This window comes from Acanthaster planci, linkage group LG06 (genome assembly GCF_054643075.1).
Source record: "Acanthaster planci isolate LZ-2023a linkage group LG06, COTS_SCS, whole genome shotgun sequence".
Classification (NCBI taxonomy): domain Eukaryota; kingdom Metazoa; phylum Echinodermata; class Asteroidea; order Valvatida; family Acanthasteridae; genus Acanthaster; species Acanthaster planci.
The window spans coordinates 20511649-20800006 of record NC_141782.1 but is presented as its reverse complement, the minus strand read 5'-3'; the positions used below and the strand labels follow the sequence as shown (position 1 = coordinate 20800006).

The 288358-nt window shown below is 41.4% G+C and overlaps 16 protein-coding genes across 32 annotated transcripts in view; 10 read left to right on the top strand and 6 right to left on the bottom strand.

Annotated features, from left to right (window-relative positions):
• Positions 1-20046, top strand: part of LOC110986623 (pyruvate dehydrogenase phosphatase regulatory subunit, mitochondrial-like) — a 20362-nt gene extending 316 nt beyond the window's left edge. The window contains exons 2-17 of the mRNA XM_087138223.1: positions 1416-1711; positions 2515-2648; positions 3152-3233; positions 4908-5071; positions 6339-6460; positions 6716-6830; positions 7310-7462; positions 8191-8315; positions 8432-8624; positions 8958-9116; positions 10383-10519; positions 10659-10801; positions 11209-11416; positions 12221-12310; positions 13243-13425; positions 13809-20046. Coding sequence (XP_086994349.1) covers positions 1446-1711; positions 2515-2648; positions 3152-3233; positions 4908-5071; positions 6339-6460; positions 6716-6830; positions 7310-7462; positions 8191-8315; positions 8432-8624; positions 8958-9116; positions 10383-10519; positions 10659-10801; positions 11209-11416; positions 12221-12310; positions 13243-13425; positions 13809-14180 — 2646 coding nt within the window. The 5' untranslated portion in view covers positions 1416-1445 and the 3' untranslated portion in view covers positions 14181-20046. The remainder of the gene's footprint in view (positions 1-1415; positions 1712-2514; positions 2649-3151; positions 3234-4907; positions 5072-6338; positions 6461-6715; positions 6831-7309; positions 7463-8190; positions 8316-8431; positions 8625-8957; positions 9117-10382; positions 10520-10658; positions 10802-11208; positions 11417-12220; positions 12311-13242; positions 13426-13808) is intronic.
• A 5029-nt stretch (positions 20047-25075) lies between these two features.
• On the bottom strand, positions 25076-27559 carry LOC110986635 (uncharacterized). Its single transcript, XM_087138224.1, has one exon. It carries the CDS (start codon positions 27281-27283, stop codon positions 26282-26284), a length of 1002 nt encoding a protein of 333 aa, XP_086994350.1. The 5' UTR covers positions 27284-27559; the 3' UTR covers positions 25076-26281.
• A 1087-nt stretch (positions 27560-28646) lies between these two features.
• Positions 28647-32946, bottom strand: LOC147798940 (uncharacterized). Its single transcript, XM_087137851.1, has 3 exons — positions 32807-32946; positions 28899-29254; positions 28647-28819 (listed from the first exon to the last, which is right to left on the bottom strand). Exons 1-3 carry the CDS (start codon positions 32944-32946, stop codon positions 28647-28649), a joined length of 669 nt encoding a protein of 222 aa, XP_086993977.1.
• Positions 32947-33497: 551 nt separating this feature from the next.
• Positions 33498-36056, top strand: LOC110986636 (uncharacterized). Its single transcript, XM_022248656.2, has one exon. It carries the CDS (start codon positions 34114-34116, stop codon positions 35008-35010), a length of 897 nt encoding a protein of 298 aa, XP_022104348.2. The 5' UTR covers positions 33498-34113; the 3' UTR covers positions 35011-36056.
• Positions 36057-43070: 7014 nt separating this feature from the next.
• Positions 43071-59557, top strand: LOC110986612 (T-box transcription factor TBX20-like). 2 transcript variants are annotated; one of them, XM_022248616.2, is made up of 8 exons: positions 43071-44538; positions 47300-47630; positions 48372-48473; positions 48963-49134; positions 52417-52590; positions 53517-53593; positions 55943-56160; positions 56578-59557. In XM_022248616.2, exons 1-8 carry the CDS (start codon positions 44388-44390, stop codon positions 56856-56858), a joined length of 1506 nt encoding a protein of 501 aa, XP_022104308.2. In that variant the 5' UTR covers positions 43071-44387; the 3' UTR covers positions 56859-59557. The 2 variants fall into 2 exon arrangements, with proteins under 2 accessions (XP_022104308.2, XP_022104307.2); XM_022248615.2 differs by having other exon boundaries at positions 43072-44538; positions 55940-56160.
• Positions 59558-65656: 6099 nt separating this feature from the next.
• On the top strand, positions 65657-80410 carry LOC110986643 (uncharacterized). 6 transcript variants are annotated; one of them, XR_015425734.1, is made up of 11 exons: positions 65657-65909; positions 68805-68976; positions 71072-71322; positions 71554-71763; positions 72092-72160; positions 72586-72851; positions 73528-73644; positions 74610-74797; positions 75582-75806; positions 76910-79850; positions 80309-80410. XR_015425734.1 is itself a non-coding variant. In XM_087138446.1 (11 exons), exons 4-11 carry the CDS (start codon positions 71247-71249, stop codon positions 77358-77360), a joined length of 1602 nt encoding a protein of 533 aa, XP_086994572.1. In that variant the 5' UTR covers positions 65657-65909; positions 68802-68976; positions 70087-70273; positions 71072-71246; the 3' UTR covers positions 77361-80410. The 6 variants fall into 6 exon arrangements, 5 of the variants coding, with proteins under 5 accessions (XP_086994572.1, XP_086994571.1, XP_022104363.2 ...); XM_087138446.1 differs by adding an exon at positions 70087-70273 and having other exon boundaries at positions 68802-68976; positions 76910-80410; XM_087138445.1 differs by adding an exon at positions 70087-70273 and having other exon boundaries at positions 68802-68997; positions 76910-80410.
• A 4821-nt stretch (positions 80411-85231) lies between these two features.
• On the bottom strand, positions 85232-103754 carry LOC110986638 (visual pigment-like receptor peropsin). Its single transcript, XM_087138489.1, has 5 exons — positions 103685-103754; positions 95734-95862; positions 92307-92600; positions 89938-90290; positions 85232-88091 (listed from the first exon to the last, which is right to left on the bottom strand). Exons 2-5 carry the CDS (start codon positions 95822-95824, stop codon positions 87519-87521), a joined length of 1311 nt encoding a protein of 436 aa, XP_086994615.1. The 5' UTR covers positions 95825-95862; positions 103685-103754; the 3' UTR covers positions 85232-87518.
• A 15615-nt stretch (positions 103755-119369) lies between these two features.
• Positions 119370-128857, bottom strand: LOC110990885 (kelch-like protein 28). Its single transcript, XM_087138292.1, has 9 exons — positions 128765-128857; positions 127973-128052; positions 126241-126405; positions 124545-124692; positions 124000-124293; positions 123045-123287; positions 122365-122563; positions 121412-121705; positions 119370-120612 (listed from the first exon to the last, which is right to left on the bottom strand). Exons 3-9 carry the CDS (start codon positions 126375-126377, stop codon positions 120206-120208), a joined length of 1722 nt encoding a protein of 573 aa, XP_086994418.1. The 5' UTR covers positions 126378-126405; positions 127973-128052; positions 128765-128857; the 3' UTR covers positions 119370-120205.
• Positions 128858-129429: 572 nt separating this feature from the next.
• On the top strand, positions 129430-136114 carry LOC110990884 (uncharacterized). Of its 4 annotated transcripts, none has more exons than XM_022255968.2 (4): positions 129430-129553; positions 130549-130704; positions 131423-131562; positions 133410-136114. In XM_022255968.2, exons 2-4 carry the CDS (start codon positions 130662-130664, stop codon positions 133626-133628), a joined length of 402 nt encoding a protein of 133 aa, XP_022111660.2. In that variant the 5' UTR covers positions 129430-129553; positions 130549-130661; the 3' UTR covers positions 133629-136114. The 4 variants fall into 4 exon arrangements, with proteins under 4 accessions (XP_022111660.2, XP_022111659.2, XP_086994419.1 ...); XM_022255967.2 differs by lacking the exon at positions 129430-129553 and adding an exon at positions 129641-129773; XM_087138293.1 differs by lacking the exons at positions 129430-129553; positions 130549-130704 and adding an exon at positions 129667-129773 and having other exon boundaries at positions 133410-133630; positions 134549-136114.
• Positions 136115-137139: 1025 nt separating this feature from the next.
• LOC147798939 (cytosolic beta-glucosidase-like) lies at positions 137140-147439 on the top strand. Of its 2 annotated transcripts, none has more exons than XM_087138448.1 (3): positions 137140-137261; positions 144052-145390; positions 146381-147439. In XM_087138448.1, exons 2-3 carry the CDS (start codon positions 144052-144054, stop codon positions 146602-146604), a joined length of 1563 nt encoding a protein of 520 aa, XP_086994574.1. In that variant the 5' UTR covers positions 137140-137261; the 3' UTR covers positions 146605-147439. The 2 variants fall into 2 exon arrangements, with proteins under 2 accessions (XP_086994574.1, XP_086994575.1); XM_087138449.1 differs by lacking the exon at positions 137140-137261 and adding an exon at positions 143351-143424.
• Positions 147440-159343: 11904 nt separating this feature from the next.
• Positions 159344-194679, top strand: LOC110986625 (stimulated by retinoic acid gene 6 protein-like). Of its 4 annotated transcripts, none has more exons than XM_087137823.1 (19): positions 159344-159491; positions 164162-164237; positions 165543-165628; positions 182653-182789; positions 184561-184693; positions 185242-185335; positions 185582-185680; positions 186053-186162; positions 186349-186404; positions 186606-186667; positions 187516-187603; positions 187863-187938; positions 188800-188875; positions 189548-189596; positions 190428-190521; positions 190896-191036; positions 191174-191337; positions 193619-193747; positions 193936-194679. In XM_087137823.1, exons 2-19 carry the CDS (start codon positions 164166-164168, stop codon positions 194142-194144), a joined length of 1875 nt encoding a protein of 624 aa, XP_086993949.1. In that variant the 5' UTR covers positions 159344-159491; positions 164162-164165; the 3' UTR covers positions 194145-194679. The 4 variants fall into 4 exon arrangements, with proteins under 4 accessions (XP_086993949.1, XP_086993948.1, XP_086993951.1 ...); XM_087137822.1 differs by having other exon boundaries at positions 193619-193774; XM_087137825.1 differs by lacking the exons at positions 159344-159491; positions 182653-182789 and having other exon boundaries at positions 193619-193774.
• A 2607-nt stretch (positions 194680-197286) lies between these two features.
• Positions 197287-210383, bottom strand: LOC147798938 (uncharacterized). Of its 2 annotated transcripts, XR_015425603.1 has the most exons (3): positions 209002-210383; positions 203884-205540; positions 197287-198491 (listed from the first exon to the last, which is right to left on the bottom strand). XR_015425603.1 is itself a non-coding variant. In XM_087137821.1 (2 exons), exons 1-2 carry the CDS (start codon positions 210071-210073, stop codon positions 205077-205079), a joined length of 1536 nt encoding a protein of 511 aa, XP_086993947.1. In that variant the 5' UTR covers positions 210074-210383; the 3' UTR covers positions 202741-205076. The 2 variants fall into 2 exon arrangements, 1 of the variants encoding a protein (XP_086993947.1); XM_087137821.1 differs by lacking the exon at positions 197287-198491 and having other exon boundaries at positions 202741-205540.
• Positions 210384-216127: 5744 nt separating this feature from the next.
• On the top strand, positions 216128-243013 carry LOC110981323 (stimulated by retinoic acid gene 6 protein-like). Of its 3 annotated transcripts, XM_022238818.2 has the most exons (20): positions 219217-219534; positions 220551-220656; positions 221242-221327; positions 222830-222981; positions 223569-223698; positions 226555-226633; positions 227333-227419; positions 228069-228172; positions 229310-229368; positions 229698-229759; positions 231031-231094; positions 232015-232093; positions 232447-232522; positions 232989-233037; positions 235550-235640; positions 236231-236368; positions 237336-237499; positions 239188-239337; positions 239699-239908; positions 241490-243013. In XM_022238818.2, the coding sequence occupies exons 1-20, from the start codon at positions 219509-219511 to the stop codon at positions 241501-241503; spliced, it is 1926 nt and encodes a 641-aa protein (XP_022094510.2). In that variant the 5' UTR covers positions 219217-219508; the 3' UTR covers positions 241504-243013. The 3 variants fall into 3 exon arrangements, with proteins under 3 accessions (XP_086994281.1, XP_022094510.2, XP_022094509.2); XM_087138155.1 differs by lacking the exon at positions 219217-219534 and adding an exon at positions 216128-216506 and having other exon boundaries at positions 239699-243013; XM_022238817.2 differs by having other exon boundaries at positions 219219-219534; positions 239699-243013.
• A 1179-nt stretch (positions 243014-244192) lies between these two features.
• Positions 244193-265427, top strand: LOC110981303 (CKLF-like MARVEL transmembrane domain-containing protein 4). Its single transcript, XM_022238782.2, has 4 exons — positions 244193-244473; positions 252066-252242; positions 253044-253142; positions 258549-265427. The coding sequence occupies exons 1-4, from the start codon at positions 244351-244353 to the stop codon at positions 258693-258695; spliced, it is 546 nt and encodes a 181-aa protein (XP_022094474.2). The 5' UTR covers positions 244193-244350; the 3' UTR covers positions 258696-265427.
• Positions 255056-258537, top strand: LOC147798937 (uncharacterized). The gene has a single exon (XM_087137876.1). The coding sequence runs from the start codon at positions 255207-255209 to the stop codon at positions 256221-256223; it is 1017 nt and encodes a 338-aa protein (XP_086994002.1). The 5' UTR covers positions 255056-255206; the 3' UTR covers positions 256224-258537.
• A 495-nt stretch (positions 265428-265922) lies between the features above and the next one.
• Positions 265923-277276, bottom strand: LOC110981302 (uncharacterized). Its single transcript, XM_022238781.2, has 5 exons — positions 277169-277276; positions 275441-275589; positions 273178-273345; positions 272186-272281; positions 265923-270504 (listed from the first exon to the last, which is right to left on the bottom strand). Exons 2-5 carry the CDS (start codon positions 275555-275557, stop codon positions 270385-270387), a joined length of 501 nt encoding a protein of 166 aa, XP_022094473.2. The 5' UTR covers positions 275558-275589; positions 277169-277276; the 3' UTR covers positions 265923-270384.
• Between the last annotated feature and the right edge of the window lie 11082 nt (positions 277277-288358).

Below are 288358 nucleotides of genomic sequence, written 5' to 3'. Positions count from 1 at the left end.
AAATTCCATCCTTAAGGCATACATGTATGGCCTCAATAAACGTACGCCTGGGCCGGGCGGACAGTGTCCGTTGGGACGACTTGTCCCAACGGACAACTTGTCTGAACGGTCGACTTGTGTCTCTCCCTTTTACGTTCGGACGGTCGAGTTGTCTCAACGGTCGAGTTGTCCGAAGACGAGTTGGCAAATGGTTAAGTAGTCCGGACCCCGATAAGCAGTACCCGAGTTGCGTCGTTCTCTGGTCAACTCGTACTCCAGTGAAATTGCACCCCAGTCAAGTCGTACCCCAGCCAACTCGTACCTTCGATGAGGATAACGGGGTTTTCCCTTTTTTACTCCGAACAGCTTTAATTTTATTAATGATTACAATACTGTTTGTTTTTATGTTCGGTTTACGATAATTTGTCCTCCCCTTTTGCACTTAATTAATTATTAGTATTATGTAATCACCATTGATTATTAATTGTGTCAATGATTACAATTCTGGTTTTTTTTTTTTTTTGGATGTGCGACTGATGGTAGATGCTATTGGCGTCTTTAAAAAATCGCTTCTTCTCCCCAAAAGAAGCTGTGACATCAACGGTGTGACCATACTATCGGAGTATATTCACAGATTTTATTAACTCAAATTAACCAAGCCACACAAGAAGTTGACATCAACCATACATGTGCGATCAGACTATATTCACTGATTTTAATAATTCAAATTAATCAAGCCATATAAAAAAAGACTTGGATGCGTAAATTTGAAAAGGACAAAGACGTCAACTGGATGGAGAGGTACCTCTGTGGAACATTTCTGTTCGGGGGCGCGCGCTGTAGTCAGACGTATTCTATGTCCTGAAAACCGTGGGGATTTTCAACGAAATCCGACTCAGTGGTAAAAGGAACATGCGTTCAATAAATACGTAAGCATTAAAACCCTATTACGCTCTGCTGGGGAGTACGAGTTGACTCGGGTACGAGCCAACCTGGGTACGAGTTAACTCCGGCGCTGACCTGGGTACGAGTTAACTCGGGTACGAGTTAACCTACTGCGGACTGAGCTACGGTAGCTGCGAAGCTTTTGTTTCTCGCAAAGTTACGGCTGCAGTTGTCACTAGTCAGTTTCGGCTTCTGAATCGTTTGGGTGTCCAAAAAGCGAGACTGTATCCTTTCCCCATGGGTGCAATCGCTTTGCCGGCCTTTGCTCCTGTTTTATTGCGTACTTTTGTCAGGGGCGGTGGCACACGTACACCTGTACCGGTACCGTACGTGCGCACCTAACGTTACACGTCGCCTGCCGCCAGTTGGCTGGAAGGGCATTCGTTGTTCCGACAGGTGTTTCATTCCTCCATGCTTCAACAGGCCAACTTCATTGACAGTAACATGTTTGAAGCTGACTCGCATCTTATTTCTTCACTTCACGACGCTAGAATAAAACACACGAAGTTAAAGACTGAACCATGTTGCGTGTCCGGTCACTATCACATCATCTGAGTGGTTGCCTGAGATTCCTCAAGTGCCACACACCTGCTGCCCAGTCCGTAGGCCTAGTTCACATTAGGTATCGTCATGCCAGCGCGGGGTCAACCGAGCAAAGCCAAACAGTCGATGCCGTCCCTCAGCAGGCTCGGGTGGTGATCTGCGGAGGGGGCATAGCGGGCTTATCGGCTGCCTACAACCTGGCCAAACTGGGGCTGACCGATGTGGTGCTTCTAGAACAAGGGAGGTTGGTAAACAACATATTCAGTACTGACGGTCAGGATCGTGTTGGCACTAAGAACTCTTGAAACTAGAGCTTGGCTTCTTGAAAGTCCCAAAGCTGGAATGCCATGTGCAAAGTTATAATTGCGTTTGCCCTTCCTTTTTATGCCAAATGTTGCAAATTGGAAAACATTTTTACTAATTTAGTGTTACGGCTGTTGCTATAACATGTGTAAGTCATCAACCATGTCAACTGCCCAAACTTGGCAACAATTTGGAAAAAGTTAAATATACGAACCACACTAATTTTCCCTTGAGCTGTAACAACAGCCGTCAGAAAGTGATAACATGTCCCCAAAAGCAAGGAAAATTCTGAAGCACTTACTTTGAAAACTCTAGGGTTTCTTCAGACAAGTCTCATAGGTTTGTGCACAGGGGCATCAAGTATTGTCCTAGCCCAGGTTGGACAACATCTACATTGCAGTGCTACTAACGTCCAGGGTATAAAAGGGTGAGAAAAAAACTGTTGAAAAAATTTCGCATAGTAGGAAGACTTTTATACCCTTGTTGTTAGTCGCAATGCAATATGTAGATGTCGTCCAACCTGGGTTAGTATTGTCCATACATGTACACACTCTTTCCTTCAAATTTTCTTATTAAGTAGGTCCTTGAAGAGGTGACCCCAAACTAAGGATTGCTCAGTACAAAGTCTTGTGCTGGTATCTTTTTGGTTTTGCTGATATGATCTAAAAAGGCTAAAGATGGTAGGAACATTCACTACCGTTATGGTACAAGTATACTAAATGTCTCAATTTTCTTGGCCTATAGCTTCACCTGTGGAACGACATGGCATGCTGCAGGGCTAGTTGGCCTCATCAGGAAACACAACTTGGTTTTTGCCCTATCCAAAATGAGCGCCAACCTGTATGAAACATTGGAGGAAGAGACGGGACTTAGCACAGGTACATGTACTTGTATGTACTGTCCTGGAAGCTCACAAAGTGAAGTGTAGGATCTGTGGATAGACCCCCCCCTTGAGATCATTAAAGCTGTATTCATTGCCCTTCCAAAATTTGTGATGGCAACAAATAAATCTCTTGCAAGTTAAATGTGAATAAGATCTAGTAAACTGAGTTATCTGATTGCACTTAAACATAAAGATTTGAATTCCCCAGACTAAAGACACTGTTGCTTTACCTTGTGATTCGGGGCAAGCTTTTATCTCTGGAAATTGGAATGGACTGGTTCCTTTGTGCCCTTATGATCCATTGAGGACAGTGTATTGTTGCAAGGCGTCTCTTATGTAACTAAGCAAAAGCTTGCCCTGAGTCACGAGGTATAGCAACAATGTCTTTAGTGTGGAGAATTCCAATTTTTATGTGAACTCGGCGTACCAGATTTTATACAAATTTAACTCACCAAAGGCTTATTGAGCCGAAAGTGGATTCCAATGTTTTGCTTACAGGATACAGGAAAACGGGATCTGTCATGCTGGCCCAGACCAAGGATCGCATGATAGACCTCAAGAGAAATGCCGCCTTAGCCAAGTAAGTACTATTTAGCCTATGTCCCCTGTACATAATGGGGTGCTGATGATTGGTGTTTGGCACGGGGATTTACTCAAAGAATCATGAATTTCATTGGTTTGTTTCATTTTGCCCAGTCTGCCCTGACCAATAGCTGTATGAGTTGAATTCTACACACCCAGAAAGCTAGCCTGTTCAGGTTCTGCTTTTAACCACTTCCTTCCGGGAATTCCGGATACGTGGCCGGGGTCTCCAAACTCGGACAAAGGGAACAGGGCCTTGTAACAAAAGACCGTACTCCGAACAAAAGACCAGGCTGCTGGGAATTACCAAATTTTTCACTCGCAAAAGTGGAGATACTCCAGTCTTGTTTTGAAACAGTATACCACGGTTTGGGGCACTTACAGTGAGCGAATTACCACCGGGGACAAAAGCTCTCCACCACTGCAGTGATGAGCCACACAGCACCGCTGCATGCTAATCTGGCCCCTATTGAAAAGAGGTCAGCAGCACACTGAGCCAGGTTGGTGAACAAAAGAAAGTTATAAAACACCGCACAATCTGGGCTCTTTTTACAAGGCTGCAGGCCTGGCTGAAGTACTCAGGCGTCAATAGATTTTGTCTGTCAGGCTAGAGTGACATTTGAAGCAAGATATGGGACGGAGAGATTGAGAGAACCCCCCCGCCTTTGTGTTGGTCATTGTTTGATTGGAAATTCAGGAATTCTTTACAGACATCTAGGGGGGATATGTTAGGTAACAATAGTCTACAGTGTGTATAGAGATTGGACTGGTAAGGGGGGTACCCCTCCGTCCCTTATCTTGCGTGGTATATATATAGTGGACACCAGACAGTCCTTTCCGTGTTTGTAAATGTCCAGTAAATGAAGATAGGAATTGTTAAAGATTTTTGAAAACAGAAAAAAATGATAAATATCCCGGCCCAGCATCGTCAACGTTAATAACTGCCCCGGCAGGAAGTGGTTAAAGGTGTTTTTAATAAGTTAAAGTGAAAAAACTGTGCTGGCTTCACTATGGTAATTTTCAGACGAATTCAGATGCGAACATATATCCGTACGTGTATGCACATACATGTCGTTCATCCACTAATCACTTGCTTTGTGAACGTGCACAAGTCACATTCAAATCACCCAATCAAATGGCATGGTCAAATCTCATTGTCACTCACATTTTGCTCATACATGTACATGTGGCCAAAGACGTGTCATTCAATCATTTTCATTTGAATAGTTCCCTCCTTTACTGGTGAATAAGATGGGTTTTTTATAGCCAGTGGTGCGACCATGTGCCCATTGTCTGATGATCTGAACCATCATTTGTTCGACGTTTTTGCGTTTTTTTTTTATTAAGGAATTAATGCCTGTACCTGGTGAATATTTGCAAAGTATTTTTATCTTCAAAAATATTTCATTACCCTGGGAAACCCAACATCATTTGTGCCTCACTGAAGTTGTTCATGCCGCTGTGCTCCTTGGTGTTATTTAGTGTTGGCGGTATCTGTGGTCTGCTTTGGCAGGTTATTCCAACCATTTTCAGATCCCCAGTTCAACAGACACCAGGCAATGAGTGACCTAAAAAGCAGCATTTAATCTTGCCTGATGACAACACAGGCCCAAATCCCTCATTGTGCTAAGTGAGCACCATTCTAGCGTAACCATCATTCAATTCCATCCAGGACGCGGAATATAGATCACACACTGCTGGCACCCTCGGAGGTCAATTCCATTGTGCCGTGGGTCAGAACTGATGACCTTGTGGGGGCCTTACATGTGCACGGTGATGGTATAACCGACCCGACAAACACAGCACTGTCTCTGGCCAGAGGTGCCAAGAATCGAGGTAACTGAACCTTGCCAAGAACTTAGGCTCTCCATTAGGGGTTCATAAAATGTGAAATAAATTTCACCTCAAGGGGAACAATTCATTTCATTCTGGAAATATCAACTTTTTATTGGACTTATACCAAGGTTAAACTCTCAAAGATTATACGTAATACGCAGATTACAAGCAAATATAGTGTAACAACACCACCATTTTCACCCTTACATTTCCATAGGGCATCTTGTCCCAATACATCTGTTTTGGTTGGACAAATACCTAAAACGGTCGGAATATGTCCGCGCTACACTTGATGATGTATCTCTTGTTACTTCCTGGGACTTCTAAATTCATGAAAGTACAAGTATTTTGGTTAATCACTTAATAAGGAAATAAAATTTAAGACAGCAAAACATCTAAACTCCTGGCTAGTCATTGTGCATTAATGACTGTAACACAGACGTTTTGTCCTGGAAATTTGCTGTGGCATAGAAATGGGAAAGGTGCCAAAAAAGTGATATGAGGTTGCATTAGATATAGACGTATATAAAAAACCTGGACTTGCAACGCCTTTGTATGAAATAGAAGCCAACCAGTGGCCATTTTACCGAGCTGAATACAAATGCGTGGGGTGGCTCCCTTCTATTGACGTCAGGAAGGACAAAGGCGGGCATTGCCGGGCAAGCTTTGTATTCGGCTCGGTAAAATGGCCGCAAGTGGATTCAGTGATCTCTATAAGCTGATTAAGAGCATTGCGAGTCCAGTTTTTTATATACGTCCGTGCATTAGATGCACTAGCCCTAACCATTCTGAATCCAACCAGCAATGGTCAATGGTCCCTAGAGTGCTAGGGCTAGTGCATTAACAAGAACTACTAAAAAATTACATGCTGCCTCTATGTGATATCACACAGTGCTAATAGATTCGGGTCGTAGCAGTGTTATGGTACAGATATACATGAATTATTAAATCTACAAATAGGTCATTTGGGAGACATTTTGTGGTAAATTTTTCAGCATTAGGGAGACATTGGCTTTTAGGGAGACATTTCAGTGTCTCCCTATTTTCAAACTACCAGAAGGAGGCCGAATTTTAGGGTCTAAATTTCAAACATACAAAGTTTGGTTCAGATCAGACTAGGGAATACTGAATTATGGGACAGTAAAGTTGGAAAAATTTTGTGCATGTTCCTTTGGGAATGTCTCCCTAATGACCCATTAGCAGTAATTATTATTTGCCTCATTATTTTTACATCTGATTCTGCCTCCTTTCATCTGTCCTCCAACAGGTGTCCAGCTTTTGGAAGGAGTCCAAGTCAAGGGCGTGCTGTCAGAGAATGGCAAGGTCTCTCAAGTTCAGACATCCCTGGGTGACATCAAATGTGAATACTTTGTCAATGCGGCCGGACAGGCAAGTGCAAAGGATCTGATGCTTGTGAGGTCTTTCATTTTACCCAACCGTATCCTACTAGGCTTTTGGTGTTAAACCGATCTCTTGCACTTTGAGGGCAACTGGTAGACTTCATTCAAGTTTTTTTCTGCTTTCATACGCAGAACATGTAATAGACCCTAATAGGACAAGTAGGCATTGAGATCTAATGCATTCAATATCTCTGATTTTTCCTTTCTGTCTTTTTTTTTTTGGGTGGGGGGGTTCGGCATGTAGTGGGGACGAGATGTAGGTCTGATGAGCCAGCCAGAAGTCAACGTTCCAGTGCACTCCACTGCACACGGATATCTGATCACCAAATCGCTACCTGGGCTTGATGTAAAAACTCCATGTACGTATGTCGTGCACCTCGCTGTTGCATTTATGCACCTGTTTGTTTCACGGGGATCTGAGTCTCGATCAGTGACCCCGAAGCTGGTTCACTCCATTCATTCCACTGGTTCTGGTGACAGAGAACCAACTATGCATCACCGACTGTGATCCGGATCTGTGATCTGAAACAAACCGATCCATAGACACCACGTACATGTACGTGCAGCCCCAGGCTGGTTTTCGAAGTCCCCACTTGCAGCGTAAACACGTCCAGCCCTTTGCATTGGAATCACACTCGCATCCACAGAATCATACTCTTGTTTCGATTTTCTCTCTTTTCACTCACCTGAGACAGAATCAGTGAATTTAAACACCAGAATTTCCCGGAAAGAATCAACAGAAATTTTTTGTTGGTGCTAACCCTCAATTTTCTGGAGTTTCTGAGAGCCTGGAGAGGTATTGGCCCTTGAGTGATATTGCACATTTGCTTGATTTCAGATGTAAGGGATGTAGATAGTTATAATTACATTCGGGAATGGAGCGGGGGTCTGATGTGTGGGATGTTTGCCCCCAATGCTAAACCCATCTTCCATGAGGGGATTCCTGAGAAGTCTGCATTCATCTCCCTTGCTGAGGACTGGGACCACATTCGTAAGTAGGTAGAGATGTACACTTCCTGTGGTAAATATCTAAACTTCATTAACTCTTTTTTTAAAAACTCCTGTTTTTTTTTCTTTTTTTGTTTTTCGATTGACTTTGCCCCATTCATGCTAAATATTATTCAGTACAATTTCTTGATTGCAATAAGTCAAATTAGGAAGACATTGAAATGTCCAAAGCTGTGCACTTTTATAAAATCAGGATTTGGTCCCTGCGCACGTCATTCCCACAACACGTTTGGAAGTGCTAAGGGAGCGGTGGCTTGAATCTAGTAAATGGTAATTAGGAATGCACTCACTGAAGTGTTTTCAGTTGGTTGTATACTGCCCTCGATAGATCTTGCACAGAGCCAATACTGCAGTTAAATTGGAGGCCCTTTATCTTTTCCCACCACCATCTTCACAAGTGTACAAATCATAGGCCTACGCTTTTCTGGAAACCACCCCCTCTCTAGGAGGGGTTGGGTTTCCAGAAATCTAACGATGCTGGGCACAGTCATCGTGTGCTATTGACAGCAGCAGTCTAATCCCTCCCCTCCGTCCTTCACCCACTCCCAGCTCACGGGTCGTTTTGAAAACATCATTTTGTGCAGGGTTCAGGAGCAGTGTGCTATTTTTTTTCCATTGTTTGTGTTAGTGTATTTCATCTCAGGCTTTTTTTTCTCCTCCACCATCCTTGAGACGAAATTTTCATGCACTTGAACTGCTTTTTAATTGAAGAGTATCACCTGGATGGTTTCCTTCACCGGGTCCCGGTGGCAGAGAAGATGGAGGTCAGACAGCTGTTTGTGGGGGCCGAGTGTTTCACCCCCGACCTCTTGTTCTTATTCGGAGAAGTTGCAGAGGTATCGTGATTTTTACTTGACTTGACTGCTTATTTGTCCGCTGTGCCGTTCGCTCATCCAGAGCCATATTGGTCTTGTTCTTGTGCAGTCTTCCACTTTGATGTTTTTCTGCTCAGATGCGGAACTACTACCTAATGACAGGGTTCAACTCCCTTGGTATAACCATGTCTGGTGGCTTGGGTCAACTCTTGGCCGAGCTGATCGTTCATGGCGAGACTTCCCTGGGGCACTGGCCAGTCAACCCTCAGCGCTTCTCTCCTCTTCAGAACAACAAGGCGTACCTCAGAGACAGAGTCACAGAAATTGAAGGTGTGGCATTATATAGTCAACAAACTTGTGTCTAAAGATGTGATTGAAAAGTTGACCACTATTCTTGATCAGTCTCGTTCTGACCTAACGTGTCCGCATGGTCAGTCACTTTTCTGTTCCATTCTCAAGAATGAGGCGACATGCATGAACCTATTAAGGAAGGATTGTATCTGGTTTAAACCAGGTGTACATATTGAATCTCAAATTGAGTAAAGGAATGTCGTATCTGACCAAATCGCAAGATCTTCTGGATAAAGTCTAGATGGGAAGCAAGTGTTTCACTCAGATTTAAAATAGTATTGGTTGTGACTTAACTTTTTCTCTGCTTGTCAGGGACCAACTACAAGCTCATGTATCCTCACAACCAGTACAAGACAGGAAGAAAGCTACGCTGTACCCCACTGTATGCCAGGCTAGCCCAGGCAGGGGCGGTGTTTGGAGAAATGATGGGGGTGGAGCGACCCAAATGGTACATGGAAGAGGGAGACACAGGTGAGTGATCTCTCTGTTCAGAGCCACATCCACTATAACGACACTGGTGTTATTTTCCCTCTTGTTAACCCCTTGACGACGGGAACTTTTTTCTGAAAGCCGACTCTGAGAATTCCAGCCTCGCTTGGCCACGAAGGCCACCTGCCAAACTGCAAATTCTCGGTTTGTGGCCCTGCGTGCTCTGCACGCTTTGATTTACACAGTGAAAAGGCTCATTGTTTGGTGGCATGCGGCTCTACTCACGCTTCCACATTCCCGTTGCCTCTTTTCAAAGTGGGGACTATTGTGAAGCTGGTGATTATGATGCAAATTTGGTCTTTTCATTTCTGGGCTACACACTAAGGCCAATCACCATATATACAAGAGCCAGGGTCTGCCTTCTTTCACCGTGTTCGCTCGAGCGTGGGCCGAGAATAATAGCTGAAAAGCGGGCTGAGGATCTCAATTTTTACGGTGGCTCTTACCGTCATCCGTTGCGAAGGGGTTAAGTTAAATTAACTCTCGGCCGCATTTTCATTTCTAAAGTTCTGGGACCAGTGCAGCAGTGGCAGAAAATTTCTGGAAACAGGCAGTGGTATATTCCAGCTTTAGGTCACTTGAAAAAGGGTTGGGAAGAGCCAAGCTGTTCATCGCAGCAGTTCCTGCCAATGTGAAGTGCCCCCCTGACTTGCAAGATTGGGCAAGAGCTGAGCATGGCTGATACCGCACTGCCACTGGTCTCTAATCCTTGCCAGACCCTGGCGAACAAACGTGCACTCCCTGAATTACCTTAGCACGTTGACTGCCGACTACGAGCATACTCGTAGCAAATGAAAGGTTATTGTAATGTAAATTGAATACACTGACATCACTGAAGAGCCCAACAATACGCAGCATGTTGAAATAGATGTGAAAGGTATCCATTAAATATGCGCATATGCATACAAGGCTTTGCAAATGGGAGTGCCCCTTTGAAATCATGTGCGACAGTCAACGTGTTAGAGGAAACTGTCGCTCTGACAAAAGCTCCATCTCTTGTTAACAGATGTTAACAGCCAGCATAAGTACCCAACAGATGCAAATTGACTACATATGTAATTATGAATAATAATCTCATTCATAATTACATATGTAGTCCCTTTGTATCTGTTGGCTAGTAATTCTAGCTGTTCATATTTTATTTCAAGCTTAGATATTCAAGTGATACGAAAAGACGGAGGGATACAGTTTTACTGCAACTGTCCAGTGCAAAGCAGGAACTGTACTTTGTTTGGTTTGACCTTGCAGAGGAATTCGTGGAGGACGTTCAGCGAGGGACGTTTGGCAAGCCAGGCTGGTTTGACATGGTCAAGGCTGAGTACTGGGCCTGCCGGGAGTCAGTCTGCGTCATGGACATGTCCTCTTTCACCAAGTTTGAGCTGGAGGTATGGGGCTTGAGTGAGACTTGTGTTGGACTTGAGATCATGTGGGTAGTGTGAGACGTTGTGGCTCAGAGCCCCTATTAAAACAGGAGTCCATTATTTTTAATATCTGACCTTCTCATTTTGTAACCAATCTGATCAGGGGAAATCAGCTACCTCACTGCTGCAACACCTGTGCGCTAATGACATGGATGTTCCCATAGGCGCGGTGGTGCATACTGGTATGCTCAACGAGAGAGGTGGCTATGAGAATGACTGCAGTGTGGCTCGTCTGGATGAAGACAGGTGGGTATCTGGGTACAGGGAACAAGGAACATGGGCAGTATCATTCTCTGCATATCCCATGAAATTAAACAGAAAGGTGTGAAACCTGATCCAAGGTTTTTTGTGGTGGCTTAGTTTGTGTCATTTTTTGGCCATCACAAGTCCTGTCATCCTGTCACTGGTCCAGTCATAAGTAACAGGGAACAATGACAAGAGAACATTTATGTCACAGTTCATTTGAGTGGAATGTGATTTGGCCGATTGACTTGTGATGGACGGAACTACAACACTGGAGGATTCTGACTTGGGAAGGTCCGCTGCCAAAAGCTATCGGAGTTTGAGTTTTTCACGCGCACATTTTTTTGATTCAAATACCAACATTAGATATTGGAGCCAGGAGAGATTACTTTCCTTGTCCTGCATTGCAGGTATTTCCTGATATGTCCCACCATCCAGCAAGTCAAGGGATATCACTGGATTGCCAGACACCTTCCTAAAGACGGCTCGGTCAAGCTACGGGATGTGACCAGTCAGTACACCGGTCTGAATGTCCTAGGACCAAAGGCCAGAGATGTCCTACAGAAGTTGACCAGCACACCGCTGAGTGCGGCCAGCTTCAAGCCGTTCTGTCACAAGGTCAGATGCCAATTCCAAAACGGGAGGGGGGGGATTGGTGGCGGTGGAACAGTCACCCACATAAATGTTGAAACTCTTTGATGACAAAAGTTGTCGGAATAATGTTATGTATGAGAGTGAAGATGTAGGAAGCGAGTTAATACTAGCCCGTGAAACCTGGTGCGCTACTTTTTTTCAGTAGCTGGGGTGACCAATGATTCATGAAGAGGGGACAATGCAATACACCATTTAAGACATTTCAAAAACGGGAATCCATTACGTCGCTTCGGTAGCTTAGTAGGTAGTGATTTGAGCTACAGATCCGTAGTCCCTGGTTCGAATCCGACCCATTTGTGCTATTCATTTTCCAATTTTATCATTGTGTTTGGGATTTCCTTTTTCAATTGATGCAGAAACAGAGTCCAAGCATGAACCCTCTAAGAGTCTTGAGAAAAATAATAGACCAGGTTTCACGGGTTAGTATCTAGTCACTTCCGAAGATGTAGGGCTTATTTGGATGTAAAAACTCAAGTTTCTTTGGATAGACTTGTACTTTAGGCCCACTAAAGCGACAAAAAATAGCACCGCTACACATTATAGCAGACAACATGGCTGACCCTATTGATTTCCCAGTCCTAAGGTTTGCACTCTTCAGCTAAATGAAATACCTGCAAGACGAGGTTTCCAGAACTTTTGACAGGGAAAATCAGAGGGCATGTATCAACAACCGAGCAAAAAAAAAAGCCCTCAGAACTTCCCAGCCCATGCTGCAAGCATGACTGAGGGGAAGGAGTTAACCCCTTAAGCCGATTTTTTTTTTTCCAGGAAATCAATTTGGGTTTCACCACTGGAATTCATGCCATGACCATAACGCATGCTGGCGAGGATGGAATGTTGCTCTACATTCCCAATGAGGTACGCAAGTGACTGAAAAAATACGCCAAATAAGCAATACTGTCTTCAGACTTTGAGCCCCAAATTTGCTTGTTGGAAACATTTCTGGGAAACACAGCAGTATATTGCCAATGGAAATGGAATCCTTCGATGGTGAAGCATAAAAAATCCAGCCATCTTGTGTGCACCAAATCAGTGCAACATTGAGGTTCATGGACTCTGATTACTATTTGTGAATATGCAAATTCATAATAGCACGAAACACAAACAGGCCCCAAAACACAGAGAAAAGTAGCAAAACAAAACACAGGTGCAGTTTTGGATAGTGAAATATTTCTGTTATGTTGTCCCATTAATGAAGAGTTGTACAGGGAGATATTTCAAATGGTGAACTTGAGAGGTTGGGGGCACAGGTGGAACGTGTACTTCCTCCATTTTATACACTGCCTTGATCAGAGTTCAGAATCCTACCCAAGCCAAGATTTCAGCACCTCTAAGTTTCTGCAAGAATTCACAACACATGACCGGAGTGTGTGTGGGGGGTTGAATCAAGCTGCTTGCCATGGGTTGTGACCTCAGGCAAGCCAGTTAAGTTCATCCTGGTTTCCTGTCTTCTCCAAACTAGCGTTATGTGATCTGTCGGCGGAAAATGAGACATGTCCCCGGAAAGTCAAAACCGAGTTATCAAGGCCTGAAGTGAAACAAACGGAAAAAATGTGCACAAAACCGAAAGTCAAAAACGGAGGTTATTACCCAATATGCCATGACAGGTCACATACATGTATTAGCTTGGGAGTAACCTGAAATGGACGAGCAGCTAATTCAGGGAACCAGAATATTGGTAGCAGTTTCCTGCTTCAGGAAGCTAAGATTGCATGCTAGCGTGACAGGTTACTTCTACCTCAGTGTCTGTTGGCTTACCTGACCAACCGCTTGTACTGTTTTCATTGAAGGGTGCTGTGCACGTTTACGACATGCTGATGAAAGCTGGCCGTGACTACGGTATACGGCCCGCGGGCTATCATGCACTGCGATGGCTTAGGATAGAGAAATGCTACGCCTACTGGGGAGTAGACTTCAACAACGAGCACACACCGTTTGAAATCGGCCGAGAAATGAGAGTGAAATTCAACAAGGTAAGATATCCACCTGCCCTCTTGTCATCACCTCACACATCCCCTCCCCTGGCTATATTTTCTACAGAACACTTGTAGAGAAGATAGGAGAATCTTCCGATTTCCTGGGTGACAGTACAGACTCATTGCTTTTTAATTTTTCCACCATGCCCTGCCCCAAAACTAACGACTGTCACTTACGAGGAACTTTCTTGTTTGATCCACTGAAATCATCTTCCAAACACGGTTCTGCGTTTCTATGAATTTCGTTGGGTGTCAAACCACGTGTGAAGTAACCACTGGCAGGAGTCTACCATCATTAATTCTGTATAGCCTCAAAAACTTTCCTAGTCTTCCTAATATTTTGTTCCAGAACTTTTACTGACTTAGCCTTTTAATTGCAGGGAATAGAGTTCATAGGTCAATCGGCGTTGCTAAGACAACAAGAAGAGGGCATCCATCGCCGACTGACGGCCTTCATCTTAGAGGACCACAAAGTGGACCGTGACCTGTGGTGTTGGGGTGGGGAACCCATCTACCGCAACGGTCAGCCGGCCGGAATGACCACGTCCAGCAGCTTTAGCCCCACCCTGGGATCCATGCTGTGTCTAGGCTGGCTGAGCAATACCGACCGTCAGACGGGCCAGACCCACGAGGTCACTCACGACTACGTGACCAAGGCCAAGTACGAGATTGACGTTGCTGGCCACATGTTCCCAGCCAAGGCCAACCTCTACCCACCTAAACTGGTCACCAAGCAGCCACTCCACGGTTGAACTTGGCTGAAGTGGCACACTGTCCTGCGTCCAAAATGGGGTGTGTTGGAGGGTTGGGAAATATGCTTCAGGAAGGGACCAAAAATAGTGTATTTTTACAAACCGTTGACATCTGTTTTGTGGGCACTCACTTCATGCTCAAACATATTGGTAGTGTAATTATGGAAATTAGGTGCTGATCTATAGCCATTACGGCAGCTATGATATTCTTCCTATTTGTAATCGGATTTCAGATTTTTTTCCCTTCTTTTAGTTCATATTATTTCATCCATTTTTAATATTTTGTATTGTATTCAGTATATTTCTTAAAGATGTGCCGGAAACTGTTTCCCTTTTTTGTCCATCCGGGTCAAATAATCAAGCCCGTCAAGAGGGCAAATTCATTGTGGGAACACAATTCCCTCCCCCTCGAGTTGGTTGTGAGTTTCCTAACAAAAGAAATTGTCACCGCAGCCTACCTCCATTACTTTCTCTCATTTTTTTCCAGTGTGACAACTCATTCAAGCTGGATTTTTTCCAAGGAAGATTTCCTGCACTGTTCCTCTTTATTTAGCCACAATAAGCCTATACTCAAAATGCTTTGGAAACATTTTTTTTCTTGATCAGGGAATCACTTTGTGGGCCTCTTCCAACCCTACCTTATGCAGATTTTCTTTGTTCGGAGGTCCACAAGGGGTATGTAAGGCTAGCACACACGCGCACTGATGAACAAGGCAGAAACGCAATGCCCATTCGAAGTTGCCCGCCTGGCCTGAAAAAAAAATCTCATCTGAAAAATAAAAGAGGAGTTTTATAAAAAAAAAAGCGTTTTATCCCCCTTTAACTTGGTGTGCTGCGAGACCGAAGTCTATGAAAGTTCCTTCCTCATCTCTGAATTAGTTTGCTGGAGTTCGTTGGCTTTCTTAACGGGAATATGCAGATATTATTTGTTCACTCCTGCTCCCCATGGTGTAGCATGGGTATGTTCCACAACTGCTGGCCATCTGCCTTGTGCCCAGGCTGCTGAGGGCGCTAGTATCGTGATCGTGATCAGTATACTGCACAAATCGCCCCAGATATGGCTGTTGACGTGCAGTCCCTCATGCATTGCCCCCCATTGTCTAAATTTTATCTAACGTTACCTTGAACGTTTTCACATCTGGTGCTGATTCGATTGCAGGTGGCAAGGCATTCTACTCATGAATAGTACGAGGATACAGTGACTTCTTGTAGCAGTCTTTATTAGTTTGGGGGATGTTATAATTCAAAGTATGAGTTGCACGTTTAGTCCTTTTACATTGGTTAGTGAGAAGATGACTATTATTTTGTGGGGTAAGCCTGTGAGTTTCCTTGTGAAGGGTGGTCAATCTTGCCTTCCGTCTTCGTGATTCCATGGTTTCCCATTTGAGTTCTGAAATCATATCTGTGACACTGCTCGTTCTTGTGTAGTCGTTTTTGACGAATCTAGTAGCGCGTCTTTGCACTTTTTTCCAGGCAATCTATACGTTTACTTTGATGAGGATCCCAAATTGAGGTCGCGTATTCTAACGTTGGTCTAACCAGCGTCTTGTAGGCTGCATCTTTTACTCGGGGCTTGCAGTTCCAAAAGTTTCTTTTAATCAGTCCCAGTATTTTGTTGGCAATACTGTCCGTGTGAGTAATGTGCTTTGCCCATGTCAGGTCATGAGTCAACCCATCTCCCAAATATGTACGGTGGTCAATGAGGTGCTCAGGCTGATATTGTAGAGGATTCCTCTTGTGACTTACAGACATGGTGAAACATTTGGACGTACATGTATTGAATGTCATTTGCCATACAGACTTCCAAGTGCACAGGGAATTGATGTCCTCCTGAAGAGCATGGCAATCCTTTTATGTTTTTATTCGTCGATATAGAACTAAATCATCAGCAAACAGCCATATATTCGATGTGAATGTAACTGGTAAATCATTGATATATGGAAGGAACTGGCCCAAGGGCAGTTCCCTGTGGAACTCCAGAAGCTACATGAGAGCTTTCTGATTATTCTCCATCGAAAAATTTCTATCTATCTGTTGATGTTGCGTCTGATGCCAACTGTCTAAGCTTACCTAGTAGACGTCGAAGGGGAAAAGTTCAAAACTCAAAAGCTGTGCTGGACTCCATCATACAAAGATGAATCTGACCTTGGTTGTCAAGTGTTTGATACAAATCGTTGGTGAGACCTGCAATCTGAATTTCGCATGATCTTCTACGCCTGAAGCCATGTTGTTTATCCGATAGTAAGAAATGTGTATCAAAGTGAGCCATAATGTTGCTAACAATGATGTGCTCCCGTTGTTTACATACTGTAGTGGTCAGGGAAACAGGACGACAATTGGATGGGACGGATCTGTAACCTTTTTTGAACACAGGTGTGACATTCGCATTTCGCCAATCTTGTGGTAATATACCCATTGACAGAGACTTTTAAAAAACTTTCTGAAGAATTGGTGCTATTGCTGTAGAATGTTCCTTCGGGATCTTTGCTGGGATGTAGTCAGGACCTGTAGCTTCGTTCACATTCAGTTTTTTTTAGGAGTTCTTCAATGCCTGCAGTAGTAATTTGGATATCTGGCATATCTGGAACCGTGTTATTTAGAGTCAGCAAATTTTTGTGTTTTCATTCGTGAAAACTGAACAGAAAGGTTTATTCGGGACCTCCGCCTTTTCTTTGGCACGTGATATCTTGTGCCTCATTACCTGTAAAGGGCTGACACCAAATACCTCGCGGCGGATGGATTTGACATAACAACAGAATGGTTTTGTGTTGTCGCTTGGGAGACTATCCCCGATATTATGGATGTATATCTTTGATGAAGTTTTCTCAGCTCTCATTTTGCCGTCTCATTTCTTCGAATTTATCCCCGTTCTCAAAAGAGCCCGAGCATTTAGCTCTATCATACACCTTTTTTTTTTTTTGGCATTTCTTTCTCATCCTGTTGGTCATTCATGGCAACTTAACTTTACAGTTGCTCGTCTTTGGTGGAACATGAGCATCTGTAGATTTCGGCAAAACACTTGTTAAATCAGACCAAATATTGTCTATGTCCTCCTTGTTGATGTAATCGTTTTTAAGTAGAGAGTGAAAGGTATCCAGGTCATATATTTGCATAGATGAAGATTTTTTGTTTTGGGTTTGTGATCCATTTAGGCTGGACGGATGCTGTGACAATGACAATATTGTGATCACTGATACCAGCAGACACTGATTTCACAAATGACGGGTCATTGGTTCATAAATCAAGAATGTTACTACCCCTGGTAGGCTGTAGCACACCTTGTTGGAGGTTATGATCCTGTGCTATATCCACCATGAGTTTGCTTGGCCCATGGTATCTTCCGCTTGGTTTGCAGCTTGCTTGGTCCCAAGATAAACCTGGTACATTGAAATCCCCCAGAAACCAGATTGAGGCTTTTTTTAAAGGAATTTTGTGCAGTGAATCATCCAAAAGTTTCATGTACTCGTTATCAATCTTTTGAGAGCGATAAAAGGCACCTTTGTAGACTGGAGCTATACCTTCTACCTGTATGCTGACCCATGATTCTACCTCCATGATTGTACAGTCAGGTTGATCAAGGTGACCTCCGTCTTGCGCAATCAAAGTTTTGTTGACAGCGATGAAGACTCCTCCGTGGGGCCCACCATTGTGATCTTTACTAAAGACTTGGAAACTTGAAGGAAACTTGATGGAAAAATTTCCCTTGTGGTCAGTTTGGAGTTTAACCATGATTCAGTCTCCACAATGACATCAGGTGTATGTTTATCAACTAAACCCAGAAAACTAGACAACCTAGCACGCACACTTTGGCAATTACATGTACATGTAATAATAATTTTGAGAGGGCGCTTTATCTCGGCATCTGGCTTTATACGGGACCTGCCTGAAGTCTTAGCTTCTTTGCGGCGTGTTGGACTAGATGATCTAACTGGAGCTCCCATTGCTATTGCCGCTCATGTTTTTTTCATTTTGTACCATCTCATTTGTGTAGTGCTTTTGTCCCAGTTAATCAGCTGTTAATCAGTGCTGGTCAAACCCAAGGACAAATAGCAATCCATGGGTACCAGTTACTGATGTCAGTACATGTATACAAAACACAGCACCACAGCCGATTAGGTGTGTTAACTGTGCCTCACAATTGTTTCCCTGTACTTTGTGCAATTTTCTGTCAAGAAACTACTTGAAATATGTCCGATATTGATAATATTGAGTTCTCACTTTTGTTAATAATGGCAGGGAATTGCAGAAATGCCCCAGTTATCAGTGCTATTTTTCTAAGATAACAGAAAAAGAAAAGACTGAAATCAGGCTAGAAAAAACTACTCATCATATTTTTAATCTGTTAATAATTAAACACACAATTAAATAAGGTGTTCAGGGCCTAATAGTATGTGTGTAGATTTGCACAATTTGATTGTAATGTTTATAAAATTGTAGATTGCACAATATCTCCATTGCACCTCATAATCATTGCTGATATAATTCATTAATAACTTGTTCTCGGCAGAATACAGCCTTTAAGCCATCTATTAATTTTACTTAGTTCTGTTTCACTTTGCACTCATCTCTTCCATTTTGTCACTGCTCACTGGATGAGCGTACATATTTCTATCTTACATGTCTCACTTTATCCCCCACCTTACATGTCCAATCTGCTCCAAGAAGAAGCACCCCCCCATTGCTTGAAAAGAGCCGTGTAGGTCGGGGTGTTCATTTTGTAGGTAGCGACGCGACCGTAACGCGTGCATTTCAAAGTCGTTCGGCCAGCGAAGTTTCCTTTCGACCAAAGGAGCCTCCTTTGCTTGGAAAATCGCGCCTTCTCTTAGTCCATATGGAGGCTCATTGGCTCCAACAGTTCTCCTCTTTTTTCCTTCGACATAGAGTGTTGCTAGGATCAAGACGTCATGCCCGCTAACCGTTTTAGAGCTTCAGAATTTGATATAGGTTTTTTTCACACGCCAAGTTGTCAGTTTCAATCACTGCAATTTTTTTACCATTTCAATATATTGCTTTTATTACCAGTGGTATCACTAGTATGAATGCATCGGCCGAGTGTGCAAACTTTTTTTTTCACACGGGGTTGCTGACAGCAATTGATTAAACTGTGACTTCTACATAGCCTTGTACACACATGCTCTTGATACTGGCAATTCATCTCTAAAACAAAGTACTGTTTTAACTTTTTGTCCGTATTCGAGAGAATCGTAAATGTTATATACCTATTTTAATCAATTGTGTAATTTTTTTTCAAGGAATTGAAATCGGTACCGCCATTTGGTTGGCATGGAAGATGAGGATTGTTTTACAAATGAAAAAAAAATCGGACAGTCCGTTCCATTAATGCTGTGCATTATATTTTTGAAAATGCCGTGCACGCATCATTATGTAGGCCTATATTTCAAACATCCAACTCTATTTGTTCATTAGAAGGGCAGGTTTTTGTGACAAAGTTAACTGACCATCAAGTCGTATCCATATGTTACGGAAGCGTACAGAAGCGTTTAAGTACGGAAGCATAGAAGAGTCACTTGCAGAAAAGTTTTTTTAGTTACTAGATAGCTCAAGTTAAATCATTGAATGAGCATCTCGCCGCGATGAGTTATACAGTCTTGCCGCAGCGAATGTCATAAGTTCTATTCAGCGTGACAATTTCAAATGTATCTTTAAGGTGAAATGCAGTGAGTGAGAGCTGGTTTCAGATTGCTTCTGGGGATGTTACATTTCAACACAGCCTGTTTTCCAACCCAAAAGAAAGGAAATCTTATTTTGGGGTGTGAATTTCCACATTCAGATGAGAGGTAGACTGTTTTTAATTCCTTCTTACATTTTCATAGTGCCAAATAGAAGCAAGCGGACTTGAAAGTTACATTTGAAATTTCCTTAGTCGAAATTTATTAATTTATAGTACTTAAACGGGAACGGGAAACGGGATTAGCGGGTTGTGTAACTTCAGCGTGTGCACTGTTGTATGAAGGTGTTGGATCTCGTGGCGGTGCGGGGTTGTGGAATTGGCGGGAAACCTTGGGTTCGGGTATAGGATACCCTGATGCCAAGGGAGGGGGTGGCTTCGTGTAGAGAAGACCCTAACGCCTGGAGTGGGTGGAATGGGTTTCGGGTATAGGGGACCCTACTGCCCGGGAGTGAGTAGGTTTTTGCCCAGTTAATGGTGAGGCCGATTGGTGAAGCCGTTCCACGGAGAGCACGCTGAGGGCCTCAGCGATAGTATCTAAGGGCTCTACATAGATTACCACGTCATAGCACGAGTCAGTCACTTGGACATGGTAGTTGACACCAAGGTTTGGACACCGCTCCAGAGACTGCTGAGCCAGTAATCCACACCAACATTGAACAGGTTTGGGGAGGCCACACATCCCTGTCGCACACCGGAGGTGGTGGAAAACGGGTCTGATAGAGCTCTCTCGGCCCTGACTCTGCACGTGGTATTTGACTACAGAGCCTGGATAAGCCCGATACATTTTGGAGGGACTCCAATTCCCTGCATCAGGAGCCAGAGAGCGTCTCAGTCAAGCGAATCGAACGCAGCCTTCAGACCTATGTAGGCTGCTGGAAGGGGACGCTGAAATTCCCTTCATTGCCCTGCCAGGACTCGCAGGGCTAAGAAACTATTGGTAGTGGATCTACATGGGGGTGAATCCTCCTTTCTGGGGTAGCCGCCTGGACAGAAGGAGAGGCCGGATTCACTGAAGGATTGGAAAAGGGACTATACCTTTGAGGGAAAGGACAGGAGTGTAATTGGGCGATGGTTAGCCGGACCCCTGACGTCTCCTTTGTTCTAATAGAGGGATACTATAAAATCCTTCCCTCCATTCAGGTGGGAAAGGCTCTGATTCCCAGATTCTACCATAGAGGTTGGTCAGCCTGGGTGCCAATGTGTCCAAGGAGGCCTTCAGCATCTCGGTAGTGATTCCGCCTGCACTTGCAGGCCGACCGGAAGTCGGCTTTTTTATGGCCTTCTTGACTTCGAATGTAGAGGGTGGATTCAATGACACAGTCTCATCTGGGGAGCCTGAGCTGGCGAAGTCTTGGAGGCCGAGGGATGGTGGAGGGGGAGGCTTGTTCAGGGCAGTAGAGTAGTGCTCGCACCAGCGGGTTAATTTCGCAGACGCCTTAGTCAAGATGGAGCCATCAGTCCCTAGCAGAGGATAGGACCGGTGTGGCGTCGTTGATACGATGAGTAGAGTTCCTTTATCCGCTTCTATAAAGAACGCATGTTGCCATGGTGGATCGCATCCTCAGCAGAGCTGGCTATCTCCTCAAGCCATTGTGAGCGATCTTCTCGCAGCTTCCTACGACACTGTCTAGCAGCATCTCGGTGTGCCTTTCTGTCGCCCGTTAGTCTGATTTTACGGCAGCGTTCTACCTGGTTCAGTGTACCTGCAGTGATCCACGGTTGGTTCTTTTTGCGACGATTCCCAAGAGCAGTCATTGCTGCTGAGACCAATGTGGAGAAGAGTTGAGTCCAAGCCTTGTCCATGGATGTTGGCTCATGGAGAGCATCAAACCTGTTTTGACTTCAGTGGCATACTGCTTCGCATATGCTGGTATGTGTAACTTGTCGTCGTCAGGGTGCTGTCGCAGGTGGGGTGTTGTCCGAGGCCGACAGCGAAGATGCAGTTTCAACATGGCGGCGACAAGACGATGGTTTGTGTGACCCAGTCCTGCACTATATACGGAATGCTTGGCAATCTGTAATGACTTGCCATCGACCAGTGATTAAAATATGGTCGATGGTCTTGGACACAGTGCAAAATCCAGATAGCGTCGGTGCCGATGTCTTGGCGAGTCCGAAGAGGTGGCGGTCCCACGGAGAACAAGGGGTGTCGAGAAGCTGGCCCGGTGGAGAGGCGAATTGGGTTGGCTCCCAAAATAGTCACCTGCGGAATCGTACTCTGTATCGACAGAGCACGTGGCAAGATGGTGCGAGTACAGAAAGTCAATAAATGTGTATAAGGAGTCGGCTCTTGTTCCTAGCTGAACAACAGAAAGTGCAAGGAGAACTCTGGGATGGTACTCACACTTAAGTCTTCTTCGCTTGTCTTTTTTACTTCTTTTTTTACTTTTATTTTTGCATTTATCTTTTGATTTTTCAGTTATTATATCTTCTGGCTGATTCTTATTTTTTCTGTTTTCACTTCTTCTTTGTTTTCTATTTTAGTTATTTTGTAAAATTTTATTAACTTATTTTGTGAATAATTTCATGTGGTTTTTCGTTGTTTCATTTCCTTCTGTTTGCATTTTTATTCATTGTTCTTAAATTTAATTCTTTCGTTTGTTTTATTTTAAAAATTTCTTCATTTTATTTTGTTAATTTTTAAAATATCATTTTGTTTTATATTTCATGTCTTTTTTGCCCCGATGGCCGCCCATATGTATGGTCTGTGTGCACGCTGAACGCGTGCAAGAGCCCGTTTGTAACATTGATCTCCATTAAAGTCTATAATGGAGATCATTGGTATGTAACCACCTGTCTTTATTTTCGATTGAAAACACGGATTCGTGGGCGGCCCGTGGCTGCCACAATCAGCGTGCGTGGTGCGCGATGCGAGGCCGCGACGCCGGTGTGGCATACTGGTTGTGAGGCGCACCATCCGTGGCACACAGTGCGCTGGTTTAAAAGACGGCAAATCTGTCGCCCACTGTACTCAGGGAGTTGCTTCTTTTTGTTCCCTTTGTCTTTTTTAGTTGGGGAGAAAAGATGTGGGCGAACTGACTAGAACGAGCACGTACACTCTTTTCGAGTCGAATTGAACCTTTGCACAACATTGACGCCATATTTTACAGCGCCATAGACCAACCACAAATAATATCAGTTAGGCGCCACTGCATAGAAGTGCGTGTATTCAGTGCATTTCAGTGCGTTATGAAAAGTGTTGACAGTGTAATTGAAAATTATACGTTTTAAACGATATCTAGAATATAAAAGTTTTTATTAATAGGTGGAAGAAAAAAAAATAGTTTTGACGAAGCGGCCTCGCTCCCGAGAGGTATTTCATTAACATAGTAAATGTGCATATCTATAACATACATTAATTTTGAGAAGACATCGTCGCGCGCCGCTAGATCGTCAATGCTTCTCTTGGACCGAGGTCGGAAAATTTAGTCCAAGTTTAGGGTTGTTTTAGAGATCATGCCGATCACTGTGCAAGCCGGCATAAACCTTCCAGCCGGAGCGAAATTTAGACGAATTTGGACATCGGAAGTCAGGTTGACCAGGGCCAAATGGTCAGAACCGACAGCGAGCTCCATGTAATGTGCCTTTTGAGCCACAGTGTTTTCTTCCACACATAGATTGAGGGCGCCCTTGATGGAGTGACAAGGAGTGTAATTTTGCTCCACCTCGAATCTCTTTTACACCAAACAAAAATCACCTTAAATCTTCACAAATATATACACCATCCACCTAGCTTGCCAAGAAACATCCATATATGCAGCTATCTGGCTAGTTCTTGCTCAGGGATGCCTCCGAAAAGGGCCCAAAAATGTCTGTTTCGACTGAGAATTGATTGATCTACGTCTACATGTACATGTTTCTCACTAAATAAATAATGATTACTATTTAGTAACAATACAATAATGTAATAAGTAAATAATGCCCATTGCTTTCATTAACTTCATGGATACTTTTAATGCTAATCTTAACAAATATATTCCAAGAAAAAAAGGTATATCAAAACAAACTTACTCCTAAAATACCCCGGGCAACCGTCAACATATGTCAATCCATCTCTCGCAAAAATAACTAAAATACCCTGGGTAACCGTCAACATATGTCAATCCATTTCTCACAAAAATAGGCTTAACCACGTAAACCTCTAACCACACTGCCTTAAACCACTCTAAATTTGTACGTTAGAAAAACATTTTGACTATATGGCACTTCGTAATGCCGAACAAAATTACTACGTTAACTCATTTAATAAACCAAAGGGTAATAATGATTTAAAAGTTAGGAAAATTATCCGTAATAATAACTTATTTAAAACCAGCCAGCACCCCACAGTTACATCAACATGAGGAAAGTCTGTTAATAATCAAGAACGTATACTAAGTCACTAATAACTACTTTTTTACTGTTAGTAAAAGTCTTTGCGATCAAATTCCTCCCAATAACTATAATTTTTCTGATTATATCTAACCAATCCCTACCAAAACAGAGCTTTTTTTCACCAGCTAAAGAAGGGGAGATCATTGATATAGTTAATAAAAAGTGCAGGAGTTGATCAAATTGACTGTACACTGTTACAGGCTGTGATCCACGCTGTCTCTCACCCATTACCATTTGTTATCAATTTATCTATCTCCACTGGTGCAGTGCCTGAATATATGAAGTAAGCGAGGGTGACCCCAGTCTTCAGATATGGTAACCCTCTTTTTGTTATTAACTGTAGACCAATTGCTATCCTTAGGTCATTTTCAAAAGTCCTGGAACGTGTGATTTTGTGGATTTTGTTTAGATAAAAATAACACAATTTCAACTAATCAATTCGGATTTCGAGAAAATCATTCAACTTCACATGCCATAATTAAGTTATTAGACAAGATCACAAATAATGTTTTTAGACCTCCCCAAGGCCTTTGACACCGTGAACCATGACACTTCTTTTTAAATTACATCAGTATGACATCAGGGAAATTGCCTTGGAGTAGTTTAGGAGCTATATCTATGTATTATCGACAAGAATTTGTCAAGATAAATGATACTGTAGCGTTTTTTCCCCCTTGTAAAAATAAGAACACTTGCATCTACAGTAGATCCCATGTACATTTTTCCCAGCAGTAGATTAGGAGCCTTTAACTTTTGACCCTGTAATGTCAAGCCTCCTAATTGATTTAAGAGCACTCCTACACAAGGACCTACTTTTATTGCTTTGGCCTTCCTACCAAATTCCTCTGGCAGACTTCTGGTCTAGGATTTATTACTTTATAATTAGATTTTAGTTAGATTTACCCTTGTTCTTCCGGCCTGTGTTCCCAACCCTATTTTCACCACTTGGGTCACTTTTAGTCAGTCTCATCACAACCACTCTCCAAGCAACATGTCTATGCGCAGTACTCCAACTCTCTCTTGTACAAGCTGTAAAATAGTTTAGAATAAAAGTTCCTTTCTTCAAAGTTAGTACCTGTTGTCGACATTGTTCCTTTTTATACAACACTACTAAAATACCATGCACCTCCTCCTATTGTACAATCTCTGGCATACTTCAGGGTTTGCAACGCGTTGGCCAATCACAATGCGGGGAATTTGTCGACCCATTGCGTGTTTGGAAGGGGTCGACAAATTTTGCGCGTTCTGATTGGCCAATTCGTTGCAAACACTTGGTGGCGCACTATTGTGAATCGCTTGTATAGGGTATCGTGATTTGCCAGATTGCACGCGACGTGCTCGAAGCTGAAGAAGGTGCGTGTGAGTGCGATGATCCACTGCGAGTGCGTTTCATAATCGTTCGTGAACCACTATTGTCCAGCGAGGTGCAGTTCCGACCAAAGGAGCCTCCGTTGCTAGGAACATTGCGCCCTCTATTGGTCCAGCTCGAGGCTCATAGGCCTAATAATTTTTCTTTGCAACTTTAATGACGTTAGTAAGTTGATTATTATTTCGTATCTTACATCCGTTTTAGATAGGCGTTCTAGGGTCGCGCCGAACCTATTAGAAGTAACAGCGACTTGGGTCGACCCAGTTCAGTTTTGGTTTCTGACAGACGAACTTAATACATAAATTTGCATTGGGTTAGCCCATGAAAAATGCGACGTCTGAAACCAAGTCGCTCTGGTGTTGGTCTGAGCACCTTCAAGTGTCGATCTTTCGCCTGCAATCACGCCTAGTCGCTCCTGATGTTCAGACGTCGAACTTTTGCCGTACGTAAATCAAAATTTGCTTTTTAATTTAGTTTGGCGCAACTCTGGAGCGCCTTTCTGAAACAGGGTTACATATTTATGCTTGTTTCTGTAGGATCAGTATTGTATATGTCACGTTCGTTTCAGTCTGATAGATCTGAACAGCCCTATTGTCATCCATGGGTCATCAGTGATGTTTTATGTGATGTAACTCTCTCTTGAAACTGGTATAACATGCATCAACATTAGTGGCCAACAGTAGGCTTACAGACTTTGATTTGTTTCTCACGCAGTCTTTCGTAGTAACTCATGGAGGCCTCTACACATTGGTGGACATCGTCGGGAAGGCTCGGTCCAGCATAGCTGGCCTGCTCGAATCTGGAGCTCTGGAACGCCTTGTCGAAAAACCCAGCAACCTTATTGGCATTCATCAATATCTTTGGGGTGATCCATGTTTTGGTGACTGAGTCGCTTGAATCCCAAGACAGAAGTTCTCGGCTGTAGGGAATGCCCATCTCCCGACAATAGGCCGACAGGATGCCTTCGGGGTCAGCCAGAAGATCATCTGAGTCTATGATAACTGGGTCTTGCCCAAGATGCTTCTCAACGTACATCGCCAACTCGTAAAGCTCCTTGAATCCACGGCCTGCAGGAAAGATATATTCCGGTAAGCTCTGTATGTCATTTGTGAGACTTGGAAGTAACTTCTCCAGATACTTTTTCCATGATAGGTGTACTTTTACTGGATGGCGAATTAGGAAGCTGTATTTGAAGTCCCCGGGGAGTTCATTATACCTTGAGTTCAGATAGTGAGCCATGTCTTTACACAGCAGGATGGTCTTGTCTCTGTAAGACGCCTCGAGTATCTGGTCTCGGATCCAGCCGTACGTGCAGTGTTTCTCATCGAAACCTCGGTCGTCGTTGCTGCTTGTGTGGTAGTATGTCTCAAACAGACGCTTGTCCACGGGGTCGTTCATATCGGGCCAGTCCGACTTTTTCCCCTCCGGTCCGATAAAGTACGCGCAGTAGTACGGTTGGTTCACGACTTGGAGACCCTGAACAAAACTGAGACACTTCAGGAGAACGGTGGAGCAGGTGCGGGGCACGCACCAGAGAAACATACGACTCATGCTGTCAGCCATGTTCGCACTGAGGGGAAGTTGTTGTGGGATCAAAAATACAGCAGTGTCTCTGTCCTGCCTGCACGGTGCGAGTTGGTTGTTGACCCGTTGACCCGTGACGCACATGACCTTCACGGGACACGTACAATCTGAAAAACCTGTAGGTCCTAACAGTAAAATTCATACTGTGAAAATTCAATGTGAATAAATCTCTTTTGGGTGAGGTGTTGTACTTAAAAGAACCAGTGAGTGTTAACTCGACGGTTCGGCCAGTGAGCGAGTGGATAGCTGGGATATAAAGGTGATCCGGAAGCGGTTGAACATGGAACGGGCTTCGTGGGTTGTGTACCTTCTGCGTCCGCACTACTGCATGAAGGTGTTGGATCCTGTGGTGGTGCGGGGTTGCAGAATTGGTGGGAAACCTTGGGTTCGGGTATAGGGACCCTTATGCCAAGGGAGGGGGTGGCTTCGGGTAGAGAAGACCCTAACGCCTGGGTTGGGTGGTGTGGATTTTGGGTATAGAGGACCCTACTGCCCGGGAGTGGGGGTCTGCTTAGGTGCTAGTAGTTCAAGCTGGGCTTGAAAACGAGGTCTTGGGGTACGGTGTTGTGCCGGAAAATCTCAATGGCTTCTCAGATTCTTCTTGGGAGCCAGTTCTGGATGAGGCCATGAGTTCTGCTTTGTCCCATTCGGTGGTCCGTGGAGTGTGCATGCTTGACAATGGCCGACTTGTATTCTCCTCGTCAGCTGTGCGCAAGGTGCTCTTGGAATCTGGTGGGGAGGTTCCTGCCGGTTTCTCCGATGTATATGTAATAAGATGAATTTTGTACCCCCTTTAACGGCAAGCTCCCTAGCTTATTGCCAAGGGAAGCCAAGACAAGTCATCCCCAACTTCAACACATCTTCAAGCTAGGCCCTTTATTTATTTTTGTTGTTAACAGAATACCTGGGTTTTTTCGTACAGTGTGTGAAAACTTTTCGCTATCTTAGCCGGAAACGCACTAATCTCCACTGGTTGGCTGACAATAAAATGGGCGTAAACTAGTAAACAAATAAATAATGTAAGCAGGTGTCATGATTTTCATATTATGCCCGCTACATATCGTTGGCTGCATTCACATGGAATGCGATATACACTGGAACGACTGCTGGGTGGGTGCTTGTCCTTATGGGTGTGACGTGCAGCCTGCAGCTTGTTGGGTGCTGAATGGTAGACGTTGATGTTGGCCGACTGCAGGATGCTGCGGAGGATGGACTTGATAGTAGGGTGCTGCTGGTTGAGGTACTCAAGGAATTCTTGGAGGTTCTCTAGACCATGGGACCATATGGCGAATGTGTCGTCAACATAACGCAGCCAAAAAGTGGGTTTGAGGTCGGCGGTGAGGAGAGATGATGTTTCAAATTCTTCCATGAAGATGTTAGCTAGGACCGGGGATATAGGGGAACCCATGGAGGTCCCAGCTGTCTGCTCGTAGAACTGGTCTTGGAACTAGAAGTGGCTGGATGAAACGCAGAGTATGAGGTTGGCGATCTGGGTGGAGAAGAGAGCTATGCGGTCAGCGAGGGAGGGGTCGCTGTCCAGCCGATTCTTGGCAATCTGGCATGCTTCTTCGGTTGGAACATTGGTGAATAGCGACTCCACGTCGAAGCTCACCATGATGTCTGTGGGTTGGAGTGACAAGTTTAGCGTGAGCTTCACGAACTGGGTGGTGTTGGAGATATGGTGAGGCGTGTTGCCAACCTGGGGCTGGAGGATGCTTGTCAGGAAGCGGGCGGTCTTGTAAGTAGGTGAGCCGCTTGAAGACGGTGCTCAGGGGGATGCCTGGCTTGTGCAAGTTGGGTTGACCGAAGAATCTTGGACAGGAAGACGCCGACGGGCGGAGGCGGCGGTACAGGTCTGCTCGGATGGAGTCGGAGCGGTGGAGGGCGAGGAGGTGGCTGGCGATGCGTTTCTCGACGGCTTGGGTGGGGTCCTTGGGTAGGGGGCGGTAGGTGCCGGATGTGAGGATGTCTTGTACCTTGTTGGAGTAAGCTGCACGGTGCATGACCATGGTGGCGTTGCCCTTGTCGGGCGTGATGATGTGTATGGACTTGTTGCTGCGGAGATTTATTGCATGGTGTACCCGCAAACCTATTTCTTAGGGTAAAAATTCGGTACACATTGACCTTTCCTATGAAATTATGGCACAACAGGATGAAACATATAGCGGTGGTGGCTGGGGAATTCCCCTCTGGTCTGAGAAGCGGGGGAAAGGGGGGTTGGTCTAGAACACACCGTTTCCTAACTACTAATGGAACGGTCTTAGGAAGATTGACATAACCCGACCCAGAAAAAAATAATGTGGACGAAACTCGCGAAGCGGCTGCCAGAGTGACGGTCCTCTGTACTACCGCGAACTTGTGGAGCCAGCCCATTGTATTGACTCGCTGTCCGTTGACGGGCATCAGGTGTCATTTGGACATTCCCTAGCTTGTTGTGATTGGCCTTTTTCATGCAACTTTTATTTCCATCTCTATATAGCCGATTTTGTGAAAAAGATCGGGCCTTTTTCACGTCAAGGATGTGACTTTTATGGGAGTATACAGGGAAGGGTGCGTTGGATCGAACCACAGAGCTCTACATGTACTCTACACACCTACATGTACAGTATATGAATCAAATTTACACACAGCTGCCTGTTTGCGCTAGTCTTCGATCAAGGCGCCGGCCGCAAAATGGATAGTCGCTTAAGAGCGAGGAGCTAGAGTAGACTAGTTTAGCACCAAAACAACGCACGGAGAAAGCTACACGACGAACTGCAAACGGTGCATCCACGACACATCTCGGCGCGCTGCGGCGCTTGCGCATGCATGGTTAATTTCGTGCGGGCGTGCGCCGGGCGGTTCGTCGTGTAGTCTTCCTTGGTGCGTTGGTTTGGTGTTTAACTACTCTCTTCTAGCTCTCCTCGCTCTTGAGCGACTATCCATTTCGCCGCGGGCGCCTTGATCAAAGGCTATATCTGATCTGGCGTGACGTGACTCGTGACGCATAATGACTTGGACAGGAACCTACAATTTGGAACACCTGTAGGGTGTAGTCCACTAATTCAAGCCCCATTGAAAACAGTGTAAAATCGGCATTGTTGGGGCCCAATAATATGCGTACCAACATCCCTGAGGCATCTGAAACACACGTTGATTATTTTATGGTCCCTAATCTTTCACTTTCTCTTCAATTTTTTGTGGGTTAACCGATTACATTTTGAGTTATTCCCTCAAAACAAAATTGCCCCCGAAAAGTGATTTTCCACAGTCTGCTTGCAACTGTTTTTAAGTGACAACCCTCAACTTTCTGGGGCACTTCGGACAATTTTTCAACAGTTTTTTTTAGCCATTCTGCTCTCAGCTCAGATGGAAGCAAAGACCCAGCCGTGAAAGAGAAACGCACCGTAGCCCTAACGGGCTTCCGTAGTTTTTAGTGACATGCATTTAGACTGTTTTAACAATTATGTCATGTTTCGTTAAATCCCATGCGCTTGTGTATGTACCTAGTACTAGTGTTGGCTTTTCATGCGCAAATTGGCGCCCGCCACCACAGAAAAAACACTAGGCTACGGTGTATATAAAAAACACGCTGCCGGAATGGTGTTTGACCTTAAATGACCTAGGGAGTTGAAGAGCGCCACCATGAGGCAGAGTATAACAAGTAAATACACAAACAATGAACATTATAGAAGCTGTGGATCACACGCCCTCACCATACAACCCCATGGCCTGAACATCGAAGAAGGAAACTACTAATTAACACTCTTTTCTTTCCCTCTCTTTTGTTTGGGGTCCAGTTCCATCCAATGTATTTTTCTTTGATCTTCTCCGACCTTACATTCCTTTGTTATTCAACCACGTCTTTCACGCAGTCCCCTTTATCCTTTGCCCCTTTCTCCAGCCTGCAGCTTTCTTGACCTTTCCTTTTGTCCTCTTGCATTCATCTATGCTTGGTTGATTCTCTGAGTGCTTGTTTATCCCGTCCACTTGTTATTTTGCCTTTGAAAAAGATACTCCTATGATAAAAAAAAAGTCAGGTCCTCCATATTTTTAGATCAAATTTTAATTAGTTTTCTAATAAGAATACACACATGTACCATGTCCATAGTGTAACTTGTAAGACACTTTTGACAAGTCGAATACCCTGGTATCAAAAGAGTTGTCAAGTGTTGAACTTATTTTATCAATAAATGAGATCAAATAGGCCCGGTTGAGATGGACAGTGGGTCCTAATTCCTTACTGTGTCAATTATAGTTAATATACATTTGATTTGCCACAAGTCCTTCTTATGTGTTAGAAAAGCATGGTAAAATAGAAATGGGGTGGTAGTTACTTACAAAACATGTGTCGTCGTTGTGTATTCGAATAACGTTACGTATTTTCAAATCATCTGGTACTACAGAGGATATATAGCAATATACAACTTTAATAATCCGATGACTGAGCTTTACATCATTTTTTTTGCTTTAAACCCGGGAGTTTCTCTTTACAATCATAAACTTCTTCCTGTTACCAGCATAAAGAGAACCAGTCATCCCTAATACAATCCTGTGGGTCAGTGTTGGAGCGAGGGATTTTCTGACTTCATTGATATGTAAATAATTCTAGTCAAAGTCGAAGTTCAACTCCACTCGCTCAGTGGAACGGCAGGTATTGTGACAAAGTACGGTACACTCGCAACGAAGTGCAGTCACTGATTGAAAACCGCTACAGGTTTCCAAATTTTAGATCATTTATTTTTGGCCTTGGCCGGCAATGCGTTGTGCCATTTATTTGTAGTGTATCAGTGTCAAAAGCTTGCCGAGCATTGTAACAGAAACCATTGTGTCTCCGTCTAGATATTTTGTCCGGCATCTTAGTTACATACAAGCACATTAAATTTTAAATTATGTACGCACGGGTCATCGTTTTCATGTTAGTATGCAAAATGACAACTTGCAGTATAAGTCGGCCTTCACATAAGGCGTCACACATTTTGGGGTCTTGAGTGTGCAGACTTGTAGCCGGAGTTACAGGAATTTACTGTATCGGCATATAATGCCGCCAAGCAGTTCTATAGCACTTATAAAAGGAAGAAATTCTTTGTTAAAATGTGTTGTGCGTGTTCGAATTTAACCTTTCCACAACGTGGATGCCATTTCTTACAGCGCAAAAGTAAATAAATGTGAGAATATTTATACTGATAATGTTTTTTTTCTACGGTGTGCTCTCTGGTCTGACAAAGAAACAACTTCAACAGTTGAAGAAAATTGCAAAAGGAAGCCTTTCGTATCATTCTGGTTTACTGTATACGAACAACTATCATGATGCAATTTGTACAAATCTGGAACGCTGGAACGCCTTGTCGAAAAACCTGGCATACTTGTTAGCATTCAGTAACATCTTTGGGGTAATCCATGTTTTGGTGACTGAGTCACTTGCATCCCAAGACAGACGTTCTCAGCTGTAGAGAATGCCCATCTCCTGACAATAGGCCGACAGGATGCCTTCGGGGTCAGATAGAAGATCGTCAGAGTCTATGATAACTGGGTCTTGCCCAAGATGTTTTTTCCCACGATATGTGTACTTTTAACGGGTGGCGAATTAGGAAGCTGTATTTGAAGCCCCGGGGGAGTTCGTCACACCTCAAGTCCAGAGAGTGAGCCATGTCTTTACACACCAGGATGGTCTTGTCTCTGTAAGATGCCTCGAGTGTCCGGTCTCGGATCCAGCCGTACGTGCAGTGTCTCTCATTGAAACCTCGGATGTCATCGTCGTTGCTCATGGTTGTACACCTCGAAGAGACGCTTGTCCATGGGGTTGATCGGGTCGGGCCAGTCCGACTTCTTCGTCTCTGGTCCGAGCCGGTACGCACAAAAGTACGGTTCATTCGTCATTTGGAGACCCTGGACAAAACTGAGACACTTAAGGGAACAGCGGAGCACGTGCTTTGCACGCCTCATAGAAATATACGACTCATGTTGTCAGCCATGTTCACACTGGGAATTTAAGCGTGCATTGTGTGTTTACTGTGTATTAAAAAATACAGGAGTGTGTCCTTTCTTTAACCTTTGTACCTGTACAAGGCCTGTCGCGGACGTTGACATTGACCTATGACGCATACATGAACCCTTGAACCTACGAACTGAAATGCCTGTAACAATGAAGTCCATACTGTGAATGAGTGCCACAAACACAGAGAAAAATACCCACTGGCACGTATTTTATTAAATTTCAGAAAACTGCAATAGGGGGCCTATGCTACACGAAGCTGCTAATTATTAGGTAAATTTATCAAACAGTTGTAGGTTAAGTTTTTTTTTCAAAGTTAAAGGTTTGATAAAAGTTTACTTTGAAAACGGGTACGTAAATTTACCTTATATCTCGGTAAAAGCGACTAGGTCAATTTTACACAATTCGGCGATAAAACTATAGAGATTCTGTGCAGAACAACCATTGGAAATAGGCACAGCCTGGACGCACAGACAATAGACCAAGCCGTATCTCCGGAAACCAATTTCGGACACGGCTTATGTCTTCCTTGGATGACATCACGCCAACAGCGCCCTTAGCCTCGTCCAGGAAAGCACGGGTAATTTTAAGTTTTTCTAAAGTGCACTTTTCAGTACATTGAAGCAAATGGAAATGTAACAGAATTTTCATATATTGAAGAAGAGTACAAAATTAGAGAAAAATTGTGTTTATGAAAAAATCGTTACAGCTACACAAGTCGGAGCGATCGACCCTGTATGAAATCTCTGACTTTGTTGTTATCATGAGGCCACAATACAGAATGCATATATTTCGGTCAAGGTCATAATGGTCGTGCGTGCGTTTATATTCAACAGTCGTCCGATTGCTATTCTGGCTTCCTGTATAATTAAAACAGCACTGCACTCTGCTCAGTTTTGTAATTCCACATATAATTTCAACAACCTACCTCGCTGTGAACATGTCTGGCAACATGAATCGTATATTTCTCTGGTGCGTGCCCCGTACGTGCTCCACCGTTCTCCTGAAGTGTCTCAGTTTTGTCGACGGTATCCAGGTCGTGAACGAACCGTACAACTGTGCTTTCCACGTGGGACCGGAGAGGAAGAAGTCGGACTGGCCCGATCTGAACAACCCCATGGACAAGCGTCTGTTTGAGACGTACAATCATGCAAGTAACGACGATGACATCCAAGGTTTCGATGATAAACACTCTACGTACGGCTGGATCCGAGACCAGATACTCGAGGCGTCTTACAGAGACAAGACCATTCTGGTGTGTAAAGATATGGCACACTATCTGGACTCAAGGTACGATGAACTCCCCCAGGGCTTCAAATACAGCTTCCTAATTCGCCACCCAGCAAAAGTACACCTATCATGGAAACAGCATCTGGAGAATTTTTTCCCCAGTCTCACAAATGACATACAGAGCCTACCGGAATATATCTTTCCTGCAGGCCGTGGATTCAAGGAGCTTTACGAGTTGGCGATGTACGTTGAGAAGCATCTTGGGCAAGACCCAGTTATCATAGACTCAGATGATCTTCTGGCTGACCCCGAAGGCATCCTGTCGGCCTATTGTCAGGAGATGGGCATTCCCTACAGCCGAGAACTTCTGTCTTGGGATTCAAGCGACTCAGTCACCAAAACATGGATCACCCCAAAGATATTGATGAATGCCAATAAGGTTGTCAGGTTCTTCAACAAGGCATTCCGGAGTTCCGGATTCGAGCAGCCTAGCAATGCCGAACCGATGAACGAGAGCCTTCCCGAAGATGTCCGCCAGTGCGTAGAAGCCTCCTTGAGTTACTACGAGAAACTGCGTGAGAAACGGATAAAACCCGCACCCAAATAAGAACTTCAGAATGGGACCCATTACGCAATTAGACACCGTTAATTAATCCCGGCTTGGCTAATACGGGTGTTGGGTAGGCGTATATGGGCGTTGCGAGACGGCCCCCAAGAACCCCCTCCCCAGGAATTAGAAAATTAAAACAGGAAAAGAAAAAGTAAGAGAGGGAAAAGGAGAAGGGGTTTGAAAAGCACTAAATTTGCTTGACAATTAAATCCCCTGTCAATGGACCCCCTTCCATCTTTGATGGTTGGTTAGCTTGCTGCTTTTATACCGTAAGTTGGTTGCCCTAGCGGGGAAACTCTGTCGAAGTTCATGCAGGAGCTGACTAATTCAAAATGTTTTTTCTTAAAACTTTAACGAGGTTGAAGCGTGTACTATCAATGTGGATTTCCTGATGTCATTTAAGAATAAGTCATCATCAAAGTCCTTAACATTTGTTAATGTTGATACCCTATAGGAATCTTTGATTGACAATTTATCTTTCTGTTACATAAAGCCATTATATGATTGAAAGATTTAATGGAATGGCAAGACTTAGAAAAAATATAAAGCGGGAGTAGGCAAAAGCAATTTATTGATGCAATTGTGCAATCAAGTTTAGAATTTAATACAGGATTGGTAATTTTGGTGGTCGATACTTAGGAAAAAAGTTTACTTTTGCACTTGCATTTATGACATTATTCCAATTTGCATTGTGACATTCACAAACGGTTAATAATAACCGGGAAGAACTGGATAAGTTGAATTTAGATTAAAATGAAATCACATTATTATGTTACAATACACTTGTCAAGTTAAGATTTCATTTTTGATGTGGGACTCAGTTTATAATTTGCTGGAACTAGTATTAATGTTCAAGCTAGTAAAAAATACCCCGAAAAGTAAATAAAAATAAGTTTTAATGACAAATGAAAGCGACGACAAACATTATTACAAAATTTCGTAGTAGCCCATGATAGACATCCTGCTTCCGAGTCCTTCAAAAATTAACATCTTTAATTAGTTAATGAAAAGAAATACCAATTATAATACTCATATGCCATTATTATTATTATATTATTATTTTTGCGGGTATCTGAGTCTATTTCCGCTGTGTGATCACGTTATTTTTTATAGGAAAAGGCAGACGTGCTGAAAGGGGTATTCAGCGTATCCGTGCCGCTGAAAGGTTGACATGGCTGTATTGACCACGGTGTTGCTGGATTGGGGGTTGAGGCGCAGGCCATGGTAGCGCTGTCAAAAGCTAGCGGAGAGGATTGCGCAGTTAGCTCTTTATGGTGTTTGTGTTATGTTAGAGAATTCACTGGTGCCCAAAGAACGCTTCCTCAGGAAAAATCGGGAACTAACAAGATATGGGGGGTCTCCCAACCCTTTGATACTCACCACTATAAATTACAAATCCCCTGTGCACACAATATTCTGTGCGCACAATGTGTAACAAGATCACCAAGTACAATTGATTAGTGGTTGACTAAATTAATGGTGTTTATTCGAAACCGCCTTGTGGCTTGCTGTCTGCCAAGCGCTTCAAATACGATAGCGCCCTCGTGCGACATAAATCCTGCATCGGAACTGCATCTGTACCGTACGCGTACCGTCAACATTCGGCTGTATACAAACAAAAGAATCATGGGATTTTCCCAGAAATACTAGGTTCAAGTCCGGGTGTCCTGTTCTTGATACGGGTTTCTTGTTCTCACACTTGAACTGCGGGAGTACGACCCAGGAACACAGTTCTTGGAGCAGGATTACACATTTTTTTAACACGATGTTTGAACAGCTGCCAAAAAAATATTGAGATGGCTTACAAAGCCTGAGACAATAGAAATTTTTGCCAAATAACATTAATAATTTTCCATAACACAGAAACGAATGTTTTTTTATGCGAAGACATTCAGCCCACTTATCTAAACATTAACCCTTCTGGAACGTACATGGGCGCCACCATATGCATAATGCATGTTGCTTGCCACTAACTATACCGGCGATAACCGATTGTACGTTTCAAGCGTTTGAGCGGCCGACCCATGAATATATAATAATATATATACATTTAATTATGAGAATAAGCCGCCCGAACTCAACCTCAAGAGAGGATAGGAAAGCAGCCTGTTTTCAGTGTTGAGACGCGGCAGCATGATAGGAGGGCGCTAGCTGGCTCCGGCGAACTACACGGGGCGTGTTTCGGCAATCTGAATCGCTTGAACATGTTTCAGCTTTGGTAATTATTTTTGACGGCTTCAGTTGTGCCTGTGTAACGTCCTTGTTCTGATTAAACCAGAACAAACTTGGAGTTGGTCCATTATCGGTCCACAGTAGCTGAAATTAAGAACATAGGGTTTTGTAGTCTTCATTTAAAGTGGATCATGTATACCCATGCAGTGAACCGAAATTGGTATTTTCTTCTAAAATGTGACGAGAGAGAGCAGAATATTGATTGAAAACGACGTCTGTAACCAAAGCCATCTACAACCTTGTATTGTGTCCCTTGTGGATGACGTAAACCATTTCTCGTTCCGACTCTTTGCGGGCCACCTCAAACATGTTCCTGTTTATTGCTATGAGGACGTAGACAATTACATGCTTTCCTGGTTAGGAGTCGCGAAAACTGATATGCCCACCTTTGCGCACTTGACTTGTGAAACAGCGCCCTCTTTCCTTGCTGCTAAGGCTCCACCCGTAGCTGGAACACTGAAGCATTGCGCCCATTTTTTGATCCGGTCATGTTGGCCAGATATTATCATGGGTGATAAATCATTCCACATCTCCTCATAAAATGGACATATTTGACTGTACACGCACTCCTTCTCCCCCACCAAAATGTTGCACGCTGTCCTGTCATTTTTCAGTTCCGTCGTCGTTTCGATCGAATCGGGACAGTGAACCCGCTGACTTGTTTACCGGGATCTGGAAGCCCTTGGCCTAATCTACCGATAACGGTCGACGCCGGAGCGGATTGCTCCCCGTCTTCGATGCTTAGGACAAGCAGATGATGCTAGCCAGACGCGAGATCTGCCCAAGGAGTCCTGGAACTTCTTTCGTGGGGGGGTCTGCTTAAACGTTTAGGAACACATGTCTCCTATCCTTAGAGGGTCAGCGTTAACATACGTGTAGCTTGTTACATCAAAGAAGTTTCCACGGAAATATCTTCCGAGAGAAAAGGGTAAAAAGAGAAAAATACTCAAGTCACTCGTAAAGTTTTATGAATGTAATACAAGCTTTATGGTAGAAAGTGTCCGGAAAGGACGTCAAACACACACATCTCATTGCGTAAAAGTTTCTCAAGGGAAGAGGCTAGCGTCATTAATTGCTACATATTTTGTGCACCCCTGTATACATTTTTAAAAATTTTCAATATGAAAAGATTTCGTGGTTTACCTCCAGAAACCTTCAAAAGAATCTCTAGATACGCTAAGCTCTTGAAATGCAGCTTTGCAAAATACATAACAAAGCAAACAACCGTCCTGTGGATTGACAGAAGCCTTACTTTTCAATTGTAACATTTTTACTTTAAGAGACTGAGGGGTGAAGTTTTTTACTCAACTTAAACTGTTGTGTTTAAACTGTGTAAATTGGTATCATAAATTAACACCCTTGGAATCTGTACTGAACACCGGCTGGTGCCACCTGATATAAATTCCATTGGTGTTAAACCAACACCGCAATTAGTACATCAATTGATGCTTTGCTGCCGATGACTGAGACGCTTTGCTTGCTCGTTGCAATACGTACCGCGAATCATGCGGTCAGGTCGATTTTGTGTGCGTTCGTTTTGCGGTTGAACGCTTTAGTTTTACACAACCTGCTGTATATAAGCCGTCAATATTCAACAAGTGTTATACGAATAGAATTTGCAAACCAATAAATTCGACCAAAGATATTGCCTTTCCCGGCCATTAAATCATGAATATAGCCGAAACCACATCGTGACGGCCACTATTGATGGGAAGAAAATTGTTCTCTACCTGTCTGTCAGCCGCTCACCAAAACACCGTCAGCTGCTATACCAGAGTCTTAAATCTCCCTTTTTCGTAAAAGTAACAATCCCGAAGACCCTCTGGCCGCCAAGTCGACGACAGAGGCTCTCCCCGTTGAAGAGCGCCTTGCCACGGGCGAGTCAAAGGCTGTCTCGCCGCTTGGGGTTAAGACCTTCCCGGAAGCACAGGCAGAATAAAAGATACACACACGGGTCGTTTCAATTTTCAATGTCGGTGGTTGGGCGTGGCGATATTTATAACTAGCCGTGCACAATTACAGTTGCATTCCCAACGGGGCGGAGGCATCCAGAAACTCAAAAGTAGAGGTGGATTTTTTTTTTTAGAAATTGGCTCGTGACTTAAGAATTGCAATAAGCCAGTAATAGGTTGGTGTCTGTCTGATCTGACTAACGTTTACCTCCCTGGAGCAAGTGATGATGAACTTGGACGGTGGGATCGGCCATGCTGCTCTCAGGCGGTCTTGTACCTCTGGCTAAGTGGCCTAACTCCGGTGACGCGTCGTTGCACTTTGCTTTGCACTTTCTGATAGGATAGGCGACCAAGGGATTATACATCAAAAGCTCATACTTGAAAAAATGGCTTATATTATTGGAGAATAATTCATTTGAATGTGTCATATGTATTTTAAAAAAATATTTTGAGTTCTTTAACTGCGGAAGCGTATAAGGGTCACAAACAATTTTGCATGTGGCTCTTATAAACTTCCGTATTGACTGATATCGAGACTACCCTTTGGTTTGCTTTGTGACAAGTTTTGAATATTTTCGGTACATTTTCTTCCATAACTGCGTCGTGGTTAAACAATGAAAGGCACAATTCCTATTTTTTCATTAATGGCGTCAACCCGGATCAACTAAAATTGAATGCTTTTCGAAAAAAAATTTTTTCTCTCGGCCCCCCAAATATTTTAAAAGCGAAGGGGAGCCCTTCAAGCGCAATAATACTTTTGCCAATATTTTCACTTTAAATGCTTTAAGATTTTCCCGACAAAGTAATCGACGTCAGACCTGTAGATTTTTTTCATGCTTAAAGAAATCGGAGTTGGAATGCAGACAACTTTTAGGATTGATGCTTTGGTCTATTCACCAGGCCAAGTGTTTCGCAAAGGTGATGCATGTCGCACCTAAGCCCATTAGTGAGTGGATGTAACGGGGCGATACTCCCTTCCCCCAAAGGAATTCTCTTTCCCGGAAATTGATGAAAAAAACAACAACCGGATTTAGGGAGGCTCCTCCCCAAAACGTTCAGAAAGCCCACAAATATCTGTCTCGACCTCCAAAAGGTTGCAACAAGCTACAGGAAGAAATTCTGAATTCTGTGGCCCTCCCAAAACATTGTTTTTGGTCCCTCCTCGAATACACAGTTCTAGATCCGCCCTTGCCCGAGTTTCATTGATATTTGCTTGTGAAGATTGCTTTTCTGAAGGGAAATATGTTGTGTCATGAAATTATTCATTCATTCATTTCTTATTTTACCACATAACTGTCAATTATAATATGTCACGATTAGGCTATATATAAAAAATAAATTTGAATGGGGGGGGGGTTCCCAAGAAGCAAGGAGCTTGTAGAGCAGGATCCTCCAGTACATTATTTAACATGACATTAACACACATCATAGACCTAAACCAAAACACGGCAGGTCCAGTAACCCTGAGAGACATATTAAGAAATAGACTAATTAAAGTCTACATAAGTAGAGAGTAATTATTGGAGACATTTTTGAAGTAAACGCTTGCTTTTATGGCCACAGTGCAGTATTAATTCCCACAGAAAGAACATCTATACAACGTGATACTTTTTTTTATAAATAAATCCCCCAAATTCCACGCATACTCCTCTCAACAAAAGTTGTGCATGTTTTTTCCTACTTTTGAAACTAAAACCCCATGTGTCAAGTAGACCTATACCCAGGTCGATGATGAAACGGTAACACTCCCATACCGTCAATATGTTTACGTTTAGGGGACTGCGTCTGCTGTATGTCTACCGGGCTTGGCCTGTCGTACCACCCGGGTGAGATTAGTCTAACGCCGGGGAGCAGTTTGTCTTCTGAGCTTTGCTGCAGAGTTTTAAAATATTATCAGTGCTTAGACCGCGTGCTCTTCACAACCTTTACTGTTATAAGCGCTGTTGAGGAACTTAACATTCTTCCATTTATGTTCAAAGCAGCACGTGAAATCTCGCTTCCTCGTCGATTGGTTTCATATCTTGGAGATAGTGAGGGCAATGATTTAAGATATTTTTTTCCCAGTATTTTTTCATCCACTGTTTGTCGCCTTGTCGGTTAACAGTTGTACCATAGGTTTTGGGCGCGAAGTGATAGCTACATTCTTTTGTTTTGGCCGCGCTTTTAAATAAGGGCATAAGAATGTCCCGGTGAGACTGCTCGTGGGAACGTTCGCTTGTAAGATCAGCTCTATTTAGTAAATCACGCAGATGATGTGGGCAGGCCTAGCAGCGGTTCACAGTTCTGACAGAATCTTATTATCTCCAGTAATTTGTGATAGGATGTCACAAGTACTTGATCAGTCACTGATTTTTCTTCGTGATGACCCAAAGTTAAAGGGATATTTAGAACACCCAACGTCTACAGGTTTTGTTCACATAGAACGAAATATTTCGCCCATGTACATGTCTCCTTGCGCAGAACCCAACCCATCATTCCGCAAATGCAGTGTTTGTGAGCATCTTGCTACACAGAACCACTCGTACAGTATAAATAACGCAGTCTTGATGTGTGTTAAAACAATGGGCTTATTTATTTTTTATTGAACTTGCAGAATAGCGTAACAAACGTCGCAGGAAGGAATCTCTCCAAAGCTGCCTTCCAGAGAGAATGAAAATAATGCACTCGGTAACCAAAGGACCATCAGTAAGCTAACAAGAAGTCTGGTAGTGTCTCCAGTCTTCTGAATCCCCAGTGCTTTTATTGCCGGTTACTTCAATTGTCTTTCTTGTTTGAGGGGTGTGCGGGGTATTAGTGCGTGTGTGGATATTACAGTGCAAGTGGGGCCACACAAGCCGACGGCACGGACGGAGGCCAAAGAAGCGCGGGGTCACCGAAGGTCAGGTGATATATTTACGTCCACCGACCAACATGTCGTCACCTTGCTAACGCAGCGGTACGGTGCGCACATAGTGCACCGCCGCCGCTGCTGTGTTTCGCGACGCAGTTATCATGTGCTTTTAGATTGGCTACCGATTATCATTTGCCGACTTTCAATGGCGGAAGCTGGAGAAGTGGAAACGAATGACTTCTGCTGATTTGGGGCCGCGCATGAAGTTGATCACGGTCATGGAGGTAAGACCTGCCATGCTATTGTCTGTTCGTATTTCAAAGGATGCCGTGTAAAGAAAAACAAAGAAAAAAAGGTCTTTTGACAGTAGCATAAGGAAGGGTTTGATTACGTTAGGACCACTGAGACGTATCTCTTTCCCTAATGCCGATCACTGTAACTGTTTTTAATTGGAAAAAAAGAGACAACTATGTATTTATTGCCGATAAAGAAAACTGTTCTGTGCTGTTTTGCACATTTCCTCAAATTATCCATGATAACTATATTCAGAAAGTTCCCCCTTCTCAGAAGATAATAGCTGTCTTTATCCGAAAACCGGCCGCAAGAAAACACGCAAGTGTAATGATCCTCAGGTCCATAGTTTTCGTAGTAATTCAAGCGCTGTCAGTTGACACGAATCGTGTCTTAAGAAACAATACCCTCAACGTGAGCTGCATTGGAAAAGGCAGACTGGAGGTAGTAACCGTTTAATGTCACCAGAGCGTGACGAGGTGAATAAAACTCAAGTTTTAATTTGAAGTCCGTCGTCTAAGTTACGTTTCCCACACTTCTACTGTTGTACTGTGACCTCGGCATAAAGTTGGGCCCCATTTCGGTGTACGGTACCACTACGTTAAAACGTGATGGAATCCCAACGCTTAAAAAAATGAAACTTTTTCGCTTTGGATTATGGGAAATCAATCGCGTTCACTTCATCGGTTTCGATTGGTCATTATCCCATGACGTCACAGTTGTGGGTGTGTGCACGCGAGTGTGTGCAAATTGGAGAGCAATTATGTGAATGGGTAGATAGTGGACATGGAATGCTCAAGTGAAAAGGAACTTAGCCAAGGCCGCAATGCCGGAGCAGTGATGAGATTTTGTAACAAAGTGATGATGGCGATTGCTGTTCTGCATTAAGTAGCGAAAAAATATTCCCAACCGCACCGGGGACTGATCGCTTAAAAGGCCCCCTTCGTCTCCGGCGCGAGACAGCCGCCCAAGCCACACAAGCATGTCCCGGCTGGGGATCACCCCCGCGCCCAATCACACTGACAACTTGCAGAAGTTGTCATTTTCCTCGGTGTTGTAAATGCGTTACTAAAAGCCAGACAGATTATCACCACGTGAGGTCCAGCCCATTTAGTCGACCATTATTATTTACATGAACCGAACCCAGGCCTACATGTTAACTATCTCGATAAGTCTCGCCGTGTTGCCGGCTGCGCCACACTAGAGAACAGCCTGTCTTGAAGAAACTTCAGCTCTGGAGGGACGTCCCTGCTAGATTCTGCTCCCTTCTTTCTTGTTTTAAGGATGGAGACAGGCGATCGTGCTCAACATTTCTCAGCTGTCATCAAGCTTGTTCGGAAATGTTAGCGCCGCGCTTGGACGCGCCAACACCAGTCTCCCTCCCAAGATACTTAGTCGAGTGTGGATGAAGCATGGCCCGCTTTTTATAGCTCCGCAAGCTGAGTGACTGGCGGGCCCTCGTGTCTCGCAGTCGCGATAGTTGACTGCTGAATGACTGTCATTTTTGGAGGGAGTCTAAATGGACTTGTGTGGCAGATATTTATTTCGAATCGTCCTACTAAAGGCTGTCATCTCCTGGTGTAACTACTACCCGGTTAAACTCATATGTGACGCAACTGGAGAGAGATTTGACCGCTTATTTTATACGCAATGCACGTCGGTCTGTAGGGTAGCACATTTTTTCGAAAGAATTGAAATTGCGTCGTCTTCTGGAAATTCCTAATTGCCTTCTACTAAGTGCGTCTCCAATTCGCAACATTTCTCCAGTAAGACGCTCGATGATTCAACCAAGACGCCTTGGACTGTTTCATTCGCAGAATCAACTGGAGTGAGGTCCCATGGTTGGCGCATTGTCACTTCATTACTGTCAAATCTAGTCGTTTAGTCGTTACAAATTATCTAAACATCCGATACGATAAAGACAGATCTGGGGATAACTTGCAAAACGACGGAATCAGGCAAACCCACTTAAGCGTACCACCGTAAAACAAAGTTTAAAACAGACAAAATCGCTGAGCATAAAGCCTTTGTATGAAAGACGTTCAGCGTTGTTACAGCGAAGATAGATCATGGAGGACCACGAAAGCGGCTCCGAGCAGCCCAAGTCACAGCTGTCTAGCCGGGCGAATGCATTTTCCATCGAGGCACTCATGGCTGGTAGTAAGACCAGGACTACGGAGGCGATCAGCGAGCCGCGGCAGTCGGCGCAGAACCACTCAGGTAAATTTCTTTCCAGATTAAATGTAGAATGAAATGTCTTCTCCTCATGATTTCTCTTGACTAAGTATTCAACTCCTGTAAATATATTTATTTGTTTTCATCTTGATGCAAACAAAGCTGCTAAGTAACGGCTGTTTCAAAGTGCAAAAGTTGCAAATGTGTGAGCACTTAACATTACTAGATAAATGCTTAATTCAGTTCTTCAGTGATTTATTGGTCTCCTCAAAATGACTGCGGCTGTGGTGCGATAGATAATCCAATTACTATTTCACCTTTTCATAGATAGCAGTAAAATTTGTTTTGTCTTTGAAATGGTTTAACTAGATACAGTTTATCCCTTTCTGGCCGGCTGTAAGCCCACCAAGACCTTTTGAAGTCACTGGTCCCGATAAGCGGCGTTCAATTAATGTGACCGACGTTATGTTCATAAGGGAGAGCATGCTAGCGGGGGAAATGGTTACGGAACCTAAAAAACCTTTTTCCCCTCAAAACTGCATTTGGGGTAATAGCCATACACGGCACGTGAAACAAAGTAAGGAAAAATATCTGAAAAATCTGAAAAATAAGTTCTTTTTCAAATACTCCAATGTTGGATTTTCCGAGGGGGTAAAAATGCAGGCGCTCCTTATAAAAGTACCGCATAATCTGAAGCATTATTTTTCTGATCAAAAAATGTTGGAGTTCATAGGCCTACTGAAAAGTGGTTTCATTCTGTTCCTACGTAGGTGCTGAAAATCGACGTGGCACATTATGCACTGCCGAACTTATAGTAAGATAAGAATGTGTGGTACAAGTATCTATTCCAAGCTACCCGGCCAACGGTTCCCAGAGTAAAACCAGTACCGAAGTTTTGTGCAGTTAGCTATTTTTATAATGTAGTGAGGCTGTGTCCTGGTTTGAAACATGCAGTGCCCCTCCAAACTGCTCAACTTTTCAATAACAACAACATTTTTTCGTATCTTTGTAACGGATGACGGTCATGTTCCCTCTTTTTAGGGGGGGGGTTGATGTTAACGATACTGTTTTTTTTCCTGGGCTATAACTACTGTTTCCATTTTAATATGGAACTCTGCTCCGGTTATGCACTACGAGTGGATGCCAAATTTGGCTGGGTCGGGTACCAGAGCGTCTTCGGGTATCCACCTTATTGACATGGGAACTCGCTGGTGATCATAATTAGTATCTCTATATATCTGGTTTGTTTAGAAACTTCATCAAAAATCCTCGTCGAGCATGATGTCGTCTTGCTACCAACAGGGTCGTCACTTAGCTGAATCTCCTCTGTACACTTACTGTACACTTAGAACCACACTGAAACACGCGTCACGATTTTGCGTATTTTTGTTCATGTTTACTACCACGTGGTCAATGTATGTCGTGCTAAGTTATGAAGTTGTTCATTCAGTTATGTCATAACAGATCAGTCGAATCAGTCAAGCACCTGCGTCATGATAAAAGAAAGCTAGTGTCGTATGTAATGATGAAGAATAAAAAAAAATTCAAGCCATGTTTGAAAGGTTCAATCCTTGTGTTAGTAATATAAATTTATCAAAATGGCTCTCTGGTTTACAATTTACGTTAACCTAATTTTACCTCTTTTGGTAATCTGGATATCGTGTTCAATATTAGTAATATTATTACTACAGTAAAGTATGGCTTTTGACCTTTCACTATAATTTTCAAAGCGTGCTTCACAAAAACTGAAAATTGACTTGGGTCAACCGAAATAAATAGTTCCAACGTACAACGGCACTAATACTGTCTCTTTGGTGGACGATTTGTGGGCCTACAACACTTTTCAATGCCCCTTTAATAAAACGTTAGTATCAAAATGGAGGATTTTATCGTCTAGAGATCCCTTCCGCCCTTCCGGATTTCGTAAACTGGCCACCCCAAAGTCAGAGTCGTAATCGAAAACATCTTCATGAACACTGTCGATCAATCACGTTGAGGGATGTGGACCTAATTGTGCGGTGATTACGACCGGATCGACATGAATAATGCCCGGGACTGTTCCAGCCTGATTCGGCCAATTTGCCTACTTTGGTGCTTAGGGCAAGTCGTAAAATAGAATACGCAGCACCACTGATGATTTTGTGTTCGCATTTTTTGCCCGTGCCAGATTGATTGGCTTGTTACAGACGATCGAGGGGGGGGGGATGGCTTACAGTGGCTGCCGTATAGCCTCAAACCCCGTAGCTATTGTTACGCAGTCTCGCGGTCCTGCGGAATTGTACTTGGGTTATAACTACCCGTAGGTGCTGACAAGTTAAGTGAAGCAGTGTCAACCACGGTGCCAGCTTTCCAGCGGGCATTGTACTTTGTAGAGTGGGCCAAAGGAGCGTTGTTTCATAGACCGCAGGAGGCTGAGCTGGAAGTCCTTGTAGGGACAAAAACAGATTTTATCGTTTTGGCATACTCCCCTTCCGCGGCCCTTCGGTAACTTAATGTACATAATACACCTCGATAAATTACGAGAAATGACAGGTTGATTATTTGTTATCATTTGCTGGTTTTGCCAGATTATCGTTATGGAAACACAAAGCTCCTGTATTTTTTACCTCCTCGTGTGCCTGCAAAGCCTTACACTCTCGGTATTAACGGACTTTGAAATTTGGAGTGATACTAAGTTTCTAGGACGCAGGGAAACTTCATAGTCTGTCATTGGTCAATATTATATGAATATCAGGGTAATTTGGTGCTTATTTGTCAGAAATGACGAGGAGGCCAGATGGTATTGATTCATATCCCCTCTAAACAGGTTACTTGCAGCTGGTACCAACTCCCATTTCACCCTATAGCCGTGTCGCTCAGCAAGGGTCTGCACAAAGTGCTCCATCAAGCCCTACTCCGCACGGCACTGTGACGGCAGCCACACTGCCCCACCGTCCGGCGTTCACTTTGGACCCATCGCGCTCGCCGCTTGATCCCGGTGAGGCATCACCCGGCGCCGGGCCAGGCGCTGGGGATGCCGATAAGGGATCCAACTGCATCGATGAGATGTCAGCCGTCCGGTGCCGACTTGAAACCAGGGAGCTGTGGGAAAAATTTCACGAGCTTGGAACAGAAATGATCATTACGAAAACGGGCAGGTATATACATGTACATGTACAACTCAGTAAATACACACAGCGATAAAACGGCTGGGTTGAACTCTATGCATATCATTTCGTTTTGTCAAGATTAATAAAAGAAGAATATCGTCATCGATCTGCAATTTGTTTCATCATGACACCATGAGCTGAGCTTTTTTCCACTTTTGAGTTTTAACATCATGAATTCTTTTGATGTAAGTTGAACCCGCATCTCTTTGCTTATGTTTGGGATATATAAGAAAAGACCCAGGTGTCCCCTACCCCACCCCAGGGGTGAGGGACAAAACTGAAGGTTAGTATGTGGCCTAACTTTTGCTTTTCAGGGGCAGTATTATTTTCAAATCAAGATGATCTTTAAAATTCCTTTAACTGTGTTAATGATGTAAGTCTTACATGCTTCCCCTGGGTTTTTCCGCATTCAATTCACCATTCCTTTTCTGTTGAGAAAAAGAGATGCATCAGTTGTCACTTTTAGTCAGTCATAAAGATCAATGCAGTCCAGTCTTCGGTAATGTTACAGTTTTGCTCCGATCTCGAAACTTGAATCTCCCGCTATATAGTTGAATTCAAACCACAACATAAGGAAGTATTTACCTGGGTCTGTTAAATTTGTTTCATCTTTAAGCTGAAAACTTGTTGCCTCGTTTTTTATTATTTAACCCTAATGTATAACGGGATGTGACAAATATGAACTCGTTGAAGCACTTGCAACTAAGATGTTTTTCTTTCCACCCCCAGGCGGATGTTCCCTACCGTCCGTGTTTCCTTCAGTGGAGTAGCCGCAGAGGCCCGCTACGTTGTCATGTTGGATATAGTTCCCCTTGATAACAAACGCTACAGGTAGGCTCTCAGCTCCACGACCAGGAACTAATTTTACGCGCAAATTTGCTCGGAAAAGTTTTGCAAAGCAACAGCAGCTTACCAGCTCAAAGGTGTATACTATTTCGTGTCATTGCTGTCTGGTTCCCAGCTTATAGTTGTGCTTGAAGTTGGGACAAATTGCCGGATAACATTGTCTCCCAAGAGGTACTGTGATATGGGACCTGAGTGTCCACTTTTAAGAGAGAAAAGTGACTGGTCTTAGGCTAATCAGACCATTTTGACCATAGCATTTGTCCAGCTGACAGTCTGTAATTCAAACTAACCACGGCTTTTTACGAGACCAAAAGGTACAAAACCGACCAACCAATTAGCACACCATCATGGAAGAAAGCAATTTTGGATTCCGAGACTAAAATGGAGCAGGATAAATTGAAAACGTGTATTTACTCATATCATGTATTGGTTTACGTTAATAAAGCAGCTAAACCTTTTTGAACATCATCACAGGTACGCCTACCACCGTTCGTCTTGGTTGGTAGCTGGCAAGGCCGACCCTCCTTTGCCTCCACGCCTTTACGTACACCCTGACTCACCGTTCACTGGCGACCAGCTGCAAAGGCAGATGGTGTCTTTCGAGAAAGTCAAGCTCACCAACAACGAGCAGGATCAACATGGTCACGTACGTTCATCTTGTTTTTTTCCTGGTTAAAAATAATAAGACATGAACTGTAGCCATACTATGGTAGCTCTCGTCTCTAAGGTTCCGACAAGGCGCCAGGGTGGGGTAGAGTTCATTTGAACAATAACTCATGTCCTCCCTTCTGCATGTGTGTGACACTGCGTGCGCAAGCAACCCATAATGCATTGCGTGTCCGTAGTTGCATGTTATGTATTTCCGTAACAATTTTTTTGTGAAAGCTGTTTACCATTTCTCAGCAAGCTCCTCGTAAGGGCGGTGGACACTAACGCATACTGTAGTTGCACTTGTAGAGGAGTACATCATTGGAGTAAAAAAAACAGGGCGTTCTGTCCCTTCGTCTCAAGGGTAGCAGGGCGCCCTCCTAAACAAGCTATTATTTTTCACCGTTTGAAAAACGGCGGTATGCGGTTATTTTAACGCTCAACCTCAGTTGACTTTAGCAACTTCATTGTTTAAATGGACATTATTCTAAAGGTAGACACCCTTATATGCCTGCACGGTCCACCTGACAGCGGAGGGAAGACAGTTCAGAGAAGAACTTTAGCCCCCTTTAACCATAACAGAGTCGTTTTATCGGGACCATCTTCAGCTGGTTGGGGCGGATTCTGCCCCCTAAGAACCCGGCTGACCCAAGCTTAAAGTTTTTTCCCCAAAACTTAGCAAGCAAGTTTGAATAGGCCTACTTATTTTCGGTAGAAACTTGAAATTTCAACTCAATCCAACCTATGGAATTGTTGTTAGGTCATCTTAACTTTATAAACTTATGTGTGTCGACCGGCGTGCATCGAGCAGAGCCATAAGTACAATTTTGACTGACCAGTCTACCAAAAAATGGGTGCTGCGCAAGAACAGTGAATCTGATCTTTACACAATTTGTGTCAAGATGACTGCAAGATATTAATGAAAAGCTCCTGAATGCTCGGCACGTGACAAAAAAAGACACTGGGACGATGTCAAAAAATGTCAAGAGATGGATTGCGCCCTGGGCACTTCAGGTTAGAATTAACGAAAGATTCCAGTGGAATTTCTTAGACTTATTAAAAGTTGTACTTAAACTCAGAAGAAGAGAAATCAGTAGAACTTTTTACATCGATCTTGAGGCGTCAAGAATGATAGAGAATATGTCGAGTACTGGAAGCAATCTTGTCCGGAAGTTCAATGATTGTCACTCCACTTTTTCCCAAAATCCTTCTTTCCACAAGAATATGTTGACAGCTAGCCACTGTAAAACAAGTAGGGTAATTCTTGAAACAGTGATAAATTTCTGCGCAGCGTCGTCGTCACCGGTTCATAGATCACATGCAGGAGCGGGCGGTCGGCGCGTCCTGTCCGGTGTTATATACGATATTGACCCCAGTCACTTCAATCATAGCAGTGATGACAGCCAGCCGAGGGAAATGTGTCTGTTATGTTCGCTGGACTTTTCCGTTGGATGCTGTGCGTGATATAGAGCGCTTGCGTGTGTGTGTTTGTGCCGGATGGGTCTCCCCAGTGATAATACATTACAGAAAGACATTTCTCATTGACAAGCCAGGCGCCTGCAGTCCTAGAGGCCCGCCATTTGCGGCAGACGAAAATGTCATCCCTCATCCAGACCCTACGCCATCTTAACGACATCCCGCCGTATAATTCCCGCCTTTGCTTGTTTTAACTTTCGCGTGGATGTCAAAGGTCGCCCACTATTGAGAGCTAGTCGTAAATATCGCCTCGATGAGTGACATTCTCGCGGTTCTTTCAATGTGAATCTTACTTCTCGACCGTTTAGCTATACTCCAACTTCCTCTGATGTCTCTGCGTGCGTCCACGGGTCCGTCACGCGGTTGGGTGAGGGTGGGGGGGGGGTTCGGAGAATCTGTAAGTTTCATGTAATCATAAATTTCCTCGCCAACTTTTCAGTCTTGCCATTTGTTATCCCAGAAAGTGGGTGTTGTAAACAACTTTCAAGGAGGAGACTTTGGAGGCGGGTCGTGGGACGGTGATGATAATCTCTCATGATATCATTATTCTGTACTTCAACACCCCCCCCATTTGACCGGGATGCTTCTCTATCAAAACTTTTTATGACAGTCAGTCTGCGCGCAGCGATTAAAGCTTGATAAATTAGAGTCCAAAATAGTCTTGACGCCAAGAGTAAAAAAAAAAATCTAAATTATTCAAGGTGCTGTCCAAGATGTATAGCACTTCCTATTTTTAAGTATTAAATGTAGAAGGTATTTGAACTTTTAACACTGTGGTGTCGAATAAAAATAGAAGCAATGTTGCCCCTTTAATGCTTTTCCCGGTACCCATATTTCATGACTAGTTCGAGTTGGACAGCACATGTTGATGTTAGTCTTATTCAACTGAATTTTAATTATTTCTTCACGTTGGTTCATTTTACCAACTGTATACATGTATAAACTGTACATGCATAGCCAGACTTTTATACATTATTCAGTTTTGTGTCAAGGTACAACTTGAAATACTTAACCCCCAGGTGAGCCCAAGGAATGAGACTTACTATCTACACGCCGCTCAAATATTTTGTATATGTTTCCCAATTTAATTCACGCCTCGTTTACTTAATAATGGATATTTTTAAAGGGCACAGAATTCAGCACTGGTGTTCAGGGTACTTCACCATTACTACCACACCCATACTTACCTTACATATCTAGCGTGGACATTCCTTTCTTTTCGTGCAGTCAAGAAAACTCAATGAAAATACTCGTTTTTCTTGAACTGGGAACACAATTTTCAGCTGGCTTTTTGTACAAGGTTTCCTTGACTATTCCTCTTCCTTTTATGACAGATGACCCCTACCCCAAAATGCCTCTAAACTTCTTTTTCAGAGAAGGGGAAACTTCCTGTGGACATGAGTAAGTCCACAGAACGTCTTCCTTTCCTGCATCGTGTGGACATCTTTTGTTCACAAGTCCACACTAGGTATGTAAGGTTGGCGCTGCTCACCGCACCCTTAAACAGTCCGGAAACCATCCCAGCCCCCTGGGGAGTACGTGGGTACATGTTGCTATTTCCGTCACAAACAAGTATACACAACCATCATCTCTGCCTTCTCGTACAACCATGTTATACTCGTGGCTGAGGTGAGGCCAGTGGGGATAAAACAGACTTGCCAAAAGTCGCAACGCATACCCAAGGTGGGATTCGAACCCTTGATCCCACGGTCGGGAGTTACAAACCGTAACTATAGGCCACTGGGCCACAGGTCCCCTGTGAGTATTCACTAACGGTATTCCCCTGTCACTCGTCCTTCGGCAGATCATTCTCAACTCGATGCACAGATACCAGCCTCGGGTGCACATCGCTAGGAAGGCGGACGCCCACGCCGGCGCAATGGCGCCCTCACTGACGTCACTGAGCAGCAGCGAGCTCAGGAGCTATGAGTTTGCCGAGACGGCCTTTACAGCGGTCACCGCCTACCAGAACCAGCTGGTAAGTGAGACTGTTGGAACGTGGCTGCTTCTAGCAATGCAGGCGATTCACACTAGTGCGCCTCCCAGAGTTTGAAACGCGTTGGCCAATCACAGTGCGCAAAATCTGTCAACCCATTTCGACAGAAAGTGTCGACAAATTTCGCGCGTCGGGATTGGCCAACGCATATCAAACTCTTGGAGGCGCACTATTGCGAATCGCCCGTATTAGCCCACTGCACAGAGTCACCAGAATTTCATAGGAACAACAAACAAGGCTGCACTTGCAAGAAAAAGGACTCTTATTAGTCGTTATTATGAAGGGTTGAGTGTATAATATGCGCAGTAACCACTTTGACATCATTGTACTCGTAGGTTGACCCATCTACTAATATAACAAGTACCAGTAACATTAACCGGAGATTATTCCGCAATATTCACCCAATAAATTCTCGAGTGAGTACAAAAGTCATAGCTGTTACCCTACAATAGAATTACAATTACAACACGGCTGTCCACACTTTTATACAGTTATATGATATAATTCTGGGACTCATAGTCATATAAATGTGTTAATATAAATTGAAATAAAATGGACACAAAATCATTTTGAATGTTTTTTGCTAACAGAGTGGAAAAAAATCGTATGGATTTTGACAAGCTGTTTATGCGGCCAGTGTAGCCTTTCTGTACAAGGGCCTAGGGAGAAGTATAGACAGGGCTGCTGCAGAGACTAACGCCTAAATGTACACTCTATTAATTAATAAATTTTGTACTGTGGCTAAAAGTATGTGGAGGTACTTCAACCGTCTGAGAGTTTGCATGGGTAGATTGCATGGGGAAATGTGATTGAATCGTCTAGTGTTAAATTGACACTGAAACACCTCTCGCATTACCAACAATTGATACCGTACTATCTTTGTTATTTGTTGCAATTTTCCTGACCAGATCACTCGACTGAAGATTGACAGCAATCCCTTCGCCAAAGGCTTCAGAGATTCATCCAGATTATCCGATTTTGAAAGGTAGTTCCATGTTTCATATTACATTTACCCCTGTCAGTAGACTCCACGCAGAAGCTCCTCAAATTTGTTTAAAATCAACACAACATGGAACGCAGTGAGAGATGATGAGCCACAGAACATTTCAAACCAACGCATCACTTAATCCCATTATCCAAGCGCATTCGCTGGACGTTGCTGAATATATTGTAAATTACTGTACTTGCAGCGCAGTTTTATCAATGTGCACCGTGCGCATGTCATAGACACGCACAAGGGTTGATCCAGGGGTAACTGTCGAATTAGAATTCGAAAACAAAAACATAATGACACCAGGCCATATGGGCAAAAATCCGGGGGGGGGGATTGGTGGGGTATATATCCCCCTTTTTGAGGGGGGGCCTATTGAGCCATCCCCCACACTTTTTGTGGTGAGCAGAAAATTAAAATGGATGGCGAAGAATTTTTCAGACTTCCAACAACTAAAATGCATTCAAAAGAACTAAAAGCAATTTTAAAAAGCCATATGTCATTCTTAATACATGCTTGTATTACAGATGCACATTGATATCATAAGCACCACTCTCTATATAGAGTAATATTCCCCCCCCCCAAAAAAAATTTCATGTCATCCCCCACTTTTCCCCATCTTCCATCCCCCCAAATTTCCAGCACAGACATACACCACCGCCACTCGAAGAAATCAAGGGTTACCAGCGCTTTTTACTGTTTCCACAGAATTGCCTTGTAGTGCTGCCAGATTGTATGCATTACCGGACGTCCCTGTACAAGTTGTTTACTTCAGCGATTAGTTATCCTTCGCGCTCTTCGTGTTCATTAAACCGCCGGCTACCGAATACCAATTACCACGCTAATGTTTTTGATAACATTCGAAAGTGTTTACGTGCCATAAGCGATAATCTCGATAAAGCGTTATCTCTAAGATGCTTTCAGGAGACTATAACAACACTGATAAGTTTAACTGAACTATCAGGCTCGCTGGAAATTTGAGAGGTAGTTTTTGGGGAGAAGCGAATGCCCCGAGTTTGGTCTAAACTCACATTAAGCCTTTATGGTGGTGAATATTGTGACGCCGTCAACGGGCCTTCGCTCATTGCTATTGAAGACGATTACTGGTAAGTTTTGACACCCGGCAGACCAGACTTGAAAGGCTATCTCTCCAAACTCGCGCCCTCTTGACAAGGCCTCCACATCCTGCTCATGCTGACGCCTCTTAAGATGATGCACGTGCATCATTAAATTTGTCTTAATCTTTCCTGCTCCAAGCACGCTTCATCGATGAATTCTCTTATCGGCGGTTCTACACTGTCCGCGTCACTGTGGATTTTCAGGAACCGGAATCTTAAAGAGCATTTTAGGACACTACAGACAGTTTGCCATCATCTGCGCTCGCTTTCTTATCTACTGGATACCACTTCTCAGCATAAAATGAATGGCGGGTCCAGTCCTGCGTTGGTGGAAGATCAAAATGAGCAAGTATTCTAAAAGGGGGGGGTTGTGCGGGTGTTCTACTTCCCCTTGTGAAGACCTGGCTTGTTCGATTTTTAAAACGCATTCTGTCGCCGGTTGAAGTTCCAATAAATATGCTGACTATGATAGAATTAAAAAATTGATTAACCATAGGTCCTATAGTCCGGTGTACTTCTTGCTTTCACACACACACACGTACTTATGTACATGTATAACTTAGGTGGTTTTGAAGAGGAAACTCTTAGGTTAATGATGCTTTTTATTGCATCTTTTTTTTTTTTTTGCTTTTGGCAATACAGCAATGTTCCCTAGTAAACAGAGACACTCAAAACGGAGCTTGTGTCGCTTTCCAGTAAAAGGTTTTACACCCCGCAGCATGCTTCTGTGATAGCGCTGTCAGCATCTCCTTTGAAATAACTGTAATACTGAAATGCCCGTTGTGTGATTTCAGTATATCAACCGTTCAGCCTCAGGCTAGAATCCAAGCGGGCACTGCCTGACTAATTTTCTGCCGAATGTGCACAAATGCTGCATGGTCGTCGAGTGGAAGGAACGTAACTGAACGCACCCATGTGGTGGAAATGACACTGAAGGGTCCCCGGTCGACAGCGATGTTTAGCATTTACCATTGAGGACGTTTATATTCATGATGTGTTGGGTGGCCGAAAGCAAACTGTCTTCTGCTTTGGATACTAAAATCGTTTTTTTTGTGTGTGTGTATTTTCTCAAAGAAAGATCCCCACCACGATCTAATAAATGTACCCAAATAAATAATATTTCTGCTCCGCAATTTTTCAAGAAAAGAATGCCTCGTAGAAACCTTATCATGAAAAGACCAGGAGAATAACGGTAATTTTTTTTCCCTTTCAAACCTCCAAGCAGAGAGCGAGTGGAGACGCTAATACAAGAACACACGTATGCGCGCTCGCCAATCAGGCCACATGAGGGCGGCACACTCAACGGAACGGACGGTAGCGCAAGATATGGCCTATCCTGTGGTGGTGCCGTGATGCCGCACAATTTCCAGGAATGCACTGACGCTGGAAAAGGCCTCTTATCCTTTGCTGAACAGTTCCCTTTAACGGAAGAGTTCTCAAGGAGTAAGTTCATTCTTCAAATTTAGTTGGAGTACCTCTTCATATTTTCCATTCAAAGAAGAGGAAGAGAAAAAAAAAAACCAAGAACACACTGTCGCACCATGTGAAAAAAAACTACAAGCGTACTAGGGTCCGCTCGTTGTTTTTTTCCACAAGCCTTCGGGGGCAAACACCGAGTATACAGTGTTATAATACACGTCGGGCAGGGCAAAAATCCATAATCAATGAGGTGTAGTTTGTTTTCACCTGAGTAGCGTGAACAGGGATTGGCGTTTCTTGGTTTTGAGTAAATATACAGGCATTTCGAAAGTTGATGTACCAAGTTAAGTTCTCAGCCTCTTTGGAGAAAGCAGCTAAGCTTCATGTAAGCGATCCCTGCTTGACTTCAAACCGATATTTTACTCTTATAATTTCTAACAGGAGTCAGCGCATGGAGGGGAGTTCCTTTACTGCCCATTTCACCCAGTGGCCTCTCATTCTACCCTATGTATTCAATGGTATCGTCTTCAGAGCAAGATAAAACCAGCTTCGATTTGCGGTCCGTGAGACGTTCTATCCAGGAGGACGAGTGGTTTCCGGTGTCCCATGCATTCAGGGAGTCTCATCGTTACCACAAGCATCTGGCTCAGGGCCCTTATGCTTCCATCAAAACGACTAGAAGTGCGTCTACATTATTTGCTCCGCCCTCTCTTGTCCGTTGATAGCTGATCACAACTCCCAAACAGCGTGTTTGATTACTTATCCGTGGTGTGGTCACCGTGTAGAAAGGCACATGTAGAGCCCGAACGAACTTGGTTATTTGAGGTGTTACTCCAGGGCCGGTAACGAGGTCATGCATAGATTAAATTTGCAAAATGAAATCGAATTGTCAAAAGCAGTGGACATTCAATCTAACTTCAATTTTCCTTCACGTTCTCCTAAGGAGCAATGTTTTCAAATAGCGTTGTGAATTACTTCTTCGACGGGTTATGTACTCAGGCGATACCCGATCAAGCTCTTGCGCAAGTAAGTGCGGGGGAAAGTAATCGAACGCAATGTATATACACGTATCTGCGCTGTTCGTAAATTAAAGAGGGCGCTGCTTGTCCGTCCGTTTTCATTTGGCGATCATAGTGCACCAAGGTTTTAGACTGGATCCCAGTTGGTTAATACACTTTGGAAGGTTGAAGCCATACGTTGGATGGTGAGACCACGGACGTCATATGAAAAACAAATCTGCATGACTTGCAATGCTCTTGTATCGTTGAAGCCATCGGTGGCCATCTTACCATGCCCAATACACTGGTGATATTTGGCTCGCATAGCAATGTAACCATCGTCACCACGAACGATTTAGTTAACTCTGGCGAACAGGCCTTTGTATTTCCTTTTTATTAGACACGGTAAGATGGTCTGCCATTTATCTGCTCTGCAAAGGGTCAACAGAGGGTGTACTTTCACATTGCGACGATGATCGTAACGAGGCAACCTCGTTCTCATGGGTACGATCTTGCCGCGCCATGTTGGTTCCTACCATTCCTTGCGCGATCTAACCCTGGTATTGTATAATTTAATATTCCATTATTTGGGATACATGTATTCAAATTAGCACTTTAGTCAGTGTGTTTACGTGTGACGAAGATTTACGTGTGCGTGACTTTCAAGAGAATACGTGGTCGCGAGCGTGCAGCTTTTGAAATACGCGTGGGACTGATTTCACATGTATGTTTCTTCATCATGAATAGCCAGTCAGCGTCATTTTCGTATTCTACACAACCAGGGGCTGGTGAAGGGACGCGCACGCGGCCCATGGAGTCGAGGTTGTACTGGAGTGGACACACGAACAACTTGGAACCGTGCTGAGGCCGCCGACGTGCATGCATGAAACGTGCACGAGCGCACGAGACGTGACGGGCATTTAAATTAATGTGACGAGCAGTCTTTTAAGGGGCCCCTTTTAGACCCCCGCTTCCCCCTGTACGCATGGCGTACGCAGTGGCTCCAACCTCCCCTCCCTATGTACGCATACACATTCCAAAATTCCGGAAGACGCTCCAGATCTTTGTGTCATGAGTAATGTTGTTGTTTATTATTAACGGACGTTGGCACGGGAGGATAAACGTTGGGGTGGATGGAAGGATACTGTGTTTGAATTTCGACGAACAAAAGCTTTTTCTGCTAGTTATTTGTATGAAAATTGTATTGATATGATGAAAATTCATTACAGGCAAATTTTTGGTTTCCGTACGGTACGACTAGCTTGACTTCCCCCTCTGTACGCATGGGCTGAGTTCGGGCGGCTTGTTCCCGGATGTTCACGAACAGCTCGATTTGTTGTTCGTGGGTCGGCCGTTCGAACGACGGGAACAACCGGTTATCGCTGTTAGTTAGTGACAAGCAACATGCAACATGGCAGCGTCCATGTAGGCTACGTTATTCGAGAGTTAATGTTTGGATGGGCTGAATTCTTTTCTATATAAGCATATATATTTTTGTGTTACGGAAAATAATTAGTGTTAGTTTTGCAAAACTTCCCATTGTCTATGGCTTTGGTAGCCATCTCTCTACTTTTTGCAGCTGTTCAAAAATTAAACTCTCACGAGTTTTTCCGTGTGTTCCTGTAAAACTCTGACGAGGAGGTGGTGTGTGATCCTGTTCCGAGAACAGTATTCTTGAGTCGTGGTCCCGCCGTTTGAGCGCGAGAACAAGAAACATGTCAGGAACAGGCCGCTCGAACTCGACCATGGTGTACGTAACGGGACCAACCGCCACCCATCCTCCTTCGTTCGTACATATTTTATGGACGGCCCTTACCTCACGCACGTGCGCATGCGGCTACATTCTCCCATCTCTGGCCTTCAAACAGTTAAAAAGCAGCATTTCGCAGCCAAGGAAACAAACTGCTTTTTTTCTGGCAGATTCTAGGAAGAGGAAGTGTATGGGTTTTCTCGTGAATATTACCAAAACGTTTTCCGTTATTTTGTAAATGAAGTTTCCTGTTGTAGATCCAGTACTCGTGAGCGATGGCGATAATATTGAATTGGACCACAGTTTAAGACTGCCAGTTTTTAAGCACTTTATTGTAACCTGTTGATCTTTCGAGATGTAACGAAAACAAAATTCGGCACAAGGAACAAGGTTCTAATGCGCATGAGAGTGGGCGGCTTGGTTTTTGAGTGGGTGTGTGAATGGTGGCTGGGTGGAGCTTAGGCCATTGTGTGAGTTTTTATTTGTTGAGTGAGGTGTTTGTGGTGATTGTTTTTACCGGGGTTTTGTTAAGTTTCCTGGCTGGAAGCCGTAAGCACTGTAAGTAGGCGCTATTAATACTCGAACTCGGAAGGTCAAGGAATTAGTTGATGATTGCATTAAATGCATGTGAATGCTTCCTCCGCTGAAACTTCAAAGTTTTTGAAGCGAATGAAGTAGCTGCCATAATTTTTCACAATTGATTTTTCACCATGAGCTTGGCATGTCGGCAAAAAATTCCCCTAATTGATGTTCTCCTGGTAAAAAGTACAGTGGCCAATGCACGCCAAAAGTCATTGTACATAACATAGGAACTCTGCACCCTCTTCATCCCAGCCCACCCCCTAACCCCCTGTAAATCATGGTGAAGTCGAATGTTTGCTCAAGGCAGTGAACATTAATGGTTGTCGACCTACAGTGAAGTTAATAAATTTAAACCATTTAAGGGCAAAGCCCGCCCGTCATTAAAGTACATCTTGAAATTTAAAAACTTTCTGTCGGCTTGTCTCTTCTTTGCCGATGAGGGCAAACCTCAAATCGATGCGGATTAGATTAATTTTGGACAACTATTTCATTACCTTCTGATTTGCTTATTTTCACCGTTGAGGGCGATGTGCACTCTGTACTGCACTCTGTACTGTATGTTCCAAGGCAAAGATACACAATCTCCGAGTCTCTGAGTGTTAGCGTCTCATAAAGAAAGAATTCGTGCGGCATAATATTTCGCAATCAAATAAAAATCTAAATCATGACAAGAAAGTGAGAGAGCACAGTTCATCAATGGAGTTGTCAATCAATTTACATCATGAGCTGTTACTTTGTAAAACTGAATTATTTCTGAAGCCGATAACAACATAATTGTTAGGTATTAAGAGATGGCTATTCCGCTTGTAATGTAAATCAGTCGGTATTGTATCATGAAATGACACTGTAACGTAGATATTGTTCAATGTGTTAGACATTTTACGCAGTTTCTGAAGGCTGATATACAGAGTTGGATTTATGTCGCATTCGTATGCATGCCATTTCATTTCTTGTGATCGCAATGGGAGCCATTTTATCTTGTTCCGTAATTCATCATCTTCAATGAGATTTGTGAAACGGGGTGGTGGCAAACCTCTCTTTCAAATTTTATTTTAAATGTGGCTACAAACATTTCGATGTGATTTATCACAAATTTTGAGTTATTCTAAACAAAAACTGGCCGGATTTTGTATTGAACTTTTATTGCGTTGCTGTTGTTTTTAGTCTCAGGTTTCCAAAATAAAACGTCTTACCTCACTTTGAATTCAAGACGGCCCACACAATACAGTTCAGTCTATTTTGTCACAGGTGTATATTATACATGTATACTGTACGCCACATCATGACGTATTACTGTGCCAATTAAACAGAAAGTTTTACTATGGTGTGTCCTAATCGTGTAAATCTTGACGCTTCATTAGTTTACGTTGTCCAGCCTTTGTTTTGAGCGAGGCACATGCACGGGACGTGTGTGAGGTTAATTGCATTCTAAATTGCACGCGATCCATGCATTGGAGACTAAGAAAAGACAGATGAGGGGCGGAAGGGGAAGGGCGAGTTGGCTGGTTGCTACGATACTTCCAATATTTGACATCACTGAACAGCAGAGGAATATTGTCCTGTTTGAAATGCAAATATTTTTTTCCCTTGAGTTCACTTTTGCAAAAAGAGGTCTGGATACATTGGACAAGGAAAACCTGCAGGCCCAAGCAAGTGCAATAGATTTTATCTTGCGGTATTCAAACTGCAGTACACAAGGCCAGGTTGACATGTCTGACCATACAGCTCTACGGTTAGTCTTGGTTCCAAGACGGTAATATCTGTGTTGGTGTATCCACCCCGAATTGAAGTGCACCCCCAAGCGGCAAAAGAAAGACAGATGGTTGTATACAAATACAGCATGGTTTGAGGAGAAATAGTGGGATTTACTGGTCCCCACATGTAGGTCAGCTTGACTACCCGCCGACGCGAAATGGAGGGAGGTGGTCATGCTGACCTAGGTCAGCTTGACTTCGCATCGGAAGGTAGTCATGTTGACCTGCACCGAGGGACCAGTAATCCCCACTATCTCCCCGAAATAAACCATGCTGTATTTGTTTTACTACAAATATTCCATTAAATGTTCAATTCTGCAGGATCCGACTGAGAAACCTCTTCAAAATCCACCTTTTTGTCTATACATTATTTTCCCAGGAGTTTCACTGCCTTGTCAATAACTGCCTTTGTAGATTTTGCATCTTTATTCAGCACAATAAGTTCAAGTTCATGGTTGATAAGCCAGGCACTCAGTGTATGACGTCACTACGCAAAACTCACGCTGCATTGAAAACCCATTTACAGAACACGGACCGACTACGGACAGGCACACTGCAAACAACACGTGGGTGCGGTGCGGCGGCACACGTACAAATGTACACGTGTGTATGTTAAGCGACGGTTGTCGCTTTAATCCATTTATTTTCGCGACTTCGTGTATCCAGGCAACTGATGTGAAGTTAGTTCTTCGTTCGACGTTCGACGTTCAATGTTGAAAAAGTAACCGTTTGATATTCGAACGTTAAATAAGTAATCGTTTGACACATCCTAAAAGTGATGGAGTGCAAAAGAGACAAAAAACAAAGCACTCCGCCAACATGCACATCTGTTCACATGTACCTAATTTACATTGCAAGTGCCATTTCACAATAAAGTACATGTATAAACAAACAACTCTCTCCCATAGGGGGAGCCTAGGGCATGGGGTTCGTTGGGGATCAAACAAGCCCTGAAGGGGTAGGCGATGGTGTTTTCTTAGGGCGTTGTAATTATTAGAAGAAAAATAAAGGTTAATTATATTCTTTCTGTTTTCATCGAACTATTTTACTCAATCGAAATAATATACATCAATCAGACGCCCCAGCCATCAACGTCTTTTTGTGTATTTGTGTACACTTTACCGACCCCATTGCCTCCATTTCAACCGGGCAAAGGTAGTTTTCTACGGTTAAAAGGGCTTTGATGAAAGCCGTGTCTCTTCGCTGGAGTTCTTGGCTTGCAAACCAGAGTGGGCAAGTGAATGCCTAACTCTACACTGAATCTCTCAAATCGAAATAAAATACCCAAACCCCATGCCCCGCCTGGAAATTACATTGAATCTGATGTCACTGTTCTCCTCAATCGGAGACGACTCCTGGCAACTCGGGGCATGGGGTTATTCGGGGTGAAACAAGCCCTGAAATGTAGGCGACGGCTTTTGACGGCCGTGTAATTATAAGAGGAAAAAAACATTTTTATTTGAAAAAAAAAAGAAGTTAGAGCCTGGTTTGGAATGATGTTCAGTAATTCGACTGAGTGACATGGTTTCGAGGAAACGGCAAAAAAACTTTTTTCTTTTATAATCATACAGCCGTCAAACACATCGCCTACATTGCTGGGCTTTTTTCTCGAAAAACCCCATGTCCCTGGTAACAAGGAGTTGTCTTCGATCGAGGAGAAAAATGACATCAGATTCAATATAATCTCCAGTCGGTCTATGGAGTTTGGTTATTTTATTTCGACTTGAGACATGCAATGTGATGCATTCACTTCAAAATTCCCACTGTGGTTTGCAGGCGAAGAACTAGACTCAACCCACGATACAAGACTTTCGTCAAAGCCGTTTTGACCGTGGAAAACTGAAAGTGAGGCAACAGGGTTCCTAAAGTGTACAGAAGCACTTTGACAAATAGAAGTTTAGATCCGGGCGTGGAATTGACCGATGTCAAGGTAGTTTCTCGTTCGACACTCAGTGTTGAAGAAGTTGCGGGATGTGTCAGATGACAAATGTTGCTGACTGAATGATGCAGATACAGATGTGAATAAGTAACCGTTTGGCATTCACGATGCATGCGCCTAAAAGCGATGGAGTGCAAACGGGACAAAACTTCACACCGCCAAATTCATAGGCCTAGTTCTTGAGACCATTCAGGAAGGAAAGGATCATGTTGAGACTAATGCTAGGAGTAGGATTAACACTAAGCATGCGTACAGTACACGTGCATGGCCCATTTCTGTGAAAATGACATGAGTAACTTTAGTAGGCCTATATGCCCACTTTGATTTTGCATACATCTTGCAAATTGTTTATCCCTCCAAAGCAAGTCGTTGGGTGTGATGATGTGCTCACGTGCAGCTGTAATACAAGGCCATCCCATTTGAAATAGGCCCAAGCCCAACAAGGTCAATAATAATTTTTCGTAGTGCTAGTCCGCCTCACTTTGGCATGCTGTGCATATTGGAATTGTTTAAATGATATTTGATGCAACTGCATCAGGATGATGTAGATCAGTTAATAGTAGTCTGAGCAACTTGGACTCTACCCATTGCCTTTTTTAAAGATTGGACATAGTCCGGCGATACATGGCAATGTACATACATGTACACTTTAATCAGTGTGAAGTCGCTAACTTGGTCCGGAACCAACTCGCTCGGAGTCAACTCCATCTCAGGTCAACTCGGTCCCAAGTCAACTTGGTCTTGTCGACTCTAGAGGTGGGCACTTGGCTGGAGCATGAATTGACAATCTTCCCATCCAGTTTTGACACGCTTCAGCATACCTGTATTAAAGTACATGTATTTCAAGAATTCTAACATTGCACGTACATACGTGTACATTATGTTGACATGTGCATGAGATGCCTGGCCTTGTAATCCGGGAAGGCCAGCTACTTGGATGCATATATACTTACCATAAACAAGAAGGCAAAATCCCATCTTGCCGTTCTGACAAACTTGTGCATATTAAAGTATTTCCAGATTTCTAACATTACATTTACACCTTAAGACAGATTGCGTTTACTAGGGGCATATTTCTTCAGTCCTCTTCAAAATGTACATAATCCTGTGAGAGAAAACTTAATTCGAGTGTAGTGTTTTTTGTTGAGTCCAGGGACGGACTGGAGGCATGACACCACGTTTTGGTTCCCCTACAGAGTCACCGATGTTTGTTCCTTGTTCTATAATTCACTCAATCATGTGGTTGCGGTGGCTTACATGTAAAAAAAACCTATGGCATGGCAGAAGAAATAATTTAGCAGCCACAATAATTGCTGTTACAAAATTAAGTCCACAATAGTGTCCAGTTTATACAGAGTTTAACCCCCAAATTAACCCATTATTGATAAAGATAAACCCTTACCAACTGATCCTCTTCATAAAGGTTCAAAATACAGTTGGCCAGCCGTTATTTCTACGGAAACATCTGTACATGTGACCAAACGTGGAGGAAAATCCTTACAAAATGTAGGCCCAGCCGAAGCACTGAGACACTCTTACTCCGCCTCTTCTGTATGACCTTACCCAAAATAACTTAAGTGCTCCATAACATTGCAAGAATATTTGAATAAAGATTAATAACTTTTTACTTGACCCCCCTTCTATCTGTCGTAGAAAGAAACTTTTTATTTAATTTACTAATGCAAAAAGTGGTGCCTTAGGCCTGACACAAACCTAAATTATGTATAATTGCGCGCCTGGCCCTGCCTAGCCGCGATGAGATCGCAACACGTACGTTTCACAGTAGTACAGTGAACTACCGCATTTCCCACAAAGGAGCCCCGTTGCTAGGAAAATTGCGCCCTCTCTTAGTCCGACTTGTGGCAAATGGGTGTATTGTCCCAATTCAAGGTAAATTCTCTGCCAGGCCGAGGCGCTCAAAAAGTATCCTACAGTGGGGGCTCCCATCCTAGGGCAAATCAAAGAAAAACGTTACTGAGAAATTGTCCAAAGAGCCCCAGAAAATGGAGGGGTGTCACTTGAAAATGGTTGCTGACAGATTTAGGAACGTTCACTTTTTAGGGGATGGGTTTGTTTTGGGCGGATAATTGAAAATTTCATTGATTAACCTACTAAAAATTGGAAATCAAATGAAATCTGAAGGACCAAACCAACACTTTGTTTTTGGTTTGAGAGGCCTGAGGGACTTTGTTTGCCAGCACTGGGGCTGTAAACTTTGTTGATTTTACACTTTTTTTAATGGGGCATTCAAAGTTAATAAGTTGGATGGATGCGCTGCACAACATAGGAAGAAGTTGTGTTAGTTATGCATAACATAGCACAACGCATTGCGTGCGACGGCTACCAATAATGTTGACCAGTTTTTACATGCAGTGGCTACTTTGAATAAAAGTCTTTGTCACAAATCCTGCCTTTGAAGTAAGGCAGCAGAGTTCAAGTGTGGATTCCTATTGAATAGATGAACTGATGCATACACAACCCTTTCCAAAATATACTGCACTACAACAGAGTTTCAGAATTCAACGATCGCAGTGTACTTCGCCACAAAAAGCTATCCTTTTAGTATGTGGAATTGCAGTCAAAGAATGCTCTCGGGGAAGAGATGAAACGCACACTCCAACTACAACCTGGGCAAATGGATATACGCTACTCATGTAAAGAGTTGATACAGGAGGCACGTAAACGGTTTTGAAAAATGTAGTGAAGAGAAGAGTCGCAGCACCAAAATGGACGATATTCCTGCATGAAAGGTATCGGTAAACTCACAAAAATGGAAATGCCAGATAGTTGTTGATTCAGTGATGTAGTGGCTTGATACTGAGCCTTGGCCTTAAAGTTGCCTTGAGGGTCGATTTTAGGGTCTTGTCTTTAGCCTTAAGGGCAAAATCTGCGGTCTAGACGGATCCATGCCTAGTAGTTTTAGAGTCTTGATCTTTAAGGCCCCTTGGAGGTAAATTTGGTTGAAATTTTGCCGTCCTACAAACAGGTCACTCAGGGTGAGCTGTAAGCTCTCCGTGCAAAGACTGATCAATCATACTTTTCCATGGGGAACACCATTTGTACACTTTCACGTCATGCAGCTTTTAATTTTGTTACCATGATAGGCTAAGGGCATTTCTGCTGCTTTCCTCAAAACAAAGCTTGATTAATTTTGCATAATAATTAATGATTGTTTATGTGGCCAAAAGGTAACATATTTGTATACTTAAATACGGGCGTTTCACAAAAGTGCGCCTCCAAGACTTGCAGGACGTTGGCCAATCACAATGCGCGAGATTTGTCGACCCAATGCGCGTTTGGAAAGGGTCGACAAATTTCGCGCGTTGTGATTAACCAACGCGTTACAAATTCTTGGAGGCGCACTATTGTGAATCGTCCGGAAACCTCATTTTTGACTGCTGTCGGACTCAGTGCGGAAAATTTGTATCCGCATGAAAAACAAACCACATTTCAGACAAATGGATCTCGATCTTGAAGAAATGAACTGATAGATACATACGATTCATCAGTCTTCTAGATATTATTACCGATGATCTGAGGGAATTCGACAAAAGTGTGAAAATTGGGCACTAAAGGTAAAAAGGTAAGGTAAAAAGGTACAAATTTCCAAAAAAAGGTTTTCTACCTAGAAGTTTTCTACCTAGAAGTCATCAACTTTTTGTTCATAAGAGTTACCAGTTTAGTTCATGTGGCACCATCCCCCCTAGAAATCTGTAAAGAATTCCTGAGATTCCGATCAAACAATGACCAACACAAAGGCGGGGGGGGGTCTCTCCGTCTCATATCTTGCTTCAAATGCCTCGTTTTCAAGCTTGCCCTGACCTAGTCTTGAAAAATGTCAAGAAATACTCCAGTTCTGTAGAACTTACTCACTTTTATTCATACAAAATGAATCAAGTGCTTATTGTCAAGCACAAGCTTAATTAAAGAGTAAAAAGTAAATACTTTTGCACTGCATTAATACGCGCCCAAAGATATCAGCGCAAAATCCAAGAGAAATTGCGTTGCCTGGTGACTCCCAGGAAGATCTGGCCTCGTTGCTTTACTGGAAATTCAAAATTATGAGATTTACAGAAATGAAATGTCAATTTCTGACAAGATTTTTCTTTTCAGGTAAGGCAATTTTTCAGTTTCTTTAAATTAAATACTAGTAACATATTTTTATTAAGGCATTTTCTGGGGTGATTTTTAAAGAAGAAAAAGAAAAAAAGAAATGATAATTATAAGTTCGAAAAGTAAATGAAAATAAAATTTTTAATAAAATTTTTGCACATTATTTTCTCTACCCAAGGATTCCAGAAGCGGTTACTTTCAGAGGTCAACTTGCACGGCATGGCTTTTGTGCTCGTGCTGGTTTAAACTTGAACAGTGACGAAGTCCAAATCAGCTGTGCGGAAACTAACCAAAGAATGACCGCAATCAGGCGACTTCTTATACCAGCAAGGACACTGTGACCGAATTGGGCATGAATAACTTGATGTGTGGCTCTTGTTAAAGAGCGTGAAAAGAAAGAAAAACCCGTTATACATAAGCCTATAAATGGGGATCCGAAACCCTTGCCTCATTTATCCGCCGTGCTTGGATCGCTGGACCATATCCGACCGCCCCAACTGTACTACAACCCGAGTGTATTTGCAAGAATGACACGTTTGTGTTCACTTTATGGGTGTGCCGAGTTCCCATTGTCAACTCGAGGACACGTAAATTTGATAATTGTACAATACGTCCGGACCTAGCTAACTATACTACATGTACAATATCTGCTAAATTCTTCTGCTAGAATCCGAAAAATTTCAGAATTCTGCGAGAAATCTGCTGAATTACTCATTCTGTTAGATTTTCTGTCAAAAGCGGTTTTCCGAAAAAAAATCTGTCAAATTTAGCCTAAATTCCTCTAAAATCGTCAACCTGACCCTAGCTAGCCCACGCTTAAACTTCGCTCCAAATGCATGACTATATTAAGATTGCATGGAAAACCAATTGTGCTACATAAGGTCAACCGCGGCTAACCAGCGCGCGGCGTACGCCTAGCGTACGCGTGGGTGTGTGACTGAGGCTGCAATAACCTACTATAGCACGTTTGAGGAATTTGCTCATTTCATCCGGTGCTGTCTTCCGGAGATCAAGGCAGATTATGCAGATGAGTGAGATCGTTACACCGGACCACTTTTCTCTGTCGAATGCGTGATAGTAATACCGTGCACAAGCCCCGTTCATTTCCCATCAGCCTGTGTCTTTTATTGCCAGTGAGGGTGCACTTCAACTTGAGGCACATTACAAGCCCTTTTTCACTCTACGTGGAGGGAGTGAATTGAAAGAGTTCGAAAAATTCTTTAAAATGCCTCTTTTACCTTCCTTAATCTACCAGTATTAATCTCTCATTCTGTTCGGTCTGTTAGAAACTCTTACTCTCACACATGTGACTTGAACGTAAAATTTTTGTTCCTGAGTAGTGCTTCATTTACGCATTTTTAAAAACTTCTGTGAGTATCCTTTCTTCGAGTTCCTTGGAGTCCGGAGCGATAGCTTCGCGAGAAAAGGGAAAATTTGAATCACAATTGAACTCCCCCTATTGATTGGTTTTGTTCTGTTACGTAATCAATCCGCGGAGGTTCATTCAAAATGCTGAGCTCTTTTGTTAGCAGAGGACACGTCAACAAATCGCCTGGCCTGTACAGTCCTGTTGGAGAGCAACATACAGACGTTGCCTTCAGGAGGGAATTCAGTTGAGAGGGCGTCAAGTTGGCGGCTCTAGGCCCGCGATTCGCCCCCGATGTTCTTCCAGTCTTTTCCTGATGATGATAGGCCTACTTCTAGGTGAGCAATGTTCGACCCGGGGTAAGTCAAAATCATGAAGAAAAACCACATGTTGGCGCATTATATCCGGTAGATACTCGCCGAAGTATTTGTCATTCCTCTACAAACTATAGTCTTCTGATTGTCAGAAAAGGTTTCGCTGTAACCAAATAACCTGATTGTCACTTCTTCATTTTGGTGCCTCTTTAATTGTCATGTGAATATTTGGATACGAATGACTGTGGAACAATTCCTCAAAAGGATAATTTTTCTTACACCGAAGAGAAGTAGAAGTTGTCGACAGAATATTCCTGATGAAAATTTACTTTAGTATAACTATAAGTGAGTTGGCTCCAAATGAATATTGATACCTAATCTGGCTTGACACAAGGCAAGATACAAAGAAATGAGAAAGTAGTATCAGTTATGAAAAGAGTTCCAAATACGGACAACACTTGATGTCCCTGTGCACAAACCTAAGAGACTTGTCTGAAAAAACTTTTTTCTAAGTAAATGCTTTGGCATTTTCTTAGCTGAATTTTATTTTTTAGGATATGATATCACTTTCTAATGACTGTTGTAACATTTAAGGGAAAATAAGTCTATATGCATGATGTAGTAAAAATAATAATAGTAATAATTGAACTCTTACTCCAGTGATTACAAAATGATATTGCTGCACAGTAAAGTACTGTATAATGTTGAACTGGTCATTTCAAGTGTGCCAAAGGATTTTGTACCCCATAATTTGGGAAGAATTCCAAACTTTTCCGATTCCACTAAATTTTCCCGGCACTGGCACACCACTTTTCAGAAAACGATAACATGTCCAAAAAAGGCAATGTAGGAAGGAAATAATGAGGTCTTTACTCAGAAAACAAATTTTTTTCTATGAAGTCCAGTCTCATGGGGCTTAGGCCTATAGGTTCATCAGGGGCTGATCCAGGAATTTTTATGGGGGGGGGGGGTTCAGGCTCGTCATAATGTTTTGTTAATGTCTAATTGTTGCGGACAAGTCGGTACACAGGTAATGCATTGCATTTTCACTGATGCACCTACCTTTATACACATAGTAGGATGTCGTTTTTCTTATTTGTGATTATTTGTTGGTTTTTGTTGTTTGGATGTCAGAGCAAGGGAGGGGAGTCCCAAGATCCGCACCTAGGGTGCCTAAATTTCCAGATACCAAACCTCTCTCCGAGTCCTGATTGTGAAAGTCGATGATTGTGGGCCAGTCAGAATTCGAAGCTCATTTATCCTGCACTGGCCAATGACAATCCTTTTTTGAGCCTGGTACCTGTTAACAAGACATCAAAGGGTGAATTGTTCTTTGTATAAGCATCTAAAAGTTATATTTTAATTTAAATATATTCTTCGTATTATGCATGGTAGGTACTTAAGAAACACTATGAAGAAAAATTAATGTTGCTTAATGCTTGACTGGTTCACTTCCCCCATAGAGTCATGTAAAAATGCATAGCTTATTTTCCGTCCAAATATCATGATACAGTGAGAATTTCGAAGGGGAAGGGGGTGTCATTATTCGGCTTTTTTCATCCCAATCTTCGCCCAAGGCGTCCCTCCCCCGCCGACTTTGAAGCTGTTGCCTCGATAACTTGTCAGGTAGTCCCTGACTTGAAACTACATGTACATGCAAATAGAGACTGACATTGAAGCACGGTGTATTTCTATTCAATATGAGCAACGCATATGCCTTGGCCTAATTCCACAGCACAAAAGTCCCCTTTCTCTGTTGCTATATTGCTGAGTGAAAGACAGACACCAACAATATACCTACTTGCTCTTGGCAAACTCTTTGAAAAATGACTTGAGTTTTGCTCAGTATGTTCAATGTTACCGGCCCAAAATACAAATCATGCCAGTTGTTTGAGATTTTTTTCAACATGATTTTTATTCGGACATATATTTGTAAAGTCTATGTGCCAAACAGTGGTAATGTAGTTGATAAATGAAGTAAGCCTGTCTTACGGTGAGCCTGTCTTATAACGGACTCTACATTGTTCAGCGCAATTAAAACTTCGACTTTTTGTCGTAGTATAATGCGGGTAGTTTCGCCGTGTAGCTAACTTTTTAAAAAAACTTCTTTTCAATGTAGATCACCATCATATGTATTTGGCCACAATGCCCAAGGTAGGAGGCAACTTTCTACCGTCCGTCTACGAGCCTCTTCGTGGAGTGTCAGCGGTGCTTGTAGCCGGCTCCTGGTCGCCTTGACCACATCGCCTGGTAGACTGAACCGACGGCATGTGATACTTGGCGTGCTCTACACTATGGTGGGAATTTCGTTGATTTCCACGTTTTCAATCTGGTCTGCTGTCACCCGTGGCGGAAGAAATGAATCCATGAGTATGTTGAAATGACCATTCAGACCCTCATCAAAGTTTGGGTTGATTAAGAGGAACAATATCCAACGTCCCTCCGAAACTCTGGTATTTCAATTTCCATTTGGAATCGAAAATTATTGAAAGAACAGTTTAGGTAGCCAATTTTTGAGCGACTTTAAAATTTGCATCACTGACAGATGGATTCGCTCTGAACTGTAATGCAAAAGTTATAGTCTTCTCTTTTTCCCCCAAGTTGTTGGCAGGCGGACCACGGAGGAACAAATAAGGAATACCTGTGGTACTACAAACGCTACCACTAATGGCACATGTAGTAAACAGCGCCCCCTGGGTTTAAAAGACATGGCAAAGAGCCTGGGAGGTTTAGCAGACCTCTTCGCCATACAACCATGCAATGGGAAGTGCGAGACAAAAAAGGAAGGGAAGGAGGCCCCGAAGAAAGCCGGTGAGTAGGAACAAGGGATAATTAAAGATTAAAACGCACAATACCTATGAAATACCGAAGTTTTAGCATTTTGTTGGATTTGGGAATCACGCGGCCAAGGCAATGATTTTCCACGTGTCACGGTATGCTGTACAAAATTTTAATGGCACCTTTGACGGATTTTTCGTTTTTAAGAGATCCGGAATCTGTTTGGTGGTACATATTGGAGAATTTAAAGAGCTAGAATTTTAGACTCTTGCTAACAATATGGTACAGACACTCCAGAATACATTTTTGTTTGTTTTTGCGACTCATTTTCACTTTGCTGGCATTCTTTTAATTTATTAAGGAGCCAAGGAAAAATCTTACGAGTGCCCCAAGAAAGCCGTCTGCCCAGAGTTGGACATTCCTGGCTTAGGTGAGTGTGTCTCAAAAGTTAATTACTGAATTTGTTTGCCCCCAATCTCAAAACATGCTTCTTTAGTTATTATTGGAAAGAGTTATTATTATTACATCGCTGTAAAATTCACTTTGGGGCGTTTTACTCCTTTGGTGCAAAGTAACTGCACTGCAGCGACTGTAGATTTTATTTACGTGCCTGATGCTGAGTTAAGGCGCCTTTCCACATGCGCGTCAACACTTGCGCCAAGCGCTGCGTACCAGTCAAAATCCCTTCTTGAGCGCTTTGTTAGTTTATTGCCGTTGCAGATTTTTTACCTGGCAGTGGGGCGGGTGGCAGATACTTCCATATATTAAGGATTCTTCAAAGGGCAGTGTAACTGCCATAAAGGACGGTCAAAATGCTCAGTTTGGTTTCCTTACATCACATCTTTTCTTGAAAAGTCGAGAAACGGTCCCTGAATATGCAAGACACACCGATGAACGTGTCGGTGATCAAGGTCATGGGGAAGGACTGGCAGCGGGTGGAGAGCGCCGTGGAGACCGGCAACCAAGAGATGCAGAAACTGCTGGGTCAGACCGCCCGGTACAACACCTCAGTACGCACGCCCATCACAGAGAGTCTCTCCTGGTTGGGCATTAGGCTAGGCAACTACACCTACCTGCCTGGGGGGCATTGGACACCCACCAACTGCTTACCGAGATGGAAGGTACGTAAACCAAAGGTAGCTGGTTGAAACCCCGGTGCCAATGATACCCTGAGGAGGTTGAAGACAGGTGTTTTTTTCGGAGGGTAATGACAGTAGCAAAACACAGGCTCCTTCAAGTGTTAAGTATTCTACGCTGATTATTACTATATTATACCACGATAAATCGATGAAGCTGTCATGTTCGACCATCTCCAGCTCGGAAAATAAACTCCACCCCTTGTTTGAAAACACAAGGAAATGGACCAATTTGGTATTTCATAATATTAAGGCCATTGGGGAACAAGGCACGCGCGCGAGTCCGTTAAGGCCCGTCCTGATAGGGCAGACTTCAAACGCGCGTCCCAAAGACCTTAGTCTTGCTTCATGTTGCGCAGTCGCTGCTTGGATACCAACTGACACATTGTACTTCACTCATTGCACCCTTAAATACGACTGTGGGTAAGGCATGCGATATAATCTGTACCAATACGGGTGAATCACAATAGTGCGCCACCAAGACTTTGCAACGTGTTGGCCAATCATAACGCGCGAAATTTGTCGACCCTTTCCAAACGCGCATGGGGTCGACAAATTTTGCGCATTGTGATTGGCCTACGCGTTGCAAACTTTTGGTGGAGCACTATTGTGAAACGGCCGTATTCCCTGACTGGTTTGTTCCAATACTACCTTTTGATAGGTTGCCATCATCTTTCCATACCGGAACCGCTCCTACCATCTGCCCATAGTGCTCCGGTATCTGACACCCATGTTGCAGAGACAGCTCTTGGAATTCGCCTTTTACTCTATCAACCAGGTACATTCATAGACTAATCGACGTATTTCTTGACAATATATTACTCCTCGATCAAAATCAGATTATTGCTTTGCCATTCTCAATATCACCTAACTTAGGGCATGCAAGTGCAAAGAAAGAAACAAGTACAGGCTTTATCCTGATGTGATATAACGCATCAGTTATAGTGAGGGTTTTAAACGGCAGTTCACATTTAAGCGCAACACACAGTAGTGTATCAACGTTGTGCCCAGGAGTACAGACATGACTAAAACTATCATGATAGTCTACAGATTCATTTTATTCAGCTATTACGTCTATCTGACAAAGACGGCCAACTACCATGCCGTGCGGACATCTCATTAGTTTTAACTTCACTTTTTTTAACTTTAAGGATCACACACCACCTCCTCGTCAGGATTTACACAAACACACAAAGAAACTCGTGAGATTTCGATTTTTGAACAGCCGTAAAACAAAGCCGGACTAAGCTGGAGACAGTGGGAAATTTTGCAAAATTAACACGAGTTATTTTCCACAACACAGAAAGGAATGTTCCTTTTTAAATACAAGTAGAAAAGAATTCAGCCCAGTTATCCAAACAATAACCTTCAAAGAACGTACATGCCGCCATGTTGCATGTTGCTTGCCACTAACTACCAGCGATAACCGGTTGTATTCCCAATCTTCGAGCGGACGACCCACAAACAACAAATCGAGTTGTTCGTGAACATAGTTACGAAAACAAGCCGCCCAAACTCTGCCCTTGTGTCTAGATCTTGCAAATCCCGGTATAAACGCTGACAAAAGGCGTAACTGTGGCCCTAGAAACCCTTTTCGGACACGGGCTACCATTTCCTCATCTTCATTGGTAGCCACTGCTACATGTGTTACCTAAAAATTACACTGTTTACCGACTGAAAGACAATAATCGCGAACGTCAGACAAGATTCCCTGCTCAACCAAATACCCATTTCCTTTGACAGGAAAATAACCTTGCCTTCAACCGGGCCATGCTCATGAACGTGGGCTTCGTGGAGGCGTTAAATTTCTCTCGCTGGGACTGCTTCATCTTTCACGACGTGGACCACTTGCCGCTGAGTGACTTCAATTACTACGGGTGTAGCGGCATGCCCAGGCACTTCCTAAGCGGTGCGGACCGGTGGAAATACAAGTGAGTGAAATGGTTAATCGGAGAATGTAGTGACCAGCAAAGAAATAGAAAACAGCCCTATCCTCCCCGAGCTGAAGTGCACAACCACTCGGAGAAAGTAAGACAAGTGGTTACAAGGGGGTTCTTGCACGCGTTCTAGTGTGTACGCAAAGACCCATCCTCGACTCCATGGGCTGTGTGCGCGTTCCTTCACTAGCTCGTGCAGGGCATAGTGGGAACCAAAGATTGTATAACGCTGCGCGGCGCTATACAATCTTTGGTGGGAACCAACATGCTGTGGCAAGATCGTACCCATGGGAACGAGGTTGGCAAAGAACATACAAACTGGAATAAATTAGTTATGCGTACTCAGCGTGCTTCGCCTCAAACGCGCATGCGCGTTTCATGGCGCGCCCATGCGGTGAGTACCAAAAAACCACGCCCTCTTTTGTTCCGCTTGGAGCGGATACTCAAATAGACAAACTGCGAAAGCAAAACCCAAAATCATGCACGAGCAAAATGTCGTTTTACGTACGCATGCACATGGATGTTACCTTAAGCCCTCTTACAACTTTTGAACCGTTCTCCATGCCAGGTCGTGTCAAAGCTTGCCAAATCATTCTTGCAGAGTTTGCGAAGTCATGTCCAGATGTGGCTATAAATAGTCAAACTTCTTGCAGTGGGCCAAAGTCGGTATTGAGTATAAGTCCAAAGTTGTAGTTATCTACCTTGACTATGCTGAACGGAGACAAAATAATTGCATTCCACCCCGAGACTTTACTTCTATTCAACTGTTTTTTCTGAGGTTGCCGTATGCCAACTTCTTTGGCGCTGTCACCGGCTTCACGACCAGCAATATTCTCAAGATCAATGGCTTTCCCAACGTGTACTGGGGCTGGGGAGGGGAGGACGACGAGATCTGGGAACGAGTGAAGGAAGTTGGCCTGCCCGTGTCTCGCCCCAAAGGACCGCATGGCTACTATGATGTCATCAAACATCATCACTCCAGCGCGCCAGCGCTGAAAGACAGGTGGGTTAAGATCTGTTGATCTCTTTGACAAATAGAATAAGCCCTCTTTGTTGATTTGTGAAAGAGGACGTTACCGTTTTTATTTCCAAGTCGAAAAGTGTTCTAGTTGTAACCTTTGTGCCTACGTTCCAAACGATGCCCCGACAAAGCAACATTTTGGTATGAATGCTTTTCGTCCCCATAGCACCTGCTTGTTTAAACCAGCTGGTATCAGCATGTGTGCGCGCGCGACACCAAAAAATAACAAGGATACTCTCCCCTTCATTAAATTTCTATTACTCGGCTGAGGGAGCTCGTTGAAAACAGGTACAACTGCAATACTTTATTATACAGAAGAAATTATACAAAAAGGTACAAACATTAATCCCATCAAGAATAAAAACACCTAAACATTAACGCAATTTTATTTTGAAAATAAAAAATTGGAGTTGAATTAACACTTTCAAATGAGCACATTCCTACAAGCAACAGTTAAGTTGCTTTCGGTGGCCGTTGAAATTGTACAATGTATACACCCTCAGGAATTTCACCCCCCGTTTTCGCCACTGAAATTAAGAAAACACTGAAACCACAAATAAAACGATTATTTACTCTGACCAACCTCACTAAAATTGCATGAAGTCTATAAAACTCATCTCCACAGCTTTCGACGACGTAACGAAGACTGAGGCTATTTATTCCCATGATAAACGTATTCCACTGTGCTGTCGGATGAGAAACACCCCATAAATCGCGATTCCTTGCAAACTCAATGATAATGAACCAATTAAAAAAATTATTAAAAAACCCATCGAACAGAACCTACCGATGATAATAATAACAAAGGGGTTTAGAGATAGTGGAGTGCACGGGAACGAGTCGAGTCCTGACACTACAGAGCGCCCTCTAATGGGCACTCTCTTTTCACGTGAGGGCGCTGTAGGTTTTCTACAGTGTCGGTGCCATCTTCGAAGCGTTTAGACCCATCTGATTTGATATTTAAACTAGATAGGTTTGCGGTAGCATCATGGATATATCTCTTTTTTTAGTATGTGGGGTCCTAAAAAGAAACGGTGGTACTTTTGATATTTGCACTCGATTGGTCTACTTCCCTCCCTGTACAGAATGCAACTACTGAGAAACTTCAAGCCTCGCTTCAGACTCGATGGGCTGAACAACCTCCGCTACAGGAAGCCTCGCTTTGAATTTCACGCCCTTTACACGAATATCTCAGTGGACATTCAGAAACTCCCTGTTGTGCCTCATCAGTCGCCAAGAAGTCAGAGCACCAAGAACGACAAGCACTCCAAGGCGGTCATCGCATCACAGAATGAAAAGCGCGCTGCTGCCGCCAAAAAAGCTCTGGCCAACGGCCACGTGAAGACCAAACTTGCCTCGGATGTCAACACAAATAAACGTGACAAGAAACCCGAAGTGAACATTAAACCTGGAGATCGTCAAAGGCCTGACGGGGCCAAGCAGGCAAATGAAGGACTGCGGGAAGGTGACCCGAAACGCGCCCTGAATGCATCAATGGTTAAGACAGACCAGGTACCGGCGAAGCCGCAAAGTTAACGCCCAGTTGTTGCCGTGTACAGACCTACCCAATTCCTGATTTTTTCCTAATTCCCACAGTACTCTCTGGTCAGCTTTGTTATGCAGATCTGTTGCCCAGAACAATGAAAACCACGTGACATGTGACATCAGACGTTGCCCACGAAGACGATGGTGATTAGAGTAGGTTTTCAACAGGGGAGGTTAAAATAAAAACGGTAATCTTTTGAGTTTTGAGCCTGTTCCGCGTTAATGTAGAAATAATAAGTTTTAATTGAGGGTTTAATTGTTGCCTGTGTCTTCGATACGTTCGATTCCAATTTAAACTTAACCACTTTGTATTCATGTTTTATAGCGGTAGTGAAGTACATATAAATAGATCGCAGAGCTGTGTAGTACATCTTCCAAAATGGAATTTTGTACTTCCGTATATAAAACCAGAAATATGGACGCTTAAAAAGCAGGTTTTCCCAGAAGCAATATAAAACTGAGCTTTGACTTTCCAAATAAAGTAATACGTTTATGTGACTTGAATGAAATAGTGCTCAGTTTATTTTATCAAAAAAGAAGTTTTTTATTCAAACTTATTCAAAATTCGTAAATAAATCGAGGAATGGATAACTTATGTGCGGCATGGATTCTGGATATTGACGTGCGGCTGAATCGCCAACTGAATCGCTAGTAACCTTTAACCAGATGCATGCAGCAACATAGCAGTGAATTATTCTGTGTGTGGTGACTGTTGTAAGATGGACCAGGCTATTTCAGTATAGTTTAGATATACATGTAGTTTTATTTCGCAAAATGGCAGCTTACCAGTTGTTTGGGGGTTACAGCGATGTATAGGTCCAGCTGAATACATACCCCGACACACTTTACCCTGTAGATGACAGCAAACATAAAATGGGTATACGACGTGCGGTGCGACTGCACTGGATGTTTCTACCACGGACGCATACAATAAACTTTGGACCGGCAATGCAGCATTCGTGATACGGACGTCGTTGAACCTACCGGAAGTAAGTGCCAACCATTTTATCGTGCCGAAAGTTTCTGAACTAATCAACGCTAACCTATGGAAGACTGTCACGATTTCTGACTCGATGGGCTGAACAACCTCCGCTACAGGAAGCCTCGCTTTGAATTTCACGCCCTTTACACGAATATCTCAGTGGACATTCAGAAACTCCCTGTTGTGCCTCATCAGTCGCCAAGAAGTCAGAGCACCAAGAACGACAAGCACTCCAAGGCGGTCATCGCATCACAGAATGAAAAGCGCGCTGCTGCCGCCAAAAAAGCTCTGGCCAACGGCCACGTGAAGACCAAACTTGCCTCGGATGTCAACACAAATAAACGTGACAAGAAACCCGAAGTGAACATTAAACCTGGAGATCGTCAAAGGCCTGACGGGGCCAAGCAGGCAAATGAAGGACTGCGGGAAGGTGACCCGAAACGCGCCCTGAATGCATCAATGGTTAAGACAGACCAGGTACCGGCGAAGCCGCAAAGTTAACGCCCAGTTGTTGCCGTGTACAGACCTACCCAATTCCTGATTTTTTCCTAATTCCCACAGTACTCTCTGGTCAGCTTTGTTATGCAGATCTGTTGCCCAGAACAATGAAAACCACGTGACATGTGACATCAGACGTTGCCCACGAAGACGATGGTGATTAGAGTAGGTTTTCAACAGGGGAGGTTAAAATAAAAACGGTAATCTTTTGAGTTTTGAGCCTGTTCCGCGTTAATGTAGAAATAATAAGTTTTAATTGAGGGTTTAATTGTTGCTTGTGTCTTCGATACGTTCGATTCCAATTTAAACTTAACCACTTTGTATTCATGTTTTATAGCGGTAGTGAAGTACATATAAATAGATCGCAGGGCTGTGTAGTACATCTTCCAAAATGGAATTTTGTACTTCCGTATATAAAACCAGAAATATGGACGCTTAAAAAGCAGGTTTTCCCAGAAGCAATATAAAACTGAGCTTTGACTTTCCAAATAAAGTAATACGTTTATGTGACTTGAATGAAATAGTGCTCAGTTTATTTTATCAAAAAAGAAGTTTTTTATTCAAACTTATTCAAAATTCGTAAATAAATCGAGGAATGGATAACTTATGTGCGGCATGGATTCTGGATATTGACGTGCGGCTGAATCGCCAACTGAATCGCTAGTAACCTTTAACCAGATGCATGCAGCAACATAGCAGTGAATTATTCTGTGTGTGGTGACTGTTGTAAGATGGACCAGGCTATTTCAGTATAGTTTAGATATACATGTAGTTTTATTTCGCAAAATGGCAGCTTACCAGTTGTTTGGGGGTTACAGCGATGTATAGGTCCAGCTGAATACATACCCCGACACACTTTACCCTGTAGATGACAGCAAACATAAAATGGGTATACGACGTGCGGTGCGACTGCACTGGATGTTTCTACCACGGACGCATACAATAAACTTTGGACCGGCAATGCAGCATTCGTGATACGGACGTCGTTGAACCTACCGGAAGTAAGTGCCAACCATTTTATCGTGCCGAAAGTTTCTGAACTAATCAACGCTAACCTATGGAAGACTGTCACGATTTCTGATATGTTTGTAAAAAATATTCAATAATTTCAGTACACCGCATCCAATTACTGCCCAGGGGTTATGGGTAAGGTTTAGTAGGAATAACTCTTGCAGATGATGTCCTTGTCCCATGTAATCACGCGAGGAAAACGTGAATTATGGCCAAAAATGTTTCGCAGTTCTCTGTCGAACTGAATAGAGGTTATTTTCACGTACGAGACTCACTGGCGATTAGCTCGACCAGACCTGATAGCATTGTATCGAAGAGAGGTTTCTATCCCAATACTGACCCTAAACCTTGTAACAAAAATTTAATGAAAAAACACCCCTTTTTTGCTGGCTTAGTGTTAATTATTTATGTACTGCTTACTTGATTTTATTTCACTTCTTTGTGACAGATGCTGGCCCACCGTGACACTGGGAAATGTCTGTTTCTTGCATGCCCCATGTCTTAATTATTGTGGCAAAATAAAAAGGAATATTCTCCATTTTAAAGTTAATGCGCATTTTGCTCTGTCAACTTGATCTTTTTTTAATGGCCAGGCATATCTAAAACCAGTTTTTGTATATATGAAAGGTAATCGTCAAAACTCTACCGGTGAAATGTAAAAAGACATTCCTTTCCTGACATGCCTGATGATCGGAGTTAGTCTTGCCAAATGTTCTGCACACCATATGCAGCAAGGTATGAGACAGAGAGAACCCCCCCTGCTTTGTATTGGTCATTGTCTCGCAGGAATCTGGGGAATTCCTTTCAGACATTGGGGGGATGTGTTAAGTAACAATAGTCTGGCATGTGTATAGGGATTGGACATTTTGGGGGGGGGTACCCCTCGGTCTCATTTCTTGCTGGGTATACTGCTCACTGCCGCATCACAAAGCAGCATATCCTCCTCGTGGTTCATTTCTTGTGAAAGAAAATCCCTGTTTTAAAGAATTATAAAATATAAAGAAATCCGAGGAAAATCCATTGAATTTGGTTCTGCAAACAATATTGTTTGAGGGAAACCTGCTGAGAATAAGCACATAAAGTGACGAAAACCGATGAGCAGATATTGAACGCTAATACATGTACATGTACTCAATAGGAGAAACGGCGAAAAAGTGGAGATTATTTGATTTAAATAGGCGAGGACACGAGCGTCACCCGGGTATGCTACTGAGAAAACCTTATTTGTTGTTATTCCAACAGATAACAGACAACGGATACATTTTGCAACAGTTCAGATTCCTGTAACTCTGTATTAAAGACATATCGATATACATGTGTACTGGGGCTTCTGGCTCAAATAATTCGAGAAAAAGAAAGGACAAATTCCGATTCGATCGTGAACAGCTGAGAAAGACGCCGCACGTAAAGCTTTTTTGATAAAAAAGTAGTGATGAACAGCGCATAATTACCTATAGATTTTCCATGCCGTATTTTTCATCTTTGCACAGGAATTAGTGGAGATTTCTCCTTAACAGAATACAGTACATTTGCTCCAATACTGATTGCCTGTTTAATCAAAATGTAGAAATGAAACTCTCCCTGGACCTTTATCACGGATGCTGAAATAATCCTTTAGATGCAGTTCACTGGTTGGTAATTTCTTTATTTTATACACGAGAAACGCTCTCTCTTGAGTCCGTAAATTTGCATGTATACTAGGATTTTTTTTATTCTCTTAAACAATGGCTTATTTTTTTGTGTCACATTTTAAAGCATTATTTTTGCTTTCATGTTTTATTATATTTTCCTCATCTTTTTGACCATTTGTGTGATCTAAATAATTTCGCATTATTTTTAATTTTATATTACATTCTTTTCATAACAATTCAAACAGAAACAAAATACGAATTAGCAATTAAACATTGACCAATCATAATTTTTATAGAGATCTCTACTCGTGAACCAAACGTTTCGTTTCAGGAAATATTTTGCATAAACTAGTCAAAAAAAAAAAGAATTAGAAGATTTCACGTTCAACAAATAACATTGCACGAATCTCACGAATGCTTGTCGATTCACAAAATTAAACGCCAAAACACAAACCGGGGGAGTGTCCAGTGTCCACGAGAATTTAAATGCTTTTTGAGTGTTTTTCCAAATTAAATGCTGACCGTTTTCTTTTTAAATAACAAGATTGTGCCATCGCATGCTCTTAGAATGAAATTGAATGATCACTTTTGCTCTCTGAATGGTGATCTCCCTGTGTTTAAACTCTAATTGATCTGTTAGATTTTTGGATCTGATAGGTCAGTTGCAGTGGTGCACCCAGGATATGCTAGTTGCCAATCAGACCTGAAATTTACCCCTTCTAAAAAGCAATAGCTCGTGATGTGAGCCCCTCAGCCCGGTTGCGCCACATAAACTGGGATGTATGGCCTTATCGGAGCTAGTAGTTTGAGATAGGTGTACATGTATTGTATCTTAGTTTTCAGAAAGTAAAAACAGTAAAAATGGAAGGGGGGGGACTTGGGGCATCGTTGAGCCACCGGTCAATAGATCTATTTCAATGGATTTTTAAAGTTAATTAGTCGAGACAATCGAAAAAAATAAGTATGACGTCGGACAAGGGCTACGCGGGCCAATGGGGGAAAAGCTCGACCCTTTGACAACATAAATTTGGCACACAAAAAACATCATGATCAACAGTAGACAGTGATGTTTGTTATATAACTTGTTTATTGTGTATTGACAGTGCATGTTGGTACGTACAAGTGATATGTGAATCAGTGTGTAAGCATCCAATCATAAATGTCGTTTTAACGAAGCTTCAACTGTCTTATGTATTAACATCATAATTAGGCGAGATAAGGGATGCCACTGTATTATGAGAAATTTACAGTATTCACAATTCGGCCATATTGAATTGAAAGTGAGATTGACTTTCATTTTTGAACCCTATAATCAAAATGAACGCAGTGAAATAAACGTTCCTTGCAAATTAATATCATTTACAATTGTGAATAATGTAAAATTTATGATGAATTACATCTAAATATTTTAAACATTTAAACGGAAATGAAAGTTAGGAACCCCTAATGGTCTGGCACCACCCTATTTAACTAATTACATTGAATCTGATTGATTTGGGAACAAGATTAAAACTTTGAATGCGGTCTGTTACAAATTTTTTTATCCGGGATTGAAATAAGAAGTGAAACCAAACGTTTCGAGGAAGTTATTTCAGGTCCATCACAAGTCTGCACCAGGCAATGTGAATGGTGTGAATTTTATTATAAAACATGTTTTGTGCAACTTCCTAAGTATTAAAGGCAATTATCTGGCAGCTCTGTTTTTGGTCACTCTCATTAAATAGTGCAGTTTTTAAGCATTTAAGGCTTCCCATGTTTTCCTGACATTACTCTGACGTCACTACAGGCAGACAATGTTTTTTTGTTAATTTTTCTCCACACTGTGTACTCAATGTTTTTTTCAGTTGAAATAAAGGTTTTCCCGGCCAATGTCGGAAAATGTATAAATGAATTAGTAATTGCAGCAGTCGTTTTCGAGCGAAACAGAACGAACATTCAAATACCCGTTTCTGTTTAACAAATAAAAATTCTATTTCAATGAGGGTGCATTCAGTCGTATGCAATCAGCGTTCACTTTCCCGATATAGCGCTGGTTTAGTATGTTGACATTCATTTTTGCGCGAAATTGAATGCACCTCAGCAATCCTGTTTTCGTCTTATTTTGAACGGGCGATTTCGCGCGAAGTGTTAGTCAAGAATTAGAATTTGTTTGCATGAGCTGATTGGTTTCCATTTTCATTGGAAACTACCGACTATTGTAGGAGACGTATGAACACTGGCGCTGAGGGAACCTTCCTTCCTTCTTCTGCTTCGTTTCAATCATAAAAACCTTACTTTTTGTACATGACCCCCCACAAGTAACCTAACATTTATTATCAAAAAGGTGTCACGATTTGTGTAACCTTGTATATTCTAATCAAATTGAACCTATATTTTTCGATTTTGAATTACAGCAAATGAAAATGAATACTCACTACCGAAGGGTTACCGTAAAAGAAAGATTTTCAGCGAGTAAGAATGCACATTTGTTGTAATTGGCAACGAAAACGTCAATCCGAAATCCCAATCACGTATTTGTAATCTCTTTAATGCAACGTAATGCACATTCATTTACTTGAAGGATGCAAAACGAAGTCGAATGTTTGTTATTGCAAACATGCAACCAGGTTTTAAATAGTTTTCAAAATCTACTCCAAATTGAATTTTATTTTACAAATTAGATCACTCATTTTCCGAAATTGGATGGGAAACCCTATCGTTTATGAGAAAACTCTGCTTGCTGGCCCAATTATAATGGACTAAGGAAAAAACGCCAAATTGAATTTTTGTTTTGCAAATTAGATCTCGCATTTTGCAAAATTGGACGGGAAACCCTATAGTTTATAAGAAAACTCCGCTTGCTGGTCCAATTATAATGGACTAAAGAAGAAACGCCAAACTGATTTTTGTTTTACAAATTAGATCTCGCATTTTGCAAAATTGTACGGGAACCCTATAGTTTATGAGAAAACTCCGCTTGCGGGCTCAATTATAACGGACTAAGAAAAAAACACCAAATCGCTAATGTACATAAGATTTGCGTCAACAAAATATCCACAATTCGCACAAATTTGCATTCCTTGAAACGGCTATAACACTGCTGTTTCTGCCTTAGATGACATCACACTTTTGCTTATAAATATGCAAATTGACATTAGTCTGAAAATCAAAAGGCAAGAAAATGAATATGGCTGGACAAAAAGTTAAAATTGGGTAAATAGGACACAAAAGAGTGTTTTAAAAATCCCTATTTAATAAATGCATTGCATTGGCCCTTTGAGCTGTTTTAATTTACCAAAATTTTACAAGTACATTTCAATATGGCGATATTATAACAATTATTTCGACCAATAATCGGAACTGTGCAGTTTAGACAAAGTACATAGACTTAGTAAGTTATTAAGCACAAATTGATATGTTCAAATTTGTTGTACATCAAGGACACTAATTTAAACTGTGAAGGCATTTCATGGCGCTGTAGGCAGCCACCGAAGAACCTACATTCTGCCTATACCGTACACAGCCAGAGTTCGTAAAATACTGATTACTGCGAAGAGAAGCAAACTGAACCCACAAAAACCTTACGCCAAAGCGGACTATAAACAAGCAACTCTATTAACACGTTGACATGAAATACTACGGCTTCACGGTTTAATCATTGTGGTAATTTTCCACTGACAATAGTATTTACACAAACAGTTTTTACTCGATTATTTTTTCACAACATGTTGTTCTTTGAAGAAACACAACAGCCCGCCCCGACTTCTATTAACAATTTCTGAAAGTACATTGTACGTAAGCACTCTGCGGGCCTGCAAATTATATAGGCCTATAGGACCCCCATGCCTTAGCCAATCGTAATTGACTTAAACTGGGCCAGCGCCTGGGGCAGAAAATTTAATGTGCCAAAAGCTTTTGATTTGGCTAACACGTGTCAGATGGCCACAATGGCTGACCATACCAGCTGACTCGTCTGTTTAATAGAATCAAGGAGTCAATTATTAGTCTACAGAGACCAAGGGCTATTTTTTTTGATACCTTGGGTCTACCGTTGTACGTAACCCTAACGGTGGCATAGCTACGGTGTAAGGGAGATTCATAGGGAAAGTCCCATGTCCCTGTGTCCCACCTCGATTAGAATTTTGAACAGCACACTGCCTATGTACAAGCCATTTGATTCTATTTCAATGCCTCCTGCAAGTTACACATCTGAGGCCTCATTAGTTTGCAAAGAATACATGAGAAAATAGCAGATATATAGGTTTTCCCAGCCAATTCTAATTAACAAATGCATTCGGCCGTACAGAGTCAGCGTTCAATTTCCTGATATCGCACCGGTTTAGTGTACTGACATTCATTTTTGTGCGAAATTGAATGCACCTCAGCAGTCCTGCATTCGTTTTAATTTGAAGTCAATCTATTTCACAAAATATGCAGGCGATTTCGGGCGAAGTGTTATTTAACGTCACAGTGCCTGGTCAAGAATAAAAATTCGTTTGTTTGCCAACAGAAATTACTTTCTTAGAAGTGTTTCGTTGATTGGTTGAATGTTTGAATATTCATGACTGAAATAAAGCAATCAAGTTGTCATTGGAAACTAATGACTATTTTAGGAAACGTATAAACACCGGGGTTGTGAGGGAACCTTCCTTCTTGTGCTGCGCTTCAATCGTAGAAACCTTAATTTTTTTTACAGTTTGATAACAAAAACACGGTAAATGAGTAACATGACATTTCTTATCAAAGTGGTGTCATGATTTGTGTAGCCTTGTATATTCTAATTAAATTGAACGTAAATTTTGCGATTTTGGATTACAGCAAATGAAAATGAATACTCACTTCCGAAAGGTCACGGTAAAAGACAGATTTTCAGCAAATAAGAATGCACATTTGTTGTAATTGGCAATGGATACGTCAATCCGAAATCCCAATCACGTATTTGTAATCTCTTTAATGAAACGTAATGCACATTCATTTACTTGAAGGATGCAAAACGAAGTCGAATGCTTGTCACTGCGAAAATGAAACCAGGTTTTAAGTCGTTTCCCAAATCTACGTTAAATTGAAATTTTGTTTTACAAAATAAACCACGCATTTTCCGAAATTGGCTGGGAAAACCAATAATAATTCATAATATCGAACCGGAAAGAAAAAACAACATCGTGCCCAAAACTGACCTCACACTCCTGAAAATCTAAATTCATTGCGACCTGACAATATAACGACAAGTCAACTGAGTGCACTCGTATGCAGATGGAAAGTCAAAAATTATTCTTAAGGTTGTTTGTAGGTAAAACTAAAAGAACATGGAACAAAATAAGTTTAATATTTTACAATTTTTAAAGTTAAAAACAAAGGAGTTATCGGTATTTAAGACAGATTTTAAAGTACAATGTACCTTTTGTAGGCGAAAACGACATCAAGCCAGTCCAAATGAATCTAAAACCCATCGACAGTAGGTACTTAAATCCTTGCAACGTTATAAATTCTCGTTCTCGACGGAAGTATTGAAGTGAATAATGAACCTTGGTACGATAATGGCGGAAGCAACAGGTCGTTATTGAAATCCATTTTCACTCATCTCCAGACAATTTTTCCACAAACTTACTTGAAAAACACAAACATACATTCCGACCCGAGTGCCGCTAGTAGTGGCTTCAGCTTGGAAACCGTTCTTCCAAAATCATCAAACTTGATAGGGCGGTCCCATATTTTCTAAAGGTTCCATTGGCAGGCCGCGGAAGGCGAAGATCGCCGTGTGACCTGTCATTTCAGGCTGTCCTTCCTTACCTACTTCACCACGCAAGCCAGCTCGATCAAAATCCCTTTTCCCATCTTTTGTGCCCATCAACATTATGATGCTGAAGCTGAGCCGTAGTTCAGATGGCTATTATAATATAATACCGGTGCACTTCACACAGTGTCATGTTGCTTTGATTTTGAAAGTGTGCAAACACTTCATGTGCGCCCCTACGTGAAGTAGGAAACATGACAAGGAAACGAGATTATTTCGATACTTTTGTCCGTTTCTCTAGAGGCTGATGCCTTCTACTCCCCTTTTATCTCCAGTTCAATTGTGGGCTCCTCAGCCTTTTTCGTCTCCTTGACAACGACCTGGTACTCAGAGGTGTTGGATGAAGACATGGACAACACATCAGGGTCTTTATGGATCAATTTAGCCTCCCTGTCGATGCCTGATGGCTTGATATCCCCAATGTAGATGCGTTCCTTGTTGAAGTACATGGAGGCCGACACATCTCCCGAGGGCGACGTAGTCCGACGGAGGTACAGGGCGCCTCGGGTGTTGTCGCTGGCCGTGGACGGTCCCGCCTTTTGACTCCGGCTCACGTCGGCCAGGGGCAAACCGGCGCCGCCGCCGCTGCCCTGCAAAGCCGGTGCCCCACTCTGCGAGGCCCTGAACATCCGGAGAAAGTCTCGCCTGTAGCGGGAGCTGGCTATGAAGTAAATAAGGGGGTTCATCATACAGGAGGATTTAGCGAAAAGCGTTGGGGCCAGGGCCGTTGCTGTGTTGAGTTCAAGTCTGCTGAAAACCACCCAGATACAGACGACAGCGTACGGGGTCCAAGCTATCACGAAACTTGCCGTCATCATAATACACATCTGGGAACATGAACATTGCGAAAAAGTCATATTCTACATATTCTGCCCGTACATATATACAATCCAGACAGAGAGAAATGTGGCTGAATGTTGGTTTGTTGGATAGATCTTTTTATGTCACAGTCGTACCGTTTATCTACAACTTGCTGGAAAACTGTCAGGCTGGCGTTGCACCCGACTCGACTAACCATTGCTGTTCTACAAACGAGGCTTTTACAGTTAATTGCCAACATTTCAAATGTGGAGGTAATATATCATCAAATTATTTGATACGGGTGAAAAGGCTTGTAAGTTAGACTAAAGTCGACAACACGTTAAAATGAGCGTTCTTGTTTCCCTTATATTACCACAAACTTGAAGGCCACAAATTTTGGTCGGAAATTAAATCTTCCGACAAGAAACATGGCTAAAAAAATATCCTATGAGATTCGAACCACGGACAACGTCAGTATCAGTCCTTTTTCACAAACAACACAAACCTGCTAGACCCGAATCTCTTTTTTTCTTTCTCTTGCGCCCACAGTGCCACAAAACGCTGTTCTGTAATTCAGATGCCTATATTACCTGCAAGCTTCGTATGGTGGTATTTTCTGTAATTCCTCGTTTACTAACAACGCTATAGGTAGACAGAATGGGTGGACCGTCAGCAGAAAACAAAAAGGGTAATGTTTCCACATGCGTCGGCCAAAGTGCACCAATACGAATAGTAAACAATGTGAGAGGGGTCAATTCAACTGTTGTTTGTCCGCACCCCTGAAGGAACAATACAAACGTATTCAAAACACTGGACTTAAGTCCTTCTAAAGGGTTATTTCTTTCAGAAACTGTGGAGGGCGCTTTGCAACTTAGTCGATACAGGGGATCTATCTGTCAACAAATGTGAAAAGCACTGGCTGGTAGAAGTGAAGTCACTGCCCCCCCCCATATTACAAACACACCAACTATAGATTTATATAGATTTTGTGAATGATTAGCGTTGTTTGGAGGGAACCCCTCCGCACATTTTATCCAAGAATTCGGGAACCATATCGTAGAAGTGACTTATTAAGTTCGAACGTGTATTTGGTGTAATACTGATTCTATAACAGCACCTGTTTTCAAACTTGTTGGGTATTTTCACGTCCTCATAAATCATACCTTATTTTTCCAATTTTGCTCATATTTATTTGAAATGTGACGCTGCAAATTGGCAGGATACCTTTTTAAAATCCGTGTTTGCGTTCTTCAAGACACCACGCGAAATATACCAGACACCAGATTCAAAAGTGAACGTTAATTTCAATGGACCGCCAGCCACCCAACTATTCCTGATGACTAAATGTGTGTTTCGCCTCGTGTTTTGAGGTGAAATTATCTCTAGAGAGAAATATCTTCAAAGTCATTGGTTAAGTCACTGAAAATGAAAGAATAATGAAAGATGACGAAGTGAGCTATAATTTGACATGTGTCTTGTGCACCTGAAAAACTTGTGAGTAGTTATACTGATTATTTTTAAACTTGGGGTATTTTGTACTGTAGTCTATGGCAGCTTATTTAGTGGTCTGCAACCAGAACCATTGGCTGTATTCAATGAGGGCTCAAGCAAACTTGCGTCATGCATTTGCTATTCCGAGCGCCCAAGAAGGGCGGTGGGGACGAGCGAAGTAGCCATAGGGAGGTCCCTTGGAAATGTGGTTGGCACGCTCCCTTAGCGCCGTTTCGCAGGCACATACACGGAATAATTTGGGCGCAGTTAGGTTACTGAAAATGCACTCAACCTGGAGTTGAATTAGGCACACGAGCAAAACCCGTGCCTGGGCAACTCAGAACACACACTCAGTTGATACGACGGCCAGAACGCCCTCACCTTTGTCACGTGAAAATCGACCTTGACGTCTTTCCTGTGCATCTGCAGAAACATGACCACGCCTAAGTCCTTCTCCTCCATGCGGGTCGGGTCCACTTGATTACTCCGCTTGGCTACCCGGAAGTAACAGTACAGAATGATAATCAAGGGTGCAAAGAAAACACCCAAGACGCAGGCCGTGTTGTAGCTAAGGTGGGAGACACTGCGACCAGTCCAGTCCAGAGAACAGGACAGACCGAACGGCTCGTATGTATAGCTGCTCCAGCCCAGGAACGGCGTGAGGGTCCAGAAGAACACATACGCCCAGATGATCCCCATGACCTTGAAGGTGACCTTTGGGGTCAGCTTGTGCTCTGTGAGAGACATTATAGTGGGTGAAAACACTGATGGCCAGAGGAAGTCATGGTGCAAACCCTCCATACATTACAATGCTTTCGTCATCTTTTTCACCACTGCATTATCAGCACTCATCCCGCGTACCTATCGCCCGCGAATATACGTGGTGTTGTCTTAAGCTTTTGTATACCAGGCAAGATATGGGACGGAGGGGTACCCCCCCTTACCTGTCCAATCCCTATACACACTCTAGACTATTGTAACCTAACACATACCCCCCTAGAATTCTGTAAAGAATTCCTGAGATTCCGATCAAACAGTGACCAACACAAAGGCGGGGGGTTCTCTCCGTCCCATATTTTGCTTCAAATGAGCGTTTGCTCCCTATAATCGCCTTATTATCCCAGGGTGCCTTTGAGTGAAAAATCTCTCTCCAAAATTCTCGAAGACGGACGTGTTGCATGACATTGAAAGGGAAGCTTACTCGAAATGTGGGCATCTATACTGTTGGCATATACTTGGCAACGAGTACATAATTTAGTCTTGGCAGGGGATCACTGAACTCAAAGCTCTTGCGAGGAGACTTTTACGAGATTCGATTCAATACAGTCCGCTCGCCTACTTCATGCGCTGTATATGCCGTGCTTCCAAGCTAAACTTGAAGCTGCTTTATGAGCACGTATTGTGTTAATGCCGGTTGTCGCCATACGGTTCAGACGGCAAAGAAAAAAAAATTACACAACACGTTGGGGGATTCTCGATTTTGATAACGGCTACAATCGTGGCTCTAGTGGATTTGTTTTTCAAAGAGAGTTTAAGTCCGATAGTTCTACAGGATGAGATTTCACGAGACACGAAGACTAGTCTCCTCTAAGTACAAGGTGTTTTCCCAGACAGTTGTGTAATAAAAACAAATTTAAAAAACCCAAAAAAACAAACACGCATCCACGCGCGATCATGATGATACTATCAGTCCACAGCCGCGCGCGCATTTGAAAGTGATGACGGCAAATCAACATCATTAGGCCAACAAATTCTATTTACTGAGAGCTCCACGAGCTTTCATCATGCGTCTTAAAAAATGAAAGGACATGTGGTTTTTTTAAGCTTTCTCCATTACAGCGCCATCTACAGTTTGTTAATGCTGTATCCATTATCGTCCCGCTTGTAGGACAGGCAAGTATTTTTCACGATATTATGCCATCTCCTTCGTTCACTGGCATAGTGTTCATTTGAACAGTTCCCTCTTCTACGTGTTTACGCGGTGGAGTATCGGGGGCGGAAAAATGTCACAAATTCCTTTTTTCTATAGGGACTTGGAAGGCCCCAGCATTTTAGAAACGATACGACCAAAGTCTTGGAGGGGAGATAAGGTGGAATACTTTACGGATAAAAAAACTGAAGTCGTTTGGGAAAAAAACAAACTTCCATGCCCCTCCGGCCTTTCCCCAACAGTGAGCCTGATATCTATGCAATCTGTCTGAAACTGTACTTCAACACAAGTTCCACAAGGCTTTGATCCACGGTGTGGATCTCGAGGGATGTGATTACCTCTCCCCTAACTTTTGACCAGAAGGGACAGTCACTGTGCATTTCAAATTCCCAGATCTTTAGGTTAAAAAAAAAAAGAATTACAGCCGACTCTTGATATAAAGAACGCTGTTTTGACAAAATATTGTTATAAAGAGAATCATTTGTAAATCCAATTTTCTTCGATTCTTTTGTTTTTATTTCTTTTGCCACTCCTTTTATAACAAACTTCTAGGTATAACAAAGTAATTTGTCTGGTGCGTGCAGCTTTGTTGTAACGAGAGTTAACTCTGACAATACAAGTCGTTGCCAAAATGATTTTTAAAAAAGTGTAGCCCCTACTATTTGAATTTTCCACATTGGTGGGTTAACAAAAACCCAAGTAATATACTGTAGTCTCAAATCTACCCCCTTGTCTTTGGGTCTTTTTAAAAGGCCGGTCTGCTATTCAAGTTGTTGGCTATCGTGATAAGGCAGTGAAGGCAAAGTTATGTGCTACTCACTCAAAGACGGCTTGCAGACGTAGATGTATCTGTAGACGGCCAGTGCAACGTGAGATCCTATTGACGAGCACGAGAAAGTATACACGCAAAGAGCGATATACCGACAACCACTGTCACCAAACAGCCAATGACCGGCGAAGGCCGAGGATGACGTCATGGGATATCCAGATATTGACACACCCAGATCGCTGACCGCCATGTTGATCAGGATGAAGTTGATGGATTTTTTGCGGAAGGTGCTGAAGCGCAGAAGTATGATGAGTGTACTGATGTTGCCAATGGTGGCTACCGTGCCTGCAATTCAGAAAACGTGATGTGATGGTATTAATACCTGGTAAAATAAAACAAGATCCTAAAGCCAAGCAAACCGCATTGTCTATTCCTTCCTCTATCGCCGCACATACCTCCCCTGCACAGCCTTCTACTCATTGCTCGCCCACTCTTCACCCTAACTAAACAGTTGCAACAATACTCCAACAGTTATAAGGGGCCTTGGTGATCAGTCTTTACGTACCTCGGTTACGTTATGTCCATTAAGAGTTTGCGTGGCGGCCATCTTGGAGGAACACGCTTTTGTTTCTCGGGTGCCATATATCGACAGAGATTAACACCCGTATATATATGGTGTACTATTTACGACAAACATTTCTCTCTCTCTCTCTTGCCTTCCTCCAGACGACGCGACGGCACGACGGCTCCCTTGCGTCGTGCCGTCGGGGCGAACCGTCGCCTTCTTGCCATAACGTTTGTACACACACGACGCGTCGCGTCGCGTCGTGCCGTCGCCCGTCTTGTCGTGCTGTCTCAGGTATTTTCCATGTTTCATTTTTTCCCGCCTAAACGTCGCCCCTTCCGTTGCCCGTCGCGTCGTACCGTCGTGTGTCGCGTCGTACGTCGTGTCGTGCATCACGCCGCCTATTACGTCGCCTGAAGCACGACGCGACGCACGACGCGACGCGTCGTGTGCTGTCGCCCTTTGCTTCATGGTGTTTGTAGAGGGCGCTTTTACTAATTTTTTTTTCATTTCCGCCCCAGTACTTGAATAGTAGGGTACAGTCCACTAATTCAAGCCCCATTGAAAACAGTGTAAAATCGGCACAAATAAAATTATTGTCTGGTCCCTAGTCTTTCGATTTCCTTTAAATTTATCGTGGGCTAACCAATTACATTTTTGATAATTCCCACAAAATAAAATTACCCCAGAAAAGTGACTTTTCCGAAGTCTGATTGCAGCCATTTTTCAAGTGGCAACCCTCAACCTTCTTGGGCACTTAGGACCATTTTTCAGCTGTAGTTTTTAGCCATGCTGCTCTCATAGGATAGCTCAAAGACCTAGGCAGTTGATCCTGGCAACGATTTACACAATCTCACCATTTCGGTGGCCAAACAATCTCCTTTTTTCAGAAAAATGCTGGGCTGCTCCTTTAATGCTAATGAGCTGAGCAGAAATTCTTACTTGAATAGTGGACTGCATGCACCCAGTACATGGTATTTGCTCTTTATACGCTGCCGCCATGGGCATGCAGAGCCTTGAACTGACAGCTTTTGAAGTATTCTCCAATCGTAGATGGTAGAAAAACTAACGCAACATCATGCCCAAAATTATTTACCAACATACACGGAAAAAGCTGCCAGATCGAGGCTCTGCATGCCTCATGGCGGTAGCGTACAAAGAGCGAATAGGTAGCAGGTCTTGTTTCTGTTATTGGGAAGCCTGGACCAGAGCCACATGAATTCCGTTCCGAAACCTGATTTAGTCAAGGGGAAGGAAAGACTGTGCACTTGAGCCCTAAACATCATATAACCCAACACATCTTCGACATCCATTCAAGCTCTTTTTACTGCAAGCCTTTCCACTGCAAGCTCTACAGCTACTTGCCAAGTCAAGATAAGCCAAGTCAAGTCGTCCCCAACTTCAGCAATAGATCGTCTTCAAGCTAGGCCCTTTATTTATTTTCATTGTTAATTCATAATATTTTCTGTTACATAGACTCCCTGGTTTTTCTCCTTATTAAAAAGGTGCTTTCTTTAACGTGAGAATATTTGTGTTTTCGTAAACCGTGCGAAAACTTTTCTCTATTTTAGCCGGAAACGAATTAATTCGCACTGGTTAGCTGATAATAAAAGGCGTCAACTAGTAAACAAATAAATAATGTAAGCAGGTGTCATGATTCTCATATTATGTCCGCTACAACATTTCTAAATCTATTCTAAGATAAAATACATTAATCATTATAACGCGCTTGCTAATGTAACATACGGATCTGAGGAGAAATTACGTGTGTGGCCAAATAGAGTTGAAGAAAAGACACGGCCACAATGGTAATAGCGTCTGTATAATGTTTTATTTTGAAACACAGACTAATATCATTGAAAGTGTGGTGCTGATGAAGCTAACGAGGAAGAGTGACCTGAAGGAAGACTAAGACGGAATATTCTGAGGGTATTATAGAGCAGGCTCGGTGGTAACTTCCTAAACCCGTGGTCAAACTTGCATTGTAGACAAATTGTCTGGGGAATGGGGAGTACTACTTAGAAATTACCGGGATGGACCACGGAGAAATACTGGTGTCTATAAGGTTACAAATCTACCACTAATGGGAACTGCATCGACGGTATTAAAAAGAAATCGTTGGCTGGGTTTAACGAGTGACAAAGTCTGGGCTGCCACTTATTATAAGAGAGCAGTTCCTACATATGCCGATTTTCGTTTTGCTCTTTTTTCTTTTTTTAATAAAATATGACAGAAATTAATCCTAATCGAGGAAAGGATGAGATAAAAACAAGAACAAATCAACACCAAAGAGTAAATAGCATGTACATGTACTTTGCAAGCACGGGGGACAGAAATGAAAGAAAACAGTAAAGGCGCCCTCTATAAACACCATGAAGCAAAGGGCGACAGCACACGACGCGTCGCGTCGTGCGTCGCGTCGTGCTTCCGGCGACGTAATAAGCAAAGCGGTGCACGACACGACGTACGACGCGACGCACGACGGTACGACGTGACGGGCGACGGAAGGGGCGACGTTTAGGCGACAAAAAATGCAACATGGAAAGGACCTAAGGCAGCACGACGCGACGGGCGACGGCACGACGCGACTCGTCGTGTGTGTACAAAGGTAATGGTAAGAAGGCGACGGTACGACCCGACGGCACGACGCAAGGGAGCCGTCGTGCCGTTGCGTCACGTAGTTGCGTCGCCTGGAGTGAGGCTAGAGAGAGAGAGAAATGTGTGTCGTAAATAGTACACCAACATATACATGAAACTCTCGATGCAAAGAATCTATGAAGAGGCTCTCTCATGTGCACTACAAGTTTTTGTAAACGGATTCATTTAAATTGAAATTTATAAATTATATATTAATTAATAAATAATACATTAAACATATATTAAAATATTTAAATTTATTCAAAGGACACTTACCCAATGTAGTGACGTAAACGGCAACAAATAGTTGTGCCTCGCGTGTCATGTTGATGTAAATGTCGCCCACAAGAGTGTCATCCATTGCCATCGTCAGCAGTCACAACTCAGCCGATAAAACAAATCTTCCTGTTTGTTATTTAGTAGAGACAGAAAAATGCATGTGTTGAGACGAAATGCACTGGTGAATTTGGATCTCTCTTAAAAAAGGAGAGAAAAATATGGGTTTGTTATCATTAAAAATGGTTCTTGGAAATTTACTTCAAAGCAAACTGACACGTTCTCAATGCATTGTGAGTTCGGATGACAAACAAGCTATTCATTCTATGAATAAATCTGTGGGGAGGTAAACCAGTCAAAAATAAATTTTGTTTTCTTTTTATGCACAACTCAATGAAAAAGTGTAACTGTAAAACATTAATCTGGTTTCCATCGTAGCGTATGCTCCATACAAGCCGTGCTTCTTTCACTCTGTCTTGCATTGTAGCTTTTGGGTAAAAGGATTTACAAACCTCAAACCGTGAGGCTAACTGGAAACTTACAGAGAAGGAAAATTTCGAGAAATTCCTTCCAAGACCACCAGACTTTGTAAGGGCATGAAGCTCATTCACCCCGCATTGACCAATCACATTTATTTTTCAGTCTAAAGTAAATGGTGCCCGTTAAAAAAAAGACACTCAGTGGCGATTTTTTCTTCTTAAAATTTTTGAACATTTATTCGATATTTGGATATTTCTTTCATACCATGCGTGTTTCTTTGACTCAATGAACGGGTACCTGAGAAATATTCTGAAGAAAATTAGAGATTTATTTCTGACTCGTTCAATTCCTCGACAGAATTCTTCATAGAATACATGGTTTGTTTGTCATCCCAACCCACAGCGCATTGCGGACGTCGAAGTTGTTTAATCCATCACTCATAAATGGGCCCGTAAAAATTCCCTCATGCCTGTGGGTGCACCTGAGGTGATATGATCGGACTGAAGCCGGAATGAAAAAGATGAAGAACAAAAAAAAACCAAAATCAGACAAAACAATATCTCACGACCTCCCTGGAATTGAGAACTGCCGGACAAAAGCCGATGTAATGCACGCGAGAGGTTTACGCGCAGGAAAAAAACAAGCACACATTGCGTTGTGTCATCCCATCGTCGTATAAAATGATGAGAAGTGAAAGGTTTCTTGACAACTGAAAGATGGTATACTGCCTGCTGCATACAACTCTGGAATGGAAAGATTAACACAGCCATCATCATTACTGCCCGTTCCTTAGCAAAGATCGTACAGCGCCGCGTATGGGGCTATAAGAAGCGCTGTGCGATCTTTGTTCCTTCGGTCAGCTGCGCCAGGTGTTTAAATGCAGCAGATTTGAACCGTAATAGTAAACATTAGTAGTGTTTTTCTGTCGCTGTTTTACATATTAATGACGTCTAGGAAGACTTGATATCTGGATATTTGCCTTCAGGTATGAACACATTTGGCTTTTCGTTTGTGGATTTGGACATGTAGCAATTCTTCTTCCGAGGGTAGCGTTGTAGTCGAGACCTTTTCGAGACTTTTTACAGATCCTTCCATCTGGATTTGATTCATAACAGAAATTTGAAAAAAGAAGTTTGAAATCGAGCCTACTGTTATTATGAGATGTAACAATAGTGATAGTCGAGCAATTATTCAACTCCAAATAGAAACAAGTCTCATCAAGATCCCTCGAGATACAGTCAAGTTTGCTTTTTTCATTAAAAATAAATAATGCTGATAATCAAGTTTGGCTTCACAGTGGTTTTTTATATTCAAACTAGAGCATAAAAGTCTCTCTTGGAAAGGGTCTCAACTTTAGAGTGCTGCTAAAAGGACATGTACGTTTATCATTCACAAAAAAAGAAACACCTGTCAATACATCTAATTTATTTTCCACATGTTTCCGTTATCAAATTTCCATCCGTCGAAATAGTACTTCCATCAAACGACGGTATTTCTGACAGTACGAATCAGGATTAGCAGTGCAGAAATAGGAGAGCATTTTGACGGAACAAAACACGAATTTAGGGAAGAAATTAACTCAAAGGGGGTCTCTCGGTTATTTTGTGGATTGGGATGATTAAAAGGATCTGGGATTAGTCGAATGGAATCAAGTTGAATAAATACACATTCAAATGTCTCTTATTTTGGGTCAGGTAACCACTGCATTCGAGAATGGAATCACATAGGACTATTTTTCCTCGACTTTTTGTACAAGTGAGGGTATTTATGAATAAAAAGTAACATTTGCCTTTGCTACAATTCTTGATGCATTTACTCTTGTTTGTATGAATAATAATGAAGCAAATGCTTTTACTATAGTGCAATTGCTAAAAGTATTTACTTTTTACTCTTTAAGCTTGTGCTTGACAATAAGCAGTTGCTTCATTATGTATGAATAAAATGAGTAAGCTCTGCAGAAGTGGAGTATTTACTTGACATTTTTCAAGGCTGGGTGAGGGCAAGTTTGAAAACGAAGAGCGTTTACTAATGTTCAAAATGGCAGCGTGCGTGAATATCATTCGAAAGGAAAAGCTGTATGCCTTAAGGAGGGAATCTCAAGAAACCAGATGCAGGCAGTTGTACCGATCTGAGAGTGGCAGAGCAATTTTCTTCATCAAGGTTTTTGCGATCAAAATTACTGCCATTGTGCTTATCTGCCATGCTGAGGTCTCAAGATACAGTACTGTGCTGCACTGTGTGCGTCTGTACGGATTTACAATCTGAAAGAGTTTGAAATAAAGGACAGATGCGTGTAGAGGTTAATCTGGCAGCTGTCTCACACGTACTCTGTGCGAAACGGGCAACAGGAGGCACCGTGCCTGTTGTTAGTTTGAACCAAGATTCGGACAGGGCCGAATCAGCCGTCCCCCCGGCCCCAACGATAACAGCAAGAATAGATTAATCACTTCAGGCTTTAAAGAGACACAATAAAGAAATACAATGCACGGGGGGCATTTGGGCCGGAAAAGCTGTTTTCCAAACGACGATTATGCCTGCATGGACCTGTTTAAAAGTCAGGTGTGCTTCTATTTACAGAAGAGTTCCCTTAGTATCAACCAAAATAATGGCTCTTTGGACGATGTATACCAAGTCAATGAATCTGCATCTCAAGTCCAGGGTGCTATCGTTTTATTTATTTGTTTCTATATGATCGAACACAATTCTTACAAAACACCCGAAAAAATAACGTTTCAACGAGAGACGCATTTTAAAGTTTCGACTGGTAGGTCGAAACGAATAATTTCAGTTAAAAGCATAAGGGTTTTGATTTTGGTGAAAATCCTAGAGCCAGGCAGAAATATTGAATAAACGAAATCGCTAGTGAAAGACTCAGTTTTGCAAAGTGTAAACTTGTGTTTTCCTATGAAATTCGGTGATGACTGAAGAATTGAAAAAAAAAAAAGAAATCGGCTGCTGTGATTTTCCTGCTCGAGGACATCTCCTAGTTAGCAATGAGTTAGTGTGTTTATTTCAACGGCGCATGCTTGAAACGAAACGCGCCATAGATTAATCGAGAACATCAATACACGCAGACACGGTCGGCCCTGTCTACTGCTAGCCGCAGCGTCATATACTTAGCTCTCGAATGACCTTGCTGTTTCCAAAATACCAAATTGGCTCATTATTTTCTATAATTATAGATCCGGGAAGAAGAAAAATCTGCCCCACATATCCCTTATTTCGTTGCTGTAATTCTGTGCTCGAAACTCATTGCTTCAGAGACGAGTGGGAGTGGGTGGGAGCGCGGGAGTTGTCTGCATCATGTAAACGTAGTCGTCTCTCCAGCAAGCCAGCTGATACTACGCCGGTGTTCATGGAACACGCAGTGACGGCCTAAAAAAAACCACAACCAATCAAGCAAAACATACGAAAGCCCAGTGCCAGCAAATGCTTATTTTCAATAAGTGAATTGTGGTTTTTTTCAAGTTTGTTTTTAAAATTTTTTTGAATGTATCTCTCGAATAACGATTTTCAGAAAAACCTACATCTCGTACAAACGAAGTTGGAAAAAATGTAGCTCCCGAAAACAGACTTCGAATACACTTCATCTTTTGAAAATATATATCTAGTGACACAACAGGGCTTCCCAAACATAGAAACATCAACAACAGAAAAAAAACCCAAGAAAATAAAAACACTGATTTGCTTCAAGAGAATCTTAAAAAGAAGAGTTTCTGCGGCTTAGAACGAAATCCGATATTCTCTGTTTACGAGATGATGACTTATTAAAAATGGCGAAATTGTTAATTAAACGGTGCCAGCTGCGATTGCCAGTGGCCAATCATTTTCATATACGATGTGGGTGCATTGCTTCCGTCAGACAACAGGCCCTACTGACGCACTGTGATAAGGAGCTCAGATGCTTGCTGATGGCAACAAATGCAAATAGGAATCTACAAGCCTAGTGCGGATCCCTCTTGAGTAACCTGGAGGTACATCTGTAGTGAGTGGCGATTTTCGCTGGTATTTTGTGCACTGCAAGATATGAAGATAACTCAGATGTAGCCTGTAGCGTTTGGATCTCTTTCCCTCGCAACAGATCCGACAAACCTCAGTGGGGTGAACAGTTTTTCTGACCACAGTGTATATCCGTGGCGGATCCCCTTCGGCCATTAAGCCCTCGTGCTGCGCTGGAGATAAAAACGATAAGCGATATCATCCAAGATAATGACTGACTCTACCAAACGAGCAAAGATAAATCATGCGTTCTAGGCCCGTGAGAAACACTCTTCATGAACGGTGATCGTTCGTGCACAGGAGTCGATGGACTGGAGTTTTTACAGTAATATCCCTGGCTTGGTAGAAGTTATGCAAGGTATAGAGCAGTAGACTGTAGTGCAGAGATGTTCTCAAGATTTCAAGACAATCGTTTTCTTTGAAGTTATGGAGCTCTCTGCCTTGCTTCATGTTTAATACAAACTCCACAAAATGGATGGAGGCTCTACATTATCTCCGGAAATCAGAGGCTTCGCATGCGGTGCTCTTCAAAGTAGATTCTAATGTAGCCCGAGGCATGCATACAAACTCAAAAGACATCCATTCTAGCCAGAAACTGTCTGTCTCACGAGCAGTTAAACAAGCACAATGATTCTCGAGCTCACGGGCCACGCCCCTCCCCTTCCCCGAATTTTAATTGAAAATAAGGGATTTCAAACGACAGACTTATTATTATTCGTGGGATGCTACTCTATCACAGAAACCTACAGCTGAACCAATCATCAGGTTGGTGAATTGTGAATCATGTGACATGAGTTATTCAGCAAGCGCCTATTCTGCAAAAATACCGGTAGTGAATTAGAACTCCACGGTTGCCCTTTTTATGGCGCTTTATGGCGCTCTGTGTCTGTTAAACGAAGCTCCAAGCACGATTTGGCAGACGGCTACAATAAAAACGTCAAGCACTCAGGCCTATCCCCCTTTCAACTTACGAAAACGTTTCTGAAATCGTACGTGATGCTGATGCTTCCGACATGAAGAAACAAGTGGCATATGCTGTCCAACAATAAGAGCATATTCAAGAAACAATGGGCGGAGATTTCTTGTCACATGTGGGGGCAGCAGCGTATCCAGTGTTTTGTGGGGGAGGGGCGAATTTAAAGCCAATGCGAATGGGAGAAAAAATATCAAAAGCCTTTATACGGTCTTGACATCCTCGCTTTTATTTCTAAGGGTTTGGGTGCTAATTTTAAACAAATAAATACACCGATTGCTTTCTTTCCTACTTACCTACGAAGTATTTTTTTTTTTAAATCTGTGGTGGGGCAAGTTGCGCCCTCCTCCCCCTCCGCCTCCCCCGCTGGATACGCCACTGTGTGGGGAATGACTTTGTATTCATCGACCGAGCTCAGCACAGCCTCCATCCCAGGTGAGATGGTGACGCCGGCAAGTATGGGGTCGGTGGTATATGCGGGGGTGTGTTAAGTCGCGGGGAATAATTGCATTGGTAATCCCTCTTCTTCAGTAAGTGGGGGAGGGATATACCACCCCCCATCCCCCGGGATCTACGCCCATGCAAGAAACACAGGAATACTGTTTAGAAACATGAACAGATTTGGACAGACAATTGCTTGGTCCAATTTTATGCCGGAATGAAAAGGGCACTTGTGCGCAGAAGGATTTATTGGGGAGTTGTATAACATAAAAAAATGCATCGTTCAGATTCGAGGGAAGAAAAATGTTATTTGGCGATAGATTCAAGCTTCATTCCAACTGGCTCCACCTCACTGAATTTGTAGAAAAGGTCAGTCTGGTAACCTCATGAAAAGACTATTTTTCCCGCTGCACTCATAAACTTTCCTTATCCAGCACGTACGCAGAAAACAGCAATCATTCTTTACCTAGTCCATTATTTCAAACTTGTGTTGCTTCTCTCGAAGGCTTACAAACTTCAGTGCTTGGTTCGATCCAGGCAGGAATCTACCCCTTGGACGGGAAATATAAGGATACTTTAATGTTTCACACCAAGGTAACTATACAATTAGTGAAACGAATAGACAGCATTACATCTCATTATCATTTAGGAAGAAAAATACGAATAAAACGACAGGCAATCCCCACAAAGACCACAATAAAATATGAATGAAAATTTAAAACCCCTGACAACTCCCTAAAAAAAACTTTAACAGGTGAAAAATAAACAAGAGATTTGAATAGAATAACAAAATATTGAGCAAAACGTGATCACATTAGTTCATAAACTAGAGTACGGAAAGAAATGAAAACGGCGGAGTGGAGGCTAGTTGCTGAGGGGGTTGGTAACTTTATTGGAGATACTTGTGCCTAAATTTGAACAGGGTAGCATTGTTCGAAGTATGACCTTTCTGAAACTAAACAAAATAGTCACTGTGAGAACAATTGACAGAATAAAGATTTGTTTCGCTCTCTAGGAACACAAATATTCAATTTAGACTGCTTTGTAATCCATATTATCATGATCCAGGGTTTTCCACTGCATATCACAAATAAAAAATCATGTCCAATGTTATTCTGATAGACAACAGACTAAACGAATTTCTCATGTTGAATTCAAACACAAGTCACGCAATTTTGTCAACGGGAATAAGTGAATAGTGAATAGTTTCCCTTTTTTTCGATATTCGATTCCCTCCAATACTACGTTCGCGCAGAGAAACCAACAGTGCAGCATTTCCAACAGAGCAAGTATTCACTACAGGGAATGGGGGCGTAAGAAAATACACGACTAGATTCATTACAGGTAAAAAATGACTGGTCATCAGGGCAGAATATGAACTACATATCTGGATGCCACCTTAGGGCAGGATTACTAACACAGCTGTGGTTTACTTATCGTTACGCGTAAAAAAGAACTGTAACTTCATATCACCGGTTTGACTGAACATTGAAAGTGTTAAAAAAGGCGTGTATTCCTTCATATAAACGACAATAACACCAATAACACGTTTTAGGCTTATTTCTCGTACAAGCACACCTATTTCAGTCTTTCATAGCTTAACTACTGGGCCCCTTAGAGGAAAAAGAGATTCAAAACATGGGAAGCCATGATTGACAAAGGAATCTCATTTCAGGCTCAAAAACACACTTATTTGTGCTACTGCAACGACATTCATGAAACCAACACCAATTCATCACATTTACATCTTACCAGCACAAAATTTGCGTCTTATTAAAACAATTTACCTTATACATGCAGTACTTAAACACTCACCACATCGTCGCACTGGAACTGCGAGATTAAGAGTTGTGTTACTGACCAAGACATTTTATTCAACAGGGCGGTCTACCTAGTCCCCCTCCCGTCCTTTTCCCGTCTTTGTTTTTATTGTTGGGCATGTGTCTTTTGTTTTCCCTACACCCTGCACCCCCCAAATCCACCAGTGCAGATACAGATATGCCATGACTTGTGGCAGAGTACAGCAGATGAAGAAAACATCACTCGAATCCTACTCACCTATTTTTTTTGTCTCGCCAGCCTGCATCCACACACCCGCCTCTAGTGCGAGAAATCAGAAGTGTGCCCGACAACGTCAGTCAGTCAACAAGAAGGATAGCCGTCTGCTTGCTGTCGTCTTCGTTTCCCTTGGCAACGCAGGGCGGGGGGGTGGGAATCGTTACAGCAGCCTACTGTTTCGCAGGCTTCACTTGATCATGGACGCATTCAGGACTTCATGCAAAGTCGAGAACAGGTCCCCGAAAACTTTCTGCTCCCAGGACAAGAATTAGTAAACAACTGGCTCATCTTTCGACATATCATTCGCCATAATGCCGAGGGTTTTTATTTAATCCGTGTTCAATTACAACTTCTCAGAGGACAATGTGCATAACAATTTAAACTTGCATTAAATAGGTAATAATAATTTGAATCATCTGCATTTAGAATTCACGGAATTTTCAGTGTCTGCGACAAAAAACACCAGGCCCTGATATCTTCGATTACTGCATGGTCCTGTGAAGAGTGTGCATTCATGTTATATTTGTAATTAAAACGTGTTGAGTGTTTTTTGTCCTAATCTTTTAATAGCAACATTCTAAAGAATTCACTGAAACCAGTTGAGCAGTACAAAGATAAAATAGAAGATATAAAAAGAACAAAAAAGGATTTAGAAAGCTACGCAATATTCGAATTGCTTGAAACCTTAAAATGGTAGGACCGTGGCGTTTCCATACAATGAACGAAACCAGAGATTGTGTAAGTTTTCCAGTGTTGTAGTGTACAAGCGGGTATACAGCCCCGAATCGTCCTTAATTGGGGGCGCCATCACAGTCGCCTTTTTCTGAAATCTCCGACTTGTTTTGAAAGAATCTTCCAGTCACGAGATAGAAAGAAAAGGCGATTGGCTGATGGCAGAATTATCGGCTAGATCGACAGATCGCGCAAAGATTGAGCGTCTTGTCGCGCAGATTGACCAATCAAGCCCAACATAATCATGTCTACAAGATCACGTTTTGCTTGTACGGTCACTCTCTCTTAAATGTCTTTGTATTCTTTTGTTTAAAATGAAGGGTCTAAACTGAACTGCAAGCTTGTAGATGTATTTCTGTATGATGGAGCGAGATTGGGCCGTAAACTTGCCCTGCCTTGCAATGGCTGTGGAGGGATCTTTTTTCTCCAAAATGCAGAGGGCGAGGGGTCCTGGGGCTCCTTTTGAGGTGATCATTTTAGGCAATGAAATTTAAGTCAAAGGTTATCAAGCAACTCCCTCCACGAAAACGAACAGAACAGCAAGTTACAGTTAAATCAAGCATTAAGTTGCCCCCGTCATGGAATCGTAGAGACCTTTGAGTATTTTTTTCTCCTGCATTGAAGAGGTAATCAGAATCACGCTCCGCGCCACGTGCGTGGGAAGTTGACCGAGAGTCAGTCGTCTCGTCAGTTGCATTCGAAATCAGCAATCATTGCTCGTAGTTGGTGGCAGCCGGACCGGGACAAGGTGGAATTGTCTACGTTAATTAAACCCGTATTTGGCGATCTTGGCCCAATATTAGACAAAACATCGTTAATTTACCCTCACCCGACCGACTCCAAAGTCTTGAAATCTCTCTTTGGGTTTTTACATATAGTGCCGTGCAATTTTTCAGCATTTCGTTACAAAAAATTCACGTTTCACCTCATAAGTGTAACTAATGACGCATGGTGAAACCTGGGGTATCATACACCGAGTAGTATGAGTGCACGTGTACAATGGTTCGCACGATTTGCATCACAATGGACTGAATTGTCACGCCCATGCAGCACAGTGGCGTAAATGTCAAGGCTCTTATTAGGGGAAGAGTCCCACTAGCGGGCAGTTGCCCCTTTGGCTACGTAGCCGGGCCCGGGGGGGGGGTGTTCCTTCTAGCCACGTCACTGTTCTAAACTTGTGTCTAAATTGTTTCGAGTATGTGTTGTGTTGGTAGAGGGGAGCCGGTCTCGGAAAAGTCATTTAAATAGGAGACGTGGAATTTTCAAAAAGAAAATTTGTGACATTTAATAAAAAACATCATGACTATCAACGAAAAAAAAATCTGTCTTTTAAGAAATCAATCTGGGAATTATGGTTTGTTGGTACCCGCGATTTCGCTTTGAAAAGAGAGCTCACGACACAGTGGCGTATCTTGGGTACATTTTGCAGCGAGGCACTTTGGGGTCCCATTTTCTGGACTCGGTGGGCTTGGTCGATCACTAGTTGAAACAATGACCAAGACGGACTATCACCAGACTTTTTCCTTCTCTAATTTTTATGGGGGGGGGAGGCCACAGGCCTCGAGAGGGGGGTGCGCCCTCCCCCAGTCGACAGCGCGTTGTGCCGCTTGTATGTATGTGCAGTCACAATAATTCGTGGGGGCTCACATCACCGCTGGAAGCAAATATCAACATTACTTATCACTCAAAGTGATGAGCTCCCTTCTCGGACAATGTCACCAGATTAGAGAGAGTTGTCAAGTTTTTGTTCGAGCCCACTTGCTTAAAGCACATGTAGGCCTACTCATAGTGCTCTAAAGCAATGCCGAGAGGAAGGTATTAAAACATCTCCACTATTTTGCTTTAAAAAATCACGTTTGGCCTCAAGTAGTGAAGAGGGATTGCTGTGGGATAAAAAGGATAGCAGAATGATTGCAATGAAATTACATGAGCAAGTAACGCCAATGTTGACTCTTTGCCGTATGAATATGTGGACAGAAGAATCATTTTGAATGAGCCTAATAAAGCTGACCCACTTAACGTTGCCTCTTGGAATCTTTTGTCTGTTTCTATTTGCCTTCATCCCCGATGTGACGCCTGTCACGGACTTTGGGCTTCCCCTTGCAAGGTTAAGTACGTGCATGGAAAGGCTGATATCTGTGGGACGAATGAGCCATTCCAAAGTGAAGAGCTTTGACACAAGAACAAAGTGATGCGGTATATTTGCCAGCTGCAAAGGAATCAAACCTTCTCCAGAACATTTGCATAGGGTAACTGCCACGGGCGTCGGGGGGGGGGGTTCACAAAGAACGGAGAAGATGAAAGGTAGAGGCCTACAGTACACTCGTTTTGCGTGACTGCCCGTCGGCAAATTTCATGTGGCACCCCCTCCCATTCAAAATGGTCTAACGACGTCCGTGGTAACTGCACAAGGACGGAACAGGGTAGACAAATCAGGAACTGTGTGAAGACAACCAAGTGAATTGTTGTCGCATTCTTTACTCCAGTATTGCTCTAATGCTTCTGACAATATTACCAAATGATAAACACCGCCTCCGGCGCTCTGACGCATCCCCTAGGATGAAATTCTGTCCATGGAATTATTTTTTTTTAATGTCTGTTCTTCTAAATTGACTATGCAGGCCTCATACAATGACAACACCTACTTCTGAGGCGCCGGGCCATCAAGGCACAATAATCAGTTTCCCTCAAGAAAGATGGACTGCTGGACATTAACATTAGTTCCGCCCAAGCTCATTTTTATGCACGAGATTAAATCTTGCAACAGACGTGGCCCAACATCTCAACTCCTTAGTTTTGCTACACCTAACGACTGGATCATAAGCAGCCGAGAGCGATACTCGAAAGTGATGTTCCCTAAAGTATAATACAACATTATCAGTTTCTGTTTGTCTTTGTATGGTGTTCCATGGGATTGACATCTACGTCATCTGTCGTCAGAACCTCACCTACAAGACTTGAGGGTTTTTTTTAGAATAGCGGATCTGATCTTATAAATTTGCCTTCAGTAATGTAAAACATTAGTCAGGTTTGTGTGGTGGATGCAAATGTACTCCAGACCTCAGGCATCTGAATTAAGCTAACAACGGTGATAGGCTCAGCACCATTCTTCTCCGTCGGGGTATCTTTTACGGTAAAAAGTACGACTCTCCTGGGATTGTTTCCTTCGGTGGTGGAATATAAACAAAAGTGTCTTTGTACGCTGCAACGCAGTTTTCCTTGGTGCTGACTTCGCTGAGCAAATGATCCACTAGAAGGGTATCCAATAAATCCGTTAGGTATTGGTCTTCTAAAGTGTTTGACGTACGGTACCCGGGTCTGGTACCTCGCAACGCTTTATTCAGTGACAACAGACATTGATTCATTGACCATGTGAACATGTGAATATGTCAAATTGTGTTAGCAGCCCACTGCAAGAGCAAATGGTACATTTCAGTTTCTTCGTAAGCCGAATAGACCTAAATCATAATGACGTAACGCAATGTTTACCGTGGTGCATTGTGATTGAAAGATGGGGACGACAGTCACGACACATAATGTTCTATTTCCAGAACCACGCACATGGAAAATTGTCTAAAAGATCCTGAGATCAAGAAGGCCTATATTTTCCAAAATGGTTCGTGTTAACTGCTGTGTGCCATTGTGCGTATCAAGCACACGACGAACGTCAGAGCTTTCAAGAGACCGCAAGTTTGCTCCGTCTAAAGTCGTGCGAAGGCTCGCATGACTTATGATTCTATTCCCACTCTCCACCCACAATGCATTGCTCTACGCCATATACTAGTTGAAGACCACGGTAGAGGCTAATCATAGCCATACATATCCTAATAATGATTCCGCAGTCTTGGTGAATTTGCAAACAAGAGTTCACAGCAGCAAAGAGGCAATTCACTCCAAGTGCGAGGGAAAAGGTCAATAGGTAAGTTCTTAAGACTTAAAGTCCGGGCGTAATGATGATGATACTGTGAAGTATTCTGGTGCCTTGTGTTTATGAAGCTGATTTGACAGATTTGCAGTCAGTGGTTCCAAATAAACATTTAATGGTAAATTAACCAGGTATGTATTTCTTTGTGTGCTCAGGCTCATTTAATTAAGTGTTTTCAGCCTATCCTCGTAGTTCGTCTCCCCTATCCGCTGTTTGAGTATCATTCGAGTCGCTCTTCTTTGAATTTGCTCCAGTTCAGTGGCCAATGAGATGGTGTAATGACACCGTGCTGATAGTCTGTACTCCAAGACAGGGATGAATAGTGACCCATATAATGAAAAGAGTGATTTGGATGAAGTGCCCCCGCTACTTGCCAGATGAATCCTAATGTTTGCTTGGCCTTTGCACTTTGAAATTTCAAGTCATTGATACTAGCAGTCAATACGGAGTTTATGGAATTCCATATCTGCCGTCGTCCGTCGCCTTTTGCTTTTTGTTGTGTCCCAATTCTGCCATTTACCAGTTCCAAACATGCCATTTTCCGTCGCCAGTCGTGCGTCGCCCATCAAATGGGTTGCATAGGACCTGCAAAAGCCGTTGTTTAACAAATGACAATGTGATGATTCCATTCACTTCTAAAGATCTTTTCCGAATAAGGCAAGTACAAATCCCACCTGTAAAGCATTTACTAGTCACATAATTGACAAGAAAATATCGCCTCTCTGAGAATTCAACCAAGTGATTTTTGGGGAAAAACATTTTCAGCAAAAATGTTCTGGCCAACTTATCCACAGTGTTATTCTAATTTGCATACTGTAAAAATGTGCCGACTTGTTTTCATCAAATTCCAGGAAGAAATCTGCCAACCGCTACAGATATTCTATCCTGTCCTCTCAATTTCACCTTGAAATTCAGAAATACTAGACGTGCTGTGGATAAAAAACTGTTTATTAAATGTATTGTTAAGGGGCAATTACCACCTGGTTTATGTTTCAGAAAATATGACGTGTTGGTTTTTGTGGGTGTGTATGCCATGGTGGATAGACCAATGAGAACAGGTTGTCCAGCACATCAGCATTATTTATGGGGCTAACAAGTAACGTTACTGTTTAAAAGACTTCTGTGAGCCTACCTGCAACTCAAGTCATGTCTAATTTGGAGTATACAGCAAATTTCATCATAGGTATACCCGCCCTCAAAATAATGTTGAATCAGTTCGTCTCTTATGAAAACTATTAAGGAATCAAACATTGTAAATAATCTATTATTTACATTCCGTTCTATGGGATATCGTGCAGGGACGGACAGAAATATCACATAGACTATAGACCTAAAGTCTGGCTGTTAACAAGTAAAGTTACGTCTAGAGTAACTAAGTTGTCGAGAAAAACAATCTGCCCTAACAAAAGTCTATTTTGTTTTTTTATGTAACCAAAATGGTATTATTTCATATACACGTTACTTAGCCGATGTCAGGATATTATTTCTTCTTTCAATTGGAGTTTGGCGCAACTGGAAAAACGAATACATGTACATTTTCTAGTTCTATTGCTGAAATGAGAGTCAGGCATGGTGGATCGATCGAACAAGGACATGTACATGTGAAACAATCAAGGGTCAATGTTAAAAATACCACTGCGCAATCGTGACAAAAAGAACCCACGGGCGACTCACGACGGGCGACGTCAGATATTGAATTCCATAGGAGTTGGGCTTCAACTCGGAATAAAAACCCGTACAAAATTCAATATGCCTTACAATTTTGGCACATATAGATGTGTATACAAAATACACACAGGTGCCAGCTCGACTTATCCTATCCTGCCCGAGCTGGACCAAGAGAGGGCGCAATTTTCCTATCAACGCAGACTCCTTTGGTGGGAACTGCACTTCGCTGGTTCACAAACGACAATGAAATACGCACATTACGCTCGCATAGCTACCAACAAAATGAGCACGCCCGACCAACATGGCTCTTTTCAACCGATGAGGGGGTGCTTCTGCCTCAAGGCAGATACGCTACTTGGTCGATTTCTTGGTCGAGACCTTAGAACAAATGCGCAAGCCACACACAACGAAAATGTTGGTGCACAGTTCAAGTTAGAGCATGGTAAAAAAGCCTATCAACAGTTGTGCAAAAAGGCCCACTGTTTGTTACAGTTTATAGGCCTACAACAGCAGGAAGAAACAGGATGATATCCATTAAAAAAGTTTGCTCTGGAAATTTGAACTATTTGGAATATTTTCTAGAAAAATTTTATGTGAAGAAATTTTAAAATAAATTTTATTTCTCAGATACTGTCTAATTAAGAGTTTGGCCCTCCAAAAGGTCTTCGGTTTCTGGTCAGCGAGCTCGTTGCCGTAGACCTGCGCGTCGGCAAAACAAAAAAAGTTTTTTTATTAAGGGAATAAATGAGCAGCTCAGGAAAATAGACGCCACTAATACCCGAGCCGCTGGTGCGTTATCGTGCCTTGCACGTTGTTGTTTCCCTATTCAACAACGTGCAACGTGACCGCGTATTAATATTTGATAATGCCCGCTGAGAAGTGATAAGGCCCGCTGCGTAAAACACAGGCAGGTACCTGGATACGAGAGAGTTTAGCCATAGTCTATCGACAAGAATATAATATCAAATCAGCACTGATTTGATATTATATTCTTGTCAATATTCTGATCACGGTGCCACGCAGCCCTTCCATATTTCTTTAGCCATAGCCTATCCGTATCCAGTTCGTAAGTGACTTCGTCACAAAAGCAGACGTGCCACGATTTGCAGGCTCCCATTGGACGATCGCTGAAGATGTGTGTTAACTTCCGGTTCTATGGTTCCATGTATAGCGGCTATCAATGCATGTGTATCAACTCTGCGTGCACTGCATGTGCAGTGGGCGTGGTTTAAACTGAAGTGACGTCACACTTACGAACCGGATTGGTCATGAGTCTGCGTGTGATGCAACACGCAGAACGCTCCGGCGTGCTCGCCAAGTCTATTATACAACGAGATTCTAATGGACAACTTTCAAAAGGAATACATTTTAAAATAGATGGGGTGTTAGGTTAAATGAAAGTAAACTTCTAGAACTTCTCGTGGCATCCATTCTCCCGACCCCGGTCTTGAATGCACGTTTAAGACCGGCCAAGCACATATCTATTCGGGTATAAAACGATGTCCAAAAGCTGCCAAACTAGCTTTAATCGACTGGAATCCTGCTACAGCGTATTTTTAACGTGTTTTTGAAGGGGTATGGTTGAGCAATATGTACAGTAAAGGAGTCTCTGTAATTCCCCATACATGAAGTCGGGTACACTTTTCAGATGACGTCATTTCTGTGCTAATATTTACATCTGGGAACCAGACAAACGTGGTGGTCTTATGTCCTGTGTACATGTAGAAGATGAAAAGGCTTTTAACCGCAAAATGTGCAGGGCCAGTCTATTTTAGTGTTAGTAGCAGCTGGCGTTACGTACGGATGCAGTCGCAGTGGACTTCGCGCGTTATATGTACATCATTTCCACAAAAAAGGAGGGGGAAAAAGCCGCTGGGACGCACCATTTTTGGATCTTGCTCCTGACCAGAAACCAGAGACTTTTTTTGCCTTTGTAGCCAGTTTTCAGTTTTTACCTTTTGAGGTGGAAATGATTGCGATTGCACTCAGATGTTACGGCTCTAGACAGACAAGTTACGGCTTTGGCAGTAATAGAGCGCTGTTATTCTCGCATAAGATGTCGGTCAACACATTCTTACACCGTGTCTATTTAATGGAGTCCCCCAAACCATACTGGCTTATGAATGTTTTAAATTGACCACAGGTATATGTTCAGTAAAACGTCGACGGTGACATTATGTGACACTAGGGATCGCTGTCCGAAGTCCAAAAATTTCATCAAAATAAGCCATCTTTTTCTTCTCTCCACGAAAATGTGAGGGTAATTATTCAATGGCCGGCCCCATGAGCAAAAGTATTGGGAAACAATATGGCCGTTTCACAATGGTGTGCCACCAAGAGTTTGCAACGCGTTGGCCAATCACACAAAGTCATCGACCCAAAGCGCGTTTAGAAAAGGTCGACAAATTTCGAGCGTTGTGATTGGCCAACACGTTGCAAACTCTTGGAGGCGCCCTATTGTGAAACGGCCGTATTAAATCCAACCCTGAGATTTACTGCTCTAAAATGCTTACACAACAATATATTGCCAAATTGAAAATTAAATGTAGGTTTTATATGAAACGCAATGGCACGTTTTCAAGGGCTTTAGTAAAAATTGCATTCCATGTATCCTTTAGTTTTCAACATGGCCTTAGAAAAGGAGTTGGTACGGCGACAGGCTGTGAAAAATTAAAACCCTCGTGAATCTCTTGTCAAGCGTTGTCTCCCGCTCTTGCGGATTAAAAATTGTCGCCATGGTAACCGTCACTAAAGGTTACAGCTGATCACCTACACGGCCTTCTGACATTTTGTATATTGAAATCGACCGCACGCGCCCACGGAATGTGCCTAGAGGACGGTTGTACACCATAGAAAAACAGAAAATTTCTCGTCATCGAGATTTTTTTTGTTGAACAAAGAACCACTGCTTTAACCAAATTAGTTCTGTTTGAATACTGAGTGTCGTATTCTGTACCTAGGGCGCTTTTGACGGAGTGAAATCCAAATCTGATGGCTTTTATGGGCTAAGGGTGCGATTTCTTGTTGATGAATTTTTTAAATTCCCTTGGACTTTACTATCACCAGATTATGAGAAGAGCCTAGTTAATCGAAAGTAGGAAGTTGATGCACCTCTGCCGAGGCGTATGTTTTCATCGTTTGTTTCAGTAGTTTCTTGGCTTTGTGAAAATGAAGTACAACTTATCTTCTGTATGTTGAACAAAAACAAAATACCTGTAAATCTTTTTGACATTGTCTAGCATCATGTCATTGGACGGCTGAATAAGCCATGCGTTTCATGCATGAACAAGGGGGAAGTGTACCACTCAAGCACAGAGTGACATTTTTCTTGAGACTGTTTTTCAAGGGCCTGTTCATCAAGAAACCAGAAAAATTTTTTAAAAATTTAAAGATCATTTAACTGATAAGAAGAAAATGTCGTCCTTAAACGTCTGTATAAAAGAGTACCAGTCACTCTAGGCTGTACAATGATTTACGTGATTTGTCAGTCTGTGCAGGATTAATGAGCTTCAAATCCTGATTGGCCAATAAAGCACACTGGTATCCACGAGTATGACTCAAGACACAAACTGGTACTCAGTGGAACTGTTTCTCCAAAGACAATTCAGGTGAGCTTTAAACTTTGATTTTTTGGAAATTACTTAATTAAGATCTTGATGAAACAATGTATGTTCGAAAAGAGACAGATTTTGGGTATTTGATAAAACAGAAACTTATGCAATGCAGATAGGCTACAGTACACTGCTTTCTCTGGGCTGTGCATCCAGTGCATGCCTTGCTTGTTCGTCATCCGGTCCCGTGATACATTGCAAATGTTGATCAGGATTTTTTAATGTCAACATTCAGAACAGTGATATTATGCCGGATATTATGTCGGAGAATGGGGATAAAATTGTTTTTTGTTTTCAATAGAAAGATTTAGAATTTTTTTACTATAAACCGGGCGTTGTTTGTAAGTTTGTACGTAACATGTAAACTTATGTACTTTATTTTCGGACAATAGTCCTGTCACTAAACATGCAACATTTTAATACAGGGTTTTCCAGAAAAAAAAGACCCTGAGAAAAGGGGTTAATATGCCCAAACCATGAGATATGATTATAATGTATGAGGATCTCCAAAAAGTAGAAGCAGTATTCTTTCTAATGATACCTTGGTGGTTTCCTTCCTGTTATGCATGACTGAACACCGTTGTCTTGAAAATGGGGCATCCGACTCAGTTGCAACACTTTGAATATCCAGTCAATGAATGGAACAAACGTTTGACACAATGCCAAGACGTAGTCATAATGAAATTCTGAATCACGATTGAAACCATTTGAAGCAAGATATGGGACGGAGAAACCCCCCCCGCCTTTGTGTTGGTCACTGTTTGATCGGAATCTCAGGAATTCTTGAAAGACTAAAGACTTCTGGGGGATGTGTTAGGTAACAATAGTCTAGAGTGTGTATAGGAATTGGACAGGTAAGGGGGGTACCCCTCCGTCCCATATCTTGCCTGGTACATATTGAACTCTACGTCACGTTGCTCGAGTGTAGACCTTTATCACGAGGCTACGATTTTTGTTTTGGCCTTGTATATCAAACGACAAACGTACTACAACTTTACATTAAAAGGAAACAGCCTATTTCTTTCTTCAAGCAAAGCTGCCCCTTGATAAAGATCCAGGATATCAGCCCATACAACCTGACACGTGCGATAGCATGACGGGCCTATACCCATTTCACTTGAAAACCACGTATTTGTGCAGTTCCCTCCCTACGCCTGAAGAAATAAAACTCAAATTGTCAACCGAATATCTGACAATTGAAGTACATCGAATAGAGTATAAAGCACTTCAGATTAAGTGTGCCACAGGAAAAGACATTTCATAACATGTCGGAGGCCATTTTATTTCAATATTTTTGGTCAAACGATGTCACACGCTGTCTCTAATTATGCCGAGACTAATGAGCTTGATAAGAGAAAATTGAGCCTTTATGGCATGCCATGCTGTAGTCATCACGTTGTTCATTTTTTTCGTAACACCTGTCTTTTTTAAAATGTCATCTCTTGGCCAGAGATCGTTGGTCTCAATGAGAAAAAAAACTTTAAAAAGCAGGTCTGTTAGAGACGGAAAAACATGTCGGAGAGGTATAATGAAATGTCTTCATCTCCAAATCCTTCCAGGAACGTATATCACGGGAGGGTGACGGTACATACCCCCCTCCCCAAATCCAATTTGGACTGTTGCATCAATCCGAAGTGGGTCAAAAAGGGGGGAATATTAACTGTTGCATCAATCCGAAGTGGGTCAAAAAGGGGGGAATATTAACTGTTGCATCAATCCGAAGTGGGTCAAAAAGGGGGAATATTAACTGTTGCATCAATCCGAAGTGGGCCAAAAAGGGGGATTAACTGTTGCATCAATCCGAAGTGGGTCAAAAAGGGGGAATATTAACTGTTGCATCAATCCGAAGTGGGTCAAAAAGGGGGAATATTAACTGTTGCATCAATCCGAAGTGGGTCAAAAAGGGGGAATGTTAACTGTTGCATCAATCCGAAGTGGGTCAAAAAGGGGGAATATTAACTGTTGCATCAATCCGAAGTGGGTCAAAAAGGGGGGAATATTTACATACCGCCATCACCCGGGATTTACGCCCATTCGTATTCAGGTTTCCAAGACGACAGTAGTGATGCCTGGATACGACTTCATTCCAGGCTACAGATAATGTACCACCGTTTGGCATAGTTGAGGCTATTGTAATCTTCAATGATTTTAAGATTTTTATTGTGGAGCTCATGCCACTGATTCTCATGCCATGAGGTTCTTGACTCTGAAGCCTGGGTCAAACGTCGTGCTTCTGCCGCGTCAAATGCAAACGCGCGACAGATCGGTACTGCATAGTGTCAAATACGTCATTCATAACATTTCGTAACATCATTCGCCGATTTCAAACTTTAACGCGTCGTTCTCACCATTTCATTCTGTACTTTTACCATTCAATCCTGCAACGCGACCTTTCCAGTCAGCAACTGCAGTGTCGAACTCATGTAGGCCTACGTGGACTTTGAAAATCTTGAAGCAAGACATTTGACGCAGGCATATAAGAATGAACGCGCGGACGTGCAGTTTCCATAGCTTTGCTCGAAGTGGTCTGCATGAGTGTATATGGAAACTGTCATCCATGAGGATACGTACTATTATTGAAGATTTCAAAGTAGTTGGTTGTGTCGTTTATGGTTCTGAGCGAATTAAATTGCAAATACCCTAATACTCTCCTTCCGATTACATGCCTTTCAAAAACAAGGTCAGTAGGTCAGAAATTATCTTTTATTGTAATTATTATTTTCATGGGGGAGGGTAATTTTCTGTGATAATTAAATGGGATATGCAATTTTGTATGCGAACTTTAGGCTAGACTATTTCTATTTCAGTTACGAAAGCTATTTAAATTTGCAACAAATATAATGAATGAAAAATAAGGCTTATTTTTTTTCTCGATAATTCTCTCTATGCACAGCATTACTCACGACCGGAAACTGACCGACAATGCGTAATGCATCGATGGGGCGTGGGTTGTGAAGCTGTAGCAGGTCGCGGTGGATCCTAAACGTAAATTCATGAACACGGAAAATACACAGGCAGCACACAGCACCGTTGCCAGCTTCAGGCATTGATGGGGGAGGGGGTTCACAGTATCAGCTAGCTAGGGCCACATCACAGGAACAAAATATATTTTTCCTGTGTATGCTTTTTGCTGATGGGGGGGGTCAGCTTCCCGCCCCTCACCCTGCCCCCCCCCGGCGACAGGCCCGCCTACACAGACAAGAAATGTCATGTTCTATGAAGTTATCGACTTCAACTGCAGAGCAGCGTGCAGGTCGTGTAGTACGAGTCGACTGATCGCTGCATTTCCATTATGCTCCTGAGCGCGGTGCGGCGCGACGGGAACCGTACAGCATTGCTTCGTTCCACGGTATTGCTCACAGTCGCGGGCGCAAAGGGAACTTAAGAAAACTACCGGGGTTTCTTCTGAAAAAGTAAGTAGGCAAACAAATACAAGAAAGAGATTGTTTAGATCCACCTCGTAAAGACAGAACAGACTACAGAATTTTTGCTAATTTTTGTTAACTCGCTGGAAAAAATGTTCAAGTTAGAGTCGCTCTGTAGAAGAATCGGTCAGGTGAGCAGAAGCAGAACTATTTGGTCATTTCTGGGGCGTTACTAAAAATGGCTGATGACATAATGATGGTGCACATGTTGTAAATCTTTTGTTTTGCTTCAATTTGGTTGTTTTTTGGTTTGTTTTGTTTTTGTTTTGTTTTTTAGTTGTTTATTCTTGCGTCATCTTTTTTCTTTTTCATTTTGATTGACTTTGATGTGTTCTTTTCAGTCCTTCATCAAAATGCCGGAGTCAAAGAAAAAATCTTCGTTCTGCTGAAAAAAGAAGACTGTTACTCAGAAGGCAATTAAGACCACGGATGACGCTCGGCCAGCTGACAAAATCCCCTGGAGCAGCGCACAATTTGTGTATCCAGAGAGGAAGACACAGAAGGAGTTTTAACTGCCCGCGCTGTAACATCTGGCCAATTACTGCTTTCTGGCATGCCTGGTAAGTCGATAGCCACAGCGTGGCGAACGCTTGCTACGCACCATCTGTTTCACAACCACGAAACCACGAAACGATAATGGAAAAGTGTATCAAAATTTAAAAAGTTTATTTACGATGGCAAACGTAGGCCTCATATCAGGGATTTTTCTCTGTTCCTGGTCACAGCAATAATTTGTATTTAAATGCAAGCAAAAACTTCAAGTATTGCTAGGACATTACTGGTACCGCTAAGATGCAGGCAGTAATCAGGCATTTTTGGAATGTTTTCTATTATTCGTCTGACTCCGCGGCGACCATCACCGAACGCTTTGAAGTGTCAGAGTTGCAACTCCTTCTGTGTCCTTCCTCTATGGTGTATCTCAGGCACCAACGATTCTGCAGGGCTTCGCTTTTATCTGACGAAGATTTTTTGAACCACTCGGCTGAAATCTTCCAAGACTGAGCAAAGGGCAAGTCTAGGAGCGACTGCCACTTGAAATCTCTTCTGCAAGAGTGCTTCCAGCGAAACCAGCAACGGATAAAAAAACCTCTCTGATTCCAAGACGAAATCTCATTTAAACAGAAACCCGGCTGCAGGAATGATGGCAAACGTATGTTTTTGAAACCCTGCCAACTTTTATTTTAAAGTTGTCAAAGCAGCTTGTGTAAAGCGCACATCGCCAAGCTGGCAAGAAAGTCATTGGACATTTGTCCAGTTGGAACATTGTACCTTTTCGGCACCAGAAAAGTAGTAAGTGTCTGGTCTAAATTGAATGGTGGCCTGCTTTGAGAGGGGGAGGTAGCACCGTGTCCTTTCTGAATGTTTCATTTGTTAATTTCAACTACAGATCCTCGATGACCCCAAGAGGCTCAACTATTGTTAACAGTTGGACCAAATCAAGGACAAGACTGTCTGTAGTTGAGGGTTTGATTACTTCTCCCCGACATGTAAAAATTTATCAAAGAATTTGACATTGCGAGTAAATGAGTTGTCGGCAGGAAGATAACGTCTCCCTCCCCAACTGGAAATCCACCAAGGCAAACTGCATATATATGGGCTTTCCATGATACCCTGCATGCTTGCCTTAGTCGCTCTTTACTGACCTCAGTTCACCTGAAAGTGGCTTGTAAAAACCACCAGAGGACATAGACAACTAGGCGATGTTTTACCTCAGCATATCCCGGCGAAGACTAATCGACACAGCTCTGTACACCTGTGACAAGGACCTACCACTAAACCTGTTCACCATTGGTCTGGGGTCGTTTCAAATTGAACAAAAAGCGCACATTGCATTTAAAAATATAGATGGGGTTCTAAATACATGTACATACATTACGTCACGCTGTATTCTGTCATCAGAAGCTACCTGACGTCATATTGTCCTTTGGCCTAAGTCACAAGCGCAGAGTTGCCAAACTGGCTGGAGAACTCTCTGGCTGGTCGCGAGTGCAACGCCAAAAGAATTAATAGAAAATGCCACTCATGTTAACAGGGAGGAAGCGAAATGTGAAGTTTAGAGGCTGACGTTGTTAACACCCAAGGGTGAACTTTTGCTGTCCACGGGAAAATGTCAGGCAGTCAATATTTGCAAATGAAAAAGGCCGAAAAGGCTGGTCCTCTGGAGCGCAAAACTACATCCGCTTAGCGTCCTGCATACCCTTCTGGAGATCTCTTGAAGCTTTCTTTTCTTTTTATCATTTTGTTCACGCACTGTCTTGACCTGGATGTTCATCAAATCAATTACGTCAATACAATTCACATTAAAAAACAATTACAAACACTGCTTCGTATCCTGATTTGCTTATTTTTAAGGTTTCATTGAAATGAAAATCTTACAATAAAACAAGCCATTTTCTACATATTATTAATCACCTGCATTATTAGAAAAACTAAATTAACATTTCACATGAGATAAGGTGAAGGAAATTAAAAAATTCGTGTGATGCTTAAAAGTAGTAAGATAAAAAACTGCGGCAGTTGTAATTTTAAAAAACAGATAGTTTGCCAAATACATTCGAAATATTCAGCCTCTTTTACTATAGAGTACCAAAGTGAATGCACCATCAACACAATTATGAGTGTATTATGTGTCACAATTATGTGAACTATCAGGTGAACTATCAGGTGAACCAACATGCCCCTTTACTCCATTTGCTTGCATTGCAATTCCTGGTTCAAAATGACATCACACTTGGGTATTCTATGCTATAACATTTTTTAAAAAGAATGATGGCTGGAAATATGCATGCCACACGAGTCCTGTAAGAAATAATTGCCCTGAAAATAACTCTAGCCCATGGTACATAGATGTCTTAATAGGCAGACTTGACTTTACAGTAGAGGCATTGGCAGAGGTGCATTTTAGCACTGTTTTTCAGACAGAGACAAACTCTGGGATTTGGGGAAAATTTCCGGGGTTTTGGGGCCAAATCAATCATGTTATCTGATGCTGACACCTTGGTAGAATAAAGTTTGACCAAATCTGAACATATCAGTTGAATTACAATGATCGCTGCTGGCCAATATTCAACTGAACTGCACTTTCGGGCTCCCTTAGGAGAGAAGCATAACTTGGTATTGACCTGTTTCATTTCATCCTCCTATTCAATGCCACTTGTCTTCACCAATTAAGGAAAGCCAAACGCATGCCATACCAGCTGCCAGGCATGCTGGCGACTGACGTCCAGCTGTCCGTGGCAGGGTCATACTTGACTGCCGTGCTCAGGCTGCGCCTGCCGTCAAACCCGCCAGCAACGTAGATCTGCCCATCCGCCACACACAGCCCGAAGCTGCTGCGCTCGTGCTTCATGGGTGCCACCTGGACCCAGCGATTGGCGGCAGGGTCGTACTTCTCAACGGTCTTGAGCCACTTCCCATTGAAGCCACCGATGGCATAGATGCAGCCGTTCACCACAGCGGCACCCACATAGGCACGGCACTCCTGTAATGGCATAACAGTGTTCCATCGGTTGCCAACGGGATCATAGCAATGAACGCTGTTGTGGTAAATGTTTTGTCCATTGCTTCCTAAGAGTAAAAGCAATAAATCAATGGTTAATGTTACATTTTTTTACTCGCACTGTTTACACCACATTTTTCATGAAACCTCTGCAGATGATCAATCTTTCTTAATACCATAGTATCGTTCTTTTCAAATTGACGACATAGAAGCAAGAAGTCAATAATGAACCTCTATAAAAAAGACAATGACATATGTAAATGTTAAGCAGTGCTCAGCAATACTGCTAGCATGAAGTACGGCATGGAATTAGCCTTGTTTCAAGAAGTTGACAAACTAGTTCAATTGGCTTCGGCTTGGGAACTAGTTTATCAACTTCTGATACCATGGAGAGCTAATATGCTGGTGCTGGCTCAACACTATCATGTGAGATTCAGTATCATATAAAATGATACTTGATCATATGATGCATGATATTTGTGTCAGTTTGAACGGCATGCATGTCATAAGATTGCACGTGTAATTTCCGGAGACATTGCCAGATCAAAGTGAGCCCTCTGTAGTCATAGAACCCCCTACAAACCCCTAGAAACGTCTTTTGTTACGATTGTGGGCAGAGGTATGTTTTAAAACACCCAAGGACTGGCAGAATTGAGTTTCTAGTGCATGTCTGTGCCACCCTCGGGCCTGTGAGTGACCAGAAGAGAGTCCTATTTGGCCTCGGGAATTCAGAGAGTCCTCTTGAGGAAACAGGACCCTTTTATGGTCACTGAGAGTCTCTAGGGGCACACAGACGTGCACTAGTAACCTCATTGCTTGTCCATACCATCCAGCAGAAATAGACCATATAATATTTGTATAGCACACCTGTACCACCGATGACATAGATGCAACCTCCTAGTACTACCGATCCCATGAATGCCTTGGCTTGCGGCAGCTCAGCGACATAGTCACAGACCCCGCTGACCGGGCAGAACCGCTCCATGGTCTTGGAGTAGCTACTGCCATTGTGGCCGCCAAAGACGTAGCCCGCGTTGTTGAGCAGACAGGCCTGGCATCCGTGACGCCCCTCCCTCATTGTAGCTACTTCCTGCCAGGCGTTGGCGGTCGGGCTGTAGCGCTCAACGGTGCTGATGGAACTGGATGATGTGGAGAGCCCACCTGGAGGGAGTTGAAGATATTGCTCTGGTTCATTCCAAGCCCTACTCGAAGTACAAGAGGTAATAGCACGGGCATGGCTAGACTTTTTGTAATGGGGGGACCATAAATTTATAATGGCCAGTTCAGATGGAAACAACTTTATTGCTTAAGGCTGGTCCGCAGCCAGATATTTCAAAGGTTAAGGGGGTTGATTACCATCCAACAATTGAGCAAATAGCAATGGATTATATATGACGAGAGAGTATGCAAATCACGGTGTCCTCAAATGTCATCATTTACACAGGCATGCTGATGGCAAAAGGATTTTCTGACGAAAACCACTGACAGGGATGTCAGTCGCTATTGAAGTTACTTTTGGTTGTCCCACATGCAATCTGAATACAGCATCAGCCACTGCAAGTCTGTGTCAGTTTCAACCAGCCACAGCTGGGATTGACAGTCATGTCTACAGGACCTGGCTGCAGCTACCAGCCATGTGGCTTCCATTGGCAAACATATTAATTCCAGCCATAGCCACAACTTCAGACACAGACTCAGAGTCTCAAAATAGCCTGAGTGCCACTGTCCTTATGACCTGTGACACAGGGTCAACAAATAATTTAAATATTTACACGAGCTTTTCAGACCACACAGAAAACAGGATAGCATGGTGTACACACCTGCCACGTAGACCTGATTCCCATCGCACGCGATTCCAAATGCCGACCTCCCCAATTTCATTGCTGCGATTGGCTTGTCCTCCAGCTGGCCCGACGACTGACAAGGTACTGACGCGGACCAGCAGTCGCTGTCGTCTGAGAAGATGTGGCAAGAATTCAGGGAGCACCCTTCCTGCTCCCCTCCTACTGCGAGCAACACCTGCCGGTATATTTGACAAGAAACGTGACTGAAGATGCAGTGCCAATGCCAACATTTGCAGGGTCGGACTACAATGGATCATTCCAACAAGAACACTGCTTGTGTCAAATTGTGAACACCCAGCTGCTCTTTCTAAGAACAAGGCATGTTCCCAAATTTGGACAGTGGTCCACGTGAGCCCATACTATCTTGGGAAGGGCGTGTTCCTAATAGGGGATGCATCACATTCTCATCAGAAATGCATCATCTTCCATAAGGGAGCATTCCAGTGGAAACAGGAATGTTCAAACTATTTGAGACATATCATACTCCTTGGGTGCCAATCGGATTTAGTCCAATTTCAACACTAAGCAGCAACCCAACCGTAGATTCTTTAAACCTTTTGCAAAATTAACCAACAAGCACAAGGTAAAGTTAGCAGTCCTACTCCGCTATCGAATCCTTGAAGCTTTCAAGACAAGGACAGAAAGGAAGTTCTTACCTTCACCTTCTTCCTGTGCCCCCTGATTTGCACGGAGCTCTCTGCCTTATTGTTGACCTGCAATAGCTGGATGAGGTGCGACATAATGGTGCCCTCTTGCAATAGAATTGGCTCGGTCTCAATCTGGTCCAGCAGATACTCCGGCGAGAGGAGATGTACCGCCACATGCTTCAGGAGGGGCCAGAGCTGAGAGGCGCGCTGGGAGGGATCAAACTTGGCCCACTCAACTATGACTTGAAAAACCTGGTTAAGGGAGTGAGTTCAAGTTATCTCTACTTCACAGGTACGTGGCTATCCGGGATACACAGTGGTACTTGCCCAGTTGCTTGGCATCACATCAAGCACCATCCAAACTACATGTATGTTTCCTAATCCAAACAATACAAAGCTACGGACTTGAAACCCTGACCCCGAGGACATTTGAAAAACTTTGTTACAATGGGAGATTCAGAATTGTTAGGCATGGACTGAATACTTGGGTGTCAATGAAGGTTGCCTGACAGATTAGAGTAGCCACCAGAGAGTCGTTCGTGTGGGTGTAAATGTCCAGTAAATGAACACATGAATTTTTGAAGAATTTTGAAAACGGAAAATCTTGGAAACGTCTCGCCATCACATCCCGCTCAAGAGAAAGCCACCCGGCAGGAAGTGGTTAACCCTCCTATGCTGAAGTCACTCTTAGCATATTTGTGCTGTAAAACCATAGGAGGGTTGATTCATGGTCATGGCACGAGAGAATTCATTACAATTGGCCAAAAACTGTTAAATTAGGCAACACAATTAGAGTTTTTGAGAAATGAATCCAAGGCAGTGTTTCTCAATTTAATATATATTTTTGTTTTCTGCATGCAAAATTCTGGATTCTACAATGTTAGCTTTAGGCTATCGAAAAAACAAAACACCTGATGTCGATATTGATGCCCTCTAACACATAAAGCAAAGACCTGGAACTTACTTGCTCTTCACAATCCACTGCCAGTTCCTCGCATGCAATCAATGTTTCCAGCTCCGCCCCGGTCAACGACCGGAACTCCGCCTCCACCGACACCTGCCGGAAGTGGTCCCGGGCGTACTTGAGGGCCTGCTGGCCCAGGTCGTGGAAGGAGTACAGGTCGGCCAGACGCCACACACCCAGGCAATTGCTGGGGCCCAGGTGGGAGGCTAGGAACTGGCAGCATGCGCTGGATACACTGGTGACTTGGAGGAGACTCGCACAGGCCAGGATGCTCTCGACATTGTTTGACTCCAGCTAATCAGACAAGTGTGTACCCGTGGAAGTGATTACGACAAAATACAATCCCTTTTATATTAGACTATGTCCCAGACACATGATGCTAGAAATTATAGATCTATAACAGTCTGATATTATCTTTTCACAATTTAATTATTTTCTTCAATTTCAAAAAGGCCTCAAAAATTGAGTGTTCAAAATGGATAATTCTGAACACTTTTTCCTGTGGTAGAACAGTCCCCTTCCTGCATACATCCCCAAAAGCGTACCTTGATGGAGGCCGTGTAGGCATAGGACACCATGGCTTCCAGGGCTGTGGGGTCAACATCTTTCATGATGATGGTGTCTAGTCGACTTTCTTGCATGCTGCCCATGAACATAGCTTGAAAATAGGGGCTGCTAGCGGCAAGGACAAGCCTGTACCAAGAAAAACAAGATATTTAGGCAAACCAACGACATGGAAAGGGAAATAATCGTTAGTATAATACCTCGCCTGCAGATTCTGTATCATGATTGGCTGAGAACTGGTCACATGACATTCACCACATTTGTGAGCTTGCTTTTCAGGACCAAAAGAACTACACGTGTACACAAAGCAATCAAAGAACTGTAGGTACATATACGACCACCTGCATCATATGCAAATGCACACTGATGTGCAGGTTGCACATTACACACATTCCGAAGTGCCAGCACTACAGAGCTGGGTTCAAAATATCTCATAAAAGAGGTGATTTGAAAAAGTGCTGGCAAGTTTTCACACAATTCTTATTCAAAAAGTCATGCCTTTAACATGCATTCATAAATACCTCTGACCTCCTGACAGTCTCTCTATTCAACAACGTGGACCTTGATTGCGCATTAAAATTTGATAACACCTACCGAGAAGTGATAATGCCAGCTGCGTACATATTTGTAAATCATGTTTTAGCACACGGACACAACACAGTTTAATCGATTCTGAATGGACAAGAGCATGCGGCTCGCCGCTCGCGCGCCATGTCCATATAAGGAGATTCTTTTGGGCAACTATAAAATGAAATGGATGGGGGTGTTTCGGCAAACGAAAGTAAAATTCGACAACAAAATCATTGGAAAACCATCATACATTGACTTCTTTTGACTCTCTGACTGAAAAGGTATTTATGAATGGGAATAAATATGTGCTTGGCCAGTCTGAAATTAACGTTTAAGACCCGCCACTCACCCATTTATTCCCTTATTCAGATCAAATTTATCAGTTATCAGTGTTGCAAAACCCTCCATGGAATATTCTATTTAAATAGAATGCTTCAGGATCATCTCAAGAGGCTGCTTACACTCCACCTCTCGAAGCAATCACCAGTTGTATATTATTGATAACAGTAACTTCATATTTACAAGTGAGAATTCCATATATTTCCTTGAAGGCAATGAAGAGGTTTGTACTGAATACATACTAAAGGTGGTAGGATGCCTTTCAAAATATCTAAAAGTATAACATGAATAATACGAATGACATTTCCTTTTAAAAATTGTGATTAAATGATAGTCCTTTAAATGGACTCCAAGTTGCCAGCACAGGTCGAGGTCATCTGAAAATGCCCATTTGTTTCCCAATCTGTTATAAATTGTAATTGTTCAGAATACACTGTACATGCATTTCCCAAATTCTCCTTTAACAGTTAAGTCAGTTTCTTCAATTGATAAAATACCTCCAAACAATTCTCAAGGACTCTTGTCTGTAATTTTCACCTTCAATGTGGGACTATGCTCCAGAGGTTTCTAAAGAAAGATGATGAACTGAAGTGGTTGGTATTTCATTCACAGGCAAATCTTGGCTTTCGTGGGGGACAGGGAGCCTATTTCCAATTCTGAAAGATGCCATTTGTCCTCATTGTGCATGAGGCTGTGTTACGCCCTCTGTAGTCTACGCGACAAGTCTATAGATGTATCCATTTTTAACCTGCTCAAACTGAATCTCACCTATGCGCCTGTAGACAGTGCTTGTCTATCTTCAGTGTGACATCGCAGAGGTGGCCCTCCTTGCGGAATCGCTCTAACATCTCTAACACTGTGCTGTGGTGGCAGCCATCCCTGTGCCATGTCACTGGCTCCCCCATTGTCAACTCCCCTAATGCAGCTTAGAACCTAATTTTAAGAATGACAGGAGAGAGATTACCGTGACTAGAAGAAATCACTGCGACATAATACTTCTTCCATTAGCACATTCATGCATAAACTCAGACAGCAATATACTCTAGAGCCCCACTTTTGTATAAGAGAACAAGAATTCCGTGTGGGACAATCACATTAATTTAAAAGCCAACCTTTTGGAAAGAATTCTATTTGCAGATGCCACTATTTTTTTCTGCTGTAATGAATAAGCCATCTGAAAGCAATAAAATGTCCTGAAAAGTCAAATTTAGAATTTAGTATTTAGCTTGGGCTTCAATTTTTGGAAGAATATTTGAAAGAGAAACCATGACAAATGCACAATCAACAGGCAATAAATTGACTTAGTGTTTACTGTCATGATTGTGGTAACAACACTAGGCGTACTGAACATGTCGCAATATCACGTACTGCGCTCATCACAAGATTCCGTTTTTCATTCATTTTTTCATGACTGCCTGGGTGAATCTCCCCCAAAATTAGTTTTGCCCAATGGGAGTTGTTTTGCCCAGAACAAGACGTGTATTGTGGACTTTTTTTACAACTTTTTACAGTTGGTGGGGCATTCCATGAACTTATCCTGCTGTCGGACATCCAGGAGCTTTTGTACATTATTGAATAGCACGAAGGGTAAATTTGCCCCATGTGTTAATGGACTGACAACGATGTCCTAGAGCACGTCTACATGTATGTCCCCGAGGGACTGTGAGTGACAAGAAGAGGGTCCTCTTTCCCGAGGCTGAAGGACTCTCTCTTCTGGTCACTCACAGGCCTGAGGGGGCATAGGCCTACACTAGTGACCGAATTTGGCCAGTTTATATGTGTTTTACAACACACCTAAAAAGAGAAAAAATACTAGGGTTTGAACTGTTTTATTCAACTTTCAATGGCACTTCAAAAATTGCAAAAATATTGAAGGTTCATTTTAGTTTTCATAGACGCAGTCTAATTTTGTGTTGCTACAGTCAACAAAGAAAAGAAATCTTCCAGGCTTTAAATTGTTTCGATTCAGGACATCCTCCAGAGGGCGCAATAAGCAGTCACAAATTTTCAAGACTAGTACCTGACAGGACCTTAGTCTCTGGAATTGACACGCATGCAATGTCTAGGCTTGTGTCAAGTCACACTGACGCCAAATTCATGTACTAGCCTAGAGTGTACCACACGTGACCGTATTTCAGCCAACCAGGATAAAGAACTAAGAAGTGGTATGTTATAAAAGTCCACAATAATAATAATCAGAAATAGTGACTTCACGCCAAGTGCTATCACACATGCATGCTATCGCACAAGTCTTCTGTGCAGGTGCACATGCTCAGAAGACTTAACCATAATAGAGGGAAACCAATTCATGACAATGCGTAACTTTGGTGAATGGATGCTCGCAATTGTTATTGTATACAATTTGTTCCCCTCTAGCTTCGCTCACTTACTGGCACAGGGAGCACTAAAATCGACATGGCATGGAACAGAAAATTGGCTTATAGGGCTAGAAAGAGAATTAAAACATGTAAAAAGGAGAAATTTTCCAAACAATACCTACCACTTGTCTTTTGTCAATATATTTCTCAGTACGTAGTGGGCTGAGTAGACGTTACACAACTGCCCGGGCCAGTCTCAAGTCTAGAGCGAGAAAAGTTGGTCCCAAGATGAAGATTACGGACAACAAAATATGTAGGCCTACGAGTAGTAGTCGGTAGTAGTAGGCCGCTATGCCTGTATCATCTAGGTCTACACGATTCTTGGACGGCAGTCTTCATCCTATACCATGGCCTAGTGTGCTGCTTGAGGGGGTTTCAACTGCGAAAATGTTAGTGAAAATCAAGGCAGCAATTCATGAAGTTAGTTGAGATAGTTCAAGAAAAGGTATTCAACCTAATTACAACAACCACGGGGGAATAAAGAATACAGCGACACAATAGTTGCCCTTGAAGTAGTACCAAGGCCTACGCGATAAAAACGAGATTCAATTTAAGTATGTTCGCCTATGCTGAATTCTTTGAAAAGACTTTGACACAGCCTAGACGTTCCCAAGTACCACGAACACGTAGTGATATCAGGGAGCCCGACTAATGTCGATTGAATAATTCTGACGTATGAGCCTCAGAGGTGAAGGTGAGAGCGCGACCCTGGGCGCGGGCAGGCGCGGCCGGGTGCGACCGGACCCTGGGCCGATCGACTCAGCGGTTGACAGACTAGACGCGCCGGCAAGGCATGCATTGTACGAAGTCCGCGGGGCCGTGCGAAAACTGTTTCTTGCGGTATGCCTACAGCCCTCATTTGGGAAAATTATGGACCTACGAAAAATGTGCTCTTGTACGTCTTTGAAACTCACATGAACAAGTATCGATACATGAACAGTACATCTTGAAATGGTTTCGCGGTACCCGCTACATCTGGCTTTATAATTGGACCCCGACAAGCTCATATAGTCAAGTGGTAGACGCCTGCACTTGCCGAGTCGTGGGTTCGAGTCCCACGCAAGTGAATTTATTCAAAACTTACAGGAAAAGGATATACAATGTTGGTATACGTCGGTGTAAGGGCAAAACACGTAATTAAATTTAACACCTCAACAAACCCGCTTTTCATTTGAGGTAGCAGCCTATTTGCAGCACAAAATGAAATGCAAAGTCGATTTCAACCAAGACTGAACTATGTTAATTTAATTTCAACTACACACTCGTCAATGTCACGGTACACGTTCACTCTACATTTTTAAACCAGTTTACTTTGTGCCACAGTAAAAGGGGGAAATGCTGATGTAATTCACGCCTAGCTGCCACCGGCGCTCAGAACATGCAAGCATAACTGGATTTGCAGGCGCCAGGCAGTCGATCGTCATCGGTGACATGGCATTCTTTAAATCAGTTTGCCACCGCGGTCGAGTAGCCTACCGTGACGATTTGGGTGACTGCGCCGTGCGCACTGATCCCGCTAATGCACCTGTCAATCATTGTAATCCCGGCCCCGGGGAACCCGGCACTAAAGCGGGGACTTTATTTAATATTGTAAGAGGGACTGCAGTGGACAAAAAGTGGAACGTTACGGCGTTATGTAAAATGCAAATTGTGATGTCTGCATAACCGCAGGTTGTTGACATCACAGACATTTTTACACAGCAGTAAGTAGTGTTTACGTGTATTTTCACGACATGCATTTTGAGCGTGTCATATTTAGTGACACGCGCCTAATGATGCGCGCGCTTACGCGTATACGCGTAGTTTGCATTACGCGATACGTCACATGCAGTGCCGTGTCATTTCATTGTGCGATGTGTCGTGTGTACGTGATCGCTCATCGTGTTCATGCTGTTTTAATTTTAGGAGGCTTTTACAATAAGGGTAAGACCACCACTGTCTTCGTATCGATGATCAATATTTTTGAGACCATTAATCATAAAAGGAAAAGTGTGGATGATGGGTCACATTATGTATTGTCTGATTGTACTTATGACTTATGTACTCAGGCTGATAACCCCACTAGTGTGGCACGGACTCTCACTCCCGATCTATCCTTAAGTTAAGGATAGATTAAGGATGGATCGGGAGTGAGAGTCCGTGCCACACTAGTGGGGCTACCAGGCTGATAACAATGCTGGAGCGTAGATAGATGTGTGCATAGAGCATGTGGAGGAATCAGGACAAAGGATACTTCTTTGCTTTGTGCATGCCAACGTTGGGAGTTATTTAAGCAAGCGAGACTAGACCGTGTAAGAGCTATTTAATCCAATGCGATCCGGCTTTCAAACCTGCCTGCGTCATGCTTTAGAAGGTCGTTACTCAAGCAGATTATGGTGCGAGTGCGAGAAAGGCTCAATACGTACGTGTGCTGGCCCGCGCCAGCCCGCTTGATGCACATTACGTAATACTGAATAGAATGACTGTAGTATGGCCTAGTCGGTTTTTCAATCATGCCATGGGATGGCCATGCGGAAGCTTATGAAGCACAGATCAAATATAGGGATCTTGAGTGGAGACTGAACCTGAGATGGTTGAGGCATGGTAGAGGGAACTTATGACTACATCATCACATGATTGTACAAATCCTTCAATTTGGCTCTGGGCCTACTCACTGACATGACTAACAGAAGTGATTTGCATATTTGTCAATCAATAGATCTGTGCTTGCCTGCTGCTTTGCCTGTTCCAATCCAAGACAACTTCCTGGATCGCTTGAACGTCAGGCTAGCAGGATTTTAAGTTTTTTGTAGCACTCTGAAGGTGATCACTATGAAGCACCTTGTAATTTTGTTGACTCTGCTTGCCTGCATTGGTAAGTCAAACTGAAGTGGACTGGAATGTTGAAAATGTTCTCTGTCCATGGTATAGTGCGATCCTGGGACACTTAATCTGATTCAATGATGGTTTCCAATGCAGTGATGATTTGTCAAAATATCCACCTTTAGCCACACAAGGCCCAATTGCGGCTTTATTTAAAACATCAAAACGTTGAGAAAGATAATGCATAAAATGACCTTTTATCATTTAAATGAATGAAAAACCTTCATGAAAAAACACAAAAAGGGACTAACAAAGGGGTTGAATATAAAGAGAGAATAAAGTGGAATTAAAACAAAGGCAGAAATTAAGGAACTAACATTAAAATGTGACCCCCCAAAAAATCAAATTATTAAACATTTAAATGGAGGATGTTACTCCAAAAATGAGCCAACAAAGATGGCAGTTAAGTTAACTTGCAAGCAAAAATTGACCTGGAGAAAAAGAAGAAAGCCAAACCCTCTGAGATTGGTCTGAAAACTTTGAACCATTTCCTGATGAAAATGCTTTCCTGCTTATTTGACTTTTTAGGGACATGATGGCCAATATGCCATTGCAAGAAAAACTATTGTCAGTTAGTAGAATTCTTCGCGATAACTTTGATAACACCACCGAATATCAGTCGAGCTACTCAAAACAAAGTGACAGTGAAAAACTGTAGCAGTAAAACCTACATATACACCTATCAATTTATTTCCTTCTTGATTATGTAGGAACAATCCAGGCCCTAAAATGTTACGCTTGCAACTACACCAATGCTGTTCCCACTTACAATAGCTTCTGCGATGTGAACTTTAATAAGAACGGGTTCGGTGCTGTGGCATCCATCGTGGAGTGTGATGGCGTGTGTGTCGTAAGTAATCTGGCAGCGTTGGGGAGTAACTTTGGACCTGTAGCCAAAGAAATTGCACCACCAAATTAGACCCGAGGGTTTTCATGGTGAAAGAACAATATGAATAAAACGATTGCGGTTACACCATTGATCTATCTCTTTCTTGAGTATATGTATGTGTGGTTCTGAGAAGAACCGGGGAATAACTCTAGAACCACACGTACCCAACAAAGAGATTGATCCGTGGTGTAACTGCAATCATTTTACTCAAATTAGACCTGTTTTTTCATGCATTGTTCAGCCAACAAGTTTCTTAATGAACTTCCACTGTGGTAAAATGAGTTTAAAATCATATTTCCCAAATTTTCTCTGTTGAAGAACTTTTTATAACAACAAAAGTACCCCCACAGGATTTTTATCTAAATGAATTTGTTTGGAGAGCATTGTAATCAGTGTGAACTGGTTCATTTCTTTGCAATGCATGTGTTGGGGTTCCTTCCAGGGATTCAAAGAAAGTTGAAGTTCAAAGTTCCCCCCCCCTAAAAAATAGGGAACCATGACCCACACAGCCGATGGACTGGTAAACACCACGCCGGGTCACTGCCTTCCCACTGACTGGGGAACAAGAATGCTGCCACTTTGGACCTGGCTGACTTCCATTCTTTGCTTGGCAGCACACTGAGCAATAAACACAATTTTGCACAGTTCCACCCGAGGTTTAATCTGGAATAGCAACATTTGCCTGTCTCTTTCCAGCCAAGGTGAAAAACTGCTTGTTCTCTCTCTCTGAGAAAAGTTTTGCAATTGACATCCCTTAATTGCTGTTATCTCCAGCCCTGTTTCCACTGCACACAGTCTTTTGGGAAGGAAACGTGAAGACTTGTTCCCCGGCGTCAAAGATTTGTGCAAACAATAGGTGTTTGTATATTTCAAAGGAGCAAAAACTGCCTGACCAAATTTGTTTTTGCCAGTCTGCAGAATAGGTGGACAGGAAACCAGATGGGACACTGGTTCCATCTGCTAGTATTAATCATGCTTGCCAGGCACTCTCTAGCCATGCACAGATGTGAAACCAATCTTCCTTCAGGCAGGCAGGGAACCAGATGAGACTCTTGTTCCATTGCTAGTGTTAATCATTCTTGACTGGCACTCTCTAGCCATGCACAGATGTGAAACCAATCTTCCTTCAGGCAGGCAGGGAACCAGATGAGACACTGGTTCCACTGCTAGTATTAATCATGCTTGACTGGCACTCTCTAGCTGAGCCATGCACAGATGTGAAACCAATCTTCCTTCAGGCAGGCAGGGAACCAGATGAGACACTGGTTCCACTGCTAGTATTAATCATGCTTGACTGGCACACTCTAGCTGAGCCATGCATAGATGTGAAACTCAATCTTCCTTCAGGCAGGCAGGGAACCAGATGAGAAACTGGTTCCACTGCTAGTGTTAATCATTCTTGACTGGCACTCTCTAGCTGAGCCATGCACAGATGTGAAACCAATCCTCCTTCAGGCAGGCAGGGAACCAGATGAGATACTGGTTCCACTGCTTTGCTAATCATGCTTGACTGGCACTCTCTAGCCATGCACAGATGTGAAACCAATCTTCCTTCAGGCAGGCCTCATACACAATAGTGCAATTTGGTTTTACAAAAATATACCTTTACATAAACCCTTCCAATTGTATAGATTTTGCAATCATGTGGAAGGATTTTTCAGTCCAAATTATATGAGGGTTAAGTAAATTCACTCCTATACCACTGACAATGAAATGACAAGGTCGAAGGCGCCAACAGGGCACACGTCGTTCATTTCTTTCTCTCCTGGTCCCCTCAAAACCACTTTTTTCTTGTTTTGTCCCTTCAGAAAGCGAGCGGTGGACTTGGTGGTCTGGTTGGAGTAGAGCGGAAATGTGACACTTCAGAGAATCCGGATTGCCCCAACGCTTGTGGGTCAGTGCAGGGCACCACCATCGGTGGTTGTAGGCACTGCTGCAAAGAAGACCTCTGCAACGGGGCCACCCTGGTGACCTTTAACCTTCTGACCCCGGTTGCCATGTTGGTTTCTGCCTGGTTGGGCTATTAAGGGTAAGTCCACTGATTCAAGCCCCTTTGAAAACAGTATTAAATCAGCCTAGCACTGTTAAGGGCCTAATAACATGCACGCCAACATCCCTGAGATTTCCGAAACACAAATGAAATTCTTGTCTGGTCACTAATCTTTCAATTTCTTTTCAATTTTTTGTGGGATAACCAATTACATTTATAATTATTCCCACAAAACCGTAATCACCCCCCAAAAAGTGATTTTTCCGAAGACTGATTGCAGCCATTTCTCAAGTGGCAACCCTCAACTTTCTCGGGCACTTACGACCATTTTTCAACCATAGTTATTGGCCCTTCTGCGTGAAAGCTCAAAGACCCAGGGAGTTGATCCTGGCAACGCTTTACACAATCTCACCATTTTGGGGGCCAAACAATCTCCTTTTCAAAAAATACTGTGGGGGCACTTTTAATGCTAATGAGCTGGCCAGAAACTCTCACTTGAATTAGTGGTCTGCACCCTTAATTTGGGAAGAGGCAATGATGAGGCATGATTCACAGTTTGTATTCTGTGTTTGTATTCCATTTCATGTTTGTATGAGAAAAAGGTTTTTAATGGTGTATTGAATGTTTGGTGTGTCCGTGTATTTCCATTATTAGAAATAATTGTGATTGCAACAACAAAATAGCATGATTTCAGGCACTTTCTTTAATAAGTTCTAAAGTCTTAAATTCATCAGAAACAAGTGCAGAAATAGATTCACATTGGTACTTTTGAGACAACACTTTAAAATTATAAGGTACGTGTAGGCTTGTAAAAATGGATTAAATTTGGACAAATTAATAAAGATTTAGTAGATTCCTGTCAACAGGCACATAATTCTCATAAAACTTGCCTTTGTTGGATACAGGTCCAGCCTAGAGCGTTTAAACCCTTAATTTACCTTCCTAAATTCTTCTCAGATTCTCCACTTTCTAGAAAACCAAAGGTTTCACATTCTTTGGATTCCAACTTTCAATGGACACTAATCAGCGCCATGTGCAAGCCCATCGCTAGGGGATGAGTAGCTCCCCCATGAGTAAAAAACCCATAAGCATAGAAATCATTTTTTTGCCTCCGTAGCTGGTACTGGGGCCTCCACAATTCAGTTTGGTTTAGTTTACTTTGCTCACTGCGACGAAAGGCCGGGTCTCGAGCCTCCTAGTCGCTTTTGATTGATCTTTGGGAAAGTTTCTATTGGGGTAAAGTAGAGTGGGCTTACGGATGTGTACATGTGCAATTGTGTATAGAGTCAAGATCTTCATTGTCATTTTGTTCACATTTGATGGATATGTCTGTGCATTATGAGCGGTAGACAGATGCAATATCTTCACATCAATAAACACTTTTACAAATTTCAATAAGCAGAAGCAAAACAAAAAAATGACATTTGATTCAAACAACCAGAAGACCTAGATTTAAATGACAACAGATCAGGATATCATTTTCAAAAGCATTGTCTTTCTGAGTTATTTACATTACCCATGTTACCGCCTTATTTCCAAGTGCACTTGTGATGCTCTCTGGGTCTATTTCAATTATTCATTATGCAGCTCTGGGAGGTTTTTCAGAGTATGAATTTTAAAAACATCCAAGTAGCAAAGGCCGTCGTTCAGATGCTAGTTTGCTCATCAAGAGGATGGATTTCCTGGATGACCTCCGTGAAAGGAGTGTGTAATAGAGTTCCCTTGAGAAATTTTGGAAATGTTAGTGGCGAATAGTAACCCTCGATTTTCCCGTCTTGGCAAACATGTTTTTAACTTGAAATCACCAGCTTGGCAAAGATAAAAACTGACTTTTCAATGGACAAAAAAAGTGTTATTTCAAACTTCAGAGAACAAAGTCTTGGCGTGTGGCTGTCAGATAAATTACTACAGATGAAGGGAAATGAAGCCTTAATGATGTAAATTAATATCAAAAGTATGCAAATAATACCCATATATCCTTTTCCATTTGATATTTTAATAATTGGTACTTTATATCCAAAGCTTCAGGGATCATCCTTTTCATATGTTTTTTTATATTCATGTATATACAAACCATGCCTGAAAGAGAGGGTTTTTAGGGCACCATCTGCACTTTTTAAAATTGCAAAAAATGATATGATGACAATATGCATAGTTCCTTTTCTCCTTAGACATTGGCGACTGTACTCTTTGCTCGCTTTTGATGATAAAAGGGGGATCGGGTCGGCCACTTTGAAGGGGCTTTATTAAGACAAAGTCATAGAGTGACTTCCTAATGACACCCAGGTTCCCTCGGGCGATATGATATTTAATTAATCCTTCTCGTGCATACTTCAGGTGTGTTATTGTTAGCTTTCTATTAATACTACATTACTAAAACTTAATACATGTATTGTTAAGTTAATTAATTACCCTGTATATTCCGAATACATTTTAATCATTTAAAATGGTGTTATACCTTCCTGAAATGTTTTCGTTATATCTGTTGCATGGAAGAAATAAACGTTAACCACAGTTCTTTCACGTTTGGTTTATAAGTGTACATTTGTCATATCTCAGTTGAACAGAATTTATGCAGTGTTACTAATTATGTTGGATCCAAAATTTGGAGCCGAAATCTAAACTGATGACAACCGTTTTTTTTTCTTTTGTAAATTGTGCTTTTGCTTTTTTTGATTAATTTTTTTTCTAGTTTTTGCATGACAATTTAAACAATAAAATATATCAATTACCGCCAAAGCATCCAACCACTTTTTTTTAGGAGAATATGTTTAAGACTGGACCGTTTTACAGTGATGCAATAAATTTCGGGATGCGCCGCGTTAGTTCATGCATGAGGCCAGTCTCCAATTACAATGCAGAGTGACTCATTTTATCCGTTCGTACTCGGACCTGGAATGTGTCGATTATTACGGGATACTAATCATAAGCTCTATCTTAATGGCATAATTGTTTACTTATCCAATGAAGTGATGGTCAACCTCAAGGGACTCGGATAAAAACACAAAATAAGTTGGACCGTATTGGCTTCTGGAAGCTTGGCCTAGATCTTTTCAGCTTGTTTGGACCAATATGGGGGTTAGGAATAAATCTAGGCCTACCTGCAACGAAAAAATGCCATCTGATGGCCAATCGCAATTATTTTTGAGATCTTAAAGTTGTAAAAGCACTGAAATTTAAACTGTTCTTTTGTGTGTGTAATTGGAGTTGTCAGAAGTCTGTGCAGCCAACAAAAAAAAAATTGGGCGCTGGGCGTGCGCAGTGGCGCAGCTAGGATTTTACGAGTGGGGTTGGGCATCAGCATCTTATGGGGGGACACCAGCTTTCAGTGGTGTGGTTTTTTGGGGCAAGCTTTTGTTAGCCTTGTTCAATATCCATCCATCCGCTTTTTAGTGTGGGGGGAGGCACCTGGGGAGCACCGGGGAATTTGGGGGGGGGGCACGCGCCCCCAGCTAACCCCCCCCCCGGGCTACGCCGGCGCGTCTTGCGCTACACGCTGATCACAGGCGTTTTATTTAATATGATCTCTACATGAAGTGTGACCTCTGAGGCAGATCTAGCGCCCTCTAGCGTTACAACCAAAGCGTAAACTTGTGTGATTGAGTTCAATGTGAGATTTCTACTTTTTGTCGCATTTTTATCGCATCAGGCCCACTTTCTTTACGAAAAGGTAAGATTAAACATTAAGTACCACACCTTTCATTTGACTCCTCAAGTGATTACAAGGAAAATCCCGAATTTCGTGTCCTCTTAACTTCAAGAGATGGGTCGACAGTCGAGTCGTGACATTGGCCACGGAGGAACACTGCACTGATGCATATGCATATGGAGGAATAAAACATCCTCCATGCACTGAGAGATATCTCAGTTCTCCCGCTGAATACAGATCTCACCGCTTTATGAATTACATGTACATGATGTAGGGCCTAGGCCTGCAGTGTATATTCCGTTGTTGACCCGTTGATCTTGACAGTGTCAATGATACTAAGGAAGGTCGATCACTGACAACACTCATGACTGTTGATGCATTGCTGATCATGTTGATCAGGGCTGTACCGTAACTTAAGCGTAACGTTATTCACTAGGTTGTTGGACCATTTATTCATGTTCATTGCACTCAGGTCTTGGTAAAGGGGCTATTCTCCATTCATTTTGTACAGGAATTTGCATGTTTTCCTCCTTTTTTGCAGCAACATGATAAAAATAACAAACTTTTCAGTACAGCGTAGGAGATGTTTGTAGCACATAAACATGATAAATAGTGAAATTTCAGTTCCATCAATGATTAGATTTTCCTCAGAGACCACAACACTATTTTTGCCCCTTTGAGTTTCGAGTGTCACGGTGAAAATAGCAGCCAATTGACCAATCAGAGAGAAGAATCAGTGACGTCATCCCGACAGCGAGAACAGCAGGGGGAGTCAGGGTGGCGTACATGGCGTAGTGGTTGTTTCCTTACCTTTAACCTCTACGGCCCAGACTGTGGTCGGTGTATCCTAGCTCGGTCCACTTGTGGGTTGGGTTTTCAGTCCCTATTGATTCAGTGGGTTTTACCTAAAATATTCTTCTAGGGTTTTCCTCTCACCTCTAAAACTGTAACTGCTTCTCATTGTCTCCTCTCCACAGGTTTCTTCAGGTTTGAAAGCTGCACGTATGGTGCCTAAAATAGGACACTTTTGAGGAATCCTTGGCATGCTTGGTGGCATTACCACAGACTATTAATTAGTACATGTCTGTTTCTACATGTACACTGTACCTTCGTGCCCTAGCGTAGCATAATCAGATTTTTTGCCCTAGTGCCTTACTGAAGCAATCTTTTATCTTGGACTTGCATTACATGAATTTCATCAAGCTCTCGACATTTTTCCCACTTATAAATCTTGAATTTTCCTATCCCGCTACAATTTTTAAGTTCCAAAGAAATTCTGTTTTGACACCCTGTGCAGAAACCCTATGAGACTGGTCTGGACACGTTTTTTCTTTCTGACTACTAACAGGAAACTGTAGGGAATAATTACTGGCGTTGATATATGGAACTCTCAAGCACTGATAATGAACTTTCTCAAAACGCAATGGGGGGGAAAGGAATCTGCCCCCCTCCCCAATGTTTCTTCTGATATTCATGTACATGTAGCTGCATTGCATTTCTTAAGGAGTTGAGCCTTAAGGAGTTTTTAAAGCAACTTTCTGCAGTCATTTTGACACCAATTTTGTAATGATAAGGTCAAAAGGAGTGTTTTTACATGCATGCCAAATTGAAAAAAAATGTACTGAGGCACAGCCGAGTTCTAAAGGAGAGGGGAAGAATCCTTCCTCCCTAGCTGGGAGATGGGCGAAATAACCAGGCTCTGTAAGGGTAAACCCCCATAGTCCTTAATCCTGAAGAAAGCTCAAGAATTGAGGAATTCATATACAGGATGTGTGGGAAAATTTGTTCAAGTGTAGGCCTACCACATTAGGCAACTGATCAGCTGGCATGGCTGAATTTTAGTCCAATTTCCAGATGCCACATTTTGGAATTTTGGACTTTAAATTATCAGGCAATGAATCGTTCTCAAAGGTTCAACAGCATAATCGCAATACATGCTGTAATAGTATAGTGAACAGTGAATGAAGTTGAAGGCCTGGGGACTCACGTCCTCTGTGTGCACATTTGACATTTTTGAGGAGTTGGATTTCTGACCATGACTCTATATACACGTACATGTAGTGCATACATGGGGGCCATGCAGCCTAGTGGTTAGGGCTTGTAGCTTCTGATCATAGGGTCAGAGGTTCGAATCCAACTGATGGCAGGATGTTGCAATCTTGGACAAGATACTTTACCTCCATGTGCCTCTCTCCACCCAGGAGTAAATGGGTACCTGTGAGGGCAGATTTGGTTATGTTAGCCGTGTGCGCCTGATGGGGCTGCTTCAGCTAGTATACTCCCCAGGGAACTGAGATTGTTTCAGGAATGGTCAGTTACTGTGAGCCCAATGTCCAGGGATAATGATAGCATAGGGACTTCCAAAGTGATAAATGCTACATGTATATAAACATGATAAATAACCTTTATTATTATTATTACATGTTCTTAGCACATACCATGCGAGCTTGGAGCCAATAGCTACATGTACATGTATTAGCTCCAGTGGGTGAGTGTGTTGACATTCATTTGGCTGTTGAAGCACCGAGGATTACTTTGAATTTAATACAGCAACCTGCTTAGGCATAAATCACAGGTGGTGGAGTGTGAAAAACCCCACCTTTACAATCTCACTACATGTAGATCATTCATGAGCCACAGGGCTGGGCTATTCTAAGCTACATGTACATGTACATGTGAGGTGATAGTGGTGGAGTGGGGAGGACATGATATCCCCTGACCCAGCATCTTTCTGACAGAGGCCAGATGATTTCCCCTTCCTAATGCTAAGATGCTGTTCCACACCCATGCCAATACTTACATGTACAGTATGCATGCTGCACTGCAGAAATGACTCAGTGCTTGAAGAAGCAAGTACAAGACAGTGTACAGCTTAAAAACAGTAACAGCCAAACATTGGGGAGCAGGCCATGCCTAATCACATACAAGTAGTATTATTTATGACAGCGGAGCTTACAAACATTTACATGTACATGCCTTGTAACTTTGCATTGAAATGGGGCACCTTAAGTGTTTAGACCATTACACTGTACTTCTCCAAGGTTTGCATGAAACTATCTGTAGCAATAAGATACATGAATGCGGGTAATTCCAGAAATTAGGGGTCCAAAAATGTCACGTTTTGGTGTCCCTGTTACATCTGACCTTTGTTATTTGACATGGAAATATCACTGGAATTGATTTCAAACTGTTGCTATTTGTTTGCCAGGTAATTTGCATTAATTCATCACTCTTGGAAATCAGAAAACGTGTTGTGAACGTACAAAAATCAGATGTGACAGGGACACAAAAAATGGCCCCTAATTTCTGGAATTACCCATGTACAAGAGTTCTGAAAAGTGTTGAGTCCATCAGCAAACTTGCCACATTATTCCATTTTGGCTGTTCAAAGTAACCTTCATTATATGTTCTTCCTCACCACCAAAAAGGGGGTAAGGGGCTGATCAAATGGGTCGTTCCCCTGGGCAAAATGGGGGGAGGGTTATATATACCAGTCAACTGGGTTGTTCCCCTGGGCAAAGTGGGGGAGGGTTATATATACCAGTCAAATGGGTCGTTCCCCTGGGCAAAGTGGGGGAGGGTTATATATACCAGTCAAATGGGTCGTTCCCCTGGGCAAAATGGGGGGAGGGTTATATATACCAGTCAACTGGGTCATTCCCCTGGGCAAAATGGGGGGAGGGTTATATATACCAGTCAAATGGGTTGTTCCCCTGGGCAAAGTGGGGGAGGGTTATATATACCAGTCAAATGGGTCGTTCCCCTGGGCAAAGTGGGGGAGGGTTATATATACCAGTCAACTGGGTCGTTCCCCTGGGCAAAATGGGGGGAGGGTTATATATACCAGTCAAATGGGTCGTTCCCCTGGGCAAAGTGGGGGAGGGTTATATATACCAGTCAAATGGGTCATTCCCCTGGGCAAAGTGGGGGAGGGTTATATATACCAGTCAAATGGGTCATTCCCCTGGGCAAAGTGGGGGAGGGTTATGTATACCAGTCAACTGGGTCATTCCCCTGGGCAAAGTGGGGGAGGGTTATATATACCAGTCAAATGGGTCATTCCCCTGGGCAAAGTGGGGGAGGGTTATATATACCAGTCAACTGGGTCATTCCCCTGGGCAAAATGGGGGAGGGTTATATATACCAGTCAAATGGGTCATTCCCCTGGGCATGGGGGGAGGGTTATATATACCAGTCAAATGGGTCATTCCCCTGGGCATGGGGGGAGGGTTATATATACCAGTCAAATGGGTCGTTCCCCTGGGCAAAGTGGGGGAGGGTTATATACATGTATACCAGTCAAATGGGTCATTCCCCTGGGCAAAATGGGGGGAGGGTTATATATACCAGTCAAATGGGTCGTTCCCCTGGGCAAAGTGGGGGAGGGTTATATATACCAGTCAACTGGGTCATTCCCCTGGGCAAAATGGGGGGAGGGTTATATATACCAGTCAAATGGGTCATTCCCCTGGGCAAAATGAGGGGAGGGTTATATATACCAGTCAAATGGGTCGTTCCCCTGGGCAAAGTGGGGGAGGGTTATATATACCAGTCAAATGGGTCGTTCCCCTGGGCAAAATGGGGGAGGGTTATATATACCAGTCAAATGGGTCGTTCCCCTGGGCATGGGGGGGAGGGTTATATATACCAGTCAAATGGGTCATTCCCCTGGGCAAAATGGGGGGAGGGTTATATATACCAGTCAACTGGGTCGTTCCCCTGGGCAAAATGAGGGGAGGGTTATATATACCAGTCAACTGGGTCGTTCCCCTGGGCATGGGGGGAGGGTTATATATACCAGTACTCCCATCCCCTGGGACTTTACACCCATGCAAATTTCGAATCAGTGTACATGAGTTTTCAGTCCCCCTACCTGTTAGCACAAACCAGCTGCATGTACATACTTAAAGCAATAAATAAACAATGATCATTTGTGCCAAGATATGATCTGATAAGTTGAAGATGTACATGTACACAGCAAACACCCTGTAAGACCTTTGAACTCAAGTACTATAAAAGTCTGTAAAATACGTATGACAGTTCTTTTAAGCTCCTTTAGGAGAAAAGGTTACTATGTCATTTGATGGAAGGAAAAGAAGTGGTGTGTCCGGGTTTGGGCATAGGGCAGCCCAAATTTATTTCTTCCAAAAAATGATTGTCCTTTTTTTGTTAAAAGTAAAAGAATCCTCAACTCCCCTCCAGTCCCCCTCCCCCCGAGTAGCCTTGCTCCTAGGCCAACATCAATCCAACTACTTAAATGAGAGATCCTCAGGTCTGGAGGCCGCCACAGTCATGTGACCCCAATCACTTCCTAAACTGGCCAAGGGACATGTGTTCCAAACACAATTTTTTGATTTCCCAGTATGTACACTGTCACCAATGTTCATGAGTAAAGGGAGTGTATAGATTGTTTGTCCCAGCAGATTTCCCAACATGCATCATGGTTCAAAAAAAGTTCCTCAGTTCCTCTTGATAGTTTTTTCATTGATCTACACTTTTGCACATCTTTGATTAGGTGACTGTTTGAAATCCTGGACATGTGCTTCTTGTTGTATCTAAAATAAAAGGGAACATCTCAAACATGTCATATTTTGTATATGTCAACAGCCACAGTACATGTACCTGCTGTTGTGTTATTGTTGTGGCGAGGATCAAACTTAAGAAAGGTTGTGTTGCCATTTTCTAATGTGTTGCAGCTTTCAATTCTTGAAAAGGAAAGAAACGTGGCATCGTGACTCAAAGGGAGAAACTTGCCCTCAGGACCCCCCATATGCCACTTGAGAGAAGAAGTTTTCAAAAACAGCCTTGATGTTTGGCTCAGATCTTGAAAGAAAGCAGCTCTCCCATCTCAGTGACCATGGGAGAAAAAAATACCTGGCGGCCCTTGTGGCAAAATTTTGTTTTCTTCAAACCCTGGGAAAAAAATTTATATCAAGTGTCTTTGCTTCCACTTACACATGTACTGTAAGTACCTGTGAAGGATGATCTGATAGTTGTTGGATAACAGAGATAAGAAATTGCAAGGCCTTGTTACATAAGGCTTAATCACATAAGTCAACCCAACTGTGCTTTACAAGAGACCTAATACTGTTGTTGCATTCATTCAGTGTAATTTACAGAAGTATGTAGACAGCTCGTTACTGCAGTGGCAGTTTTGATACTAGTCGGTTGAAAGATCCATTGGGTAAGAATGTAATGGAATGCCTGGATGTCTTTTAACTCGTAGAACTCTTCTGAGGAGGCCACTGGTTTAATCAAGGCCAGGCAGATACTGGGGTTTTCAAAATGTCACCTTTTGTCTTGGACCTACATTGTAAATTATTTCATTTTGAGAACCCGAGTCAGATGAAACTCACTTTCCTGATACCACAACCTTCAGGTTGTTCGAAGTATGGGGTTCTTGCAGCTGTGATCATCTGAATCAGATTGGTGGACTTGAGATGTAGCATGCAAGCAGACATGCCCATCTAGTAGTCTGAGATTTGGCTTGTGTGCCCGTGCATCCTGGTTCATCTGCATTATGTATGGTATTCCTTTTTTGTCCCTGTTTTGCACAAAAAATAGTGCACAGGATAGAAAGGACAATAATACCTCCTGTTAAAAGACAAAATTTTGTATTTGACCAGTGTTGACTGTAAAAGGCAGAGGGATGGCGGCAGACAAGTATAGTCACTGTAAAAATGTCCGAGATGTCATCACTTTTTAATCGTTCCCTCGATTTATGCCCATGGAGGTACATGTCTTTTCCAAATCCCTACAAGTTACATGTATCATTTAAAGCTTCTTGCTCTGTTTCTTTGATTCCTTTCAGATGAATCTCCAGAAGATGTTTCTGCTACCTTTTAGTTTCTTTGGCTTGTCCTTTTTGTTTGAAAATGCCTTAGCTGGGGGCAAGTACATCTTTGATGCTTTCCAAGATCCCAAACGCGATGCCTTTCTCTGGGAAACCTTCCCGGAAGATTTTCTGTGGGGTGCAGCAACTTCGTCATACCAGATAGAAGGGGCGTGGGATGCTGACAGGAAAGGCCCAAGCATCTGGGATACCTTCAGCCACGAGGGTGGCAGGGTTTATCAGAATCAAACGGGCGATGAGGCGAGCAGCAGCTACCACAAGCTGGAGCGTGACATTGAGATGCTGAAGGAGCTGGGTGTGAAGGCCTATCGCTTCTCACTATCCTGGCCCCGGATCCTGCCTAACGGCACGGCCAAGAGCTTCAACAAGGCTGGGGTAGACTACTACAACAGACTCCTTGACGCCTTGACAGAGGGAGGAATTCAGGCTATGGTGACACTCTACCACTGGGATCTCCCGCAAGATCTCCAGGACATTGGCGGCTGGGAAAATGAGATGATGGTTGGTTACTTTGGTGATTATGCTGACATCTGCTTCCGAGAGTTTGGAGACAGGGTCAAGCTATGGGTCACCTTCAATGAGCAGATTATTTTCACCACCCAGGGTTATGAGATTGGGAACCACGCCCCTGGACTCAAGCACAGTGGCTATGGGGCCTACAGGGCTGGGCATACAACCATCAAAGCCCATGCACAGGCATGGCACATTTATGACCAAAGGTACAGATCCAAGCAACAAGGTAAAGTGTCGGCAGTCTTTCTCTCAAATTGGTTCGAGCCAAAGACTGACTCTGTTGGTGACAAACTGGCTGCAAAGCGGGCTACCGAAATCAACTTTGGTTGGTTTGCCCATCCCATCTTAGTTGACGGGGATTACCCAGCCCACATGAAGGAGTATGTGGCCAATGTGAGCCGTCTCCAGGGACTGACGACATCCCGTCTGCCTGAGTTCACGGAGAGCGAGAAGAAGATGATTGCCGGCACCTACGACTTCCTGGGCCTGAACCACTACACTACGTCCTATGTGAGCCACCGAGCAACAGCTGATCCCCGAGTGGCCAGCTTCACCTTGGATTACGACTTGGAACTGTCAGAGGACGAGGCCTGGCCCAAGGCAGCCTCATCCTGGCTGAGCATTGTCCCCTGGGGGCTTCGCAGGCTGCTAGTATGGATTAAGGACAGATATGGAGACATGCCCATCTACATCACAGAAAATGGGATGTCGCAGAGTGAAATGAATACCAATGATGAATTAAGAGTCAAATACTTCCAGTCCTACATCAACGAGATGCTTAAAGGTGAGGTGTGCTAACCCCAAAATATGCTTGCTTAAAGGTTCAGTCCATCATTGCCCTGGGTGCGTTATATTCGTTGGCGGAAACAAAATTACTCAAAGTCTTAGGAGCGGAACATGCACCTCATTGCAAACCTCTTGAGCTTCTAATGGTAATTTACCCAAGGTGCATCTTCAGATGCATCTTTGGACATGGCCTTCTTTCACTGTTTTCTTCAAAATAACAGCTCACTAGAAAGATTTACAGTATTTCACAGGGACTTCATTGTCCCATTATCATCTTTAAACCAAGTATGCTTTTCCACAATGATTTTGTCAGTTACATGTACTTTGGGAAAACTGAAAATGATGGACCGTACCTTTAAAGTACTAATGAACTGATGTACCCAAATCCTGACAGGTGGATGCTGTATTTTAAATCATTGCTCATCCCATGTAGCCTGACAATTTTTCAGAATGTGATTAATTACTTGAACTGTGTTTCCAAAATCCTACCTGTATTTGTGAAGTACAAACTTAGCGGATGTCATCATGCTTCAGGAATAACACCATCCTTGGCATACAGGTTTTAGTTTTTCTTTACCACGAGGCTCTCTCAGAATGTCATCCTCTGATTACACAAACTCTGACCTGACTTGTACATGTATCTTTGGAGCTTGACAAGCATGTCTGCTTATTTGTTTGGGCTCTGTTTAACTGATCGTTTGTCACACAGTTAAACCATTACTGTCAACAGGAGACCCCTTATGCTTAATTTTTCCAAGTGCATGTGTTTAGGTGCATTCCTTTTTCATAAACATGTACATGAAGGCCTCACATTTATGTACACGTTCAGTTGAAAATTTGTCACAGCACTATGTAATATTATGTAATATTCAAATGCAGGAACTAGTGCACATGTTCAGTCCCCTTTATTTGGCTGTAAGCTGTTCGAAATCCCTCAAAACAAAACAAAAAAATTTATCCTATATTGATATTCATTTTACCCCTACAGCTCATCTGATTGATGGTGTGAATGTCAAAGGATACTTTGCCTGGTCACTCATGGACAACTTTGAGTGGGCTGAGGGATACAGGGAGAAATTTGGTCTGTACCAGGTAGACTTTGATGACCCTAAACGGCCTAGGACACCGAGGGCTTCTGCGAGGGCGTATGGGGAGATCATAAAAAATAATGGGTTTATTCAGTCAGGATCAAAAGAGAAGACGGAATTATAGTGAAGGATCAAAGCATCATGAACTGAGCTTTGAACTGTCCCAAAGCCCTCAGAATCCACATTGATTTTTGGGAGGATTTGGCAGGATGGAGGTTAGAATCCAGTCTAACGGCATGCAGATCGATGCCTCTTAAAAGATGACTTGCATGAATAAACAAGTGCAAGTGGACTCCTGATCAGTGGAGGAGTTGAGATGATGCAGGAAACTAAAAAAAACAGGGAGAGTGGGTTAATGACCATGGAGGAAAGTACAGTCAGTGTCATTTATTACAATGAAATCCTGGAAACCTTCGTACATATATGTATACAATTTAACCCAACCTTTCATTTTTGTTTCACCGGCTTAATTAAAGAGTACATGTATTTTGGGGCATTCTCGGTTTTTTATGCAATGTACAAGTATGCTAATAAAAATCTGAATAAGATATCACCCAGGTGGGAACCTCGGTTCTATAGATTTTGGCACACAAATTCATCAGAATATTTTTACATGTGGATAATTTGGACAGAAGTCTTTCTTTTCTTGGGTGATTTTGACAGTAGGCTAGTAAACAGGTTTTCTATATATTTTCAGTATGTAAATCTTTGCTTCACAATTGCAGCCGATATTCCCTTCCAGTATCATCATATGTCAGGAAAAGCCTTGGAAATTTGTATAAAAGTGCCCATTTTAGTAAAATCAACTAAAAGAAGATGCAGAATAGTTATCATTTATTTCAAGCAATTAAACAAATCAAACGAAACTAAGTGGATTTATACAAACTATGAATTAAAATTAACAGAGGCTGTGCCCTAAGCCTCTGGCCTGGGCCAATTTGAGGAAGAAGTAGTACAGAGTTTAAGCTACACGTATGCATTGACACATAATGGTGGGTGTGCTTGACAGGTAGCTTCAGATAGTCTGCGGGAAAAGTCTTGGCCTTCAGCGCTGTCTCGGCTAGCATCAGGTCCACGTCACTGTACTCGAGGCTGGTCAAGCACTCCCCACCATGTCATTGTGGCACTCAGTGACTCTACTGGATCGTGGCATTCTAAGCCTTATATACACACTACTTCACAAGGGAAACTGAACTAAACAAAAGAAATACAAAAGGACTTAAATGCATCAGGTGTGATGCAATCATTCAGAGCCCAGACTTGCTATTCAGTTGTAGGTGGAGTGACATTCAATTGCATTCTTCCAACACTGGACAGGTCGCATGCCAAGAACTGCAAGTTGAAAATTTAAGTCTTATACATTAAAGAGAAAAAAACTTAAGGGAAACAACTCAGTGTAGTTGGGGCTATTGACACATTAAACAATTAAACGTTCGTAGCCAAATTTCGTTGGCGTCTCTATATAGTTTGTGTTCGGGGTCCGAGTGGAAACGCCAATTTTGAAGATTAGTGGCAGACTCGACCTCCAGTTCAGCGGTGTACATGTGGACTTAATGTACCTCAGCTTTGATCTCTGCATGGAACGTTGAACAATAAATATTATCGGTGCCCTAAAGAAAATCGCTCACTAAAATTAAAGCTTCTTCACCAGATTCACGTGTACCACCGAAACCTGAATTGAGAATTCTGTTTTGATGATCACGCCTCTCTGGAGAGTTTGATTCGAAAAAATGCTGGTCGTGGTCCCGATACCGATCGATGCCGCGCATGTAGGTACGGTACGTCACGATGATTACGTACGACTATCATGTGATATTAAATTCGACGTTTGACACCAGTGCTGACTCTGTCGTGCGTTTGCCGCACTTAAATGAATTGTTTCCCACTCGGCAGAAGCACGACATTTGACCCATGCCTTGTGGGCCCGTTTCAAACGTCGTGCTTACATGTATGTCATGTCAAATACTATTCAACTTGAAGAGCGGAAGGAAAACATGGCCATTGTTAGGCATGCACAAGGGTATATCCACTACGAACACAGGACGTGGGTTGCCCTTGTTTTCAGTGTTTTCTCGGAATGACGCAGTCTACATTCAGAATTTGCATCTTGGCATGAACAGAAAAAAAAGCCCTTTTGAGCTCGTTACAGTTGAGCTCTGAAGACAACATATATATCTTTCTGTTCGAATTCGCGAAGCGAATATGATGTACCACGAAGAAATAATAAGTGATTTGGCGTGAGTGGCTCCAAGTCGTTGATGTAGTCCGCAACGGTGGTTATTGGCCTGTTTGCTAGACACATTACAGTTGACAAGGTTTCATCACTCACTATCTGCTCGATTGCTTCAAGAAATAACTTTTAGTGCTCGCCAGAGCTAACTTCGTTTCTCTGTGACTCAAGCTAAAAGATGCAAAGTCACGTTTCGTATTGTACTGGTCCTCCATGTTGGATTTATTTAAGTTCGACTGGGAGTTTTGAACTTAAGTTCGACGTTTAAACCACTGCTGGGCTTACGTCGTGCTGACATCATGCTCAATTCAATTTCACTGAATAAACCCGACGATTGAAACAGGCCTTATTTTGCATGAAAAATGGTAGCTATCTGGGCCAGGCCTACACTATAGGCTGTGCCTCTGCCATGCCGAACTTAAATGATTTGACTCGGCAAACTGAATTCGGCACGGAAAGCCCTCGACTGTATGCCGCTCTATCGTCGTTCCAAATGGAAGTGGCACGACGCACCTCTGTTTAAGTTCAACGTTCAGTGCAACTGCCGCGCTATTGACACACTCAGTCAAATTAGAATCGACACGGCAGTGACATGGTGTCTAACCTTGGCCTCAGACATCAAAAAGTGTGAATTCGTCGCCACGTAGGCCTATTTGTGCGCTCTAACGAGCACGAAACTTCTTGTTGATAATATTCCCATTATTTTGCATTTTCACCGTTTGGTAATAGGTTGCAAGTTTAGAATATTCTAGCTATCAAGTGGCATACAGCGTCTGGGGTAGGTTTTCTATCATTGGGAGGATTTTCATTGCAAAATAAATCAGCCACCATGGCCTAATAACATTGTTTTGATCATGGTTTACCTTTAACCGCGTATGATTTGCACTCTGTTAGAATGGTCAATCATTTTCTACAAATATTTTTCGATGGCTGTTCATTTACTGTACATACTTTCAGTAAAGTTAGAAACAACCTCATTCAGATTAAGTCTTCAAGTCTGCATTTTTTGTAAGGATTGTTTATTCTGTATGGTCTCGCTTGTTTTTCTTTCTGTTGATTTTAGTATAGGCCTACTTTATTTCTTAGCTACTGGTGCTAGCATTCATCATTACTTAAAAACTACCTGTTTTCCATCTTTTCTTAGGTTATTCGGAATGTAATTTTTAACGTCCATCAGTCTAATTTTTCTTGTTACTAAAACATTTTACTGCCACTCTACTTCAACCACCTGTAAATTTCGTTTCCTATTTCACACCTCATTGTGGTACGGGATTTGAAGTCGTACAACTCCTGATATGGGTCATTTTGTCAGTCATTGTCCTGCTTTAGCTTTGGGAACAATTCCTGTATAATCTGAAGCTTGAAGGCATTTTGGTAAGCTGGAGCACAATCGAAATGATGAAGACCTTGTCAGATCATTTCTTCCGAAACTGATGCCTTTTTACTCCTTTCTCCTCTTATTTTAAATGATCTTATTTAGGTGATCTAACCAAATTTCCCAACTGATAACTGAGTAGATGAAATAAGATTAAATATTAATGAAGTTCGATGCGATGATGGGGACACTCTTTTTCTACATTTTCCTCGAAGCGAAATTGATAATGCACTTTCCAATTCCAACCACGTCCAGGTTAACGTTCGTCGTTGGCCTTGCCTTTTACTACGGGCAGATTCTCGTCGCTCGAATCGTTTTTCTCTAGAGGGCGCTGGACCGCTAGGAACAGTCTAGATTTAAAGTTCGTTTCAGAAAAACGTCGCTTGGATTGGATAACAGGTAAAATATATCTTAACACAATAGTGGTTCACGCACAAGAAGCCTGTTCACTCTAGTAAAAGTAATTATTAACTTCTTTCATATACAGCGAGCACTGGTGTTTTCACCTGATCATTTTTATTTTCTTTTCAGACGTTTGTCTTGCATGTCGCCCTGTACTTCCTGCTGTTTGCTAACTTCACCCTCGTTATTATGAGCTGTTTCAACCGCATCGTGAAAGCCCTTACCTTTGGAGTTCTGTTCATTGGAAGCATGGACAGACTTACATTAATGTGGGACGAGGAATTATCAGATGAAGGTGACTGTATAAGGACAGGCGACAAATAGCTACTGGCATGACTGGGCAGATCTACGGTGTCAGAAGTGCACGATCATAAGTGTACTTATTGAAATTTGTATACACATGAAGTCAATTTTGCCCCGGTAAAGGGTATAAGCCAGTTACTACAATGATCTTGAAAGAATTCATTATTACTGTTTTACTGAATGTCTATACACAAGTAATTTTTTGGCCTGAATGGCAATCCTTTCTGTCAAAAAATTCCTCAAATGTAACTTCACGAAGTAAGTTGAAAAAATATCGTAGCATACTTGAGTGCTTCAGCATTGATGCAATTAACAATCCAGCAATGAACACTGACTTGAAACTCACACATTAGAAATGCTGGGAAGTAACCAGATGCGTGTTTCTTTGAAAAATACGTAGAATTCATATATAGAACATGTATATTTTGCCTTTTAGATTTCAGATTGTTTCTTCTTAGGCTTTTTCGTATAAACTTTCTGCGAATTTGCTCTTAAAGTAGATAACTGAAAACGGTTAAATTCAGGCAGTTCAGTGTAGTATTTTGTTTCTGGAACAAAAGGCTTGCTATCAAGCACAGGTTGCATTAATAGCCTCTTGACAAATTTCTTTCCCTCCTCAACTGATGTCCAACTTAGCACCCAGAAAGACGAGTTACGTCATGAAATAATGTCAGCACAACAGATCTTTAACTGAGTGCCTTGTAAATTCTACGAGCTTTTCACGATTTTTTTGTTATACATGATGCGTTAAGTTTCGAGTGAACCTACCCACACATCAGTCGTGTAAATTGTTTACTTTATCCCGCAGACAACTCTTCACGTGGAAACGAAGCATAAGATGGGTAGAGTCACAGAACTTGCCGATATTTTAAAAACATTTACTACAGTTGTAAGGTGTTTTATAACGGCCATGTGCGCTTTCAACTACGCGTTTATTCTCGATCTCCAGCTTAAGTAGATAATTTTTAATTCGGCAGACTTTGAGCAAAACCTCGACTCAATGGACTACGTGTGCATTCCTGCCATCGTGAAAGGCATGTTGGGAGCTACCGTATTGAGGCATATCGTGCCCGTGAGAACGAGGTTGCCTTGAGTCATACAAGATCATGAGATGGTAGCATGCGCTTGTAGGCTTCCTAACTGTACGTGTACGATCGCTTCGTTTTCACTTTCTGCACTTGAGGTAACCTTCTTCTGGTTATAGTGAAAAGCGACTACATTGAATAATATACAGGTATACCTTCTGTTTTTATATATAAAACTGGGGAATTTAATGGTTAGCGCCAATAGAAGAGCCTGAAAGTTAATCCTCAGTGGCACGCTTCGGAATTGTTAGAAAAAGTAACAAACAAAAATTCTAGATTAAAAAGTTTTCGCGTGTGTATCTTAAATTTACCTCAGAAAATAGCTTTCGAAAACTATCTGCTAGCATATTAATTTTTGAATCTTAAAAAAATTCGTGACCTGAAAGAAAACATCGTACCAAAAATTGACCTCTTTGGGTGAACTCGCCTACTGCATACGGCGCGTGCACATGTTACACGTTCTGATCGATACCTGTCCGCAACCAACCTCGTTCCCATGGGCACGATCTTGCCGCGCCATGTTGGTTCCCACCATGCCTTGCGAGATCAAACCCCTGGTATTGTATGATTTAAATATCCTACTATCACACCGTCAGACTGTGGCTGAGACCGGCCGTTGATAAGAGCAGATTGGGAGAGGAGGGCCCAACAGAGAGTATAGAAACTGTTAAGAAAAAAAGAGGAATGCTTTTTGTAGGTTCTGTTTTCTATGCCTTGCTCCCCGAAGCGTGTAAAAACCACCGAATGTAGCCTCAAGACCACTAAAAAGATACCTTAAACATTTTGCTACCTTCTCAAAAAAACCCTGTTTCTGAACACCAAGGACCGCCGCCTTCATGTACAGGATCGCTGGATACAGCTTCGCCATTATCCGCTCCGAGTGGAACAAAAGAGGGCGTGTTTTTGGTACTCTCGCGTAGGCTAGGCGCACCATGAGGCGCACAAGTACGTGCATGGGTGCATTCTATCAAATCGTTGTATTTCTGCGCCCGAGCTCATTAATATTTTGTGATTCCACGACATTTTTACAATAAGACAGGCCATAAGTTCGCATAATGGGACAGATAGTTGCCAGTTCGCGGCATTTCTTTCACAAAAGGCCCAAATTGCGGACCTATTTTGGATAGAGGCGGGAGGCTACATTCAGAAATGAGCGCTTAGTTTTACTGCTATTTTGGGATATCTTCGTTCAAAGGCGAAGTAAAAAAAATCGTGGCTAACTCCCATTAAATTGAAACGAAAAGTCATTTTCTGGCCATAATCTTGAATTTCCAGTGAAAAAACGGAGGCCAACCTCTTCACGAGAGTCAACAGGCGGCGCTATTTTTGTATGATTTTGCACTGTTTTCTGTGTGCGCGTATTTGGTATAGTGCAACCATATACGCGTTTGACGCGGAGCTCGCTGAGTACGCGTGAACTAATTTATTCCGGCTTGTATAATGCATTTTCTTCTTTTTTTGCCTTTAACTAATCTACTTTTTAAAACTCTGATCTAACTCATATAAGACCAACTATAACGATGTATAAATTCACCGAATAGATTAACTGTTTAGAAACTTACTATCAATAATACTTACCAGAGGATAATCCAAATGCATGTATTTTCCAAACGAAGTAATTTCCTATACGTAGCTGCGTTGACAAAGAGATTTCGACGAGTAAGCGCGAGCATGTACATGCATGTAAGTTTTATTTGAAGAGACAATAAAATGTGGTACCCAAATCAGCTGCTCGCAAAATGTGCTTCGAAGAGGTGTAAAAAGTTTGCAGCTCCGTACCTACAGTCATATTTTGATAACTTCAATCTACAATCCTGGACAAATCTCATTGGAACATGCCTCCCCCTCGCCCCTGTCAATGTTGCTTCTCATTGGGTAAATTGGGCCCAATCTTGGTCCAATAAATGAACGCAACATTGAACGGGGGAGAGGGGGAGCTTTGCAACGCGCTTCCCACAAGGTGTTCCAACTATTTTGTCCAGGATTGGACAATGGGTGTCATGATTGTGGGTCTGTGTTACCTGGGAGGGCTAGGGTTTGCCACGTTGCTGTTTCGGGCGCTGCCGTGTGATGCAGTAAGCATTACATGGTTGTGGAAAGGAATAAATAATGACTATTATAGGCAAGGTGTGGTAATATGTCCCGTCAGGAGCATAATCCCCCCCAAAAAAACTTTAATATTTAGTGATACAGGAGCTATGGGTTATGATCACTCATCGGTACAGGATTATTTTCAGTGGAAGGGTCCATAGTCAATTTGCACGAATGGGATTGCTGTTCTCAAATATGAACAACAAGAGGCAAGTTGACCATTGAAAATGGGATGAGTTAGGTGCATCGCGAACATTGCACCATAGAATTTCAGCACACATCTCTCTTAAATGAAGTTTTGTATTCGGTCTGAAGGGCTATATGGCTACATGATGAGCACGCAATTCTGTCCGACCTCTTTTCACCTGATTGGGTTTCAGATGAACCATTGCAACAGTGAATCATGAAAAATTAAATGGAAAAGGATGTAACTCTCTTTTTTCAGTTGAGGTGGTGTACCGTTGCAGTTGTTATCACGTGCGCGCGTGCAGCATTTTTAAAGAGCGGGATGTATGCGCTCCCTATCCCGTTCGTGACTTCGTCACAAAGGCGGACGCGCCACGACTTGCAGGCTCCCATTGGACGATCGCAGACGTTGTGCGTTAACTTCGCGTTCCATGGCTCCAAATGGCGATCAATGCATGTAACCCCTTGATCTCCATTATATCCGCTCCGAGCATGAATAAAAGAGGGCGCGTTTTGAAATGAAATCGACAGTCCTTTAGTACTCACGCTCCGCATAGGTTCGCAAGTTTATGCGCGTTGACGCGGAGCACGCTGCGTACGCGCAACGATTTTTAAGTAATTATACGTGCACGCCGAACGCGTGTTAGAAACCGGTTGGAAAACTTATTGCCACCTGTCTTTCTTTCGCCGGTGAGGGTGCACTGCGGCTCAGGGCGGATAACGTTTCAATCACTCAGTATTTACGCAGCAACATTGTGTACAGTAAGTTGAATGACTTTGTTATCTCCTTAATTAATATGAACAGCGAAACGCGGTATCTCTGAGATGGCCGAGTGGTTAAGCTTGCGGTTATCAGATCGTTAGACGGTGGGTTCGAATCCCAGAAGTGACTTTTTTATTTTCCCGAAGCTTGCTGTCAGTCAGTTGCTATAAGAGACTCCAATTGACCCTCGTCAAATACCAGCAGTACCTTAGCCGACCGGGATAAGCTCTGCGGCTGGCACTGTCCGCGAAGTCCAGGTGAGCGCCTTAGTACAGGTTCGAGACGTAATGGCCCACTCGGCGGCCAGGGCTTAGGGGCCTGTCTCGTTTCCTCCCTTGCATGGTCGCTCGAACCCTTTTGGGGGTTAAATGGATGGACAGGGAGGAAGTGCGTTGGGCCGGGAACCCCGAGATCCCAGAAGAGTCCTATATGGAAGCCGGTAACTGCGATTCGTAGCGAATTTCAGGAGTCCGTGCGCCTGAATGCTTGGTCAACACCGCATAACTTTTGGATTTTTCCCTCACTACATTTTTTTTTTTTTCATGTGCTTTGGCGCAGAACCCACAAGGCAATTTTCTAGGTTTGAATACAGTGAGCTGCAGGATTGATGCTGACTTATTTTCATTCATTTCCGAATTTTCGACAGTGAAACCGATCCCACCCGTCTTGGGTCCATTTCTTCTCAGTGATCTCAGTATAAAAGCTGTCAGGCGTATAATGTTTCTTATCGGAGATTCAATAATAAGAGATCCAGGGGTGGCACAGTCGGGCGGCACTCGCCTTCCTATTTTATTGATGGAAGTACATTTTCATTTGTTATAACAACAAATTTCGTTGGATTTCAACTCCAGAGTAATTTGATATTTAAAAAAAAATTCTCACAAAAGATACGTCCCATATCTTCTTGGGTTACCCCCAAAAGTTGCTACAAATGCCTCGCATCTGCCGCTCTATCCTTTTCCTGAATGTGAATGTTTGATCCAGATCACTCACTCTAGTCAGACAGGTCTGTCCGAAAAATACGAGCAGGAAAATAATGAAATGAAAACGAAAGAAAGGAACAATCCATAGTTGCTGGAATGTCAAGAACAGAAAACGACATCGAGATTGCAATGGATGTCAAATCAATATCATTGTCGCCTGAAGAGATTACAATTACAAGACGGTACACGTATTTAACGTGTAACCCGAAACTTGAGGGCGCTATTTCAAATTAATGTGGGAGAAGCACAGTCGTAATAGGACGCATTTCACCAAATGGTTGGAATTCTGCGCGCAAGCTCATTAGTAGTTTGTGGTCCCTCGGGTTTTTTACAATAAGACATGCCATAGTCAGGAGGGATCATAGAAATATTTCTATAGATCCCGAATTTTGGACTGGTAGTTTCCAGGTCCGGATACTTCTTGTACAAAAAAACCCAAAATTGCGGGCCCATTTTGGATAGAGGCGGGTGGCTACCTTTAGAGTTGAGCGCATAGTCTTACCACTATTTTAGGAGTATCTCAATTGGGGAAAGGCGAATAAAAACTGTTTTGCGGCTAAGCCCCATCGCATTGAAACGAAAAGTGATCTTCTGGCCACAATCTTGAATTTCCAGTGACAAAAATGGAAATAAAATCCATTCATATATGAATCAGCTTAAAAAGTTGAGCTCACACCCTGACTTGACTTGATTTCCGGTAATTCACTACTGCGTACACCTCAACCATTATTCTTTCCAAATGTGTCCTTTACAGGTGCTGAATTCAGTTTTCCTTCAAAATCTGACGATTGGATTGAGCATGAAAACCTCAACCGGTTTTTGAAAAATTCCATTTTGAAAGTGGATGCAAAGAAATTCGCAACGCTCGTCATTTACCCTCCTGAAAATACGCATACGTGGGACGCGTTTTGGACGCAATGTCGAATAAAGTTTTTATACACGTACAGATGTGCATCATCAGCTTTGGACCATGGATCAAATCATCTTTCGGCTCAAGCGTTGGTAAAATTTTTATTCTTCTGAACAATAGTGGAGGGAAGGACATGGTTTAATCGGACAAACAACTTAAAAGCGGAGATTCTTTGGTTCACGTCCTCGTCCATTTGAATCAAAGAATCTCCAATTACCGTTTACCCTTAACTGAAATGTTAAAATAATCTTGGTGTTCACAAATTTAAATTTAGATCCTAACCTGTGACAGACAAAACTCAAATAAATGTTTACCTTTTTTAACAGTTTGTTTTAAACAAGGGAATTTGTGCCATATTTTCAAAAAGTGAAAGATATCTTGTCGAAGCCGGTTTTTAGGAAATAAAACTATTCCAAAGATCGTTTGTCCAGGACATATATTTTTCAGTTCATTCTTAATTAATCTTATGAGATCTGTATTTAGGAACATTATTTCTATTTCTGGAAATAAATCATTTCTAGGAGATAGGTTTTCCAGGTTCGTTCTTGGGAAAATGATTTTTGAGGCACGTTTTCCTGAGTTTTTTAGTTTGTTTTTCGAGAAATTAATTCAAACTTGTGTAAGGGCGTGTCAAAGTTGTTCCCTTTAATTTGTATAATTGCAAGAGAGAGGGTGTACCTTTAATGCACACACTGGTTAACTGTAACCATGGTGACCGAGTGTCTATATATATCTAACTTTTGAGGGGGGACTCGTATACTCTTTTTAATTACAAGATTACGTTTAAGTACTTGCAGTGTAAACACAGAGCTGACATGTTATATTTGTACCATGGTAAAAACACTTTTATGGGCCTTGGGGTTATCTTATAAAATGCGCGTGTACTGTGAATAGTTGCGCACGCACTCACTCTCCGTCTCTTTCCACGTTTCTCCGAGACAACTTTACCGAGAGTTTGCTCCGAAATTGCCCTAGATTTTCAGGGGTTTGGACCTTCGAAATTGTTATCTGGAGGCAGTGGCTCATTTGCATTTTATTCAGATTTAGCCTGGTGAAGGTTGCATGTACATGTACTGGTACGTAGCTCGCCGCTGCATGCACCCGGTGTGGGCCGTCTAGCTGCACAGCTATAGTTGGAGAGACGGGGCGGCGTGCAGTGAACTTATTTATCCGGTCGGGGGGGAGGTAAGAATTGGACCTGGTTTTAATTGGGATCTTAACAGAACTCAAAACTTGGACTGGAGCTTTACACCTTTGTAATTATTGTCGTCATTTATTTTGGGGTCTTTCAACTGTCTGAATATTAACCCAGGTACACACCCAACATCAGCTTGATAGCACACACTCAAGCTGCCCCCGAGGGACGCGCCACTAGGCGTGCCTCCACACTCGAAAATATTTATCTTTTGAATATTAACTTTATAAAAAGTAATGCATTTTATAGTAGCAAAAATCATTACGAAATATAACCAATACAAATGATCTGCTTCCAAAAAAGACACAATGTTTTTAACAAGAGGTCTCTAAGAACGAACTGGAAAACAAATATATCATACAAACAAACTTTCGAACAAAGTTCGAATTTTGAAAAATACGTTGAGAAAAACACTGAACAAAAACAAACTTCACATCGTTCAACCTTCGCAAAAATGAGCCTGAAAAGAGTAGACGTTACTGTTTGAAAATATATACTTGGTGGCACTACAGGGTTTTTGTACCTCTGTTTAAAATTGTATTTCAAAAAGTTCTTTGTCTTTAGGCTGTCAGTAGCTAGAGACAAAAACCTTCCAATATGAATGCTACGGAAGATGTAAATCCAAACTTTGATAAAGACCTGTTGAAGTAAAACCGATACCAGCCGTAATGACTGCATTGAGTATTCCCTGAATGATTGAATATTAATTGTGTAGGCCTATGTGACTCGTGTTGACGTAGATGTGGCAGAAAGCACTAGCAAATTATTCGTTATACTTTCAACAAGGTGCACCCTTTGCTGGGTGACATGGATGAGCAAACCACTTTGTAAGTATTGTCCGAGGATGAATGCCCCTCTGCATGAACTTAAACTTGCATTTCTCAGTGTGGTACGTTTTTTCAATATCCGTGAATACGTCCCAGTCACGTCCGTGGTAGAAATTGATAGTTTTCAACGAGAGTTAAAATGACAAGTAGGTGAGTTTCGTTTATAAACCATGAAACTAATGACATTATATCCTGCATGGTTGACACACCGTACATGTGTACTTTCCATTAGTTGTCATGCATTAAGCGCACTTTTTCTTTACATACCATAAATTTGAACATTTTTTCATGATTTAAGAACCACAAAAGAGTTTTTACTACAGTAACAAAACTGTTAAGTTTAACTATTATAAAAATGCTCAAAATTGGCTGACTAGTTATTTGACAAACGGCGCCCCATAGTTATGAAACGCCTGTTTCACGTCAAGGGTCAGTTGTCGTACAGCATATTTTTTTCCTGTCGCCGTGTTTCGATAGCCTAACCCCATGCAATAGTGCAGTTTCTCTGTTAGGGACTCATTCACGTTCATGGTCTTGCATTTGCAACGTCTGTGGTCTAGATCCGCCGTTCCTTCAGGACGTCTCGCACTTTCCAACGTTGGTGGTCCCGATCCGCTGTTCCTTCAGGAAGTTTCGCACAGAGGTGCTAGTATTCTCATTTGTAAGTTTGATCTCTTTCTATTGTTTTAATTTCATTTGGACGTACGCTTGCTGTATGGTGCTTTATACTAAAGCTGGTCTCTCAAAGATTTAGGGACCCACTGAAAGCTAAAACACTGTTCGGGTTTATATTGTTCGGCAACTGTTGAAACTTACCAACTTAGAGCAATTTCTGAACTTGCTTTGCCGCGGCCTGAGACATAGAGAGGTGGATTCTCATTACTGATTGTGGAGAACCATCTTTTTAATTCGTCGTAGCAATTTGTCATGATATTAGGATGCGATTTGGCGCTTGGCCCAATGAACTTGTGAAATTAGGTTTTTTTGTAAGTAACATTTTTGACCCGGTTAGATCGAGATCATTCAATCGATTTAAGTTTGCTTCCCGAGATGAGTGAATGCTTGATCCTTTTCGTTGTATTTGAGGATTCACTGACATGCAATTTATTTGTTCAAGGTAATCCTCATAGAGAAAGGAACACGGCCAAACTTTTCTCAGGGAACTTCTGAGCAGTTTCTTTTTTTCGTGGTCAATGAGATAATGTTTTAAACTTAAGTTTTTTGGTATTAGTATTTAGTAAGTTGAATAATGTGAAACGCCTGAGAGCATCTTGGAATGAGACAGGTATGTCTGCTGCTGGTGGCAGCAGACATACTGCCATATAAAGTATCCTATTGGCGCTATGATGATGATTATGACGACGACATATTTAAACACCGACCCCATTATCCATTCACCCTCATCTTTACCAAACTCAATTCAAATGTATCTAGTCGGCAACATATCCAGCCTCACCAAACTAATTAACTAATCTCCCAATCGCAGACACCAACTCAATCGTTCCAAGCCTTAAATTAACTTAGAGAACTATGTTCACATGTGGAATCAAAACCTAGCCCCCAAATCTACCTTATCTCGTTCCTACCTTGTCCGGCCCGTTAATATTTTTACCGTTTCCCTTTTATTCTGAACATGTTTGGTTGATTAAAATGCAGTAGCTCGACCCGTACACTGAACGGCCCAATGGGGAACGACTGGAAAGACAAACATAAATACATGAATTGTATTATATACTCAACCAATCACCTTGAATTACACAAGCAACGAAAGTGTTGAAAACCTATCGAATGTTTGCTTCCATGATGTTTGACATAATGCTCGCTTCTTGCGTGACTTTCTTCATGTTTGTTGTCCCTTGTCGATCCGATGACCTGCACGTTTGCTGCCCGGCTGTCTTGTGCGAGTTGCGTGCTAGGGAATTCCCTGTGGTGAGAAATCGTTCTATACCGTATTTACAATAATGCTGTAAGCCTTTTGAAAGTGTGGTGAACGCAATCAGCCTCGAAATAGTACACCATAGTACACCGTATGTCCCATACAGAACACAGAGGTCGAGTTCGGGCGGCCTGTTCTTAACACGGGTTTCTCGTTCTCGCGCTCGAACGGCGGGAACACGACTCAAGAACACTGTTCTCGGAACAGGATCACACACCATCTCCTCGTCAGGGTTTTACCGGAACACACGGAAAAACTCGTGAGATTTTGATTTTTGAATGGCTGCAAAAAGTAGAGAGATGGCCAAAGACAATGGAAAGTTTTGCAAAATTAACATTAATTATTTTCCGTAACACAGAAATGAATGTTCCTGTTTGTATAGAAAAGAATTCAGCCCATCCAAACATTAACTGTCGAATAACGTAGCCCACTTGGATGCCACCATGTTGCTTGTCACTAACTGCCAGCGTAACCGGTTGTTTGTTCCCGGCGTTCGAGCAGCCGACCCACGAACAACAAATCGAGCTGCTCGTGAACATACGGGAACAAGCCGCCCGAACTCGGCCCATACCCGACGCACGACGCGACGCGTCGTGTGCTGTCGCCCTTTGCTTCATGGTGTTTGTAGAGGGCGCTTTTACTGTTTTCTTTCATTTCCGTCCCCCGTGCTTGCAAAGTACATGTTATTTGCTCTCTGATGTTGATTTCTTCTTGTTTTTATCTCATCCATTCTTTGATTTGGATTAATTTCTGTCATATTTTGTTGAGAAAATGAAAAAAGCAAAAAGAAAACCCGCATATGTAAGAACTGCTCTCTCATAATAAGTGGAAGCCCAGAATTCGTCACTCTTTAAACCCAGCCAATGATTTCTTCTCCATACCCTCAATGAAGTTCCCTTTTGTGGTAGATTTGTAACCTTATAGATACCGGTATTTCTCTGTGGTTCATCCCGGTAATTTCTAAGTAGTACTCCCAGTTCTCTAGACAATTTGTCTACGATTGTACGGCCGCAAGTTTGACCACGGGTTTAGGAAGTTACCACCGACCTTGCTCTACAACACCCTCAGAATATTCCGTCTTAGTCTTCCTTCAGGTCAGTCTTTCTCGTTATCTTCATCAGCACCACACTTTCAATGATATTAGTCCATGTTTCTGAATAAAACATTATACAGACGCTATTATCATTGTGGCCGTGTCTTTTCTTCAACTCTGTTTGGCCACACACGTAATTTCTCCTCAGATCCGTTACATTTGCAAGCACGTAATAATGATTGATGTGTTGTATCTTAGAATGGATTTAGAGATATTGTAGCTGGATATTATGGGAATCATGACACCTGCTTACATCACTTATTTTTTTCTTTATTAACTAGGTTACGCCTTTTATTATCATCAGCCAACCAGTGAGAATTAAGTCGTTTCCGGCTAAGATAGCGAAAAGTTTTCGCATGGTGTACGAAAATACAAATATCCTCACGTTATATAAAGCATACATTTAATAATGAGAAAAAACAGGGATTCTATTTAACAGAAAACATTATGAATTAACAATGAAAATAAATAAAGGGCCTGGCTTGAAGACGATCTATTGCTGAAGTTGGGGACGACTTGACTTGGCTTGTCTTGACTTGGCAAGTAGCTGTAGTGCTATCTAGAGCTTGCCGTAGAAAGGCTTGCAGTAAAAAGAGCTTGACTGGAAGATGTGTTGGCCTAAGTGCAGACGATATTTAGGGTTGAAATGCACAGTCTTTCCTTCCCCTCGACTAAGTCAGGTTTCGGAACGGAATTCGTGTGGCTCTGAATCAGGCCACCCAATGTCCAGCAACATATGCAACGTCGGTTCAGCGCTGGTTCAATAGATCAGGTCACTAAGATAAATTCTAGTTTATGCGCGCATGCACATAAATGGCAAGTGGAAGTAATAAGCTTGAGTGTCCAATTGAAAATGTACAGGGGCAAAAAATCTTAGAAGGCGAGACAGAAGATTAGAAAACAGATCGAAATTTCTGCATGTATGTCTTTTTCTCTGTTCGTCAAAACAAAACGTGTAAATTGAAACTTACTAACAACGCAGGTCACGAGAAAAGACGAGAACTACTTGAATTCAATTCGCAGTTGCTTATCCTTGTTTGAATCGTCCGTGATTTTATGAAGTGCAATTTGCAACGCTAAGCCCCAAATAGTCTGGTTCCCAAATAGTCCGGTTCCCAGACCTAAATATTTCTGACGACTCTTGGGTGCATGCAGTCTACAAGTAATTATTCAAATTACAATTTCTGCCCAGCTTACTGTTTCCAATGCCCAGTTTCTTTTGTACGAAAGAGATTGTAAATCTTTGTTAGGATCAACTCTCTAGTTCTTTGGTGCTCCATCTGAAAGCAGAATAGATAATAAACACGGCTGAGAAATGGTGAAAAGTCCCAAGAAAATAAAGGGATACCATTTCAAAAATGGCTGCATGCACGTAGGCTTACTTCGGAGCTTTTACTCTACTTGTTTGGGTGGGCGGGTTCGTTTTGTGTGAGTAATTAAAATGGCTAACCAACAAAATATTGAAAAAAAATTGAAAGATGAAGGACAAAATTATAATTTAACTTTTGTTTGAGAAACCCCAGGTACATTGGCTTGCATTTTATTGAGCCCCAAACATTGCTGATTTTACAATGGGGCTCAAATTGGTAGAGTGCATTCTCTGGCTCTTTTTATCAAAAACAAGAACCGTCAAGAATGTTTAGGTCTGGGAACCAGACAGCTGGTGCTAAGTGAATTGTTCAATGGCTTAAGTGAGCGCCAACTTGTCTACATTTTATTCCGAGTGCACATGCGCTTGCCCGACACATCAGCCACATTCGAAATTTCCAGTTGAATCGGGTAGAACACATCCTGTCGAAAGGATCGGATGCTTTTTAAATTCGGATGACGTGAGGTTTCGGATGAAATGTACGTGCTGAATCCAAAATTCTCGGCCGCTTTTTGCCGGGGAAAGTGCATTTTAATCTTGAAAAATGTTAGGACGGTTACATTTAAATAGCAGCTTGAAAGGATCTTTAATATTTTATTTGAATCTTATAAACAAGTTAAGTCTTTGAAATTTATTCGAATCTTGCCAACTTGTTAGGTCGGTAAGACTTTAGCCTTTTTTGGGGAAAGGCACTGGACATTTCAAAATGCGCTCTGTATTAAATAACATTAGACTTATAAACACATTCGATTATTTGAAAAATCATTCACCCCCCCAAATATCCTGATCTATTTTAGCGTCTGTATTGTTGGGAGGGGTATAAGAATAATAGTCCTGAAGTCAAATCACGAAGAGATCGAAGATGTAACAATTTCAAAACAGGAAAGGTAGTATTTACCATCATGACCAATCTATTGTTATGTTGCGTTGCAGAGGGATGGATATGAACGGCACATGTAGTCATTCCTTTGACTATAAGCAGTGGTTGTACTGGAGTCTCCTTCCAGCAGTAAGTAGTATTTACTAGGTATCAATGAGCTGTGGGTATAGCATGGTAACCCAAAATCCTTTCGGCATTCTTATTGACGCTGCTCTGGCGACTGCAAGTGCGATTAGAATGACTAACTAGCCATGCGTTTTTATGTATGAACCATGCAGTGAACCAGTCATGTGTAAAGTAACATATTTCTTGAAATAGTTTTGGAACTGCACATCAAATTGCAAATGAATCTAAGTGTATGTGAGATATTTTAAAGAAAGAAAAGATACGCCCTTCGAATTAATTAATATCTGTTAAACGCATCAGTCGTATACAATTTTCATGAAAAGAACGTGAATGCTCAGTGCAAAATCAACAAGCTTAACACCCTTAATTGCTCTTATTGTTTAGTTCCATCATGTTCATGGTTCTTGACAGAAACTGGTGTTTGCGGAAGGGATTCTCGAAAGTTTCTTTTTCTGGTAAAAGTCAAAATGCGGTTATTGTGAGAAATTTTATTCCAAAATCTTCAACGTAACATCGTGTGAAGATAAACACGCTTGAGTGTGTAATGAATAATGACTAACTTTTTGACGGGTACAATTCTCTTGGGTTGTGCATGGAATGCATCCAATCCCATGACGTATTTTGAATGATGGAGTTCATAATGAGCCGTAAGTGTGATGAGTCCAAGCTCGAATGTGTGCTGCATGCGTTTTGTAGAGTGTCTGCAATCAATCTGCTTCAATACAGACGTTCAAAATGTAACTTTGAGTCTCAGATAACCTGTTGGTTCCATATTTCAAAGGGGACTTTACTGCCTTTTTGTTTCTTATGCTGACGAAATTTCCATATTCATGAACAACCCTGTGATGTAATGACGTCTCTTCAGATTCAATACCAGTCCTCACTCTACGTTGTTCTAAAAAAAACTCAATTGCATAAAAGTATTTATATTTACTCGATTGACACTATGAACATCTAAAAAAAGAAGTACAGCGCAATAACAATGGACGCTCATCGTTAATGCACCTTGTTTCTTTTGTTAGATGTTCGTAGTGTGAACGCTTCCTTTAATTAAATGTATACCCAAAGTCGTGTATTTACACTATCGTATTGGCTTGGTGTAAAGTTTGTTGAGTTATAAAGAAATAATTCGATTTTTTATAAATTAATATTTGAACATTTGCTGGCAACTGTCAAAACCTTTCATGTCAACTCCACCGAATTACAATAAGCATTTGCAGGTTTAAAAATAGAGGGGGAAGCCCTAGGTCCTGCCCCAAGCGTATCTTATGCTACTCAGTGGTGGAATTCCAATTTTTTTGTTTCTAGTGCGTGATCATCACTATGTTCTGCTTCTTGGAGCGACGAGTAAATTTGTGGCCGACTTGTTGCCATGGTCGGCCCGGTGTTGCATTGTAAGTACACACGCACACACTCACAAACAGAATAACTAGAGAAAAGTGTTTGTAAACAAACACAGAGCTGGTTCGGGACTGTTTCACCAACAACATAAGTATTGTTGATCAAAGCTCTCAAACTAACCCAAATGCTGGGTTGAAAACGTGTACAAAGTGTTACGTGCGACTAATTCAAAAGAACCAAAATGAAGTAGGGCACGACAGAGATGAACATGACAGCATAGAGTAGGAAACCAGCAACTATATTTACAGAAATTTATTCAGTTTACATACTAAAAATAATAAAGCAGTTTAAATCTAGGTTTCTATTTGTTTATACAATTAAATAATTACTTATAGGTTGTTGTCGAGGACTTGATTGGGTGCATGCTGTCAAGTTGACTATCGGTATTCTGTTGTGGAGGGGCAACTCAGGCACGGCTGGCTGAAGCACTGGCTGGTGCACCGGGTTGGTCTGATCCAGGTCATCTGGGGTGAGCCTCGGAACCGGTCTGGTCCCAGGCCATCTAGGTAGAGCCTCAGAACCAGTCTGGTCCTAGGCCATCTAGGAAGAGCCGCAAAACCGGTTGGTTTGGGCCATCAACTTGAAGGAGAGAGAGTACAGCGGTGACTCGCTGTCTCTACATGCAATGCATGTGGCAAGCCGTCACCTTGAAGGAGAAGAGTACAGCGGTGACTTGCTGTATCTGCAGGCAGTGTATAGCTGTAGGGCCAATTGGACATTGGCCGGAGTGATGAAGGTTGGCGACACCCATCAAATGAAAAAAAGAACAGAGCCCCTGGCTGAACGGGTGGCTGTGGTGTGATGAGTGCACCCAAGCATGGTACAACCCACTTCTTAAATACATGTGCACCCAGCTAATAATAAAAGAGCCATTACATAACCGGTCAGCCCACTGGGCAACATCTTGACAAAAGAATACTGGGTACAAAGCACAATACATGGGGTCTGCTGCAGAACAGGTTAGACTTACAGTACCACAAATGTCTAAAGAAAGAATTAAATCAAAAACAGCAGGCGAATTATAAAGGAAGAAATGTCCCATCTGTAACAGTCTTCCCCCCTTAAAGGAAAGTTTTTTTTCTCTGGAAAAAACTTTCAAGTTAATATATTTAACATTTCTTTGGACAATACTCTAAGTTTTATAATGTAATATTACATGCTTGTAAGCCGATTTCCAAATTCTGAACTTGAACATCTTTACATGTGTCTAGACAACATATCAGCAATGATATTATCTTTCCCTTTAACATGAACTATTTCAACGTCAAACTCTTGGAGTATAAGACTCCATCTGAGTAGTCTCTGGTTTTGATTTAATTCTTCTGGATGAAAACTAAGGGATTGTGGTCAGTGTACACCGTGGTGGTTTTGGCCGGAGCATTTAAATAAACCTTGAAGTGCTCCAGTGACAAAATAAGAGCGAGACATTCTTTCTCGATGGTGGAGTAGTTCTTTTGTTGTTTGTTCAACTTTCTTGAAAAATAACACACTGGATGATTGATATTTTGATCATCCTCCTGTATCAAAACGGATCCAATTCCTTTGTCACTTGCATCAACAAATAGCTTAAAAGGCTTGGTGAAATCTGGAGCTTTCAGAACAGGTTCGGTCGCTAGCATACCTTTTACTAGCTGAAATGCCTGATTACACTCCTCTGTCCAAATAAACTTGTCTTTCTTGCCAAGCAAATTGGTCAGTGGGGCGACTACATCCGAGAAATTTTTACAAAATTTTCGGTAATAGCCAGACATACCGAGAAAACGCATTAAATCTTTCTTGTTGGCTGGCCGAGGAAAATTAAGAATCGCCTTAACTTTAGGCTGGACAGGTTTGATTTCGCCTTGGCCAATAACGTGACCCAAGAAAGTAACCTTAGCCTTAACTAATTGGCTTTTCACAAGGTTCACTGATAACTTCACCTCAGTTAATCTATTAAACAGAGCACGAATATTTTCGATGTGCTCGCTCCAAGAATCATTAAATAAAACAATATCGTCAATATACACTTCTGTGTTCGGTAAATCTTTAGTTACATTATTCATCATCCTTTGAAAGGTGGCAGGGGCATTTTTCAATCCGAAAGGGAGGACCCTGTATTGATATAAACCTTGAGGGGTCACAAAAGCAGAAATCTGTTTGGCATGAGGAGTAAGAGGGACCTGCCAATATCCCTTTAACAAGTCAAAAGTAGTTACAAATTTGGCAGTGCCGATGCGATCAATGCAATCATCCACTCGAGGCAGAGGATAGGTATCAGACTTTGACACCGAGTTCACCTTTCTGAAATCTGTACAAAATCGAAATGAGGAATCTGATTTAGGAACCAAAATACATGGTGAACTCCAATTACTGTCACTTTCCTCGATAATATTATTCTCTTTCATATATTTAAGCTCCTCGTTCATTTGTAACTGCTTAAATGGCCCCACTCTATAAGGATGCTGTTTAATGGGCGTGGCATCTCCTACATCAATATCATGAAAAGCAGCATTAGTCTGACCAGGAACATCAGGAAACAAATGCGAATACTCTTGTATTACATTACTTATTTCTGATTGTTGGTCAGAAGTCAAATGGCTTAACTTGTCACTCAAGTTTGACAACACTTGTGAATTTTTCAACCTGAAACCGGCATGTGGAATGTCGGTGGGTTGTTCAACCTCGTTTTCCGAAGGATTTACAATCTCGGCATTTACATTACAAACAGGGGCAGTTTTTCCCTTTTTGTTCTGCTCAAGAGCTCTCTCATGATACTGTTTGATCATATTAATGTGAACAACTCTTTTTCGCTTACGCCTATCAGGTGTACGGATTAAGTAATCTACATTATTAATCTTACGTTCAATGACATACGGTCCACTATAACGAGCTTGCAATGGCTGACCTGGTAATGGTAATAAAACTAAAACCTTTTCCCCAGGGCTGAAGCTACGTTGTTTTGACTTTTTGTCATACCATGTTTTCATTGACTGTTGAGAGGCTTTCATATTAGATTGGGCCAACTCACAAGCTCCATGCAAACGGTCTTTCAACTTCACAATGTAGTTGAGGACGTTATCCTCGGTTTTCTCAGACAACCATTTTTCCTTAATCAGTTTCAATGGTCCTCTTACAGTCCTGCCAAAAACTAGCTCAAAAGGACTAAACCCCAGTGATTCTTGTACGACTTCTCGAACTGCGAATAACAGCAAGGGAATTCCTTCATTCCAATCTTTGTTGTTATCGCTACAGTAACTCCTAATCATGGACTTCAGAGTTTGGTGGAAACGCTCTAAAGCTCCCTGACTTTGCGGGTGATACGCACTGGAAGTAACTTGATCGATGCCTAATATGCGTAACTGTTCTTGGAACAATTTGGATGTAAAGTTACTTCCCTGATCACTCTGAATAACCTTTGGTAGTCCAAAACGAGTGAAAAAACCTCTCAGAGCCTCGCCAACTGGTTTAGCCTTGATTGATCTTAATGGAATCGCCTCTGGGTACCTGGTTGAAGCACACATTATCGTTAATAAATACTCATGACCTGATCTTGTTTTGGGCAAGGGCCCTACACAGTCGATAATTACCCTGCTAAATGGTTCTTCAAATGCCGGTATAGGCTGTAACGGTGCACGAGGAGGAACTTGATTAGGTTTCCCAGTCATCTGACAGGTATGACATGTACGGCAAAATTGAGCAACTGAGTTTCGAATACCTGGCCAATAAAAATGTTGCAAAATTCTATCACAGGTTTTGGTGACACCCAAGTGTCCTGAAATAGGAAGTTCATGTGCCAAACTCAGAATATGTGAACGATAACTGGTCGGAACAACTACTTGATACAAGACTTTCCACTCATTATCAGCGGGCACATCTGGCGGTCGCCATTTGCGCATGAGCACACCGGATTTGATAAAGTAACAAACAGGTAAACTACTTGCTTCGGTTTCCGTATGTGCTTGGTTAAATAGAGTCAACAATTCAGGGTCCTTGCTCTGTTCGGATATCAGTTGTTCTCTACTTAAGAAAATGTCGGAGCATACACCTAATTCACTCAAAAAGGCCGAGTCCTTAGTGTTTTGAGGAACAGTGTGATTCTCAACATTTGAAGAATTGTAACAATCCTTTTCAAGAGAAATCTGAGAGACTTCTTCTGGTAGACTAGACATGAAAGTCTCGGAAATGTCAACGTCTACAGTATGATCTGTTGGTGCCTTACATTTACTACTCATAGATCGGGTAGTCACACAAGTAGGAAAGATTCCAGGGAATTCTTGTTCTAATGTTGCAGTGTTGTCGCAACATGGCACACTAGTCATACAGGGTTCTACAACTACTTTAGTACCAGCCACTTCATTACCCAGCAGTAGTGTAATACCATCTAGCCCAGAGGGCAATTTGGGGGTAACACCAATGGTCACAGGACCAGAAACTATGTCTGACTGTAAATACAAACGATGGAGAGGCACATCCAATGATTCACCGTTTATACCCATAATAGACACATCTGTGCCTAGAGAAGTCTCTTCAGCTAAAGGAACCTCCCCTTTAAGTAACAAAGACTGGGCGGACCCTGTATCCCGCAAAATTGTTACTGGATATCTTTGCGAACCATGACGCTCATCGAGCAACACAAACCCCTTTGAAATAAAGGGTAGAAACTCCTCTCTAAAGTCAGATGAAGCCCCCTTATTAATCAGCTTGTGTACATTCAAGCTGGCAGCAGGTGTAGTAGTGGTAAAGGCAACAGGTTTGGCTTCAGTTTGGGCCAATTTTTCTTTCCCAAAGTATAACAATTGGATATGGTATGCCCGAATTTCTTGCAGTACTTGCATTGTACCGGTTTGGTCGAGTCAACTGTGGTTTTGTTTGTCGACTCTTTGGAACTTGCGTCGGAACCCGATTGTGATTTTATCACAAGCTTTGACCTATTATCGGAGGTTGGTTTAGATTGACCAAAGGTTTTGTGGTCTTTCTTCCGATCAATATGTTCACTGTGAGTGAAGTTAGTTTTGTGTGTCAGGACGTAATCGTCAGCTAGCACAGCTGCTTTCTCCAACTCGTCAACCTTTTGCTCTTCTAAGTGGGCTTTAACAGCATAAGGCATACTACCTTTGAATTCCTCCAAAAGAATGAGCTGTTGTAACTTATCAAAATCTTTGCCAACTTTGCACGATCTACACCACTTATCGAACAAGACCTTTTTCTCGTGAGCAAATTCAACATAGGTTTCGTTCTCTTGTTTTCGTTTTTCACGAAACTTCTGACGATAGGCCTCGGGCACAAGCTCGTAGGCTTTTAAAATGGCGGCCTTGACCAAATCATAATCGGTACATTCATCGACAGAAAAGGTTGAATAAACCTCCTGTGCCTTACCAACTAATACACTCTGCAAAAGTAGTGTTCGCATATCTTTTGGCCACTCTAACCTATCGGCCACTTTTTCAAAGTGGGCGAAGTATTTGTCCACATCTTTCTCCTTAAAAGGAGGCACCAGTTTGATGAATTTGGTTGGATCAAATTTCTTTGCAGAAACGGAGTCTTTTTGCTCCGTGGGTTGTTTCTGTTTAAGATGGAATAATTCTAGCTCCATGTGCATTTTCTTAGTTTGTTCCATCTGAATTTCCAACTCCAACTGTTTTAATTTGATAGCCGTTTCATCAGAGTGACCACTAACATCTACTTCATGTTTTCCTTCAACCAATGGCTCTTCCAACATACCTTCATCAACAAAATATTCTAAAATAACTGCTCGAATATCAGCTTTTTTCATGCTTGTAGCTACCGTTATCTTGTAGTGCTTAGCAACTTCAAACAAATCGGATCTTTTCAGACAAGTCACTTTGTCCTCCGAGGGACTCCCTTCAAAATTGGCAACAAAGTTTTGAATGGAAAATTTCTGTGCCATGTTAATAGTTGCTGGTTAAACTATGAAGAATAGTTCTCTAGACTTTGTCAAGTGAAATTAAAGTAATTTAATGGCTTGGCAGTTCGCTGAATTTTTTTTCAGTTCATTTCCCGGACAAGCCCCCAATTCTGTTACGTGCGACTAATTCAAAAGAACCAAAATGAAGTAGGGCACGACAGAGATGAACATGACAGCATAGAGTAGGAAACCAGCAACTATATTTACAGAAATTTATTCAGTTTACATACTAAAAATAATAAAGCAGTTTAAATCTAGGTTTCTATTTGTTTATACAATTAAATAATTACTTATAGGTTGTTGTCGAGGACTTGATTGGGTGCATGCTGTCAAGTTGACTATCGGTATTCTGTTGTGGAGGGGCAACTCAGGCACGGCTGGCTGAAGCACTGGCTGGTGCACCGGGTTGGTCTGATCCAGGTCATCTGGGGTGAGCCTCGGAACCGGTCTGGTCCCAGGCCATCTAGGTAGAGCCTCAGAACCAGTCTGGTCCTAGGCCATCTAGGAAGAGCCGCAAAACCGGTTGGTTTGGGCCATCAACTTGAAGGAGAGAGAGTACAGCGGTGACTCGCTGTCTCTACATGCAATGCATGTGGCAAGCCGTCACCTTGAAGGAGAAGAGTACAGCGGTGACTTGCTGTATCTGCAGGCAGTGTATAGCTGTAGGGCCAATTGGACATTGGCCGGAGTGATGAAGGTTGGCGACACCCATCAAATGAAAAAAAGAACAGAGCCCCTGGCTGAACGGGTGGCTGTGGTGTGATGAGTGCACCCAAGCATGGTACAACCCACTTCTTAAATACATGTGCACCCAGCTAATAATAAAAGAGCCATTACATAACCGGTCAGCCCACTGGGCAACATCTTGACAAAAGAATACTGGGTACAAAGCACAATACATGGGGTCTGCTGCAGAACAGGTTAGACTTACAGTACCACAAATGTCTAAAGAAAGAATTAAATCAAAAACAGCAGGCGAATTATAAAGGAAGAAATGTCCCATCTGTAACAAAAGTCAAGGGGCTGAAATAAATATTGAAAAAACAAGAGTAAATCACATGACGACGTCATCATGACGTCATTTATATACAATAATTTCTGTATCAAGATTTTTGTTGGCTGTCACTTTGAAAACGAGCAAACATTCGAAAGGGTTCAAAATTGTGCCTTGGAAAGGTGTACAAAGTTAACGGGCAAAAAACCCCATTTGGAGAAACACTGCTCTTTTAAGTTCATGTCACGTGATTTGCGCTTAAACTGAACAATTTTATGAAATATTACTTCATATTCGGACTCTTAGGCATATTACAAATAAAACAACACAGCGTAAAGTACCCGATTTCTCCTTTGTTCTGATAGTAATCTTGCGCCAAAGTTAAAGACTACTTGTTCACTTTCATTAAGTAGAAAAACGTGTACAAAACGTATGGGCAAATATTCAGGTCATCGTGACGTCATCCCTTTGAAATAAGTCGTGCATCAGGGTCTTTGTTGGCTATTACTTTGGGAACGATCAGAGACTGCAAAGTTACCGAAATTGTCGCTGAAAAACGTGTACAAAGTCAATGGGCTATAAACTTGTTTGCAGAAACACTGCTCCTTTAAGTTCGTGTCACGTGATTTCCGCTTAAACTGGACAATTTTTATGAAATATTACTTCATATTCGGACTCTTAGGCATATTTCAAACAAAATAACAGAGCGTAAAGTACCCGATTTCTCCTTTGTTCTGATAGTAATCTTGCGCCGAATTTAAAGACTACTTGTTTACTTGTGTTAAGTAGAAAAACGTGTACAAAACCTATGGGGAAAAATGAAATATTCAAAAATGAATATAAAATAAGGGGATGATGTCATCATGACGTCATCCCTTTGAAATAAATCTTGCATCGGCATCTTCGTTGGCTATCACTTTGGGAACGATCAAAGACTGCAAAGTTACCGAAATTGTCGCTCAAAAGCGTGTACAAAGTCAATGGGCTATAAACTTGTTTGCAGAAACACTGCTTCTTTAAGTTCGTGTCACGTGATTTGCGCCTAAACTGAACAGTTTTTATGAAATATTACTTCATATTCGGACTCTCAGGCATATTTCAAATAAAATAACAGAGCGTAAAGTACCCGATTTCTCCTTTGTTCTGATAGTAATCTTGCGCCGAAGTTAAAGACTACTTGTTCACTTGTGTTAAGTAGAAAAACGTGTACAAAACCTATGGGGAAAAATGAAATATTCAAAAATGAATATAAAATAAGGGGATGATGTCATCATGACGTCATCCCTTTGCAATAAATCTTGCATCGGCATCTTCGTTGGCTATCACTTTGGGAACGATCAAAGACTGCAAAGTTACCGAAATTGTCGCTCAAAAGCGTGTACAAAGTCAATGGGCTATAAACTTGTTTGCAGAAACACTGCTTCTTTAAGTTCGTGTCACGTGATTTCCGCTTAAACTGGACAATTTTTATGAAATATTACTTCATATTCGGACTCTTAGGCATATTTCAAATAAAATAACAGAGCGTAAAGTACCCGATTTTGCCTTTGTTCTTATAGTAATCTTGCGCCGAAGTTAAAGACTACTTGTTCACTTGTGTTAAGTAGAAAAACGTGTACAAAACCTATGGGGAAAAATGAAATATTCAAAAATGAATATAAAATAAGGGGATGATGTCATCATGACGTCATCCCTTTGCAATAAATCTTGCATCAGGGTCTTCGTTGGCTATCACTTTGGGAACGATGAAAGACTGCAAAGTTACCAAAATTGTCGCTCAAAAACGTGTACAAAGTCAATGGGCTAGAAACACGTGTGTAGGAAAACTGCTCCTTTAATTTCATGTCACGTGATTTTTGTCTAAACTGGGAAAAACTTATGAAATATTATTTAATATTTGGACACTTGGGTATATTTGCGATCGAACGGAAGGGAAAATTTAGTCTGATTTCTTCTTCGTTCTGGTAGTAATTCTGGGTCGAAGTTGAGGACTGCTCACGCATTATGCGGGACAATGTGTGTACAAACCCTATGTTGTGCAACAACGCCATACATGGTTCAATATGGGACAGTTTCTTGAAAATTGAAAGCCCAGGCAGGTGTGACTGTAATTCTGCAATAGCGCCCTCATAGCCTGATATACGACAGTCCGAAAACTGTGTGCAATCTGTGTACAAAGTCTATGGGGGAAAATTAATTCTTCAAAAATCAATAATAAATAAACTACTTAAGTTATCACTGTGAATTTCTTCTAGGACCGTCCTTGGATGATCACACAACTATCCTCCAAGTTTGAAATTCTTCTGATTTTCTTAGGTGCCAAAGTGTAGGGGTAGAAAAACTTGGCTGAAGAAGAAGAAAAAAAAAACTAGAGAAACGTGTTTGTAAACAAACACAGAGCTGGTTCGGGACTGTTTTACCAACAAGATAAGTATTGTTGATCAAAGCTCTCAAACTAACCCAAATGCTGGGTTGAAAACGTGTACAAAGTCAAGGGGCTGAAATAAATATTGAAAAAACAAGAGTAAATCACATGACGACGTCATCATGACGTCATTTATATACAATAATTTCTGTATCAAGATTTTTGTTGGCTGTCACTTTGAAAACGAGCAAACATTCGAAAGGGTTCAAAATTGTGCCTTGGAAAGGTGTACAAAGTTAACGGGCAAAAAACCCCATTTGGAGAAACACTGCTCTTTTAAGTTCGTGTCACGTGATTTGCGCTTAAACTGAACAATTTTATGAAATATTACTTCATATTCGGACCCTTAGGCATATTACAAATAAAACAACACAGCGTAAAGTACCCGATTTCTCCTTTGTTCTTATAGTAATCTTGCGCCAAAGTTAAAGACTACTTGTTCACTTTTATTCAGTAGAAAAACGTGTACAAAACGTATGAGCAAATATTCAGGTCATCGTGACGTCATCCCTTTGAAATAAGTCGTGCATCAGGGTCTTTGTTGGCTATTACTTTGGGAACGATCAGAGACTGCAAAGTTACCGAAATTGTCGCTGAAAAACGTGTACAAAGTCAATGGGCTATAAACTTGTTTGCAGAAACACTGCTCCTTTAAGTTCGTGTCACGTGATTTGCGCTTAACCTGAACAGTTTTTATGAAATATTACTTCATATTCGGACTCTTAGGCATATTTCAAATAAAATAACAGAGCGTAAAGTACCCGATTTCTCCTTTGTTCTGATAGTTATCTTGCGCCGAAGTTAAAGACTACTTGTTCACTTGTGTTAAGTAGAAAAACGTGTACAAAACCTATGGGGAAAAATGAAATATTCAAAAATGAATATAAAATAAGGGGATGATGTCATCATGACGTCATCCCTTTGCAATAAATCTTGCATCGGGGTCTTCGTTGGCTATCACTTTGGGAACGATCAAAGACTGCAAAGTTACCGAAATTGTCGCTCAAAAGCGTGTACAAAGTCAATGGGCTATAAACTTGTTTGCAGAAACACTGCTTCTTTAAGTTCGTGTCACGTGATTTGCACCTAAACTGAACAGTTTTTATGAAATGTTACTTTATATTCGGACCCTTAGGCATATTACAAATAAAACAACACAACGTAAAGTACCCGATTTCTCCTTTGTTCTGATGGTAATCTTGCACCAAAGTTAAAGACTACTTGTTCACTTTTATTAAGTAGAAAAACGTGTACAAAACGTATGGGCAAATATTCAGGTCATCGTGACGTCATCCCTTTGAAATAAGTCGTGCATCAGGGTCTTTGTTGGCTATTACTTTGGGAACGATCAAAGACTGCAAAGTTACCGAAATTGTCGCTGAAAAACGTGTACAAAGTCAATGGGCTATAAACTTGTTTGCAGAAACACTGCTCCTTTAAGTTCATGTCACGTGATTTGCGCTTAAACTGGACAATTTTTATGAAATATTACTTCATATTCGGACTCTTAGGCATATTTCAAAAAAAATAACAGAGCGTAAAGTACCCGATTTCTCCTTTGTTCTGATAGTAATCTTGCGCCAAAGTTAAAGACTACTTGTTCACTTGTATTAAGTAGAAAAACGTGTACAAAACCTATGGGGAAAAATTAAATATTCAAAAATGAATATAAAATAAGGGGATGATGTCATCATGACGTCATCCCTTTGCAATAAATCTTGCATCGGGAGCTTCGTTGGCTATCACTTTGGGAACGATGAAAGACTGCAAAGTTACCAAAATTGTCGCTCAAAAACGTGTACAAAGTCAATGGGCTAGAAACACGTGTGCAGGAAAACTGCTCCTTTAATGTCATGTCACGTGATTTTTGTCTAAACTGGGAAAAACTTATGAAATATTATTTAATATTTGGACACTTGGGTATATTTGCGATCGAACGGAAGGGAAAATTTAGTCTGATTTCTTCTTCGTTCTGGTAGTAATTCTGGGTCGAAGTTGAGGACTGCTCACGCATTATGCGGGACAATGTGTGTACAAACCCTATGTTGTGCAACAACGCCATACATGGTTCAATATGGGACAGTTTCTTGAAAATTGAAAGCCCAGGCAGGTTTGACCGTAATTCTGCAATAGCGCCCTCATAGCCTGATATAGGACAGTCCGAAAACTGTGTGCAATCTGTGTACAAAGTCTATGGGGGAAAATTAATTCTTCAAAAATCAATAATAAATAAACTACTTAAGTTATCACTGTGAATTTCTTCTAGGACCGTCCTTGGATGATCACACAACTATCCTCCAAGTTTGAAATTCTTCTGATTTTCCTAGGTGCCAAAGTGTAGGGGTAGAAAAACTTGGCTGAAGAAGAAGAAAAAAAAACTAGAGAAACGTGTTTGTAAACAAACACAGAGCTGGTTCGGGACTGTTTTACCAACAAGATAAGTATTGTTGATCAAAGCTCTCAAACTAACCCAAATGCTGGGTTGAAAACGTGTACAAAGTCAAGGGGCTGAAATAAATATTGAAAAAACAAGAGTAAATCACATGACGACGTCATCATGACGTCATTTATATACAATAATTTCTGTATCAAGATTTTTGTTGGCTGTCACTTTGAAAACGAGCAAACATTCGAAAGGGTTCAAAATTGTGCCTTGGAAAGGTGTACAAAGTTAACGGGCAAAAAACCCCATTTGGAGAAACACTGCTCTTTTAAGTTCGTGTCACGTGATTTGCGCTTAAACTGAACAATTTTATGAAATATTACTTCATATTCGGACCCTTAGGCATATTACAAATAAAACAACACAGCGTAAAGTACCCGATTTCTCCTTTGTTCTTATAGTAATCTTGCGCCAAAGTTAAAGACTACTTGTTCACTTTTATTAAGTAGAAAAACGTGTACAAAACGTATGAGCAAATATTCAGGTCATCGTGACGTCATCCCTTTGAAATAAGTCGTGCATCAGGGTCTTTGTTGGCTATTACTTTGGGAACGATCAGAGACTGCAAAGTTACCGAAATTGTCGCTGAAAAACGTGTACAAAGTCAATGGGCTATAAACTTGTTTGCAGAAACACTGCTCCTTTAAGTTCGTGTCACGTGATTTGCGCTTAACCTGAACAATTTTTATGAAATATTACTTCATATTCGGACTCTTAGGCATATTTCAAATAAAATAACAGAGCGTAAAGTACCCGATTTCTCCTTTGTTCTGATAGTAATCTTGCGCCGAAGTTAAAGACTACTTGTTCACTTGTGTTAAGTAGAAAAACGTGTACAAAACCTATGGGGAAAAATGAAATATTCAAAAATGAATATAAAATAAGGGGATGATGTCATCATGACGTCATCCCTTTGCAATAAATCTTGCATCAGGGTCTTCGTTGGCTATCACTTTGGGAACGATCAAAGACTGCAAAGTTACCGAAATTGTCGCTCAAAAGCGTGTACAAAGTCAATGGGCTATAAACTTGTTTGCAGAAACACTGCTTCTTTAAGTTCGTGTCACGTGATTTGCGCCTAAACTGAACAGTTTTTATGAAATATTACTTCATATTCGGACTCTCAGGCATATTTCAAATAAAATAACAGAGCGTAAAGTACCCGATTTCTCCTTTGTTCTGATAGTAATCTTGCGCCGAAGTTAAAGACTACTTGTTCACTTGTGTTAAGTAGAAAAACGTGTACAAAACCTATGGGGAAAAATTAAATATTCAAAAATGAATATAAAATAAGGGGATGATGTCATCATGACGTCATCCCTTTGAAATAAATCTTGCATCGGCATCTTCGTTGGCTATCACTTTGGGAACGATCAAAGACTGCAAAGTTACCAAAATTGTCGCTCAAAAACGTGTACAAAGTCAATGGGCTATAAACTTGTTTGCAGAAACACTGCTTCTTTAAGTTCGTGTCACGTGATTTCCGCTTAAACTGGACAATTTTTATGAAATATTACTTCATATTCGGACTCTTAGGCATATTTCAAATAAAATAACAGAGCGTAAAGTACCCGATTTTGCCTTTGTTCTTATAGTAATCTTGCGCCGAAGTTAAAGACTACTTGTTCACTTGTGTCAAGTCGAAAAACGTGTACAAAACCTATGGGGAAAAATGAAATATTCAAAAATAAATATAAAATAAGGTGATGATGTCATCATGACGTCATCCCTTTGCAATAAATCTTGCATCGGGGTCTTCGTTGGCTATCACTTTGGGAACGATGAAAGACTGCAAAGTTACCAAAATTGTCGCTCAAAAACGTGTACAAAGTCAATGGGCTAGAAACACGTGTGTAGGAAAACTGCTCCTTTAATTTCATGTCACGTGATTTTTGTCTAAACTGGGAAAAACTTATGAAATATTATTTAATATTTGGACACTTGGGTATATTTGCGATCGAACGGAAGGGAAAATTTAGTCTGATTTCTTCTTCGTTCTGGTAGTAATTCTGGGTCGAAGTTGAGGACTGCTCACGCATTATGCGGGACAATGTGTGTACAAACCCTATGTTGTGCAACAGCGCCATACATGGTTCAATATGGGACAGTTTCTTGAAAATTGAAAGCCCATGCAGGTGTGACCGTAATTCTGCAATAGCGCCCTCATAGCCTGATATACGACAGTCCGAAAACTGTGTGCAATCTGTGTACAAAGTCTATGGGGGAAAATTAATTCTTCAAAAATCAATAATAAATAAACTACTTAAGTTATCACTGTGAATTTCTTCTAGGACCGTCCTTGGATGATCACACAACTATCCTCCAAGTTTGAAATTCTTCTGATTTTCCTAGGTGCCAAAGTGTAGGGGTAGAAAAACTTGGCTGAAGAAGAAGAAGAAAAAAAAAAAAAAAAAAAAAAAAAGAAAGAAAAAAAAAAAAAGATCGATTTCAATACCTGGTTCGGCTGAACTGCCGAACCAGCTAAAAAAAAAGGAAAGAAAAAAAAAAAAGAACGATTTCAAGACCTGGTTCGGCTGAACTGCCGAACCAGCTAAAAAGGAAAGAAAAAAAAACAGAACGATTTCAATACCTGGTTCGGCTGAACTGCCGAACCAGCTAACAAAACAAAAAAAAAAAAAAAGGAAAGAAAAAAAAACAGAACGATTTCAATACCTGGTTCGGCTGAACTGCCGAACCAGCTAAAAAAAAAAAAAAAGGAAAGAAAAAAAAAACAGAACGATTTCAATACCTGGTTCGGCTGAACTGCCGAACCAGCTAATTACCAGAAGTGGGGGACACAAAATTCGAGCACCGTATGCTGGTATGGCTATTTCAGTAACAGGCCAGGCTCTTCGCTAGCCTCCTTTACGCATGCTTATATGGCAGCAGCAATCCCTCTTTTTCTAAACATAAACAAACTAATTACTCGCTTCCGCCCCCCCCCATGAGACCCGAGCTGGACCAATAGAGGGCACAATTGTCTTGGCAAAGGAAGCTCGTTTGGAACCATTATTAATCTGCACTATTAAAATGCTCACGTCAAAGTCGCGTCGTTCTAAACCAACATCACTATGTTCAACCGATGAGGGGGCACTTGCTCTGAATGTAGACCATAGACAACAGATCCTATTTAAAACTGCAGGAGTACTCCATGGTGCGCAGGGCGCCCAACAAAAATCAGACCTATGGGCAAATTCACCCCTCCATGTATGGAATTTACGTACAGTTGAATAATTCCAGCCAAAAAAAATCCATGAAGCCGGTTTTGATTGTGAAAAGATTCCTCTATTTACGCCATGTAGCCTAGATTTAAACGATCCGTTTGCAACATTTGAAAAGAAGAGATGCAGTACCGGCACATCAGTGTTGTAGATTTCGACTCTTGTCGCTATTTTGATGAATCGTGACCTGACTTGTAACTACCAGTTTTTTCTTTGATTTAGCTTGGAATAGAGCCTGAAAGTAAAAGGTCACGCAGCGAGCCTCCAGAACCCTCGCGCGGTCGTCCTAAGGGGATTTTACGTTGGGCTGTCCTATCACGTTCGATAACTTTGGAAGAATAATTCCTAACTGAAACCACTCGTGTTGGAATTTCACCTTTGTCTTCCTCAAGTAATATTTAGGACAAGTCACCTGGAGATAGGTAAAAAAGGAAAAAGAAATATTTCGATCTGTTTTATTTCGGCCTTTACCGACTGACAACCATAAAATTTCAAACCTTGAATGTTCTTCTGCATACGAGACTGCCTCATTGCACTGTTCTTCATGTATTTTAGATTTGCGGAAGTGATGGGTCAGTTTTTGGCAGGATATTTCTCTTTAAGGTCCGGTGATTTTTCAGTTTCTATATATTGATATACTAGCAAATATTTTTCAGAGCCCTTTTTCCAAATTAGATTTTTTTAGAAGTAACTGAACGAAAAAATATTACAAATTCTAAAATCTTTGCACGTTATTTTTCCTATCCAAGGGTTCCGGAAGCGCGCCCTCAGGGGTCAACTTTCAGACTCTATTGCAAAATTGACTTGCAACCAACTCTCCATGAAGCATACTACTTCCTCCATCACTTCGCCTCGAAGAATGCTCCATGGATCACTTTGGGAAGCTAGTTTTACTATACCAAGAGATAAAGCAGTCAATATTTGTTTAATATGTGTGTGTTGTAGAAGCATTGTTAAATCTATACGCACAGTTGAAGCCCCAATCCAAAGTGTGCAAAACAGATCAGTGACCATTTTAGTTCCTGTTTGTGACCTGTACAAAGCCTGAAAGTTGACCCCGATGTTATGCTTGTTACCTTTGGATAAGAAAAATGACGTGCATTATTCAATTATTCCTTTAAAAATCTTCTCAGGGCCTTGTTAAATATTTGCTCGAAAATTAAATTGATAGAAACTGAGAAATGAATGATAGAGAAATATCCAGCCGAAATTTGACCTCTCGCTTCTGAAAATCTAAAATACATGAAGACAAGTGCAATTCGGTGGTCTCGTACTCAGATAAATAGTACTGTTACAAAATATATTTTATTTGGTAAAAGCTGAAATAAAACACATCAAAATATTCTAACCTTTGTTGACAAGAACTGCATCAGGTCAGCTCTTCGGAATCTAGAACCCATCGGCTGGAGGTAGGTAAATCTTTACAACGTTGCACAACCTCGTTTTTACGTAAGCACACGAAGTGAAAACAGATGTGAGTGAACAAGGAGACCTAGGAACGAAAGTACCGAAGGTAAAAGGTCGCGAAGGAATTTTTTTGCTCATACTCAAGTGAGTTTTTCCAAAATATTGCTGGAGAATTCACTGAGGTAAACTTCTTACATGATTGTTTGTTGTGTTGGTTTCCGGAATCTTAGGCCTAGTGCGCGACGGTTTTGGAAGCTGCTGTGTGATGTTTACTTTCAGACTCTTGAAATGAAGGGCTGCCAGTGTGCAGCACAAGCTACGGCATTTGCGCTAAGTTGATACAAGTTTCAGCTTCCAGTAATTCTACGACACTTTACTATGAAGCCCCTTCAGAGCCATGTTTAGTTATTTTCTTACTTTGACAAATCACTATCTGGCTATGGCAACTTACTGAAAACATGTACCACCTTGCGAAATATGTATCACATAGTAAACGTGGCACCGGTAGAACTTCATGCTTTTGCCGAAGGCTTCACTTGATCAAACTTGATACAGCAGAAGGGCCTTTATGGGATAATGAGAGAGATTTTCACATTTTCACCCAACTTCGGGTCCTCCACAGCCCCGTCAACCTGGTGGATAGCTACACGGATCGCTGGTCATTTGCCTTGGCCTTTGGCAGCATGGCGACTTTCGTATTTAGAGCTGGTGAACTAGCGGCATCCTTTGACACTGGCCATGTAGATGTAATGTTGCAAGGTTAGAGCATTTAATGCCGATTTGTAATGATTAAATTTTTAGGTTTCATTCTGCTCTTTGGTGTTTTTGCATCAAAGATCACCTCATGATTTCAATGTCACGGACCGGCTTGATTTAAGTCTAATCTTGGAATGTGTTATGAGTTTGGTAGCCATCCGAGTAGTCATAATAGTTCCCACCCCGTCATGCTTGTAACCAGTATTTAAAGAGCTCGGTGGGATATGAAATGGTCAGTTGTCTGTAACTAGTCATATTGCTTGATTTATATATGTATGAGGCTGGATTAGCTCAATGGTTATATTTCTACAAAACTTTGACGCATTATTCTTGCGCAACGTACTTTGCCGTGGCGTACGTGCGATTCTCCCTCTCTCTGATCGAGTTGTGTTGGCACACAACGTGAGTTGTCGTTCTTCATCAAGCTTTCAAATTTTGTTCACTTTAATTTTGCGTTTGGGTCGTGTTGACATTGCAGCCTTGTTTTCATCAACCTTGTGACTAAGCTAGCTTTTCGTCGTTGGTTGATGAGATCCAAAATAGGACATTTGGCTTCCTTTTCAGTTTCGCACATTGTAGAGAAAGTTTTGTGCATGTGTCGTGTGACCGACGACTGTTGCACGTCAGCGACCTGACGACTGTTGTGTGTATTTTGTGCAATAGATTTACTCAGAGGAGAGAGGCGGGTCCGCACAATGCCCTTGGGAAGTTATTGAGAGTTAGCGTGTAGTGCCCTTGGGAATTTAGGAGATTTTAATTTACAATCACCTAGAAACCTAACTTTATATTCTCAACTAGGAGTCTCCTCTTCATAAACAAATACACTTCTGGTTATTGTCATCCTCATATTTTAGATCTTCCTCCAAGTTTATATTATAGTGTGGCCTATGCTGTCTCATAATTGTTGGATTGAATAATTAAATCTAATCTGATATGCAATCATGGAACATCATGTTGTACTGAATACATATATTATTCTTTGATTAATCTGTGATCACCTAGCAGTTTCCTGTCCTCAATTTAAAAGTTGAGCGGACCCACTACGTCAAGGTGGCAACACCCCCCACGTAACCGTGACATCAACAACAAAAATACAAAATAAAGAAATTGTCTCTTATTTACAAACGGAACATTTTCCTACACCCTACCTGAAAGTTTACAGCACTATAAATGTTTAAGGTAATAAAGTATAATGTTTAACTTGACATTGACATGGAAGATTTAGACAAGCAATATTTAGTTTCTAAACCTGTTCACGGAGTAATGGAAAGTTCTAACAGCTTGGAACATTTTTTAGAGAATATATCTCAATATTGTCCTCATCACCATCATAACCATCATCATAAACCTCCCCAGTCTTTATTTTTCTGAGGATAAAAAATTACTCCATAGACTTACTCCATAGTCCCTACGATTGAACCTACAGACGAGACGAATTTGAGTGAAATTTAATCGATCCAATCGATCACGATTTCACTCGAATGTCCAGTACATCACAAGGTTCCTTTCATAAACAAAGCATATTTCAATCTCAATTCAAAATGATTTCAACTGTAAACCGTTTAGTCGACTATAGTCCTTAGTTTCACTCTCAGGGGGATAGGTGGGCTGTGAATAAGACAAGACTCCACCCAATATCTGCTCCCAGAAATATGTGAAAGTTGTTTAAGTGATTCATTGGGGAAACCAACAGGAGATACGTTCCATCTTTAGGACAAAATTCCCCCATTTCAATCCAACTGATCTTGTTTCCAACCTCATTTGTTTTATCCAGGGGTAGTCCAGTTCTTTCTGTATCTGTTGGAGGCCCTCATAGTCAGCCTGGTAATCTACCCAATCCTGTTGTGCTTACAGTCCCAACGGGGTCTCCTCCGGAACAGCATTGGGTTGTTGTACTCTGTGCCTTGGTAATGTCCAAATCATTTTTCATTCTAGTTCTCATTAATCAACGGTCATACGGTCTTGATAGCACCACATCATTGGACAAATTGAAACATTTTTATTGAGAGCAGCCTTGTTTGAAACCTATCAATCGTTAATGAAATGGTTCTGGCTTATTTTCATCATAATGAATATTCAACCTATTTTAGCCGATTTTTGTTAAGAATTGTTCCCTTGATAAGAGCTTGAGTGCAGGATGGCTATGAAGTGTGCTCTTCAAAAATAAGTAAAAAAATAACTTAACAGTTGGTGTATCGCTAGAACCTAAGCAAATTCATAAAATTGAAGGTTTATCTGAATTAACATCATCAACGCCTGTAAGTTTTCACAAATATTCTTGTTGCAAAATGAAACAAGTTTGGCCTTATTTCCAAAACAGAAGATTTTGTGAGGAAAAGCCTTTTTCTGAAATTTTCAAGTTCTCTGAAAATAATGCTATCATTGCTTTAAGTTTAAAACTTTCTAGCTGAAAAATAACAAACCTTTTGAGCACATATAATAAATTCTTCCATAGGCTGGTTTTTTGCATAGGTAACATCGTACTTTCTGCAGTGCCCTGCAAACAGACGAACGTAGATCAGTCATACCCCGTTTTGGAGATACTACAGGTAATGTGAAATGGTATGCTCAGATTTTATATGTCAGACTTTGTAGAGAGTTTCCACAGATTGGAAGTGGTGACAATTCGAGGAGTTAGTTTGCCATTCTGTTCACGTGACTCTTTGTATGTACTGCTTGTACTAGAGCATAACGGTTTTGATATATCCCGAACGTTGTAGAACATTTGTGGCCAGCTTAGTCTTTTCCTCAAGTTGTTTGAAATCATCGGAATAGCTTTTGTCCATCCACTATAGGGAGTTGTTTTCTATGGATCAGGGACAATCTGCTTCTTCGCTTTGGTGATTCGGTTCTTGCTTGGTCTGATAAAAGACATGAGGAACGGATTTGGAATGGTAAGCATTCAAAACTTCAAAAATTGGCAAAAGTAATAGATACATCTCAAGACGGAGGTGCTAAATTTAAAGCCTCTGGTATTTCTTTATAGGAGCACTTTGTCTATGATGGTCTTTATACCCTACGTGTTGAATTAACCCCACAGATTTCAGGGTCATTTTCTATTCAAACACAAAATTTAAACATTTTACAATAGCACCATTCCCAAGGAATCACATGGTTGGACGAGCAATGGCTTAATGACAAAGCAGTACTTAACACAGCTTGTTTGCCAAACATATTTAATCCTAGTCCGCCGTTACGGTAAACTTTCTTTGAAAAATCATAAACGTTTAATAATATGATAAATTCCACATTTAATTCATCCCTAGTCAATTTTCCAGGGATTCCTTGAGAGTCCTGATGCTCCTACGCCAGATTTCAAGAAGACACATTTCTACATCCGGGTAAAATACCTGTTGACACCGACGGTACAACAGAAGTAAGATGAAGTAGTAACTTTAGAAATTTTAAGGCCAAGATAAACCACTTGATGGTCAGATATTTAGTATATAATTGATATTTTTTTAATCAAGCTTTTTCAATTTCATTGGATCATGTGGTCACCCCTTTTTTGTTCTTTTTGCCTTTGTAATAGATTTCCTCCTTTTTCTTTTGAAATGTATAGAATGAGTGAAAACATCGTTTTGTACTTGTTCCAGAAATATATTGGCACTGTGCCAGGTAAGATGCCTTCGTATTGAGAATCTTGAGTAACTGCGCCAACCAGGTCTGATTTCCTCGATTTAACACAATTAACATCGTAGCAAATCCGTTCGTTTTGAAGTTGACTAATTTTAAAATCAGCCACAGGTGTTCCAAGAATATATTGTCTCTGATTCGTACTTGCTAATGTTAAATTGCGTGCTTTCTGTTTTTCTTTAGGGTTCAGATTTTCACGTCACAATATTTGCACATTTATATTGACTGTGGTAGTAACAGTTCAGGTGAGTGTACATGTATGTGGCAATGTGTGATCGAGTGCATTTAGATTTTAGATTAAATGAGGTGTGGGCTAGGTTTTATCCGAGTAATAATTTGTAGTAATTGGCGCCTTAAATTTCCTTAAAGTAAATCTATGTATTGGAACATGTGCTTGGTTATGTTCTGGAGATGACTATATGATAAATACATGTACGTGTATGAAAAAACATCCCAAAGGCCCTGACAATTTCGTCAATTTTTACCCCCCCCCATCAAATCAAAAGTAGCAGTTTCACAATAACCGGAGTCATCATGGTTGTTTTTAGCTGTTTACTGTTAGCTTTCACCAGTCTTCTGGGCAATACCACCACAACAGTGTCGTTACAATGCAATGCGATGTGATAATCTGCTGGGTTTTAACGCCAATGTTCTCAACATGGGTGAACTGTATTCGGAGCAGAGTGCGAGTGCAAATCATTTTTGACTTTCATCGACCGCAAAATAAAAAAGTAAATACGGCCATTTCACAATAGGGCGCCTCCAAGAGTTTGCAACGCGTTGGCCAATCACAACGCTCGAAATTTGTCGACCCTTTCTAAACGCGCATTGGGTCGACAACTTTTGTGCATTGTGATTGGCCAACGCGTTGCAAACTCTTGGTGGTGCACTATTGTAAAACGGCCGTATTATTCAATGAATAGTCGAATATCCTGCTCCTGTCAACCAAAATGCTCTGCGTAAAAAGGCAGGACAGATCTCCACCATTTCTATTACACGGGGAAAAAAGAAGCACGAATGAGATTAATGACGATGTCATTAAAAAGAAGCGTTTGTTTTATTATGTAAGAGATAACCACTTTCGTTTTTACAGGCTGTTCTATTGTGGTCAGGTGTCAATGGAAGACTGTTATACTTTTACTCAACTTTACAACTGCCGACATCAGTGCAAAAGATTACAAGTAAGCGCTGAATGCATACTTTTAGTTTATTATTTACAAGAGCGTACCTTCTGAGGGTTGTATCACCAAAACCTTATGACCAAGGGGATTTACCTCAGCATTTATTCAATAAAAATCATTCTTCTATAACTTTTTAAAAGAGACAGATAAGGAAGACCTTTTAAAATTTTCATTTGAGCAGAAATCTCGATTCAAAGACTTTCTCGTACACAGATCTGTTTTTCAACTTCAGCAACTCTTTTTTTTTTCTTCACTGCAGTTACCTTTTGGGTTTCAAGTGTTGTGGCACTGATTTTCACTGTGGCTTGCACTATTGATATGCAGCTGCGATACAGGTACGTATAACGCACGACTTTATCTGTCATCGCTACTCGTTCGGCAAAATCAAGAGCACATTATCACAGCTACTAATTTCGTTAACAGTTTTATATAACTGTTTACTCTTTGCTCAAAGGTAGCGTGTTCATAAATTGTATGCATTATAATGCATAAAAGTGTATGATTTATAAAAAGAAAATTTATTTAACGAGCAGTGGTCTGCAGGGACCCGTGTCTGTATACGTGGCCGCAGTCAATCTGTTAATTGATATTTTTGTGTCAGGTTTACAATATAGTCTCCACCCTCCGACGCTCATTATTTCTATACATGTATTTAAAATGTTCACACCTTGCCCAAGAGCAACCACGTTGATCTGCATTACTCGAATCTGCTAAATAGAGCAGTTGGACTAACTTCAAATTCTAAATGAAAAGGCACATACACATGTATTTCTTGAGGACGTATGACACGGACTTATTTTTGCTTTGCCTTACTTACATTTCACGCAAAATTTAGACCCTGGCATATTCGAAAGACCGTCTTTCGGCAGCTGAAAGCACATTTTTAAATTGTCTCTTCCAACCACGCTTACGCATGATTATCGTCTAAATTGTCTAAATTTAATGGCCATGGTAGAGTTATCAATTTGTCAAATGGTTTAATGATTGAAGTCAAAGTGTGCAAAAAAAGGGTTATGTCGTTGTTCGTTTCTTAAATCTTTTATACTGACCGCGGAAACGTGTGTGAGGATTCAGTCTAATAGATACATTGCATGTGAACTGGAGAATTATTAAACTTTGTTCTTCTATAAGACTCTAGTGCCTTGTTGGTTTCATTCTTAGGGAATTTGATTTGTAAAAGTTTGTTGCAATTTCAGGAAACACACGCTGATGTTGTGGAGAGGGGACCGCTCATTTTGCCCCAAACAGAAACGGTCCTTCAGCGTAATGATGGTGAGTTACCTACTCCTTCGCTGTGAGTTCTTTCTACCCCGCCTATTTTTAAACAATAAAATGTGCAAATCTCCACAACCTTTTTTCCCATAGAGTAAAACATGAAATTTGGCAGGAACATTGACCCTGATCCCAAGGTCAAGTTCTTGCGGTGACTATGAAGCGTTGACTGCCTGCCAATTTTCCCTAGTAACGTGTACAAAACACATTGGGTATCAGGCAAAAATCAGGTTCAACATTGGTAAAGATGAAAGACTGTCGTTCGAACGGATGACTCTTTACAGACGTTCTAGGTATATAAATAGCAGCAACTTATAATGATGCGATCAAAAATAAGTCATGTGACACTACCTTAAAGGTACACCCACCTACCAATATCTAAAGAACTGTACACCCTGTCGAAAGTTAGTACATTTATGAACAACTATATAGGACGAGATTAAAGGTACATTGATAACACGGTGTGACGTGTGACATTACACTGCCTTAAAGGTGGACCCCATATCTTCAGATATCTTCATATTTACCCAAAGCACTGGATTCGGTTTACATCGTACATATTTTTATTAAGCTGGACATCGATATCGCCCAATCACCTCTAGGCCCTATAATAAACGCGTACCAAACCTCTAGTTTAATACATTCCTTTGCATTTTACCGTTTGGTGAACAGGTCGCGAGTTTAAGATACCCTGCATATCACGTGGCATACAGCCTGTGGGGTAAGTTATCATTTGAAGGGTAGCTGGCTAAGCCGTCTCCTCAGCTATACACCGAAATCATGCATTGTTTGGATCGCGTTTTACCAACTTCCGCGATGAAATGGGCTTACACCGCGAATGATTTGCTATGTTCCTTTGTCACTTCAGTACAAAAGTCCATGGTTCCGTCGAGTATATATTTTCAAAAAAATAACGTATAGTTTTCCAAGTTCCTGTAGGATTTATAAAAACGTTCGAAATAAATCGAAACCGAGCAATGTATACCTTCAAAAATTAACTTGGAAAAAAATAGGCCTATTTCATAAAACAAACTTCATAAAAATACATTAGTTGCCAGAAATAGAGACAATGTTTCTAAATATAGATCTCACTACAACGAACTGTTATGGAGAATGTATGTCACGAACAAATGAACTTTGACAAAAGTAAATGTCGCACAAACGAAGTCGAAAAAAATATGTCTTCTAAAAACGGACTTCGAAAAAAATAGACTTAACTTTTTGAAAGTGTATACTTGCTGGCACCACAGGCTTTCATAATTCAATAGTCTTTGAAACAACAATTTTCTACAAATCATTTGCGATGAAAGTGGAAAGAAGCTTCGTTTCTACGTTTTGTGCGCCCTGACAGCTACCCATCCACTTGTCTTGTTAATGGGAACCTTGACCGCTCATTTGGAAACAGAGATAGTCAAGTGACCTGTGGGACGAGTTTGAGTTTCACATCTTCATCAGTCTTCACATCAATATTTACCTTCTGTACATTTCTCTTCCACCACAATTCCAATTGCCATAAATTCCGTCTCCTATTTTATACCCTATTGTGGTACAGGTTTTATAGTCATACAGATTCTGATGTGGATCATTCTGTCATTAATCGTTCTGCTTTGGGATAATGTATCCCTGTATCTTCTTAAGAGATACTGGTAAGCTCAGAGCTCTTAGTTCTAGTTTATTCGTGTCCAGCAAACGTGGTATCTCGTCGTCCCTTACCCACTCACTTAATTTTTTTATATAATTATCTCACTGGATTTCAGGGTGCAGTGCCATGCAATGCTGAGAACATTCGTAAATTTTCGTATATTTGAGCATATGTAAGTAGACAACAAAGGGATTTTCATAGATTGGGAAATGCTATGCGATAAAAATGAAGGATTAAATAAAACTGCTACTCGAAAAAATCTCACAAAAATTCTCCAGTGTCAGAAAAATAGAATTTGCCGACCATTTCCCACAATGCTCAGCGAACAATAGCCTTTCAGTAGAAACTTCTTAATAGCCGTATTTCAATCACTTCCAGGTTAGCTTTCGTCATTGCCCTTGCCTTCTACTGCGGACAGATCCTTGTCGCTCGATTGGTTTTCCTCCAGAGGGCGCTGGACCAGCAGGAACAGTCCACATTTATATGCTTCAGAAAAACGTCACTGGGTTTGGACAACAGGTAAAATTAATCGACAAGTATGATGGTTCCCCTGTTCACAAAAATCAAGTTTCTGCTGGCAAATAAACTATTAATTAAGCACATAGTCTTTTCCATAGTTCAACAGGGGGCACCTAATCATTTCCTGTTCACTCCAGACGTGTCTTCCACGTGGCTGTCTACTTCCTGCTGTTCACCAATTTCATCCTCGGTTTAATGAGCTGCTTCCTCCGCATCCTGAAAGCCCTCGTCTTTGGAGTTCTGTTCATCGGACGCATGGACAGACTAACATTGATGCGGGACTGGGAACTATGGGACAGAGGTGACTATGTCTGGAATGTGTCTCTGTTATAAGTTCAGGATAGGCATACAAGTTTAATTAAACAAAAAAAAATGAGAATTTATATTTGCAAAGCGACAGATACCTCTGAAGGTGCAGCAGGCATTTCCAAAGTTTACGCACGAAGCCAATTGATGTCCCGGTAGAGAGTATAAGCTAGTTACTAAAAGTTTTGAAAGAAGGAAGTAACTTTTTACTGTTGTAGAAACCGGCTCAAAAGAACCTCCATAGTGTAAGGCATATGGACACAACCCTTTTATGCAGACGCTCTCTGATGTGTATGGACTCGTGGGACTCTTATAGGTCGAGTTCGGGCGGCCTGTCCTTGACACGGGTTTCGTGTTCTCGCGCTCCGAGTGGAACGGCGGGAACACGACTAAAGAACACTGTTCTCGGAACAGGATCACACACCACCTCCTCGTCAGGGTTTTACAGGAACACACGGAAAAACTCGTGAGATTTTGATTTTTGAACAGCTGCAAAAAGTAGAGAGATGGCTTCCAAAGCCATAGACAATGGGAAGTTTTGCAAAATTAACATTAATTATTTTCTGTAACACAGAAATGAATGTTCCTGTTATATAGAAAAGAATTCAGCCCATCCAAACATTAACTCGCGAATAACGTAGCCTACTACATGGACGCCGCCATGTTGCATGTTGCTTGTCACTAACTACCATCGGTAACCGGTTGTTTGTTCCGGGCGTTCGAGCGGCCGACCCACGAACAACAAATCGAGCTGTTCGTGAACATACGAGAACAAGCCGCCCGAACTCAGCCTTAGAGTACCGAAGTGTGACGTCACTGTGAACTAGAAAGTGCAGTGCAAACGAATGGAGTACGCGCGCGTGTCTACTACTGCTAGCATTGTGTCCGAACCCATTGTAGACAATTTCTGATTTGTATCACTCATCCTAAGATGTCTCCATACATTGCTGGACTCCAGATGAACATGGTGCAATTCTTCCAGATGCACTTCAATATTTTGCCAGATTCGACAAAAACTGTCAAATCAACTAAATGAAGCTAAGCAAAATGCATTATAAATGCTCTAAATCCAGTGTACAATTGCCTAATCACGACATACTTATAATAAACAAGTTATGTACTTACGTGCCAATGAGTATACATGTACATGTAACCGCCGTTGGTCATTTAAGTCTTAGGCAAATTAGAGTGGGTCTACGTCCACAAGCTGCGCCTGCTGTGGGCACCAGAATACCTCGATACATAAACTGGCCTGTCTGTCCCGTCGTTTATGCATTTGGAAACTCAACAAAATGGATAATGTGTCTTTTTAGAAATAAAAACTTGCTCTAAAACTCTGTCCTAAAACGTGCTAAATCTTACCGCCAGAATCCAAAATCTTCAGAATTCTAGCTGCTACAAAACTACCAATAATACATATTCTGCTAAATTTTCTGTTAAAAGCGTTTTTATTTTCGAACAAATCTGTCAAATTTAACCGAATGTTTGCTAAAACGGTCACCCTCGAACTACCTCTGCTTATGGTTTTTATGTTTAGTCGGGTGCTGTTATCATTACAGTATCCAGACGTTAATTTCCATAGGCGCTGTCGGTCTATAGGTTATTGATTTCTGTGCGGATACCCCCTCATTGCCGAGCACCTTTCTGTTTGATTGTGGCTTTCAGAAATGGCATTTATTGCTTGGGTGTCTGATGTACATTTATTGGTGTCGTACATCTCAAAGTTGGATTAACTAGTTTGAATTGAACTTTTCGTTTTCAAAGAACTATTTAGTACGTTTCTTTTTAAAGTGTCAAAATTATTTGCATTTGCATACGAAACAATAGCTTGACAAAGAAATCCCTAATTTTAACCCTAAAAACTCCTCATTGTAGGCTGAAAAAAACCACTTATTCATTTCGGAACTGAGTGACACAATTGAAATGAAACGTCTGGTTCTCATTGAATTTGATGTCAGGAATGAGATTCTATACATGTTTACATTTACGAAGATACCTAAAAAAGCCCCCATTTTGAGCTGGTGTATTTGAATTTTGCCAAATACCCTTACTATCACTGCACGGCATGACAACGAATGCATGATTCGTCCACTCACTCCTGGACTAATGGTCAAGGTTAGAGGCCATTGTATTAAGGACACTCATAAGCTGGGATCAAACCCTTCATTGACAGTTTTTCTTTCAGGTCATGAAATCCCAGCTTCAGGCACAAGGCCATAAGACTTAACACTGCTGTATCGAGTTTGAAATCGATGGCATTGTTGCGCCTTTCACAGGTTACGGTGCTTACATTAGCTTCCTTCAACTGGAGGTCGCTCACACACATCCTGTCCTCGTCACGTTCTGTCATTTTCTTCTGCAAACCGTGAAAACCGACCAAGCCTCGCTGCAGCAATGCTCAACCAGTGAGTTCGTGTCAGTTGTCAGTCTACGTAAGTCACTGTATTCATGTTTCGGTCATCACAGTATTGGACTTGATAAAGTTATTTTTCACATAAGTTGTGGGTTAATTTCCCAGTTTGGAGAGTAGAAAGCAATTAAATATATTTTATATATTATATAAGTATTTGCTAAATCTGACGTATTTTTGCAGAGATAGAGGGTGGACGCGAAGAGCTGGGAAGAAATAATGAGAAACGATACTCACAGCGCATGCGCAACAAGTGGCTGGTAGCGTTGACTCTGGCTCGTAACCCTATGCTAGCATCACAACGGAAGCGGGTGCTTCAGGAAGCGAATAGCATGAGAACAGGACTCTCTACAAACGTGGATTATCCATGTAACATTTATGTACAGTCGTAAATATTGGGTGTTTGATAAGGTACCGAACACATTGAGGAGGAAACTACAGCAGAATTACCCTTAATAATTGCAAATTCCCATAGCATATCTATCCGGTTCTCAAGTGTTGCGTCACTTCAGTTTAAAATCTGGAAGAGCTTCCTGGAACCACAGAAACGGGAAGTTAATGCGCAACTTGAGTGCTCATCCAGTAGAAGCTTGCAATGCGCATGTGACGAGGTCACTTATAAGAACCGGATAAAGTTGACAAAAATATATCGCAGTATACTCGAGTGTCTTACCACTGATGCAATTAACAATGGCCTCAACGTGAATAGGTTCTGCAGAGCTCTATGGTTTCTGTCAAAATCGCTCCCGTACACGCACGCCTATTTACAACACTAATGTACAGTGTCATTAACGCTGCGTCTGTCCCCATAGATTGCTATGAAGGTGGATTTGCCTTAGCATACCATAGAGCTATAACAAATCTATCGAAAGTGAAAAGTCGTGATTGCTTTTTATCAATGCTTCATTCATATAACTCGACTGGTTACTTTCGCTTAAAGGAAACCGGCCTTTTAGTCCTTCCTCAGATCGCACCGTCTGACTGCCTGTGCTAAGGGGGATGGCCCCCACAAAAAGTAGACATTTTTTCAGATAAAAAGGAGAGGAAGGCTTTTTGTAGCCTCAACTCTCCGTGAGGCCATTAAATATAGCTCCTAGCTCCACCACAAAAAAGTTGGTTCTGACCAGGGGACCGAGGACACTGATCGCTGGATGCAGCTGAGCCCGGCAGATAGCCCTTTAGAGAAAGCACTTCTGTAATGATCTGTAAATTTATAAGTGTTGTACAGTTCTTGCTTTAGCCTGTCCTTGTCAACTCTTCGTATGAACTGGTACTTAGGTGTATGTCAAGGTTATTAGTGTACGTCCATACGCCGCAAGGGATTGTGGGTGACTAGAGGGGTCCTGAAATGTAAAGTACTTAAAGAAATAGAACGGACAAAGTCCGAGTTGAGTTACTTCAAGTAAATTTTATCCATGAAAATACTCTTATGATGTCACCCAATTTAGAAAATTGTTAACTATTCCTAATGTTGTCGAAGAATGTACAGTTTTCCAAAACAACTGACCATCAAAATAGACTTGATGGACACAGAAATTGCTGTTGTTACAACGTTAATCATAATGCAGAATGCTCTTTATAATGGAGCACAGTTTCGTACGTTCTATAGGTTGATGCTCTCTGAAATTTTCGATTTACCGCGCTAACATCTTCTGTTTTATGTTAGGTAGAAACCCCACTTTCAATGTCACTTATATTTTCAATGTGTCTTGTTCATTGATGTATATAGTCCTTCCATTTTATTTTCTTTTTAAAATCATTTTTCACTTTTACGTATCTATATGTTAAATGTAATGTGTAAGTTTGATGATTTGCTATTGTGCTTTTTTAAATTCGCATTCAGTCAATTTACTTTCCGCTCAACCTCTGATTTAACTCTTATAACTAAAATTATAACAGTGACAATTTATATATAACTTTACAGAATACCAGTGTTTAGAAACTTAACTATCAGTAATACTTCCCAGATGTACAATTCAAATGCATGTATTTTACAAAAGAAATAATCTCCTAACGTGGTCTCCATTTTTTAGAGACAATGAAATGCGGTTCCCAAATTAGCTGCTCCCCATACTTGCTTGGTAGTGGTGTAAAATAAAAGTACGTACTTGTACACATACGTCCATTTGGACTTCAAAATTGATGAACACAGTGTGTACATAATGTGCGCCCTATGCGTCCACTTGTAGTGCCGACTGTGAAGAAAAAAATAGTTGTCCACCCATAGAGTTGCAAAATTTAACAATCTGGACCAAGAGTAAAACTCTTATGTACATGCAGATGTGCATAGCTCGCCAACTCGGGACAGTGGACCAAATAGGCCAATTCACTGATAAATTCTAATTTATGTGCGCATGCGCATAAATGACAAGTGGAGCTAGGAAACAAGCTTGAACTGTCCTTTTTTGAGTTTGATTTTCTAAAATACATGAACCAAAGTTGAAAATATGTATCCTTTGAAAATTAACTTGAAAAAATGTGTCGTAAAAGCAAATTTGATCAGAGATTATATCTTGTAAAACGATTTGTTTCCAAAATGGAATTATGATTCAGTGTTTCTGAAAAGAAAACGATTTGAAAAGAATAAACTAAAAAAAAATATGTATCTTACAAACGAACTTTGAAAAAAAATTAATTTTATGTCTTATAAAAACGAGTTCCAAAAGGTAATCTTCATAAATACAAACCTGAAAACAATACACACGAATGTCAATTTTGCAAAAACATATACTTTATGGCTTTACAGGGCCTTCGCACCTCTATCTGAAATTGTATATAAACATGCTTTTGCCTTTAAGCCGTCCCTGGTAATGACAAAACCTTCCTATATATAAATTCTTTGTAAATAGTTAACCTGAACTTGATAACGACATGTTAAAGTACTCTCTGAAATCGATACCACTGTGCACTGACAGAAAATTTCTTCTCGTTCTTTTATAGACTTTCAAATAACAAAGTAACCATAAGCTGTTTGCACCCGGGCCCTCTAACAAGTCACAACCTCAGAATGCACTGATATGCATTAAACCTTGAGTCAGGAACAACTAAAGTATGCTATTTAAAGATGACTGCCATTTAAATCTCAAACAATTGCTAAACATTTTTTTGTGTGTGTGACATCTTGAAGCAGCACGATCCTATACCAAGTTTATAACTATAATACGCGCCTCTGGATACCTCGAAATCGTTCAGATCGGGGGAAGGAATATCAAAGCAGAAAAACTATGAGCCTGCACCCTTTTATTACAAAAAATAACAATTTTCGGTAGTATACAACACCAAATGGATATGAAATACTAGGCCCCTATGGATACATAATACTTTGTCAAATGAAATGCAGTTGTGGTCATTTGCACTTGGACTCAAAACACCGAATCAATATTTCAGATTTCAATGATTTTTGGCAATACGGGCGATTCACAACAGTGCGCGCCCAAGTGTCTGCAACGTGTTGGCCAATCACAACGTGCGAAATTTGTCAACCCTTTACGAACGCGCATTGGGTTTACAGATTTCGCGCGTTGTGATTGGCCAACGCGTTGCAGACTCTTGGTGGCGCTCTTTTGTGAATCGCCCGTATCATACTTTTCTGCATCAGCCACCACATTAACTTCACATACACCTGTAAACAACAACGGATCCGGAACCAATTTTTCCGATCCGCCCTTCTTGTCCAAAAAAGGATAAGGTACAGTAAAATGCATGGATTGATTAGATGTGGAAAAGAGGAATGATTGACAGGGATAGATAATGTCTTTAAAAGTTTTATAATTAAACATTTACAGTCCCTGTGTGTGAAAGGTCTCAACTGAAAGACTAAATGTGGTCAGTTACTCCAAAATAATTTTCTCTTCAAAGGATCGTTATTTTTATACATGTATTGTACATATCACCTACGAACCTCCTTTATACATGCATCGAGATCCATGTCTTCAACAGACCGTCACCAGTTATTAACAGGTCATCTCCAAGTAACAAGCCATTCAGTTGAAATGTGACAGCGAGTGCCCATATTTCTTGCAGTTTAAGCAGAAATGTGATCTCCAGAACTGGACAGCAACGTTGAAATTGCTAACGTAGGACTTTCATCGACTTTTTCACCAATTGCAATCAGACTGTTAGAAGGAAAATCTATTTAACAAATATGAAACCGGTCAAAAAATATTAACAAAACGTATTATACAGTTCTAGCATTCAAAGTTCAGTTGATACATAGACTAATCAAATTAGTAAACAAATCTGAGAGGGGAAAATAATCCATTATTTTCTGCAGGATTAAAATTGAATTTGACACAGTATCAAAACAGAACTGATAAGGCTCAGCTGGTGAAGCTTACTACTGCGTTGTATGTACCCCAAAGTCGCCTGTTCGCATTCGAGGCCGTCGTCCGTTATGGCTGGGCACCCCTCAAAGTCATCAAGACACTGCAGTATCTTACGAGCCTCTCGCTCTCCCGACTCTAGACCCCCAGCTATGTAGCCGGTGAACTGCCGGGAGGTCGCCTCACCGCCGAAGAAGAGACGGCCCACTCGGCTTTCTAATTTCTGGCGGCGTCCACTCGGGACCTCCGCGAGGATATCGCTTTACGATCCTTTGGTGAGAGGGTTCTGCGACCAGTCGCTCATCAAGATGTCGGTTGCTTCGGGGATGGAGTCACCATACATGTCACGGAGGACTTCTTTTATCTCATCTTTCGTCTTGACCGGTGGTTGCGCCTCAACGCGTCGTGATTCATCGCCTTGAAATGAATGACCAACAAAATGAAAATATAGTACAAAGCATCAAATTCATGCACACTTGTATCTTTAAACTTTTTACAGTTTCCATCTCTTGCATGCGACACCAAGAGATGTACATGCACAGTATCATTCCATGTTTCTGCATATATACGCCTATATTCGATTTAAGGTCAGTGCAAACATTGATTTGCGTTACATGTATTCTGTCGTGTAGCAATGGCGTAGCCAGGGTCTTCTTAAATTTGGAATAGAGCTGAAGAGCCCCCTGTCACGAAGCCATTTTTTAAAAGTGTTTTTTTTTATTAGGTGACTTGTGCAAGTCTAGTATTGCATAGCTTGGTTGGTCGGAGTCGTCTTAAGGTCCAGTGGCGACAGTCACAGAAAGGGTTAAAGGTGCGAAGTGGCGGGAAAATTGTCAATAGGTTTTCTGGTCCTAGGGTTTATGGGGTTGACGTTGTCTTCTGGGTCCCTAGGCGTTGTCAAGTTAGATTGCTGCTGCGCAGGGCACAGCGTTTTGCTTCTGACAGAGAGCGTTTTCTGTTCCGGGCACAGCCAAAATATTGCAGGAGTGATTTTCAAAGCTAGGCCAATTCTTTGCAGGCCGATTTTGCTGTGATGGTTTGAATCAATTTTCTTATATCATCGTGAAGTTTGCAAAAGCTGAATATTCTGTAATTTTATATGCTGTGAAGGGCAGGCACAAGCGCCTTCCCGATCAGCCAGCCCGTAAGCAGTGAAGTGTCGAGACGACTGTAAGTAATTATGTTTCATTATTGAAAATATTTGCAATTCCCCGGCGGCTGATGAAATTGTTATTGAAAATTCCATGTGAATAATTGCTTGAGTTTGTACAAGAAGACATTTTCCTCGATCTGATTTTGATGATGGAATTGAGTTGTTCTAGATACGTTATGTTATTGCATGGTTACGCTAGACGAGTCTGAGTCCGGTCATTTGTGTAGGAAACGGACTACAAACGAAGTTGGATGAATGTTATAGATCGCGGATTTCATCATTTTAAATCCTTCTATGGACAGCTTAGAACGAACGTATTTGAAACTTTTGACGGCAATTTGTGCATTGTTTAATGTAGAATTGAATTAAGCACTGTAAGATGACCAACAGATGAGGAGAGGGTCGAAGTCACCAGCTGTTCCCCAGCCCACACTCGCAGTACACGACTACACGAGTCTAGGATGAGTGCCCTTGTTTGGGTTTGGTGCAGTGAGCCGAAACGCTCGGAGACCACGCCTTGTTTAAGGCAGCGAAAACAAGCATTCAGCTTCTTATGACGATACATTGGGCTTCCCCGGGAATTCGTTAGAGCCAGGTGACAGGTGGAAGTATTGAACTAAACTGAGCGATGCTGTGAACATTTTGCTGCATCCTAAGAAGGAATGGTGAAAGGTTGGAGTTTGTTACCTTGAATTGTGGTTTGTGCGTGGGAAAATAAAATGTAAATGTATTTTAATTTCTCTATTTAACTTTATTGCAGCGAACTTTCTTAATCTAGCAATGTTCCGTGAACCTAAACCTAGGAAAATAAATTATTATTATTCTCGGGTTATTCTGACACCCCCCCCGTCTGCTGAGAGTTTTGCCCCAAACCGTTGTAGTTTCCTGTCTTCTGATTGCTCTGTTTACTGAATATACAGGGTGTCTCAAAAAAGGTAATCCTACTTAAAGGAGTTATTGTGGCCAGACTATTTGTTTACCAGCAAAAATCATTGTATCATCTTAAAACCGAAGCTTCACGCCATTCATTGAAACCTTGGGTAGCATTCCAGGGTCACGCATCAAGGAGCACCGTTGTCTTGAAATTATGGTGCAAAAATGCAGTTGCTTCACTTTTGAACCGATGTCATTCTGGCCTACAGACAGTGTGCAAATCTTCGGTTGTTCAGCCGATGTCAGAACAGAGAATCTTTGTGGTCAAGAAATGGCATGAAACCAGAAGTTTGCAGGCTACACAAAATGCCTTTCGAGAAGCAGTCCCAGACCGAGAACCACCGGCAAAACAATGTGGGCCAATGCGAGAAGGTATGAACCACACGGAACCAGCCTCAACCGCAACAAAGGACGTTCAGGAAGGCCAAGGACGGCGAGATCTCAGGAAAGCATCGCTGCCGTACGACAGCAACTGACTGACCACCCAAAGGAGACAAGTGCAAGACGGAATGGTGTTGGACTGAACCAAGCCACTTTTAATCGGATCACTCGTCATGACCTTCATTTCCATCCGTTCTGCTTCCACATACGTCATACACTTCTGCCTGCTGATCTTGCAAGAGGACAGACTGCTTGTGAGTGGCTTCTTGAGCGGTGTGAGAGAAATCCCAGATTTCTTCGCAACTTCTTGATCGGGGATGAGGCTGCGTTTGAAATGAATGATGAGGTCAACACCCACAATGTTATTCAGTGCGCCCCAGCTGGGCAACCACCAGTTTTCAACTTCTAGACAAAGATGAGCATAGCGAAAGTGACTCTCTGGGTTGGACTGTGTAGCAATGGCGTGACCATTGGTCCATTTTTCGTTGAGCGAAATGTCATTGATCAGGCCTATCTTCAAATTATAAACGAAGAGGTTGTGCCACAGATGGAGATCCACTTCCAGCGAGGGCAAAATGGAATGTTCCGTTATGTGTGGTGGGCTCAAGATGGTGCACCTGCCCATCGTCTCATCGCTGTTTGAAATCGCCTCCATGAACTCTTTCACGAGCGCGTGATTGCTTTGAACCACCCCACTGAATGGCCCCCAAGGGCACCAGACCTCAACCTCTGCGACTTCTTTTTGTGGAGTCATTTGAAGGACAGAGTTTTCAGCACCCCTCCCCACAACATGCAGGATTTGCGTGAAAGGATTCATCGCGAGGTTGACAGTTTGCGACAAGATCCACGTACGGTGAGACGAGCTGTGGAAGACATGCGCCATCGATCTCAACAGTTACTGTGCTTGGAGAGGGAAGGTGGACATGTGGAGGGTATTGGCCCATGAGAGAAAATCATTCAAACTTCGGCTGTTAGGTGTTTTACACATAATCGTAAATAAAATCCATGGAGCAAATCATGCTCCAAATTCAGGAATAAAATCCAGGAATTAAAAAAAAATCATGAATCTGTGTCTATTTTGTTCAGGAGGAAGGTGAAGCAATTGCATTTTTGCACCATATTTTCAAGACAATGGTGCTCCATGATGCGTGACCCTGGAATGCTACCCAAGGTTTCATTGAAAGGCGTAAAGCTTCGGCTTTAGGATGATACATTGCTTTTTGCTGGTAAACGAATAGTCTGGCCACAATAACCCCTTTAAGTAAGATACCCTTTTTTGAGACACCCTGTATTATGTATCGTGGTTGACCACCCAAGCCAAACTTATAGTGAGAATGTTCCTTTGTCACTTGTTATTTAAAAGTTTTTAAAAGATTTATAAAAACAACAAAGAGCATTTGAACCTGAGACAGAGGATTTCAAGTTGGGAGCGCTCCCTATACCAGGCAAGATATGGGACGGAGGGGTAACCCCCCCTTAACTGTCCAATGCCTATACACACTTTAGACTATTGTTACCTAACACATCCCCCTAGAAGTCCGTAAAGAGTTCCGATGGGATTTAAGCTATTCATGGTGACAGACAAATAAGGTGGAAAGCTTGCGGTAGCACCATGAAAGGATACGATCTCTTTTGTGAGTCTGTATGGTTCTGAAAAGTACCGTTAGGACCTCAACGTTTCGGACAGTATGCTCTGTCTGTCAATAGGAGACTGAAGAGATGCCGACAGAGAGTGCCGCTTATAAGCTGACTGGGAGCACTGGAGTGTGACGGATCCTTCTGTGTAGTCAGGTGGAACGAGGATGCAGCTGGTGGATCCACCTGGGTACTGATGCATGCCAGTTGTCATGGGCTGTGGCGGGGGAAGGTTGCCTGAGTATAGGAGACCCATGGGCGGGGAGGGGCTACGGTAAAGAGGACCCATCAGACTGGAAGGTGAGCAGGGGCTGCCAGATGTCGCTGATGGAGAAGCTGATGTCTTAAGGCAAGGTGGGGTGTTTGGAGATTTCCAGGGCTTCTCTAATGCGTCTTGGGTACCACTGTTCGATGTTACCGATAAGGTGGGCTTCTTCCCAGTTGATGGTGTGGTCTTCGGCGTGGGAATGCTTGATGATGGCTGACTTCTCATAGTCCCCCTTCCTGCAATGGGCTTTGTGTTCTTTGATCCTGGTAGGGAGGCCCCTACCAGTCTCTCCGGTGTACACTTTGCCTCACTGGCAGGGGATCTTGTACACACCTGGTCGGCGGTGTGGATCTTGCCTGTCCTTATGGGAAGTCAGCATCCCGTGGATCATGAGGGGAGCTGTATGGAACACCTTGATGTTGTGCTTGCTCAGGATACGCTGGATGTGGTGGGAGGTACGTCCTAGGTACGGGAGAGTGACAGAACTAGGGGCCTTGTCTAGTTGGCTTTGGGTATAGGGGACCCTACGGCCGGGAGGGGGACTTGATCTTGGGTCCTGAGTCTTGATCTGCTTGAGCTGGTATCCGTTGCGCTGGAGTGCCGTGGAGATGTGGTGGAGTTCCTTGTGTAGATGCTCTTGGTCGCAGATGTTGTAGGCTCGGCGGATGAGGGCTCTGTTGAGGTACCGGTCGGTGTGGGTGGGCTTGCGATAAACCCTCCGGGCAAGACTGCCATCCTCCCTTCTGGACACCTGCAAACTAGTTCAAGTATCTCAAAGTCTCCCCATGGGTGGGAATCAGTGGGTGCCCCAAAGGTAAGTCATGCTCTCGAAGTTTGGACCGGAACTTTTTACTGGTTTAATCACGCTTTAAGCTTTACTGTCCCTCCTCTTGAAAAAACATCTGCTTTCGAAAAGAACTTTGAAGGAAAAATGTATGCCGTTTGCATTTGCCTGTCTTTAACTATCAGCTTTGGCAGGTCAAAACTTCCTGAACAAATGGATCTAGTGACGAACCAGATAGTATGATATGCGTGACATCCTTTTTTGACTTGTCCATTTGTTGCTATGCGACTCTGCGGGCGAATGGTTGCATCTTTGATTGGCATCCTACACTGAAAAGCGTATGTGCTCGTGGTGTTGAGATTTATATCATTCATAAACGCAGTGGCAAAGTGCATTAGAATACTCCATCCATTTTCTGTAGAACAGAATGAGTAGCAGGACGCTCGAAATTAAAAACAAGAAATTAATTCAATGGATGGATAACTTACCGGTATTGTAGGCCGATTAGTGTTCGAATGATTTCCCATTTGAGAGTTTGTACGAGCTGGTACCGGGTAGTATACTTCCCGAATATTATCAAATTCGACTTTAAAAAAAATCTGTTTCCCGGGATGCCCCATAACGCCAAAGCACAGGTGCTACAGCAGACAATTACCCGAATGAGACATCAGGGAGACTGTTGTGCACTGACTGGTTTTCTTCTTGTTCACCTAGACATTAAAATAACAAAGTGAAAATAAGATGTTTACCTCCTCCTGCAAAGGTCAAAACCTCAGAATGCGACTGATGTCCTTTAAACATTCAGTCCTAAACAACTATGACTGCCATGTAAATCCCAAACAATTACTAAACATGTTCGTTACATCTGTAAGTGGGACGATCATTTCCGCCCCTAGTTTATAGCTAAACACCAAGGCTGATAAAGTTTCTTTTTGTTATTATTAGGCCTACATCGACTTTATAGTTATTACTCGCGCCTCTGGATATCTCGATATCAGTCAGATCTTCAAGCTGGGGGAAAGAAATACCAAAGCAGAAAATGAATGAGCCGGCACCCTTTGATTACAAAGAATATCGATTTTAGACAATATGCAACACCAAATTGATGCAAAATATCATGGATACATAATACTCTGCAGAACAATATACATGTACGGTTGCGGTCACTTGCACTTGAACTCAAAATACTGAGCCAATATTTCAGACTTCAATGATTCTTGGCAATTATTCTTTTTCTGCATAAGCCACCACATTAACTTCACATACACCTGTAAACAAGAACGGATCTAGAACCAGATGTGAGAAAGAGGAATAAAGAGACAGATAATGTCTTAAAAGTTTTATAACAGTCCCTGTGTGTGACTAAATGTGGTCAGTTACTTCAAAATAATTTTCTCTTCAGAGAATCGTTATTTTATACATGTATTGTACATATCACGTACGAACCTCCTTTATACATACATCGAGATCCTTGTCTTCAACAGACCGTCACCAGTCATTAACAGGTCATCTCCAAGTAACAAGCCATTCAGTTGAAATGTGACAGGGAGTGCCCATATGCATGTTCGTCGCATGTTTCTTGCAGTTTAAGCAGCAATTTGATCTCGGGAACTGGACAGCAATGTTGAGATGGCTAACGAAGGACTTTCATCGACTTTTGCACCAATTGCAATCAGACTGTTAAAAGGAAAATCTATTTAACAAATATGAAACCGGTCTAAAGTTTATCAAAAAATATTAACAAAACGTATTATACAGTTCTAGCATTCAAAGTTCAGTTGATACATAGACTAATCAAATTAGTAAACAAATCTGAGAGGGGAAAATAACCCATTATTTTCTGCAGGATTAAAATTGGATTTGACACAGTATCAAAACAGAACTGATAAGGCTCAGCAGGTGAAGCTTACTACTGCGTTGTATGTACCCCAAATTTGCCCGTTCGCATTCGAGGCCGTCGTCCGTTATGGCTGGGCACCCGTCGAAATCATCAAGACACTGCAGTATCTTACGTGCCTCTCGCTCTCCCGACTCTAGACCCCCAGCTATGTAGCCGGTGAACTGCCGGGAGGTCGCCTCACCGCCGAAGAAGAGACGGCCCACTCGGCTTTCTAATTTCTGGCGGCATCCACTGGGGACCTCCGCGGGGATATCGCTGTACGATCCTTTGGTGAGAGGGTTCTGGGACCAGTCACTCACTAAGATGTTGGTTGCTTCGGGGATAGAGTCACCATACATGTTACGGAGGACTTCTTGTATCTCATCTTTCGTCTTGGCCGGTGGTTGCGCCTCAACGCGTCGAGATTCATCGCCTTAAATGACCAACAAAATTGTACAAAGCATCAAATTCATGCACACTTGTATCTTTAAACCTTTTACAGTTTCCATCTCTTGTGTGCAAAATAATTAACAATATTGACGTTTAGTGACACCCAGAGATATGGACTAATCCGATTAGACGCCATAACTGGTGGCGCCGCACTCACACGCACATTCTTCAGCAGGACGCGAGGGTGCATTTGGCAAATCACGACAAGCTATTGGTCGAAGAGGCAGGTAACGCGCACATACCACCTGCCCACGAGCATTGTGCCACCGCAGTAATGGCTTCTAATTCCGGTGGTCAGATTACACTATACATGCACCGCATCGTTCCTTGTCTCTGCAGATATACGCCAATATCTGATTAAATAGTGCAAACATTGATTGGTGTTATTCTGTCGTACAATGGCGTAGCCAGGGTCTTCTCAAATGGTGAACAGAGGGGGAAGAGCCCCCCCCCCGCTTGCTGCGATTTTGCCCCAAACTGTTGTAGTTTCCTGTCTTGTGATTGGTCTGTTACGTGCACAATGCATCGTTCTTGACCATCCAAGCCAAACTTAGGCCCTACAGTGAAAATGTTCCTTTGTCACTTGTTATTTACAAGTTTTAAAAAGAGTTGTAAAAACAGCAGAGAGGGTGTGAACCTGAGAAGGAGGATATAAAGTCGGGGGTACTCCCAGCCAATCAAGACATCCTCCGCCAAGCACCGGTGAATAAAATATGGTTATATTCCTTATTGTGTAACCGCTCTTTTAAGCTTTGGACAGAATTATGAATAATGCATAAACAAAGGGCTCCCTCTTTTGAAAATGTTGAATTTCGTTTGGGGAAAAGGAAATTTGTCCGCTGGCTATGCAACTGATACTGAAAGCCGGTAGAATTGATACAAGACTTTATCAGCGCTAGCGAGAGAATTAATTAGCCGCTTTCAACTACAGAGGGCACTAGTGCCTTACTATGAGAAACACAGCATCCGAATCTGTTGTCTAGAGCTAGGTCTAGGTCTTCGTTCTATTGGAAATAGACCTAGCCGTAGCTCTGAAAGCCCGTTTCGGACACGGCCAAAGACCGATTTGCCCACGCTTTTGGATTTAGTTGGGGGCCGTCTCAGCTACTGTACCCAGCCGTTGTTTTGAGTAAAAGCTGTCCATCTACGGGTACGTTCGATTAGCTTACACGTTTAAGTCAAACTTACACGAGAGCGTTCGTTTAGCCATCACGTGATTTTCGTGCCTGCCCTGGTGTCAGCCACCACTACCCCAGCTGGCGAGCGGGTCTCTGGAGGCTGCCCGAGTGTAATGACGTCACGGATTGACTGTTCGAGCATGGACGTAGGTGATGGAACGTGGCGGGGACTTGACCTTTTTCCCAGAATGCCTTGGAAAACACACTGTAGCGTTCGATTAGCCTCATTTTGAGGCTTCCCTTAAGTGTAACACTGGTGTGTTCGGGGAAGCTAATCGAACGCACCCTATATATGGGTGTATGATGTCTGTGGAGTAAGAGAGATAGCGCGGGCCGGCCCCGGGCGTGCAAGTGCGCCGGGCATGCGCCAGTCAGTTGAAGTTTTGGATCTTGTCTGAGATGGACGTGCTGGAAGAGTAGGCCTACTGTGCTGCTCAGGTAATAGGTATAGGAGGCTACAGGAAATACCTGAGTGGGACCACGGTGGGATATCGGGGAAGGAACTAGAGATTACTTCGGGTCCATAGGGGTTCAGGTACCCTTGTAAATTGCACTCGTAACCTGGTATTTACCGTACGGGAGGATCGAAACTACAAGGCGGGCAGGTTGTGGAGGATATTCGCTCTTTGCACGCTGCCGCCAAAGATCTTATAGCACCGCTAGCGGTGCAAGATGGGGAACTTCACCGTGAATACGCGTAAAACGTTTTTATCTCATGGGCGCCATTTGGGTTGGACTAGCCTGCGCAGTGCATGTAAATGCGCTGGCGCTGCGACAGCCACGCACACCGTTGGCCTGCGCATTAACATTCACCCTCGAGTGGCGCCCGCCCGTGGTAATAACACCTTTTTGGCCGAATTATCCATGTTGCGCCGCTGTGCGGCGCTATATAATATAGCGGTGTGATTGTTTTCCCGGGCCTAACCTAAGTTTGAGGATCAAGTCTGAGACCGGTTGAAGGCTCGACTCTAGCCTCAACTCGGGTTCCTCCTCGGTCCAGAGATCACTCAAAGCGACCTAAAAGCTAAGGGAGCAGGTCCGTTTTGGTGAAAATGTACCGCCGATTATGATGACTGTGATGCTTTCTGCCAATTCAACAATACACAGCAGAAAGGACACCTGACAATTAGATTGCCGGTAACCCCGATAATAATGTGATTTATTCAGACACTAAACGAATAATGAATTGATTTAGTGATTAGGGCTAATTCGTATTGGGTAAGCTTTATTACAACCTCTATTGCTTTGCGTGGTCTTGAGGAGAGGCTATTAGCAATACACAGCTAATATCGCACTGCGTCGCGCCAATCAGCGACGCACTGACTAACGTCGCCTCGCACAACTCCTACATGCAATGCACAAAACAATGTCGCATCACATGAACGCTATCAGCAATGAAAACACATGTCCAACGTTGCCAACACGAGACCAACTGCCAACGCTGGACCCAAGTAGCACTGCACATCTCAATGTCGCACTGCCTAAACAACATCGCATTGCATAGCCCAGTGTCACTGTAGCGATACGGCCCACATGCACTAAGCACCACGGCACCGTGGGCCCAGCCCAAATCTACTGCACCCGCAAGCAAACGACTGGGCCGTCCAACCTGTGTAATGCTACACGGAGAAAGTCTGCCCGCGCTACGCAGCATACGCAACGCCCTATGGCGACACGCGCCACAGCGAGAGCACCAAGAACTCACGTCTAGTCAGCTAAAAAACAAAAACAAGCTCCGCCCACTTCCGCGCCCTCCTTGAACACGCGTAAATCACAGAGCTTACTACATGAACATGTACCTACACATAGCGCTACGCTCCGCCCATCCTGTTTACGTCACAGGACATGTACAAACTACTACGCTTGTCTAGTCTCATTATTATGCACAGCAAAAAGTATGAAAGTTCGTACACTTTCCGCTACAATAATCAGTGCAGAGCCCACCGATCTCCATTATATAGACTATAATGAAGATCAATAGCAGGGCCTCAATCTGGCAGAGAATCCCGTCTGAATCGCTTTAACGGTATAATGGTATAATAGCTTCAGTGGTATAAGAGCTATAACACAGCAAGCATCCACATGTACATAGAATTACTAAGCAGCATACGTGGGGATTGTTTTTTCCTGAGGGAAAGGGGGTTGATGACGCGGTCCATCGGATGTCGGGTGTGTGTCAAATCTCTTTTGCCATTACTGAATTTAGAGGGTACCCAAGTAGGAAATTTTCATCAGAAATAAAACAGATGAGGTACGCTGAGCTTACCAGTAACGGTGACTAGCATCATGGGTGTCCCGCTCGGGTAGAGGCCCTCTACCTGGAAGTTGAGAAACAGTGGGTAGTACCCTCTTCTCTCGCTGGCGTACAGAATCCATTCAGTATCATCCCAGAACTTGCTGGGAAAACTGACATAGATGTTGCTGTACGCAGCCATTCGAAGTTTGTTGATCTCCACATCTTTCCATTCCGGGAGAGGCGGAATAAACTGGATCAAATCGTTCTGCAAGACGCCAATACTGAAAGTAATGAGGACATACTCGCCGACGTATCGCGTACCGTCCTCACACGTCACGACGACAGATACATCACTGGTGTGATCGATGGATACCACCTTCTGATTCAAACGTGTGTGGTTGATGTATTCTGGCGTCTTCAAGAAACCAGCAACTTCATCAAAGATTTGACCGAATCCTCTGTCGTCAGTGATATAGTCTACGGTCTCGTCACCCAGGGCTACAACAGCCTCCTTAGTAGAGGAAACCTCAGGTGCCTCTCCGTACTCGAAATCAAAACTAAACCATTCTATCGCTTTGTCAATAGCACTTTGAGGTTGTTGCCACCCACCGATTCGAAGAGCAGACCGCTGGGACATGTCTGGAATATTGTCGTCGTTCTGCATTCTTATCTGCAGTTCGGCGAGTTTATTGATGCCTTTATCCAAACGCTCGTAGTTCGCATCGGCTTCATCGGTCACATCGTCTCCCGTCGTGTTACGTATAATTAAGCTGTCAAAATTGCTCGTGTAACGACGTAAGTCCAATTTGCGGACAATTTGATCAGTTTGGGAATCTTCTGGAGCTGCCCACTGGGCCCCAAGGTTGACCGTAACTCCAGCGAATTGGGTGCTATAGACACGGCCACCGATCCGATCAGCACCCTCGATGATGATGAAGTCATCAAGTCCAGCATCGTGTAGAGTCCTGGCAGCTTGTAGGCCAGAAGCCCCGGCACCCAAAATCAGGACTCTTGCTTCAGTGTCGCCGTGGTCGATGGTCATCGCATCCGTGAAAAGACGAAACAGACTAAGTATGAGGACAATGCCAACACGGGAAAACATGATGAGACCTTAGGTGTTTTAACCCAAAAGACACAAGGGAAAAAACGTCTGCTCTCTCTAGGTAAATGAAATAAGCCGAGTCTTCACTGCGAACTGAAGGCTTTGCTTCACGTCGTCGCTATTGCTAAAGTAGAAAAATGCTCGCTAGTGACTGATCCGAGATCAGTGCGAACTGCCGACTTCGCTTTCAACCGTAGCAGTAACCAATATGATCTGTGAAATAAGGAGTGGTGTTTTGTCATGCCAAGTTTTCTGCAGCTTGGCTTGACATTGTACGTCCTTGGCTATTGTTAAACTTAACCGTGGTGTATTTTTATACTTCAGTAATTACCGGCACGTTGTTTGTTGTAGGTCCCTCTGCGAGGGGTGGGCATTGATCCGCTACAAAACTCGGGTCAGTCCACGTGACATATCGGTCTGACCTTCATACATCCAAAGGCTTTGTATAGACCCATGAAACCGTGAAGGGTACACTGAACCAATTCAAGCTCCATTGAAAATAGTGTAAAATCAACCAAGTTTGGAGCCCCATGGCAGGCAACTGAAGTCCCTGAGTGTGGTGTTTCATATGTGCCATCTGGTCGCATTTTTCGACGGGCGTCACATTTTTCGACGGGCGTCGCATTTTTAGACCGGGCGTCGCATTTTTCGACAGGCGTCGCATTTTTTAACTGGCGTCGCATTTTTCGACCGGGCGTCACATTTTTCGACCGGCGTCGCATTGTTCAGCCGGCGACGCGTTTTTTTAACCGGCGTCGCATTTTTGACGGGCGTCGCATTTTTCATTACTTCATCGGAAAGACCTATGGAGGCCAGGATCTCGTCCATCACCGGTACCGCCAGCTTATTATAAAACACTCGAAAACTAGTTTAATAAAGAATGAAGTTATCTGTTGTGGAGATTCTCACACTTACGGCAACATTTGTCACAGAAAAAAAGGAAATTAGACAGAAACACATGTACATGTACGTGTAACCTCAGGGTCGATCAAGAAGCAGCAGCTACGACAAAACAGCCTTTTCAAACAGTGACACTTTTCAAACCAAAATTCACACGCAGTCCTCAAGACCTTGGGAAGTCATTTCTTTGAGTAATAAACACAAGCCCCCCCCGAAAGATAAATGATTTCAAGCCCATGACCAGACGGCCTCCACCGGGGAATGCCTGAACCACGGACCATTGCCTGAACAACTTCCAATGTGTGAAATACCTTTCTACCACTGTAATGAAAAAAATAAGATCAGTCTTGGCTTCCTCTGGACAGATTTTAATGGTTCAAAAAGTGTTTTCGGAAAACTTTTCGTGATTTTGTAATGCTGACAACTTCTCTTAATCAAGAAAGAGTAAAATTTCTCAAAGTTATGGTGCGTGACATTTCTTCGCCAAGAGTAGTTACATTTTAAATTATAGAACGTACTGCGATAAACGCTCCCTCGGGAAGCATGTCTGCAAGATGGCAAATGCCATACCAACCAGAGTGAACAATGGGCCTACTATACTGGGTTTGATTTTTGTGGCAACTAGTAATCATCAGTACGGGAACATTTTTCACTCAAAAAGCTTGCAAAAGTGAGAAACCAAAATGAGCGAGGTGAACGTCCACAAGTAATCGGGTTCATTAAAGGGCTGTTAATTTATTTACATACAGTTAATCGACGCATACCTGCTAATTTAGCCGTTTCCATAATCATTAAAAATATGTACGCACACTTTTAGCATCCATGTCAACAACGTCAGGTCCGGCTGGACCAAGGTTGACCATTGATGATTAATGACTTATTCACATTGAAAGGCGACGCAAGTTGAAAAATGCGACGCCCGTTGAAAAATGTGACACCGGTTGAAAAATGCGACGCCGGTTGAAAAATACGACGCCCGTCGAAAAATGCGACGCCGGATGGCACATATGGAACACCATACCTGAGGCCTCTCAAACAAAACACAAACACATAATTAACATCTCCCCAACGCAAAAATACATCTTGAAAATAGTTCGCGGTACCCGCTGCTTCATTTGACTCGGACCGGCCAACCGACCCCGGCAAGCTCGGTGGTCGAGTGGTTAAGACATCTGCACTAGTAAGCAGGAGGTCGTGGGTTCGAGTCCCACCCGAGTAAGCTTGTGAGTTTTTTTCGCAAGCTCTCGGACAAGCACTGAGCATATAGAGCTTATTAATATACGTTGGGTAAGGGCAAACCCGTTATATATAATTAACATCTCCCCAACGCAAAAATACATCTTGAAAATTGAAAACACAACGTGTCGTTTGGTCCTTCAGATTTCATTTGATTTTCAATTTTTAGTATGTTAACCAATGAATTTTTCAATTATCCGCCCAAAACAAACTCCCCCCCCCCAAAAAAGTAAATGTCGCCACGCCCTCCCAGCGGCCATTTTTCAAATGACATCCCCCACCGTCGGTGGTCTCTTCTGACTAATTTTCAATCCCATTTTTGTCTGCTTTGCCCCCAGATGGGTGCCCCTGAATCTACAGAGATGATCCTGGGCCATACTGACACAATCCCACCATTTCTTGGCCCAAACAGACCCCTCTTTTCGAAACAATCTCTGGGGGGTACTTTTTGTGCGCCTCGGCCTGGCGGAGAATTTTCCTTGAATTAGGACACTGCACCCTGAAACGAACCGGACGAGGTTGAGGTCAGTAGGGAGAGAGCTTGTGGTTCCCGGATGTTAGTGACGAGAAATTTAGAAGCTTACAAACTCCCCTAAAAAGCATAATTCCTATTGGGTTTGTATTTGCGGTCAAGGGCATGTCAAATGGCTTGAACAATGGCGACAAATACCGTAGCTTTCCTTGCGAGAAAAAAAAAATCGAAACCGAGTCCCGAAGGCCAAAAAATCCTGGATCCGCCCCTACTATCCTGTCTACATCGTTGCTTCTACACTTTTTTAATTCAATTAGTCACAAAAATAAACTCTACAAACAATATCTAAAAAATCCATCTAATAACAATTGTATCAAATACAAGACATTTCGCAACAAATAAAATCATATTATTAAGATTATTAAATCAAAGTTTTATCAAGACAAATTTGAAAAAGCAAAAAGTAATGCTAGAAGAACATGGGGCATAATTGACTCACTATTGAATAAAAACAACCAAAATAAATATCCTTTGGGGTTCAATTTAGATGGAAACCTTTCAAATGAGCCTTGGGAAATTTCAAATGCATTTAATGACTACTTCACGTAAATAGGTCCTTCTCTCAGCCGAAATATTCCACAAGCTAAAGTCAGTTATGAGAACTACTTGACTGACTCTAACGAAAATTTATCTTTTTTAACCCAATAATCAAAACAGAGATTCACGAAATAGGCTTAAAATTTCAAAGCAACAAGTCTCCGGGCTTGGATGGAGTCAAACCAGGGCTACTAAAATGTGATCCATCAAGTTACATTTTTAACTTATCTCTATCCAAGGGAATTGTTCCAGATAGATTAAAAATTGCTAAAGTTACCCCTATATTTAAAAAAGACAACCCCACTGAGCTTGGTAATTATAGACCAATTTCTGTACTATCCTGTTTGTCAAAAAATTTTGAAAAACTTGTTTACATTAGGACAGTGAAATTTCTAGACAAGTATAACCTTATTTCTGATCATCAATATGATTTTCGACCAGGTTTCTCCACTTCAATGGCACTTATTGACTTAGCAGACAAAGTTGTCAAAACCTTTGAGGAGAACGCTTTTTCAATTGGAATTTTCTTAGATTTATCAAAAGCATTCGATACTATCAATCACGGAGTACTTCTTTAAAAACTAAATTATTATGGCATTCGGGGGGTTGCCCTTGAGTGGTTTGCGAGTTGTTTAAATGATCGTAAACAACGTACTAAATTCAACAGTTGCCTGTCTAGTTTGAAACCCATCTCATGCAGAGTACACCAGGGCTCTCTATTGCGACCTTTGCTCTTTTTAATTTATATCAATGATATCTCAACAACATCAGACCTGTTATCTTTTATATTATATGCCGATGACACCAGTTTGTTTTATCGAAACAAGGATATTAATTCTCTTTTTAATATTGTTAATACCAAATTGGTCAGTATATTTAAAAGCAAATCGTTTATCTCTTCATTTATCTAAATGTAATTATGTAATTTTCAGTAAGAGGAAAACGAAGAATGGACACAACTTCAATATTTCATTGGACAACACAATTGTAAAGAACGTAGAGAAGTTTAGGTTTTTAGGTGTCATCATTGATGACAAATTAACTTGGAAATTTCATATTGATGAGATTGCAAGCAGAGTTTCCAAGAGTATCTGAGTAGTTAATAGTTTAAAACATATTGTTCCATTTCAGGTATTAAATAATATTTACAGTTCATTGATACTTCATTAATTTTTCTTATTGTGATTTTGTCTGGGGGAATACATTCCCTACAAATCTATCTAAACTAATAAATCTGCAGAAAAAAATCGTTCGAATTATCACAAATTCGCCTTATAGGGCCCACAGTCAACCCCTGTTACGTGAGCTCAAATATCAACAAGTGTTATTTATGTATAAGTTTAAAAATAATTTGATGCCCGGAACAGATCCAAACATGTTTGTATTTAACTGTGGCTTGCATAAATACAACACTTGTTCGTCAACCAACTTTCATTTTCAGACACCGCAACACAGAACTTCTGCCTATCAATTTAACATTAAATACTCAGGTCCCAAACTTTGGAATACTCTACCATCCTCAGTAAGATTTTCAAGATCATATACAATCTTTAAGCGGCAACTTAAGATCTTTCTCATGTAAAGCAATATAATTTTCATTGTTACAATGACTACTTCTGATCATATTCGTAGCCATGAAAATTCATAGTCCATCTTCAATAATTACTCTTTAATTGCTTAGAGCTACAATTATTTGTTGTTTCTTATATTAATATGTATGTATGTTTTGTTTAAGGGCATGCCTAACAAAAGCTTTGCTTCTAAGGTGTTGCCACCTTTCCTGGCATATATGTCTATTAGACTTGTCTTATTATTATTATTATTATTATTATTTCTGCCACGGGAGGAAATAAATGTGTGTGTGAACTCAATAGCGACAAATACCGTACCTCCCCATGCGAGAAAAAAAAAATCGAAATCCGAGTCCCAAAGGCCAAAAAATCCTGGATCCGCCCCTACTCTTCTGTCTACATCGTTGCTTCCACACTTTTATTGCAGGCTCTTGAAAGTTTGGTTATCGATGTTGGTTGAAAGGTACAGTCCATCATTTCCAGTGATCCAAAAAATAAATGATGCAATTATTTGACCATTGATATAAGACAGGCTCAGGCTTTCCCAGGCTTGCCCACGCACTTGGTTTGCCAATAACCCTTATCAGCACGTGGCTTAGATATTTACATACAATCCCCATGGGACTTGGCTGGAGATAGGCTCTGGAAAAGAATTACTCAGCTCAGGGGAATTCCCCATCATAAAGGTGACTAAACTAGGCTGTGAGCATCTACAGAGGTACAAATTAACAGTAGGTTTTTGCATTTGGCCGAAAAAATTTTTTAATTACGTAATTAGAAAAAATTCGATCCTCAGTTTATCAGCTCCGCTCTACGTCGGGTTTTAATGCTGGTGGTTTGTTCTAGAGGCATGTTGTTGATTTTGATCTCCAATGGGGTTTGCGGTACGTCGCGTGAACTTTCACGAGTGACTGTGACGAACCAAATAGCATTGTCTTTGTTTTAACTGGTGCCCTTATTAAGAGAAAGTCTATCTGCTTTATTTAAAAGCCAGCTCTTCGTTCCTTCTCTGTCTGACCCTCCACTTCGAATTTAATAAACCAGGACAGCAGGGCGGATCCAGGAATTTTTCGGGAGGGTGAGGACGGAGATTTTTTTAATGTCTGATTTTTGCGGGTAAGCAGAAACTTTTATGAAACATTACGTGCGTCGTGTGCACTTACTTTAGTTATTTTTTTAATCATTTTCTTTACTTTTTGGGGGGGGAGAGCAGGGGGTGGGGGTTCTCCCCTCCTCTTTATTCACGCCTGTAGTTATAAATAAAATCGACATGGGCCTCATGTCTCAGCCTCCGGTTGGACTAGAAGCGGAAACTTTTGTAGCGCCGCCAATGACCCGGTTTCGTCATGACAATGACGTACGTACGTGTACATTCGCCGGGGTAAATGCATCCCGAGGATGGCTAGGACGCTCTGTGGACGTGTGGTACACCATGGGTACACGTACGTACATGTACATGTACATATGTACACTGTACCATACGGTGGAAACGAAACTTATTCCCAAATATAATACTTCGTGCTGGTGACGTCGCTGTTTGTGCATGTGTTGAGAAATCTGCCGACTGGAAATCCAGGAAGAACCGTCATCGTGTTCATACAGGCCTAAGTAACGAGAGAGCAGCACTCTACATGATGGATGAACCATTTGATTTTGGGTAGGCGTGCAAATTGCGATTCGTTTTTAATTTTACGACCACCTTTCTAAAATAGGGGTAGGCTAACCACTTACATGTAGTCTGTACACTGTGTAACCGCAATCATTACAGAATGTGTGTATATTTATTGTTATGATTTGTAAGGTGCACCATTTTCTGTAAGTCCGTTTGTGTGCGAATCAGCATCAGAGCATCGCTTGAAACCCTGTGCACAAACCCATGAGACTAACATGACTAGGCTAAGTAAATGCTTCGATATTTTCCTCTAGTCTTACTTGAGACATTTCTGTTTCTGGTGGCTTTCATGTATTTTATAAACCACTGCAAGGGAAAACAAGTGATCTCCGTAAAACTCTGTATGTATCAAACTACTATCAATCACGGAGTACTTCTTTAAAAATGAAATTATTATGGCATTCGGGGGGTTGCCCTTGAGTGGTTTGCGAGTTATTTAAATGATCGTAAACAACGTACTAAATTCAACAGTTGCCTGTCTAGTTTGAAACCCATCTCAAGCAGAGTACACCAGGGCTCTCTATTGCGACCTTTGCTCTTTTTAATTTATATCAATGATATCTCAACAACATCAGACCTGTTATCTTTTATATTATATGCCGATGACACCAGTTTGTTTTATCGAAACAAGGATATTAATTCTCTTTTTAATATTGTTAATACCAAATTGGTCAGTATATTTAAAAGCAAATCGTTTATCTCTTCATTTATCTAAATGTAATTATGTAATTTTCAGTAAGAGAAAAACGAAGAATGGACACAACTTCAATATTTTATTGGACAACACAATCGTAAAGAACGTAGAGAAGTTTAGGTTTTTAGGTGTCATCATTGATGACAAATTAACTTGGAAATTTCATATTGATGAGATTGCAAGCAAAGTTTCCAAGAGTATCTGAGTAGTTAATAGTTTAAAACATATTGTTCCATTTCAGGTATTAAATAATATTTACAGTTCATTGATACTTCATTATTTTTCTTATTGTGATTTTGTCTGGGGGAATACATTCCCTACAAATCTATCTAAACTAATAAATCTGCAGAAAAAAATCGTTCGAATTATCACAAATTCGCCTTATAGGGCCCACAGTCAACCCCTGTTACGTGAGCTCAAATATCAACAAGTGTTATTTTTGTATAAGTTTAAAAATAATTTGATGCCCGGACCAGATCCAAACATGTTTGTATTTAACTGTGGCTTGCATAAATACAACACTTGTTCGTCAACCAACTTTCATTTTCAGACACCGCAACACAGAACTTCTGCCTATCAATTTAACATTAAATACTCAGGTCCCAAACTTTGGAATACTCTACCATCCTCAGTAAGATTTTCAAGATCATATACAATCTTTAAGCGGCAACTTAAGATCTTTCTCATGTAAAGCAATATAATTTTCATTGTTACAATGACTACTTCTGATCATATTCGTAGCCATGAAAATTAACTTAATTTTTTCATAGTCCATCTTCAATAATTACTCTTTAATTGCTTAGAGCTACAATTATTTGTTGTTTCTTATATTAATATGTATGTATGTTTTGTTTAAGGGCATGCCTAACAAAAGCTTTGCTTCTAAGGTGTTGCCACCTTTCCTGGCATATATGTCTATTAGACTTGTCTTATTATTATTATTTCTGCCACGGGAGGAAATAAATGTGTGTGTGAACTCAATGGCGACAAATACCGAACCTCCCCCTGCGAGAAAAAAAAATCGAAATCCGAGTCTCAAAGGCCAAAAAATCCTGGATCCGCCCCTACTCTTCTGTCTACATCGTTGCTTCCACACTTTTATTGCAGGCTCTTGAAAGTTTGGTTATCGATGTTGGTTGAAAGGTACAGTCCATCATTTCCAGTGATCCAAAAAATAAATGATGAAATTATTTGACCATTGATATAAGACAGGCCCAGGCTTTCCCAGGCTTGCCCACGCACTTGGTTTGTCAATAACCCTTATCAGCACGTGGCTTAGATATTTACATACAATCACCATGGGACTTGGCTGGAAAAGAATTACTCAGCTCAGGGGAATTCCCCATGTTAAAGGTGACTAAACTAGGCTGTTCAGCATCTACAGAGGTACAAATTAACAGTAGTTTTTTGCATTTGGCCGAATTTTTTTTTTAATTACTTAATTAGAAAAAATTCGATCCTCAGTTTATCAGCTCCGCTCTACGTCGGGTTTTAATGCTGGTGGTTTGTTCTAGAGGCATGTTGTTGATTTTGATCTCCAATGGGGTTTGCGGTACGTCGCGTGAACTTTCACGAGTGACTGTGACGAACCAAATAGCATTGTCTTTGTTTTAACTGGTGCCCTTATTAAGAGAAAGTCTATCTGCTTTATTTAAAGGCCAGCTCTTCGTTCCTTCTCTGTCTGACCCTCCACTTCGAATTTAATAAACCAGGACAGCAGGGTGGATCCAGGAATTTTTCGGGAGGGTGAGGACGGAGATTTTTTTAATGTCTGATTTTTGCGGGTAAGCAGAAACTTTTATGAAACGTTACGTGCGTCGTGTGCACTTACTTTAGTTATTTTTTTAATCATTTTCTTTACTTTTTAGGGGGGGCAGAGCAGGGGTGGGGGTTCTTCCCTCCTCTTTATTCACGCCTGTAGTTATAACTAAAATCGACATAGGCCTCATGTCTCAGCCTCCGGTGGGACTAGAAGCGGAAACTTTTGTAGCGCCGCCAATGACCCGGTTTCGTCATGACAATGACGTACGTACGTGTACATTCGCCGGGGTAAATGCATCCCGAGGATGGCTAGGACGCTCTGTGGACGTGTGGTACACCATGGGTACACGTACGTACATGTACATATGTACACTGTACCATACGGTGGAAACGAAACTTATTCCCAAATATAATACTTCGTGCTAGTGACGTCGCTGTTTGTGCATGTGTTGAGAAATCTGGCGACTGGAAATCCAGGAAGAACCGTCATTGTGTTCATACAGGCCTACGTAACGAGAGAGCAGCACTCTACATGATGGATGAACCATTTGATTTTGGGTAGGCGTGCAAATTGCGATTCGTTTTTAGTTTTACGACCACCTTTCTAAAATAGGGGTAGGCTAACCACTTACATGTAGTCTGTACACTGTGTAACCGCAATCATTACAGAATGTGTGTATATTTATTGTTATGATTTGTAAGGTGCACCATTTTCTGTAAGTCCGTTTGTGTGCGAATCAGCATCAGAGCATCGCTTGAAACCCTGTGCACAAACCCATGAGACTAACATGACTAGGCTAAGTAAATGCTTCGATATTTTCCTCTAGTCTTACTTGAGACATTTCTGTTTCTGGTGGCTTTCATGTATTTTATAAACCACTGCAAGGGAAAACAAGTGATCTCCGTAAAACTCTGTATGTATCAAACTCTTAGTTTTACCAGAAGGTCACCTGACCAGCCGACATTTCAGCAGTTTTTTTTTAGCATGCATGTTTAGTGTATTTGTGTAAATTTAAAAAAAAAATTGAGCTATCCAGCAGAGTTGCAACAAAATCAGTGCCAGAAATGTAGACACATGAAGTTCATTGACATTGTCAACGTCAGTATTGTGCATGTACTGGGCGAGATTGGTGGCTTTTATTGCACAATCTCTCGACAACTCCACCGGCCAGTCACCTCTCCTTGCTAACTTGTTGTACGGGCATGACTGGCATGGCAAATGAACACCCGCAGTGAGTGTTTTTGGATACGTAAACATTTCATCTGGTTCCATGCTGATATACTGACGTTGTAAATTTCATGAGGTGCAGTTTGGGGCTTTTCCCTTTGACAAATCCTCCTGTGCCAGAGCCGCGATGCTGGCTAAATATACTTTGGATGAAAAGCTGGAATGGTGCAAGCTAACCATGAAGTGTATGCGTTCATTGTTACATGAAAGTAGCCCCATAAATGTGGTTAAAATTCTGCATTTTAGAGGTATTCTAGAATGTTTACACATACATGTAGTATTTGAGTGACAGTTAATAGGCTTGTATGAAGTTTAATATTGATATGCCTTTCTGTTTTGTTCACAGGGAAAGTGCCACACAGACATCTGTTTTCACCACAGCGATCCCCGTTAGCCCTATCTGTACATACTTTGTGCTGAGAGTATGGATGTTGTATAGTCTCATTCCAGCAGTAAGATTGTTGTTTTACCTGTTTGGTTTCTAACATCCATTATGTCTGTTCCACTGGTTTGTGCTGCTAGTTATTTTGCCAAATCTCAGCATACCAGCATAGATTTGGAGATACATATGTGTAAAGCAAACTTGATATCATGGAATATTATCAGGGAGACTTACTTGAACTGCTTATGAATTTGCATCGAAATATTTATAACTTATAACGCACAAATTTGTCTTTGTTTTTTATATTTATGCCAAAGAAACTGGTCTATAATTAGCATCTTTCAGGATCTAAATTCTATTTATTTGACATACGATTCTGAGAAAGGAGAGGAAGCTAGAGGAGTAGAAGTGTTTAAGATGCAGTTTCTGATCCTCAAGCTTTTGCAGTCACTAAAAGACTCTTCCAAAATTGTCCAGGAGCCTCGATTGGTTTGAGATTTTAGCAGGTATGGCCAGAATTGCACTGACTTGAGTCGACTTGAGACACACTTTTGGTGACTCAACATGACCCGAGTCCCACTGGGTAAATGACTCGACTCGAGTGTCCACAAGCAAAATGATGTGCCCGCCTGACGATGACACTTTTTTTATTCAGGTTGCTGTCTTGGCTCTGTTTTGTTTCTTGGAGAAACGAGTGCACCTATGGCAGTCATGTTGCCAAGGCCGACCAGGTGTTGCATTGTAAGTTGACCTCTACTGGACTTGAAGTTAATGGTCAGATAGTACACAGATCCAATTATTGATTGCTTCAAGTGGTGCAGTAAAGCTAGCCTCCTGAGGTGATCCATGGAGAATTCTATTTAAAATTTTCCCGTGGTGAATAAAGCCATTAGTATTTCTTGTATAGTACCTCACTCAGAGATTCTGTTCCATTTAAGCGATAACTGGTTAATTGGATCAAACTAAGAAATTTGTTGAAAATTTACTAGGACTTTTCCAAACTACCCGTTCACAAAATGTTTGATCCCGGCTCTGCACACAATGCCTGTGGTCATTTGTATAGTTCTGTGGTTGCTATGGGTACAGTATTTGGTTGCTATGGTAATACATGTAGTTCCATTTGCCACTCACGACAAGGTAGCTAAAATAGTGAATGCCATGTGTGACAGGTTCGCAGCCAATCAAGATACAAAATCTGAAGTTGAGGTGTTGTAAATAATATCGTCCCTGTAATTCATTTAACTCACAATAAAGGATTGTTTAGGAGGATATCTTTCTCATGTCCAAATCTGAACAGGGTTATATTGCATAAATGTTTCTCTAGGGGGCATTGCAGCCCAACGCCACATCAGTTTTCTGACTGAAGATCTTTCCATTAATATATACATGTATTTGGGTGCATGGTAAGTTCTAGGAGACAGCATGCATGTTCTCTGATTGGTTTGGGTAATGCTGGTAATTAATCATATCATGTGCATCACAAACTGGTATGATTGCCCCTTGTTAGGAGCTGTTTGTGTACACAGAGATGATATAGGCTATTCTGCTTCAAAGTCATGCTGTTTTAGTTTCCCAAGCACATGCTCAGTATTGCAGATGCCAGTGCATGTATCTTGGTTGTGTTGTTAGACAGAAGCACACTCTGCTCTTTGTCAAATAATTGTGGTATAAAAACCATGACTGATCCTCTTTAAAGGCCAATCAGTCAGTGCAATGGGATCTGCTTTGGTTAGGTTGGATTCGACTTTTTAAGTTTCATTCTGGATAATTCCTTCAAAGTAGCCTCATTATAGATTTAGGATGAGAGCTGTTCGGAGATTTTAAGAACCGATGCATGGACATGAAAGCAGTTAGGGGGTCCTCCTCACCCTGTCATCTTTACATATAATCTCATTTTCCAGAGGACTGACTGGAAATGCAAACAGTTGTCAACCTTTTTGTTTTAGGATAAAGTTAAGACACATGCCTACATTGTCCAGTACTGGCAGTTCTAGAATGGAGAGCTGATTATCCAGTAGATTTTCATATGGGGCACGCTTTTGGGGGCATTCAGCTCAAAAAAGGTCATCCCAGCCCTTCTCTTTTTCTCTTCAATGATATTGCAGGAAATCTTTTTGGAAAAACACCAAAAAAATGAAGAGAAATTTGTGTCATTGATGAATTTCATTTTGATCCCAGACTACTCCGACTGTTTTGCTTTATTTGCACTTGACCCTGTTTTTTCTCCCCTTGTTTCTCCACAGCCCGGTTAATCTAGTGGACAGCTACTCTGATCGCTGGTCCTTTGCGTTTGCCTTTGGCAGCATGGCGACCAGCATGGTAGATGGCATCTTTGGCAAGCAGAACATATTGCTCGGAAACTATGATTACGAAAAGCTTGCAGTCATGCTGCGAGGTCAGTGGTGAAGATTAAGCAGTTCATTGTGCACGTCTTAAATTCTTGGTTCCTCCTAGGATGAAAACCTAACCATTGAGTTGGATCTGGAATGATTGATCTCGACGTCCCCTGTTAGAGTTTGGCAGTTGAAAATAAGGAGAACATCTTATCTAAAACTGCAGGCACCTTGATGCCCACTATGGTGCACAAACTACCAGTCGTAGAATGTCGTAAGCACTAAGCCTTCGGGCCCCATCAAATTTGTTGTCGATATGTAATTGAGACTGTGACCCAAGCCTCGTAATATATTTCTGGCCTCAAATGACCAACTGATTATTGCTAAATAAATGCTATGTAAGAATACCATCCACTGCCAGAAACACTCTACTTACTATTAAAGTAGGCGATCTACCACTTTTTGGTTTTTCCTCATATGACAGATAAGGCAGTAGGTACAGATAAGTTATTGCCACTTTCTTAGAATGAGAGTGGTTGCAAGACAGTGCGAAAGTTGGCTATAATTTTCAGAAATTGGCCATGCGATTTTGGGTTTGACAGATATGATTTGCATATTATTTGACTGTACTGACATTTGCATAATGCAGGGACCGTCAAATTTCTGGTTACCATAGTCAACGCACTCATCATCAGCGTGGCTTTCTACCCGATCCTGCTCTGCCTACGTTCCAAGACAACCCTGGGCAATATCCTTGGTTTGGTTTACTCCTCTTCCTGGTAGGATTCAAAATCAACTTCTCAACTTACTCTGAAGGCTGGGCCAATTACCCAAGTCAGCATTGTTGAGTGACTGGGCACGACCCGGTCACTCTTTTGAAATCATTCAAATGAATCTGTTTTTCAATCCTCCTTTTTTTTCTGGCCAACATTTTTCATTCGTAGCTGTCTCCTGGACTGTGCACAGTGTTGTAGTTGTCCAGACTGGTCTTGGCCTCGAGACCAGTCTGGACACCAGTTTGAACATGGTTTTGGTCTTGAACATGCTGGTCTTGGTCTCAGATCACTGGTCTTGGTCTTGATCTGGCGCCTCCTGTTCTCCGATTTTTTGGCTGAGACCAGTACAAGACCAATTTAATATACGCTTTGCACCATTTCATACCTGATTGGTGATGAATTTTGATTGTTTGTAGACCAACGAAAAACTTGAACCGATACCCCCAAGATGTAAGTACGTCCTTAAGGACTGTACGTGCAAGCATTTGTTGTGGCTACGGCTGGCAGTAGTGTTTCATGTGCAAATTTCATCCTTTGCACAAGTTACGTGTGCACCCAAAGTTAAAACTTGCACGGCCAAAGTTTAAAGCTTTAACGCTCGCAGTTAAACTTGCGTAAGCAAAGTTTAACCTTGCACCAGGAAGAAGATAGCATGTGACAACCCCAAAAATAATTGTCACTGGTTACCGGCTGTAAAATGATGTGTGATTTGTTGTTTTTTGGGGCAGGGGCACCTGTGAGCACGCAGTCGCATTGCGTGGTCTGGTAATACACGCTTATTTATGCACTTTTTGTTGATCTCAAACTTGACTAACACCATTCCGTGATAGCATTTTTGGCACAATGCATAAACATGGTGTGTCCCGTGCCTTTTCCTTGGTGGTGTTTAAGTTTGTTGATGTTATGACATTCAGAGCAGGTCAAAAAGTATACACATCATTGAAAAATGCAAATTGCAAAGTAACAACAAAAACAATGCTAAATTCCAGGACCATTCTGTTAAACTAACGCATACATGTAGCTCTGTGCTTTATAGCGATCTTCACAGTTTTATGTCAATGTACAGAGATGATTTCCTTCCATTTATTTATAAATGTGGTCTTGGTCTTGGTCTCAGATGGATGGTCTTGGTCTCCGTCTTGGTCCGTTGGTCTGGGTCTTGGTCCGTTGGTCTCGGTTGTGGTCTTGGTCTTGGACTGCCTGGTCTTGACTACAGCACTGACTACAGCACTGACTGTGTAAGATATCAACCCTGATTGCATGTGGTGCATATTTATCTGATATCATCATGACGTCTTCAGCGTCAAATAACAAGGAATTAAAGTTTGATATTTTTAATTTACAAAAATCGGTATAAAATCTGTCGTGAGATTCTTCATCTTGCATTTTGTGGCAAGTGATATACTGAATTTAGGTATTTATATTTTTGTCATGTTTGTAAAATCAGAATCAAAACTTAAACAAGTTTTATTAAACCAACCCTTTCAGCAGCGTCATAGTCAAACCCATTTATACAAGTCCTTCCACAAGTCACAAGTAACAGGCTGACAAAGGAATGCTTTATGATTTATTTCCGACTTGGCTTATTAAAGACTGAATGACTTGTGATGGATTACAGGGACTTGTGATGAACTTGCTGGGACTTGTGATGGGCTCAACTACAAAAGTGACCTTCGGTGGATTAAAAATATATCTAAGAGATTAGACCCATGTTGTTATATTCAACATTTTGTACAGCAAGGGAAATGATACAAACATTGTAATACACTCCTCCTTTTTTGGATTGTTTAATCCAAAATTCATAAATACCGGAGACAGTTTCCCTGTTCAACAACACGCAACGTCACTGTGTATTAACAGTTTAATAATGCCCGTCATGTGAAAAGTGCTCTGTCACCTGGATACGCAACAGTTTAATCCATGCCTATTGGTCAAGAGTCTGCATGTGACATGGCAAGTCAATAGGTATATGTGAATGGGAATCAATATGCTTGGCCTAACGGCTTAGGAGACTGAACGCCAATAATGCCCAAGCTGCACATTAGTCACGCCCATTCTCCTAAGCCATTCTTCAAGAGTGGTCGAGCACATATTTATTCCCTTAATAAATTGAGCGGTTTCAACTTATCTGCGTTCAACGTATTGAATCAGACAAAAACACCTTGACCTTTGATGAATGTGTCATTTGGATGTTTTGAGATGTCATGATAACATCGTCAAACTGGATGGTTTTTATTACACCAATAGGCAAAATGTGATTGACATAAATATTGGTAGTTAGGGACAACTTATACTGAGGAAGACATGCATGAAGTGAGCTAAAGATGACGGCCTGCTTTCTAAATATTGAAATATTTGAATATTAAATTCTTGCAAAAGGTGCTTTGACATGGAGTAAAATAAACTTGCCTAGAGACGTCACAGGTTCGGTGGACTTGCAGCTTATATTTGTCCCAAGCAAATGACGTCACGGTGAATGTAGGAATTCACGAAGAATGTAACCCACGCACCACCTGCTTGCAAATGAGGTGACATCACAGTAATAAGAAATACTATCTGGTTGCGGAGTTGGTTTAGATGAATCCCCCCAAAGAATTGTAATATTTAATTGAAATTAAGGTTTGTTTAGTCAATAATTATTCCTCACACATGTTGGAGGTTTTCTCTGGTCCTAAAACCTCCAAAACTATTTAATGAAACAGTGGGATCAGGACTTCAAGCAAACTAAATCTTCATTGTTTTCATGTATCTCAAATTATTGCTCATAGGGATTTTAAGTTCTCGATAATGAATACAACCATGCAGGAATCGCGTGTGATCTGACAAACTTCTCAACCGTTGTGACCTTCCTTCATGCAGGTTTACGTTCTACATCATGTCGGTTGCTTTACGCTGTGACATTGAAGAAGATGACGGAGCAGTGTACGACATCATTAAGGTAAAGAGAACATTTAAAAAACCCTTTGAAAATTCAGAAATTCCAACGCTTTGCTTTGACGGGTTTTGATGGATCCAGTATTGTCGAGCCGTCTGTGTTGGCATCATTGGTTTGCCTGGAACTGAACATGTCAGGGTTTTTTGGGGGGATAGGAGAGGCTGCGTTAGCTTTAAAGCCTGGGCTTTGTACTATGTCACAGCTGGGTTGAGGGGGAATCCCCAATACCTCTTTTTGTCCCATGCTAAATTTTTTGTAATCTTGGCATGCATGTGAAGACACTCATCCTGAGTACATTTGTGAAGTTTTAATGATGGCCATCTACAGTTCACGGCTTATGCACATAAGGGGGAACAAATCTCCGAAAAATGGGCATTTCATGAGAATGGTTTGCACAATTCTCTTAAAATTGATGTCAATATGATCGTAAGACATGACTGGAAAATCAGCTGAAGGCTCGGCACACAAAAATGCATTGCTATTGGATCATCGACTCCCCACCCGCACCCAGCTCCAGGTTCTCTCTCTGTTTTTGGTGCATCATTTGCGCCATTTTATGCCAGGAAAACTTCTAAGATTTTTTCAAGCTTAAGAAATATAGAACTGACCCAAATTCTGGGTACAAGAATATGATTTGCTTTGTGGGTTTTATATTTTGTGACCTTTGTTACTCACTTCCCCATTTGCTGTCAATCATTCCAGGAATTAGGAATCAATGGATCTGGGATGGTCTGCTTTCTGGCGCTGATGATTCGTTTCACTCTGGGCATCATACAAGACATAAGAAGGGTGAGTATTTTCGTACGAAGGAAGGGAATGGTTAGGAGGTGTAAGTTGAACCATGAAAACAATCCTTGTTTTGTTTCTTCTGTGAATGACTGTTAAAGATGCTACTCAGTGATTGGGATCAAGATCTCTTGAGACCAATGCAAGACCAACACAAGACCCTCATCAGTCAAATTCAGGTCACAAGCTATTCAAATGAATTACAACAAAAGCATTCCTTTGTCATTGTTCATCCTGTTTCTTGTCACTGGTCTTGTCTATACCCAGCAAGAAATGAGACCGAGGGGTACCCCCCCAACATGTCCAATCCCTATACACATTCCAGACTATTGTTACTTAACACATCCCCCAAGATGTCTGAAAGGAATTCCCCAGATTCCTGCGAGACAATGACCAACACAAAGCAGGGGGGGTTCTCTCCGTCTCATACCTTGCTGCATACGGTCTTGTCACTGGTCTGGTCACTGGTCTTGTCACTGGTCATGTCACTGGCCTGGTCACTGGTCTGGTCACTGGTCTGGTCACTGGTCTTGTCACTGGTCTTGTGAATGGTCCCGACTGCAACGCCTGTTCTACTTGTGTTCTTTTAACTGGTGCAGAACCTGCCATATGTATGTAATAAATGAAATTTGTATTTTTTTTCCTACTCAAGCACCTGAGGAAAAGCAGCAATGCATCACTGGCGGAAAAGGACTTCAAGATGACGCATTTCTACAGGAGGGTGAAGTTTCTGTTGACACCACCACTTCCTGAAGAGTAAGTTAATTTTTCCTATGGAGTAACCTTGATAGCAATAGTGCAAAGTGCACGGAGAAAATAAAACCTCACTTTTCATCGCACCACTACCGAAGCTGCCTCAATCTTGTTAGTTTTATACATACATTTCTGTCCCCCCCCGTCTCATTCCTTCTCATGCGTTAGATGTTGATCCCATGCAATGACTCACCTTTTCAGGCAAGCTTCCACGGTTGCTGATTTCTTGGTTTTCTTCACTTTTCATTCATAATATTGCGGAAATTTATATAACGGGTTTTGCCCTTACCCAACGTATATATTGAGAAACACTGTATGCTCAGTGCTTGTCTGAGAGCTTGTGAAAAAAATCCACGAGCTTACTCGGGTTGGACTCGAACCCACGACCTCCTGCTTACTAGTGCAAACGTTTTAACCACTCGACCACCGAGTTTGCCAGGGTCGGCTGATTCAGGTGAAGCAGCGGGTACCGCAAATAGTTCGTATATACGTTTGGTAAGGTCAAGACCCGTTATATAAATTGACATCTCCCCAATGCAAAAAAAATACATCTTGAAAATATTGCGGAAGAGAGAAAATGCTGTGCAAGGTCTGGTACATCTGGGTATATTCTTTCTTGTTATTTTTTCCCCTGTTCTCTTTTAGTTATATGCGTGTAATTTTGCTCTCGTCTTAGTGTTAGCGTAAGCATGTGTTGCACCTTATCCAGCGCACCATCTTGATGCATTTAGACTGATCTGTGAGATGCCATTAGTGCAGTGGCGCCACGCTCACTCGCATATTTTTGAACTTGAGGTATGCATGTGTTTATGCAAGTCACAACACTCTACTTGTTGAAGAGGTATGTAACAGGTGCATACCACCTGTCCATGTGTATGGTGCCATTGCAGTAATGGCTTCTAATGGGAGACTTTGAGACCCTTGGTAGTGGCAAACATACCGGTCCTTGTTACCAGTTCTAAGCCTGCTTTTGTACTTTCAAGCATGCGCAATACGGTGATAAAAGGCCTGTGTGTCTGCTGCCACCAGCATCTCAAAGTCTCCCATCTGGCTTGCTGAATTAGTCCACGTGTTGCATAACCTGTTTACAATTTTAATGTGCTGCTTTTAAGGAAATTTATCACTTGTTCTCGGTTGCAGGGAAAGTAGAAATATTCTTGAGCGTCTATTCCGGTATGTGTTTGGCACCAGTGTACCAGGTGAGGTTTCACTCCATTTTTTGCATCCCAAGGGCAAATAGTAATTAATGCTGAAAAGTTTGCCTGCTTTCCAGTAAGAAACCAACACACAGAAAGTTGTTCAATGCCAGAAGCTCTCCAAAAAGAGTATGGAAAGTGACATGAGTGCAACTAATAACGTGTATACTTACCATTCAGTTCATTGAGACTCTTCAGCGGGCAGGTAGAAAGGTGAATGTGTTTGTGCTTCATTTGGAGGATTATGTCGCTTTAGGTGAACTTCCAACTGAAAATGAGTAAGACGCAAAAGTTGTCGGCATATTGAGATTTGTTTTTGCCTTTTTGCTAAGGTTTCAGATTCTCCCGCCACAGTATCTGCACTCTCGTTCTGACACTGATCACCACCATCCAGGTCAGTCAACCTCGTGAATATTTGATTCTTTTATGTCATGAAAAAAATTAATATTCCACATCAGGAAACAACTGCTTGAAAACCACTATTGTCAATACACTTATTACTGTGCATCCACAAAATCTCCAAGAGAATTTGGAGCTTGAATTATTGTTCAGGAGTACATAGGATTTTATCTGATTCAGGAAGGCTCTTTATCAAATACAGTGGAACACCACTATACCGACCACCGCTATACCGAATATTCAGCTGTACCGAACACCGCTATACCGAACACCGCTATACCGAACACCGCTATACCGAACACCGCTATACCGAACACCGCTATACCGAACACCGCTTTACCGAATATTCAGCTGTACCGAACACCGTCCTTGGCTCCCAATATTTTGTGCACAAAACCTACTGAACATTACGCAGTCGCAAATCAACCCAGATTCGCCACAGCATGCATCAGAGATCGATCCTGAGCAGTAGTTTCACAAATTTTAGGATAAACTAAATGGCAATTTTGTAACTCAAGATTTAATAAAAACCCAAAATAATTAATGGAGACATTTCTAGAAACCTCAAACGTGAATACAACGGCAAAACATCACAAAAACAGGGAATCATAGTACATGTATCACAAAAGGGTGCACTTCAGTTAGACAAGAGAGGGCGCTATTTAACATGGAAACAAAATGTTCGGCAGTTAATTTCGCTATACCGAATGACCGCTGTACCGAACATTTAGCGTGGACCCCATCGTGTTTGTTATAGCAGCGTTCCACAAAAGATTCATGATTGAGCAAAATAAAACAAGGGCTTCTTTAAAAAAATTCATTAACTTCTTTATTCAAATTGTAAAGTAGTGCAGGAGGTTTGTAGGTCCAAAACATAATGCATGTAGCTGTTTTGTGAGAAAGTGCTTGTGTGGACAAGGAAGCAGCCATGACACACTGGCTCTTTTAAAAGCCAAAATTTTCTCAGGTATTTGATACCTCCTTTGTGTATTCACTGTCCTACTTCTTTCAGTTGCTGATAAAATCTGAAGGTTTTGGTCAAGTCACTGATTCGTCGCTAAACATCATCATAACTACGTCTGTAATTTTACTGTGCCGACATTGCAAAGCTTTAAACAACATTCACACGGGAAAGATCAGATTCTGTGGCAAAAGAGAGAGGGTTTTAGCGGGCAATTAGCATGTCAGAAAGAGATCAGCTGTAAGACTTGTTCCTTCTTCAACTGACAAAAAAATGATCGTAGGGTTTTGGTGTTAATTTAACAGGTCGCCTTAGTTTGGATCTCTATGTGCGCACCTTATCTTAAAGACGAAACCGATGAAGCATTGAGTGAGTGTTGCTTGGCAGATACTTTTTGTGTTGCCATTATGAATTTTATTTCTTGCTGCGACCTCTAACATACTTGAACATTCTCCATGATTTTAGCTGTTTTAGGAAAATTTTTTCTCTCTTTTTCAGACGGTTTCTCTTCCACACCAGGTTTATTACTTTGGTAGTTTTTAAAAATCTGATGAACTTCAGAATTTGTGCAATGTTAAATAGAAGACTTCATTGTGGAATTAAGTCAGGTGACATCGTGTGTTGTCACATGAAATAATAGGGGTATACAAGGCCTTCACTGCACAATAATTATGTCCAATTTGGTTGTAACTGTATATGTACCCATTCCTTGAAATTCAGGCAAAGTCACTGTGACGTCATTGTACAGTGTTGTATGTCTAGTGATGTCACGTTAAAACGGCTTTTTTGTGAGGCCAATGTTTAGAGAATTAAAGCTCTAATTTGCCTGTCATTTGGCATTCATGGTCATGTGTTTAACAGACATTTTCTGTGACTTCATGATGTCATTCCAAATGACTGTGTCATTTGTTGTTCAGATTTTTTGGAATTTTTTTCATTGTTGAAGAAAATGCTCTCTCTTTATTCGGAATTTTTTTCCCACTTTGTGTTCTTCTCACATCAAGTCAATAGAATCTGTACATACATGTACATGTATTTTCCTCTGTCAAAGACTTTTGCCACTTTGCTCACTTGCGTCTTCATCAAACTTGGCCCAAACAAAGACCTTATGGCATAGAAAGTAAGCAACCTGATAGTGTCATCAAGAATCGTTGACACCCCTGCAAAGTTGCATTATTCTGCAAGCATGTATCTCTAGAACTTACCGTACCAATAATACACCTTTCAAGAAAAATTTTTTTGAAAGCTTTTGTGACAGAAATTTATTTTTTACTTTTTGTTTCCCAAAGTTTATGCCTTTTGGATAACCTGTGCAGTTTCACTGTTAGTGACATGCATTTTCACCATTGATGCACAACGAAATTACAGGTTAGTAAGTTTTTTACAATCTTATAATCTAGTTCGAAATTTGCCGAATATTCTGTGAGCAAATCCTGTTTGTTATCAGTCATTTTTTAGTTGTTAAGTAGTTAAAATGGCCAATCGAATGTCTTGGTCAGTCTGAATCTCCAACCAGTGGCTCTATCGCAGCTATCTTTTTTATTCAGTTAGTTGGAATGGTTACTCTCTGTGTGTGACAGACTTCAATGCACCTTTTTGACAGAATATTTTCAGTTTTCCTTGCTGTTTATTGAAGCACAACGTCAGTTGTGCAGAAACTTTGTATTCCTGTGCTTTATTTAAGAGGGGGCTGTGTTTCACTTTTTAATTTTTATCCCCAGGAAACACACTGTGATGCTGTGGAGAGGCGACCGCTCATTCTTCCCACAGAAGAAAGCTAAATTTGATGCCATGCTGGTAAGTCTGCATAACTACCAGTGATCTACCGGCTAAGCAGAGAAATTGTCTATTAAGAAAGAGGGGGTTACCAGCCAAAGTATCATTCCATCTGTATTTCTTGTAACTGGTCACAACTGCTTAGGACACTCCTTTACTAAGCAGTGTGGTGATATACTGATAGCTGCATTTATTTCAATGCTGGTACTGAGTTACCAAAATAATAGAGAAAAGGTTTAAACTTATAAAGACATAGTTATGATAACGATTAGTAATGCACAGGTGTAATTATTTAAAGATTTGGTACCATTTAGGTCTAAGGTAAATACATTCTGCTTAAGAGCTTGATGAAATCACTGTTCAATTCTCAGTGTTACTTTTTTTCAGTCAACCACTGCAGAAAAACCTTTGTTTCTTGCCAGAAAATGATACAGAAATTTCAATTATGAAGTAACTTTGGAGATCTTTGACTTTATTCATACTGTAGGTATCAAGCTTACGCTACTCAGGATATCAAGTGGCATTTACAGCATGGGGTAAGTTTATCAAGAAAACACTATAAGCAGAAAGGAAGCATTCTCCGGGGAAGGGTTGGAAGGGAAAGGGTATCCTTGGTAAACTGTGACTTGATCCACTGCATCATCAATGAAGACAAATTTGAATTTCAAAGACTTTGGAAAGATCTGTTACAGCTGCAAGAAAACTGAAACAAAGAAAAGAAGATGGCTTCATATTGAAATGCAGTTGTTGCTTAACATGGAGTTCAAGCTTTGGGTAGACACTCTGGTGCTACCTTTGGATTAATTGGGACAGAACACAGAATCTGTAAAGGGCTTTTTTTTTTATTTGAGTAATCCTTAGATCTTGAATATATATGTGTTTGCCTAATGCTCCGTGGGAAAGCTTTGTTTAATTAAGCGGATTAAAAGGAAGCAATGTTTTTTCATTCATGCATTCATTCATATGTGAATATATCATACAAGCCTGTTGCTCATACATAAGTTCAGTACAAAAAAGTATGTTATTTGTAAAGATTAACAAATAAATTGAGTGGACAGGATTGACCCTGCATTCTCCGGAACATTATACTGACACTCTACCAACTGAGCTATCCAGCCCTATGTTGGCGGCTCTCCCCATTTGTCAGTACTTTTGTTCAAAAACCATTAGACTAAAAACACAACACAGCTAGGGATCACTCCCCAAATACATGAGTTAGAGGTCAGTCTGCCTTTTTTTTTTTACATAAGTCATCCCACAAACAATGCAAAGAAACTGACTAGGTGCTTACTTCTTAATCACAAAGATGGACAAAGAATTTGACTGGAGTGCCGCCGCCGGTATGGTGTCCGGAGGTTTCAGGTTCGAATTTCACTCCTGTCAATTTCTTTGTTCATCCATGTAATTAATATGTATGCACCTAGCCAGCTTCCTGACATAATTTGAGGATTTGTGAAAAATATGCTAAAAGTATAAAGCTTGAAGAATTAAATTAGGGCTGAGTCAGTTTGAATAATTCACTATTCGAATTTTTGGCATTCCATTTGATCAAATATCTGAATATTCGGTCGCACCGACCGGGAGATTGTTGATGAACAAACCATACACAAAATCAGTTGCAATAATGCTAGAACCATCTCCAGCCACAATTTAGTAAGATCTAACAGACGGACTCTACTATTTGCCCTGTTGAAAATTTCTATTCCTTTTATATTTATTAATGAATTGTACTTTTTGATGAAAGATATGTTATTCCTTTGCTTTTCAGTTGAATCTGCTTGCAACAAGCCTCCATAGTGCAAGTTTTCTTATTTAAAACAAGAAAATTCTCCCTTCCTTTTCATGAGTTTTGCATTCAAATATTCAAATTCCGAAAATAATATTTGAACATTCGATAATTGATTGAATATTCAGATTTTGGGCACAGCCCGAAATTAATCGGCAAGTGATGTACATAGATACAGATGACCTCAGTTGACCTCAAGTGTACTGTGCCTGTACCACTGTGCTTCCATTCAGTACATGTAAAACATGAACCGACTGACTAAAGAAAGTATGCTTAGTGTAATATCCATTATTAGTTTTAATGTTTCAACAGCCAATCACTCTAGTTAAATCCTTCAATCATGTCAAAGCCATCATGTAGTTGAATCACACAGCTGTGCATTGCATTATTACATATGTGTTGACATCACCAACTGTACATTCTTTATTAATGCTGGGCTCTTCCAACATGGCACCTCATGCAGCAAGCTGTGTGTCTGTGTCTTTCATTCTATTCTGTCTTGAGGTTACTTTGAAGCACAGGACATTACTATTAGGAACTGGAGAGTGAATTCTATCGGTGCACGTACACTTACATGTACATCCTTATGGTTTCCTTTCTTACCGTCTCACTATGTATACTCCGTTCAGTCAGTTCCCAGTCTCAGTGTATGTTTTTGTGTTTTCTCGTGGGTTATAGTTGTTTTTGTAAACTTTGCTTTTCATATTCAAGTGTGTGCTGTTTCATTTTTGAATGCAATTTTTGAATCAAGTGTGTACTTTTGTTTTTATTGTGATTTAGTTCTTTTTTCCATTTTATCTTTATCTACATATCTAATTTTTAGTCTGTCTGACTGTTGATTATACATGTACATATATATATCATTTAACTCTTGTTTTGTTTTGAATAATGTATCAATGCACAGATTTAGGATATTATATATATTATGTTTATCCCATTCCTGTAACTGGCGATCCCTCCGCTGTTGGATGTGATAAATAAATAAATAAAGTGGCTGGATTTATTTTCATCCCCCCCCTTGCCCCAACAAAACAGGCCAAACCCACCTGACCCAAGCGTCATCTTTGTCAGTGATGGATTTCCCACCATCGATCATCAGCGCTTCCAATTTTGTCTTCAGTATTCGTCCTCTTGATGAAGTCAACTGACCCTGAAAGTCACCTCACTCTGCCCCCCTCCACACCACCACCACTGGCTCCGATCCTCTCATTCTGCCAGTGATTTTTTTCCTTTCTTTTTGATTTCTCTTTGAATCCATTCAGGCTTTTTAGTTCTGCAAGTGGTACTGTGTGCCATAGCGTATTTGGTCATTCAGTTCAAAGAACAAGTGGTATATGAAATCAAGGAGTTCTGGTAAGTTAGACATATGTGACCCACTCTGTGAAAGCAAGTCTTAAGTCGCTAGAGCCACTTTTGAGTAAAATTTCCTTTAGAATAATTTTGCACAGTGTAAATCAGTAGGAACCCACAGCATTTTTCACCATGGAGTATCCACTTTCATCAGGATGGCGAACTGGCAAACTCAAAAAGTGAAAAATCAAAAAGTGGATCTGGCGACTTAAGACTCATTTTTGCAGAGTGGGTCACGTATTGACTTGTATGACTTTTATACACTTGCATATTTCTGCACCATAAATCACTGAACATTTCTACAGACAGTTTACCATGGTCCTATAATTTTTTTCAGTAATTTTAAATTGATTTCAGTGGTAAATACATTGCTTCCAGAGCATATAAAAAATATTGTTTGAAGGTTTAAACAAAAGTTTGAACTTTCAAGCAAATGTTTTGTAATGAGTCTGTGTTTATCGTATGAGTGCTTAAATTTCAAAATTGCTTCTCTGTTATTATTTTAGTATGTAGTGTAGCTCCGATTTTTGGAGTTTCCAGATCTGTCATCCTCACTTGCATAAAACTCTGTCACGGGCCTCTTGTCCCACCAGGCTGACCATTTTCATCACCGTGGGGTTCTACTATGTCCAGATCATCCTCTCGCGGCTCCTCTTCCTCCAGAGGGCGCCAGATCGGGGCCAATCCAGATTTGTGCAGAGGAAAGATATCTATCTTGGTCTGGATAACAGGTTCGGAAAGAGATCAGCCACTGGCTTGTACAGCTTCACACACACACACCCACCCATACTTAACCTTACATACCTACTGTGGACATTCCTTTCTTTTCTGCAGTTTAGAAAACTCAGTGAAAATACTCATTTTTCTTGAACTGGGAACACGATTTCGGCTGGTTTTTTGTGCAAGGTTTCCTTGACTATTCCTCTCCCTTTTATGACAGATGCCTCTAAACCTCTTTTCTAGAGAAGGGAAAACGTCCTGTGGACGTGTATAAGTCCACAGAGCGTCTTCCTTTCCTGCATCGTGTGGACATCTTTTGTTCACAAGTCCACACTAGGTATGTAGGGTTAGCACACACTAACAAACAATGTAGTGGACTAATGGGATATCCGCTCAGATGGAACTTTATGCACGTAGTAATGGTGATGTGACCTAGAGGTTACGGATGTCTGAACATGCCAAAGCAATACCAAACAGTTCAGCCTAGTCTTAATTATTTGGCTGGGGCTTGTAATTACTCCCCATAGGGTTGTGTGTAATTTCCAAGCCACAGCCAAGTCATTTGGAAAAGGCCTTCTTTTTCCCCCCACCAATCTCGATGTACATGCACAGCATTTCCTGTAAGCTTGGAAAATACCATGGCCGCCGGCTATTCTCTCACATGCCAGAGGCGGACAGTACAATGGAATCAAATCAAAATGCAGTTTGATTGAAATTTGCCCTAGGTGGATCATCATGATTTGGCTGATTTCAGATTTGGTAAAAAAATATTACACCAAAGTGTAGACATCACATAGCCTATTCATTGCCTGAAAACAGAAATTTGAAAAAAATTGTGATTTGGGGCTAAAGTGTCTCTTCATGAAAGCAGTGACAATTTGTTTATACTTCTGGCTATACGCCAAGTGATTCTGATTCAAGTGCTCTATATTCTAAGCACTTTGTTTTTGATGTTCAACGAATATTCCATTTGTCCAGACGCATCTTCCATGTGACTATGTACATCACGCTGTTCATCAACTTCCTTGTGGGCCTGCTCAGTTGCTTCTTTCGTATCGTGGAAGCTATCATTTTAGAAACGATTTTCATCGGACGCTTGGACCACTGTATACTGATGCGCAACTGGGAACTATGGGACCAAGGTGATTGTTGATTTCTCCAAATGACTTGTCCTTTTTGTATTATTTTTTTAATATGTGATTTTTTGGGGTTGTAAGAAAGGTCAGATGTGTATTTTTTAAGTTCTACTTTAGGCTTGTTCATAATTATATGAACAAAGAACTTGATTGATTTGGCCTGCTGATTTACCTTTTGATAAGAATGTCAATTAAAAGTGAAGTTTGGTAGTGATTGTGTCCATGTTGCTCTGTTTATGGTTAGGTGTATCATTATCCTATTCCAAAAAACTCTAGGATTCTGTGGGAAACTGAACCAAGAGTGGGCTCTCAGTACAATATATTATGTTTTTTGGACCACATATCTGGGTGAAATATCCTGTCCCTTTTTCTGTTTTTTGTTTTTTTGGTGCAGTGTCGAAAACGCACTTCTTTGCTAATGAACTCTTATCGGTGTCTGTGGGTGATCAGCAAAGCAGAAAGCTTCAAAGACAATTCACCAAAGATTAGGACTCAGCTACTTGCCAAAGATGTTACCCTAAAAATCCAACCTTTGACAATGGCAAGATATGGAGGCCAACTTTTTCAAATAGTATGGCCAAATGCTACAAAGAGTGACTCTTAAAAGTCTGTTATACAAGATTTATACAAAGGGTGTTGGAGATTATGAGGCTGCAAAGTGCAATGCATTGCAGCCTCATAATTTACGACACCTTGAGTCCCCAGTATGGAGTGATGCTTGCTACAATGCAGGCAATGTACAAAGGCACATGATTCCTCTCCACAGTCTTCCAAGACATGTGTACAATCAATAGTGGGTCAGGCATGTGTAAAGTCCTGTATCAGAGGCTCAGAGAATGGTCAATGTTATGATCTGTCGGTCACCTATATGGATGTAGATTGGCTGATTGTGTTACACATCCGCAGATGTAGACTAAAAGTCTACACTTTTTTACGTGCTTAAAGGGCAGCCGAAATGGAATTGACTTTTAATACAAACCTGAAAATGCACCTTCGTGTCATTTTACTGTCATTTTCAATATTGAATTTACTATTTCAAAGGGTGTTTTGCTGCCTTGCTGCCTTTTTGGTTTTTATGCCAATGATTATTTTGATATTAAATTAGGTTAGGCTTGCAGTTGCACCATGTCCACGAAAATATCTTTTTTATGAGTGCATAGTTCTGAGAAGAACCGATGGTGGACACTTGACTTTCCAAACAATATGCTCTGTTTGTTTTCAGGAGGGTGATCATAAAAGAGAAATTTTCGTGTACATGGTGCAACGGCAAGCCTAACCTAATGTAGTACTTCCAGCATGCCTAGCTTCAAGTGTTATCTATTTGAATATTGATGCGCAAAACTGTGACATCATCCCAGGAAGAACACCTCAATGTTTCATTGGTTTGTGCCCAGGAACACCAGCGCTTTGAGATTTTTCTGGCTTACATGTGATTTAATGTGTTAGTAGATAGCATTCCGTTCAAATCCACAATTTGAGTGGAAAAATTTCTGCACTAAACCATGACATCCTCAGATGACATCACAGTAACGGCGCCCTCAGTTGTCCAGAAAAGCAAGAATGATTTCAAAAATTTAAGAAATCACACCGAGGTACCTTAACCATACAGCTGGCAGGCTTTTCCATTCTTCTGCTGATCGTTGTGAGTTCATATCAACCCTTGTTTGTGTTTGACTCTACCTTTCAAATGACAGCGTTCAGGTCGTACATGGGCTTCTTGGAACTGGAGGTTGCTCATACCCATCCCGTAGTCATCACCTTCTGTCACTTTATGCTGCAGAATGTGCACAAACGCCAGAGCATAATGCAGAACGATGAAGTGCCTCTCATCGTGAACACTTCAGGTATGAAACAAGGGCAGATCCAGATTCATTCAAATACAGGAAAGCAATCAAACTCTTAAGGCAATGACACCCTTTTTTCCTTCGTATATCTGCATTTTGACAAATATGAGGGAAGGTTATTGTTGAAGGCTTTTGATGCCTTTCAAAGTTTTAGCTTTAAATTTTGTGGAGAATTCACATCGAAGTACTTAAGTTGTCGTTGGTTGCAAGTTTTCCATTTTCTTTTTCTCTCCTTTCCTCTTCTTCCCTCTTTATCTTCCTTGCCTTCATTTTTTTGTTTGTGAGTAATTTCACCCTTCCCCGCCCCCCCCCAATCCAGTACCAACATACAACATTTTTAATGTGATTAATTTTGTTGAAGGTGGTGCAGATGATGATGAATGCATCCTAGGTGAAGTCTCGGTTCCTCCAAAATTAGCCTCGGCCTCGCTCAAGTCGCGCCAGGTTCGCAACAAATGGCTGGTGGCGCTGACCCTTTCCCGAAATCCCAGGCTAGCCCTGGAACGGAAGATTGCCCTGCTAGCTGACCAACAGAGGCTACGAACCCTCAGCTTGAACGTGTCTGTCAGAGGTAATGTTCAGGAACAGATGTCGAGGATTGTTTGAGTACCAAATGGACCTGCTGTGTCACCTTAGTAAACGGGGATTCATTACCATGTGTATAACTGTCAAATAAAAGCACAATCTTTCTGTAATGGCAGCACATCAAATGTGAGAAGGTTGTCGACTGATGCTTTATTTCAGTTTGTTCCTCGAATAATGTAGAGATTGGAATTAAAAGACAAACTGAATGAAATATTTTTCACACTCATGTCAGAAGTCAATAGAGAGAGCCTGTTCAAGTTTACAACGTGCAGTATCTCTGCCAAAAATTATTTTAAAATTGTTTGCAATATCCTTTGCCTCCAAACTTCATTGATGTACCCAATTAATAATTTCCTGACTGTTGGGTTCCAAATGTGACAATGAAGAATCTTTGTCAGTCTGGCGCACTTTTTGTGTCTGCTGTTGACGATTTCTGTCTGAGCTTTGTAGCCTTTCTCCCCTGAAAACTATGAATAGAGGGTGCGTTTCCAAAACATGATCATTCCACAATGCCGCTTTTTATCTCTTTGTGTTAGAGACAGCTACTACGCAGTGGAGACATAGCTTTTGGAATAGTACATTAATGATGAAAAATTACCATCTTCGAGCATTAAGAAAAAAAGAAGAGAAATGCAACAAATCGAAATAATCATAAGCTGAAATAAAAATGCCTCGTGTAATTTGGGTTATTATTAAAAGCAATTATTTCGTCCAGTTATTCAACTACAAATGAGATAACTCTGTTTTGACTGGAAATTTTGCTGTGGAAAAGTGGCTTGGCATACAAATGTTTCGTGTACTTCATTGAGAAGTTATGAGGTGTGAATGATGAACACGTAACCTAAGCATGTGTGTTATTAAAAGGTTAGAAATATTGGTGAATTTAAATTTCAAAAGAGGCTTTTCTTATTTTTGTACTTTCTATTGTGCATTATTTTCTGCAAAAATAGGCTTTACTTTCATATGTTGTGCAAATACATGTATACCAATTTTTTTAGTTTGGCAAAATCTGATCAAGTATGCAAAAATTTTTGCTGCTCATCAAAATCTCACCATACACTGGAAGAGATGTAAGAACCCAATATTGTACAAAATGCTTACTGATAAAAATGCGTAACCCAATCCAACAAAATGAGTCTTAAGTCTCGAGAGTCACTTCTAAGTCTTATACCAGCCTCAGCAGATGTTGCAATGGAGCAGCATTTGTTGGACATTATACCCACTCGTAAAGCCCACATCCGCAATGTCTGAGGGATATGTCAACACATGTCTTGTCTGATCGCACAGGGCCCAATATCTCAATTCTGTCTGGTTCTTCTTCAGAAGCAAAAGGTGTGTAATGTTCTTACTTCAACCCCTGAAATGTTGGTGATGCATCTTTCTATTTCAGTCAACCTTGATTTTCAGTGTTTGGTTAAATTTGAACCTTTTGTGTAGTGTTATGGTAATGTGTAGTTCTTCATTAGCAGAACTGTGGTGTCAGTTTAGGAAGGAAACAATGTTGCATTGATTCATGCATAAATGGCTTCTGGATGGACTCTCGTATTTTTGCTGTTAATTTTTGCAGGTTCATTGTTGTAAGGACACAGCAATGAATGAGCAACCCTTCCTAGAAATGTTTCCAGTGAGCAGATTTTGAGGGCACAGACAGAAAACCTTATAAAATGAACCGTGTCACCCTGGATCCAGGTTTGGTTATAGAGAGAGTGGTGACATGAGTGTCTCAACTGTTGGAACCAAAATGGTGGATTATGCATCAGTGCACATGGTCAATTAGCACACAGTAGCTTCACGATGTACTGCACGTACATGTATGTTGAACAGCCATTTTGGTTGCAGTCTGAAGATGCTATGTACTTTGTCTGTCTGAAAAAGCATGGCCAATAACATTTTATAATTATGCTTTAATACACATAACCCAACAAGGGATGTAGCAGAGTAGAGCCTCCTCGACCCTTGACCCTTTCAACTAAACTTGTTAGCACGATCTTGCATTTGTTTGACACCATATAGTACGGATCTAGTACGGATCTAGTACCTTTTCGGTGTGTGGATGATCCTATAAATTTGGGGTCCCGTTTTTTATGTCACTGTCACACAAGTTAAGAACACATACTCTAAGTTGGAATGCAATGACCTGCCACACATACAGAAATATTTGAATTGAAGTCAATTTCAGTGATATTTCCATGTCAAATTACGCAGGCCAGGTGGAACAGGGACGCACAAATGTCATTATTATGGATCCAGAGGAATGCATGACATGGGCAAAAAATTCAGACTTTTATCTTTGGTCACAGGTTTTTATAATTGTTTTTAACAAAAAAGAAAGAATTTGCTACATATGAATGCATTGTATTACATTTTACACCGCACACAGCTGTTAATTATTTAAATTCATGTTGGTTCCACATTGAGATTTATATTTAATTTAAAAAGACTGATTTGAAATCACGACAGGTTTTAAGTAAACTTTCAAGTATCTGTATGCTAGAAATTTGTCAGAGTCAGAGTTAGTAATGCATGATTCCATAAATACTTTTATTGAAATAGATAAATTCAATGCATGTTATATATTTAATTACTGTCAAAGAAGTCTGCAGTCATTTGTTAATAGTCATCATTATGGACGATGTAAAATCGGTATGCAATAGGGTATTTTTCAGATTGCCATGTCATGAAGCATTCTATTCAATCCCACTTTTTGTTCCTGGATTGACAATCGATTGTGGTGTTAATCAGCATAAGAATTACGTGCTCAGTGATGGCTTTGTATTTTGTTTGAATGCGTGCATATATTATTGGTTATCTGTATTATGTATTAAAGTCGAGAAGGTGGTACCTCTTTGTTCATCCTAAAAGGAACTATAAAGTTTGTCTTCATAATAATAATAATAATGATAACAAGCACTTGTAAAGTACCATCCATCTCGTAAACTTTTCCAAGGCGCTGTATTATCATAACTGTCTTGGTTGAAATTAAGAGCATACTGGACACCCTAAATTTTCTGTGTGCTTTCATTTATTGTGAAAAAAAATCCAGAGCTCCTCAAAGTCAAGAACAATAAATTCTTGCCCATTTAGTCGTAAAGTCTGTCTGTGAAGTTGTTTTGTAGCGAATTTTTGTATTCCTTTTGGTATGAGCCTGGGACATGAGTGTAATCTCCTCCTCATGGAACTACATCAACTGTAGATTCGTTACGAATCCACAGTGAGATATGGATTCATAAACATAATCTACACTTTGAACAAAGGAGTGACGTCACAGAAAGTTTCATATTAATTTTGAGACTTCTCAAAAACGGCATGGTTTTTCCCTAGATCATTTTTCCCAACGAATTTATGCCAAACTTTGCAGCCTACCTAGTTATCTGCACTTTTACAATTTTCGTTTTCTTTTCAATCAAGCTTGACACACTAATGTTGCTCTGCTTTACTTTTAAGCGGCACTTTCACCACAATTTATTTACAGTTGTTGTTGTTGCTTTGTTTTAATGGCGCTTTCAGCAACTCAGGCTATTTGCGCCAATAACTGTACGTTTATTCATACACATTACGGAGTTAAGAAGAAGGTCCAGTTTTAGAGGCAGGAGGAAACCGGAGTACCCGGAGGAAAACCTGCGAGAGCGAGTATGGACTGGAAACCAAATGCACTTAAAGCCTGGGCCAAGCTGGGACTCGAACCCGGGCCTCATTGGTGCAAAGCGAGGAAAGAACTGCCACGCTAACCCGCTCCCCCGCTTATTTACAGTGGTGTAACGCCGGCTTTTTATATAAGTACATGGACTAAACGCATTTGCACTGGTAAACTTTGATGCTAAACTTATATTCTCGAAGCAAAGGTTTCGACATCAAGTCTTAAAGACAGCCATCCATTAGCAAGACCATTTTTTCTTAAATCTGACAATCACAAAACAGAACGAAATGATGGATGGCAGCGCATTCAATGCGAACTGCGCGTGACGCACTGGGAATGCGTACATGTACATTACATGTGCTCTAACTAAAAAGACTTTTTTTTTTCATTTTTACTGCTATCTCTTCTTTTCAAATGTTGCAACCGCATTGCTTCGAATCTGCATCGACCAGATTAAGTAAATAGAGGGTTTTTTTCACAATCGAAAATGGCTTCATAGGATTTTATGGCTGGAATTCTTAGTCCGGTGCAACCTCGGCTACGGTACTCCGCCCATCTTTGGTTTAAAGGCCTATGTCTATTTGGTAAGGAACGTGGTTACCGTCAAAGATCGTATAGCGCCGCGCAGCGGTTGTCGAGGTCCTACTCGAACGCCATTGCTTCCCCTCTTGAAGTGCACGTAGTTCACGCAGTCACTCAGTCGATCTGCCTCAGCCCGCAGAAGTTACGTCACGCATTTTACATACCACTGACTGACTGATCATTCTAAAGCGAAATCAGGAGCTACATATATGAAATCAGAGATGGCGGACAGAAAGCAGATTGTTTTACCCACAATTAGCTCGCTTACGTACGTCCCAACGGGGCTGAAGTATCTGACGTTGCCGGAGGGTATCCTGGAGCTTATCGAAGTGGTAAGTTTTGTGTGTTTGGCCCCTCCTTCCTCCATGGTTTGAGTGGCACCATGGACATGATGGAGGAACACAGGACACTGAAATCATGGAGGTAGAATCCATGCTGAAATCGATAGGGTCTCCCAACTCGCCAAGCTCATGCTCGGAGCTTCGGCCAGCCAGAGAGGCATGAAAGCCAAGGCCGTACATCATGTCGAGTCAGGCAGTCTGATGTACAAAGTCATGCTACATGATGTAGCATGACTTGCCGAAAATTGTTATTCTGCGGGATTGTACAGTGTGGTCGTAGGACTCTACAAATTGCCCAAGGTGTGTGGGACCCCCCACGCACCGTGCGCAAATCCTGTCATGTCTATGGCCTATGAGACTGGTCTGAAAAATTCTGTTTTCTAAGTAAACGACTTGGTTATTTTTCCCTTCTAAATTGAACTTTTCTGGACATGGTTTTGCTTTCTGACGGCTAGTACCTGCGTCCATATATGGAACTCTTCCCAAAAGTGGTCGTGGATCTGAGATCACAGTCAAATGTTCATAAACGAGGCAGTTAGTCATGTTTGTGTAGGCTATGAAAAGAATTCCTCCATGAATTTTTTGTTAATCCTCTATGCATGCTCCATGCATTTTACTCTTTTTCTTGGAGGCAACGTTGGCTTAAAATAGTAATAGGGGCATGTAGTAGGACTGGCTGCATAATTATTTCCCTCCACTGCCTGAGACTGTCCAAGTAATCACCAGATCATGACCAAATACTAAAGTAGGGAGTCTGACACTTTTTGCACTTTTCAGGGATTCGCCAACAAATTTGCAGTCATTGGAAAGTTTATCAAAATGACGATTACAAATTTACAGTGGTATTAAAATTGTGTTAGTAGCCTCTCCTGTTGATGAGTTATGGCAAATTAATGGTACATGTAGTTTTAAGGGGGTCATTTTCTGTCACCACTTCTATTTTTAAACACATTTGTTTCAAGAGCAATTTCGTACATTTTGAAGAACAAATCTGGTACCAAAAGAACCAGAAAGAACAGCCCCACACAATAGTCCCTGGCATTCTTAATATTTTTGGTGGTGTACAGTGCATGACTCAAGAGGAATGCTTAAACAAAAGTCTGTGCACATAAAACTTAAAAATGACCAGTGTTGCACCCATGTACAGTACATGTAGGCAGCAATGCACGATATGCAACTTGTGCGTTCTGAATTTTGCTCAAAAAGTTTTTGTTTTTATTAATAAAACACGATTATCTTTTTTGTATTAATTACTCCAATAAAAGAAACTTGTTAAAACATAGAAAGCCAAAGCAGTAGCCTGAATACATCAAAAATATTCACAGAAACTTTCATTCTCATTTTCAGTTCAGACACCCATCCCATGTGTATTGGAAATTTGTTACTATGCACACTCAGCCTTGAAACACGTTTTACAGGCATGATCCAAAATGACTCATTTTATAAAAGTTTTTTGCAGTGGTAGTGTGACATTTATATACATGTACATTGTACAAAGGTGTCACAAATTTTATACCATTTTACAATGTATTGAGTAATGTTCAAATGCCCAAAAATTATGCTTTCTAGCCTCCTCAACCTCCTTTTAAGTACTGGTAGGTTTCACTGAAAAATGTTTGAAATCATGGGAAAAAAATTGCTTTTGATTCACAACTTCTCCATAGAAGATCATTTTACTACCCTTTAAAATACACCAAATTCGTCAAAGTTGGTACCATCCAAAAGCTTTTTTCATTCTCTGTCCAAGTTCCCCACAAATTTTTTACATGAACCAAACTCTGACCACGAGAGTGATTCTCAAGTTTTATGAACACTGAAGTTTTGAAAATAAACAACCAGGGCCCAAACTATTTAATTTTTTTCAGTTCTACCCAAGCTGAAGAGACTTGTTTTCCAGTGAAAATACAAAGTGAGATGGAATTTGTCATTTGGTGGAAAGCACATGGTTGCTGTTTGGAATGCTTCCCTTGTCTTTTCATGTTTGATGTGACCATAAATCATGGGGCAAACAGTGACAGTCTTCAGCATGATGTGCGCAGCACTGCCAAACCAATGGCGGTTGTACAGTACAGAAATACATCTATGTACAAACACTACCATGTATGTAGATGTAAATGTACACTTCCCTGATTGTCACTCACCCTGCAAAAGCCTACCAACTACTGGTACTTGTATACTGTAGGCTGTAGCATGCATGTACTGTGCATCAGGACAATAATAAGAAAAACTTGTTCTGATCTACACGTTTCTTACATATATGTACCGGTATGCCATATTGTATGTGCTCTTTTTCTTCCATGCTTGTACACCCTGGGTCATTTCACCTTCGGTTGGTCTGTATTTGAACATTTAAGGCCTGCGTTGTGTGCCAGAAACTGCAGTGTAAATTTCCTTGAAGTGGTTTAATGCAGAAAGAATTTCCTTGTGCCCATACTGAGATTCCTGTTGACGTTCCTGGAGCTGCATGTACATGTATGCATTATTAGGGTGACTAGCCTAGGTTTCGGAAGTGTCAAAGTATATGTGGTGGCATTTGTATTATGGCTGTGCAAGTCAAGTTTGCCAGGCTATTTTGACGATTTATTGGCTTGAAACTTCATCACGTCTGCCACGAAGGCATCCTGTTCTTGGGTCGCAGGTCAGGAATTATGTCGACATTTGAACATACGTAGCAGATCCTTGACAGCCCTGTTTTTTTTTTTTTCTTCATGAGGACATGAACGTTGTACTGTAGGTAACAAAAGACATTACCACTACATGAGTCGTGCATTTGTCAACTTGAGTTCTCACTCAGCAACTGATCATGAATCTTCAAGTACATGTACATCAATGCCAAGTAACACAGTTGGAGAACAACCCTCATAGACTGTCAAATATATCAACATGATCAAAGAGGCTGCTACTGAATGTTTTGGCTGTAAAAACCATCATTAGTACCACTAATCCGCTTCTGATTTGAAACTAATTTCGTGCATTCATTTTGAATTTTCCCCCGTTTCTTTAGTTTTTATGTTTATATGGCTGAATGGCCCTGTCATATTGCCATTAATGCCCTCTAATTCTAGATCTTTAAACTGTTTCGTGTGAAAAATAAAGTTTTTACTCACTATCAGTCTCTTGGAAAAAAGTCAAATCTGTGAGGTAGGGGTGCAATGAATATGTATAAACTACATGTAAACAATTTATGAAATGAACTTTAAACATTAATTCAATCAACTCAGTAAACAAGGTTGCTATGACAAGTTTGTTGGAACTACCAGTAGCTAAATTACCTTGTGTAACTGATAACCAAAAAACACACAAATTGAAAAGATTACGGATTTCAGAATCTGCTCTTTTTAACAGGTGTTTTGCTCTTGGAGTGCTCTTTGTATGAGTGTCAACTGCACAGCACTTTGCAGTCTACCACATTGACTAGGAATATCTGTGATGTAACTAACCCCTTGGGGTCAGATAAACCAATGTAATGTTTAGATAAAATATTTAGAGATGCCTATCACCTCCTGAGTCCTCTAGACTGGTGATTTATGGTGGCTAAGAGTTTTATCAGGACAGTACATACACAGTACCAGGTACTGTAGTTGTTCACATGCAGGTACCGAATTTGGAATATCTTTTAACTTCCACCCTGGTCTACAGAAATGACCGTTTGGCAACCTAGACTTACTTGTGTTGATCTCAGAGGAACTCATCAATTGAAGAGTTGGCGTCTGTACCCAGGTTTTCTTCCTTTAAGCTTGTGGGAATTAACCTGCTGAGTGATATTGAGTGGGAATGATACAAGACAGCATGTACATGTACAGTACCGGGTATATGTAATGGATTGGTGTTCTACATTTTGCCATGTTTTAATGAAAGGGGGGGCTTCAGGGGCTTTGACAGTTATTGCTCAGTTGATTGTAAGCATGAGAGAGGAGCTTGCTCAGTGAAAGGAGAAGTCTGAAGTATCTATTTTCAAAAAAATCACATCTGTTCTATGCATAATATATTGCAGACTAAAAAGTGATGTTAGATGAGCTGGACAGTTCTCATGATTGAAACGCACCAGCAGAAAGCAACTTTGTGAATTTTTTTTTTTGTTTTTTACACCAGCGAAAGGCAAGGCTCTCACGTACTGTAGTCAAAACTGACAGTGCAGCTAAAACCTATAAATCCTAACCCACTGGGGACTTTTTATTCATCCTCAATCCTCCGAAATCCTCCAATATTTCTGGCTTATGCACAAAATGAAAAGTATCCGAATCCTCCAAAATCCTCCATTGCCCTACTTTGGGGTTTTTTGAGGGGGGGGAGAGTTACCGGTAGGCACATCAGGTCGGTTGCTGGGCTGAAGCTGTTTTTGTTTTTGCAGAGTTGGCTAATGGCTTTACTTTTGTAATAAACAAAGCAGGCATGTGCCTTTGTTTTAAGACACTGCAGTTGAGGATTGTGTCATTTATGACCAGCAGCAGTGACCAATGGAACACACTGTCCTTGGGTACGTGTGTATTGTAAAGAGTATAATGTGTGACCATATGCACCACTACATGACTGATTTTTAGTACTTCGATTACCATTCATCCTCAATCCTCCAAAATCCTTCAGCTTATAAATCAGCATTCATCCTCAATCCTTTGAAATCCTCCAGCTTTTAACCAATTCCTGCCGGGGCAGTTATCAATGTTGACGATGCTGGGCCGGGATATTTATCATGTGTTTCTGTTTTCAAAATTCTTTAAAAATTCCGATCTTCATTTTCTGGACACTTACAAACACCTGAAGGACTGTCTGGTGTCCACTCTAGCCTGACAGACAAAATCTATTGACACCTGAGTATTACAGCCAGGCCTGCAGCCTTGTAAAAAGAGCCCAGATTGTGCGGTGTTATATAACTTTCTTTTGTTCACGAACCTGGCTCAGTGTGCTGCTGACCTCTTTTCAATAGGGGCCAGATTAGCATGCAGCGGTGCTGTGTGGCTCATCACTGTGGTGATTGGGAGCTTTTGTCCCCAAACTGTTGTATACTGTTTCAAACAAGGCTGGATTATCTCCACTTTTGAGAGTGAAAAAATGTCGGTAATTTGTCTGGTCTTTTGTTCCGAGTACGGTCTTTTGTTACAAAGGCCCTGTTCCCTTTGTCCGAGTTCGGACGCATATAAAGCATACATGTACGTGTCCAGATCTGGAATCCCCGGGAGGGAGTGATTAAAACACTCTTCATCCTCAATCCTCCAAATCCTCCTTGCTTCAATCACCATTCATCCTTGATCTTCCAAAATCTTCCAATATTCAAATCATCATTCATCCTCAATCCTCCAAAATCCTCCAGTGTTCAAAACATCATTCACCCTCAATCCTCCAAAATCCTCCATGTTCAAAACATCATTCACCCTCAATCCTCCAAAATCCTCCAATATTCAAATCATCATTCACCCTCAATCCTCCAAAATCCTCCAATATTCAAATCATCATTCATCCTCAATCCTCCAAAATCCTCCAGTGTTCAAATCATCATTCATCCTCAATCCTCCCAAATCCTCCAGTGTTCAAATCATCATTCATCCTCAATCCTCCCAAATCCTCCAGTGTTCAAATCATCATTCATCCTCAATCCTCCCAAATCCTCCAGTGTTCAAATCATCATTCATCCTCAATCCTCCAAAATCCTCCAGTGTTCAAATCATCATTCATCCTCAATCCTCCAAAACCACCCGGAGGATATACATGTACATTTCACAGTACACATGCGTACATGTACATTGTATGCTTTGTACAGTACCCATGGGTACATGTATGTACATATGAATGAAGAGGGAAGTGCACTAATTATAAATGTTTACGAAGCATTTTTTTCTCATGCAGAATTCAAACTGTGAATGTACAAGGCTGTACATGTACTGTGTACATGTACGTGCACTGTGTACACGTACATGTACATGTGCATGTGCCTGCAGAGTGGCAGTAGAGAGCTCCTGTTGCATTGACCTTTGATGCCCTTTCAGTAGCATTTGGGAATAGCATGGCTGATGAAGTGTCAATATTTGAAGTCAACATTGTGAAGATTGTTATTATATCCGAAACTTTTTAAAAGGCCACCTGTGCACCGTTCAAAGCCACTTGTGCCGTCTGAAGGGGTTTAGAAAATGTGAGCATACGCTTCTGTAGTGTCTGTCTTATTGACAAGGTCAACCGTATGTTGAATTCTTACTCCACCGAGACAATTGTGTTGTGGTTGCGGATTCTTAGCAATGGCAAATGAGATCATAAGAAGTAATGAGAAGCCCTTCATACATGTGTATGCTGAAATAATGAAGGGCAGAATTACACATGTACTACATGTTCACTGTACCCAGGTTCATTTATGAAAACATGAGTATTCATAGATAGACAATCAGTAACACACAATATATCTACATTGTACTTGTATGCGTACACTATACATCCTACATGTACATGTTGTTTATCCTCAGGCTTCCCCAATGAAGTACAAAGATGAGGTCAATACCTGAATTTAGAATTCAAATTAACTGTTCAAATACTGGTCCTCATTATATATATTCAGTGCAAGCAGTACACAAATTACTTGAGTCACTGGCAGTTACTTGAAGAGGCAATTAAACCCTGCTTTTGTCCCTTCATTTTAGAACAAAAATACCGGTAGTTACTTGTAATTCAAGTGAAAGGGTAATTGCATGGTTTACATACATTTACCAGTACATGTGTTTTTATACTGAACTAATAAATTGAATGCATTTTGCATTTGTTTACTGTTTGATTGCATTTCAAAGAAGGATGTGCAATAGTAAATAAATGGTAAATGAATCATGTCAGTCTTTGACCAATTCCGCAGGGTTTCAGTGTCAGCCACAGTCCAGTTTTTCCCTTTTCTTTACATGTGTTTTGAATGATTCGGTGCTATAGACCACAATCACAGGTTCTCTTGGTTTTAGGATTTCTAAGAATTTTTGTTCCAGTACCTGACATGTATCCATGTTTGACTCTTTAGGATATCCAGTTGCTGTGGGACATGTATACATGTGCTCACCAGTACACTGCACAGTCTTGAATTATTTGGCAGGATTTCAGGAAGTTTCATCACAAAATCCCCAGGGAATGAGATTTATGTGGAAGCAACATGCATGCCAAGATTACAAAGTGTATTTGCAGATTTATGGAGAAACTGTTCCTGTTTTTTTAGTTACAGAGCTCATATTGGCAGGCTGCATGTACCGCTACAGGCTGGAAACCTACCCATATTATTTAACCCTAGGGTGTGTGCAAAATTGTGTTAAAATTGGAGGATTCAGGACTATTAGGGTCAAAGGACAGGCAACAGCCTCAGTCAGTCTAATTCACTGGATGGATTTCAATTCTTTCTCAGTATTTCTTGATTGGTGATTGCTTTTGTCCTCATGGATGCAGAACATGGCAATGTATGTGTACACATATGTATCAAGTGCATGTTTGAGACCTATGAAGGTCATTTAGAAAAGCCTGCATTAAGTCATCTCTGACTCCATATCCATGATAGAGGTACCGTACATGTATGTACATGTAGGCTGACTCCTAATCACAGTCTCTGTGTCCCCCCCCATTTTCCCCAGATTTGCCTCGTGGTCGCTTTCGTCTGTGTTACGGCCGCTCCCAACAAGGCCATAGATGAGTCTTCCTACTGGCACTACCAGGCCGCCACTATGGGCTTCTGTCTGGTGACCTGTCTCATCATGGCCGGCTACATGACCGGACTCATCCACAAGATCAAAATTCCCTGGAGTGTCCTCGTAAGTCCTTTCCCCTGCATCACCTCAAGGCACAAATGTGGTACTTAAGGGTGCTGTGCACTGTGAGCAATTTTCCTCATGTAACTTTTAATTACGTGTTTTTCTGTTACACTGATGTACTGTATATTAAATGATGCTGTGTTTTCAGAGCTCGTCCAAAAGTTTGTGAAAAAACACAAGGTTATTCGGTATTAAAGAGCAAAACCTGTGATTAAAAACAAATTCCTGATGTGCATTGTACCATACTTGGCGCACTGTCAGTTGCAGACAATGCGACCCAGAAACAAATTGAAATCCATACATGTACATGTATATGTATATTCATAGGAAAAGAATCAATGCGAAACTTTGCACCAGAAGTGTGATTTCACAGGTGTTCTGCCGAGGAATGAAGTCCCTGTAGTTCACCTCCAGTTAGTTGGATTCCAAGCAATAACATATTTCATTTTAAGAGAAAGGTTTGTGGCTTCCCCTCTGGAGAATGAACCAGAGCAGACTGGCTGAACTGTCCAGTTCACAATCACCAGTTTTTGGGAGTTTTTTTTTTCAAACCTCCACACCTCTAGAAGAGATAGATTCCACATGGTGTACTTGCAAACTGTTCTCGCAATCTAGCCTCCACAATGCAAAGTGTCTTATCTAATCTTCCATATTATATTTTGTCAGGGATCATGTTTGGAGAGAGATTTCACCAACCGTAGGTCATTATGTGAATAAGTAAGGCTTTCACAATGATTTCTGTCGTGCAGAATTGGTTTGAGGCTTACATATCAGTACGTGCCCTTTTCTTTGCCTAATCAGGAGATTGTGTACTGTGCCATAGCTGGTCTCCTTCTCCTCACCACCGGTGCCCACATCGCTGCCAATGTACATGGCAATGCTGTGCTCATAGTTGCCACGGTAAGTTTGACAGCATTGCATTAGGGTTTGTGGGTCTGCTTTAGGCCGAGGAGGGGGCTAGATACCATTTAGGCCAAACAAAAAATTAGTTGTGTTTCGTATTACTCTGAGAAATAAATTAGGGTGGTTGATTGGGTAAAATATTTTTTTACTCTAAATTTTTATAGCCCAAAACATTAGCGTCAAATGATGGTCTGTATTTCATCTCATGCCAAAAAAAAATTACAGTATGCAGGACAATGTACACAAAATTAGGCTTGGGGCAAGGCACCATTAATTTTGTTGATTTGTCCAAAAAAAAAGATATAGGTTCCCTGTGATTTTCTAGGTTTGGTCGAGTAACCGGAAACAAAGTTGTTTTTTTTTATTTGGCCTTAGCAAAGGAAGGGAAAGAACAAATGTTGAAGCCAACAGTAAAATAATGAGGAAAATGACATTTTACCCTAAAAGAGCCAGAGGAGGACGGAATTGGCCCCGCCCCCAAATTCTTTTCCAATATCGCCGGGGTGCCATTTTTTTCCAGGGGCAGAGTCATAAGGAGTAACTCTTTGTGGTTATTTGACACAAATTTTGTGAAAATGGGACATACTGTTCTTGCGCTGCGTGCATTTTTCCCAAGACAGGTCAGCCGAAAATGTATCCTTTTTCCACTGCAGTGCTCAATGCATGCAGGCAGGTACTCGTGTAGCCTTGTACATTGTACTTCAAATGACTGTAACAACAAAACCATATGTCTGATTTAGGGGCTGTTCACAATCATCCACATTTTCACAAGTGTACAAAGTGCATGCTTTTTGAGACTCCTCCCTCCCCCTGAAAGTGTACGCGTCCAAAGTTAATGTTGATATTTTTCTGCGCAGTTATACAGAGGTACCGTAGGTACTGTTGATTTATTACAAAGCTGGTTTCGGCTTTGTAGTATCTCGACGCGACTCGCATGCAATTCGTAGCGTAAGGCCTGTGGCAGACCCAAACCGGAACAGCATGGGTGCTGGAAATGGGAAACGAATCGACATTTTTCGAAATTCTAAAAGCGAAAAAAATGGACTTGGGCCTTCATCTAGATGCCGTCCCTCCATCACTGTTTTGATTGAGCATCAGCGAAGTTAACCTGTTATTAAAATGTCAAGAAGCTGAAAGGTTATACATTGGCTGATGAAGACAGGCACATCAGAGAGATTACAGGTTGCTAATTTTGCAGTGTTTGAGTGAAGTGGACAATGACATCTTTTGTCAGCACTCCCGGTAGCAAGAGGACGGAGAGGGATGCAAGTTATTTGATATTTACTCTGATGTGTGCAGGAGGGTGGCCAGCTCCCAGCTGTCATCAGCACGTGTCAATGGCTTGAGGAGAGATGTAATTAAGTGGCCAGCAAGTAATTATGGCCGTCATACCTGGATATTTGCCTGTAGGTCTGTATTTTGCAATTTGTGTGGTTTTTCACTGTCACTCAAAACCCATAAAGTAAGGTTTTGTTGATTCCTTAGCAGTGCTAACAAGTCAGTTGGAATGGAAACTCGTCGTTATTCTTTGCAGTGATGTTTCAGGGGCGCAGTGACTACGAGTCTTAGCAATGAGACCATTTAGTGCCGCGATATTACCACTGTGCGACACAAGTGCGGTAGCAGTGTATCAAACCCCGTGCAGTTATTGAAGTACTCGCCAGTCCTCCGCAGTGATTTGTGGCTTGTTGAAGTTGGGCAGATCAACTTGGTTTGGTCTGGTCACGAAGCACATGTAGAGTGGCTGAACGGCTGATATCTCTGTGTCTGTTACTGCTCGGTTTGCTGACTTGGCGTGTGTTAAGTGGTTAGGGTACATGCAGCTCATCTAGTGCCAGAAGCCCTTGGCCAGTGACTTACATTTTGTTCACAAGAAAACAGCCTCAATTTGAGTTGTGAGCCGGCTGTATTGTAGTATTGAGCTCAATTCAGGAATTTTCTCTTTGTACACTGGCCCATACATGGACATGGCTAGACGCGTGGGAACATGAAGCAGTTCAAAACTGTTTCAGGTGCAATTTTGTTTTGTGATTGGACAGTCCCAGAACTTGTCATTTGAGAATGGCCATTTTGGGGAGGGATCCCAATGACTCGCAGCTACAGTGGACGGATAGGATGAACCTGAGCAACTGCTCCCAGAATGCATTTGATCAAGTAGCTCTGGTTATAGTCAGATACAGCTTCATATTGCCTCTGTCTGTTCTTCTCGCGGCCGTTGATCTGTGGATTATTTTCGCAGTTGTGCGCCACCGGCAATTGCGTTCAATCTCTAATTATCTCCTGGCCAATCTGGTTCTCAGCGAGCTCGTGTATGTGCTACTGATCTGCTTTGACGACCACCTGCTCTTTACACCTGAAGGGTGCATAAGGTGTGACGACAGTGTCTTTTACTTCTTCACAATAACTGTTCTGTACCTTCTCTATTTTCTCTGCACCATCTGCTTCATTGTTGACAAGTACATCAAAATCACCCGACCGTTGAAATACACATTAACGGTAACTAGGCGAGTTTCTATCACGTTGATCGTTAGTGCATGGACCCTAGCTCTAACTGGAGGTGCTGTGGCATCGCTGCTGTATAAAATTTTATTGGAATGTGGAAATGATATTGTTGTCTTTGTGAACCTTCGGAAGGCTGTACTTGTTTTCATGGACAGTGTTATTCTGCCGGTGGTAGCAATCATCACGGGCCTAAATGTCAAGATAATTTGCATCGCCAGGCATCAAGCCCGTGCCATAGCTGACCAGGCCCCACCGCCGGCTGACCATGCCAAGAGGCGTAACGACGACGGGACCCAGCCGCATCCCATCGCTAACAAGAGCACGCGGTACTTCAAGGCATTTCTCTGGTCCTTTGTGTTAGTCTGGCTGCCTCCAATCATTGTCATGAACGTCTCTTTCGCTCTGCCACTCTTCAGAGGGAAAAAAACTTGGTTTGTGGCCATCAGAAAGACATTGAATGCCCTTGGTTTGTGTCAGATGCTGTATGGAAAGTTCACGCTGACACTGAAGCAAGAACAGTTTCGAGAGCTTTGGAAAACTCAGTGGCAGACCATGAGGCGGAAATTAGGAATCTGAGGTGCTATTCCCAATTGCTTGAAGATATTTTTGATGCTGTGTTTTTCCAAACCAAAATTAAAAATCACAGCATACACATTGCTTTGTGTCCATGGACAACTGAGTGTGAAATTTTTTTCTACACCACAACAAATTATATTAAGCCTGGGGCAACAATTACATTTGTATGCAAAGAAGTTATGGAGGCGTTGGTCCAAAATAACGTCATACCTGTTGCACTCCCACGCCATCGCACGCCTAAAAGCTTCCCGAGACATGCGAATAATTGCACACTGGAAACCATCCTTATTGCACTCCTCGGCATGAGTCTACTTTTATAATTATACTTCGCCATTTGTGAGAAAAATGAAACAAAAAGAGTCAAACATTAGGCCCGCCTACATGTAACAGGAACGACACAATCATTTTTTTATTCTCCCGGCGCAACTGCTTTGTGCAACGGCTGTCAGTGCACAGTTAATTGTTCAGCGCATATAAAGGAACACTGTACAACACGCAGCGCTGCAGTACATCACGCAGCGCTGCAGCAAGTGTTGCTGCATACGTAATGCTACATATACCAGACCGTACATGGCTTTACGTGCTCGTACATGTAGTGCACGTCACACACATTGGAAGTGCAAGGGAACATTTTGTTTCTGGGCTGTAGGGTTATCGCCAGGCCAGGGTTGTCAATATGGTCAGTATCTATGGTGAGTGAAGTCTAGTTCTTAACTTAAACACCATTAGTTGTCACTGGCTAGTCAGCCTTCTTCACACAAAACACGGTCGTACGCTATGCAAAACTTCGCATACATGTACATGTATGTACATGTATGCACCGCATGCGTTTTCACTACGGAAAACTTTGCTCGCAAGTACATGTATAACATGACAGTAAAACGAACATGACTGATAATTGCGTGTTACCAGTAGTTGAGTACTTTTGAGAGGCGGGAGGGGATGGGTGACATCGGGTACAGGGTGGGGAAAGACGAAAGCAGCAGGATGGACATGGTTGTTGAGGTAGGCTGTTATGTGGCAGCTATTTGTCAGTTCAGTGAGCCGATTAAAATAAATATTTCTGTTAGATGTGTTAGAAGATTTTGGGATCGCTAGCCTTTAACTATACCCGGTACCTTTACCGCTGTGTCCATGTTTGGAGTTTTGTTCATTGTAAAATTCCTCATGTTCAAGACAAACCCCAAAAAATTTATGTTCACATAGACTGACTGTATTATCAGTCAAATTTTCCCAATGAATTTCCCGATTATCCCAAGTACCGGGTATTTTGTGGAGAATGGCTATCCTGTAAGTTATTCCCATCACAACGATAATTTTTTTTGGGGGGGGGAAGAAATCTGGGCTTTTACTCGCGTCTGCACAAAATGATCTCCAGAAGTCGACATGCTTTCACATTGCCGGCTCCCACACCATACGCATAGTGAGTCAATGAATTCCTTTGAAGTTGAGACTGGGACCAGACCAGTCAATCACAATGCACCACATAGTGCGTGAAAGCCACGGTGAGATCATGCCAGCATGGATCGCAGCAGATCTTTTTGTGCAGACACGCAAACGCTGATGTTTCCCAATAAAATATTTCACCGTTATGAACGGAAATAACTCACAGGAAACTTTCCTGTGAGTATACTGTACATGTACATTGTGCATGTACAAATAATACCAACCGAAGTTCGTGGATTTTCGTTATGGTCCAGTCTTGAATAATTGGAAGATTTATTGGAAAATTTAATGGAGAATTTTATTTATTTCCAATTATTTTCTTGAAATCCATTAAAAAATTGATAATTCGGTGTTACCATCTGCAGTGTATTATCATAATAGCCAGCTTTAAAGTAACCGCCAACACACTGATCTGTCTCCCCAAATACAAATGAACACATGTACATGTATCTACAGTGTATGTCTTCTCCTGACAAAATTCGAACTTGTGGGAAAGTTTGCAAAATGTCTGTGCCTGTATAATTTGGCTACCCAAAATATATTAATTACACGTGTAAAAAACTTACAAGGACTCTATTGAAAATGTCCCAAATTTGGTTGGAACTGGGCGAATTATTAACTCCAGATTGTTCAGTTTGGGTCTCAAAATCACAAGCCTAGAAAACTTGCACACCTGGAAATATCCAGGAGTGTTTTTTTTTTTCACACGCCTGCAATTTCCAAATCACAAGGCCTAAGTTTTTGTGATTAGTCCTTTGAGAAATCTGAGTCCCTCAAAAACTGGGAAAGCAGAAAGAGACCACAGAGTGTATGAGATGAAAAGATATTTTTGAACAACCCCAAAAATGAGAAAGTTTTGGTTCCTGTGTTGACCAACAGGTGTTTGGCTTCATTGCTGCCGCGGCATATGTGGTACAGATCTTCTTTGCCATTCGTGCCTGGAAGAGGAGCATCATCGCTGCCACGTTGAAGATGGTGGAGGCTGAGCGAGCACAGCATGCGGGCACCTCGGACAACAGCGTGTAGTGGACGCAGCGTGCGTGTCGCAGACGCATGCGTTGGCCAGCATCCATCGTCCACATGTTTGTTTCACCGACCGTTTTTTTAGCATACATGGATATTACCTATTTCGGGAAAGTTTGCAAGATTGAGGAAAAGTGTGATTTGTAACAACAGGTTATTAATTCCTCAGAGCACACACTGTTGCTTGTTCATGTACATGCATGACTCTGACTCTGGGTACATGTACATGTCATGTGTATGTACATGCACAGTACCGGTATTGTGGCACATACACTTGCACATGTAGCTTAATAATGCCAGGCTATGTACATGTACAATTTTAATTGAAAGTTCATGCTCATCTTTCTCTGCAGTGTACGTGCACTAAGCCTGTTCGATGTGACGATAATTTTCACGATATTTCGATATGATGTTGATAGCGGAATTCATATCATTCGTAAAAACACACATCAGGATATCTTGTAAATCAATACGCCAAAAAATGATGGCAATAAACTCCAAATGAAAAACTGTACCTGCTCATAGGGAAGTCAATGCACCGTGTGTTGAGCCCTGCGTTAATGCTTTGGGGCCACATGAATACTCCATTAAAAACCACAAAGTCCCTGTTGGCACCAAGCAGCTGTAAGGGTCTTACAACTGTTAAGGGGCAGAACCAAACCAACAGAATGCCGACTTTTATTCATGAAGGATTTTTTTTTGGTCTTGTAGAAAAGGGACCGAGTGAAACCCGCCGACTTATGAGAAATGAATGATGACTTAGAAATGCCAACTTAGAAATGAGGTGAGGGCATCAATACCAGTAGCCCGTCTAGTAACACGCATGCGCTCTGTTCATTTTGGGGGTTGCCTTTTTGAGCAAACTTTACCACTAATGTGTGCGTGGAAATTGCTTTTTCTGTACGGTGCCATGATATGACATGATATAATTTAACATCCACAATTTCCATGTTGAAATTGCTTTCCCCCAGCATTAGAGTTCTAAATGTAGAGATAATACATACATGTACATGTATACATTGGTTTTTTACTTGGCTCTCGAGACATAGTGGTGATTTCGGCCATGTTTATTTTATGAATGAAAACTGACGATACATCACAATAATATTGGATATCGCGATATTTTTTCATGATATCGCAATATAAAAAGAACTGAATATCGAACAGGCTTAATGTGTACATTTTTAGGGACAGGGCTGCGTATGTAGGAATAAAAACATAATGCACTGATACATGTATAACACTTGTTATTAGCAAGTCTTGTTTGTATGGCATTATCAATCATATTTACTCAGTTCCCCATTGGTCTTAAGCTGTAATAGTTATTAAGAATGATAGGATTTACAAAGCTGTAGCCTAATCAATAAATATGCATACAATTACATGTTTATGAAACAAATTTGATTAGCCTGCTTCTAACAAAATGGCGGCTCTTTTAATCGTTTCAAAGTTAATCCCGAGTCGTTTCGATCATGGATTGGTTTCTCAAGATGGTAGCATGTTTGATTTTTGTGTGGTTCACAGTGCAGGCAATCATAGTTTGACTTGTTTATTTTTGGATGTTAGTTTTGTCAGATAACTGTGTCTTGACATTCAATATACAGTGATGTGTTCATGTTGCCTTAAATCTTGTAACAAATCTTCAAAGCTGAAAAACATTTTGCTGGGGTTTGTTTTTTGTTGGTTTTGTTTTTTGTATTCTTCATTTCATTGATATCCCCTCCCTGATGTTTTTAATTTCTGATGCCAAAAAAATTAGAGTGAAGCTCACCTGAAGATCTGCATTTATTGGATGCATTTTGTTAACAGTACGTCAGGCCGAGAGTGTCTACATATTGTATATAAAACAGATGCTTTCAATATTTTTATATGAATTAAGATATAAAATATATATATATGAAATGTTTTATAACCATATGATGGTATTTTGACCTTGGTTGTTTAATGAACAATTTATTTGTATCCACTTTTTTCAAAACCTAGAAAGTTACTGGTTAGTTGGTTCATGCATACTAATTTCTGTTTGATATCTTTTGTTAAGTCCTCTTTTATAAGGTTTTTTGTTGCCGCAATCTTATCAAGGTTGCTATTGATGATTACAGTGTGTTGGTTGATCGCATATTTACAGTAAATGCGTACCTTGAACCTTCTAGACTTACACAAAAGGATAGGTTTGAAATTGACAAAAAAGTAACACAAAAAATTCCTTTGCAAAGACAGACAGTTGCATGTTGACCTAGCCGTAACACCCTAGGAACCATTAAAATCATGCGTAAACTTCTTGGGTTCAGAATGGTTGGGGTATATTTTAGAACTCTTCATTTCAGTGACATCCACCGTGATGTTTTTCGTGATTTCTAATGCCAGAGGTGATGAAGTGAAGCTCATGTAAATTTTGCTGAAGGTCTGTATGTTTTGGTTGCATTTGTAAACAGTACGTCAGGCCAAAAGTGTCTACATATTGTGTATATAAAACAGATGCTTCTGTTAGTTATGAGAAGATATGAATATATATTAGTTCATCTTTGACTAAGCATATACCTTAGTTGACCTTGGGTGCTCAATGAACAATTTATTTTGGTAATCACGTGCACAAAGATACTGGTTTGTTGACTTTTTCATGGGAATTTTGGGTTTACACATGTACCCATTGTTAAGTCTTGTCTCCATGAGGTTTATGTCGCCTCGATCTTATCCAGGTTAAAACATTAGTCTTGCTACTGATGACCGTGAAGTTGATGGCACATTTACATAACAAAGGGATGGAGTTAAAATTAGCACAGTAAATGTGAGAAAAAAATTATGTCGCCAGATAGCATAAAGAAATTTCAAGTTCAGAGTAAGTCATCTTATTTTCTTTTTTGAGACAATATTTAGGTGCTAAAATTGAAGGCAAGCATTTTTTTATTAGTTGGTGCTTGGATTTTTTAAAGACAAATTTTAGAGGATGGAAAAAGGTATCGTCTGTGGTCTCAAGAAAACAAATATTGCCTTCAAGTCGGAGGGAAAAGGAAAAGAATGTTTTTCCTAAAGAAAAACGAGGTATCCCTTACCACTCGTGCAACATGTACCAGTAGCAGCCAAGGACCAAATCTCACAAAATTGAAATAAGGACTTTGCCGTCAGTCAGACGGCAGAGCCAAAAAACCTCCTTTTTTAACACTTGTATTAGTAAATTCTTGGTCGGCGGATCCAAGACTTCCCAAAATAAAAAATTTTATTTTTTTTCCAGGTCTGAATCCGGAAGGTCAAACTCTCGCCTAATAATCCAAACTTTCCTTTCCAACTCTCATTTCTAAGAAAGCAGTTCAGTTGAGAAGAAATTGTAATTCGGCATCATGTTGTTGTTCTTATTTGCCAGTGAATCGGCAGCTGAAATGTTTATCTGTCACTTTTTGAACTCTGGCCAATTTCGGCAGGGTTTTCAACAATGGAAAGGGTTTGAGAGTTGATTTACAGTTTTCAAAGATGTAGTTCATTGTTCGTAAAATAAAACCATGTTCACAATATTACATTCTTATAATAAACATAATTGTTCAAGTTACCTTGTGTTCAATTTGAGGCTGCCACCAAAGTAGCACAGTACATGTACACGTATATGCTTTTGCTGGAATTGTTTTAGGTACATGTATTCCTTACTTGAATTTGATAATGTTCCATCAGCTGCTGTTAGAGACAAATTTATTTTGATCTTTTTCATCCTATTTTTTGTGGGTAGTTATCAAATGACTTTCCTCCTCTCCGTTATTGGTTCCTCAGAGTGCTAACTGTTGCCTTGTTCATGTACATGCTTGACTCTGGGTGCATGGATCGTGTACACATGTACCTTGATGTACCGGTATTGTGTCACATACACGCAGCTTAATGTCAGCCTATGTACAGTTGTGATTGTCTTCAAAATTCATGCTCATCTTTCTCTGCGGTGTACATGTACATTCCAGGGGCAGGGCTGGGTATGTAGGAATAAAACATAATGCACTGGTACAGGAATAACGCTAATTAGCAAGTCTTGTTAGTGTGGCACTGTCAAACATATTTACAGGGTAGGATCGACATACTGGTACGCGTAGCCTAATCAATAAATATGCATACAATTACAGGTTTAAGAAGAAACTTTGATTAGCCTGCTTCTAACAAAATGGCGGCTCTTTCAATCGTTTCAAAGTTAATCCAGAGTCGTTTCGATCATGGATTGATTTTTCAAGATGGTGGCATGTTTGATTTTTGTGGGGTTCATACTAGTAGTGTAGGCAATCATTTTTAACTTGTTTATTTTGGGGTTATTTTGGTCTGATCAGTGTGTCTTGACGTTAAATATACAGTGATGTGTTCATGTTGCTTTAAATCTTGTAACAAATCTTCAAAGCTTTCAAACATTTGCAAGCTGAAAAACATTTTGTATTCTTCATTTCATTGATATCCCCTCCCTGATGTTTTTAATTTCTGGTGCCAAAAAATTAGAGTGACGCTCACCTGTTAATTGAATGAAGATCTGCATTTATTGGATGCATTTTGTTAACAGTACGTCAGGCCGAGAGTGTCTACATATTGTATATAAAACAGATGCTTTCAATATTTTTATATGAGAAATAAGATACAAGGTATATACAAGATGTTTTATAACCATATGATGGTATTTGTACCTTCGTTGTATAATGTACAATTTCTTTGGATATATACTTACTTTTTCAAAACCTAGAAAGTTACTGGTTTGTTGGTTCATGCACACTAATGTCTGATATCTTTTGTCAAGTCCTCTTTTATAAGGTTTTTTGTTGCCTCAATCTTATCAAGGTTGCTATTGATGATCACAATGTGTTGGTTGATCGCATATTTACAGTTACTGCGTACCTTGAACCTTGATAGACTCAAACAAAAGGATACGGTTGAAGTTGACAAAAAAGTAACAGAAAAAAAATCCTTTGCAAGACAGGCCGTTACACATCGACATATCTCCTTAATATAACATGTACATGTTTACAGTGATATTTTGGTGTCATAGCAATTTTTGTAACAAGTGTTCAAAGCCTTTGAAAGATTTGTCAACATCAAATGCACAACATATTTATGCACTACAACGGATCTTTTTTTAGAAGTCTTCATTTCAGTGATATCCATGATGTTTTTGGTAACTTCTAATGCCAGAGGTGATGAAGTGAAGCGCATGTGTAAATTTTGCTAAAGATCTGTATGTTTTGGTTGCATTTGTAAACAGTACGTCAGGCCAAAAGTGTCTACATATTGTGTATATAAAACAGATGCTTCCATTAGTTTACATGAGAAGTAAGATAAGAATATGTATTATTTCACTTTTAAAGAAGCTTATGATGGTATGTTGACCTTGGGTGCTTAAATTTTCTGGGTGAAAATTTGTTGTGTGATCACGTACATAAAGATACTGGTGTGTTGGCTTTTGCGTGGGAATTTTTGGTTGATACCTATTGTTAACTCTCCATGAGGTCTATGTCGCCTCGATCTTATCCAGGTTAAAAAATTAGTCTTGCTACTGATGACCGTGAAGTTGATGGCACATTTACATAACAAAGGGATGGGATTAAAATTGGCACAGTAAATGTGAGCAAAACATTCTGTCACAAGAGAGCATAAAAAAATCTCAAATTAAGGCTAGCAGTTTTATTAGTTGGTGCCAGTGTTTTTTAAAGACAAATTTTAAAGGATGGGGAAAAAAAGGACTTTCAATGGTCTCAAGAAAACAAGTAAGGGTCTTCAAGTCAAAGGGAAAATAAAAAAATTCCAAAAGAAAATAGAGGTACCCCATACCACTAGCGCCAGTCACCAAGGACCAAAGTTCATAAAAAAGAAATCGGGGACTGTGCCATCAGTCAGACAGCAGAGTCAATTTTTTTTTAACCATTTGTATCAGTAAATTGTTGGTTGGCGGATCCAAGACTTCTCCAAATAAAAATTTTTTTTTTTCCCAGGTCTGAATCCGAAATTTCAAACTCTCGCCTAGTAATCCAAACTTTCCTTTCCCACTCTCATTTCTAAGAAACCAGTACAGTTAGGAACAAACTGTCGCTGTTCTTTTTTTTGTGTCAATTTACAGCTTTTAAAAAATAGTACCTGTCCAATCCCTGTACACACTCTAGACTATTGTTACCCAACCCCCCTAGAAGTCTGTAAAGAATTCCTGAGATTCCGATCAAACAATGACCAACATAAAGGCGGGGGGTTCTCTCCGTCCCATATCTTGCTTCAAATGTAGTCTGATGTTCTTAAATACAACCATGTTCACAATATTACATTCATATAATAAAAATTGTTCAAGTTACCTTGTGTTTAATTTGAGGCTGCCACCAAAGTAGCACAGTACATATAATACACAAGTATTTGCTGAAATTGGTTTAGGTATTCATTACTTGAATGTCATATGTTCCTTCAGCTGCTGTCAGTGACCAATTTATGTTCATCTTTTTCTTCTGTTTGGTGTGGGTAGTTAAAAGGTTTTCATTTAGAGTGTTAGTGGTGCATTTAGTAATAAGCCGTTTTTCATGAGTTTGTTTGAATGGTTGCCATTTGCCAGCTGTACTGTGTATGGTTTGCTCTGCATTTAACCTTGAACAGATGTTCTTGAGAAGTCTTTGTGGGTGATTGAAGTTTGCGTTTTGAGAAATCTACTACAGTGGTAGCTCGTTTGTAGATGTTTGCCATGTTCAATGGAAAGCAACTGTATTGATTCCAAGGGCAATAAAACTTGACTGCATGCGTAACGTCCATGACCTTAAATTGTCCTTAATTCTTTGGCTTGCTCAGCTTTCAGAATTAATTTGGGCTGCAGCTACAGTTGCAAAATTGTGCTATCCTTGAAATCACTGGAGACCACTTTTGTTGAGGGTAAGACTGAGCGCATGCATTTGTTACAATGCGGTGATTACACACAGCGGAGCCATGACTCAGAGTTGATGTTTATAGGATAAATATTTACTTCCACTAAAGTTAGAATAAGGAAATACGTTATTCTGAATTTGAAACATTTTGTCAGTCCAAGAACAGGTTTTGATATCTTTGGGCTGCAGGAAAGACGAACACTGGAGTAGACTTGGCAGTGAATGATTCCGATTACATTCAATTCCACTTGTGACCAATGTGGGTTTGTTTGTTTTTTTTTTGAGTTTGGCTTTCAGTCTTCAGTCTTGAAATAAATGAAGACAGTAGAGTGGAGTTACGCAGAGACAAAAGTATGAAATGAAGCAATTACGTAAAAAAAACTGGAAGAACAGTGTGAGGGTTTAATTTAACAGGTAAAAAAGGAACCACTATTAATTGTCAATGACATGTCAATATTCCTCATTTTAAAATTATTTTCTCTCGTAATTGTACATTTAAAGAAGTTAGTCTCGATGCAGGGTGCTATGAAGTAATTTTGACAATTTTTTTCACAAAAATGCACCAAGTGCCCCCTCTAAAAAAATAAAGGTATGTCCATTTGAGTTCAGTTCCCCAGCTCGTTACATGTACCTACCAGCCCCTCAAGACTATCACAAGAAACCTGAGACCTGAAGTCTTGAATTCAAGTCACAAACTACTCAAATGAACTGCAACAAAAGAATTCCTTTGTCACTGTTCCCCTGTTTCGTACAGTGTTTGTGACTGGTCTTGTGACTGGTCTTGTGACTGGTCTTGTGACTGGTCTTGTGACTGGTCTTGTGACTGGTCTTGTGACTGGTCTTGTGACTGGTCTGGACTAAAACACTGCCTATAAGCACATATGGCAGTGGTACAAGTTAAGTCTTGCCCTAAATTTCAACTACGGCATAGGAATTGCAGTAAGAACCATGTGACACCAACTCGCAGGTTAATTACTTCAGGGTAGCTTCTAACATGACTCCATCTACAAAATGACTGAAGAATAGCACACAAGACTGTGACATCAGATACTACACGAAGATACTTTTACAAAACCACCGAGGTGAATGAATTTCCACTTCAAAGAATATCGAGTGCTTTCTTCGCCATGATTAATTTCAAAACCAAAGATTCTTAGGTGACGATTCCTTCCTTTCACCAAAGCTTTAAAAAATTACTAAAACTGTCTTGATTTCCAGTCTAAAAATATACCTTCTCTAACAATGACAGTTCTATGTACTTTGTTGTATTATATTTACTTTGTTTAAGATTACACAAACATGACAACATAAGTCACAGAATCTCATGCACTTTTCATAATATATCAGTATTGTACTTGAAAGTGCTTAGACAAAATACATAAATACAATATAACTAATACCGATCATCCCACTTCAAAAGACTAACCTGAATTCTCCACACTGACTAACCAAAAAGGGAAATTTTTAAAAATCATAGTGCTTGATTTGTGTCTATTCTCACAGTTTCTAAAAATTTGCATTCCGATGGCCAAGATTCCAAGTGAATGTGACGGCAAAAAATGCTGCCCTTCACACACAATGAATGACCACAAACCAGATCAGGAAAAAAAAGAAATGGGAAAATTCTTTTCACAAAATTCAATTTCTGATTCTGCATTCTTTCAGCTCAGCTGGGAGGTTCAGCCAGTCCAATATATTCATCCTTTGAGGAGAATAAATATTCTCCTTAGGCAATGACTACCTGTAGAATTAGCTTTACCAAAAACTGCCAATAATGCTGTGCAAAAAAAACCAAAATAATAATTGATGTCAAATGGCTTCTGCCCAGGATTCCCCAGTCTACAGTCTTGTTCAAAACTATGGACAAACCTACTCAGCATACCTCTATAAAAAGCGGCCAAAAATATTGCCCACCCGAGCAACCTGACCCTGGTTGAACTACCCTGCTCACATCCTGAGGTAATGCACCATCACCATGATTCCCCGAAGGACTGCTTCTTGAAAATAATGTATAAACTTCAGAATATTATTTACACGTAATTTATGAAACTTATGAAAATACACAATTGAATACCTAATCAAAAGAAGGGCCCAACTCCAACAAAGCCTTTTTGAGTTCAAAAGATAAAACTGAATATTTTTGAAGGAGTTGCAAAGGATATCAATTAACCCTCCTAGGCCGAAATGGTGGAGCTGGGCCTTTCTTTCAATGAGGCATTAAATTCCAAGTTGAACCATCCATAATTCTATGCCACCTGTTCAGATTTCTAATTCTACCCTGTGCATGGTGTTTTTTTGTTTTTTTTAATAATGTTTGTTTATAGTTTGTGATGTTTTAAACTTTGTAAATCATGTTCAATTCAGCTGACGCTGCGAGGCATGATTATTAATAAACCAATTTGAATGAATGAATGAATGCCTTGATACACTGTATACTTCATTCACCGTCACGGGACACCTTGTTTCTGAATTCACCGAGAGTGTTTCTCATTTGTCCAAAATCGGTAGCGCACCCTGGATTTGTTGGAGGGAGGAGATTGGGATCAGAATTCAAACCCCCCCCCGGAAGTAGCTCGAGATGCTCAAGCCCCCCTCATTTGCACCACAGGACTGAGATGTATGATTTTATCAGAGCTAGTCATAGTTCAAGATATAGGTGTGTATTGGGTCATTGGTTTTCAGAAAATCAAAACAAAGCTCTGGAGACACCCCCACCCCCCGCCACTGTTCAAAATAACTTTAGAACCCTGCTGAACCATACTTTTAAGGAAACTGAAACAGTCTGAAAAATAAATTGACAATAAATAACTCTTTCAGGAACAGAATCTAGAAACTTGGTATCATTTCTTAAACTGGGGGCTTCATGTCCATTTTGTTCCCAATTTCCAATGCCTGATTTTAAGGGCTTCTTTTCTGCCTCAATAAATGTGGAGAACAGGATGTGCCAAACTATATTACATGTGTGTTTAGTCAAGGGAGGACATCTTTTCATTTGGTAATTGGGATTGGCAGTGCCCTTACTGCTAACAGCCAATGGAATTTCTCTTTTTTATGGAGATCAGTGTGACATAGTAAGTATAACAGCGCCCTCTACAGATGACACAGTAGATCCTGTTCCCTTGATTTTTTTTACAGTTGTAAACTCAGATCAGAAAGACTTCCAAACATCTTTCAGCAATTTGTTGATTACTTTTGCTGATACTGTAACATAAAATGATATTTTTCACGTATTCTATGTAAATGTGGAAAGTTTGTGTGCAGGCAAGAGGGATAACATTATTAGCAAACGACATACAAATTTTACTGAAACGTAAGATCTACCCAATAGCACAAGAGACATTCAACAAAAAAAAGGAAAACACGTCATTTCTAACCTAGCTTACAATATGCAAATAATGAATATTTATGAGTGCAATGGTCAGAATACTGGGCCAAGTTCTGTGAATTGGAAAATTCCATCATCACCAAACACAGTTATTCTTTACACTTTGCAAATATGAAACTCGACTTGTATTTGTTTCATCCCATGCTTGAAAAAATCCTGGGGAAAAAAACCTGTATCATCTAAATAAATCCCCATCGGAATAAGTCCCTGCATCACCCACACGTTCAGAAATCTCTTGTGGACGCCGCATAAAAGTTCCATTCATTGTTGAATAGAAGTTCTGTTGTCGAGGCATGGTCATGCCATGTGTTAGGATGGATTAGTCAGTGACAAGTGATTAATGAACCACCAATGAGATGATGGGAATTTAGTCGTGTACTAAACCAAAAATGAAAACTACATTTGCCCACACCTCGGACAACCTTAACCCCGGCCAGTTTTGCTGGGATCATAATCCAAATCCTTTGGTACTCTTCCATCACAGCAAGCACATGGGACACACACTCTTTGTAGTATCATCCAAACTTGGATGGATCGGCCAATCACAAATGTAAAATCTGATGTCTGGACCCATACCCTCAGTACATACCATGCAAAACCAGCCACTGATTTCATCAAACTTAGCACAACTTCACACTGCGGATAAGCCATGGGTAATTGGTGGCACGGCGGTGTGACATAATTGTGGTCGATTTCACAAAAAGGTGCTTAGCTACTCGAAATGTCTTGGATGAGGATAGCTTTTGTGCCAGCATTTCCTTTTCAATGTTACAGCATGAAGGATTAAAACTACCTATTCCTCCTTGGTTACAGCAACAATACGGGCATTTCACAATAGTGCGCCTCCAAGAGTTTGCTACGCATTGTGATTGGTCAACGGGTTGCAAACTCTTGGAGGCGCACTATTGTGAATCGCCCATTTAAACCATTGTTAAAGTAGTTCTGCCTATCATTTTGAAATATTTCCATTCAATTTTTGTTGGAACTGTGCAGAAAATCTGGAGTTCAATCTCAGCTAAACAAGTTCTTCATTATTTAAAAAAAGTTCTTCATTTCTTATACAAACCTTGTTGGCTTGAATGATGATGAGAATAGATTTTTCTATTTGCAAGTTATGCTACCTAAAATGATAGCACAAGTTAAGCTGTAATTTGATGTTCGGGTCTCAGACTTACAGTGAGCACAACTTATGTGAAACGTGTCACAATTTATGTGAAACGTGTCACAACGCAAGTGAAGCTATGCCACTGCGTAAAGAAATACCAGTTAGCCAATTTATGCACCAAGCAACCATCAGCAGGGAACCAGTGGTAGGAAATAAACAGCCCATGACATTTTGGTTGGTAACATGTTATTGCTGAACCAATTTTTTCTGTGCTTAGCATTGGATTAGGACAGATTTGGATGAAAACAAAAGATCCACTGTGAACTTTAATCCCACCTTCACCTTTCTGTTTTTTTAATAATTGGTATCGTAAGTTTCGTTGGTGCCGCTGGCTCGGGGTTTAAACTCACGCCACCGCTTGAAGTTGAACCAAATGCTGGCCCCAAACGAGACCATAGCGATGAAGCCAAAGATCTGTTGAGATTGGACAGAAGCACTCAACATTGAGCATGGGCAGTAAAAACCTTGAAATTCCTATGGCACATACAAGCATTGAGGTTTACACTTCATGTGAATTGCCAAAAAAAAGTAAGGAGTCACAAAACGTTTTCAGCAAACTCTGCCGGAAGTACAATATACTCAACTGCAGCATAACTCTGCACTGCAAAAGTTGAAGAAACCTTAAAGTGTCCTCTCTGTTGACTGTCATGCTCAGTCTGAGCCAGCCTTAATGCGCATATATTGCTTGCTGTTTGGTTTAACTGCAGCATAACTCTGCACTGCAAAAGTTGAAGAAATCTTAAAGTGTCCTCTCTGTTGACTGTCATGCTCAGTCTGAGCCAGCCTTAATGCGCATATATTGCTTGCTGTTTGGTTTAACTGTCAACTCTCCCCACCCCCACAAAGGAGAGCAGGTGGAAAGTTTTGCATGATGGTTTTATGGTTTTAGCAACATTAACATTGGATTTAATGGCATCTCATACAATGATAATTTATTTTTATCTTCCTTTTAATAATCAAGCTATGCTGTCAGACTTTTTTTCCCATTTATAAAACAGTTTTTGACACGAGTATTTTTTTATTTTTCTTTCTTCTGAATGTATACCAAGACAATGTAACACTGAAGAAAATAATTAGAAGTGACACTTTGAATGTGGGAGTTCAACACTTAATATTGACAGCAAGCAATTAATGTAGCGTCGTGCAGTAACATTATTATTTGTTGAATTGCGCCCTCGCTTGTTTACTTTGGATAAGGGAGAGCACCTTGCACGGACACGTCGGGCGCCATGAAAAAAGAGAACTCAAAAGGAGTCATAGACATTCTGTATCATGAAATTTCATATCCCTGACTCCACAAGTGTCGGTAATCATATTATGAATAGTTATTCTATATTTGGGTCTTGTGGGGGGTTAGGGGACATACGTAAGCATTATTTCAGGGGGGTTTAAAAAAACGTAGGTTTGGATTGCATGCACGCGTGTTTACTTGCGTTATGTGCGTTGTACATGTACATCATGTAAGGTATCATTGTGCATTGTGCTTAAGGTGATTTATTTTATTTTTTTCCTTTCATATAGTGAACCTCAGTTACTCGCTCATTCACAATGATGGTATGAGGCGCAAGATCGCTAGATGGCATCATTTGAAGTTTGTCGAATAAACAAATGGTGGATGAACAACTGCAGAAGTCTGCATGGTGTATAATTTGAGCGTTCAGACATGGAGAAATTTATATGTGACAGTTACAAATAACATTCATGAACAATATTCTTCACAAAAGAAAGAGCAAAAGAAAATGAAAGATGAAGTAGACAGAGCGACTTGTGAAGTCTTTTCTGGGCTCAAGAAAAACTTTTTGATTTCAATAAAAAATTTGTCAAGAGAGCATGGACAGCACGCCTTAAGGCTGGCTCGTACTCGGCGCAAAATTGTGACATTAGATCAAATATTTGTGCAGCGAATTCGCAAATGTTGAACATCATTCCAACTTCCGTGAATTTCGCTGCAAACATTTCTCACATCAAATTCACTTGAATTTCTCGGCACACATTTCTCACATCAAATTCACTTCACTTTTGCATTTCACCAGCAAGTATGTACTGGCCTTTCAATACTGAGCAGGAACCCGGGGGGCAATTTTTCTGTACTCACAGCAGCTGCAATCATAGGGGGTTCTAGAATGTTGAAGACAGACGCCATACAAACAATAAAGTAGGCTATTGTTCCAATAACGCTGACCAGAAAATCCTGCAGCAAAATCAGACAAAGGAGGTCGTAGGAATGAAACCGAGGTTTTGTTTGCCTACTGAAAAACAAAACAGACTTTCTGCCTCATTTCAGTTAGTAAGCAGTCCTGGTTTTACATTTATAATCCCTTAGCCGTCCCAATTTTATTTACATCAGTGTTGCGATTTTTTTTTCTCTTCAATTCTGTGGCCCATATGCATTACACTCTGCCACTCTGCAGAATCACTGTGTAAATTACAAGTCCACAGGTCAAACCTTAAGGAAATAAATTCTCTTGTTAGGAGATTGTAAAAAATCTTTTCCATGATGAGAAGACTATCCTAGAAAAAGCTGTAAGAACCCTTTTGTACTGTATCCACTCACCCTACAAGGATTCTAGGTTGTAATTAAGTGAGGTACCGTGAAAAAGAGTTTCTTCACTTGAGGACTCACTTGGGCCATTTCGGTACCCTGTACTTTAATTCTAAATTGATATATTTGAAAAATTGTAATTGGCGAGTCTAACAGGTTTGGGAGTTTGGCTGACGAGGGGAGGGAGAGAATGAAGGCTGACACAGTGGTACTTCCCTTGCCCTCTAGGTCTGGTTTGAATCCAAACTAGATGGACACAGAATTGGGGGTTTGGGGTTTCCCTTCTGTCTTTGCACAGACCTTTTTTTTCATTGTCTCTGCCTTGAGGTTTGCAAGCTTATACAGTCATGGACGGGCATCCTTTGAGAAAAGTGATCTCCATCCGAGGGTGTCAAGAGGGTCATACAAACTGTGTCACAGGGATAGAATATAAGTCACCTGATACATGAGAATCCCCAGGTCTGTGGGACAGCCCCCTAATAATGGGAGGAGTCGAAACAACAAATGGGAGGCTGCATTACTACTACACAGCAATGGCTACTCACGAATAAATAAATGTTTATCCTTGTGATGTTCCTGTCCTTTGAAAATGCAAAGACGATGAAGAGACCCACGCTCAAGAACAGACCGCAGAATATAACGACCCCGAAGAAGATGCTAGTGATCGAGGGGCCTACAGCCATGCACAGTATGAAGGCAATGAGGGACCAACCCTGGAACAAAGAATTAAGGCAACATTTACCCTACTCCCAACTCCTCCCGAATTCTCCTTGCTCAGCTCCCGGATTTCCTTTGGTTGATTACAAACAATGCACTGTATTAACATCTTGGGCCAGATCAAAGATTGTATAGCGCTGCATAGCGGTGCAAGATGGAGAACTTCACCGTGAATATGCATAAAACGTAAATGGGTGCCATTTGAGTAGGCAATACACCAGTGCAGTGCATGTTAATGCAACAGGCGCAGGTGCTGCGAGAGGCACACCCACCTGGGGTGCCTGTACCTAATACATGCACTTGCACTGCGCAGGTATATTGCTTGCTCGAATGGCACCCATGGTGATTACATCTTGTGCTGCTATGCGGTGCTATACAATCTTTGGTCCAGACCACATTGTTTGTACTCAATACGGGCGATTCACAATAGTTCGCCCCCAAGAGTCTGCAACACATTGGCCAATCACAACTTGTGGAATTTGTCGACCCTTTTCGCACACGCACTGGATCGACAGATTTAGTGCGCTGTGATTGGCCAACACGTTGCAGACTCTTTGTGGCGCACTATTGTGAATCACCCATATTGTGCATAAATTTTGGCATGCTGTAGATTGTACTAGAACTTTTGAACCAGGAGGTGCAGTGCAAACAAATGGAGAATGCGCGCAGGTTGGTTCACACTCTGGTCCTCGCACTAATGCCTTTTATATGTACACACAATCTGCATGTGACACACATCAGTACTCTATATGGCCTCAACTTTTGGTTAATTTCCAACGATGCACTCCACTGACATCTTGGACCAAGCCTTGTGTTATTTAAGCTCAGCCATGCACAAACTGATCTGCCCTGCTGAATGATATATCAATCGCACTGCCTCAACACATTGACGGTTATTACTGATGCTGAGAATTCCAAAGGACTGAGGCACCTCCAAGGAGTGGACTCAAGAAATCACAGAGGATGGGGGGGGGTTGAAGCTACATTCAAATTTAAAAAGGGGTAGTGGAGATTTTGCAGGATAGTAAAGTTGGAAGCTAGCAATAGCAAACAGGCCAAGGAAGTTAATTGTTACAGAAATACACTCAGCTCCTGTGCAGAAGCTCTGCCACAAACATTCCTTAATTCCTGCAAAACTTTCCACCGCTTAGGAACTTGGTGAAAAGCCTAACTGAACTTTCAAAACCGATATCCCTAAGCCTTTTTTCCCAGATACCCTCCTCAATCCTTCAAAATCCTCTGATTACTGAAGCAAAACTTGCCTTTAGCCCTAATCCTTCAATACCCTACAATATTTCTTGTATATACGTGTATGTATGTTCCTTTGAGAGGTGCCCACTGCCTCAATCCAACATCTTCTGGCAATTCCTGACATTGTGTTGAGGTAGCGCGAATGGTATCTTAGAGCGGTATGGATGATTTCATGTATGATCTAGATAAGAATTTACACGGCTGAGCATAAACAACACATGGTCTAACCCACAACCTTGACAATGCATCCTTTGCACTCCACAAACTGGTTTACCATTCCTCCTCAATCCTCCAAAATCCTTCAAATTAACCCAGAGGATTTTGGAGGTTTGGGAAGGGTAAGGGTTAAAGGTACATGTATCAAGCTCAGTGCCACATAACAGTGGCCCAATTTTGACTTCAATCCTTCAAAATCCTGGCAAATTTTCAGGTGGGTTTTGACTTCTGAAAGATCTGAGAAGGTGGATTCAACCATTTACTTTGGCTATTAAAATATCAAGAATTTGGCATCAAAATGTTAAGATAAAAGTGGAAATTATTGAAGCATTACTTCCCAATGACCAATTGCTTTAAGGCCAATTTATAAAGCAAGGCCAGGAACAGCAGTGTCAGTGAACTTCTCAAATTATGGGCAGTCTTTCACAAAATATCAAAGAAAACTATGGTCTTATGTTTAAAGTTCATAAATCCAGTACAGTGCATGAAAATATCAATGTACAAAATTAGCAGCAGGCAAATTTTCTAAGGAAATGATCTATTTCCAGGCCTATAAATTGATACAAATTTTAAAGAGGCCATACGCGAGGAGAAACAAAGACAGTCTGGAGGGATTTAACCTACCATCATCTTGGCTTTGAGCACACCATTGATGGATTTGACATAGCTCATGTCCATGCCACACTTGCGTTCGGTTTGGCCATCCCCAGCTCCAGCCCCGCCCTGCTCTTTGTTTTCCATGGCTGATGTTCCCTTGAACCCACGTGGAATTCCTGTGACAGGTTTAGGACAAAAATGTACAATGAAGAAGGAAGAAAACCTGTGAATATGTTAAGTGGTTTTAGCAGACAGTTAAATTTGTTAGTACATTTTTATGATTTGGTGTGGCCCCTTTACGGCTTTCGCTGTTTGACCTCTTCTAGGAGCCTTACTAGGCCTACTAAAGGCTACTTGTGACTTGGCCTAACACTAACAACACTTTTACCTGAAAATTGCACAGTAAGTAAAATTTGGTCAAGCTTTCAACATTCTGATTCATAAATCTTGAGTTAATGTAGCCACTACAAAATTACAATGAAATTTGATTTGGGGCTGATTTTCCAATTCATTGTTTTCAAAGTACAAAAATGAACTCATTTGCACTCCACAATAAGAACGTACTTTCTTACAATCTTGCAATTGGACATGTGAATTGAGATAATGATTTAATATGAATGTGGGATTTTCCAAGATTTGTTCAAATACTAGTATCAAAGCTGAATTTGCGCCCAATTTGTTGGCACTACCGTCTCTGATTTCAGACCAATTTCACGACACTGAAATTGTTTACAAAGGTTCAACATTATGCAGGTGTCAGCAATTAACTGACATGAAAGAGGTTTGAAAACATTGCATGAGATACATGAGGAAAGTCAAAGAAAACATTTGAAATGCAAATTGGCGGCTTATTGCATTGGTCATGTTGTTAATCTGTGAGCCTGTACTTTTGCTGTAACAGTCAAAAATTCCTTCCACTTGATTTGCCACAATTTCTAAGAAATTTTGACTTTTTCACATACATGTACAGAACTTGCAGGAATGCTTTCAAATGCTATCTGCAAGAAAAATCCCTTTTCTCTCTACCGCTCAATCTCGCACCAGGGAAAATAAAGTTTTGAAAAGAAGACAGATGCGATGTAAACTGGGCAGAAAAATCACTGTTGCACAATAGGGCCTACATTATGAGTACATCATGCAAATGTGTGTGCACTTGGGTCTACCTGTCACGGCAAAATGCCTGGCAGAACATCCGGAAAGCTCGGTGGACTTTAAAACTTTAGGGTTAAGGTAATAACATCATATCACTAAACGGTTTGTACCAATGAATTTCTCTAGTTTCAAGCTAAAACTGTGGGGTCCGACGTCGTTCACGGGAGCGGGGTGGACGCTCGACCCTACAGTTGGGGTAACAACCATGACAACGCACTTGTCTTGTGAACAACATTCATGACATTTGAGCTGCCTCTGCCATGTAAAAAATGTGAGGAAAAACCGTTGAAAAAAAATGTTGCTGTGGCAGGAAGACTTTACAACCTGGACGTTAGTCGCAATGCAATGTTGACAACGTCCACTGCACTACTGTGAGTGGCTAGCAAGTCAAGTACTGGTACATCAAGTACGTATACATGTATGTACTTGCTCAAGCACGCAAGATCTTTTTATAACGTTAGGCTTAACGTAAGTTTTGAAATCAAGAGAAAAAATTGAGTAAGGAATGCCTCAAGCTGTTGATATTATGATGCTTTTGGCTTAACTTTGCTGAGTTTGGGGCAATATGTTATGAGAGAAAGACGATTTTTCGAGCCCACCTACCTAATTATTGATCAATGATCCACTCCCCACCGTCAAATGTCTAGCTAGCGTCCAGACGACCCCCGTAAGTTGGGTATAAATTGAAACGACAAGCTAGAGGGACCTGCCTAGGAAACGCGCGAAACTAGAGCCACCGAACGGGGGCGCGCTTTACGAAACTTGTTTTAAAAAATCAGATGCAGCTACTGGTACGTCTACTGTCTTTGCGAGTCTGCGTATTCCAACAAAAAAGGCCTAAATTTCCCTTTTCGTGACAGTAGCCCCAATTCGACTGACTGCTATATTTTGGATCGGTGATTCAACTCGTTAACAACTTTTGTGTTAAATGCTTTCAAATGCTCCAGCTTGGAAAAAAAGACGTGAGACAACCAATCAGAAACTATAAACAGACATTAACAAGCTGGCTGGTACAGTGGTAGCGGAACTTGAGCGCTTTTTTTTGTATGCAAGCGCAAGTACTTATTGTCGTAGAGTTTATATAGGCCATAATATAATCATGTAAAGGGCGGCTTAAACGCAGCATAACAACTTGAAAAATTATACAAAATATAGGCCATAATATAATCATGTAAAGGGCGGCTTAAACGCAGCATAACAACTTGAAAAATTATACAAAACAAGCCAAGCCACTAAGTATTAAATTCAGTTTATGGAAGTGCTCTGTCTACTTTTACACGTGACTATTATCCTTTGGCCTATGCGTCGCAGTCCTGTTTGCTACTATGAAACCGTATGCCCAGCCAGCCTTAGGCTTAATCTCCGCTCTTAATTTTGACTTTAATCGGTTGAGCCTATTCGGCTAAAAAGGACTGATGAGGCAGATTGGAAATGATGGCTTCCGTAATACCCACACGTTCCCTCCAGGTAATGAAATAAACCTTTTCTATCAACCGGCCACACTGCATGCAACCCCAAACATTGGTCGCAATGCGCCTGGTAAAAGAGACCAAATAAATTTGTGACGTTGATGTACGCGCGCGCTTGCGCGTTGCCCAGCTGCGCTTGGCCAGCCCTATGTTTGTAAACAGTACAAGTACACCACTGCACTGAGCATGGTCTTCATATGAAGTGTAGCACACACAAGGATCAAGAGCTGGAGTGGTAATAACTTCCCAGTTTCAGAAAAAAAACTGACCACCGGGCCTATTCTATTTTTGTGAGATTGTTAATTTCAAACTTCGATAAATCTACTGGGAAAATATCGGATAAATAGTTCGTATTCACGGGCTAGTGACGCCACAGCATCAATCGTTGGCGCCGAAACTTGTAGGAGAAAGGCACACGCACGTTTGTACTTCTCTCAGTCCGAATCGGAATTACACATCAAAAATAGACTCTGTTTCAGGTGATAAAATATCAAAGATAAAACCCATTGAAGGTGTTAACATTTATGTGATTTAATTATTACACGATTATATTACATTTTTGTTAGGCCTAGTACACTACGTTTTTTTTCTTACTGGTATGCAAATATTACTTTCTAATGAGTTTTCGTTAGCACGATGTTTTCGCTCGTTTGATGGGCTGTTTGTGTTTGGTTCTTAAACGGATCTTCTGCATTTTGTTTAGTTTTAATTTTATTTTATCTTACTCTTTAAAAATCCTATTACAACCACACAACAAGTTGTCAATTCGAGCAAAAGTACGGTAACATGACGTCGCACACAGGATGCACTTTTCTAATTTTTTGACATCCGGCACGTACGCACCAATAATCCTTGCGCCCGCCGACACGTAAACTTCGTTAAGTTGAAATGTCTTCAGATGAACCGGAGGCCCGTGCACACGCGCACCATCGATTGATAACGAGTGCTCATTGGCTAATATGCCACTTTTGCGCTAAGTTGCCACGACGTCACGCTAATTATGACTGGATTGTGAGGTCTATGGTACTATGGCAACACCATGGATGTGTACACCATATCCATGTGTTTAAGTTAGTCACCATATCTGAGTCACGCTCCGCGAAGCAAGTCATTTTTTTGCCCGGAAAAAATTACACTTTAAAGAAAAAAATCTTCTGGCGTGTTGCTCGTTGAAAATGCCGACTAACCTTTTATCCGGATGTTAGATTCAATTCGCGCCGAAAGACTGGAATAAAAGCAGTTTGCCGTCTAAAACCAAAAGCTGTACATCTCACGAAGTCAAGGTAAGGCTGTGCAGACAGTACAATACCACAATGTACATGTACATGTACATGTACAGGCCTGTGTCGAGAATGAAGTCATGCGGTACAGTGGACATGGCAACGGTAAGTTACGAACTTTTATTGTAACTGTAGTAAGTAAAGAAGTAGGCCCGGGATAATTTCTTTCTTTTAAGAAGTTTAGACTTGAACTAGGTCAGTCCTGTTGTGTTCTGGAAAGTTCTCGATATGTAAATCTTCAGCGTAAACATTGACTTCAGCTTCGAACACAACTACTACTAGGCCCAAGATCAGTGTCAATTGAACTAGTGTTGTACAAAGGCCTGTAGCCTCCGAGAACGAAACCAGGTCCCCCAGGTATACGGGCAACAGAAGAAACGAGAGATGAGAAAGGAAAAGAAGATGACAGAAGAGGAAAAGGAATAATAAAAGAAGAAGAAAAAGACAAAACAAGAAAACAGAATGCAAAGAAAAAAGTGATGAAACCCAAAGGAAAGATGACAGAGAAGGAAAAAGAAAAACCGAAAGAGGAAAAAAAAAGAACAAAAGAGAAAAGAGAACATAGATGAAAAAAAGGAGAAGAAGGATGAAAAGGATTAAAAGAAGAGAAGAAAAGTAAAGACAGAAAAAAGAAAACTGTCATCAAGAAAAGCTGGAAAAAAACAGGGTTCCCAGGAAGAGCAGTGTCGTGTGTCGATGCTGATGGGTCTACGCACGTGGTGGTGCCTATACCCTGATTCAAGAAAAACAAGAAGAATAAAAAGAAACAGAGAGAAAGAAGATTATTAAAGAAGACAGATGGAAAAAGGGAGGAAATGCCAAAAAGAAAAGAGACAATGGCAAAGAATGAAAGGAAGTAAGAGAAAAGATTAAAAAAGAAATATAAAGAGCAGAAGTAGAAGAAGAAAAAAGCATTTTTATGTAAACATCACTGAGGAATTGACAAGAAAAAAAACAGCAAGCAACTAATGGGGAACAGGGTTCAACACTGAGTCTGAGGTATACCAGTGCTTATGCCTATGAAGAGGAAAAATGGAAAAAAATCTGTATTATAATAATACTTGTCCAAGAGCCTGATGGAGTAGGTCAGTTTCAACTGAAAATTTGAATGTGACTAGTTACGAGTAACCATTCATGATGTCATGGTTACTTCAACTTGTAACTTTTTGATGAATGATACATACATGTACTTTCCTGAAAGTGATATCTACATGAACATGTATGTCGGGTAATGGTGAGTGTATTCCATCATTTTTATTTCCTGATAATTTGTTTGTAGATTTCAAAAAATTAATCACAAAATAGAATTAAAAGGTACTTAAATGATAAACAACTGAGAATATCAATGTAGGACTATAATGTAAATAGTTGTTTACTTAGAATGGGAAGGTGGACTGGTGAATTATTCATATCTATATTTCAGTCTCCAAATAAGTGAAGGAAATTAAATTTTTTCCAGTTCACTTAACAGTTCACACTAAACATATAACAATTTTAAACGTAAACCAAAGGAAAAATTACGGTTTGTATTTTAGTTCGCAGAGAGAGGTACGTCTGTTTCATACATTTCACAAGACAGGGTTCCCAGGAAGAGCAGTGTCGTGTGTCGATGCTGATGGGTCTACGCACATAAGAAGTGCCTATACCCTGTTGGATGGTTGGAGGGATAGGTCTACAGAGGGTGGGTGGGTGTTTCTAGAGAAACCAAAAAAATGCAAAAACAGACACCAGGTGGTAAGTAACTTGATTTTAAAGCTAATTCCTTCACTGAAGACTTTAAAGTACACGTAGGCCTAATGTCTGTTAGCTTTCTAAGAGGTTCACCTTAAAAGAGTGGTTGGGTGGAACATTTTAGGTTCAAAGTCTGATTTTATTTTGTTTATGTATATATGTGTGTTCAGGATGCAAGGATACAAGGATACAAAATGCAGGATACAAGTAAAAAAATGAAAACTTAAGTAAAAGAAAATCAGCATAAAGGAGAAAAAACTTAAGTTGAAAGTTCTTGAGAACGTGGTTCAAGTGGGAATGAGAAAGTTGTTTATGAATATATGAAAGAAAAGAATTGAAGTTTATTCTTGTAATGCAGTTAAAATTTTCATGCCCAGTTATGTTTAAGTTAAGTAAAATTGAAATGGATGGTAGGTTGGAGGGGGTCCTCAAAAGTAAGTGGGAGGGTGGACCACCCCTTTTACTCTACAAAAGTGCAGCAACATACAAATACGTTGTTCAAAGCACTGTTTAAAAGGACACAGCATTTTTGTGGCGAAGCAAACAAAACTTGGTTTAACACTCCATCCATTTGGTTGTTTCAACTTGTTTGTATTCAGAAGGGTTCCCAGGAATAGCAGTGTCATGTGTCAATGCTGATGGGTCTATGCATACCTGACATGTCTATTCCCTGCATTTGGGCCTAGGAGTACTGACAGAACTATAGTTAAGTGGGTGTGGTGACGTGATAGATCTATCTGGGCATTTTCAAATGTGGACCAGTTTAGGCATATTCAGAAGGGAGTTGAACCCTTTTGACATTTCACTGCACAGTTTCAAAGTGTATACATGTACCAGTAGCTACAGGTATCTTTATTGGCACCTAAGGTAGTTGAACTTGAGCCATTGATGACTGAGCCAAGGTGGCTGTGGTGCGATGGTGGACATACAGGAGAGTATCAATCATGGACTTGTTAGGCACCTTCATTGGGACTTAGGTACTGTAGTTGAGCCATTGACTGTTGAAGTAGGTGTGGTGGCTAGCTTTACAGGTACATTTTTCAAACATTTAGTTAACCCCCTTGTTTAAGCCCTAAGCAGTTGAGCCATGTGGGAGTGGTGTGGTGGGTAGAGTTACATGCACCTGACAGATACTGATCTAGGCATTGTCAAATATGGACAAGTTCGTAACCTTGTTCAGAGACTTAATTGGTAGTTAAGCCATTGCACACATGTAGTTAGGTGGAATTGGCGTGGTTCTTTGATGAATTTTAAAATACATGAAATAGATTGGCACCTTCAATTGGGCTTAAAAGGAGCAAAGAGTCGAGTGTACACGGTCTACTGTAATTCAGTTTATAAAATTCATTAATGGAATGCAGATTTTGTAAGATACCAGTTGATGAGTATAACAACAAAGAATATGAATCGTTTGATGAATATGCAAATAAACTATTACTTTGAGAATATGTGAGCCAAGAAAAATTTGAAGTTACATGTATGAGTTTTAGTTTGATTTCAGCAGCCACTTTTAAACATTGTTTTCATTATCAAACATTGAAGTTTTTTGGAGGAGTCTATATTCCACTGTTGTGGCATACAGACTCCTCAAGAAGAGGATGTTGTAGTGACGTAAGTGGTCCGTAGTAGAAGGGGTAGAAATTTGGAGGCAGAACTATTACTATCACAGAAACTTTTCCTGAGAATCCATGTGTGAATGGCTCTTTGCTGATTTCATAGTGACTCCCCATGCTCGAATGGGTAAAGATTCAGATTCGGTTTATTCAAGATTTGTGTGTTGGTGATAAAAAGAACGTGGAATTAAAAATAACAAGATATGCAAAAGCTTGGGATCTTAAGAACAGAGATAAGGCCAGACATTCCAAACAGGATCAAGTGAAGATTATGGTTCATCAGGAAATGGTGATGATGACAAGATAAATGGAAACAACAAGCCAGATCAAGATGACCAGAAGGAGCAGGAGCACAGACTGTGCGAAGTCTACTGTAGTTCTACTTCATAAAGTTCATCACAGAATAGAATTGTTAGATAGACGAGTAACAGCAAAGAATATTGATCTGTACATTATTAAACATTTTCACAGTTACTTTAAGAGGTGCACAGGATGGATGATGTAAATTCAAATTGGGTGGGAGAATGGATCACTGAAGTAGTGGGGTATATATAGATACTTTAGTAACCTCTCCACTTCAATTAAACATTTTTGCACTTCATTATACAATGTATATGTACAAGATTCAATTTTAAACACAGTTAATAGGAAAGATGAGGCTTTAAATTCCAGTTTGAGAAGGCATATCTATTTTTTTGCAGTTTCATAGATTTCATGAGACAGGGTTCCCAGGAAGAGCAGTGTCGTGTGTCGATGCTGATGGGTCTACGCACATAAGAAGTGCCTATACCCTGTTGGATGGTTGGAGGGATAGGTCTACAGAGGGTGGGTCGGTGGGCCTAGAAATTTAAAAGCAGACACCAATATAGGAGTTATTCTATTTCAAATTATTCTTCAACTGAAGACTTTAATGTAGGGCTAATGTCTGGTTGCTTTCTAGGAGGTTGACCTAAAAAGTGTGATGGGGTGGAAAATTTGAGGTTCAAGATCTGATTTTAATCTGTACTTGCTTACATGTATTTGTTTGGAGGAAATATAGAAAGCAGAATACAAGTAAAAACTCAACAGTTTTGAAATAAACATCAAAGGATCAGCAGATGAGGAAAGACAAATCAATTGGAAAGCTCCTGAAAACAGGGTTCAATCACTGAGGAATGAGAAGACAGCATATCAAGGAAGTTGTTTTTAAAAATACGTGGAAGAAAAGCAGTCTTCATAAAACGTCCTGAAAAATGTGTGGGTGGAATATTTAAGGTTCAAAATCAGAATCGAGTTTGTAAATTTGAAAAAAAAATTGAAAGTACAAAAGTAAATATACAGTGTAAAGTGTGTAAGTATTAAAAAAACCAAAACATTAATAGTAGCAAGAAGTCAATCAGATTGAGGAAAGGAAAGAAAAATCAATAAATTGGAAATTAAACTCTTAAGATCAAGGTTTAAGTACGGATGAAAAAATAGTAGAGACAACAACTTCACTTTATTATTTCTAATGGCATGAATACTCATTGACCGTGCAGGTTTAGTAAATTGAAATGGGTGGCTGGTTGGAGGGGGTCCTTAAAAGTGGGTGGGAGGGTGGACCACATTTTCTTTATAGCAGTTCAATGACATGAAAGTGATTGCAAGTAGTTTGTCCACAGTACTGTTTGGAAGGACTTAGTTGGTAGTCTCTCCAACAGGAAGCAAACAACTGTTTGTTAGTGGAATGCTCTGTTTGCTTGTCTGTGTTATGTTTGCAATTAGCAGGGTTCCCAGGAAGAACAGTGGTGTGTGTGTGTGTGTTGATGCTGATGGGTCTACGCACATTAGACGTGCCTATACCCTGCTTAAGGGAAAATATAGTGACATGGATGGGTGTGGTTGGTAGATTTGCCTCAGCATTTTTAACTGTGGACTAGCTATAGCTTTTGTGATTTCACAGAAAACTGATTGATGTGTATTTTCTGAACCAGTACTTTTACTTGTATTTCTCATGCCGGAATCATGAAATATATGTTTTTATGATCATTTTAGTTTAGTTATTTAGTTTCATATTTTAACTAATGGAATGCATACGGACTTCTCAAGAATTGGGTTGTTGGAAGTGATTTATGCCAGATTGGATATAGCTTCAAAAGCTGCAGGCAGCATACCAGGGAAAGATGTTTTAGCTTTTATCATGGAAAAAGGACATTATTGCGTTAGTGATTCATTGCTGATGTCATAGTGACAGGCAGAAGGGGGAGAGATTCAAGTTATCCAAGAGTTTGGCGTGGGTGACCATAAACTTGTGGAATTAAAACATTATGAGTTAAAAAGAGAAAATTGAAAATTAGAGACAAGACGGAAACAATCCATACAAGATCAACTGGAGATCACAGTTCATCAAGACATTGCAATGATAACAAGATGAAATGAAACGACCAAGCAAACGACCAAGCAAAATCCGATCATGATGACCAAAAAGAGCACAGACTACTAAGAGTGTTTTAATTCAACTCCATTAAAATCAGTCGCAGACTGAAACCCTAAGATAGAAGAGTAACAGCTAAGAATATTAAGTTGTTGAGAAATATGAAATGGTTAAGAGTAGTTTTAAAATTATGGATTGTTAGTTGCAGGAGGTTTTTAAAGTGGGTGGGATGTTTTGGACCACTGAATTAGCATCTGTACTTCAGTGATCCAATTCCAATTGGTTAATGCATAAAATACAAAGTATAGAGAAAAAGTGGAGGTTTTAAATTTTAGTGTGGAGAAATGTGTCTGTTTTTGCATTTTTCAAAAAGATTTGAGACAGGGTTCCCAGGAAGAGCAGTGTCGTGTGTCGATGCTGATGGGTCTACGCACATAAGAAGTGCCTATACCCTGTTGGATGGTTGGAGGGATAGGTCTACAGAGGGTGGGTGGGTGGGCCTAGAAATTTAAATGCAAAAGCAGACACCAATATAGGAGTTATTTTATTTCAAATTATTCTTCAACTGAAGACTTTAATGTAGGGCTAATGTCTGGTTGCTTTCTAGGAGGTTGACCTAAAAAGTGTGATGGTGTGGACAATTTAAGGTTCAAGATCTGATTTTAATTTGTACATGTACATGCTTACATGTATTTGTTCCAGAAGAAATATAGAAAGCAGAATACAAGTAAAAACTCAACAGTACTGAAATAAACATCAAGGGATCAGAATTTAAGGAAAGATAAATACACTGGAAAGCTCTTAAAACAGCTAGGGTTCAAGTAGGGATAAGAAAATAGCATATCAAGGGAGTTGTTTTAAAAAATACGTGAAAGAAAAGCAGTCTTCCTAGAAAGTTGTCTTATCAACGGTGTGGGTGGAATATTTAAGGTTCAAAATCAGAATCGACTTTGTAAATTTGAAAAAAAATTGAAAGTACAAAAGTAAATATACAGTGTAAAGTGTGTAAGTATTAAAAAAACCAAAACGTTAATAGTAGCAAGCAGCCATTCAGATTAAGGAAAGGAAAGAGAAATCAATAAATTGGAAATTAAGCTCTTAAACAAGGTTTAAGTACGAATGAAAAAAAAAGTAGAAAAAAAACAAGACTTTAATTCTTTTTAATGGCGTTAAAATTCATAGACCGGTGCAATTTCAGTGAATTGAAATGGGTGGCTGGTTGGAGGAGGTCCTTAAAGTGGGTGGGAGGGTGGACCACATTTTCTTTATAGAAGTTCAATGACATGAAAATGATTGCAAGTAGTTTGTCCACAGTACTGTTTGGAAGGACTTAGTTGGTAGTCTCTCCAACAGGAAGCAAACAACTGTTTGTTAGTGGAATGCTCTGTTTGCTTGTCTGTGTTATGTTTGCAATTAGCAGGGTTCCCCAGGAAGAACAGCGGTGTGTGTGTGTTGATGCTGATGGGTCTACGCACATTAGACGTGCCTATACCCTGCTTAAGGGAAAATATAGTGACATGGGTGGGTGTGGTGGGTAGATTTGCCTCAGCATTTTTAACTGTGGACTAGCTTTTGCTTTTGTGATTTCACAGAAATCAGGGAAAATAACAGGAAAATATAGTGTGACATGGGTGGGTGTGGTGGATAGATTTGCCTCAGCATTTTTAACTGTGGACTAGCTATAGCTTTTGTGATTTCACAGAAAACTGATTGATGTGTATTTTCTGAACCAGTACTTTTACTTGTATTTCTCATGCCGGAATCATGAAATATATGTTTTTATGATCATTTTAGTTTAGTTATTTAGTTTCATATTTTAACTAATGGAATGCATACGGACTTCTCAAGAATTGGGTTGTTGGAAGTGATTTATGCCGGATGGGATATAACTTCACAAGCTGCAGGCTGCATACCAGGGAAAGATGTTTTAGCTTTTATCATGGAAAAAGGACATTATTGCATCAGTGATTCATTGCTGATGTCATAGTGGCTACAAGAAGGGGGAGAGATTCAAGTTATCCAAGAGTTTGGTGTGGGTGACCATAAACCTGTGGAATTAAAACATTATGAGTTAAAAAGAGAAACTTGAAAATTAGAGACAAGACGGAAACAATCCATACAAGATCAACTGGAGATCACAGTTCATCAGGACATTGCAATGATATCAAGATGAAAGGAAACGACCAAGCAAACGACCAAGCAAAATCCGATCATGATCACCAAAAAGAGCACAGACTACTAAGAGTGTTTTAATTCAACTCCATTTAAATCAGTCGCAGACTGAAGCCCTAAGATAGAAGAGTAACAGCTAAGAATATTAAGTTGTTGAGAAATATGAAATGGTTAAGAGTAGTTTTAAAATTATGGATTGTTAGTTGCAGGAGGTTTTTAAAGTGGGTGGGATGTTTTGGACCACCGAATTAGCGTCTGTACTTCAGTGATCCAATTCCAATTGATTAATGCATAAAATACAAAGTATAGAGAAAAAAATTGGAGGTTTTAAATTTTAATATGGAGAAATGTGTCTGTTTTTTGCATTTTTCAAAAAGTTTTGAGACAGGGTTCCCAGGAAGAGCAGTGTCGTGTGTCGATGCTGATGGGTCTACGCACATAAGAAGTGCCTATACCCTGTTGGATGGTTGGAGGGATAGGTCTACAGAGGGTGGGGGGGTGGGCCTAGAAAATTAAATGCAAAAGCAGACACCAGTTGATCACTATAACTTCACTGTAAAGAATTAGGGATGAAAAGTAACAAAACTCATTGCAGAAAATTGTAATCAAATTTTAGATATCACTGCTGTAGCTTTTATTCACCTCATAGGTCTGCACATGTACATTGGAAGCCTTGTAGACCTGTAGGATATTTTAAAAGTATATTTTGAAAGGACTCAGCTTGTCTTCTGCCTGGCAAAAGCAAACAAATTGGGGATTGTATTCTGTCTGTTTGTCCGTGTGGTTGTTTGTACGTACTTAGCAGGGTTCCCAGGAAGAGCAGTGTCGTGTGTCGATGCTGATGGGTCTACGCACATTAGACGTGCCTCATACCCTGCATTAGGAAATCATAGCCACGTAGGTACATGTACATGTAGGTGTATGGGCATGGCAGGAATTTTCAAATGTGGAGCAATATTGCGCTAATGATTTCAAGACCAATTACAAGTGCACTGTCAGCATATTTATTTCATTTGGCTGATTCATATAAAACACTTTTCATTCTCAAAGAAAAACAGACTTGTCAAGAAGGAGGGGTGTAGTGTTGTTTATGCCAGAAAGGGTCCAAGTGAGAAAGCTGGGAGCTGCACCTTACA

Coding starts and splice junctions, on each gene's coding strand:
- LOC110986643 (XM_022248671.2), top strand. CDS start 68,933: ATGTTCTTCCAGTCTTTTCCTGATGATGATAGGCCTACTTCTAG. Junction 73,645..74,609: donor CCTTTTACTCTATCAACCAG/GTACATTCATAG, acceptor TTCCTTTGACAG/GAAAATAACCTTGCCTTCAA. Junction 75,807..76,909: donor GCGCCAGCGCTGAAAGACAG/GTGGGTTAAGAT, acceptor CTCCCTGTACAG/AATGCAACTACTGAGAAACT.
- LOC110986635 (XM_087138224.1), bottom strand. CDS start 27,283: ATGTGCGTCACGGGTCAACGGGTCAACAACCAACTCGCACCGTGCAGG.
- LOC110981302 (XM_022238781.2), bottom strand. CDS start 275,557: ATGGAAAACAAAGAGCAGGGCGGGGCTGGAGCTGGGGATGGCCAAACC. Junction 272,282..273,177: donor GGATAAACATTTATTTATTC/GTGAGTAGCCAT, acceptor ATTTTGCTGCAG/GATTTTCTGGTCAGCGTTAT. Junction 270,505..272,185: donor CCCCTATGATTGCAGCTGCT/GTGAGTACAGAA, acceptor CAATCTCAACAG/ATCTTTGGCTTCATCGCTAT.
- LOC147798937 (XM_087137876.1), top strand. CDS start 255,207: ATGGCCATTTTGGGGAGGGATCCCAATGACTCGCAGCTACAGTGGACG.
- LOC147798939 (XM_087138448.1), top strand. CDS start 144,052: ATGAATCTCCAGAAGATGTTTCTGCTACCTTTTAGTTTCTTTGGCTTG. Junction 145,391..146,380: donor CATCAACGAGATGCTTAAAG/GTGAGGTGTGCT, acceptor TTACCCCTACAG/CTCATCTGATTGATGGTGTG.
- LOC110981323 (XM_087138155.1), top strand. CDS start 216,481: ATGATGGATGAACCATTTGATTTTGG. Junction 223,699..226,554: donor TTGGTTTACTCCTCTTCCTG/GTAGGATTCAAA, acceptor TCCTTCATGCAG/GTTTACGTTCTACATCATGT. Junction 232,523..232,988: donor CTAAATTTGATGCCATGCTG/GTAAGTCTGCAT, acceptor TTCATACTGTAG/GTATCAAGCTTACGCTACTC.
- LOC147798938 (XM_087137821.1), bottom strand. CDS start 210,073: ATGTTTTCCCGTGTTGGCATTGTCCTCATACTTAGTCTGTTTCGTCTT. Junction 205,541..209,001: donor GATGCTAGTCACCGTTACTG/GTAAGCTCAGCG, acceptor TGGTCATTTAAG/GCGATGAATCTCGACGCGTT.
- LOC110986612 (XM_022248615.2), top strand. CDS start 44,388: ATGGAGGACCACGAAAGCGGCTCCGAGCAGCCCAAGTCACAGCTGTCT. Junction 47,631..48,371: donor ATCATTACGAAAACGGGCAG/GTATATACATGT, acceptor TTCCACCCCCAG/GCGGATGTTCCCTACCGTCC. Junction 52,591..53,516: donor CCGCCTACCAGAACCAGCTG/GTAAGTGAGACT, acceptor TTTCCTGACCAG/ATCACTCGACTGAAGATTGA.
- LOC110981303 (XM_022238782.2), top strand. CDS start 244,351: ATGAAATCAGAGATGGCGGACAGAAAGCAGATTGTTTTACCCACAATT. Junction 244,474..252,065: donor TCCTGGAGCTTATCGAAGTG/GTAAGTTTTGTG, acceptor CATTTTCCCCAG/ATTTGCCTCGTGGTCGCTTT. Junction 252,243..253,043: donor AAATTCCCTGGAGTGTCCTC/GTAAGTCCTTTC, acceptor TTGCCTAATCAG/GAGATTGTGTACTGTGCCAT.
- LOC110990885 (XM_087138292.1), bottom strand. CDS start 126,377: ATGGGGGAGCCAGTGACATGGCACAGGGATGGCTGCCACCACAGCACA. Junction 123,288..123,999: donor CAGTGGATTGTGAAGAGCAA/GTAAGTTCCAGG, acceptor TCCCTTAACCAG/GTTTTTCAAGTCATAGTTGA. Junction 120,613..121,411: donor CTATGTCATCGGTGGTACAG/GTGTGCTATACA, acceptor TTTTACTCTTAG/GAAGCAATGGACAAAACATT.
- LOC110986638 (XM_087138489.1), bottom strand. CDS start 95,824: ATGGCAATGGATGACACTCTTGTGGGCGACATTTACATCAACATGACA. Junction 92,601..95,733: donor CGTTTACGTCACTACATTGG/GTAAGTGTCCTT, acceptor TCTGAATTGCAG/GCACGGTAGCCACCATTGGC. Junction 90,291..92,306: donor CGTCTGCAAGCCGTCTTTGA/GTGAGTAGCACA, acceptor TGTCTCTCACAG/AGCACAAGCTGACCCCAAAG.
- LOC110986636 (XM_022248656.2), top strand. CDS start 34,114: ATGTCTGGCAACATGAATCGTATATTTCTCTGGTGCGTGCCCCGTACG.
- LOC110990884 (XM_087138293.1), top strand. CDS start 129,704: ATGTGTCGTGTGTACGTGATCGCTCATCGTGTTCATGCTGTTTTAATT. Junction 129,774..131,422: donor AGGAGGCTTTTACAATAAGG/GTAAGACCACCA, acceptor TTGATTATGTAG/GAACAATCCAGGCCCTAAAA. Junction 131,563..133,409: donor AGTGTGATGGCGTGTGTGTC/GTAAGTAATCTG, acceptor TTGTCCCTTCAG/AAAGCGAGCGGTGGACTTGG.
- LOC147798940 (XM_087137851.1), bottom strand. CDS start 32,946: ATGAGCAACGACGATGACATCCGAGGTTTCAATGAGAGACACTGCACG. Junction 29,255..32,806: donor GCTCACTCTCTGGACTTGAG/GTGTGACGAACT, acceptor AAATCTCCGCAG/CAACAAGTCCATACACATCA. Junction 28,820..28,898: donor CAAGCATCCTCCAGCCCCAG/GTTGGCAACACG, acceptor TCCAACCCACAG/ACATCATGGTGAGCTTCGAC.
- LOC110986625 (XM_087137822.1), top strand. CDS start 164,166: ATGGATATGAACGGCACATGTAGTCATTCCTTTGACTATAAGCAGTGG. Junction 187,604..187,862: donor ATCAGTGCAAAAGATTACAA/GTAAGCGCTGAA, acceptor TCTTCACTGCAG/TTACCTTTTGGGTTTCAAGT. Junction 191,338..193,618: donor CTGGGAACTATGGGACAGAG/GTGACTATGTCT, acceptor CGCCTTTCACAG/GTTACGGTGCTTACATTAGC.